General features: G+C 37.8%; 1 protein-coding gene across 13 annotated transcripts; it reads left to right on the top strand.

The window, feature by feature from the left end:
- Positions 1-165,190: 165,190 nt before the first annotated feature.
- Positions 165,191-282,423, top strand: SYBU (syntabulin). Of its 13 annotated transcripts, none has more exons than XM_055347985.2 (9): positions 165,191-165,607; positions 210,962-211,082; positions 212,259-212,339; positions 214,046-214,250; positions 237,935-238,132; positions 270,433-270,535; positions 276,605-276,808; positions 278,591-278,740; positions 280,595-282,423. In XM_055347985.2, exons 3-9 carry the CDS (start codon positions 212,316-212,318, stop codon positions 281,700-281,702), a joined length of 1,992 nt encoding a protein of 663 aa, XP_055203960.1. In that variant the 5' UTR covers positions 165,191-165,607; positions 210,962-211,082; positions 212,259-212,315; the 3' UTR covers positions 281,703-282,423. The 13 variants fall into 13 exon arrangements, with proteins under 13 accessions (XP_055203960.1, XP_055203959.1, XP_055203962.1 ...); XM_031013901.3 differs by lacking the exon at positions 165,191-165,607 and adding an exon at positions 207,876-208,189 and having other exon boundaries at positions 214,049-214,250; XM_031013897.3 differs by lacking the exon at positions 165,191-165,607 and adding an exon at positions 207,876-208,189.
- Positions 282,424-288,358: the final 5,935 nt, after the last annotated feature.

Raw genomic sequence — 288,358 nt, 5'->3', positions numbered from 1 at the left:
GTGCCCTGGGAGACTACAATGTGCCTCCCCAGGGAATGAAGAATTTATTAGCTAAAGCCAAATAGAAAGCAGCCAATAGAGGAAGAATTCTCTCTATCCTCCCCCTTTTCTGCCTAAAGACAAGATATAAATTCTTTACTGAAGACTACTCTTATTAGTTCAGAGATGGCACCAGAGGAATCTACACACAAGTTTTACTCCATTCGTTTCTTCCCACAATTTCCCACCTTTGGAAGAGTAAAACTGTTTTCCTTTGGTCAGTCGTTTTTCCACAAATGTATTGTTCTTTGTTAAATATGCTACATAAGCCAGAGCTGTAACCCACTGCCTTGAGTTCCCATTCACTGAGGTTTTTCCTGTATGATGTGCACTACATGCATTAATAAACTTGCTGTTTTTCTCTTGTTAATCTGTCTTTTTTTACTGGGATCTGTCTCAACTATGAACTTATGAGAGTTGAGGAGAAATTATATTCCCTCCCTGGCAGTGACCTTTCAGGTCCCTTTTGCTCATCTTGCAGTGGCTGCGTCGTCTACTAATGAATCACATCTGTTACTTTCTGTGGAGAATTTTCCTAAACCAGTGGGAGCATTCTTACCTCCTGCCCTATAGGAAACCCAGAGAAAGTGACTTTTTGATGCAGGGGTGCAAAATTTCAGCCCTAATTCTTTAAAATGGGAGAAACTCTGTGATAAAATTGGTTCCCTGTCACTTCCTCAATAAATCACTTCCCTCTCAGACCCTGAATCTGGGAAACCTTACCTATCACAACCTATAATAGTATAAATTTAACAATTCCATGGACTTTACATATGGACTATCCTTCCTTTTAAATAACATGGGAAATTTACCAGTAATAAGGTCCTAAAGAAAAAATATCAGATTATAGAAAAATTAGTGGAAAGATATGCAACTCCTGTAGGAAAATTCACCTACGTGATGTAGCCAATAGGCTACTTGTGATCATGAGAATATAATGGTGATATTTCCTGGCACACAACTCCTCAAGCTCTTGGAATCTCCAAGTGATAAGTGTCTTTTTATATCCTGATGAGTTGTGAATAGGTTCCAAATGAAAGCTGGTTACCAGAAATACCAGGGCATGATTACAGGATTGAATCTTTTAGCCCCATCCACAACCTCCAGGGAAGGGAGAGGGGCTGAAGGTTGAACTGATCACCAATGACCAATGATTTAATCAATCATGACTACATAATGAAGCTTCCATTAGAGGGCTTGCAGATAGCTAAATACCTGGAGGTTCCTAGAGGGAGGCATGTCCTGAGAGGACATGAAATTTCTGTGTCCCTTTCTACATACCTTGCCCTGTACACCTTTTCTATCTCATTTTTCCTCTGTATTCTTTGTAATATCCTTTACAATAAATGGTAAACACAGTTAAAATGTTTCCCAGAATTCTACTGGTCACATTAGCAAATTAATGAAAACCAAGGTAGGTGTCATGGGAACCCCCAGTTTATAGCTGGTTGGTCAATGTATAAGTGACTATTATTTGCAAACTGGTGACCTGAAGTGGGGGACAGTCCTGTGGAACTGAGCCCTCAACCTGTGGGATCTGACAGTATCTCAAGCATAAACCAAAAAGTGTCTGAGATAGGCACTTTTTAGAAGTTTATTTTGCCAAGGTTAAGAATAATAACCCATGACACAGCCTGAGGAAGTCCCAAAAACATGTTCCCAAGATGGTTGAGTTACAGTTTGATTTTATATATTTTAGGGAGACAGAAGACATCAATCAATACATGTGAGGTATACATTGGTTCAGTTTGGAAAGGCAGGACATCTCAAAGTGGGGGCTTCCATGTTATAGGTAGAAGATCATGAGATTTTATGATTGGCAATTGGTTGAAAGAGTTACTATCTGAAGACCCAGAATCAATAGAAAGGAGTGTCTGAGTCAAGATAAGGCATTGTGAAGATCAAAGTTATTATTATACAGATGAAATCTCATAGGAAGGCGTCCATCCTTAGGGGCAATAGATGGCAAATTGTTTCCTTTTCAGAGCTTTAAAATGTGCGAGACTCCCAGCTAATCTTTTCAGGATCAGAAAAAGACCTGGAAAGGGAGGGGGATTCTCTATAGAATGTAATTTTTCCCCACAAGAGACAGCTTTGCAGAGCCATTTCAAAATATTTCAAAGAAATATATTGGGGTAAAATACTTTATTTTGATTACTTTCAGAGCCCCCATATGTCATGTGATGCTATACTAGATCCAGGTTGGAATGTGGTATCTTATTGCTACAAAGAGCCTATTTTGTCATTCTTCAGATCTCTGTTTTAATGTTAATGGTGGTCAGTTTTATGCCTGAACTCCAAAGAGAGGAGGGTATAATGAGGTATGTTTGACTCCCCCTTCCCATCATGACCTGAATTCGTTTTTCAGGTATCTTTGGTATCCCCTTGGCCATGAGATGTGGTCTATTTAGTCAGTCAGGGGGCTTAGAATTTTATTTTTGGTTTACACCAGGTAGGAAGTGTCATAATTGAATTAAATTAGAAGACAGCCAGCTGGTGTCTGCTGCAGAATTGCTTAGTTGGTGCGTAAGGTAAAGCCCCCACACATTTGGTGTCAGAAGTGTTGGGTTGACAGTATGAGTGAGTGTAGGGGGAAAAGTCTCTTTATTTTTTTCCTATCTCTCAGACTACTGATCCTAAAATCTAGAAAGACAAAAATAAGTAAAATATTAACATTTTCATTTTCTCTCCACCTGTGAAGGGAATATTTTAATAAAGACCCACATACTCTGGGATAGAAGTCATCTCATCTCCAGTACTAAGCAAACAACTTTCTGTATGCATAAGCAAATGGGGGTGAAAGAAAAACACCGGAATTTGCACTTGATTGTTTAAATAAAGACAACACTGAAGAGTAAAAGTAATTTTCTCTTACAAAATAAGGTTGCAAGAATAAGAGACAACTTTTCAAACCTCCAACTCATCAAAGGAGATGAGACGCACTGAAATGAGTAAATCATGAACTAAGCATTCCAAGATCAGGAAAGACCTTTTCAAAATGAAAAACATGATCGCTAATTTCAAAACTAAATTGATACTTCCTCAGTCCAATAATAAGAAATGTATTAATTATGTCTTCCATATGTTTGATATTTCAGTATTTTGGAGACTTGCTGACACTAGAGAAACTGTGCCTCCTAGGGAAAGCCAACTCCTAGAGATAAGTAAATGATTAAAACGCTGGCATGCCTTTTGTATTAGTCCATTCTCTCATTGCTATTAAGAAATATTTGAGACTGAGTAATTTATAAAGAAAATAGGTTTAATTGGTTCTCAGTTCCGCAGGATGCACAGGAAACAGAGCAGCTTCTGCTTCTGGGGAGGCCTTATGAAGCTTAAAATCATGGCAGAAGGCAAAGGGGAGCAGGCATCTTACATGGCAGGAGAAGGAGCAAGAGAAAGAGGGGAGAGGTGTTACACACTTTTAAGCAACCAGCTCTCACTAGAACTCACTCACTGTCATGAGGACAGTACCAAGAGGGATGGTGCTAAACTATTCATGAGAAACCCACCCCCATGATCCAATTACCTCCCACCAAGCTCTTTCTCCAACATAGGGAATTACAATTCAACATGAGATTTGGGTGAGGACACATATCCAAACTTTATTACCTTTCTTTTCCCAGCTAACCAATCCAGAGCTCATTCCTCAACTACTTCATGTATCATATTCTCACTCTCTAAGCCACTACCTACCTACTCAAATCACCCTAGGGTCAGGTACCGGACAACTAGGGAGAGACTGTATACCCTGGAGCCAACTGAAATTATTCAAACTATTCAATTCTAAACCTGCTCACCCTGCCTCACTTGTTCCTTCCTATAGAAGATACAATACATGCTCTTCTCCACATGTTCCCCACTCGCCCTGCCTCCAGACCAACTCTGGTGCTCTCTGTGTGGCCCTGCATGGCATGCCATGCCTCCTGTTTCTAAGGATCTAGTAATAAACATCTTTCTTCATAACAGTCATTTCCAAGTCTGCATGTCTTACCATATGTGATTAAAACAAATCCCTGGTACCCTTAACACAAGAAAACATCAGAGAAACGAATTAAGGGATGTCTATGAAACACCATTCTATAAAGTACTCATCAAAACTGTCAAAGTCATGACAGACAAGTAATAACCAAGAAACTGTAACAGATTGGAGGTGCCTAAGGAATCACAGCAGCTAAATGTAATGCCAAATCTTGATTTGAGCCTTGCCTTAGGACAGAAAAAGGACAGTGGAAGAACTGGAGAACCCAAATTAAAGGAACGGCTCAGTTAATAGTATTTTACCAATGCTAACTTCTTAGTGTTGTTAAATGTCCTATGGTTATGTAAGCTGTTAACATTAGTGGAAACTGAGTGAAAACTATACAGGAACTCTCTGGTGCCATCTCTGCAAGCCTTTTGTAATCTAAAAACATTTCAAAATAAAACTACTAAGAAAAAATAAAATAAATAAAACTAAGTTAAGTCAATGAATAAGATCTTGGATGCAGTAGAAAATGAAATCACCAGCAGAAAGATAAGCCTGAATGATTCACTCAAAGGTCAAAAGAAAAGTATGCAATATTAAAATAAGAGAAAAGCAAAGAGTTTAAAAGACAGGACAAGAAGGGATAAAGAATGTAAAATATTAATTACGAAAAGCTAGGTATGAGAGAGAAAATGGAAATTACATTAGAAATTCTTGAATTTCAAGTAGTACATATGTTATAAAATAAAACTAATAAAAATAATCTTTCTTTTATTAAGAAAGACTCATGATGAACATTTTAATTCCAAGATCAAGAAAAATCTTTGCATTAAGGCAGAAAAAATACAAGTAACTTATAAAGTAACAAAAGTCTTACTAACCTCAGATTTCCAAACTGCAGCACTAAATGCTAATGACCAGTAATTCCGAATACATAGGTTCATGTAACATGAATTCCACATTCAATTAAATGATTTAGATGTAAAGGTAACAGAGAAATATTTACACATATTTAAAATGAGAAAGACTTCATAAAGCTTTCTGGGGGTGGGAAACTAAACGAAGTTACAACCTATTCAAGAAATAAATCAAAATAAGAATGTAAGAATGGGAAAGATAAGATGTAAAAAACACAGTAATAAACAATAAAAGGGGTTAAACTTGGAATTTAAATCAAACTAAATGTTATATTTATATATTTGAAGTTAGAGCAGATGCTAAATTATTTTTGTTTTGTTGATACTTCTATGACAGTCTTTATTTTGTTGCTTCAATATTGAATGCGTAAGTTATTACTGTTTTAAATTATAATTTTCATTGTTATAATACCTTAGCTTTATTTTGGGCAGTATCTAAAATTCAGTCTTTGATTTTTTTAATGAGGAAAATATGGATTATGCAATGATTGCTTTTAGAGTAACTATTCAATCATTTGGAAAATATAAAATAAAGTTAAATCCATTCTTTATAATCACACAAAAATAAATTTCAGAGAGATTTGTTTTAAAATTTTAACAAATGAAACAAATAGATTGAACTATAGTTGAATATTTATACTTTCTTAAAGGTAGAGGTTTTGTTCGGAATGTGGTAGAGTGGGAAGAACACTGGCTTTTACTCTAAAGAGCAATTGAAATTTTGCCTATTCTGAAATGTAAAGTTGAAAAACTAAATAGGGTTCTTGCAGAACTCACAAGTAGAAGGACCAATGGAAAACACCTTAGACTTCGAAGTTAAACCCCAAAGGATTCTATCCTAGGAGTAAGGAAACATCACAGACTTTACCAGACTGTAAGGGGCACAAGCCCAATATCATCATCTCAATCCATGACAAGACAAAAGTGATCTGAGATTGCTAGAACACCCGCCCCCGCCCCCCATAGCTGACTACCAAAAGCAAAAGCAAATCCTCTTTGGAAGAAAGAAAAATATCTAGAATCTCAAATGATTAACTACAATTTTTAACAAGCCATCTGTAGCACCCAATCAAAATAACTATGTCATACAAAGGTAAGAATTGACTAAAACCCAAGAAAAAATAGAAGATAGAATCACACCTAGAAAATATCCAAATAATGGAGCTACCAGATGTAAAACTTGTATTTCATGATTAATGGTATCAATGGATTGCAAGACAAATGGAAAGTTGTGACAAAATTTGAAACTATAGAAAATCATAAGGAAATTCTATAATTTAAAAATATAATCACTAAAATTTAAAAGTAATTAGATGATTTTAATACCGGGTTACATAATATTAAAGAAAGTTCAGAAAAAATATTCATAATTAAGAAAAAAAACTAATGTTTAGAAGATTTGAAGAGTGGGCCGGGTGCAGTGGCTCACACCTGTAATCCCAGCACATTGGGAGGTGGAGGCAGGTGGATCACTTGAGGTCAGGAGTTCAAGACCAGCCTGGCCAATATGGTGAAACCCTGTCTGTACTAAAAATACAAAAATTAGCCAGGCATGGTGGCACCTGCCAGTAATCTCACTACTCAAGAAGCTGAGGCAGGAGAATTGCTTGAACTTGGGAGGCAGAGGTTGCAGTGAGCCAATCTCGTGCCACTGCACTCCAGCCTGAGTGACAGAGCAAGACTCTGTCTCAAAAAATAAAAAAATATTTGTAGAGTATAAGAGACCTGGAATATAATAAAAGGGCCCATGCTCCTATAATTGGACATCCAGATGTGTAGATAAAAGAGAGACTGGTCACAGATTCTGAAAACAATATGAACTCCTTAAAAAAAAAAAAAGGAAAAGAAAGAAAAACCACCTCAAGGTACATCACAATAAGCTAATACATTTTTAAAATTAAGTCATTCTTAAAAGAAGTTCAAGAAAAAATTCAAATGCCCTTCAAAGATTCACAATAAGACTCCCAATGGATTTCTCAAAAGGAAACAAAAAGAAAATGGAATGTCACCAAAGAGTTAAATGAAAATTACTTTCTAACATTACATCCAGTGAAAATATTCATAAACAAAAAAGACAAAATGGGACATCTTCACACAAACAAAAAATCTGAAAGGAATTTTTACCATCCATCAGTTTTACTCTACAGGAAATTTAAAAGATACCTTTGTAGAAGAGGGAAATTATCCCAGAGGAAAATCTCAGAGATGTAAGAAAAAAATGAAGAGCAATGTATAGAGCAAGTATAGTTTCCTACATAATATTGACTGTTTAAAAATAATAATAATGTCTTGTAATTTAAAATTACATTAAAGAATGTACATATATCTCAGTACCTGGGCTGAAACTAAACGCTGTAAATATCCATATCAATAAATTATTTTAGAAAACCAGGAAGGTAAACCCAAAGATATTATGAGAAAAGAAATAATAAACATAACATAAAGAAATTAAACAGAAAATGAACAAAGAATAAATAGGAGCAACAAATCCAAAACTGGATTCTTTGAAAATAGTAATAAAATTTAAAAATTCCTTGCAAGACTGAGCAATAAAAAAAGAGAAAGAGAAGACATAAATAACCAATATTAGGAATGCAAACAGGTGCATCATTATACACCACATGTATATTACAAAGATAATAGAAAAATATTATAGAAATAGAAAATTATTCTAATAATTATTCATATGTTAAAAATAAAACACCTAACTCATATAAGATGATATAGATTACCCAAATAATCTTATGTTCATTATAAAAATCCATAATATAAAATTTACCAATAAATATAATTCCAAGCCCATATGCCTTCACCAATAAATCTTCCAAAACTTGTGGAAATATAATATTAGCATTACACAAATAACTCCATAGAGTTGAAAAAAGGAGATCTTGTACTAAATTATTTTATGAGACCAGGAAAAACTTAATAACAAAACCTGGCAAACATGGTAAGAAAGAAAAAAATTACAGACCAATCTGATATATAAACATAATATAAAGTTACAAGTAAAATGTTACAAATCTAAATCCAGTACTATTTATATTCCAATCAGGATAGATTTTTGTCTAAAATGCAAGTTTACTTTTAATATTTTAAAACAATGCAAATTACCACATTATCAGAATAATGAAGATATATCATGTGATCATCTCAATTAATGCAGAAAATGCAATTGATAAACACTCATTCATGATGAAAACTATAAGCCAATTTGAAATAGAAACTTTATCTGATAAAAGATATTTACAAGATAAATTTAAAGTCTATGATAAAAGCTATCCATAACAATCAATCTCTGATAAAGGGTATTTACTCCCAAATTATGCTTAATGTGAAAATGTTGAGATCTTTTCCTCTGAGATCAAAAACAATGCAAGAATGCTCACTATTGAAGGGAGTTTCAAAATGGCTGACTAGAGGCTCCTGGCATTCCCCATCTCCACAAAAACAAAACAAAACAAAACAAAACAAAACAAAACAAAAAAAGACCAACACAGAGAGGAGATAACATGTTAAATAGACCTTCTAAGAGAGAATACTAAAATTCACCGGGAAGTGACAGAAGAGCTCTGAGGCACGAGAGGAGGAAAGTGAAGCATCCAGCCCAACAGTATTGGCTCTGAGCCTGAAGGAACTCCCCGTTGCAAGAAAAAGGTAAGTGAGAGATTCCCCAGCAGTCCACAACCCCTCCACATAGTGTACTCTTGCAATCCTAGCCATGAGAGAGCCCCTCAGCCCTCACAGGCTCTAAGACTAGTACACAGAGCTACTGGAGTAGAGAAAGTGACATTGCTCCAAAGAAGGAGTTCACACAAAGTTCCACACACACACTCTGAACAAGCAGCTACAACACAGCAACATTTTAAGAATGCAGCCCCCACTAAACTACATCCTGTGTTGGGGCCCAAGAGCCACTGCATCTCCACATCACTGCTAATATACCCCCACATCCACCCAGAGGGCTGCAGCAACACTACACCAGCTGAACTCAACAGGGCGGCCAGGTTCCTAGTACTCTCGCCCATGAGGGTTTTACATCCCAGGGAGTGCACCAGGGAGGCTGCCTCTAAGAAAAAGGGAGCCAAAGTGTGAATTACCTAGAGCCAGAAAGGCACCTGCCCAGGGCTGCTGCTACTGACAACAACCCCACCCTCTCCAGTCAGGGCAACTATGTACCAGCACACACCTTCAAGGGACCTGGGCATGAGCCTACATGGGTGCCATATTCATAACTGAGGACAGGTCCGTCACCACCCATCACCACCAACACTGACACCTGAACACACTATCTGAGGATCTGGGAACCAATCTCCCTCAGCCACTGCCACTGGTGGGAGTGTCCCCATTGAGGAACCTGAGGACAGGTCTGACCTTCCTGCCACTGCCACTGCCACCACCCACAAATGTTATCCAGGAGCCTGGGGACTGATCCACCCTGCCACTACTGGTGCACATGCACACTGTCCAGGGGCATGATGACAGGGTCACTCCACCTGCTGCCAGTGCCTGTGTACACCTGCCAAGGGCCTAGAGATCAGTCTGCCCAGCCTGCTGCCATTGCCACTGGTGCCCACACTCACCGCTCAAGGACCCAACAATTGACCTGTCAACACTACTCTTACTGGTGGTGCAACATGCACAAACACAAGATACAAGAGAACACAAATAAACAATACAAATAAATCAGAAAAACAATTCATGATCTGAGTGAGAAATTCAACAGAGATAAATAATCATTTAAAAAAGAGACAATTTGGAACTATTGAATTTAATGAATGAAATAAAATATATAATCAAGAGCTTCAACAATAGACTAGATCAAGCAGAAGAATGGATTTCTGAACATGAAGACAGGTCTTTTGACATAACCCAGTAAGATAAAAAAAAAAAGTAAAAGAATGAAGAAAGCCTATATAACTAACTAGAACTAGGAAAGCAAGAACAAATCAAACCCAAAATTAGTAGAAGAAAATAAATAATAAAAAATTAGAGCAAAACTAAACAGAGAATAAAAAGTACAAAGGACCAAGATGAAAAGTATGTTTTTGAAAAGATAAACAAAATCAATAAGCCTCTAGCTCAACTAACCAAGGAAAAAAGAGAGAAGACTCAAATTAATAAAACCAGAAGTGAAAAAGAACACATTGCAACAGATACCACAGAAACACAAAGAATCATTTGAGACAATTATGAATAAATATATGCTAACAAATTAGAAAACCTAGATAAAATGGGTATATTAGTGGACACATACAACCTACCAGGATAGAAAACCTGAACAGACCAATAATTAGTAAAAAAATTGAATCAGTAACAAAAAGCCTCCTAACAAAGAAAAGCCCAGGATCAGATGCCTTTACTGCTGAATTCTACCAAAATTGTGAAGAAAAACTAAAACCAATTTTCTCATACTGTTCCAAAACAATGAAGATAAAGGAATTCTTCTTAACTCATTCTGTGAGGCCAACATTATCCTGGTACCAAAACCAGACAGGAACACAACTGAAAAAGGAAACTAGAGGCCAAAATCCCTGTGAATATGCGTAAAAATTCTCAAAAAAAAAATACCAGCAAACTGAAATCAACAACACATCAAAAAGATAATACACCATGATCAAGTGGGGTTTATCCCAGGGATGCAAGGATGGTCCAACATATGCAAATCAATTAATGAGATACATCATATCGACAGAATGAAGGACAAAAACCATGTGATTATCCCAACAGACACAGAAAAGGCATTTGATAAAATTCAACCTCCCTTCATAATAAAACTCTCAACAAATTAGGCATAGGAGGAACATATTTCAATGTAATAAATGCCATGTATGACAAACCCACAGCTAGTATCATACTGAATGGGGAAAAGCTGAAAGATTTTTTTCCTCTAAGAACTGGAACAAGACAAGAATGCCCACTTTTATTACTCTCATTCAGCTTAGTATTGGAAGTCCCAGACAGAGTAATCAGGCAAGAGGAAAAAATAAGGCATTCAAACAGGAAAAAAGGAAGTCAAATTGTTTCTCTTTGCAGCTGACATGATGTTTTATATTGGAAACCTATAGACTCCAATATATGAATGTTATATATTGAAAAACCTAAAGATTCCACCAAAAAATTCTTAGAAGTAATAAATAAAATCAAAAAAGATGCATGATAGAAGATCCACATACAAAAATCAGTAACATTTTTATATAGAAACAACAAGCTTTGTAAGAAAGAGATCAAGAAAGCAGTCTCATTTACAATAGCCACAAAATAATAATACTACCTAGGAATAAGTTTAACCAAAGAAGTAAAAGACTTCTACAACAAAAACTACAAAACACTGAGGAAAGAAATTGAAAGGAGACAAATGAATGGAAAGCCACTCATGCTCATGAACTGGAAGAATTAATATTGTTAAAATGACCATACTACCTAAAGCAATCTACAGATTCAATGCAATCCCTATCAAAATTCCAACATTCTTCACAGAAATAGGAAAAGCAATTCTGAAATTCATATGAAATTACAAAAGACTATAAATAAAGCAATCCTAAGCATAAAGAAAAAACTGGAGGTTTTGTACTGTTTGACTTCAAAATTTACTACAAAGCTTTTGTAGTCGAAACAGCACGATATTGCTATAAAATAGGTACATAGATCAATGGAGCAGAGTAGAGAACCCAGAAATAAATCCACATATTTACAGCTAACTGATGTTTACCAAAGGTGCCAAGAACATACATTGGGGAAAGGGAAACCTCTTCAATAACTAGTGCTGAGAAAATTGAATATCCATATGCAGAAGAATGAGACCACGCCCCTATATCTCACTATATACAAAAACCAATTAATTGGATTGAAGATTTAAACACAAGACCTGTAATTATAAACTACCAAAGTCTAGAAGATATGTTTCAGGACAATGGTATAGGCAAAGAATTTGTGGCTAAGACTTCAAAAGCGCAGGCAACAAAAACAAAAATAGGCAAATAAAACTGTATTAAACTAAAAAGCTTCTGCACAGCAAAGGAAACAATATAGTAAAGAAACAATTTGTAGAATGGGAGAAAATATTTGCAAACTATTAATCTGGCAAGAGACTAACATAAAGAATATATAAGCAACTCAAACATCTCAACAGAAAAAAAAAAACTTATTAAAAAGTAAGCCAAGGATCTGAATAGACATTTCTCAAAAGAAGACATACAAATGGCCAACAGGTATATGAAAAAATGCTCAATATCACTAATCATCAGGAAAATGCAAATTAAAATCCCAATGAGATGTCATCTCAAATGTCTTAAGATGGCTATTAACAAAAAGACAAAAAAAAGTGTTGATGAGGATGTGCAGAAAAAGGAACCCTTGTACACTGTTGGTGGATGTATAAAGTAGTAAAACCATTATGAAAAAAAGTATGGAGGTTTCTCAAAAACCTAAAAGTAGAACTACCTCTGATCCAGCAGTCCCACTACTGGGTATTTATCCAAAGAAAAGGAAATCAGTGTATCAGAGAAGTACCTGTACCTTCATGTTTACTGCAGCAGTATTCACAAAAGCCTAGATATGCAATCAACCTAAGTGTCCATCAAAAGATTAATCGGATACTATTCAGCCATAAAAAGAATGAAATTCTGTCATTTGTAGTGACATGGATGAAACTGGAGGTCATTATGTTTAGCGAAATAAGCCAGGCACAGAAAAGCAGATATTACGTGAACACACTCATATGTGGGAGCTAAAAAAGTGGTTATCATTGAGCTAAAGAGTAGAATGATCATTACTAGAGACAAGGAAGGGGGAGTGGAGATGAAGAGAGGTTGGTTAATGGGTACAAACATACATTATATAGAAGGAATAAGTTCTAGTGTTTGGTGGCACAGTAGGTTGTCAATAGTTAAAAATGATAATGTATTTTATATTTCAAAATAGCTAGAAAGGAAAATATGAAATACTTCCAACACAAAGAAATGATATATGTTTCAGGTGATGAATATCCTAAATACTCTGATTTGACCAAAACATGTTATATGCATATATCAAAATATCACATAGCCCCCATAAATATGCACAATTATTTTTTATCAATAAAAATGCTCACTGTCAACACTTCTATTTATTTGTTATACTTGAGGTCCTAGTGCAGTAATGTCAGAAAAATAAACCTAAAAACCTCTACAAATAAGTTATCACAATTAGTAAGTAAACAACTGAAACACATTTTTAAAAGACAGCACTTGTGATTACATTAAGCAGTCAAGTATCTAAGAATAAACCTAATTTAATATCCGCAAGACCTCTACACAAAAAATAACACATCATTGAAAGAAACTAAAGAGACCTAAATAAATGGAAGACTATACCATATGTTAGAAGATTCAATAAAGATATCAATATACCCCAAAACGTTCATATATTTAATGCAATTCCAATCAAAATCCAGCATCAATTTTTGTGAAAACTTTCAAATTTTCTGTAAAATAAATACAGATATACAGTGAGTCAAAAATAGCTATGAACCTCTTACTGAAGACAAACCTGAAAGATTTCCCCTCTCAGATATCAAAACTTGTTTAAAAGCTACAGCAATTATAATAGTGTGGTTTTGATGCAAGGATGGACTAGTAGGCAATGAAATATAATAGAGAGCCCAGAAATAGACATACTTGCTTTTAGCCATATGATTCACAACAAAGGTGCCACTACAATTCAGTAGGGAAAGGATGTATTCTAAATAAAGGTTACTGGGCCAATTAGATATCTATATGAGGGGGAAAAGCATAAACCTTGAACCATACCTTATAACGTACACTAAAATCAGTTCCAGGTGGATTGTAGATATAAATGTGAAAAAGTAAAAATAAAGTTTCTAAGTCATCATTATCTAATAGAAATATGATGCAACCCACATAATGCAATTCTCAGATCTATGCATAAAAAGATAAAAAGAAACGGAATTAAATTTTAATAATATATTTCATAGATTATATATTTAATATATTTATTTGTTAATAATTAAATTGTTATATTAATTAATATATTACTTGATTATGTTATAATTATTATGTTAATACAATAATCAATTGCGATATTAATATATTTAATATATTAAATAATATATTTAACACATCAAATATGTTATTTCTACACGTAGTCGATGTTAAAATGTTAACAAAATATTTTATATTTGTTATTCATATTGTCTTTGAAATCTATATTTTATAATTATAGTGCATCTCAATTTGGATTAAACACATTTCAAGTATTCAACAACCCTTGTGACTAGTGACTACCATATTGGATAGCACAACACAATGCAACCTAGAAAAATATCATGGTGGCCTTAGAGTGGGGAGAAGATTCTCAAATAAGCTCCAGAATAATCAATCATGAAAGATAAATAAATTGCATTTAAATTATTTAAATTTTGGTAAATGAAATTAAGCATAAAAGTGTGAAAAGGCAAACTGTGGGATGGGTGAAGATATTTGCAACACTTATAACCAATTAAATGTTCCCCAGATTGTATAGGAAATCCTATAAATCAAAAGAAAAATAAAAAAATCACATCACTTGATATAAAAGAAAAAAATAGGCCAGGCGCAGTGGCTTACGCCTGTAATCCCAGCACTTTGGGGGGCCGAGGCAGGCAGATCACCTGAGGTTGGGAGTTCAAGACCAGCCTGACCAACATGGAGAAACCCCGTCTCTACTAAAAATACAAAATTAGCCGGGCGTGGAGGCACATGCCTGTAATCCCAGATACTGGGGAGGCTGAGGCAAGGGAATCGCTTGAACCCAGGAGGCAGAGGTTGCAGTGAGCCAAGATTACACCACTACACTCCAGCCCAGTAACAGCGCAAGACTCCCTCTCAAAAAAAAAAAAATCATAATCATAATCATAAAATAATTAAAAAAAGAAAAAAAGAAGAGATTTAAGAGAGATGTATTAGTCAGCTAGCTGACATGAGAAAATACCTCAGACTACATGGTTTATACAACAGAAATCAATTTCCTCACAATTCTGTGGCTGGGAAGCCCAAGATGAAGGCGTTGGCCAATTTGGTTTCTCATAAGGGCTTTCTTCCTGGCTTTCAGATGGCCTCCTCCCTGTGTCCTTACATAACAGAGAAAGAGATCCCTTTACACTTCTTGTAAGGACACTAATCCTATTGGTTCAGGGCCCCTCCTTTAGGACCTCATTCACCCTTAACTGCCTTCATACCCAATCTCCAAATTCAGTCACACTGGGGGTTGGGGCTTCAAAAGATGAACTTTAGGGAGACACAAACATTCAGTTCATAATAAAACACTTCACAAAAGAGAATATCCAAATGATAAATATGAACATAAAATATGAAAATGTGTTCAATATCATTTATCTTCAAAGTAATATAAATTAAAACACAATAAATACCAGAGTATACCTAGAAGAATGACTAAAATGAAAAGACAACAAGAAACACTGACAAAGATATGCAACAACTAGAATTCTCATACACATTTCATGGCAGTTTAAATTGTTTCAGCCACTTTGAAAAATAGTTTATCACCTGCTAAAGTTGAATATATATGTATACTCTGACAAAGAAATTTCACAATCATATGTTTACCAAAAGATTAACAATAGCCACATTCAAAAGCAACACAAATGTCCACTGACATAATAACATATAAATAATTTAAGGTATAGTCATGTAACAGCATATCATAGAACAATGAAAATGATCAAGCTATTTGTTATTCGATTGAATTCCCAGAAGCAGACCCAGAGACAAGAATTCAAGATCAACTGATTTATATAGAAGATGACTCCAGGAAATATTACTAGAGGAGTGGAGAAATTAGGAAAGGGAATCCGGCCAATAAAACATACATTAGCAAGACAGTTATCATTGCAAGTAAGTGGAACTTAATCCCACTGGGGAACTCTGAGACTCAGTGTCAAATACTTGCCTCAAAGTTATGTTACCCACGGAGTGGGGGAGCTAGGGCATTTATACACAAACTTTTGTCAGTCATTGATTGAGATCTGCTAGACCGTCATTAATTTCTCTATATTTCTGGCTTTCGGGTGCAAGAGGTGAGGCAAAGACAGCCCCCAGGCAGGTACAATTTGGCCTCACTCACTACAATAGTGGCCTGAAAAAATGTAGGTAGAGAGTAATGGCAGTCTCTGCTATACTTCTGCCATGCATGCTAACATAGATGAATCTCACAAATATTATGTTGAAAAAAAAAGCCAAAAAGAAAAGAGTACATAAGGTATGTTTCCATTTATATAAAATTCAAAACTAGGGCTGGGTGTGGTGGCTCACACTTGTAATCCCAGCACTTTGGGAGGTCGAGGCAGGAGGATGGCTTGAGCCCAGGTGTTTGAGACAAGCCTGGGCAACATGATGAGACCTCATCTCTACAAAGAAAGTAAAAAATTAGCAGGGCATAATGGTGTGCACCTGTGATCCCAGCTACTTGAGAGGCTGAAGTGGGAGGATTGCTTGAGCCTGGGTAGTGGAGGCTCAAGCAATCCTCCCAGTCTCAAAAAAAAAAAAAAAAAAAGTCAAACCCAGGCAAAACAAAAGTGGTAGAAGTCAGGATAGTGGGAAGGAAGGAGAGGAGATTTGAAGAGGGCACAGAGAGACTTAGGGATGCTTATGATGATTTATTTTTTGACAGGTGGAGAGTACACAGAAGTATTCACAGTATGACAGATAACTCATTGAGCTATACACTTACAAACTGTACATATTTATATACATATATTATTTCCAAATTAAAAGTTGATCTTTTTTAATGGAAGAGAAAATAGGGAAATTGAGTCAGCATTTCAATGCAGGCTGCCTATGTAATGGCAGTCACAGTTAAGGCAGACATTTGTATCACGAAATAGTGTCCGGAAAATAGAAATCTCTATCAACACCTCTAGCTCAGCTCACATTTTCTTGTTCATCAGAGCTAGGATTTGGGGGCAGAGATATGGCATTATATTTACAATAGAACTAAAATCACATTTCCTACTCAGTGGCTGTGGTAACTCCTGAACTGTAAACAAAAACAAGAAAACAAGGCACTCCCTCTTTCTACCTATGGCAGGTGTCTCTTCTGTGCATGTTCAGCCAATATTTGTTTCACTGATGTTTTCTTCCCATCTAAACCCATATTTTGCTCCACGGGTATTATGCTGGGCCTGAGTTGAGCTGGGAAGGCTGGAGCTAATAGACTCCCCAGGCTTTTCCAATTCTGAGATTGATAAGTTGGGAAGAAACGTGAAAAGAGGGTTCTTAAAGCTCAGGTTGTTGAAATCAGCCAGGATGAGACAAGGATTCTAAAGAGCCTTAGTAAAGAAACACCCGCTTCCAGCGGAGTCTGGAAGCTAAGCAACAAATAAAACATTCTCTTTTTCCAAAGCCAAGATAATTAAGTCCACGTATGGTCCACAGTTTATTTATCTAGGTAAGTCTCAGTTTCTTGCCAATACTGATATGCTTTGATTCTAGTCTCTCACTTGGCTTTTCTCTCTAGTTTGCCCAAAAGTCAAAAGCAGTTGTCAGGAAGTTTGAGTTTACAAGGACCATAGCACTAAGACTAGACTAGACATAGCGCTAAGACTAAACCTGAGTTATTTCATACCTGGAGGTTCTAAGACATCATTATAACCCTGCCTCTCGGTCTCTTTTCCTTTCTGTCCAACAGAAAATATTCAGGCATGTCACCATCTCCACTGTGCTTCATGTAAGGAGAAAAGCATATAGTGTCTACGCACAGAGTCAGTGTGACATGAGACTTTTAGACATTTGGTAAACTATGGTCTGGGATAGAACATAGAATAGAGGAAAAAGAGGGATTCAGGAGCTGGAATGTGAAGCAGCCACAGGAATTACTTATTTTTAATTTTTAATGGTTTAGCTCGTGGCCAACTGCCAAAATAAAATATCAGTGCCTACCACACCCTTCCTGAAGTTAATCCCTATGTTACTAATTTCCTGATTTTGCATTGCTTTCTCATCCAAAAAAAGAAAAATCGACTTGAAACCAACTTGCTGTGCAGTCCTCCTCACTCTCCAAGCACCAGTTAAGAGCATTTAGAATGCAGGGAGCACGGAGGAAGGAATGTTGTCTGTTCATTGCTGTGTCCCTAACACCTAGAACAGTGGCTGGGACGTAGTAGATGTGCAATATTAGTTTAAATAAATAGCTAAACTATTAAAGTATATAGTATAATTTTCTGATTTTAAAATAATTTTTAAATAAAAATCTTCCGTCATTCTCCATTCCCCGAGTCAAATATAAAAAGACTCTCCAAAAAAAAGAGGGGGTTTGAAATATCAATACAGAAAGAAACTTGAACTATTTCATGATTCCATGAGCTTATTTCAAAGATGAGATGCTAGTACTTAAAGAAGGCATGCAGACTGTGCAAAGTTCCCTGGCTATTAAAATCCAGGCCTATAGGCAATTCCAGGCTCTCTAATTCCAGACAAATGGTTTTTACATGTTGCCTCATAGGCTTTTCCTCTGTAAGTTACCTGACCTACTCAGTACACAATGCCACTTACTGTTTCTAATCATTTCTGAATGTAAATATAATACTTCAATCATATTGACCTTTTCTAACTTGCAGTTAAAATGTTATATAAATCTTTTACTTGCTGCAAACACTGTGGAAGAGCAATTTTATAGATAAGACAGTCCTGATTTTTACCCGAAAATGCAAATCTCATCCCAGGTTATTAAATGTTGAAGATGAAAACTATAATTCAATACCATTTCCCGTGTATTCAATTTTCTAAGTTGACCTAGAAAAGTTAGAAATTATTAAACTCTGGAGGAACCTCCAGAAGAGGAACTCACACCAAGATAATTTGTCTTTCAAAAACAAACAGCACTCTATTACTTTCTTAAAAGATTTCCTCTTGAATACAGAATTTTGAGTGCAGTAAGAAAAGGCATCGGAAGCCCATAAGTAATTCTCTAACTTCTGAATGTGCAGTTTATTTCAAATGTGAAATATATCACTGTGAAAAAAACATTTGTTTTAATGAGAAAATTCCCCAAGAGAAGAAATGTTTCTTAGTAGCATACTAATCATTTAGAATTCCCAGACACTGTACTATACATAACTTTTGACACTTTACGTACAATTCTGAAGTTTCTTAGAACCACAACATGAAAAACTATTGAGCAAATGTTATAGTCTCTACATTTTATTTTCTGCAATCTCTATTCTAACCTAAACTGATTATTTTGTTGTCGTTGTTCATGCATTTTTGCTAGTTTCAGTCTTCTTTTTTTTTTTAATTATACTTTAAGTTCTGGGATACAAGTGCAGAACATGCATGTTTGTTACGTAGGTATACATGTGCCATGGTAGTTTGCTGCACCCATCAACGCATCATTTACATTAGGTATTTCTCCTAATGCTATCCCTCTCCTAGCACCTCACCCACTGACAGGCCCCAGTGTGTGATGTTCCCCTCCCTGTGTCCATGTGTTCCCATTGTTCAACTCCCACTTATGAGGGAGAACATGTGACGTTTGGTTTTCTGTTCCTGTGTTAGTTTGCTGAGAATGATGGTTTCCAGCTTCATCCATATCCCTGCAAAGGACATGAACTCATCATTTTTTATGGCTGCATAGTATTCCATGGTGTATATGTGCCACATTTTCTTTATCCAGTCTATCATTGTTGGACATTTGGGTTGGTTCCAAGTCATTGCTATTGTGAACAGTGCTGCAATAAACATACATGTGCATGTGTCTTTATAGTAGCATGATTTATAATCCTTTGGGTATATACCCAGTAATGGGATTGCTGGGTCAAATGGTAGTTCTAGTTCTAGATCCTTGAGGAATCGCCACACTGTCTTCCACAATGATTGAACTAATTTACACTCCCACCAACAGTGTAAAAGCATTCACATTTCTCCACATCCTCTCCAGCAGCTGTTGTTTCCTGACTTTTTAATGATTGCCATTCTAACTGGCGTGAGATGGTATCCCATTGTGGTTTTGGTTTGCATTTCTCTGATGACCAGTGATGATGAGCTTTTTTTCATCTTTGTTGGCTGCATAAATATCTTCTTCTGAGAAATGTCTGTTCATATCCTTCACCCATTTTTTGATGGGGTTATTTGTTTTTTTCTTGTAAATTTGTTTAAGTTTTTTGTAGATTCTGGATATTAGCCCTTTGTCAGATGCAAAAATTTTCTCCCATTCCATAGGTTGCCTGTTCACTTTGATGATAGTTTCTTTTGGTGTGCAGAAGCTCTTTAGTTTAATTAGATCCCATTTGTCAATTTTGGCTTTTGTTTCCATTGCTTTTGGCATTTTAGTCATGAAGTCTTTGCCTATGCCTATATCCTGAATGGTATTGCCTAGGTTTTCTCCTAGGGTTTTTATGGTTTTAGGTCTTATGTTTCAGTCTTTAATCCATCTTGAGTTGATTTTTGTATAAGGTGTAAGAAAGGGAAACTTGATCTTAATGCCATTTACTATAACTATAATGATGAAGCAAAATATATTATTTTTATTATTAATAAACTACGTTCGAGATGAAGAGGATCAAATCCAAGATGTATCTCCATCAGAAAAGAGAAAATGTGTCTCCCTATCTTAGAAAGTCTGATAGTGAGGTGTCTTGTAAGTGACCTGTACAACGTTCATTTCAGATATAATGAAGCTGAATCTGGTGTTCAGAGACTTGAACTGACTTTCTACCCAAAGATGACAAAATCTTTAAAGCAGCATTTAATGATTGAAATGACAACCAACTGTTCCCTCCCTGCTTCCTCTCTCCTGTGTAGTTTCAAAACTTATGAATTTTTATTTCCTTACACCTTCTTTAACAAATTGGACCTATCTCCACTTAAAAAAGATCTCGGCAAAGATGACAGGAAATGCTCAGTTTTGTTTCATCAAATCGTGATAGCCAGACACATTTCCTAGCAATCTATATTAAACACAGAGCTGTAGTGTTTGCATTTAAAATTAACTACGAACAGTTCTGACACATAAAGAGGTGCTGGTTGTGCTACTGCTGATTCCAAAACGGGTTGACAGGAGAAATCAATTCAAAAAATTGGATGCTTTTGGATTTTTCCTAATAGTCTAGAAAAATATAGTGGAAGAGATAGTACACAGCAAGTAGCTGATCCAACAAACAAGACCACTTTGATACTTCTCTCATGTGACATATAAGCAGAAAATGATGATTTAAAATAGGAAACAGCCAGTCTTAGTCCCTTTTCCTTCTGCCTGAGTTGCCCCTAATGGTTTCTCTTTTACTTGGAGCCCCGGAAAACTTGAACTCTAACAGCTTTTAGATACTTGACTGTCATTTATTTCCTGGCCAAAGAGTTTATTGCACAGGAATTGAATAATACTGAAAAGCAATTAGTACTCCATCTAACATACCTTATTTTTCATATTTGTACCATATATGGTCAGTATTTATATTATGCCAATACAGTTGGGAAAATATAATCATAAATAAAACAATCTGCCCTCAAGAATCTCAGGCTACCAAGTAGATAGAAATGCAAATATGAGAGAAAAGCTTCTGTAGTAGAGGAGAAAATAATACTCATAGCAGCAAGATGAGAGGATTAAAAACAATTCTTGAGGGAGTTGGGGAAATCTGCACAGAAAAGATAATATCTGAGTTTTGAGTTTAACATTAAGAAGGACTTTGTCAGGTGAAGAAAGATAGCATAAGGCAGTGCAGGGGACATTAAAAAAAATCAGCTGGGTGATGCTCAGAGAGGGTGAATGTGCAAATAGGGAAGAAAATCAAAGTTAGGTTGGGAACAATTTTACATGCCCTATTCATTCAGGGGCATAATGTTTGTTGCAAATCCTTCATGATACATTCAGCTGGGAAGAAATAAGCTCAAAATGGCTTAACTAAATAGTTATCTCATGTAATAAGAAAGATGGAGATAGGCCCTTTTCAACATAATTAATTTAAAGACTCATCAACACCATCAAATACCTAGGCTCTTTTCTTCTTTCAATTTAGCCGTCTTTAACATATTGGCTTTGGCCTTGAAACTAGTCCCCTCACAGTTTCAAGATGGCTACCCTCAATAGATATTCCTGTATGTCTCATGACCATGAATTGTGTCATATAATTATTCTTCCTAAGTCAATTAATAGCCAAGGGAAACGGAACTAACATGATTAGCTTGAACTAACCAAGATTTTCCCAGTTTATATTGAGTATATTACCTTCAAATACCAATTAAAATTTAAGTTTTGGTAGGCAGCAAGGAAGAAATACAAGAAAAGTTAAGCGTGTTACCTTCAAATGCAAAATTAAAATCTAAGTTTTGGCAGGCAGCAAGGAGGAAACAGAGGAAAAGTTAACAGATAGCGAACAGATAGTATTTGCCAAAAGACCTTAGCCAGGGAGAAGAGAGGGACAAGCAATGACCAGCCGAACTCTCATTTAAAAACAAGGTAGGTTCTGGTGAGGGATGTTGATAATAGAGAAGGCTATCCATGTGTGGGGACTGAGGAGTAGAAGGGAAATCTCTGTACCTCCTCTCAATTTTGCTGTGAACCTAAAACTGCTAAAATAAAAAATAAAGTCTTTAAATTAAAAAAAAACTAGTAGGAATCATATCTGGATGCAACCCATTTTGCTGAAAAGCCAAATTGTATAGAAATTTAATTATCTTAATGTAATATAGCCAATTAATAATGCAAATAAAGACACTTTGGACTAAAATATGATTTAGTAAACTTGCCAAGTTTCACAGGAAGATTCAGTCCTCTTTATTTATTGTACTTTCAAGAGTAGTTTTCTATTTTTTTTTCTTATTTTAACTTGCAGAAATGTTACATGTAAGGTTTCACTTGGGCATTAATTTTCTACTTTACTAAGTATTTGTAAAATGTAATACATTTAGACACAATGCACCTTAAATTATTTTTGCATAGTATTGTTTATTTTGTTTAAAGTGGTTTTGTAATAGATTTATTGAGGTGTAATTGTCATGTAATAAATTGTACATATTGAATCTGTATAATTTTATAAGTTTTGATATATGTCTATCTGTGATGTTATCCTTTTTTCAGAAATGTTATGATTTGGAGTTTTATATTTAAGTCTATAATGAATTTTAAGTTACTTTTGTTATAATACAAAATATAAATCAAGGGTTTTGTTGTATATAGCGGACTAGTTGTTCCAATACCTTTTGTTGAAAAAGCATCTTTTACCCTATTGAATTACCTTGGCATGTTTGACAAAAATCCCTGGGTTTCGTTTTGGATAGTTTCTACTGCTCCATCTTCAAGTTTACTAATCTTTTCTTCATCAATATCAAATCCTCTTTTAATCCAAGGAAATGTGTTTCTCATATCAGATATTATACTGTTCATTTCTAGAAGATCTACTTGGGTCCTTTTTTATTTTCTATATTTTTATATAACAAGCTCCGTATTTCCTCTATATTCTTGAATATATGGAATATTATTAGCGTAACTATTTTATGTCTTTGTTCACTATTTCTAACATCTGTGTCATATTTGGATCTCTTTTACTGATTATTTTCCTTTGTTCATCATAGGCTGTATTTGCAGGTTTGTTTCCACAATGGGTAATTTTTCATTTGATACCCAATTTTTTTTACACTTGCTAAATGTTGAGTAACTTTATGTCCCTATAAATATTATTGAACTTTGCTCTGATAAGCAGTAAGTTGCTTGGAAAGAATTTGATTATTCTGAGGCTTCCTTTTAAACTTTTTTAGCCAGGACCAGTGCAGCCTATAATCTAGAACAAATTTGGCCCCATTAGGGAGGAAATGCCATTCTGAGTGTTCTACGTGTCCCATAAATTATGTAGTTTCCCACTTAGGCTGGTAGATATACCAACTACTCCCAAACCTGTGTGAGACCTCAAGATTGTTTTCCTTGCTTATTTTAGGTATTTTAGAGGTTTTCACCCACTCCCGACCCGTTGAATAAAGTAGTTTCATTATATGCATGTGCTAATGCAGTACTCAGCTGAAGACTCGAGGGAGACCCTCTGCAGTTCACCTGTGAGTTCTGTCTATCTCTTGCCTCTCCAGCATTCTTCTTTTTTTTTTTTTTTAAACTTTTATTGTAGGTTCAGGGGTACATGTGCAGGCTTGATATATAGGTAAACTCATGTCACAGGAGTTTAGCATTCAGATTATTTCATCATCCAGTTACTAAGCATAGTACTCAATAGTTTTTTTTTCTGATCCTCTTGCTCCTCCTACCCTTCACCCTCGAGTAGGCTCCAGTGTCTGTTGTTCTGTTTATGTCCATGTGTTCTTATCATTTAGCTCCCACTTAAAAGTGAGAACATGCGGTATTTGGTTTTCTGTTCCTGAATTAGTTTTCCAAAGAAAATAGCCTTCAGCTCCATTCATGTTCCTGCAAAGGACACGATCTCATTCTTTTTTATGGCTGCATAGTATTCCATGGTATATATGTACCACATTTTCTTTATCCATCCATTGATGGGCATTTAGGTTGATTCCATGTCTTTGCTATTGCAAATAGTGCTATAATGAATGTACGTATGCATGTGTCCTTATGGTAGAATGATTTATATTCTTTTGGGAATGTACCCTGCAATGGGATTTCTGGGTCAAATGGTAGTTCTGTTTTTACTTCTTTGAGGTACCACACTACTTTACACAATGGTTAAACTAATTTACACTTACACCAGTATTGCATAAGCATTCCCTTTTCTCTGTAACCTCACCAGAATCTGTTATTTTTTGACTTTCTAATAATAGTCATTCTGATTGGTGTGAGATGGTATCTCATTGTGGTTTTAATTTGCATTTCTCTAATGGTTAGTGATGTTGAGCTTTTTTTCATGTGCTTTTTGGCCACGTATATGTCTTCTTTTGAAAAGTGTCTGTCAATTTCCTTTGCCCAATTTTTAATGGGGATGCTTGGGTTTGCTTGTAAATGTGTTTCAGTTCCCTATACATTCTGAATATTAGACCTTTGTCAGATGCATAGTTTGCAAATATTTTCTCCCATTATGTAGGTTGTCTGTCTACTTTGCTGATAGTTTCTTTTGCTGTGTGGAAGCTCTTTAGTTTAATTAGATCCATTTATCAATGTTTTTGCTACTGCTGCAATTGCTTTTGGCATCTTTGTCATGAAATCTTTGCCAGTTCCTATGTCCAGAATGCTATTTCCTAGGTTGTCTTCCAGAGTTTTTATAGTTTTGAGTTTAACATTTAAGTCTTTAATCCATCTCAAGTTAATTTCTGTATATGGTGTAAAGAAGGGGTTCAGTTTCAGTCTTCTGCATATGGCTAGCCAGTTATCCCAGCACCATTTATCAAATAGAGAGTCCTTTCCCCATTGCTTGTTTTTGTCATCTTTTTCACCTCCCTAGTATTCTGCCTTGTGAACTATAGCCACATTGGCCTCCCCAGACTCCCAGACTCCTTAACTCAGGATGACTGCCTGATTCCACTTGGTTTCCACCTTCCTGAGAAAAAGCCTGAAAACTCTTTCCAAGCAGTAAGCTGGGTCTGTTGTAGGAGGCACCTTATTTGTTTCCCCTTCCTCAGGGAATCACTCTTCTGGACTACCTAATGCCCAATGTCTAATAACTACTGCTTCATATATATTTTTACAGTGTTTTTACTTGTTTCAGCTGAGAGGGTAAATCTGGTCCATTTTGTCTGAAAGGGGAAGTCTACTCTAGACAGTTTCAATTAGTCTAACTGCTTAAAGCCATGTCTGTATTATTCTATTTGTAATGTATAGTTATCATTCACATTATTTCTTATGGATTCATTAAGTTGGTCTATTTCAGTATTCTTGCTTTTTTGTGATTTTTATATTATTTTGATTTTATATTATTTTGTTTCATCTGTAGGCTTTGTGTACTATGTAAATTTATTAGATAGCCAATATCTATGAACATTTAGTAAGGTCTTATGGTTTGATACTAATCAAGAAAGGTACTCGATTAGTCAGGGTTCTCCAGAAGGACAGAACTACTAGGATGTATGTATATATGAAAGGGAATTTATTAGGGATAATTGGCTCACATGATTACAAGCAAAGTTCCATGGCAGGCCATCTGCAAGCTGGGGAAGAAAGAAGCCAGCAGGGGCTCAGTCAGAGTACAAAAGCCTCAAAAGCAGGGAAGCTGATAGTGTGGCTTTCAGTCGAGACCCCAGCAAATTCCTGGTATAAGTCTAAGAGTCAAAAGGCCAAAGAAGCTGGAGTTTGATGTCCAAGGGCAGGAGAAATGGAAGGAAGCATCCATTATGGGAGAAAGATGAAAACCAGAAGCAAGGTTATCCCACCTTTTTCTGCCTGCTTTGCCCTAGCTCTGCTTGCAGCCAATTGGATGGTGCCCACCCACATTCTGTCAGAGAAGGATCCCAGGAATAGTGAAAGAATAGCCAAGAATACTGTGCCTGAAGTGAAACCATCATACCTGTGTATGTAGTCAAAGGGGAATCTATTTGCTGATTGTTGACAAATACTGAGTCTGAGAAGCAAGTTTCATCAGAGAATGATAAATATAAACAACAAAAAAAACGCGATTAACCTTTTAGTAACACCCTGTGTTTTGTTGTGAAAGGGAATTCAAAGGATGAGATAGTCTCTAAAAGCTATTTCAAGATTGAGGACATTTCAGGAACACATTTGGTGTTCTCGGGAGAACATAGACATGGTACGTGTGAAAAACAGTCTAAGTTATAAAGATCAAATTGAGATGACAAGACAACTAAATCAGATAAACAGAAAGATAAGAAATAAAAGCAAAAAAATCTCTCAACCTGTGTGATGAGCTATAGTGGAAAATTTTTCTAATGTCAGCTCATCCTTTCATTCTTGAAATCAATCCTACTTGTCCATAATGTTTTATTCTTTTATTATGCACTATTTTTATACTAAAATTGCTGCTGTTTTAATTGAATTTCTGCAATTAAATTATTTTCATTTGACCAGACATTGTTTTCCATTTTTCGTAAATTTTCAGATTTTAATATTAAAATTATGTTAGATTTCTAAGAGAATTGTGAATCTTTTATAGTTTTTTTATACTTTGAGACAATTTAAATATCAGAAATTTCTCCTTAAAGCTTTACAATCAGAGCTGGGTGATGTTTTTGTTTGTTTGCAGATTATGGAAAAGAAAACATTTGCCATTTTTATTTATTTGCCATTTTTCTCAATTCTGTTTATAGTTTTATTTTAGTCACATTTTGAACATTGCTTAATGTTAATTCTGGATAACTCATCTTCCCTGAAAATCACCCATATAATCAAATTAATTTAAATTTGGCATAGAGCTATGTAACCTATTTTCTTACAATTTGAAAATTTAACACAACCTGTGGATATTTTTTCTTTTCTATTCAAAATATTATGCATTATTGTTTTTTATTGGTAGTACTAAAAGTTTGTTCAATTGGCCTTGGCACAACTCTAGTTCTTAGATTTCTTAATTCCATTTATCAATTATTTTCTAATTTATTCAGTTCTGTTTTTATCTTTCTGAATTCTTCCATTATGTTCTTCTTAAAATCTTCTTATGTAAGTTAAATATCAACATTTTTTATTTTCTTCTTTCTTTTAAGTAGCTAAGTTTTAAAAGCCATCAATATCTCTTTGCCAGCATCTTATAAGAAAGCTGGTCATTTTCATTAACTTCTTTGCATCCTGTAATAACAACTTTTATTTCCCTTTTGCTTCAACAGTTATTAAAATTATTTAAGATAATTCTTAAATGTAACTTTAACTTTTAGTTTCTTATTGTCATTAATTTTGGTAGTCAAAAAATACATCCAATATGGGTTCTAATTTTGGGTATTATCAGGGTTTTCTTTTTTTTATTATTATTATTATACTTTAAGTTTTACGGTACATGTGCACAACGTGCAGGTTAGTTACATATGTATACATGTGCCATGCTGGTGTGCTGCACCCATTAACTCGTCATTTAGCATTAGGTATATCTTCTAATGCTATCCCTCCCCCCTCCCCCCACCCCACAACAGTCCCCAGAGTGTGATGTTCCCCTTCCTGGGTCCATGTGTTCTCATTGTTCAATTCCCATCTATGAGTGAGAACATGCAGTGTTTGGATTTTTGTCCTTGCCATAGTTTACTGAGAATGATGATTTCCAATTTCATCCATGTCCCTACAAAGGACATGAACTCATCATTTTTTATGGCTGCATAGTATTCCATGGTGTATATGTGCCACATTTTCTTAATCCAGTCTATCATTGTTGGACATTTGGGTTGGTTCCAAGTCTTTGCTATTGTGAATAGTGCCGCAATAAACATACATGTGCATGTGTCTTTATAGCAGCATGATTTATAGTCCTTTGGGTATATACCCAGTAATGGGATGGCTGGGTCAAATGGTATTTCTAGTTCTAGATACCTGAGGAATCGCCACACTGACTTCCACAAGGGTTGAACTAGTTTACAGTCCCACCAACAGTGTAAAAGTGTTCCTATTTCTCCACATCCTCTCCAGCACCTGTTGTTTCCTGACTTTTTAGTGATTGCCATTCTAACTGGTGTGAGATGGTATCTCATTGTGGTTTTGATTTGCATTTCTCTGATGGCCAGTGATGATGAGCATTTTTTCATGTGTCTTTTGGCTGCATAAATGTCTTCTTTTGAGAAGTGTCTGTTCATATCCTATGCCCACTTTTTGATGGGGTTGTTTGTTTTTTTCTTGTAAATTTGTCTGAGTTCACTGTAGATTCTGGATATTAGCCCTTTGTCAGATGAGTAGGTTGCGAAAATTTTCTCCCATTTTGTAGGTTGCCTGTTCACTCTGATGGTAGTTTCTTTTGCTGTGCAGAAGCTCTTGAGTTTAGTTAGATCCCATTTGTCAGTTTTGGCTTTTGTTGCCATTGCTTTTGGTGTTTTAGACATGAAGTCCTTGCCCATGCCTATGTCCTGAATGGTAATGCCTAGGTTTTCTTCTAGGCTTTTTTATGGTTTTAGGTCTAACGTTTAAGTCTTTAATCCATCTTGAATGAATTTTTGTATAAGGTGTAAGGAAGAGATCCAGTTTCAGCTTTCTACATATGGTTAGCCAGTGTTCCCAGCACCATTTATTAAATAGGGAATCCTCTCCCCATTGCTTCTTTTTCTCAGGTTTGTCAAAGATCAGATAGTTGTAGATACGCGGCGTTATTTCTGAGGGCTCTGTTCTGTTCCATTGATCCATATCTCTGTTTTGGTACCAGTACCATGCTGTTTTGGTTACTGTAGCCTTGTAGTATAGTTTGAAGTCAGGTAGCATGATGCCTCCAGCTTTGTTCTTTTGGCTTAGGATTGACTTGGTGATGCAGGCTCTTTTTTGGTTCCATATGAACTTTAAAGTAGTTATTTCCAATTCTGTGAAGAAAGTCATTGGTAGCTTGATGGGGATGGCATTGAATCTATAAATTACCTTGGGCAGTATGGCCATTTTCACGATATTGATTCTTCCTACCCTTCAGCATGGAATGTTCTTCCATTTGTTTGTATCCTCTTTTATTTCATTGAGCAGTGGTTTGTAGTTCTCCTTGAAGAGGTCCTTCACGTCCCTTGTAAGTTGGATTCCTAAGTATTTTACTCTCTTTAAGGCAATTGTGATTGCCTCATGATTTGGCTCTCTGTTTGTCTGTTATTGGTGTATAAGAATGTTTGTGATTTTTGTACATTGATTTTGTATCCTGAGAGTTTGCTGAAGTTGCTTATCAGCTTAAGGAGATTTTGGGCTGAGACAATGGGGTTTTCTAGATATACAATCATGTTATCTGCAAACAGGGACAATTTGACTTCCTCTTTTCCTAATTGAATACACTTTATTTCCTTCTCCTGCCTCATTGTCCTGGCCAGAACTTCCAACACTATGTTGAATAGGAGTGGTGAGAGAGGGCATCCCTGTCTTGTGCCAGTTTTCAAAGGGAATGCTTCCAGTTTTTGCCCATTCAGTATGATATTGGCTGTGGGTTTGTCATAGATAGCTCTTATTATTTTAAGATACGTCCCATCAATACCTAATTTATTGAGAGTTTTTAGCATGAAGGGTTGTTGAATTTTGTCAAAGGCCTTTTCTGCATCTATTGAGATAATCATGTGGTTTTTGTCTTTGGTTCTGTTTATATGCTGGATTACATTTATTGATTTGTGTATATTGAACCAGCCTTGCATCCCAGGGATAAGGCCCACTTGATCATGGTGGATAAGCTTTTTGATGTGCTGCTGGAATCGGTTTGCCAGTATTTTATTGAGGATTTTTGCATCAGTGTTCATCAAGGATATTGGTCTAAAATTCTCTTTTTTGGTTGTGTCTCTGCCAGGCTTTGGTGTCAGGATGATGCTGGCCTCATAAAATGAGTTAGGGAGGATTCCTTCTTTTTCTATTGTTTGGAATAGTTTCAGAAGGAATGGTACCAGTTCCTCCTTGTACCTCTGGTAGAATTCGGCTGTGAATCCATCTAGTCCTGGACTCTTTTTGCTTGGTAAGCTATTGATTATTGCCACAATTTCAGAGCCTGTTATTGGTCTATTCAGAGATTCAACTTCTTCCTGGTTTAGTCTTAGGAGAGTGTATGTGTCGAGGAATTTACCCATTTCTTCTAGATTTTCTAGTTTATTTGTGTAGAGGTGTTTGTAGTATTCTCTGATGGTAGTTTTGACTTTCTGTGGGATCGGTGGTGATATCCCCTTTATCATTTTTTATTGCGTCTATTTGATTCTTCTCTCTTTTTTTCTTTATTAGTCTTGCTAGTGGTCAATGAATTTTGTTGATCCTTTCAAAAAACCAGCTCCTGAATTCATTAATTTTTTGAAGGGTTTTTTTGGTCTCTGTTTCCTTCAGTTCTGCTCTGATTTTAGTTTTTTCTTGCTTTCTGCTAGCTTTTGACTGTGTTTGCTCTTGCTTTTCTAGTTCTTTTAATTGTGATGTTAGGGTGTCAATTTTGGATCTTTCCTGCTTTCTCTTGTGGGCATTTAGTGCTATACATTTCCCTCTACACACTGCTTTGAATGTGTCCCAGAGATTCTGGTATGTTGTGTCTTTGTTCTCGTTGGTTTCAAAGAACATCTTTATTTCTTTTAAAATAAATTTTATGTATATTTGAGGTTCACAAAACAAAGTTATGAGATACATACAGTAGTTAAATTATTACTACAGTGAAGCAAATTAACATGTCTATAATCCCACATTCATTTTTGGGTACAAGAGCAAGAAAATTTACTTATTTAACAAAAATACTTAATAAATTGTATAAACCGTCATCCTCATTTTGTGCATTAAATCTCTAGATTTGCTTATCCTACATGTATGCTACTTTGTAACTTTAACCTACATCTCCCCATTTTATTAAGGTTTTCTTTGAAGGCAAGATTCATCCTATCTGTCGCTCTCTTGCCACACACTATCTTCTTCATCACATTATCCTATTTAACTTATTTCATAACATTAACCAATTTTTGAAATTAACATTCTTCTATGAAAGAAGCCAGAAATAAATAAAATCAGAGGTGAAAAAGGAGACATTAAAATTGATACTACAGAAACTAAAAGGATTAGTAATGGCTACTATGAGCAACTATATGCCAATAAACTGAATAATCTAGAAGAATGGACAAATGCCTAGACACATAGAACTGACTAATTGAACCAAGAAGAAGTCCAAAACCTGAACAGACCAATAACAAGTAACAAGTCTGAAGTCATAATGAAATGTCTCCCAGTAAAAAAAAGCCCAGGACCCAATGGCCTCACTGCCTTATTATACCAAACATTTAAGGAAGAACTAATACCAATCCTACTCAAAGTATTCCAAAAAATAGAGCAGATGGGAATACTTCCAAATGCATTCTATAAGGCCAGTATTACTCTGGTACCAAATCCAGACAAAGACACATCAAAAAAAGAAAACTACAGGCAATATCTCTGAAGAACATTGATGCAAAAATCCTTAACACTAAAAATTTAAATTCAACACTATATTAACAAATTATTCATCATGACGAACTGGGATTTATCCCTGGGATGCAAGAATCATTTAACATGTCCAAAATAATTAATGTGATACATCATATCAACAGAATGAAGGACAAAAACATTATGGTCATTTCAAATGATGCTGAAAAAGCACTTGATAAGATTCAACATCCCTTCATGATAAAAATCCTGAAAAAACTAGGCATTGAAGGAACATGCCTCAGCATAATAAAAGCCATATATGACAGACCCACAGCTAGTATAATACTAAATTAGGAAAAAAATGAAAGCCTTTCCTGTAAGATCTGGATGGAGCATGACAAGTTTTCCCACTTTGACCACTTTTACTCAACAGAGTTCTGGAAGTCTTGGTTAGAGCAATCAGATAAGAGAAAGAAATAAAGGGAATACAAATTAGAAAGAAAGAAGTCAAATTATCCTTGTTTGCTGATGATATAATTTTATATTTGGAAAAACCTAAAGAATCTCCTAGAAAACTATTAGAACAGTTAAGCAAATTCAGTAAATTTGCAGGATAGAAAATCAACATACAAAAATCAGTAGCATTTCTATATACTAATAGAGAACAATCTGAAAAGAAATTTTAAAAAGTAATCCCATTTACAGTAGCCACAAATAAAATTAAATATCTAAGAATTAACCAAAAAGGTGAAAAGTCTCTATAATGAAAACTATAAAACACTGATGAAAGAAATTGAAGAGGATACCAAAAAAAATGGAAAGAAATTTCATGTTCATGGATTGGATGAATCAATAGTGTTAAATGTCCATGCTTCAGATTCAATGAAATCCCTATCAAAATACCAATCTACAGATTCAATGACATCTACGGCAATCTACAGATTTAATAAAATCACTATCAAAATATCAATGACATTATTTACAGAAATAGATAAGCAATCCTAAAATTTATATGGAAACTCAAAGGCCCAGAATAGCCAAAGCTATTTTTAACAAAAAACATAAAACTGGAGGAAACACATTACCTAACTTCAAATTACACTACAGAGCTATAGTAACCAAACTAGCATTGTAACAGCATAAAAAAAGAAACATAGACCAATGGAAAAGAACAGACAACATAGCTTCCAACACTACGTTGAATAGGAGTGGTGAGAGAGGGCATCCCTGTCTTGTGCCAGTTTTCAAAGGGAATCCTTCCAGTTTTTGCCCATTCAGTATGATATTGGCTGTGGGTTTGTCATAGATAGCTCTTATTATTTTGAGATACTTCCCATCATTACCTAATTTATTGAGAGTTTTTAGCATGAAGCGTTGTTGAATTTTGTCAAAGGCCTTTTCTGCATCTATTGAGATAATCATGTGGTTTTTGTCTTTGGTTCTGTTTATATGCTGGATTACATTTATTGATTTGCATATATCGAACCAGCCTTGTATCCTAGGGATGAAGCCCACTTGATCATGGTGGATAAGCTTTTTGATGTGCTGCTGGAATCGGTTTGCCAGTATTTTATTGGGGATTTTTGCATCAATGTCCATCAAGGATATTGGTCTAAAATTCTCTTTTTTTGTTGTGTCTCTGCCAGGCTTTGGTGTCAGGATGATGCTGGCCTCATAAAATGAGTTAGGGAGGATTCCTTCTTTTTCTATTGATTGGAATAGTTTCAGAAGGAATGGTACCAGCTCCTCCTTGTACCTCTGGTAGAATTCGGCTGTGAATCCATCTGGTCCTGGACTCTTTTTGCTTGGTAAGCTATTGATTATTGCCACAATTTCAGAGCCTGTTATTGGTCTATTCAGAGATTCAACTTCTTCCTGGTTTAGTCTTAGGAGGGTGTACGTGTCGAGGAATTTATCCATTTCTGCTAGATTTTCTAGTTTATTTGTGTAGAGGTGTTTGTAGTATTCTCTGATGGTAGTTTGTATTTCTGTGGGATCGGTGGTGATATCCCCTTTATCACTTTTTATTGCATCTATTTGATTCTTCTCTCTTTTCTTCTTTATTAGTCTTGCTAGTGGTCAATCAATTTTGTTGATGCTTTCAAAAAACCCAGGTCAATTAGGCAGAAGGAAATAAAGGGTATTCAATTAGGAAAAGAGGAAGTCGAATTGTCCCTATTTCCAGATGACATGATTGTATATCTAGAAAACCCCACTGTCTCAGCCCAAAATCTCCTTAAGCTGATAAGCAACTTCAGCAAAGTCTCAGGATACAAAATCAGTGTACAAAAATCACAAGCATTCTTATACACCAATAACAGACAAACAGAGAGCCAAATCATGAGTGAATTCCCATTCACAATTGCCTTAAAGAGAGTAAAATACTTAGGAATCCAACTTACAAGGGATGTGAAGGACCTCTTCAAGGAGAACTACAAACCACTGCTCAATGAAATAAAAGAGGATACAAACAAATGGAAGAACATTCCATGCTGAAGGGTAGGAAGAATCAATATCGTGAAAATGGCCATACTGCCCAAGGTAATTTATAGATTCAATGCCATCCCCATCAAGCTACCAATGACTTTCTTCACAGAATTGGAAATAACTACTTTAAAGTTCATTTGGAACCAAAAAAGAGCCTGCATCGCCAAGTCAATCCTAAGCCAAAAGAACAAAGCTGGAGGCATCACGCTACCTGACTTCAAACTATACTACAAGGCTACAGTAACCAAAACAGCATGGTACTGGTACCAAAACAGAGATATGGATCAATGGAACAGAACAGAGCCCTCAGAAATAACGCCGCATATCTACAACTATCTGATCTTTGACAAACCTGACAAAAACAAGCAATGGGGAAAAGATTCCCTATTTAATAAATGGTGCTGGGAAAACTGGCTAGCCATATGTAGAAAGCTGAAACTGGATCCCTTCCTTACACCTTATACAAAAATTCATTCAAGATGGATTAAAGACTTAAACATTAGACCTAAAACCATAAAAAGCCTAGAAGAAAACCTAGGCATTACTATTCAGGACATAGGCATGGGCAAGGATTTCATGTCTAAAATACCAAAAGCAATGGCAACAAAAGCCAAAATTGACAAATGGGATCTAATTAAACTCAAGAGCTTCTGCACAGCAAAAGAAACTACCATCAGAGTGAACAGGCAACCTACAAAATGGGAGAAAATTTTCGCAACCTACTCATCTGACAAAGGGCTAATATCCAGAATCTACAATGAACTCAAACAAATTTACAAGAAAAAAAACTAACAACCCCATCAAAAAGTGGGCGAAGGACATGAACAGACACTTCTCAAAAGAAGACATTTATGCAGCCAAAAAACACATGAAAAACTGCTCACCATCACTGGCTGTCAGAGAAATGCAAATCGAAACCACAATGAGATACCATCTCACACCAGTTAGAATGGCAATCATTAAAAAGTCAGGAAACAACAGGTGCTGGAGAGGATGTGGAGAAATAGGGAACACTTTTACACTGTTGGTGGGACTGTAAACTAGTTCAACCCTTGTGGAAGTCAGTGTGGTGATTCCTCAGGGATCTAGAACTAGAAATACCATTTGACCCAGCCATCCCATTACTGGGTATATACCCAAAGGACTATAAATCATGCTGCTATAAAGACACATGTACATGTATGTTTATTGTGGCACTATTCACAATAGCAAAGAACCAACCCAAATGTCCAACAATGATAGACTGGATTAAGAAAATGTGGCACATATACACCATGGAATACTATGCAGCCATAAAAAAATGACGAGTTCATGTCCTTTGTAGGGACATGGATGAAATTGGAAATCATCATTCTCAGTAAACTATCGCAAGAATAGAAAACCAAACACCACATATTCTCACTCATAGGTGGGAATTGAACAATGAGAACACATGGACACAGGAAGGGGAACATCACACTCTGGGGACTGTTGTGGGGTGGGGGGTGGGGGGAAGGATAGCTTAAGGAGATATACCTAATGCTAAATGATGAGTTAATGGGTGCAGCACACCAGCATGGCACATGTATACATACGTAACTAACCTGCACATTGTGCACATGTACCCTAAAACTTAAAGTATAATAATAAAAGAAAAAAAAAAAAGAATAGACAACATAGAAACAAATCCACCTATCTACACTGAACTCATTTCAACAAAGGTGCGAAGAATATACACTAGGGAAAAGATAGTCTGTTCAATTAATTGTCCTTGGAAAACAGAATATACATATGCAGAAGAATGAAACTAGACTCCTATCTGTCACCATATACAAAAATCAAATCAAAATGGATTAAAAATTTAAATCTCTCAAGCTATGAAACCATTACAAAAAAACATTGGGGAAACTCTCCAGCACTTTAGTCTGGGCCAACATTTTTTGAGTAATACTCCACAAGCACGGGCAACCAAAGCAAAAATGGACAAATGGGATCACAACCAATTAAAAAGCTTCTGCATAATGAAAAAGGTGAAGACACAACCACAAGAATGGGAGAAAATATTTGCAAATTAGCCATCTGGCAAGAGATTATTAACCAGAATATATAAGGTCCTCAAACAACTCTACAGGAAAAACTCGAATAATCCAATGAAAAAACATGCAAAAGATTTAAATAGACATTTCTCAAAAAAGAAAACACATACAAATGGCAAATAGGCATATGAAAAGGGGCTCAACATCATTGATCATCAGAGGAATGAAAATCAAAACTATAATGAGATATCATCTCACCCCAGTTAAAATAGCTTGTATCCAAAAGACAGACAATAACAAATGCTGGTGAGGATGCAGAGAAAAACGAACCCTTGTACGCTGTTGGTGGGAATATAAATTAGTACAACCACTATGGAGAACAGTTTGGAGGTTCCTCAAAAAACTAAAAGTAGAGCTAACATATGATCTAGCAATCCCTGTGCTGGGTATACACCCCAAAGAAAGGAAATCACTATGTCAAAGACATATCTGCACTTCCATGTTTGTTGCAGCTCTGTTAACAATAGCCCAGATTTGGAAGCAACCTAAGTGCCCATTGACAGACGAACAGATAAAGAAAATGTGGTATTTATACACATTGGAGTACTATTCAGCCATGAAAAAGAATGAAATTCTTCATTTGCAACAACATGGATGAAACTGGTGATCATTATGTTAAGTGAAATAATCCAGGCACAGAAACATACACATCTCATATTCTCACTTATTTTTTGGAGATAAAAATGAAAACAATTGAACTCATAAAGATATATAGAGAATAGAAGGATGGTTACCAGAGGTTGGGGAGGGTAGTTGGGGAGTGGGAAGGAGGTCAGGATAGTTATTGGGTACAAAAAACAATAGAAAGAATGAATAAGGCCTAGTATTTGATAGCACAACAGGGTGACCATAGGCAATAATAATTTAATTGTACACTTTTAAATAACTAAAACTATAAGTGGATTGTTTGTAACACAAAGGATAAATGCTTGAGGCGATGGATACTCATCACCATGTGATTATTATGCACTGTACTCCTGTATCAAAACATCTCGTGTACTCCATAAATATATACACCTATCATGTACTCACAAAAATAAAAATAATAAACAAGTGCAGCTGATTTGTTTAGTTTTAAATCTTTGTCTCTTCTAGACACAATATCAATAAGGAACCTAAAGCTCTAACTTTTCCAGCCCAAAGGATACATGGTTAACGGCTTCAGTTACTAGCTACAGAGATGAATTTATATTTACTACACAACAAATTTAGGCACCAGGATGAGCAAGAATATCATGAAGTCATATACTACTTAGTCATGATCAACATTCAATACCACATTAGCTATTGCAATCTCCTGCTATGACAGGCTACTCTGAATAATTTGATTTCAGTTTGTCACATAGAACAAATTCTAACATAACCTTTGTCTTGTACCTCCCACCAAAGCTGAACTCATCTTCAAATATAATAATAGTGTGAAGAAAAGTCTTCATTTATTCTGAGTCAGAATACCGTAACTGTGAAGAGAAGGAATGGTATCCCAAATATTAAGCAATTAATTTCAAAATTTCTTTGACATTCTACCTACAATTTCAAAATCAGTTGATCAGCTTGGGGCTGTCATAAGTTTCTTAGAAAAATACATGGCTACCTTCATAGTAATAAGAATTATAATGAGAAAAATAACTGACAATTTATGAGAATTTAGGAAGCACCAGGTACTATTCTCGGAAATAATTTAGTTAATCCTCACGGCAACTCTATGCAATTAGTCCCATTTGATATAGAACAAAAACCAAACTGTGGAGCAGAGATGCCACATAATTTGTCAAAAGTTAGAGTAAGTGGCAGTGACAAGGCCCAAACCCAGAGCCTGGCTCTAGAATCCCTGCTCTTATTTATTACACAATTGTCTTTCAATTCCTCAGTTGAATTATTGCCAGTGAAGTCATGATAAAAACAAAGCTCTAAAAAGAGAAAAGCATTTCATGTAAAGTTGTTTACTATTCTTCTGATTTTGAAAATAAAGCAGAGAAGGGTAAACAAAGCCTAGTGGGAGTGGGAAAGAAGGCTTCTTTCAATCTTTTCTTCTTTGAACAATTTTCATAGGAGTTCTCACCAGTGACCTTAGGCTTGTATTGAACAATCAATTTTTTTCAAAACCTCTTCCACATACAAGACTCACTCAATAATGTAAGAAAATTTCAGTAGGCTTTATAAGCTTATTTTACAGATATATAGTGTATCTACATAAATATGTAGACAGATGTAGGAATCCCAAATCCACATTCTGTCTCTAACCAGACATCTCTCCATGAAACTTCTCTCAGTGATAATATTTATGCACAAAATACAAGGAAAAGGAGATAAATGCTTTACTTTTCATCTGGGGCTTTGATTTCAAACTAATTTAGTCCCCTAATCTACCAACTGGATGCAGAGAAAACTACTTTTGCTATATCTAGAGGCAGATCCACTTCTGGAAACTAAATCAGGCTAAACAGCCTCCTTCATCGCTTCACACCTAAATTCACACCCAAATCCTCAATCTTACCATTTAATGGCAAGCCTTATTTAGGACCCCCCTTTTATTGTTACTATTGCTCTTATACTTCCACCTGAGCAAATAAAATGGAAAGTGTCATCTTCAAAGGCTTTATTTACAGTTCTCTGACATTATATCAGAAGCTTCCAAAATGTGCCAGGATAAAATAAATCAATTAACTTCATCTCCAAAGTTGCTCTACTAAGTTGAAAATTAATTTCATAATCTGCTTCTCTACTAGAATAAGGCTCAACTAAGTTGCCCAACCAAGTTTAGCAGACAATGTGAACCAGATGATAGAATGTCCCAAATAACAGGATGACCATAGAATAAAATGCCCCAAACTTTATTGTTCATTGTAAAATTTAACCATATAAGCCCTTTTCTATTGTCAAGTTAATGTTTGTTTTTATGGAGAATAAGTTCTAACTGTGGATTTTCTTTTTCTGTAATTTCAAAGTATCCAAGAGAAACATCTTCAATTATCTCCAGTGAGTTCCAGGTATATGAAACTCAATAATAAAAAAATCAATACACACTTTGCATGATGACTGGTAAGCACTCTACTCATCACAACAATCTGTCCAATTAGGAATTATTATCCTTATTTTACAAAAATAAAAAGAATCAGAGAGTATAAACTACTTTCAATACACAGCTAATTTAATCTTACCCCCGGTTTTTATTTCCCTTTCATTTTACTGCTTCATTTAAGCAATGTAATAACTCCCTTCAAGTACTCAGAAGTATTTTTCCTCCTTTTCCCTATTGAATTGATGAACAGAAAAGCATATTCTCAGTCACAGCATTTGTAAATGGAGCCAAACTATCTCTTCACCTTTGTGGCATAGAATAGAAACACTCTAAGAAACAGTAGAAAACTGGACTTAGCTATTTTCTTAGCAAACATAAAAATTATAACAAATTTCAAAATTTTAAATTTTGAAAATGCCCAATAAGAGGGTTTATCTAGTTTATTTCAATTAATTATGTTTACTCTATGATGATTTGAGATATTTCCCCATTATTATTCTAAAGTGTCCCAAATTATCACATTATGAAGACTAATTTTACATTATAAAGTTAATTCTTTTTTTAAAAAAGTCAATTTACCTTGCTGAAGAAACTCATCATGAGTTAACATTTGCTCCTATGTTATTTTTATAACTCATTGTTGGTGCTATGTACTTTCCCATTAGATTTTTATTTTTTTTTACCTTATCTGTGTTCTAGAGCTACGGGTACTTTTCTTCAGTGACACCTAGCCATTGAAGGTTGACATCCAGTCTCGATAAATCATCAGTCTTCCAATTTAGAGGTGACCACTGTGACCCTGGATTCATCTTCCATGTCAAACTTCAATGACTTTATGTGGTGGTTTTTTATTCCTTTCAACAACAGGTAAAGCATTTTACATATTCCCTTATTCCATCCAAAACTTCTGAGTCAAGCTAAGCATCTGCATTTACTCTCCAGTTATGGATAAAATGTTTCAAAAGATGAACACAATTCAAATAAGAAAATATCCTTGTTCTCTACCAAATTCTGCTAGGCAGCATATAGATTCACTCTTTATGATCTCTAATGCTTCTTGAAAAAATAAAGTATTGGTATAAAGGAAGCACTTTCTGCTTTTAAAAAGAATTATCTGGCTTGCATATTGCTTAATTTTAATGTTCCCTTAAGAACTGAAACAGCATTGGGGAGTTTCCAAAATCCCACTTAGTTTGAGAGTTAGTCTGCACAAATCTATGCTCTTAAATGGAGATTCTGGATATGGGCTTCCTTAATGGAAGTTCTGTATCAAGGACATGTTAGGAAGAGACTGAAGTTTGATGGCACAATATAATACTCTCTAAGAAGAAGCTTTTGATTAGAAATCTTCTTACAAGTAGAAGTGAGGCTTAATTAATTCTGAATCCTGCTCTTTTTATGATATTACAGGATATAACTGCTTTTCTCATATCAGGCCAGGTCTCCTTAAGTTTGAATATGATTATATCAGTTTATTAAAAAATATGAGTCTTTTGTTTATTTTATTTAAAAAGGTAAGTATATATGAATGAAGATAATTTTAAGGCATTTTAAAGGTCTGCTTATTCACTTTGAATTTAGCTACAAAAATAGAGAAATCACAATATATTTGTGAAGATTCATTTAAAATATAGTCTAATTTATACAGATTCTAAGATTATGCAGTGTTAATAGAAGGGTTAAAACAACTATCTTCAGACTTAAGTTGTTCCAATATAATGAATGCTTTTTAAATGAACCAATAAAATGTATTAGCTCTGAAGAGGATCTCTCACGAATTATCAGAAAAAGAGAAAAATTAAGTTCCCCAGCTTTCAAGTGGGAGGAAAATACTGTTTCTGGAAATTGTCCATCTCCTTCCTGCTGTTGAATTAATTATCTACCTACTTTCATTTTTCTTTTCTTCTTTTATACTATTTCCTTACACAAATTACCTTTTTCCCTTGTTAGTTCTTTATCTTTCCGTAATCTCTCTGTTTGGAAATGTGGACTTCAAGCTTGATTAGTAATTCCACGTGGAAATTTTCTTGTTATGTTACTTACAGACACATGCTGGAGTGTTGTATTTAAAGACAGATGGCAAAAATCATATGAGCACACCATGTGGCTAGTTCTGAATCCATCAATTTTCAGCTGAGGAGGCTAGCTTAAGCATCTGCAATCACTGGTCGACAAGAAAATAAAAATGGAGAAGACTGGAAATTTTCACTTGTTGAAGATGTGGTTTTATTTGTTCTGATACCAAAATATACTGAATTTGAAAGCTCTTCAGATGGTTGTGGTATAAAGCACTCCTACAGAGAAGCGACTGTTTTCTAAATATACATAGCTTCTTTCTTCAGAGTGGGAATTTAAACTAGGAGCCATGAACTTATACAGCCACGTTAATGTTTTATAGTGTCAGCCAGTAGAGGTACCCATCATATAGGATTCTTCATGACTTGGCTCCCAGAGTGATAGATTTAAAACTAACAATATCATCCACAGGCTCTTCCTTCTAATTGTTCTCACCTGGATCTTTAAAATTTGCTACTGCTGTTACATATGTAGTCCTGCCCTAAAAACACTGCGCCAAGAGTCAGAGAATCTCACCAAATAAAACTAAAACAAACAAAAACCAAAAACCTGTCCTCTGTTTCGATAAGACTTATCGAGATTCACTTCTTAGGAAGTCCATTCCATCTGTGAAATCTTAACTACAAGGAAGGCCTCTCCAATAAAGCCTCTTGCTCCACTGAGTTCCCAGGCTCTTTCTAGGGCATGCATATGCAGGCATCACTTACTCCGGCCATGACTCAGGTGACCCTGACTCCTCCATCTCAGTGTGAAAGAAGGCCTATGTACCCCACCACATAAATGTAAAGCCATCTGATTGTAACACACCACGTTGATACACTGACATAAGCATACATGTACACAGACATGCACACACAGAGCCACACACACAGTCTCTCTCAATATTGATGAAAGTAATAATCCTGAGAGATGGAATAATAGACTACGAGAGACAAATATTAGAAGAGTTAAAATGATAAAATGAAGGAAAAGCCAGACTGTGGAGAGAGGTTATGAGCAAGAAAGACAAAAAGCATGAGAGATGGAGAGCTGAGGAAACGAGAGAAACAGGGATAAAGAAGAACATCCTTAGGGGGAGATATATGTTGGTGATCAGCAAGGGTGTCAGAACGCACTTATAACCAGTAATACTTTCAGTCCTAACTGATGCCTTTTTCTTAGCCTTCTAGACTCTGCTAGTATAAAGCCTTTAACCTGCTCTATGACCTCGGAAGCTCCGAATTAAGTTTACCAAGAATGTTCTTGGAATACTTGAAGCATGAGTGCTTGGGGAATGTAAGATACAATCAGATTGGAACAAATCTTTCTCCGAACTCTCTCTTTTATATATCTTCTCTAGTCAAAAGAATCTTTTCTGCAGTTCATTAATTCTGTACCTACTATGTGCCGAACTGGTTCTAAATATCTATAACATAGATGAAAGGGTTCTTTATCTCAGAACTTTATAAAGACAACTAAAGAAATATTTGACAATAACTGAGCCCATACTAGAGAACAAAACCTTAAAAAACATAACTTTAAACATTTTGGCAGACATATCCTAAAATAACCTCCAATACATTTCTTAAGGATGTGTGATCCCCTTCCCAATTTACATAATCCCCTGTTTTGGTGTAGGCAGAACCTGTGATTTCTTGTCTATAGAATATAGTAAGAGTGATGGAATGTCATTCCCTTGACTAGATTACATATATGACAAAGAGGATGAGATATCACTCCCATGATGTCTCCACCTTAGCCAACTCAGTCAAGTCTTTAGGTGAGACCACAGCCTCGGCTGACACCTCAATTTCATGCCAGTTAGACCCTGAATGAAGGACTCAGCTAACCTATGCCCTAAGTCCTAACACAGGGAAAGCATGAGGTAATAATGTGCTGTCTTAATCTGCTAAGCTTGTGGTAATTTGTTACGTACCGATAGAAAACTGAAACAAACATAGTTGTACATAAACCCATTATGAGTTGTTTAATGACAACCATCCTAGACAAGAGGCTCTCTTAATTTTAAAAGTCTCACTGCATATCATATCAAGCATATTTTGCAATGCTTACATCATGCATTAAGAATATTTTTATTGTAACATTTTTAGAGAGAATTTTTATAATTTTGCTTATTTGAGAATAAATATTTTACATTTTCCTTGCTATTTATTATCTATCCTAAGATATAGCAGTTAAGTTGCAGTGAAACAAGTAAAATAATGTTATGCTTTGTGGATATTTCATTAAGTATTAATTCCTTTTGATTTTGCAGTTTTCATATTATAGAGTTATTAAGTCATTTTTCAGGTTGCACATATATTTGTAGACCTTCCAAAAGTTTACAGCCCTAGGAATTGTGCCTATATCACATAATGGATAAAATGGTTCCCCCACAAAAAAAATTGTAAAAAATAAAAGACAAGGTTGAGAAATACACTTCTAATTATACTTCAATAAGGACTTGTTGAAACATTTCCAAAAGTTTGGCTAAGAAAAAAATTTTCACTATTCGTTCTCCTCTTATCCTTTTTCTCTTTCACAGCCTGACATAGTAGCCTTGGCAGATCATCCTTTGTGTGCAATCCTGATCCTTCTCCCATGTGAGTCTGCATTGGAATGATAGCACAATTGCAAAGGCATTCCATTCTTTCTGAATATAATGCTCAACATGATCACCCCACGTTGAGTTTTTATGAATTACTTATGGCTCCAGCTGTTCCTGCTCCCATTAGTTCCTTCACAGATATGTTCAAAAGCTGAAGTGATGGAGATCTTGTCTCTTTTAATTATCTGAAAAATAACTGCCTTAGTTACGAATTTTCCTGGAAATGACTTCTGTAACTGGGCTACATGTTTCAGGCTTTCTGAACATTGCTTCTCTTTTAGGAAAAGAACTTGCTGTATGGAAGATTTTTATAAGGCTTTGGTAGGAAGAAAAAACCCTTCTATGGTTCTAAGCACCCCACCCTCAAGACACCCCCTCCTTTCAATATAAACCCAATTCAAAAGTTATTAACTCCATAATGCCTTCCTCATTGTGATAGCAAATATCATCCTCCCACTACCCAAGCCAGGATCTTACTGTTTACTTTTTTTTTTTGTCAATTCTGTGTGGCCTACACTTTCTCAATCTTTCTTTAAAATCACGGATATAAAATTAGGAACAAAAGGGACCTCTTAGGGGCAGTTATCATGTACCAAAAGAGAGAAACTAAACAGAACCTTCCTATTTAAACAACTAAACAGAAAGATATGGCAATGGATAATAAACTTGAAGATCACGAAGAGAAAGAGAGTAGCAAATGCATTTGAAGTACAACTTGAAGGAACAAAGCATGGCAGAAGATTGTTCGAAAGTGCCAGGAAGCTTTTGCTACATTCTAAAAAAGGATTGTTGGATGTGTTTCCCCATATGTCAGTAAGAGGCATACATTTCTCCTGGGTTGTACACCAAGTTACATATGGAGATAGGCCTTGAAATCATTCTTGGCAGTAAAGGCAAGATGTGGCAAAACACTCGCACTATCAAATTGTCAAGCAAAAATATGAATAATAGAGTTTTAGAACATGTATTTTTTTAATTATGTACGCTCTTGGTCAAAATTAAATATTCAACTACATCAAAAACCTTTGATAATAACTCTACAGCAACGATAATAATGATAGTCATTTGTTGCATTATTTTACTTAGTAATAAAAGGCAGTATAATGCAATGACTAATCAACATGAATTTTAGAATCAGATAAATCTACATTGGAAATCAATTTCCTCCATTTACTAGAGGAAAGCCACTAGATGAGTCAATTTACTTGTTTCTAAGCCTTAGTATCATCATTTGTAAAACATAGGAAATGATACCTTTTGGGCAAAAAATAAAAGAGATAATAGTGCTTATCACAGGGTCTAACATGTAGTACGACTTCAAAATATGGTAGCAATTATTATCTACCTCAGATATCTTGTAGAAAACAATTATTTTCTATTTAGATATAGTATCACCTCATTCCAAAAATTATGAGGTTTTTAAAACACATGTAGCACATGAAAAGGGAAAAGTGAAGAAATCATGAACAAAAGGAAAATATAGCCAAAAACAACAAGTTGAAGACATTGGTGTGGTAAAATAAATATTATAAGGTCATATATATTTAGCTAGATATAAACCATGGATTTAACTCAGAACTGCCTAGAAGCCAGTGTAAAGAGGAAAACACAATAAGTTATATATGACTTTAAAAATAAACACAGAAAGCTGTTGTTTAAAAGTAATCCAGATATTCTGAGAAAAATGTGTCATGTCTCTAGGTATTCATTAAAAAGGATACTGTAGGAGGCATAAAAACTTTCCCCAACTACTTTTCTACACTAAGGTGAATAGAAAAGTGTTTTAATTTTCTTATCACGTCCCTCAAGTTTGGTTAATAGATACCAAAATGCAGTTTAGTAAAATTAAAACAGTGCAGTTTGGGTGTGTGGTTCTCTGATGAAAAACAATACACCAATAAGTCAGTCTTAGTAATAACCAACTTTGTGTAGCACTTTAAAATCCTTGATTACTTTTAATTTTAATAGCCAGGTCAAGCAAGCATATTATTCTCATTTTACATATAGGAAAACAGTCTCAAACAGGCTCAGTGATTTCCCCAAATTTATGCAGAAGAGAAGTAGCAAAGCAGCGCCTTGAACTCTGTCATCTGTTTCTTAATTCTCTGCCATTTTCACAACCCTGCTATTGATTGAACTGAGCATCAGAAAAGCAGAGAAAGAACTTCAGCCCCTATCAATCACAGGGATAGAAACCATTTCCAACGGCCTTGTTTCCATACACAAAAACAAGATTTGAAAATCTTGTCCTGGCAGAGTTGCTTCCATGACACCTAACTTGGAGGGATTCCCAAAGGTAACTCTTAAAATGGGGGTCACCTATGAGCTATAAGAAAATAAGAACAATAATGTTTTTTTATTTTCATGGCACTTTATATTTCTCAAAAGATGTGTATATGATACTTTGTAGTTCCCTAGAGAAGTCTGTACCTGCAAAACAAAACAATTCATTTACACCAAATGAGATGTTAATCAAGTTTTTTTTTTTTTGGTTTTTTTTTTTTTTTTTTTTTTTTTTTTTTTTTTTTGCAGAGAACTGCAGATTAGCAAGAGAAATTAAAATCTGATCATGGATGCTCTTAAATAAGATCCTTGTGCACAGAATAACCTTAATCAGTGGCCTTTTACAAATGCATCCACATGGCATAAAAATTACTCATACATTGAGGGAAAATAGTAGGTAGCAGCTCACCAATTTGCAAGCTGACATTTCACGCACATGAAAGAAGAAATGGCAAAAGTGGGCAAAGATTAAACATTTTAAAAAGAAAAAAAGAGCTAACAGTCCATGCTCAGACCTCAGAAAGGATAAAGGTTCCCAACTGCAGTTTGAAAATTTCATACTGCTATTCTTAAATGCAACCCACAATAAAGTACAAAATCTGGTTTTAGGGAAAATATTTGCTAAGTTCTTAAATTATGGAATATTCTGGTTTCCACAAGATGCAAATATTTAGTCTGTCAATAATTAAGTTTCTGTGCTTCCTGTAGGCAGCTGGTATAGGGATAAGAGGTGGTGGTGTGAAACTCAACAGTTACTAAAACTGAGCCGCTTAGAATGAAAATGGGCTTTTTAAATGTTATTATCTAATACAGCTCTGAATATGGCAATGACCTAAGGATTATTAATATAGAAAACATGTCATTAGACTAACATTTTGATCCTAGCACCTCATCTTCTACCAAGAAAATAACATAATGAGGTTGAGAGAATACATACAGAGCAGAATTTAGCCAATTTTAACTAATGCTTTCTGGAACAAGTGCACAGTGTACAAAAGGGACTTTCATTATCTGGGTGATTTGCACCTGATGACAGGAACCTGACTTCGCTGATTACCACAGGCTTCCATCTGGTGGCAAAGCGCATTCCTTGTTCCTCTCATTCAGACCGAGCTCTTATGCCAGGGTCTGTTGGGAAACTATCTTGAAAATAATCAATCTGCCAAAACCAAACACATAGCCTCTCAGACAAGGTAAACAATTTTTTTGTGGTAAATCAAAACACCAAAGGATAACTTTAAAATTTTTTTTTAGTCATTGAATTTTCAAATAAGAAAACAGACCTCTTTTAGTAGGTATTTGGACCTACTAAAATTGCATTTTGGAAGTTTATTATTTTGCTATTCAGACTGTAAGCTCAATTTTTTAAAGGGATATGTTGAGTTTCTGCTTAAACAACACAGCAAAATATAATACTCAGTGTATAGCAATTATTGTGGTAATATATCCTGAAGTATCATACCTCCCCGTGATTCTATATTTAACATGAGACATATGGGAATATAATGTTTTCTTTGCTTGTTATCTTCTTCGGCTTTGTTCCTTATTCATCTATGAACAAAGTTATATAATTAACAAAGAGTAAATTTATGGAAAATGTAATATTTTTATCTAAATCCTCAAGAAGTTGGTTCCAATGGTGATGGAAAAGTTTATAGAAACACACTTGGTTCATTTTTTACTCACAAATTATTTTGGTTACCAAATATTGTTTTGACATATGGTACAACTTCTCGGTCTAAATGCAGACTATGCTCCTATGACAACCTAAGAACAAACATTTTTTCTTTTCTTGCCATTAAAATAGGTGCTGAGGACTCAGGGCCTGGCAGTGCCATTATTCTCAGGGGCCCTGGATTGGAATGATAATATGTTGATGACAACTTAAGCCTGATGACATTCTTTAGATTTTGTTTCTTTTCAAATTTGACAAGCATGGCTTTTAAGTTGATTCCTTTTTGTTCATGTGTGTTTATGTGTGTGTCAGTTCATTTTACTCTGGTTCAACAAACACGTACAGACCATTCACCGTACTCCAAGGACAGGGTTAGATCCTGGGGAAACCAAGATTGCGCTAGACCCTACGGAACACAGTTTTTGTCCTTGAAGTGCTAACATTCTAAGAAGCGACTGATACATAAACAGAAAGCTTTAATACAATGTGATAAGTGCTACAATAGGAGGCTTTGGGAAATGCTATTCTCCCTTCACTAAAGACAAGCAGCTAAATATAGAAGAGAAGCATTTAATTCAAACATTTATCTGAGCAAATACACACTTGGCCTTCCATGTAACTTAAGGCCTGCCATTAATCTGCATTTTCTTCTTGACGGTGCCTTGCAATATTTTCACGTGATCAAGTGATACGCCTTGTATTACCTATGAAAGTAACTGCATTGTAGATGCTTAGGGCATAATGGAAATTTAACATACCACATAATCCAACTTCTTCATTTTAGAATTGAGGTAACTTCAGGTTAGAGAAGTCCTGCCCAAATTCCTGTCCAACCCAGTTAAGTGTAACTTTGATCTATCTTGACAGCAGCCCACCATCCATGTGTCTACTCGCCAGTTCCAAGTCTCCTTCCTAAGCAGGTTGTTATCTTCAGACCTGGACCATGACCATCCCAACCAACCTTGACAAAGCCCCCATCCTTATGTTCAAACTGAATTAATGTATAAACCATCCCTTTTCATTTTATTCTCACTTTCAGTGCTGATGATAGTCACATATTGGCCTGATTAGATTCACAAATCTTTTGACTTGCAAGTAAATTTTTCTGTATGTGAATGTGTATTTTTCTGAATTAAGAGGCCATAGATTTATTCAGATTCTCAAAGGTTTAATCACCCCCAAATATTAAAAACCAACTTATTTAGAATATTAAAAGTGGGAAGAATATGATTATTTGTGATCTCAGAAGTTAAACTGGCTCAAAGAACAAAATGCAATATTTTATAGCAAAAACCTGTGTGACCATGGAAAGAGTATTTGACTAGCCCATATTATATCACTTTCTCTCTCTCTCTCTCTCATTCTCTCTCTCTCTCATAGTCCTTTCAGTCCTGAGTATTCTCATCTGAAAAATTTAAGTAACATCTTGAAATTTTGGAAAAGTCATTGTATTTCTATTAGCTTCCTGTATAATAGAAAAAATAATCATTATTCAATGGACCGATCTATCTAAAAAATATTTACTGAGTAAAGATGATTATGGGCCATCTTTGCAGATATATCAGCGAACAAAAAAATCAAGATTATTCTTCTCATAAATCTTATGTTATAGGCTATGAATAAATGGAAGACTAAAAGTATAGGTAAAGATGTAGAAAGGCTGGTAAATTGGGCATTGGGAAGTTTATGGAACTTTTATCTAATTGATCTTACTTAAAGTATGAGGCAAGATCTTCAGCTGAAAATAAAGTTTGAGAAAGAGGCTATAAGAAGGAAAAAGAGAAAATGTAAAATATTCATTTTGTAGCATATGAGGGTAAAGTGTAGCAAAAATAGTCAAGCAATATCGAGGAATCATTGGAGTTTTGTGGGGAAATAGAAAAAAGAGAGAAAAAGAAATAAAAAAAGAAAAGGAAAAACAGAAGTTTTCACAACATACAGCTGTTCAGGTTCTGTTAGACAATAAGAGAATAATTGGATTTAGGAACAATTAGAATTTTGGTAGATGCATACAACAGAGGAGAAGGGGTGCTATAATTTGAACTTTTCTTCAAAACACATATTGAAATTTAATTGCCATTATAACAGTGTTGAGAGGTGATTATGCCAGAAGGGCTCCACCCTTGTGAATGGTTTAATGCCTTTATTGTAGGAGTGGGCTCTGATAAAAAGTTGAATTTGGCTCATTGTCTTTCTCTCCAACTCATGTGCTTGCTTGCCTTTCTGCCATGGGATAACGCACCAGGCAGGGCTTTGCCAGATGCTGGCACCATGCTCTTGAACTTTCCAGGCTCTAGAACTGTGAAAAATAATTTTAAAAAATTTATCCAGTCTCTGGCATTCTATTATAAAAACAGAAAATAAGCTAAAGTTGGGGCAAGAGAGTTGGATATTGCAAGAGATTGATTATAGTGATGCACTGTGGATAATTAGTAAGAAGAGAAAGGGGGGAAATTAGTGTAAGAAGAGTGAATGAGATGTTTCTATGAGGTCATAGAATTGAATTAGTCATTTTCATCATTTTTAGAGGTGTTACAGTTCTCACAATAACAAGGTCTAATGACAAAAATAAACACGGGACTTGGCAGCTAAGGAGGAGTAGAAGAAAAAATCACTGGAGGTAAAGAGGTCAAAGAACTGAGAGGAAAGCATAACAGCCATTAAAATATATCCCACAAATCTCCAGCCGAGGGGATCATAGTTAACAGATGACCCCAGCTACTGTGTACCAAAATCCATCACCATGTCACAACAAAGTCATACTTCCCATAGGTTTCTCACAGCCAATGACTGAGTGCAGCAGGGATAAAAACGCAGGCCCATTCCTGGGAGACGCAAGACCCCTCTTACAAGCAATTTTGCCTCAAGCCTTCCCCATTGTCCTTGAAAAGCTTTCCTTACAACTGAACTGCAATTTAAGTTACTTTTATCCAACCTCTCTTCTCTCCCTCTTTTCTCCCTTGGGGTAAAACCTGCAGTATAGTCTGATGACTCTCAAAATTTCTCTTGAGTTCCTCCACAAATTTTACTCTCAAAAGCATTCATTCCCCTAATAAATTTTACATATGTTTAATCCTATTTAAGCTTCTTTTTGGAGGACCCAGACTAACACAGCAATGTATTAGCTGAATCTTCCACTTGGATTTTGAAATAACAAAGAATGGTAAATAGTTAAGAAGATATAGAGGGAGACAGTTATCCACATAGTAAAGTCTGCAAAAAATAAAGAAATATAATAAAGATTAATAAGATGTCAAGGTAACACAGAAAGGGCTAATAGTAGCAAAGTCTGATGGCATAAACTTTCAAGGAGGTAGGGACTCAAAAGTGTTAGAACAGTGGGTGAGATGTCTCTTATGAAGTCAAATAATAGTTAGGAAGATATAGAGGGAAACAGTTATCCACATAGTAAAGTCTGCAAAAAATAAAGAAATATAATAAAGATTAATAAAATGTCAAGGTAACACAGAAAGGGCTAATAGTAGCAAAGTCTGATGGCATAAACTTTCAAGGAGGTAGGGACTCAAAAGTGTTAGAACAGTGCGTGAGATGTCTCTTATGAAGTCAAATAATTGACTGAGATAAGAAGAAAGAAGGTGTTGAATAAACAGACAAATTGTAAAGGTAAAACATTTGCCCCAATTATAGGCCCTGAGATAAGAACGTTAGGAAGAAAACACATCATGCATTCAAAAGGACCTAAGGAATAAATGGCACCAAGGGAAAGCCTGGTTTCTGCTACAAAAATAAGATTAAGGGAACAGGAAAAGACAAATGTAGGATGAGGATAAAGAGAATTTTCCTAATGACAGAAAGCACATGGAAAGAGTTTGGGAAGCCTATGAGGAAAAGAAGACTGGGTCAGAAAATGGAGAAAGATGGCAAGGGGGTTGGAGCAGTGCAGTGATAAGAGTACTAGTGATGCATGACATGAGGAGCTGAGTTTCTAATGGTGACCAGAGGAGGGAGAGATACAAATCATGATGGGATCTGACCTGAGAAAGTCTGGGATAAGGCAGATAAGTGGTTCATGTTGGATGTTTCAAGACCAAGGGATAAGTGAACATCTGCTCAAAGAACTTTGGCCAGAACCATCAGTGGCTAAAGGACCTCTTCTCTCTAACACCTAAGTGGTGCTGTAGTCTGGGAAGGGGTAGATCTTCATGAAGCAGAAAACCAGGATAAATCTCTTTCATTAGTGAGGGTAGTGTGGTGCCTGAAGAACTTATGTCATAGGAATGATGGGAAAAATAAATAAAATCCTTATCAGATGACTTACTATTGTGTTAATGTACCTTATACATTATTTTTACTGCTATTGGATGTTCAAAATAATGAGTGTTCTTGTTACCATCCCTTTTTCCCCAAAGTAACCAAGACTTAGTACTCTGTTTCTGGGCTCCACTGCCTCAGAGAATCTCAGATTAGAAAGTGAAATCTACTGTACACAAGCGCTAACTTCTCCACAGACTTAATTTGAGGAGAAGACCCTTAAAGGAAACAGGGGTGAAGGCTGGTGCTGAGAGAAGAAACCAATGAAGAAGAAATTTTCCCAGGCAGAGCAGGGTCTAGTGGTTTGTAGAGATACCATGAATGCAGATACCTTGATGAGTAATTCCTCCCGATATAACCGTGGAGACCAAGAACGGATCATCAAGCATGTGGTCTCTGGACAGGATCTCTGGAGAATTCACTTCTAAGTTTGCAGAGAGCATCAGTGCTTGGTAAGCAATGGAGGGGAAAATGGAAGGTAGATTTTCCAGCAAAAGGAGCTATAAGAACAAGGAGGCCCACTCCACCTCCCACATCTTTCTATATCCACATACGTACCCAAATTTGGAATATAAGGAGTGAGAAGACACTAAAACCCTTGATTGAGATTTAATTCCTTACCTCCTTGGAGAGTAGGGGCACACAGACATTTTATTTGACTTAGAAAATTAAACCAAAATAACAACATTTCTTGTACTGATGTGTAAGGAGGAAATACTTATCTATTAAACATAGGAAAAGTCCTTGTAAATTATTGATGTTGGTCAGTACTCCAACTCCTTCTCAGTCTTCCAAGGTTATTATCAAACCAGAATGTATTGAAAACTTTTGATGTTCCAGTAGTACCTACATTATATAATTTAATCCCCTCAACTTCCCTAAATAAGTAGCATCACCTCTATTTTTGATTCGAGGAAATGAGCTCAGACAGGTTAAGAAACTTAACCAAGACCACACAGACAGCAGGATGCCAGTTAGGATTTAAGCCTAAGGTTGGCTAACTCAAAAATTCATGCTTTCATTTCACCAGGGTGCTACAAAAAGCACATGTGAAAGTATTTTTAATGCATAAAAGATCCTCAAATGTAGCATCATTATTATGTTCAAGGCTCTGAGGATGACAGAACATAGGCACAGCATTCTCAGAGCTTTTTTATTCACTTGCAGGAATAACAAGGGGGCCTGCACTTTTGAAGTACATAACTTTGGGAGTAGCGTGTAAAGAAATTCTATTTTTGTCTTAAAATATTATCATGTAATGGTCAAATTTGATTTTATAAAGTTAGTTATTCAGATAGGCTGTCATTAAACAAGCCTTAATTTTTTTAAGTGATCAGAGCCAATAATAGAAGTGAGATTATGTAAAACTAAATTTATCAGTAAAAACTAGTTTTTAATCTAAGCTGAAGAAAAAATAATGAGATAAAAATTGCCCTTTGCTGATTGGAAGAAAGTTTAGGGGAAGATATGTTGATCAATGTGTGGGATACATGTAAGAGCTATCATTGTTCTTCTAGATTCAATACTAAAAAGAAGTTTTTCACTTCAGAAAGGCTCATGAAATTGACAAGGCTTCAGTGAAATTAAACTTAAGGTTCAGACGGGGATTCAAAATTGTGTTTTAATTAAGTCTAGAAGTTAAAATTTTGTGTTAGTAAAAAGCAAATTTTATGATAATAAAAATGAAAATGAATACTAATATTTATCCAACAGATGATTGAAAACCTACAACATGTGAAGTACTGTGCTGATATCAATTTTGCTGATATTAGCTGTATGGGAGCTACAACTTGCCATTAGTGAGTCTTTAGACCTTAGGACATAGCCTGGAATACAGTAAGTACTTCATAAGTATGTATGTGTTGAAAGACAGGGAAATCTACCTCCTTCCGTCAAACCCAGTCTCTGCCCTTAGATAAGATATCTTTGACTGGGCCCAAATTATAACTTAGATCAGTGAAGTTCCTAGTGTCGTGAAGAACAAATACAACAAACCTTTGAATAAATTGTCCCATTCAAAATAGAATTTAAACAGCATGGCTTATTCATAGTAAGCATTATTGAATGTATGCTATATAGAAGAATCTGTTACATTATAAACATGACGCAACATGTCCAACAATATCATCTATCTGGGCAGTCTCAGACATAAGAGAACCTCAAGAACATAGGGACAGAGGGAGATGGGGAGAAAGAGGAGAGGGCAAAATCAGTACCAAATTGAGGAAGGAGTGAGTCCATTTAATATTTAATAAATAGATTTCCATCAAAATTGTCACGAAGATGATGCCCATGTGGTTAAGACATGGTGTTTTGGGACCCAACTCTCAAATCTGAGGTTCTGGAACTAGTAGCACCATAATCTCCAACCAGGAAGATACATAGAGCAACCAGAAGATTCCTGTATACTTGGTTGTCAAGGAAGAAACAGCTAATTTGCATGAGATCTATATAAAAAAAAGATAAGGCCCTCCGGAAGATGACCTCATCTCAAGGAAACTGATCCAGCCCAATGATACATGGTTAGGGTCAGGACTCCAAGTCTAGAGAGGAGGGACACCATACAGAGTCACTACTTACACTGAATGAGAAGAGAACCTGAGTCAAAATCCAAACCAGGAGCCTAAACAAAAAAGAGTGGAATGAGGATAACAGATGAAAATGTTTGGTGTTTTGAGCTACTCAGAAACCCAGAGTCCTGTCCTTGTATACTAGATCCCAAGTCTATGTGCAGAAAAGAACATAGTGGGATGGGGGAAAACTGTGGTAGGGTAGGACAGGAAGCATGAAACAGAAATAATGAAGGCAAAATCAAGGGCCCAGTGGTCATTTCTAGAAAACCAGATTTATTCCAGTCTCCTAAGAGCCATGCCGAAGATGAAAGAGGGTATAGAGAGGGGTCTTTTGATCAGGGCTACAAAGACATACACAGGCCCTGTGAAAACTAATTCAGACTCCATGGAGAAAATGGGTTCACAGCCAAAAGCTGACAAGAGTCTCAGTTTGGAATAGCTGGATAAGACAGAGGCTGACAACAAATTTATTAATACCAGTATAAATGAACCCACTTCTAAACATTTTCTTTCCCCTTCAGAAATTGCCCATACTAGACACTGTATTTGTTTAAACTGAACTTCCTTATTTTCTCCAATTCAAATATAAAAGTATACTGAAGAAATGTAAAGGCATCCACTCATAACTGCTGTGTTACAAAGAAGGTGTAACAGAATGGGTTCAGAGTTGGCTAGGAAAATGGAAGGTTCAGAGGCTGTCCGTGAAAACCAAGGTCAGCAGCCATGCCTCTGACTCCAGCTTCTGACTTCAATCCAGCTGTCAAGATCTGTTCATTACTGGGACTTCTCCCTGCCCTGTATCTTGTCCAAAATGGATTATCATTTTCAGGGCATTATTATGCTTTTTTAAAACTTTTTTATAACAATAACTTTCCTCCATAAAAGAAAACTCTTGCTGACATAAATGTTTGATTAGAAGCTTTCACATATTCCAATATGAAATGTTCCCTCTCAACCAGGGCTCATGAAATATACATCAAACAAGTTCTTTATGCAGCATAAAACAAATTTCAATATTCCTCTTCAAATAAAATAGTAACAATTTTAGACTATCTCTAATTCTTATAATTGGCCTCAGGAGGTAGCTATTATAGCCCATGGATATATAAGCAAATTTGGATTTTCAGTAAACTGATTTTGCCAGCCCTGTGAATCCAAAGATAATGGATAACATTTTTTGTTTGTATTTTGGTCAAATTATCTTACCAGGGGACATTTACCTGGGTGATTTTTCAGTCATCTTACTTATAAGATTTTGCTAGACAATCATTGATAATCCAATTTATTAATAATAACCTTAGTTCCCAGTTACACTAAAAGTTCTGGTGCAATAGGATTTACCCTTCAGATCTCATCAGCACTCATCCTTAAGTAATATCTTCCAGTGTCAGAATTTTAAACATCATTTGTGGGGATATAACTGGGCATTTACATTTTTAGTCCAGACCATCCTTTGAACTCCAGATTCACAGATCCAGACACCTATTCAACACCTCTGTTTCAGAAACTAAGGCTTAATATGTCCCAAATTACACTCTAGATTTTTTCACCAAAACTTTCTCCCCTTTCAATATTTTCTGATTCAGAATATGGGAACTCTATGTTTCCAATTCAGGCAAAAGTCTTTCGGGACATTCTTGACGCTGGGTCTTTTCTCTTTCTTATCCAATCCATCATTATATCCTGCCAATTCTTATTTGGAAATAGCCCTAGAACCTGAGCACTTCTCCCCAAACCCTACACATCTCTTCCTGAATTGCAATAACTTTTTTTTTTTTTTTGAGACAGGGTATCACTCTGTAACGTAGGCTGGCTGGAGTACATTGGTGCAATCTTGGCTCACAGCAGCCTTGACCTCCCCAGGCTCAGGTGATTCTCACACCTCAGCTTCCCAAGTAGCCGGGACTACAGGCATGAGCTACCACACCTGGCTAATTTTTGTATTTTTCTGTAGAGATGGGATTTCACCATGTTGCCCAGGCTGGTCTCAAACTCCTGGACTCAAGCAATCCACCTGCCTTGGCCTCCTAAAGTGCTGGGATTATAGGCGTGAGCCACCTCACCAGGCCTTGAATTGCAATAACCTCTTGAGTTCTTGCTTTCCTCATACTTCCATTCCATCTACACTCACACAGCAAACAGAGTAAACATAAGTCAGATCATGCCATATGTCAGCTCAACACACTCCAGTGGCTCTTGATAGCTCTCAGAGTAAAAATTAATTAACACAAATGCCCATCAATGATATAGTGGATAAAGAAATGTGGTACATATACGCCATGGAGTACTATGCAGCCATAAAAAGGAATGAGATTGTGTTCTTTGCTGGGACATGGTTGGAGCTGGAAGCCATTATCCTCTGCAAACTAACACAGAAACAAAAAACCAAACACTACGTGTTCTCACTTATAAGTGGTAGCTGAACAATGAGAACACATGGACTTGGGGGTGGGGAACATCACACACTGGGGCCTGTCGGGTGACAGGAGGGAGCAGGGTGAGCATCAGGAAAAATAGCTAATGCATGCTGGGCTTAATACCTAGGTGATGGGTTGATAGGTGCAGCAAACCACCATGGTACAGGTTTACCTATGTAACAAACCTGCACAGCCTGTACATGTATCCTGGAACTTAAAGTAAAATAAAATAAATTAAAAATAATTTTTATACTATTTTATTTATACTATGGCCAATCTTCTCTGCATAAACTGGTACCTCGCTACTGCTCTTACTTCGTCTACTTCTACTCTCCCACTTTTTCACTCTGCTCCAGCCACTGGTCTCCCTGCTGTTTCCTGAGCAAACAAAGCATGTTCCAGCTTCATGGCATTTGTACTTCTGTTCTCAGCCTTAATTCATTTAATTCACAAAATAACCCTACTGAATAAGTACTACAATCAATTTCCTTACTTAGAATGTTTAGGAAAGCAAATTCTCAGGTCCCACTTGGAGGTAGGACTCCATTATCTGTGCTTTAACAAAGGCTTCCAGTGATTCTGATGCATAATAGAGTTTGACAACCACTACAATACCTGGAGGCATTTTTGGTTCTTGATACAGTAGAGTAGGGTGGAGAAGCCTACTAGTATTTAGTGGCCACAGATGCTGCTAAACATTGTATAGTGCACAGAACATCCTCCACAACAAAGATGATCTGGCCCAAAATGTCAATAGTGCTAAGGCTGAGAAACCCTGCTGTAGTGTCTACACCAGGCTTCTCAATCTTTTTTATTATCATCTACCTAAGGCACCTTAGATATTTTTCCCCTAATTAACTACCTCCCTATAAAATGTTAATACCACAGATATACAGTGTATCTGTTTATGGTCTGTCATCCTTTGGAGGGACAAAAATCATTCTAATATCTAAGAAATTTTTTGTGCTCCTAAAACCAGTTTTCACTCCCGTTTAGAATGCATGGACTACCAACAACTAGAATCAAGTTTTAGCATAGCTTGAACAGAGAGGTTCTATGTGAAGAAAGACTTATTCTCTGGTAGATCTGCAGCACTCAGCTAATATGTAATAGCAAGAAATTGGGAAAGAGTTTGAATCGACTGTCAGATTGAGGGCTGAGAGCTTATGGATATAGGGGTACTCTCCCTTGACATTATGGTGGCCTTAGAGTTTGAATATGATGATGATCTGTGGTAATCAAAGTTGAAATGCAGAACTGCCTTGGCAGGGTAATGAGGAAAGGGTCAGAAAGGTGAGCAAGTCAAAATGAAATCAGAAGTCCACCAGCTAGCTATGTTCCATAAAAGAGCCTGAACGACACCTCCTTCACTAAAGCAATAAGGTGTGCATGAGTGAGGAAGATACCAGATTCACTGAAAAGCTTCATGGTCTCCTGTAAGCCAGGGTGAAGGTAGGAAATAATCCTTGAAAACAGGCTTCCTAGTGTCAATGAGAATAACAGGATTTTAGTGGACATATTTTATTGCCCGGGAAAACGGAGGGGCAAGGCCAGAGAGGAAACCAGGGGGTCTTGACCACATGGATTTGTGACAATGGCTGATAAACAATGGTATTCCTCGGAACAAGATGAATAGGCAGCCAATAAGGGCACCTCTTGACTTAACAATAATAACAACAAAAGGCCAAAGATTCTTCAGGAAAGGGTTGCTGTAATGACAAGTCATTATTTCTTGCCAGTTTCCAAATCTGAGCTAGTTATTGAGTCCATCACTTAAAGATGAGGTCCACTTAAAAAAGAACCCTGGAATGCCACACCAAGTTATGCAAAAATATTCTCCCAATTCTTTCCCATAGAAAAGTATGGCCATTTAACAGAATAATTATACACTAGAAGAGGGATAATACACAGATATTTTGAGGGCTATGATACAGAGTTTGAGCTGACACTGTTACCAGGAGACCCAAAGTACTATGATAACTCCTGTTAGAGTGGGGGCCTATGGAGACCAAGGCCATCATACAGTGTGTCCAATGGACTTTTCTGTCATCATTTCCCTAGGTGATTAGTGCAGCTGGCAGAACACTCATATTGTTTTCTCAATCTATGGATTAAGACCCATTATGATGGGAAAAGTCAAATGGAAACCCTGGAACTTTCCCCTAAATTAGTAAATCTTTAAAATTTAATTTTCTGGGGTAGAATTATAGAAACTAGTGTCAACTTCGGTGACTGAAAGTTTAATTCACTGATATGGTCATTGAAAATTCCAGATAAATCATGGCAGATGATTGTAATCCATTATAAGCCAGCTGTGGTGCCAGTCACATCTCCTGTGCCAAATTTGATATCCTGACTAGAACATATCTACCCAGCTCTGACACGGGATGGGTAGTTGTTAATCTGAGCAACACATTTTTTAAATTCAAGCTGTTTGTATTCATCTGAGATAAATACTTACTTTTTTGCCCCAGAGCTGTCTTAACTCTCTTGCTTCCTTTTGTTCACAAAAGGGACCTGGATTATTTTAACATTCCACAGAATATCAGATTTGTTTACATATTGATGGCACACTAATTGGACTTGGTAAACAGGAAGGGGCAATTACTCTGTAGTCCTTGTAAGACACATGCATGTCAAAAGGTTGAGATAAACTCCATAAAGATCCAAAAGCCTTCTGCTTTGGTGAAGTTTTCAGAGGTACGGTTTTCTTGGGCATTTGAGATATTCTCTATAAAGAAAAAGGCAAGTTGGTAAACATCATAACTCCTACAACCAGGCACAGCACTGAAAGGATTGCCCTGAATTTTGGAGGCAATATATTTCATACTTGGAAATACTATTCCAACCCATTTATTGGGTGACTTAGAAAACTACCAGTTTTGAGTGGGTCCTACAGCAAGAGAGGACTTGCAGTGAAAGCTTCACATTCTTTCAGGACAGCAGATCCAACAGTATCAAGAGATACCTGTGGTAGATATGGACATTGTGTGGAGTCTCTGTCAAGCCCTTGAGGACATGCTCTGTAACATAGATTTTCTAAGATTCTGGAGCAAGACCATGCATTCTGTAGCACTGATCACTTGCCACTTGAAAAGGACTACCTGGCATGCAACTGAGCCCTAATAGAAACTAACCATAGTTAAGTGAGCATGCAACTGGAACTACCCACCATGAAAAGGGTATTGTCAAAACTACCAATCATGAGATCAGGGAGGCATAGCAGCAATTCATCATACAATAAAAAAGATAGTCAGCATTGGGCCTGAGTAGGTCCAACAGGCAAAAGTAAAATAGAAAAAGATGCAATACAGACCCTACTTCTATTGTATTAGATCAGCAGCAGTACTGGCCAAGAGTAAGGGGAACCTACAATGAGTAGAAGAGGAGGAAGATAATGCCTATCAAGTATGTGTCAAGACCAGCTGCCACAGCAACAACTGTCTCTTAGTCCATGAAACCTTCAGTTATAAGTCTTTCTTAGAGACTATTACAAGCTAATCTCTTGAAGAGTCAGTAACACTGTGGACTTACAGAGAGGCATGAACCAATTTGAGTAGAGATGTTGATGCCATGTCCAAGAATCTCTCGGTCTACTCAGATTACCTGCAGTTGTAATTGAGATGGTTCCTAAAACACAGAAAACTTCCCACCTCAAGTGCTGATTCCTTCTGCTTTTCTGGCTAAGGGCTTTCTTCAGGACCACAAAGCTTGCTGGACCTATACACAGGGTGTTGCTGAAAGCCAGGTAACTCTAAAGCAAAGAGGGATGAGAGTTGATGGATAAATAAACCAGTTTCCTCTTCCGTTGGTGAGACAATACTGAACATTTTTCATGGTTTCTCAAAAGATCCCCAGAGAAATTGAGTTCCAATTGTCAACACTCATAACCAATTCAATCATGCTTTCTTTATTGGCTTTTCTCCTTTCTCTCTATTTCCTCACACACTGTCTGTGCTTTCTGGGATTACTTCCTGAATAAAATATATGTAGTTATATCATTCTCTTGGGGTCTGATTTATGTAAACACAAACTAAGAAAGTGTCTTTCCTGCCTTAACACAACCAAGTATTTTTATGACTAGGTTTTTTTTCCTTAGTTACAGCTAAGGAAAACATTCTAGGAGAAGTTCAGAAATACAGTGTAGGCCCAGTTCAGCACCTAAATGCAGATAGTTTTAATGAAAGTTTCATAGACTATTTTTGTATCAAATGTCTTCAAGATTAGTTCTATAGATATGAGGATCTTAGTCTCTGACATTTTACCTTTGAAACTGTAAAGCTTAAGCTACCATTTAGCATAAAGAAAATTTTTTAGTGTTCCAGGAACTATTACCATGAATTTGAGAAGACTATGCTTTGGGGAACCAAAAGACTTATCTTGTTTTCTGCACATTCTTGTTTCAATCATTTTAGGAGGTATGTCATTCTCTGTGGGGAGTGGCATTGCTCTGATAGGCCTTTCCAAAGCCAACGGAAAATGGAGACCACTTTAAATTTTCATTAGCTTCATCATGCCTCATCCTGCTTGTCATACTGCTTGCCTGCTATTAGAAGGCAATTACTTGATAAGCTCTTTTAGAGGAATGGAAATTATAAATGATGTTCACTTAGTGGCAACTTAAAAATCTGACCTCATTTCAGGCCCAGAGTTCTTGCTACAGGAGAAGTCCAGAGAGAGGTTAGAGGCACCTCATCAAGATGGAAAGAAGCTAGTTTCTGCTGGGACAGAACATTGTGAAAATTCCTAAATGACATCTTTCTCTCAAAACATCTGACATTTTGTTATTCTCATTCTTCAAGTGACTAATCTTTGCATTGATTTTTAGATTATTTAAACTACCTTCTAATAGTAAAGTGACAAGACTTTACTGCTAAAATACATCTTCATTCTATCTCTACTTTAAAAAGACTTATTTGGGTTTGCAAATCATCATTTTTACTTTCATGTGACTTTCTGTGGCTCCTCCAGAATACTCCCCACATTTTTACTATTGAATTCTGTGCCCATACTGACATCCCTTCTTCTTTAAGGCATAATAAACAGAAATAGCTAAGCCAAATGACAGCGCAGGAATCAAACTCAAAATTGTAAGAAGACTTTTCAGAATCTGCTCAGATAAAATAAAAGCATTGCTCCACCAAGTTGGACAGATGCTATGAACCATTAACATGTTTAAACTTTGGGAAAACTCATTTAAGTGTTCGTTGCTTGCTTAAACTTGCCTAGAGGACTCAGAATTAAACACATGCACACAATAAATAGCCACTTCATTTGGGAGACAGGTATTATACAACCAGAGAAGGAAATGAAATCAGGGGCAGATCCAATGAATAAATGATATGTGCAAGGTGTACGCCATCACTGGGTAGACTCCTTAAAGAGATGGCATTCATGATCCCACAAAAATTATACTAACCATGTGCCTACCCAACCTCTCTGCTCCTCCCAGTATTTCTAGTCAACTAAATACAAGAAAGACCATTTCATTTGGAGTAGGATTTCTGAGCCAGAGTCTCATCCAAGATGTTATTATTTTTTAAGGCAGTGATCTAAAACCTCAGCGTTAGCATAGACTGGTGATTATACCAACAGCTCGAGCCAATCTAGAGAGGCTGAAGTGATTGCACACTGCTCTGACTTTAATGCCAGCTTTCTCTCCTGATACTAAGCCCTCAGAGAGCAGAGTGCGAGTGCTTAAATCAGGTACCACATAAATTAATTGAAGTCAGCGAGTTGCAAGTAACTCATCTAATCTGATATACCTCCATTTTTATTAGAAAGTAACAAATGAAAATAAACTAGCAGTGGTATTCTGTTCTGTAAAATATGTTATTCATCTTTATGAGTTTTTAATATTTTAATGTTGGATAGTTGCAATTCAAATTTTTCACACATTTGAAAAATTATTTTCCTTCGTTTTTTTTTTTTTGTTTTTTTTTTTTTTGAGACAGAGTCTCACTCTGTCACCCAGGCTGGAGGGCAGTGACACAATCTCGGCTCACTGCAAGCTCCGCCTCCTGGGTTCAAGCCATTCTTCTGCCTCAGCCTCCTGAGTAGCTGGGACTACAAGCACCCACCACCACGTCCAGCTAATTTTTTCTATTTTTAGTGGAGACAGGGTTTCACCATGTTAGCCAGGATGGTCTCGATCTCCTGACCTCATGATCCACACGCCTTGGCCTCCCAAAGTGCTGGGATTACAGGCGTGAGCCACTGTGCCAGGCCTTTCCTTTATTTATTAGATAAATCTGCATAAATGAGCTAATGGGGGAAAAATTCTGAGTCATGCTTTTATCCAAGAATGAGCTGAAGTGGAGTACCCTACTTCACTACTCCCTAGTTGTACAACCATAGATAGTCACCTAATCCCTCGAGGTCTCAGATGCCTTGTTTTCAAAGAGAGGAGATTGTCGTAGGTCATTTATATGGACCCTTCCGGTTCTACCATTCTATGATTAGCCAATAATTATCAATTTTCTATTTTGACATCAGATTTCAAGTTATTGTATTGTATTCCAAGGCAGAGGCAGAAGTTTCCTTATAAAAATGAGAAGATAGAATTAAATGTTCACCCAGAAATATCTGTCCACAATTACTTCTACTTGGTTTTGATACAGAACAAACCATTTAGATTTTCTAGTTAAGAGTTATAATTCAAGAGAGCATAACTGATAGTTATATCTGTGCCACTATGTGCCTGGCACCATGCAATGTACTTTACACATATTGGCTCATTTGGTCTGCATGACAACTCTGTGAGGATATCAACTTAGAAAAAACAAACGACTCATCATTTATCTTGCCTGAAAAAGTGACTGAGGCCAGAAGGGCTGGCTCCAAAGCCCATGCTCTTCAGTGCTGCATTGCAGTGACTTAATTAGGGGAAAGAAGACAGCGTTACACTGGCATAGCCTTTCAGCAGGAAAATCCAGAAGCTTGTTTGGAAAAGCATGTGTTGGTATTTCCTGATGAGCAAAGAAGTACTAACGGATGTGCAGCAAAACCATGACAAACATCCATGATGATTTATTTACTATTTAATGTTCTCCCAATACACAAAGAGTAAGTGATTGCTTTAAGGACAGAAAACAAGTCTTATTTTTTTTTTATTATTATACTTTAAGTTCTAGGGTACACGTGCACAACGTGCAGGTTTTTTACATATGTATACATGCACCATGTTGGTGTGCTGCACCCATTAACTCGTCATTTACATTAGGTATATCTCCTAATGCTATCCCTCCCCCCTCCCCCCACCCCATGACAGGCCCCGGTGTGTGATGTTCCCCTTCCTGTGTCCAAGTGTTCTCATTGTTCAATTCCCACCTATGAGTGAGAACATGCGGTGTTTGATTGAGGACAGAAAACAAGTCTTATTTTAAAAATCCTTTTGATTTTTAATTTTTGTGAGTACATAGCAGGTGTATATATTTATGAGACACATGACATGTTTTGATACAGGCATGCAATGTGAAATAAGCACATGATGGTGAATGGGGAATCTACCCTCTCAAGCATCTATCCTTTGAGTTACAAACAATTCAGTGACAATCTTTAAGTTATTTTAAAATGTACAATTAAGTTATTGACTACAGTAACCCTGTTGTGCTATAAAATAGTAGGTCTTATTCATTCTGGGTTTTTTATTTGTACCATCCCCACTACCACCACCACCACCATACCCCTACTACCCTCCCCAGCCTCTGGTAACCATCCTTCTACCTTCTATGCCCGTGAGTTCCATTGTTTTGCATTTCAGACCCCACGAATAAGTGAGAACATGTGAGTGAGAACACGTGATGTTGGTCTTTCTGTGTCTGGCTTATTTCACTTAACACAATGACCTTCAGTTCCATCAGTGTTGTTGCAAATGACTAGATCTCATTTTTATAGCTAAATAGTACTCCATTGTCTATATGTACCACGTTTTCTTTATCCATCATCTGCTGATGGACACTTAGGTTGCTTCCAAATCTTAGCTGTTGTAAACAGTGCAGCAATAAACATAGGGGTGTAGATATCTCTAAAACATACTGATTTCCTTTCTTTTGGGTATATACCCAGCAGTGGGATTGCTAGATCATATGGTAGCTCTATTTTTAATTTTTTGAGTAACCGCCAGACTGTTCTCCATAGTGGTTGTACTAATTTACATTTCCACGAACAGGGTACGAGGGTTCCCCTTTTTCCACCTCCTTGCCAACATTTGTTATTGCCTGTCTTTTGGATATAAGCCATTGTACCTGGGTTGAGATGATATCTCATTGTAGTTTTGATTTACATTTCTCTGATGTTAAATGATGTTGAGCACTTTTTCATATGCCTGTTTGCCATTTGTATGTGTTTTTTGGAAAAACGCCTATTCAAATCTTTTGCCCATTTTTCAATCAAATTATTAGATTTTTCCCTTTAGAGTTGTTTGAGCACCTTATATATTCTGGTTTTTAATCTCTTGTCAGATGGGTAATCTGCAAATATTTTTCTCCCATTCTTTGGGTTATCTCTTCATTTTGTTGATTGTATCCTTTGCTGTGCAGAAGCTTTTTAACTTGATGTGATCCCATTTGTCCATTTTTGCTTTGGTTGCCTGTGCTTGTGGGGTATTGCTTAAGAAACTTTTGCCCAGACCAATGTCTTGGAGATTTTCCCAAATGTTTTCTTGTAGTAGTTTCATAGTTTGAGGTCTTAGATTTTAATCCATTTTGATTTGAGTTTTGCATATGGTGAGAGATAGGGGTCTAGTTTCATTCTTCTGCATATGGATATTCAGGTTTCCCAGCCCCATTTATTAAAGAGGCTGTCTTTAATAAACGCCTTAAGAGCAAAACGGTGGTATCTCTGAGAAAAGAAAAAAAGTTCTGTCTCTAGACTATGGTATCAGCTCCAGCTCCTACCCAAGAGTTTCCAGCCTGCCAGCCTGCCCTACAGATTTGAGACTTGCCATCCATAAGTTGATTCCTTGAAATGAATACACACACACACACACACACTCACATACACACACACACATATATTTATAAATTATTTTCATTGAGGGAGATGATAGAACTAGTGTTACAGTATTTCATACTTACTAAGCTAAATTCCATTTGTCAAGATAAAGACAGCAAGGAAGAAGGCTAGTTCAGGTACAAATAATGACTTTACTTGTAGACATCTTGAATTTCAGTTACAGTCGTGAATCACTTAATGACAGGGATATGTTATGAGAAATGCATTGTTAGGTGATTTTTTTCATTTTGTGAACATCATAGTGTACTTACACAAACCTAGATTGTATAGCCTAATACACACCTAGGCTATGTGGTATAGCCCACTTCTCCTAAGCTACATACCTGTACAACATGTTACTTCACTGCATACTGTAAACAATTATAATACAATGGTATTCATGTATCTTAACTTATGAACATAAAATGTGCAATAGAAATAAAATGTGAAAGAAAAAAATGGTATACTTGTATATGGCATTTACCATGAATGAAGCTTGCAAGACTAGAAGTTGCTCTGGATAAGTCAGCGAATCAGTAGTGAGTGACTATAAACATTAATGTACACTACTGTGAACCCTATAATACACTGTGAACTTAATAACACTGTACCCTTAAGGCTACACTAAATTTATTTTAAATTTTTTTCTTTCTTCAATCACACACTACTTAGATCACTGTATTTCTTTTACTTCATAAACTTTAATTTTTAAAACTTTGACTCTTTTGTAATAACATTTAGCTTAAAACACACACATCACACAGCTGTACAAAATATTTTATATTTTTATTCCATAAGCTTTTATTCTATTTTTTAAATTTTTTTTTTTTTAGTTTTTAAACTTATTTGTTAAAATTAAGACACAAACACACACATTAGCCTAGGCCTACACAGGGTCAGAATCATCAATATCACTGTCTTCCACCTCCACATCCTGTCCCACTGGAAGCTCTTTAGGGGCAATAACATGCATGAAGCTGTCATCTACTATGAAAACAATAACTTCTTCAGGAATACCTCCTGAAGGACCTGCCTGAGGTTCTTTTACACTTAACTTTTTTTAGTAAGTAGGAGTACATGCTAAAGAAACAATCAAAAGCATAGTGTAGTAAATACATAAACTAGGAACAGCCATTTACTCTGAAGTATTATGTACCGTACATAATTGTATGTGCTAATTTTTTTTCTTAAAAACTAAGACACAAACACACACACGTCAGCCTAGGCCTATACGGGATTATCAAGACACCAATGGGCAATAGGAATTTTTCAGCTCAATTATAATCTTACGGGACCATCATTATATATGCAGTCTGTCATTGATGAAAATGTCATTATGTGGCACATGATTGCATATGGAAAATTCCAGCAGATATACTGAGGAGGCAGATAGAAACTCAAGTCTCATGTTGATAAGAGAAGTTATTCCAGTCAAAATATTATATTCAACCACAGTAGATGTAGTTTCCGGCTGCATAGATAGCACATATAACCCATATCTCTATAGAGGCTGAAATTTACACATTACAACTCACGTGCAAAAGAAATGTCTAGCTCTAATTATTCTTTGAACATAACTTACCTTTAAACCAATTTTACCCTAAATGCAAAATTTGCCTAGTAAAGATAATTCACCGTCTTCCCATTTAAGGCTGTTTCCTCTTGGGTAAATAGCCTCTCAAGTCAGAGTTGAAACCTCCTGTCAAAGCTGTTTCCTCCCTCTTCTAACTTTTCTTTCCCTAGAGCACCTGGATAAAGGTGAAAGTTCAAGTACCACCATGACAGTAAGAAGGGGGAAGAGAGAGGGTTGTTTCTGTGGCCCACAAGGTGCCCTCTAGATTCTAGCTGCCCTTCACTGAGATGTCATCTTCCTGCCTTGTTACTGAATATTCCATGCTTTTGTGTGCTTATAAATGAGCTAGATTTACTCAAGAGCCTGATAAATCTGGAATGAAATATTAGGTAAGTCACGTAGTAGCTGCAGGTCTTTCGGAAAGCTGCTTAACTTGATGAGTTTTATCTCACTCATCTGCAAAACAAGGTTCTTTCCTACATTCTAGGGTATAGTGAAAGAAACCAGTTGACTCATAGGGGTCCTCTTCCTACCACAACCATCTAAGCTATTAGCAGTAGCCATGACTAGTGACAAACTTTCATGTATTAAACAGCACTCTCCCTATCAGAAAATTATGTGATAATAAAAAGCCTTCTAAGTTATTTTCCTCAGCAGAGCCTCTATAAAAATACTAAGATTTAGGTACTGCACTGCTTAATATTTTCTTGTGTTTTTTATATAACATTCTTTTTTTAAATCATACTTTACTTTTTATTTACACAAAATATTAATAAAATAAAATAAATGGGTCATTTCTTTACAACATTTTATAACATTCATCATATACACGATGAAGAGAGGAGAAAACCATGAGAAGACTAAATCTCTTAGTAGACAAACCTTTGTCCAAAATCCCATTGGCCTAGGCTGAAAGACATTTTTAGAAGACAAACACTTTTAGGATGACTAGACACAACAAGTAATCTTAGAGGTTTCATTAAAGGACTTCCCCTGGGTGGTTCAACTGCCAAAGGCTGACTTCAATGGTTCTCATCTCCCAAGTAAACCAAATGAAGTCCAATCGTTTAACAATAAAATGTTCTCTTTCCCTTTATCTCATAGCTCTTCTACAGATTAAGCAAGATTCTTTTTATGGCAACCAGTAATTAGCAAACCATACAAGAGACATCTGTGACATGAGTCATGAAGTCATAGTAATGACATCTTAAAGACACCCTAGTGTTCCTCAGTGTTTTTCTAAATCCATTCTAGGGGTGTCTGCTGATGGCTACCTGAACATCTTCAGTTTCAAAACAGCTACCAGGAAAAGAAAAGAAATATTGCAGAACACAAAGAGGGGTGTGCTTTCTCAGGAAGCATGATTCTTGCATGTAATAAAATTTTTTTAAATCAGGAGAACTATGGTTGTTTAGTTGCTGCTGCCATTGTTGTTTTCTGAGAGCATGTCTTGCCTGCATCAGCATCATAGCTGCCAAAGCATTTTTAAATGACCCGTTTTTAGGGGTGAGGATGAGAGTGGAATTGGGTTCCAGGCTTGAATGAACCAAAGTCCACCATGAGATACAATTACAATGTCTATTATGTTGACAGTAAGTACAGCCCTAGATTTTCTTGCCCAACCTCATTCATATTATTAGACTATCACTTTCCAAATGCAATTCAGAACCTGCCATCCAAACATTTTGAAGGGAGAATCTTCCACAGTAATAAATTATCACTTTTTCCTATGTGAAAACGCCAAATATCTCCCACCAGAAAGACAACTCTGTTTGCATTTTTCAAAATAATTTACTCTTGTTCTTTTATTCTCTTCTGCTCCCCTGCATATTTTGAGCTATTTTTCCTCCTTCTCAAGCCATTGGTTTTATTAGTTCCTTCGTATGCATTTAACACTGAGCCTGGCAGGTTGCAGCAAGCAAAGCAGAAGATACAGGGGCAGTCAACTATCTGATTAAGGTGACTGTATTTAGGTCCAATTAAATTTGCACTTCACATGCTTTTGGTGTGATTGCAGATTTGACAATAAAAAATTTAAAAAATACAAAAGTTCAATTTTAAAATGAAAAGGAACATGGCCAAAAAATTAAAATTAACACATCCATTAAGCTATTAAGTTCAGTCTCTCACAGTCAAAAATACAATAATAATTTCACATATCAAATTACCAAGCAAAAATTTCTCTGAATTGAAAGTAGTGAAATATGCACACTTATATGTTTGGGAGTAACAATTCCTAAAATCTTAGTGTCATTATGATTTAGCATAATTTTTAGTATTACTAAGGACCTTGATCTATTTTTATAAGTAATTCTACTTGTAGGAATTTATTCTAATAATCAAAGACACATATAGACATTTATTTTTATTATTTATAACACAAAAAAATTCAAAAATTGAAGACTGGTAAAGCAAATTGTGGGATACCCATATAATATATATATATATTTTAATTCTGGGGTACATGTGCAGGATGTGCAGGTTTGTTACATAGGTAAATGTGTGCCATGGTGGTTTGCTGCACCTATTAACCGATTACCTAGGTATTAAGTTTTACATGCATTACCTTTTTCCTAATGCTCTCCCCACCACTGCCCTGCCCCAACAGGCTCCCATGTGTGTTGTTCCCCTCCCTTGTCCATGTGTTCTCATTGTTCAGCTCCCACTTATAAGTGAGAACATGTGGTGTTTGGTTTTCTGTTCCTGCATTAGATTGCTGAGAATAATTGCTTCCACATTCATCCATGTCCCTGCAAAGGATATGATCTTGTTCCTCTATATGGCTGCATAGTATTCCACAGTGTATATCTACCACATTTTCTTTATCCAGTCTATCAGTGATGGGCATTTGGGTTGATTCCACATCTTTGCTATTTTGAATAGTGCTGCAATGAACATACGTGTGCATGTATCTTTATAATGCAATGATTTATATTCCTTTCGGTATACACCCAGTAATGGTATTGCTGGGTCAAATGGTATTTCTGGTTCTAAATCTTTGAGGAATCGCCACGGTGCCTTCCACAATGGTTGAACTCATTTACATTCCTACCAACAGTGTAAACGCATTCCTATTCCTCCGCAACCTTGCCAGCATCTGTTGTTTCTTAACTTTTTAATAATTGCCATTATGACTGGCATGAGATGGTATCTCATTGTGGTTTTGATTTGTATCTCTCTAATGATGAGCTTTTTTTCATATGTTTCTTGGCCGCCTGTCTTCTTTTGAGAACTGTCAGTTCATGTCCTTTGCCCATTTTTTAACGGGGTTGTTTGTTTTTCTCTTGTAAATTTGGTTAAGTTCCTTGTAGACTCTGGATATTAGATCTCTGTCAGATGGATAGATTGCAAAAATTTTCTCACATTCTATAGGTTGTCTGTTTGCTCTGATGATAGTTTATTTTACAGTGAAGAAGCTCTTTAGTTTAATTAGATCCCATGCATCAATTTTTGCTTTTGTTTCAGTTGCTTTTGGCAATTTCATCATAAAGTGTTTGCCCATGCCTATGTCCTGAATGGTATTGCTTAGATTATTTTCTAGGCTTTTTATAGTTTTGGGTTTTACATTTAAGTCTTTAATCCATCTTGAGTTAATTTTTGTATAAGGTGTAAGGAAGGGGTCCACTTTCAATTTTCTGCATATGGCTAGCCAGTTCTCCAAGCACCATTTCTTAAATAGTGAATACTTTCCCCATTGCTTGTTTTTGTCAGGTTTGTCAAAGATCAAATGGTTGTAGATCCGTGGTTTTACTTCTGAGTTCCCTGTTCTGTTCCATTGGTCTATGTGCCTGTTTTTGTACCAGTACCATGCTGTTTTGATTACTGCAGACTTATAGTATAGTTTGAAGTCAGGTAGTGTGATGCCTCCAGCTTTGTTCTTTTTGCTTAAGATTGTCCTGGCTATACAAGCTCTTTCTTGTTCTATATGAATTTTTAAATAGTTTTTTATAATTCTGTAAAGAATGTCAATAGTAGTTTAATGGGAATAGCACTGAATCTCTAAATTGCTTTGGGCAGTATGACCATTTTCATAATATTGATTCTTCCTATCCTTGAGCATGGAATGTTTTTCCACCTATGATGATTTTTTTAAATCATCTTAAAATCATCCTTTAAGAGAAAAAATATGTAAGAAAGTGATCATACTTGGTGAAAAATGTAGGCTATAAAATTATATAGAATGTTTATCTCCTTTTAGGAAATAAATTATTTTCTTGGCAATGTCCCTTAAAAAGTTATATTTATTTGTATATATGCATCTGTAATATAATATAATGGTATATATACATATGTGTATATTTATACACTTTAACTCAGTAAATAAATTTCTGCTCATCTGTCTTGAGAAACGAATACTTCCAGGTAAAAAGATCTTTATTAATAATTATTAATTACTAATAATACTAAAAATATTAGAAATATGAATACTTGAGCAAGCAATAATAGAATGCAACCATCAAAGAAGCAATAAAGATAATGTAATAACAAATGTTTGTAATTCAAATACTACTAGACTGAAAAGATACTTAATGAATATAATTACAACTAAGAAAAACATGTATGCAGAGGAAACATAATAGGCTATAAATAACAATTCAAACCAACAAAAGTGGTTATGTTAAAAAGAAATGACCTTTGGGTTTTTCTTTTTTTCTATATTTCTTTAGTTTGTTGAAATTTTCCTAATAAATATAATAAAATGCCAAAAAAAATTAATAAAAACATTGAGAAGAAGTGACAGAAGGTTTAACTGAAACAGAAAGGCTTAGCTTAGAGCAACTGAGAAATATGATGAGAACCCAAGAGTGAGGAAAAAGCCACATAAGGAATTTCTCTGCTTATGAGGGGAGCAATGGGATCTGAAGCTCAGTTAATGAGGGGTGCACCAGCACAAAGGGACTGCAAATGCCTCAACAAGTTGGGACCCTAAAAAAGTATTAAGTTTGGTTTTGAAATGTGATGATCTATCATGGAAGAAAATTAGGGATTGGCAAAACAGAAGACATTGATGTTAATACTTTTAACACACTTCAGACAGATAAGGTTGTGGATTTTAACTTTTATCCAGTTTTTTTAGGACTCACATCTAAGTTTTGCTAATTGTGGAAAATGAATTACTTTCTGAGGTGCATACCAAGTAGGAAAATGAGGAAAAGTCCCCAAAGACAATTTCATGGTAACCAAAGTTAAAAAAATTGAGCAAATGTAGAAAAAAATGCCAATATTAAACCATGAAATACCTATTCCCAGATTATCAAAAGCAGAACTGTGTGTGCCAATCCTTGGAGCTATTACTATCATGCTTGGTTAGACAAAGAAAAAAAAGTATACCATAGCAGTCTTGGCTACTAACCCAGTTCTAGCTAAAAGTAAAACCTGAACTAAGTATAGAATAAGGTAAAGACATGACCAAGAATTGCAATGGAATCCTTCACCCTGACAATAAATTTTAGATTTATATTTATTGAGTTTTCACAGATGGCAGAGACCTACCTTAGGTAGTAGGCATGGTCTCATCATAAAGCAACTTTTAAAGTAAAAATTTCATGTCACAAAACAGGCTAAGCAAATTAGCGTACCACTTAGCTATATCTGGACTTGGGAATGCTTCCTGAACTTGCTGCTTTACCATAAGAACACCATGCACTGAGTTATCCTGATTTTGAGATTTTTTTCAGATAGAAAACATGGTTTCAAGCCAAGATGACAAAGAAGGAAACTGAAGACTGAACACTAAAACTCTACCCATAAGTAGATACAAATATTCATTTACACAATGTTTACTGTGAACATTAGGTGCTTACTCAAGACAGAGAAACAAATTGAGTTTGATTCATAAGTGCTGAAGGAGTAGACAGAAGAGAGACAGACTATGTCATCTGATCATCTTCCACTCTCTTTGGAAGTGCTGGATGTTCTTGATCTCCACACTAGCTTCACTTGCTATCCCCAGTGCCAAATACAGAGGGTATAAGAAGTTCCTAGGGTTGTCCAAACAGACGCTGATGATGATAGACCCCATGCTGCTGGAATCGAGTGTCCCTGGTCTGGATAAGTCCAGCAGGTCTTTGCGGAAGTTAAGAATGTTATAGAGATCCCAGGTATCAGAGTCTGGCCTGGTTATCCTGGACCTCACAAACCTCTCAAACACAAAGGGCTGGCATAGAATGTACTGATTCTCTCTCTTCAGTTCCCCCTCTAGGAGGCTGATGGCTGCCCAGGCCCTGTGGTCTTCTCCCCTCAGGACATACACTGTGTTAACCACAATCTTGGGTATGATAAGGGGAAATTTACCAGAGGTGGCAAGTTGCTGGATGATTGCAAGACGCTCGCAGAAGGCCCAGAGTTTGTGAAACAGGTAAGGGTTCAAGGCTGACTGAGTCTAGAGGCCCCTGAGGTCTTCACGAATTGTGCCACTTCATGCTAAAGCCAGAGCTGGACCATATCTTTGGAAAACAGAGTCCTTGAAGTTCTCCCTGGAAGCTGCTGAGATGGGTTTTCTGCTCCTTCAAGTGTAGTGCTCACAAAGACACCCAACTTAGGGTTAAACCTCAAGAACTGTCCAGGGAGTCTAGTTACAAAGTAGCTAATGCTTCTGGGGAAACAGAGGCACACAGCAGCTTCATCCTGATTGCTGAATGGAGGTGGGACCTGCCCTAAATCCACCCTTTCCTGGGAAGCCTGCAGGGGAGACAACCAGAACAGAGCAATATCCTCAAGAAGTTGCAGCAACCTGGGGATGTTGGAACCTTTTTTTGTTGTTGTTGTTGTTGCAACTGAAGTTACATTTATTAGGTTGAGCAAAGATTTTCTTGCTTTTGGACTAGACCACTGAGAAATCATGACTTCCCTCAGACTTTCCTGTTTCTACTGGGTTACGTATTCTTTGCTACTGTGGTGCTGTTGACATCCTCAGGGCCAGCAATCAGTGAAATCCATCCAACCACTGAACAAAGATCCTTCTGAGAGCAGCTAACAGATTATGTGTCAGATCATTCCTGCCTCTGATATTCTGCCATATCTACTGTATATAAAATTGTAGATATCTGAAGGCTGCCTTTCATCTGTGATCCCCTTATTCGGGGTGTAATATTTCTGTTGTGTACTTCCACTATTGGAAATTGTCTCGGCTTCCAAATACTAGGGCTAAAATGTTCTTCAATTTTTCCAACTGCTTCTTGTTCCTCAGTGCTCCTTTACAAAAAAATCATTAGATCTTCTTAAATGAAACTTTTGATAAATGTACTCTTGTACCGAAGTTAAACCACTAACATATATTTTAGATTAATCCTCTCACCTCCCGCACCCACTTTTCAGGTATAGATGTCTGATATAGAAGTATATTATTGCTTATGGGGTTTGAAAGCTTGATTGAGCCCATTTCAGGATTGCTTTATCCTGATTAAAGAGTCCAGGAGAATGGTAAGTCATATTCAGAGTTTGTGGCTAGTGATAATGTTGAACAGTATTGGGAATAACATGTGTTAATCCAAACAGAATTACAGTTGATGCTTGAACAACATGGGGGTTAGGGATGCTCACCCCTGTGAAGTCATATAATTTTTGTTCACATATAATTTTTGAATCCCCCAGAACTTAACTACTAAGAGCTACTATTGACTGGAAGCCTTACCAATAACATAACTAGTTAATTAACACATATTTTTGTCTGTTACATGTATTATATACTATCTTCTTACAATAAAGTAAGCTAGAGAAAAGAGAACATTGTTATTAAAATCATAAGGAAGAGAAAATATATATGTACCATTTATTAAGTGGGAGTGGATCATTATAAAGCTCTTCATCCTTGTCATCTTCATGCTGAGTAGACTGAGTAGGAGGAGAGAGAGGGGAAGTTGGTCTTGTTCTTTCATGGGTGGCAGAGGAAGAAGAGGTGGAGAAGGTGGAGGTGGAGGCAAGAGAGACAGGCACATTCTGTGTAAGTTTAATTTTTAAAAATCACATATAAGAGGACCTGTGCAGTTCTAACCCATATTATTCAAGGGTTAACTATACTCTTTCCAGTAATTCTTGAGTGGCTTAATTCTTCTTGATGGCCATCAACTTTTCTCAGAAATGGTACTGTCTAAGTAACTCTGTGGATTTATAGACATTTAAAAAGAATAAGAAACTCAGAAATGAATATTATTGGAACCTTTATAGCTCTGCAATAGGTCATGCAGATGGTGGGACAGGCCAAGGCCTGGCTCCTGAAGGCCTCCCACTGAGAGAAGCAGGTTCAGGAGCATCAACAGGTGGTCCCACAGGCTACGTGGACTCTACTAACGTGAGTTGAGGAGGTTGTGGTTGGCGAAGAGCCAGCCAAGCATCACCTTGATGGTGGGCAGCAGTCCCTCCCACAGAGAGGATCTTCAGTTTCTTTTTAATGGTCTGGAGAGTATTGTGAAACTGGCCAATGGAGGCATTCTGCCCCAAATAGGAGCCAGTTGGAGGCTCTAGCTCAAAAAAGCTGCTCATATCATCCTTGTACTTAATGCCAGATGCACTGGCGGAGGCAGGGCTCGGCTGAGACTGAGGCCTCAGAATACTGTGAACTGAAGGCAGGAGCCAAGCACAAGCCAGGTTTCACTTGGAGCTTTTGGCTCAATGGGGCTGGTAGGGTGGCAGAAATTGTTGTTTTCAGCAGATCTGGGAGATGATGGAGAGGTTTATGTGCCCTCCACTTATCTCTGGGATAAACAGCTTTACATTTGGATGTGGCCCCACTTTCCTGTACTGCTTCTGGATTTGGGAAGCCAGTCTCTTCTTCATCAGTTGTATCTGAATGAAAGTCTCTCTCTGCTTGTTTCTGAGTGGACCTGTGAACTTAAGGATGTGTTTTCCTATTCATCTGTTTCATCCGACTCACAGCAAGAATGAAAATTAGCTTCCGAGTTGTAGCCCTCACTAGAAACACAAGACAGCCTGTGGTTTTTCTGTGATTTTCTGTAGTGGAGCCCAGGACAGGGAGCTGGAAAGTCTTGTTGCCCCTCCCCAAACTTTTCAATCCTGACTTCCATCACCAGGGACAGCAACCTCTGCAGCCAGCTTGTTTATCTGGATCTTAGCCTGGATTCGTGCATCCACATGTTGAATGAGATGAGAGAAAGTCAAGGTGAAGATGACTGCTGGCCTGTGCTGTTTTAAGCCTGTTTCCCTCAGGCTGTTCACATTCATGAGTCAAAGAAGCCCCATGTGGAAGATGAGGAGGTCTGGGAGAAACAAATCGCCTCTTAGGAGCTTTCGCTTCATGGACGCTCAGCTTGGGTAAGATGGACATGGCCGATAGGAAAGACAGAGACAAGTCTTCCAGAAGTAGCAGAACTAGCTATCAACTTGACTGCTGTGAATTTCCTTTGAGGCTGCAGAAGGCTCTGAAGATAAAGGAAGCTAACCAGTAGCATTTGGTTATCCCAACACTGCCTCTGCTTGGGGGACACTTTCTTTCCCCATTTTCAGATGGCTGTACCTTTTCCCTGCATGATCAAAGAGCCCTTTGAGGCTCCAATATGCCCCTTTAAAAGGCACTTCTGAGTAGAGCCAGTGCTGATAGAAGTACTTGGATTCAATGTCATAGTATTTATTCCCTGTGATAGCTCCCAACAGGTTGAAAGGCATTCCCATGTGCAGGGCCACTGACAGGGCTCTATAATAACATCTCTCTGCCAAGTTCTTGGTGACCAGAGGTAGGATCTCCCTCTGGTAGCAGAACAAGTCTCTCAGGTACAGCAGGCAGTGATGGCAGGTCATTCAAGCCCAGGTGACCTCTTCCTCTGAGGTGGGCCCCACTTTCTTACAATCAAATGGATCGTGCTGTGAGGCCAATCTATATAGCTAAAGGAATAGGGAGATATGTTCATAGAACATAGAACATAGAATGTTCACAGAATGTAAGGCTACCTTTCAGATGAGTCTGCAAGGGGCCTTTCAGTGTTAGAAAGTGCCCATGTGTCAGAATGCTGGTCATTAGCAGCATGACAGCCTCAGAGTACATTTTCCTCCTTAACAGCTCTTCTGTTCTCCTCCCATAAGCCATGAGGTACTAGAACACGAATTTAATGCAGATGTGCTGAACCAGATCCCGAAGGGCCAGGACATGAGGCTTGAGTACCACTTTGTGAACATTTCCTTTTTGAAGAAACAGGTCAAGACACTGAGCTGCCAAACAAACAAACCTAGTAGAGGAGTTTGGTGTTCAGGGTGTCTGCCTGGCTTCTCTCCATGGACCTGGACTCTTCTGTGATGCTTAAGTTTGCCTTCTGAGAAAATACAGAAACTACCTACTAATGCTCACCCACAGAGACTAAAAACAACCATCATCATCACCATCAGAACAAAAGAGTGGGGATACATAAGGCCCAGTTAGATAGAGCAGGTAACTCCTGCTTCTCCTTTAGCTCTCAGTTAAAGTTAAATGAAATGCTTCCCTTTCACACTGCACTGGCCTCCTTTGGGTTTCTTGGACTCACTTGGTTGTGAATTTTTCTTGATTTTGTTTCTCCTACCATGGCACATCTATTTAAATTATTTATCATTCTTTCTGATAACCTAGATCACAAAGTTCCTTGAGGGCATGGTCTGAGCCATTTCACCATTGTGTCTCTCCCCTACTTAACAATACCTGATTCAAGTGAATGCTCAGTAAATACCAGTAACTGATGATCCTGCCGAATGTCAGTTCCTCAAATATAATGATCAATTACATGGTTACAATGTGTAAAAGGACTTCATTTTACTATTTAATATACATGTCTAAAGTGATGTAAAATTGTAGGTAATTTCCATAAACTGCAATGCAAAAGAAAGAGGGGAAAAAAAACTCTCATACCAAAATTTAAGTTTAATCAACCTTGTGGGTTCTTTGGGGAATTCATCCTAGATTCTAGTCAAATATATTTATAATATAAATAATATTTAATGAAAAAAATATAAAATTTCTTATCCCTGAGTAAAGTTTGCTTTTAGACTCTTGGGAGAGAGGGAGAAGAGAAATGCATATCTTGTAATACAAACAGAATTCATACAAAATAAAATACAAAGAGTAGAGGGACCATTCCAAGATGGCCAAACAGGAACAGCTCTGGTCTGCAGCTCTCAGCGTAATCAATGCAGAAGACAGGTGATTTCTGCATTTTCAACTGAAGTACCTTGTTCATCTCATTTGAACTGGTTGGACAGTGAGAGCAGCCCATGGAGGGTGAGCTGAAGCAGGGCAGGGCTTCACCTCACCTGGGAAGTGCAAGGGGTCAGGGGATTTCCCTTTCCTAGCCAAGGGAAGCCGTGACAGACTGTACCTGGAAAAACGGGACACTCTCGCCCAAATATTGTGCTTTTCCCACAGTCTTAGCAACCAGCAGACCAGGAGATTCTGTCCCGTGCCTGACTCGGTGGGTTCCACGCCCATGGAGCCTTGCTCACTGCTAGGGCAGCAGTCTGAGATTGACCTGCAAGGCTGCGGTATGGCTGGGGGAGGGGCATCCACCATTGCTGAGGCTTGAGTAGGTAAACAAAGTGGCTTGGAAGCTTGAACTGGGTGGAGCCCATTACAGCTCAGCAAGGCCTACTGCCTCTATAGACTCCACCTCTGTGGGCAGGGCACAGCTGAACAAAACACAGCAGAAACTTCTGCAGACTTAAATGTCCTTGTCTGACAGCTCTGAAGAGAGCAGTGGTTCTCCCAGAATGGCGTTTGAGCTCTTAGAATGGACAGACTGCCTCCTCAAGTGGGTCCCTGGCCCCATGTAGCCTAACTGGGAGACAACTCCCAATAGGGGCCAACAGACACCTCATACAGGCGGGTGCCCCTCTGGGATAAAGCTTCCAGAGGAAGGATCAGGCAGCAATATTTGCTGTCTGCAATATTTGCTGTCTGCAATATTTGCTGTTCCACAGCCTCCACTGGTGATACCCAGGCAAACAGGGTCTGGAGTGGATGTCCAGCAAACTCCAACAGATCTGCAGCTGAGGGACTTGACTGTTAGAAGGAAAACTAATAAACAGAAAGGAATAGCATCAACATCAACAAAAAGATCATCTACAACAAAACCCCATCTGTAGGTCACCAACATCAAAGACCAAAGGTAGATTAAACAACAAAGATGGGGAGAAACCAGAGCAGAAAACCCGAATATTCTAAAAACCAGAGTGCCTATTCTCCTCCAAAGAATTGCAGCTCCTTGCCAGCAAAGGAACAAAGCTGGATGGAGAATGACTTTGACGAGTTGACAGAAGTAGGCTTCAGAAGGTCAGTAATAACAAACTTCTCAGAGCTAAAGGAGCATGTCCTAACCCATCGCAAGGAAACCAAAAACCTTGAAAAAACGTTAGACGAATGGCTAACTAGAATAAACAGTCTAGAGAAGACCTTATGTGACCAGATGGAGCTGAAAACCATGGCAAGAGAACTTCGTGACTCTTGCACAAGCTTCAATAGCCAATTCAATCAAGTGGAAGAAAGGGTATCAGTGATTGAAGATCAAATTAATGAAATAAAGTGAGAATACAAGATTAGAGAAAAAAAGTAAAAAGTAACCAACAAAGCCTCCAAGAAATATGAAACTATGTGAAAAGACCAATCTATGTCTGATTGGTGTACCTGAAAGTGACGGGGAAAATGGAACCAAGTCGGACAACACTCTTCAGGATATTACCCAGGAGAACTTCCCCAACCTAGCAAGAGAGGCCAACATTCAAATTCAGGAAATACAGAGAACACCACAAAGATACTCTTCGAGAAGAACAACCCCAAGACACATAATTGTCAGATTTACCAAGGTTGAAATGAAGGAAAAAATGTTAAGGGCAGCCAGAGACAACGGTCGGGTTATGTACAAAGGGAAGCCCATCAGACTAACGGTGGATGTCTCGGCAGAAACCCTACAAGCCAGAAGAGAATGGGGGCCAATACTCAACATTCTTAAAGAGAAGAATTTTCAGTCCAGAATTTCATACCCAGCCAAACTAAGCTTCATAAGTGAAGGAGAAATAAAATCCTCTACAGGCAAGCAAATGCTGACAGATTTTGTCACCACAAGGCCTGCCATACAAGACCACCTGAAGGAAGCACTAAACATGGAAAGGAATAACCGGTACCAGCCACTGCAAAAACATGCCAAATTGTAAAGAACATTGAAGCTGGGAAGAAACTGCATCAAATAACAGGCAAAATAACCAACTAACATCATAATGACAGGATCAAATTCACACATAACAATATTAACATAAATGTAAATGGGCTAAATGCCCCAAATTAAAAGACACAGACTGGCAAATTGGATAAAGAGTCAAGACCAATCAGTGTGCTGTATTCCGGAGACCCATCTCATGTGCAGAGACACACATAGGCTCAAAATAAAAGGATGGAGGAAGATATACCAGGCAAATAGAAAGCAAAAAAAAAAAAAGCAGGGGTTGCAATCCTAGTCTCTGATAAAACAGACTTTAAACCAACAAAGATCAAAAGAGACAAAGAAGGCCATTACATAATGGTGAAGGGATCAATTCAACAAGAGGAGCTAACTATCCTAAATGTATACGCACCCAATACAGGAGAACCCAGATTCATAACGCAAGTCCTTAGAGACCTACAGAGAGACTTAGACTCCCACACAATAATAATGGGAGACTTTAACACCCCACTGTCAACATTAGACAGATCGAGACAGAAAGTTAACAAGGATATCCAGGAATTGAACCCAGCTCTGCACCAAGTGGACCTAATAGACATCTACAGAACTCTCCACCCCAAATCAACAGAATATACATTCTTCTTAGCACCACATCACACTTATTCTAAAATTAACAACATAATTGGAAGTAAAGCACTCCTCAGCAAATGTAAAAGAACAGAAATCACAACAAACTGTCTCTCAGAGCACAATGCAATCAAATTAGAACTCAGGATTAAGAAACTCACTCAAAACTGCAGCACTACATGGAAACTGAACAACCTGCTCCTGAATGACTACTAGGTACATAACAAAATGAAGGCAGAAACCAAGATGTTCTTTGAAACCAATAAGAACAAAGACACAATGTACCATAATCTCTGGGACATATTAAAAGCAATGTGTAGAGGGAAATTTATAGCACTAAAGGCTGACAAGAGAAAGCAGGAAAGATCTAAAATTGACACCCTAACATCACAATTAAAAGAGCTACACAGGCAAGAGCAAAAAAATTCAAAAGCTAGCAGAAGGCAAGAAGTAACTAAGATCAGAGCAGAACTATGGGAGATAGAGACACAAAAAACCCTTCAAAAATCAATGAATCCAAGAGCTGGTTTTTTGAAAAGATCAACAAAATTGATAGACTGCTAGCAAGACTAATAAAGAAGAAAAGAGAGAACAATCAAATAGACACAATAAAAAATAATAAAGGGGATATCACCACCGATCCCACAGAAATACAAACTACCATCAGAGAATACTATAAACACCTCTAAGCAAATAAACTAGAAAATCTAGAAGAAATGGATAAATTCCTGGACACATACACCCTCCTAAGACTAAACCAGGAAGAAGTTGAATCTCTGAATAGATCAATAACAGGCTGTGAAATTGAGGCAATAATTAATAGCCTATCCACCAAAAAAAAGTCCAGGACCAGATGGATTCACAGCCAAATTCTACCAGAGGTACAAAGAGGAGCTGGTAACATTCCTTCTGAAACTATTCCAATCAATAGAAAAAAAGGGAATCCTCCCTAACTCATTTTATAAGGCCAGCATCATCCTGATCCTGAAGCCTGGCAGAGACACAACAAAAAAAGAGAATTTTAGACCAATATCCCTGATGAACATCAATGCAAAAATCCTCAATAAAATACTGGTAAACCAAATCCAGCAGCATATCAAAAAGCTTATCCACCACAATCAAGTAGGCTTCATCGCTGGCATGCAAGGCTCGTTCAACATATGCAAATCAATAAACATAATCCATCACATAAACAGAACCAATGACAAAAACCACATAATTATCTCAATAGATGCAGAAAAGGCCTTCAACAAAATTCAACAGCCCTTCATGCTAAAAACTCTCAATAAACTAGGTATTGATGGAACATATCTCAAAATAGTAAGAGCTATTTATGACAAACCCACAGCCAATATCATACTGAATGGGCAAAAACTGGAAGCATTCCCTTTGAAAACCAGCACAAGACAAGGATGCCCTCTCTCACCACTCCTATTCAACACAGTGTTGGAAGTTCTGGCCATGACAATGAGGCAAGAGAAAGAAATAAAGGGTATTTAATTAGGAAAAGAGGAAGTAAAATTGTTCCTGTTTGCAGATGACATGATTGTATATTTAGAAAACCCCATCGTCTCAGCCCAAAATTTCCTTAAGCTGATAAGCAACTTCGGCAAAGTCTCAGGATACAAGATCAATGTGCAAAAATCACAGGCATTCCTATACACCAATAACAGACAAACAGAAAGCCAAATCATGAGTGAACTCCCATTCACAATTACTATAAAGAGAATAAAATACCTAGGAATCCATCTTACAAGGGATGTGAAGGACCTCTTCAAGGGGAACTACAAACCACTGCTCAACAAAATAAAAGAGGACAAAAACAAATGGAAGAACATTCCATGCTCATGGACAGGAAGAATCAATATCGTGAAAATGGCCATACTGCCCAAGGTAATTTAAAGATTCAATGCCATTCCCATCAAACTACCAATGACTTTCTTCACAGAATTAGAAAAACTACTTTGAAGTTCATATGGAACCATAAAAGAGCCCACATTGCCAAGAAAATCCTAAGCAAAAAGAACAAAGCTGGAGGCATCATGTTACCTGACTTCTAACTATACTACAAGGCCACAGTAACCAAAACAGCATGGTGCTGGTACCAAAACAGAGATGTAGACCAATGGAACAGAACAGAGCCCTCAGAAATAACACCACACATCTACAACCATCTGATCTTTGACAAACCTGACAAAAACAAGAAATAGGGAAAGGATTCCCCATTTAATAAATGGTGCTGGGAAAACTGGCTATCCATATGTAGATAGCTGAAACTGGATCCCTTCCTTACACCTTGTACAAAAATTAATTCAAGATGGATTAAAGACTTAAATGTTAGACCTAAAACCAAGAAACCCTAGAAGAAAACCTAGGCAATACCATTCAGGACACAGGCATACGCAAGGACTTCATGTCTAAAACACCAAAAGCAATGGCAACAAAAGCCAAAATTGACAAATGGGATCTAATTAAACTAAAGAGCTTCTGCACAGCAAAAGAAATTACCATCAGAGTGAACAGGCAACCTACAGAATGGGAGAAAATTTTTGCAATCTATACCCCATCTGACAAAGGGCTAATATCCAGAATCTACAGAGAACTTCAACAAATTTACAAGAAAAAAAAAAACAACCCCATCAAAAAGTGGGCAAAGGGTATGAACAGGCACTTCTCAAAAGAAGACATTTATGCAGCCAACAGACACATGAAAAAATACTCATCATCACTGGTCATCAGAGAAATGCAAATCAAAACCACAATGAGATACCATCTCACACCAGTTAGAATGGCGATCATGAAAAAGTCAGGAAACAACAGATGCTGGAAAGGATGTGGAGAAAAAGCAACACTTTTACACTGTTGGTGGGGTGTATTAGTTTGACCATTGTGGAAGACAGCGTGACAATTCCTCAAGGATCTAGAACTACAAATACCATTTGACCCAGCGATCCCATTACTGGATATATACCCAAATGATTATAAATTATGCTACTATAAAGACACATGCACATGTATGTTTATTGCGGCATTATTCACAATAGCAAAGACTTGGAACCAACCCAAATGCCCATCAATGATAGACTGGATAAAGAAAATGTGGCACATACACACCATGGAATACTATGCAGCCATAAAAAATGATGAGTTCATGTCCTTTGCAGGGACATGGATGAAGCTGGAAACCATCATTCTCAGCAAACTGTCACAAGGACAGAAAACCAAACACCGTATTTTCTCACTCATAGGTGGGAACTGAACAATGAGAACACTTGGACACAGGGCAGAGAAAATCACACACCAGGGCCTGTTGTGGGGTGGGGGGCTAGGGGAGGGATAGCATTAGGAGAAATACCTAATGTAAATGACAAGCTGATGGGTGCAGCAAACCAACCTGGCACATGTATACCTATGTAACAAACCTGCACGTTGTGCACGTGTACCCTAGAACTTACAGTATAAAAATAAATAAATAAATAAAAACTGAAGGAAAAAATTTTTTTAAAAAGACAATACAAAGAGTAAACACAAAATAGAAAATGTCTTGCTTTTCCTCATAAAAAAAGCAAATTATAGCAAACTTGAGGTAACAATTTAATCACATCAGAGTATTAAAATATATTTTAAATTATAATATTTGATACTCCAGGCCATGGTGAAACTTTATTATATACTTACACAGCTGGTAGCATTGAAAGTTTCAAAATTATTCATTTATAAAAACATTTATGTTTATGTCCTTTTACCCAACAACCCTACCTATAGAAATGATTCCTAAAGAAACACACTTAACAAAAGCCAAATCCACATTAACAAAAGGTCTACTCCAAATGTATCTTTAATAAGAAGGAAGGAAATTAAAATTAACTTAATATTCTACAATGAATAAATTGCTTATATATATTTATGTATAAAATCACTAAGTCCATTATATTTAATAATTAATGTAGACTTATAGAAACCACAGGTACTTCGAAAAAGAGTGGAACACAAAACAATATATATACTGAAAAACTACATCTTCAAAAACTAAAATCTAATCTGTAAAAATTTAAAGAGGTTAGTGTGATAATGGCTTGTCCTCTCCCTGCCAAAAGATTCTTGGAACTGTTATTATTGATCATTCTTTTTTTTACCATTATAATATTCAGTTTAATTCCAATCCTGTTTTCCTCCAGACTTATCTGATAAGCCTATCTAAACAGTATATGTTATGGTAGTCATAGGTGTACTTTACCAGTTGCTAATAACTGCATCTGATCATGATTTCTAAGTTTATTTGAGAATCTGCGGCATTAATTAATTAATTAATTAATTAATCTGCAGGTAATTAATCACCTGCCATAAAGGTTTGATTCAATAGCTCAATAGCCTTAAATGTCTACTACATAAGACTCATTGAATATGTACAATATCCATTTGGTTTTAGCAGAGCTAGAACAGCATATAAAAGTGCCTATGATCTGTTTATTACTAGGATGTGAAAAGTTGAGAAGAAAGAGAGCTGGGAGCAGAGAGAGAGAGAGGATTTGGGCAGGAGGGCAAGGACACAGCCAGAACACATTGTTGAACCAGCAGTTTGGAGTTCACAATCTCCAAAGCAGCACAGAGGTCTTTCCTGGACAAGGAAATAAATAGCTAGCCTGGCATTTCTCAGTTCTGAGAAAGCTGACTGAAGGAAGGGGAAGAACCTACTGAATAGATATCTGGAGAAGACAGACCTGTGTTAGATTAAAACACACACACATGCACACACACAAATTTTACTAAAAGAAAATGTAGTTTTCTATCAAGCCTAGAAGTCAGAGGTTAGAAGGCACAAGCTAGAGAGAAAAAAAAGTTTAAGCCCTAAAATCTATTAGAACATTTTAGGATAAATGGATTTCACTTGAAAGCAGATAAGAATAGGAACTGACTGAAGACTGTTATACCAGCTTCTCCTCCTTTCCCCTTAAACTCTAAACACACCTAGTGACTTCAAATGGCAAAGTTTTTATGTAGCCCTACTGGGACCCTACCTGGGCAGCTGTGGAAAATCTGCTTGCAAAGAGTGTAGGCCTAGAGCCACTCAGGTTTGAACTGGGCTCACAACAGGAATAGAGACCTCCTTTCCCATCCCCAACCCCATCTTTGCCAGCTCCGATGCAAGGACAGGACCTCAGATGTTAGAACAATTTTGTAATCCTCATAACCCTGAACTGGGATGAAACATGGATATAGATACACTTAGATTACATCAAACTCATGGACATAGGATATACTAGGAAGAACACTAGTTCCAAAAATATGTTTTCAAGGGTTTGCCTAAATAATTCTCTCTGAGAACTATAAAAAAGCCTTAGATAAAATAATTCACTCATAAATGTGATAAAATGAAGGTTTTCTAAACATAATCTTACCTCTTAGAGATTATTTAATTCGGGAAATTTCCTCCATTCAACAAGTCAAGACAAAGCAGAAAACTGATCATCTTAAATCTATTTTATCAGATTGAATACATCCAAATAATGTTTGTGAATATTTATCAATTCTCCATTAAGTTCGGTAAACAACAGCAAGCCATGAATTTTGGTCACTGCACTCAAAGACCATGCACATAAAAACACCATAGGGTACATAAAAAATCCCTGGTACTCTACACATCTAGGCATAAATTTATGAAGTTAAAATATAATGATTTTCTCACAGTTAAACATTTCCAAACTGAACAATTCATGGGAATTGTTCATTCTCTGAATAAACATGAATGCAGCCTGGCTCCCTGCCCCACTTCACTCTAACACTAATGACTAGGCCCATTTAATTACTAACTTCCAGGACCTCTTTCTTCTTTTAAGGACATTAGGATAAATTTCCCAGCATGCTTACTGACGCAAGGCAACCCAACACAGCTATCTCTAATAAAGCCCTAGACCAATCACAATTCTCTGAACTTTGATGTTCCCTGAACTAAAGCTCCAAGAAGCCCAGAATCTTGTTTATTACAGGAATAAAATTAAATATCTTTGCTGAGATGAATCCACAGGAACCTCTCTGCACCCTGCCTCTGAACTCACCAGGAAGCTGGGGCCCCTGGAGTTTACTCCCACTCAGCCTTCTGGCTCCCCAGGCTTGAATCCCACACGCTAGACTCTCAAAGTTGCTAGAATCAATTGCTCTATGTAGGCATCTGAATTGGCTCTGCATAATTGGCATCAGCTGGGTACACTGTGGCCAGGAAGGCTGATTCAGGCTGCTTCCCCAGGCAGGTAATGCAAAACCAGAAATGACCCAGACAATACAGAGACAGTAGGAGAGGCAAAGAGCAGAAGCTGAGATAAATTAGAAAAGGACCACAGAAACAAGAAAATTAAAACCATTCTAATGTACATAACAATATATTTTTTATTCTCTTGACAAGGTAAGTTAATTACTTGCAACCTAAGTAAGCGGGAGAGTACAGGGATTGCCTTATAATGATGCCTGGTCACTAAGAATTAAGCCCTAAAGGATAAAGTCTTCTTATCAATGCTGAAGGGTCATCCCTACTTCCAATGCTAGATCCACCTTGGGAATGTGAGAGTCCACACTCTTCTTGGGAGAACTATCTAGTTGCAGTCCCCACAATGCCTTCAGACTCAAGTATACTTTATACCTGCTTCTTAATACCTTGATCACTGTTTCTGAACCCTAGCAAAGAAGAATATTCCCAAGGATGCTCTTTTATGGCTTAAGTTCAATAAAGAGATTCCAAGCCCAGATATAGAGATCTCATATATTCCTAGGGAGCTGGACATCAATGTGCTTAAAAATTATTTGGACATCTTAAAATGCAGATTCTTATTCAGGGAGTCTGGGGTGGGGCCTGAGAATTTTTACACTTCTAACTCTCAGGTAATTCCAGTGCTGCTGCTCTGCTGACAACACTCTGAACGGCTAGGCTTTCAATATTTTAAAGAGTATAATAGGTGCTCACGGGACATCTTATTTGCCTTAGAGCCAGTACATAGTATTTCTAATTTCTGCCTTAGGGACATCTTATTTGCCTTAGAGCCAGTACATAGTATTTCTAATTTCTGCCTTACGGACATCTTATTTGCCTTAGAGCCAGTACATAGTATTTCTAATTTCTGCCTTAGGCCTAGAATTAACTCCGTTCATGACAAGTCCTCCTGTAAATTCCATTTCGGGCCTGACTCTTAAGAACTATGGTCAACTTTCACATTAGAGCCACTCCTAGTAAAGTCAACACAACTGAAATGAGATTAAAATCCATAATGAAAATCACCTATTCTCATCCCTTAAGTGTCCATGGTGATGAGATTGATCTGCATCCTCCACATCTGTAAGCCATACTAGAGGCTAATGCTGTGTAAAATGCATTTCTGTAACCCAAAAAGCTATCTACGCCTTGCATGAGAAGGCTGAAGAAAATAAGCGATCTTCCATAAAGACAGCACCATAGCTGTTTTGTCTTCACCCAGCCTACTCTGGTCATTAAAACTGGTTCTCTGGAGTCTTGTATAATTATGGGAATCAGGAAATCCTTGACATAAGCCTTAGAAAAAGAATAACAAAAAGAAACCTCCCAAGCAGAGACTGATCATAAGCACCTCATCTTGCCCCCTTGGTCATCCTCTGCAGAGCCTGGAGTAGTACAGACTGTAGTTTCTAAAGACAGGGGGCAATACACAGGCATAATGGGATTATAGCAGTTTAGGCTCTTAGGCTTGATTTGGTGTATTTTTAACCAAACCTCACTCCAGTTAACTGTTGGGTACCCTCATTTAACTTCAAAATACCATAAAGAAAATACCCCATAAGAGTTAATCCACTGACAAATTAGATAACTTAGATGAAATTTGCAAATTCCTATAAAGACAGAAACTACTAAAATTGACTCCAGATAAAGTTCAAAGTCTAAATAGACCTATACAAGCAAAGATATTGAATTAATTTTAAAACTTATCACAAAGAATAGCCCAGATGAGTTCACTGGTTAATTCTATCAAACATTTAGAGAAGAATTAATACCAATATTTCACAAGCTCTTCCAAAAAATAGAAGTGATGAGAATAGATGTGATGAAAATAGAAGATGAGTATACTTCCCAACTTATTCTATGAGATCAATATTACTCTGATACCAAAACCAGATGAAGACATCACAAGAAAACCACCAACCAGGTGGCAGAGCAAGATGGGAGAATAAAAGCTTGCACTGTTTGTGGCCCCTGAAAGAACACCAAATTTTAACAACTATGTGCACACAGGAAAGTACTGGGACAAGAACCAAAAATCAGGTGAGCAATCACAGTACCTAGATTTTACTTCGTACTGCTGAAAGAGGCATTGTAAAGGATAGAAGAGACAGTCTTAAATTGCCTATACCACCCCTCCCTCATCTTCCAGCAGAGGTCCTACCGTGCAGAAAGAGTCTGTGCACCTGGAGGAGGGAGAGTACAGAGAGGACTTTACATTGAAAGCACTGTTGTCCTGTCATGGCTGAGAGCAACGCCATGCTGGGCTCAGTCAGCACCCATGCACAGAAGGAGCATTTGAACCAGACCCAGAGGGAAATCACCCATCCCAGCAGCTGGAACTTGAGCTTCTCAGCAAGCCTTGCCACATGGGCCAAAGTGCTCTGGGTTCCTAGGCTTGAAAAGCAGCCTAGGACACAAGGGCTGCAATCTTAGGCAACTCTTAGTGCTAGACTGGACTCAGAGACAGTGGACTAGTGTGGCACATGACCTAGGCGGACACCAGTCGGGGTGGCTAAGGGAGTGCTTGCGCTACCCCTGCCCCAGGCCCAGACAGTGCAGCTTGTGGCAAAGAAAGTGACTCCCTCCTTCTGCTTAAGGAGAGGAGAGCAAACAGTAAAGAGGACTTTGTCTTGTATCTTGGATACCAGCTCAGCTGCAGTAGGATAAGGCAGAGTCATGAGGCTCTGCCAAGCCCAGCTCATGGATTACATTTCTAGACACACCCTGGGCCAAAAGTAGAACTGCTGCCTTGAAGGGAAGGACCCAGAGCTAGTAGGATTAATCACCTGCTGACAAAAGAGCGCTTGGGTCCTGAATAACAAGTAGTTATACCCAGGTAGCATGGCCTTGGGCTCTGAGAAGTGCTGACTTATTACAGTGTGACCTAGCACATTCTTAGCTCTGGTGATTATGGTGAGACTCTTTCTGTTGGAGAAAAGCAAAGAAAAAAGAAAAGGGGACTGTGTCTTGCACCTCAGGTACTAGCTTGGCCACAGTGGGGTAGAGCAACAAGCAGTCTCTTGGGATCCACAAGTCCAGGCTGATGCTCTTGGACAGTATTTTGGGACCTGCCCTGGACCAGAGTGGAGCCCACTGCTCTGAAGGGTGAGACCCAAGCCTGGCAGCATTTACCATAAGCTGACAAAAGAGCCACTGAGATTTACGGAACATCGGCTATGGCCTGGCAGAACCCCACCATGGGCCAGTGGTGATGGTAGCCATAGAGAGAGGCTCCTCTCCCTTTGGAAAGGGGAGGAAAGAGCAGGAAGGATTTGTATTATGGTTTGAGTTCCAGTTTAGCCACTGTAGAACAGAACAACAGGTAAATTTCTAAGGTTTTTGACACCAATTTCTGGCTACCAGATAGCATCTCTGGACCCAGTCAGGACCTGGGGGGAACTCTGCATCCTTGAGGGAAGAACACAAAACTGGCTGACAACACCAGCTGCTAATTGTGGAGCCCTAAGGCTTTGAGTCAACATAAGCAGTAGCCTGGTAGTGGTTACAGTAGACCTTAGGTGAGACCCAGTGCTGTGCTGGCTTCAGGCCTAACCCAGCACAGTCCCAGTGCTGGTGGCCCCAAGGGTGCGTGCTATCACCACACCCCCAGTTCCAGGTAACTCAGCACAGAGAGAGACAAACTTCACTTTGGGGGAGAAAGTAAGGGAAAAGAACCAGTCTTTGCTGGTAATCCAGATAACTCTTCCAGATCTTATCCAAGACCACCAAGGGGGTACCTCTATGAGTCTGCAAAAACCACAGTGACATTGAGTTTAGGGCCCAATTCCCTTCAAATACCTAAAAAGGCTTCTCAAGAAGAATGAGCACAAACAAGCCCAGACTACGAAGACTACAATAAAAACCTAACTCTTTAATGACCAGACACCAAAGAATACTTGCATCAGCACCATCCAGGAATACGTGATCTCACCATATGAACTAAATAAGGCACCAGGGATCAATCCTGGAGAAACGTATATGTGACCTTTGTGACAGAGAATTCAAAATAGATGTTTTGAGAAAACTCAAAAAATTCAAGATAGCACAAAGAAAGAATTCAAAATTCAATAGCACAAAGAAGGAATTCAGAATTATATCATTTAACATTAATAAAGAGATCAAAATAATTAAAAAGAAGCAGAAATTCTGGAGTTGAAAAATGCAATTGACATACTGAAGAACGCATCAGTCAATAGCAGAACTGACCAAGCAGAAAAAAATAAGTGAGCTTGAAGACAAGCTGTTTGAAAATAGTCAGAAAATAAAAAAAGAAAAAAGAATTAAAAAAATGAAGCAAGACTCTGAATCAAAAAAAAAAATGAAGCACTCTTATAAGAACTAGAAGATAGCCTCAAAGGAGCAAATCTAAGAGGAAGTAGAGAAAGAGATAGGTGTAGAAAGTTTATTCAAAGAGATAATATTAAAGAACTTCTCAAACCTGTAGAAGGATATCAACAGTCAAATACAAGAAGGTTATAGAACTCCAAGCAGATTTAACTCAAAGAAGACTACTTCAAGACATTTCATAATCAAGCTCTCAAAGTTTACAGATAAAGAAAGAACCCTAAAACCAGCAAGAGAAAAGAAACAAATAACATACAAGGGAGCTCTAATATGTCTTGCTGCAGAGTTTTCAGTGGAAACTTTACAGGCAAGGAGAGAGTGACATGACATATTTAAAGTTCTGAAGGAAAAAACTTTTATCCTATAATAGTACATCCAGTGAAAATATCCTTCAAGCATGAAGGAGAAATGAAGACCCACCCAGACAAACAAAAGCTGAGAGATTTCATTAACACCAGACCAGTCTTATAAGAAATGCTAAAGAGAGTTATTCATTTTGAAGAAAAAGGATGTTAATAAGCAGGAATAAATCATCAGAAGGTAAAAAATTTGCTGGTAATAGTAAACAAACAGAAAAACGCAGAATATTATAACACTGTAATTGTGGCGTGTAAACTACTTTTATTTTAAGTAGAAAGACTTACAGGGTTAGGGATTAGGGAACCAATAAAAATAATAACTAATTGTTCAAGACATAGACAGTACAATAAAACAAAGAGAAACAACACAAAGTTTAAAAATAGGGAGACAAGGTTAAAGTGTGGAGTTTTTATTGGTTTCTTGTGCATATGTGTGTGTCTGTTTGTATGTAAGCATGTGCGTGGGCATGTGTATTTGCTTATGTAATCAGTGTTAACTTCTCATCCGTTTAAAATAACGGGTTATAAGATAGTATTTGAAAGCCTCATAGGAACCCCAAATCAAAAAACATACAATGGATACACAAAACATAAAATTGAGAAATTAAATTATACCACCAGAGAAAATCACCTTCCCTAAAAGAAGACAGGAGGGAAGAAAATGAAGGAAGAGAAGACCGCAAAACAACCAGAAAACAAATAACAAAATGACAAGAGTAATACTCTACTTATCAATAATAATACTGAATTTAATGGATGAAATTATCCAATCAAAAGTCATAGAGTGACTGAATGAATGAAAAAATAAGACCCATTGACCTGTGGCCTACAAGAAACACACTTCACCTATACAGACACGTAGTTTGAAAATAAAAGGAGGGAAAAAGATATTCCATGCCAAAGGAAACCAAAAAATAGAAATAGTTGCTGTACATATATGAGAAAAAAAAAAAGCTTTTGAGACAAAAACTTTAAGAAGAGACAAAGAGGGACATTATGTAATGATAAAGAAGTCCATTCAGCAAGAGGACCTAACGATATTAAATATATATGCACCCAACACTGGAGCACCCATATATATAAAGCAAATATCATTAGAGATACACAAAGAGATAGACCTCAACACAATAATAGCTGGAGACTTCAATACCCCACTTTCAGCATTGAATAGATGTCCCAGACTGAAAATCAACAAAGAAACATTGGACTTAATCTGCACTGTAGACAAAATGGACCTAATAGATATTTACAGAACGTTTTATCTAATGACTACAGAATACATATTCTTTTCCACTGTACATGGATCATTCTCAAGGACAGACCACATGGTAGATCACAAAACAAGTCTTAAAACATTTAAAAATTGAAATAATATCAAGCATCTTCACTGACCACAATGGCATAAAACTACAAATCAATAACAAGAGGAATTTTAGAAACTATACAAACACATGGAAATTAAACAATATGCTCCTGAATGGCCAGTGAAGAAATTAAGAAGGGAATTGAAAATTTTTTTGAAACAAATAATAATGGAAACACAACAAACCAAAACCTGTGAGATACAGCAAAAGCAGTACTATAAGGAAAGTTTGTAGCTATAAGAGCTTACATCAAAAAATAAGAAAAACTTCAAATAAACAACCTAACAATGCATCTTAAAGAACTGGAAAAACAAGAGCAAACCAAACTCAAAATTAGTGAGAGAAAAGAAATAATAAAACCAGAGCAGAAAAAAATCTGAAATTGAACTGAAAAAAATGCAAGAGATCATTGAAACAAAAAATTGTTTTTTTTAAAGTGAGGCAAATTTGACAAACCTTTAGCCAGACTAATGAAGAAAAAAAAAAAGAAAGATGATCAAAATAAATAAAATCAAAGATGAAAAAGGAAACATTACAATTGATGCTTCAGAAATTCAAAGGATCATTATTGGCTACTTCAAGCAATTATATGTCAATAAACTGGGAAATCTAGAGGAAATGGATAAATTCCTAGACACATAAAACCTACCAAGAATGAACTGTGAAGACACCCAAAACCTAAACAAACCTATAGCAAGTAATGAGATGGAAGCTGTCATATAAAAATCTCCCAGTAAAGAAAATCTTTGTATCTAATGGCTTCAACTATGGAATTCTACCAAACATTTAAAGAAGAACTAATAACAAACTATTTGTACTCAGACTATTCTGAAAAATAGGGACTACTTCCAAACTCATCCTACAAGGCCAATTTTACCCTGATACCAAAACCAGACAAAGACACATCAAAAAAGAAACCTACAGGCCACTATCTCTGATGAATATTGATGCAAAAATCCTTAACATAATACTAGCAAGCTGAATTCAACAATACATTAAAAAAAGATCATCCATCATGACCAAGTGGGATTTATCCCTGAAATGCAAGAATGGTTCAACCTATGCAAATTAATCAATGTGATATATCATATCAACAGAATGAAGAACATAGATCCTTCGGTTCAACTTATGCTGAAAAGCATTGGATAAAATTCAACATCCCTTCCTAATAAAAACCCTAAAAACAACTTGGTATAGAAAGAACACACCTCAACATAATAAAAGTCGTATATAATAGACCCACAACTAGTTTACTGAATTGGGAAAGGCTAAAAGCCTTTCCTCTAATATATGGAACACGAAAAGGAGGCCCACTTTCACCACTGTTATTCAACATAGTACTGGAGTTCCTAGCTAGGGCAATCAAACAGGAGAAAGAAATAAAAGGCATACAAATTGGAAAGGAAGAAGTCAAATTATCCTTGTTTGCTGATGATATAATCTCATATTTGGAAAAACCTAAAAACTTCACCATAAAAACTATTAGAACTTATAAACAAATGTATCCTGTTGATTTTGTATCCTGTAAAGTTGCAGGATACAAAATCAACATACAAAAATCAGTATCATCTCTGTATGCCAAAAGTGAACAATTTGAAAGAGAAATAAAAAAAGTCATTCTATTGACAATAGCCACAAATAAAATTAAATACCTAGGAATTAACTATAGAAATGAAAGATCTATATAATAAAAACTATAAAACACTGATGAAAGAAATTAAAGAGGACACCAAAAAATGGAGAGATATTCCAGGTTCATGGATTAGAAGAATCAATAGTATTAAAATTTCCATACTACCCAAAGTAATCTACAGATTCAATGCAATTCCTATCAAAATGCCAATAACATTCTTCAATGAAATAGAAAAAAGAGTCCTAAAATTTATATGGAATTACAAAAAGATCCAGGATAGCCAAAGCTATTCTAAGCAAAAAGAACAAAACTTGAGGAATCATATTACCTGACTTCAAATTATACTGCAGAGCCTAGTAACGAAAACAATATGGTACTGGCATAAAAACAGGCACACAGGCCAATGGAACAGAAGAGAGAACCCAAAAACAAATCCACACAACTACAGTAAACTTATTTTCAACAAAAGTGCCAAGAACGTATGTTGGAGAAAAGACAGTCTCTTCAATAAATGGTCCTGGAAAAACTGGATAACCAATGCAGAAAAATGAAACTAGACTCCTATCTCTTGCCATATACAAAAATCAAATCAAAATGGATTAAAAACTTAAATCTCTCAAACTATGAAACCAATACCAGAAAATATTGGGGAAACTCTCCAGGATTTTAGTCTCAGCAAACATTTTTTGAGTAATACTCCACAAGCACAGGCAACCAAAGCAGAAATGGACAAATGGGATAACACCAAGTTAAAAAGTGTCTGCATAATGAAAAAAGTTAAGAGACAACCCACAGAATGGGAGAAAATATTTGCAAACTACCCCATCTGACAAGGGATTAATAACCATAATATGTAAGGAGCTCGAACAACTCTACAGAGAAAAATTTAATAATCCAATCAAAAATGGATAAAAGATTTGAATAGACATATCTCAAAAGAAGACATACAAAAGGCAAACAGGCATATGAAAAGCTGCTCAATATCAATGATCATCAAAGAAATGCACATCAAAACTACAATGAGATATCATCTCACCTCAGTTAAAATGGCTTATATCCAAAAGACAGGCAATAACGAATGCTGGCAAAGATGTGAAGAAAAGGGAACACTTGTACACTGTTGATGGGAATGTAAATTAGTACAATGAATATGGAGAACAGTTTGGAGGTTCCTCAAGAGACCAAAAATAGGAGTACCATACAATCCAAAAATCCCACTGCTGTGTATATACCTGAAAGAAAGGAAATCAATATATCGAAGAGATATCTGCACTCTCATGTTTGCTGCAGCACTGTTTACAATAGCCAAGATTTGAAAGCAGTCTAAGTGTTCATCAACAAATGAATGGATAAGGAAAATGTGGTACTTATATACAATGGAGTACTATTCAGCCATTAAAAGAATGAGATCCTGTCATTTGCAACAACACGGATGGAACTGGAAGCCTTTATGTTAAGTGACATACGCTAGGCACAGAAAGACCAAAATCACATGTTCTTGAGATCTAAAAATTAAAACAATTGATTTCATGGAGATAGAGAGTAGAAGGATGATTACCAGACACTGGTAGGGTAGTAATGGAGTGGTTGAAAGGTTCGGATGGTTAATGGGTACAAAAAAATAGGAGAATGAATAAGACCTTCTATTTGATAGCACAATAGGGTGGCTATTGTCAATAATCATTTATTATTTAAAATTATTTTATATAAATTATATTTTATATAAATTATTTTATATTTTATAAATTAATTTATATAAATTATTTTATATTTTATAAATTAATTTATATAAATTATTTTATATTTTATAAAAAATATAAAAATAACTATTTAAAATAGTTATTTTAAAAATAACTATTTAAAATAGTTATTTTAAAAATAACTAAAAGAGTACAACTGGATATGGTGTAACACAAAAAATAAAAATTGGAGGGGATGGATACCCCATTTTCCATAATGCAATTATTATGTATTGCACGCCTATATCAAAATATCTCATGTACCTCATAAATACATGCACCTACTATGGATCCACAAAAATTGAAAATATTTAAACTACCAATCAATATCTTTTATGAATATATATGTAAAACTCCTCAAAAAAACACTAGCAAACTGAATCTAACAACATTAAAAAGAAACATATAGCATGACTAAGTAGCATTTGCCACAATAATTCAAGGTTGCTGTAACATCTGAATATCAATTAATGTCACACACCACATCAATATAATAAAGGGGAAAATATTCTTATTTCATAGTATGAAAAAGCATTTGACAAAATTCAACACCGTTTCATGATGAAAACACTCAGTGAAGGAGGAATAGATGGACACTTCATCAATCTGATAAACAGCATCTAGAAAAAACCCATAGCTAACAGCATGCTTAATAATGAAGGACAATGTTTTCCTTCTAAGAGCGGGAACAACACAAGATGTCTACTTTTGCCACGTCTATTCGATATTGTACTGGAAATTCTAGCCAGGACAATAGGGCAAGAAAAAATAAAAGGCATCCAGGTGAGAAAAGAAAGGTTAAAACTATCTCTATTTGTAGATGGCATAATTTTGTATATAGAAAACACAAAGGAACCCACAAAAATGATTAGAACTAATAAATGAGTTCAGCAGTGTCGTAACACAAAATCAATTGCTCTTATACACTAGCAATGGACAATCTGAAAGTGAAATTAATAAAACAATTTTATTTACAATAGCATCAAAAAAAATAAAATACCTAGGAACAAATTTAACAGAAGTACACATTTGTACTCTGAAAACTATAAAACAGTGCTTGAATTAAGACATCCACGTTTATGAATCGGACAACTTAATATTGTAAGATGACAATAGTCCCAATTTGATCTATAGATTCAATACAATCTCTATCACAATCCCAGCTAATTTCCTTTGAGAATTTATAAGCCTATCCTTAAATTAAAATGGAAACACAACAGATCAAGAATAACTAGAACACTCTTGAAAAAGAAGAACAAAAGTGGAAGACTCACATTGACTGATTTCACACTTAGAGCAAAACCAAAGTATTCAGATAGTATGATAATAAAAATAGACATATAGATCAGTGAAATAGAAGAGTTCAGAAATAAACTCTTAAATTTATAGTTAATTTTCAATAAGGGTACCAAAACAATGTAATGGGGAATTGTCTTTTCAACAAATTATGCTGGAACAAATGAATATTCATATGTGAAAGAATAAAGTTGGACCCCTTCCTATACCATACACAAAAGAAATGAACTCAAAATGGATCACCGACTAAATGTAACAGCTGAAACTTTAAAATTCTATAAAAAAAAAAAAACTAGGAAAAAATGCTTGTGACCTTCAGTAAGGCAAAGTATTATTAGACACAATACCAAAATTTAAAAGACCATACTAAACCTGTTGTTTACCTCTTATGAGATATGTTTTCATGAACTTAAATGCTAATTCTAATTCTGTATAGAGAATATTATTCTATATTTACAGAATAAGAGAATATTATTCATCATCACCTGAATATAAAGATTAAAATAATGAGAAGTTCTCCTCCAGTAGTGACACCAGTTGTCAGATGTTCTGGCTGTCAATGTGATTTTAGAAAGTGTTTGTGTGTACCTGACAGAACGATACCTTAATGTCCTGAAATATTCAGGGAAGAAAGTGTTCTGTTCGATGTGGAGATACTGTGTCCTAGCACAATCCAGAAATTTTTGGGTGCTGTGAAATAGAACAATAGGTATTAAGAGAATTAAGTATTTATTTGAATTCTTTTCTAAGCAGTTAAAACCCACATACAGAAAAGTTAGAAACACCTCAGAAACAGATTACAATTATAAATTGTGTTTTTAAACACTAAAAAGAACAGTAGATCTTTTTCAAAAATACAAAATGTTCTATGTTTAGAACAAATAAATGGGAATATTTTCTTGTTTTAATTTGTCCACATATAACATAGATGGATATAATTCCTGGCATTCAAAAACATGTAGCAATTGAAGGCAAAGCAATAAAGCTTTTAGAATATAATAAATAGAGATTATTTTCACACCCTCAGGGTAAAGAATAAATTTTGAAAAGGACTCAATATTCAAAATGCACTGACCAAAAGAGAAAAGATTGAAGTAATTCAATTGCATTAAAATTATGATCTTAAATTCAAAAATCTTTAATGTAGTAAATATTTTATTAGCAATGTATATGTGTGACATTCATAACAATAAAGAATTAATATCAAGAATATTATTTTTAAGTCTATGAATTATAAAGAAAAAAGACAATCTAATCAAGAACTTTAAAGAAAGGACAATCACAAAAAATAACATGCTGGTGAGGTTGCAGAGAAAAGGGAATGTTTATACACTGCTGGTGGGAATTTAAATTAGTTCAGCCACTGTGAAAAGCAGTTTGGAGATTTCTCAAAGAACACAAACTACCATTTGACCCAGCAATCCCATTACTGGGTATATACCCCAAGAAATATAAAATGCTCCATCATAAAGACACATGCATGTATATGTTTCTCACAGCACTATTCACCACAGCAAAGACATGGAATCAACATAAATTCCCATCAATGGTAGACTGAATAAAATACATAAAATGTATATATATGGTACATATACTCCATGGAATAAATGCAGCCATAAAAAAGAATGAGATTATATCCTTTTCAGCAAAATGGATGGAGCTAGAGGCCATTATCCTAAGCAAATCAATGCAGGAACAGACAACCAAACACTACACATTCTCACTTATATGTGGGAGCTAAATATTGAGTACACGTGGACACAAAGAAGGGGACAACAGACACCACAGCCTACTTGAGAAGGGGGGAGGAGTGTGAGGATCGAAAAACTACCTATTGGGTACTATGCTTATTAGCTGGGTGGTGAAATAATCTGAACACTAAACCCCCATGACACAAAATTGACCCATATAGCAAACCTGCACATGGACCCTGAACCTAAACTAAAAGTTGGAAAGAAAAAAAAAGGACAATCAAATGACCAATAAACATTTGAAAATATGCTGAATCTCAGTAATCAGAGATTTACAAATTAAAGTCAGAATGAAGTACGGGACATCCTTCAGTTGGCAAAAATACCTAAAGCCTGATGAAACCTAGTATTTGCAAAGAGTAAGAAGATCTTTCACATATTCCTGATATAATTACTTTAAAATGGTTTAGGCAAATCTACTAATGTAAAACATTCACATACCTTACAATACAGCAACTTCAGTTTTGGGTTTACGTGGTAGAAATCTCTTGCATCGGTGCACCATTTGACACGGGAAGAATATTTCTAGCAGCATTACCTATAATAGATTAAAAAACAAATAAAAAAGTAAAAATTAGGAATAAGCTGATTATACATCAACAGCAAGTTGAATAAATAAATTGTAACATACCGACACAGCATTAAAAATAAATGGCAGTCCTCTTCTAGACTACTAAAAGAATAGAAATAAAAGGCCGGGCGCGGTGGCTCACGCCTGTAATCCCAGCACTTTGGGAGGCCGAGGCGGACGGATCACGAGGTCAAGAGATAGAGACCATCCTGGCTAACACGTCTCTACTAAAAATACAAAAAATTAGCTGGGCGTGATGGCGGACGCCTGTAGTCCCAGCTACTCGGGAGGCTGAGGCGGGAGAATGGCGTGAACGCGGGAGAATGGCGTGAACCCGGGAGGCGGAGCTTGCCGTGAGCCAAGATCACACCACTGCCCTCCAGCCTGGGTGACAGAGTGAGACTCCGTCAAAAAGAAAAAAAAGAATAGAAATAAAAATAAAAATAAATGAACTACACAATGCACATCCATGTGGCTCTATCACATGAACATACTATTGAACAAAAGCAGCTAGAAAATAGAAAAATATATAAAACATCATGGTATTTATACCAAGGTCCAAAATAGGAAAAACTGAGCAATGCATTGTTTATGCTTAGCAAAACCACAAAAAGGTAGTTATATAGTTTTGTATGTAAATTTAACAATTAAAAAATCTTAAGATATAATTATTTATATTAAAAAGACTAGCCACTTAGTATACCATAATTTTTATTTTTATATCTTCAAAGGATAGTAGATTGACTCTTGTGACTAATTTGAATAATAAATGTCATTAACTACTTTTATTTTCTTTTAAATAGACTGAATCTAATCAAGATGTTTAAAATTATCAAAATGATTATCTGTGTAGCATAGGAACTAGGAAAAAAAGAAATAAATAAGTTTTAAAAAAAGTAGAATCACCTCTCAACTAATATTTCAAATTACAAGTGATTCCCAGGTAGGTGGGACGAATTAGGAGGTCAGTCACCTGTATGGTTTAGGAGGGTATGATGTGTAAGATTCTGTCAGAGTAAGTCAGATTCTTTACAAATATTTTAGAAAGACAACACTGGCTATTTTTCTAGTTGTAGCATATTTAAAAATTAATTTTTCTATTTGATTTTTCTCCCATTATTGGCCATTAAATTGAAGCTGCAGTTAAAGATTAGCTCTCAGGTATAAATGATTATCTTTCCATCTATCATTATAAACTGTATTCCTACTGAAATCACTATGGCTTTATGAATATGCCCTCATAAAACAGTTATGATCAATTTAGATGTTATCTCACAATAAATGTGCCATCTCTCAGCAACTGTGTTCTGACATAAGACCACCAGAAATAAATATGTACCTCTAGATATATCACAGAGAAATACCACATGATAATAATTTTGGACAATGCCTCTAAGATACTTGTAAAGCAACATATCTCAAGTCAAGGCCACAGGAACAGAAAGTGGTTCCACCGTGTCTTGCAGCCACTATGTTCTCCCTAGCACCATTATTTTAAGAATATGGACAAATTGGAAAATATCCAGGAAAGCATTTGAGATGATTAGGGGTATAAGCATCGTAATGTTTTTTTAAAAACAAAAGAAAAAAGGAAACAGAAAAAAAAAAAATCCTGGATGGCCTAAAGCTGTTTATCTCAAAGAGGAGAGAAAATACTAAAAGAAGACCAAATAGACGTCTTCAAGTATTCGAAGGACTATGATGAGGAGAAATATACTTTTTTCTGTATCACTTCAAAAGGAAGCCAGTGTATCTTTAAGTAGATTTTAAAAGGACAGGCATTAATTTTTAAAAAATAGAGAACTTTTAATTTCAGCTGTCCAAAAATAATGGGCTGTCTAACAAGGTGGGGATCTTCCAGCCATGAAAGGGCTCTGATCAAAACTGATAGACCATTAGCACACTATAGATAAGTTTTGCTTTGAGGTAGGAGATTGACTTAAGGACTGCTCACATCCTTTTTTAAATCAACAATTCTCAAGCTCCCATGATGATTCATTAACTATTTTCAGATGCTGCTTTCCAAAATACTATGGGTCTATATAAAAACTAAAATTATGTTATCTGAACATTCATTTTGGCCAAATAAGTTAGAAAAGAAGTGTTCTTTCTTCATTTGATTGCTTCAGTTGCACTGAACAGTATAACGATCACTATCAAATCTGGACAGGATTAATCTGGAGCATAACTTTTGCCTTTCAGATAAGATCTGCCATGGTTTAAAAATAGCCCAGATGAACAAAGGAAATTACAATTTCAATTCAAAGGAGAACTGACACGAACAAGTACCAGAGTGTTGATGGAAGAGTGTAGACAATCATTGTCTAAAGGCAAATACTTCAGTCAGAGAGAACTTCAAGGACAAACTTCTTTTCTCTTTACAGTATGAGAATGAAATCTGAACTTTTCTGTCAGTGACAAGGTTAAGGCGGTACACCACCCACACAGAAAATGAATCAGACACAAAGAACCAGATTCTCCCATAACTTACAGCACTTTCAGAAGCTGCCCTAACTCTTTCAGAATACTGAGAAACAACAAAACAAGGAAAGTGCACAGTAATATACATTTGTACTTAAAAAAATTTATCCACTTAATGCTATTAATAATGTTGAGACAATGGAAAGAATCTCAAGTGTCCAACAGTAGGGGATAACTAGATGAATTATAGTTTACCCAAGTAATGTATTATTATTATATTCTTCTATCATTATGCTCATTATGCATCATAATTATAAACCATAAGGTACAATAACAGGTGCTAGGTAGACAAAAAAACAAATTGCAAAACTCTAAGTGTGCAATATTTTTAAAAATTATGTAGAAATTGTAGGATGCCTGACAAGATATCAAATTACCAAAAGATGCTGGATCTGCCTTGTGCGGGACAAATGATCTGCACAAATTAGAGGAAGACTGATTAATTTCAGGTCATAAAACTATAACAAGCTCTGAGGAAACAGAAGTTGGTTAGGCCCAAGTCAGGCAGGACGGTGAGGGAAAGGGAAAAGTTCTGTAGGAGTAGAAGGGGGTACAAAAACATGAATAGACTGAAATGTCCTTCTTATACCTTTTCTCCTAGCTCATGTGGTCCTGCATCACAGCCCAACCAATTGCCAACTCCTAGCAGTATAACAGCAGGAGGACTAACCAGAGCTAACCAGAGACCTCAGGGCAACATCCAAGTTGAGATAGATCATGGAACCAGTAAAAAAGGAAGCAAAAAACAGTACGTGCCAGGTAGGTGGGCCAACACCTAATTATTTGTTTTCTTCCCTCTCTTTAATCTCGTTGTCTAAGTCAGTAGCTCTCAAAGTGTGGTTCCTGATTAGCAGTATCAGCATCGTCTCATACATTGTTAGACATTCAAATACTTTTCTCCTCCCCAGACTTACTGAAACTCTGGGGCCCAAACTTATGTGCTTTAAAAAGCATGTCTGATGATTTTAATGTGTGCAAACATTATAGAACCACTGGTCCAGGTGATTTAATCCAAAGAAAGCAGCTCTTAGAATAAAACCATTCCCTGGGAAAGATATGGAGTGGATTAATGAGAAATAGCACCAAGGGCATTAAAAGTGAGAGAGGAAAGGATGGGAAGAGGCAGTGGTCTAGCCCAAGTGGTAACATCAGAGGCTCACCACCCTAAGGTGCCTTCCCTAAATCTACTCCCTAAATTCAGCAGAAGCAGAAGCCCTATAGGAGGAAGACAACAAACTCAATACTCTGCAATGGAGGAAGCCAAATTAATGGACTGAATTAAATAAGAATTTTAAGTAAAAAATTTAAAATAAATATTCTCAAAGAAACAAGGGAGAGTCCTGCTCCCAAACATGAAGGAGGAATAGACATAAGGAGGTAATATCTGGAGATAACCAGCATGAAAAATATAACAGTCGAAATTAAACACACAAAATGGCCATCGAAGAACAGAAAGGATAGCTATGAAGAAATTACTTTAAAAATATAGGGTAAGGACCGGGCGCAGTGGCTCACACCTGTAATCCCAGCACTTGGGGAGGCCGAGGTGGGTGGATCACCTGAGGTCAGGAGTTTGAGACCAGCCTGGCCAACATGGCGAAACCCCATCTCTACTAAAAATACAAAAATTAGCCAGGTGTGGTGGCGTATGCCTGTAATCCCAGCTACTAGGGAAGCTGAGGCAGGAGAATGACTTGAACCCGGGAGGTGGAGGTTGCAGTGAAATGAGATCACGCCATTGCACTCCAGCCTGGGCAACAGAGCGACACTCTGTCTCAAAAAAAGAAAAAAAAAAGAAAAAGAAAAACAAAAGAACATGGGGTGGAGTGAAGGAGATCTGTATGATATCATTTATATAAATTAAAAGCATGGATTAACGAAACAACACTATATATCTTTCCAGAATGTGTATATGTATGCATCTCGATGAATATCAAAAAAAAGAGTGGCTAGTTAGGGGGGTGGGGGGGTGTGAAATTAGAGTGGGGTTGAAACGAAGGAGAAAAAAAGGCCTTGAATAGAACATTGATGTGTTCTGCTATGAGAAAGAATATGATAAACTCAATTTTCTGCCTCAGAGAACCAAAAATAGGATTCTTTTTAAAAGAAGGCTAGCTATTTAAAAAGAAACTGTAAGGAAGGGAATATACAAAATAACAATAGCTGTGTTCATATTGGATAAATTTATGAGTATGCTTTTCCATAATTTTAAAATTTACTGTAATTTTTATATAATAATATTTAAATAAAAAATGAATGTTTTCCTTTTAGAAGTAGTTTAAGTACTGAGATAATCTGACCCTAATCAATTTATACATTTGCAATATTAGACTCGTTTTATTTTGGTTGTGAGTCACATGAAAAGTGTTACATTCAACAATGCAATGCCATTTTAAGATATGAATGCTCAAGATGAAAATACATACGTTTCAGTCAGTAAATGTCATCAAAAACAGCTTATCTTCATTAAAATACTAAGCTTCTTGAATTTAGTGTCAGTTGTGTTTTATTTACTAAAAATTCCTATTGTAGTGTTCAACCAGGTTAATAACAAACAACCTTTATATTATGAGATTAAATTGCCTGATATTTCTTTCTAGACATACATGAAAATTAGAATAGCCCTAATCTGCATTCTTAACAGGACATATAATTTTTGAGCATTTTAATTATAACTTGAATCATTCTAATATATTTTAATTGAGAAGAAATTCACATAACACAAAATTAACCAGTTTAAAATGCACAGTTGGGAGGCATTTAGTTCATTTACAATGGTGTGCAAACATCACCTCTGTCTGGTTTCAAAACATCTTCACTGCCCCTCATAAAGATCTCAGGTCCATTAAGCAGTCACTCCTATTCCCCTTCGTCTCTGCCCTTGGCAACCACTAATCTGCTTTCTATCTCTACAGATTTAGCTTTTCTTGATGTTTCTTATAAATATAATTATACAATATATTTTCATATTATCTTTTATATCACTTCTAAAGGAAATGATTTTAATACATTAGTCATTAAAATTTCTGATTAGGACAGGCCTAATGATTTAATCTATATTGTTTTTCAAATAAATATTATTGTTCATACCTGTAAACAAGTTAAACTTAATGAGCTGTTAAGAAAAAGCTAAACAATAAGGCAAATGACACACATCTAAGTCTAGCCTCATCTCCTTCCCCTACTTTTTAAACTCTATAATCCAATAAGTCAAATTCCTTGCAATGCTCTGAATCTCATGAATATGCTTAGTGTGTTCACCCCTCCATGTCTTTGCACATATTCATCCCTGGAATGCATTTCCCCTTTTGACCAGCTAAAGAATCCTGACTCATAACTAAATTAAACACCACCTGTTTTTCAAAAGTCCCCATTCAAAACCCCTCTTACCTCTTTTACATCCCCATGTTGCTGCTTTGCCTTGTCCATGCCTCTGCTATTGTACTTACACTTTGGACTATAAATAATATGTTTACATGCAAATCTTCTACTAGATACTGCATCCCTCATGCCTAGCACAATGCCTATAACTTTATAACATGTCAATAAATTACTGAATAGATAAAAATTAAAGAATGGATTAGGTGCTCACAAATATTCTGTGGACCACAGTTAGATAACCTTTGATTGATAACAGTGGTTCTCATATTTTAGCCTCTGAACAAGCAGCATGAGCACCAGCATGAACAAACTTGGAGCCTGATCAAAGTGCAATTTCTTGGGTCAAACTCTAGAGCTACTGAGTCAGAAACTCTGTAGGTGGGCTCCCAGCAATTTGTGGTTTAACAAGCCCTCCAGGTGATTGTGATATACACTCAAGTTTGAGAACCATTAAACTAGAGAATTGATAACAACGGACAGCTGTTTTAACTTGACCTCTGAAAAACATACCTCCTGATTTTCCTCGGATCAGAGGTTGCTCATTCCAAGTATACTCTATGGAACTTTCTCCAGTTGCTCACACCTAAATGCTGGAATGCCTCTGGGCTCCTGCTTCAAGCTACTTTTCTGTCTACACTCACTCTAGACCCACGTACACCTTCTGTATATTGATGAAATTCTAATGTATGTCTCTAACCCCTATCTCTCTGACCTTGTCTCATGTTAATCTGCCTTCTCAGTTTTTCTGCTTGAAAACTGTCTACTAGGCATTTACTGAACTCACTCTTCCCGATAAACCTGTGGCTCCCCACCTGCCCCATCTCAGCAGATGGAAACAATTGAGGCTAACAGATATGCTTACATTGAGCTAAAGAGTAGAATATCTGAAAAGAAACTTAGATGACTGTAACTGTAAGACAAGAGTATGTTTAAGAGTTTACATGCAGCGATTTAGATCTGGGGTGTGTCTGCATGGAGATAATAACTGAAATTATGAAAGTGGAAAAGTCTGTGAAAAGAAAATCTGTACAGAGAAAAAGGAACAAACCCCCACCACTCAAACAATGAATGTGTTCTTGATTTCTCACTAAGTGTGTTCTTCACTCTTAGTACCTAGAAACACTCTTAATGTAAATCATAAAGTGTTGGAGTTAGAGGAAACCTTGGGGACCCTGTTTATTCCACTAAGGAAAATAAAGGCCTAAATGTTAAGTGCCTCTCCCAAAGACAAGTCTGCTAAATGCCAGTAGAGACTGATTCCAATTACAGTATTTTTTTTCGCCACTACCAATTGTCTGAAATAATTTTAGTTATATGGTTTAAAGAACCAGGAATATTTTTAAGGACTTTGAATTTTATATGGGCTTAATATAGGTAAGTTTTATGTAGATGGCTATGAATGAAGTCTGAATATATTGTCTAGACCTGTGCTGTTCAATACTAAAGCTGCTAGCCACATGGGCATATTTAAATTTAAATCATTAAAATTTAATAAAACTAAAAAGTCAGTGCTTCTATTTTACTAGCCATATTTCAAGTGCCACATAGCTATATGTGGTTAGTGCCCCCCATATTGGACAATGTAGATATAGAATAGTTTTACCATTGCACAACATTCATTGGATAGTTCCAGTCCAGCACATTCTAAAACTCAGGAGATACTTCTTTCAGGAAGTTTGACAAGGCTCAGTTTATAATTCTCTCAAATAGCAGGTGGTGGCTTGTTTCAACTACACACACCCCTATATGTTCTTTGGCAAAAAGAAACATCTTTCCAACTTTTATTTCGTATATTTCAACTTCCCATTGATTTTCATTCAAATAAGGCTAATTTGATTTTTGAAAGGTCTAAAACAGTAAAGACATATTGCTGATTTTAATCAGTTTTAAATATTTTGAATAACCTAAAAATAGTTCAGCACAAATTTTAGACTATTCCAAAAACTCTCCTTTTCTAAAGAAACTCTGTAGATTCTTCTTCCATTTCTGAAACATGGTGGTCAAGTGTGAATAGTAAGTGATTATTTATTATTTTATCTAAATGTTGAATTTTCCATGAGAAATTCCTTCACCCATATGCAAATTTTAAACAAAGTGATTCAGTTTCTAAATTCACAAGGAGCTACATAATATGAAAACCACAAAAATGTATCCCTTTATTTTTGAACAAGAATGCAGTTTGATGAGGTTTATGTTTGTACAGAGATAAATTAATAATATGAGAGGTAGGAGGGCACATTGGAAAGATGACTGTTGAGTGAGATTTGCCTTAAGAGCAGGTTTGAAACCCTGTTTCTCAGCGGGTGTTAGGAGTCTTCTCAGAAGCACCAGAGAGGGTTGTCTAAAATTGAAGACTCCAGAACTCCTCCCCAAACCTACAAAATCAAAATCTCTGTGGACAGTAGTGGAATCTGTATTTTTAATGTATTTCTCACATAATCTCCTCCCTACTAAAACTTAAGGGGAATACAAATGCTGAATGTAATTGAGGGATCATAGGTTTGCTGTAATATCTGTATAAATTAAATGTTCTGGCCATAGGAGTTCTGCAGAAAAAGAAGAAACAACCCCTTATAAGCAGATATCATTGTGTCCTTTTTTGTTGTTTTGTTTTGAAACAGGAATACTGACAGTGGTTTCAATTAAAATTAGAAAGTCAGAATATCCTACACACTGCTGAAGAGCTATATAACCTGCAAATCCAATTCTGTGATCCTTTTGGATAAATGGAATTGGGATTAAACAACTTCTGAAGGTCCTTTTTAAGTCTTGTGATTTTATATTCTCACTTAAATTCATTTACAATTGCTTTAACTTTAAAGATCAGGCTAAAAAAATATCTGGGCAAAAAAAATGTCTAAAGAATTGAAACCAAAAGTCAAATATTAATAATTAGAGAAGGCATTAAATTTTCAAAACACTAATCTGTTGTTTATAAAGAAAAAAATTAGTAAGATGTATCACTTGAGTTAACATGTAAAAAAAGTCCAAAATTGACCTATTGAATTTATCTAATATTTGGTCCAATAGCAAAAAGAAAGAAAAAGGAAATGAATTCATTTATGAGATTGATCTTACCCAGTGACTACTATGTTAGGAATGTGCTTGAATTTGGGGAAAAGTGATTCAATATTTTTTCAGCATAAAATGTTTTCATAAAAAGGCAAATTTATATCACATGTGTATGTCACATGTAATATATAGATACATATAGATATTTCATGACTTATTTTACAAGGTTGCAGTCTTAACAACTGTGACCCCGCATAATTATTGGGGCCTTTTTCAATTTTGCTTTCGTTTCATTACAATATCTCTTTTGTTCTTTTGTGTATCTGCAATGGTTGAGAAGGCAGTTGAAAAGCTTCAAGGCATATGAATGAAGAATACACACTACACCTTCCATAAAAGCTAACTGAGCACCTACTATGTGCCTGGCATTTATTTATGCCCTTTTTACATACTTCAGCACATCTCATAAACACAGCCAATGCAACACTCAGCTCCATCTTCTACCAATGAGCAAACAGGAAGAAGTACCCAGAGAATCTCATTTATGCTGAGATACTGCTGGTGTCTGAGTCATCATTTACTTTTTGGGGGAAAGGGTGGAAATTGCGCTTATAAACTCCTTTGCACCTGCTAAATCATCTTATTTGGCAACTGCTCTCGGTGTTGCTGACATGCCCAAAGATGACTAAGTAATAAGGAAACATTTTTTCCTTCTTTTTTAGAAGCCTAAGCCCTCTTCATCAGTTGATCGCTGTTCAAATAAAGTCAAATGATGGCAGGAGCAGGCTAAGGGGGCTCATTCTATTCATTCTCTCTCTCTCTCTCTCTCTCTCTCTCTCTCTCTCTCTCTCTCTCTCTCTCATTCTGGCAAGATGATCTATCATCCATCTGAAAGACATTCAGTCCCTGAAAACAAGATCTTAGATTCATCAAAGCTTGAGGAAGCCTGAGGATATGTTGGAAGTTAGCCAATTAGGTGTGCCTGCAAGGTGTCCTGCTTACTTTTTCACTTTCTTTTATCCTTGGCTTTCTGGATTCTTTTATCTTTAGCTAAACAGCAGCTGATGAGCCTGAGGCAGTAAATAGGATCTGAAAAATACAGGTTAAATTGACTAAGGGACACAACTCCTTTACATAGATAGCACATCACAGACTTTACCCTGATCCTGACCGGTCAGTTGATAACTAAACACTATTAAGCACAGCCCCAAGGGTGAAAAAAAATTGAGAATTGTTACAGAAAATGTATGTCTCTACTGGAAAAAAAAGAAAGATCCTCTGAAAGTATGTAACTGTCAGGTTATTTTTCAGTCTCCCTTCTTAGACCATGAGCTCCTTGGAGGCAAAATCACCATTTCATTTCTCTCCCAAACTCTGGTAGTCATATGGTCTGGCACATGGTAGATATTCAAAAACTGTTCAAGGAATACATGGGAATAAATAAATGCATGCAAGTATTTTTCTTATATTACTTTAAGTATCTCTTTTTAATTTTTGTAATCTTAGAGCCAAGAATGTCAACTTTCATTCCAGTTTATTCCTCAATTAGACTATTGCAACTGTCCTCTACTTGAATGCCCAGAGTTTTCCTATCCTCAGTACTATATACTGACACTGAGTTCAAGTTGCTGTAATATTGCTTTAATTATGCGAATCCCCTACAAGGAAGCCTTGCATAGTTCTTCATTCTTTGACAAATGCATTCACCCGTAAATGAATTTGCCCATCCAGCCAAATTTCATGTTTCAGCTCCCTTCCACCATTCAACTAATGTTCTTCCAGACATAGATAGGCACTGATTGCATCCATCTGCAAACATGTCCTTGGATATCTATTTCTCCATTATTTTTCTCTTCTCAAAAGAGCTTCCTTCTCTCCTTTTTATCATTGAAATGTTGGTTCAGGCACCATTTCCCTTGTGACACCAGCCAAAAAATAATCTTTCCCTATTTGAAACCATAATTTGTTGGTAACCTTCCCATTATGTTTATACCATACACTGTTAAAATTAATTATTAGGAATGCCTTGTCTAACCCACCAGCCCATAAGGGGAAGAGACTATGATGCGACCATCTCTGTAGCATCCTTAAGCACCTTGTGTGATATCTTGCACACAGTTTGCTCCGATATTTTTGCATGAGTGAATGAATAAAAAGGATTTTGCAGAGACTCAAAATATTAGATTTCCTACTTTTTCATTCATCCCCCAGTGGGCATTGCATATATTTTGTTTTTAAGTATGGTAGAGACAACAATAGGAAGGAATGGGTGTAAAAGAAAACCAACAGAACTGTCACCTAAATATGAGAATTGAGAGAAAGTGAAGACTCAAAACTGAATGAAGAAATAAGTCGTATTATTACCCAAAAATACAATTTAAGAAAACTGGCAATTTGAAGGGAATTGGTGATTTTATTTCAGGACTTCAGTAAGCATTTCTTGAGGGCTACTAGCAACAGGAAGCAGTTCTAAATTCTGTTTTTAGACACAATGCATATTCCCCTGGGCACACAAAATGACAACAATTAAATGCACAATACAATTGTTGAGAGGAAAATTCTCTATCTTTTCCAGTCTCACTACAGATTGTCAGAAGTTTTGACAGGTATGTCACAAAATAAAAATTTTAAACAACCATTTCTGTTTAAGAAGGAAAGCCTCTCACAGGAAAATGGGGACTTACCACTTTTATAAATAAGTTTCAGAATCTTAATTCCATCAGTTTGAACTGCAGAGGCAAAAGTAATACTAAGCACTCATATCTAAGCCCCCTCTGTGATGCAGAAAAAGCAGGGAAACTAAAGGAAATGAAAAAGACAGGAACATTTTTGCCCTCCACTTAGAGCTGCTCTAGAAAGTGTACAGACTCCAAGCAATGTGAACTGTATTCTTAGATACATCTGGCTTTACCCATTTTATTTCTTGAGCAACAAAAATTTACCCAGTACCTACTACTAGCAAAGAGCTATGCTACACATCACTATTCTTAAGAACTTTTATATACTTTAAGTTTTCATCAGTAAAATCACATCTTACAGTTATTAATGTCATTTGATTTAAAGGGGATCTACTCTGAATTCCTTTATAGATAAATGGCACTTTTGTATTTATTCCATTATGCCTCTATGTATATGTCTCTTCCCTTTTTAACTTAATTTTTTACCTAATACGATGCTATGGAAAAGTCACTGTGAAGAGGATTTTATTTATCAAATATACAGAAACGTTAGAAAATTGAAATTGCTTTTATCCTGGAAACTGACTGTGAACCAATAGAAATGAAAATCTGTTTCCATTTAAATGGAAATTTAAAGACAGGGATAGAGGAAAAATATTCCTATAATTTCACAACATGATATATTATATCAGGTATCATGATTTGTAAACTTTGAAATCTTTTGTAACAAGTGTAAAAATTACAATTGTCAAAAATAAAGACCTTTATAACCTACTCAACAAGCAAGAGAATTTTCAATATTGAATTACTCAGAATTCTAAAACAAACGTTTATTAGCAAAGGATATCAGCTACATTAAACACCAAAGAAAAACTTAGTATATTTTCTTTACTTGTACCAATTATTGTTTGCAGACTTATTTCTAAGTGAAATAAAATGAGTGTACATTGCAGGAATAATTAAGAACTGTACAACAGGGCCGGGCGCGGTGGCTCACGCCTGTAATCCCAGCACTTTGGGAGGCCGAGGCGGGCGGATCACGAGGTCAGGAGATCGAGACCATCCTGGCTAACATGGTGAAACCCCGTCTCTACTAAAAATACAAAAAATTAGCCGGGCGTGGTGGCGGGCGCCTGTAGTCCCAGCTACTCGGGAGGCTGAGGCAGGAGAATGGCGTGAATCCGGGAGGCGGAGCTTGCAGTGAGCCGAGATTGCGCCACTGCATTCCAGCCTGGGCGACAGAGCCAGACTCCGTCTCAAAAAAAAAAAAAAAAAAAAAAAAAAAAAAAAAAAGAACTGTACAACAGTTACAAATTGTATACAGTGGTACCAGGAGTTATTATTAAGAAGTACTAGTGATACCAATTATTTTCCTAGCAACCAGCTTCATTTTTGAAGCTGTGGCTTTCATAGCTCTTTGCAGGCTGTAAGAAAATCTCTGGATGTATAAATCTGTTTTCAAACTATAAACACTGCTGAACCGAACACCACCAGAAGTCCAAAATATTCTTATTTGTGAGTTTCTAAAAGCTGTGAAAGATGTTTATCAATCCAATTGATTTAGCAAATATTTATTTAACATCTATTACATCCAAGCACAACACTAAAATATAGTTTCCATTTTCAAAGAGCTTACTATTCAGTGTGATAAGTATAGACTATTGAGATAGTGACGGTGGTCATATTTGAACAGTGAGCTTTTGGCCCACTGGGAATATCTATACATCAGAGCACTATAATTAAAAGCATCAACTCTGTACTCAGTTATAAGGAGTTCAAAAGCTGATTCTTACTTTTACTACCTGTGGGACCTAGGCAAGGCACTTAATCTCTCTGGTCTACTGAGTTTCTTCACCCAAAAGATAAGGATTTAAGAACACCTATCTTGTAGGGTTGTTTTGATGATGAAGGATTTCCTGGCACAAAGTAATTGCTCTGTAAACAATTGTTTTTCTGGTTGTGGTTTTTATTGTCATTAGTACCGTGGGTATTAGTACTATAGAAGTAGTTCTCGACTCTGAAGAAGTTATGAGATTTTACCTAACCAAAAGAAAGGGAAGTGTATCTCAGATAAGAGGAACTGTATGTGAAAAGAGGTTTGAAAAATATATATATGTTCAAAAAAAAGTAATTTTGTATTCTCATATTGGGTACCAATTAGGCCAGTGGCCAGAGGAGAGGTGAGAGATAAGATAAAATTAAAATGGTTATATTCTCCATCTAATATACATTTGGGATGTTTTAGTTATTAGTTATTAGACTAGATAAACATTGGTGCCTAAAAATGTTACTGAACTCAAATACAAGCAACAGAAACTTTACTGGGGGAAAGAAAAAACACATTGTAAAGTCAATTCCTCAAGGTATGAATCATACACCCTTGAAAGGAGTCTTCCTCTCTCTCTCACACAAACACACACCCACCCACCCACACACACACACACACACACACACACACACACACACACACACGACACACAGACAGAGAGAGAGAGGGAGACAGGGAGAGGGAGAGAGAGAGAGAATATCCTGTACATCAAATGGGAACCTCTAAATCAAGACCTACTTCCACTAATTGGCAGCAGGTGGGGGGTATTCCTTTTGAAATAATTAAAATTGGTTCTAGTCTCATCATTTCCCCTTTTTAGAAATGTTATTGCTATTTACAAAAAGTAAAAAATGAAAACAGAATCACTTCTGTCTGATAGAACTCTGTAGACAGAAGCATTAATACATATTCATTTGAAAAATTAACAGCTCAAAAAATATTGTGCCAATATACTTCGTTTTCAAAACAAAATTTCAACTTTAGGATAATGCTCTGAAAAGTATAGGAATCAAAAAGAATATATTGAAGTCATTAGGTAGCTCTACCTCCTTTCAAAATTGATGTACCCCAAATGGAACTGGGGTACATCAAACAAAATAAACTCTGCTTAAAGACAAAGAAAGTATATTCGGGATAGGAGGTCTCTGAGCTAAGATGAGTAACAAAAACAAGAAACCGAAAACTCCCAGGTGTGTGAATCCTCAAAAAGTAAGAGAAGGGAAGAAAATTCATGTACCCAGCATCATTACTTACAGATGTTTCAACCAGATGTCCATCATCTTCGAAAAAAGTCAGACTTAAGCTGGACTTCTGGCTGTTTTAGATGAGCTCAGACAAATCATCTCATATCTTTGGGCATTGTTTTCTGATTTCAGACCAAATGCAACTGAATCATCTAGAATGCTTATTTAAAAATGAAGATTAATGGGCTCCACCCCACTTTTACAGAATTAAAATAACTGCATCAGAGCCCCCATAAATCTGAATTTATTACAAACTTTCTTTGATATTCTTATGAACGCCAAATTTGAGAGCCAACATGTTTGGAATTTTATCACACTTTCCTAAAGATAAAAGAGTTCAAATTAAATAATACTGGTTATTGAGCATCTACCATGCAACTTATTTCATGCTAAGTGATAACAGAGATAAGATGTCAAGCCCAACTCTTGCTGTCAAGAGGCTTACAACAGTGGAGGGTGAAGACCTGGGTGACAGACAGGAGATATCACATTTAGAGCCTGCTATGGACTAGGTATTATGCTAAGTACATTGCAAAGAGAACTTCATGTAATATCACAATAATCCTGAAAAATTTTAAGTTGAGCCTAGCTCACGCATGTCCTTTCCACTAGAGGAGATGAGGTAATTCAATACGACAGAATAAGATACAAGAGATAGGGGCAATGTAGACAGTTTTGTAAGAGTTCACTCACACACTCTCATCGTCTGCAATGATTGCCATGTGTGAGAAATGTACGTTCCCAGAAGTCCACCTCCCCAAGAAGAAGCACAGAGACAGAGGGAATCACAGCAGGATTCATCACAGAAAATTTCTAGGGTGAAACTGGGGAGTTCATTCAAGAGTAAAGAGCTTGCAGACAACTCGTATGAAAACATGATGCTGGAGAAATATAGGAAGCTGGTCTCATCAAAGCTTTCTGATATATTATTTGAGCCCCAAAATAAGAGTATCCACAAAAATTAAAAATAAAAAAAATTATTTTAAAAAAAAAGAGGAAAAAGAGTTCTAGGGACCCAATTCTGCCCTGCTTTGGGAAGTTTGATCCTTTCAACCTTTACCCAGACCAGGTCAGAGGCCTTCCAATGTACTCCCATAGTTGCACAGGTTTACCTGATTAATAACATATACCTATCAGTATCATAGCACTTACCTGTACCATAGTATATCCGTGTTTACTTAAACCATCTCCCATTGAACCATAAACTTCTGGAAAGAAATAGCTATACCTTTCGTTATAGTTCCAACATAATTAACCTCACATACTACCAAACACATAGTAGATACGTTTGCTGAATTTATACATAAACATTATAATTGTATGATTAATTTACATAGTAAATAATTGTATATAAGTATTTTTATTTGGTTTAGAGCATAGAAAAGGCTACCTTTAGAGGAACAATTTTGAAATGATCTTAGAAGTAGGGGCAGAATTTTAAAAGGTAGTGATGGTAAGGGAGATTGTTCCATACATTCAGAAAAATATGGCAAATAGCATAATGGCAAGAAAGCAAGAGACTCTCAGTTTGGCAGGAGCAGAAGGACATCATGGGAAATAAGGTTTGGTTGGGTGCCACATTTTGCCAGAGTTCACATTCACGCTCACATAGGGAGTGGGTAGCAGTTGAGTAGAGCTGTGATATAATAAGAGGGACACGAAAATACATCTGGTGGCTAAGTGTAGGACAGACTCAAGAGGCAAGACATAGCCATAACATGTGGCTACTACAACGGTGGAGCAAAGTGATGTATGAATGGCAATAGGAAGGAGCAAGAGCAAATGGGTGAGAGAGACACTGCAGAGGTAGATTCTATGAGATTTGGTTGTTGCTTATGTATAGGAAACAGAGAAGAGTCACGGATAACAAAAGTTTCAAACTGGTACACTAGAAGAACAGGGGCCATCATGGTGAGGGCCCAAATATTCCAGGAAGATACCATGTGAAAGTTAATTGAGGGCTTTCAAAGAAAGGTCAGGGTTAAAATTAAAGCCCTGGATGACATAGGGTTAAAGATAAAGATTTGGAAGACATGCAAGTAGAGGTGATAAAGTTGTGAGAATGGATGAGATCTCAAAAGGAGACAGAACACAAAGGTTAAACGACAATTATTGTAAATACTTACATTTAAAGAGACAAAGGGCAAAGGATACTTACTATCACCTCAACTGTGAAGACTTTTCTAAGATGCAGATTGTGTTAAACACCTCCTTCTTTGTGCCCCATCGTGTCTTTAATCTACCTAACACAGGTCCTTTCAAACTGTTTTATTTTTCTTGTTAAATGCCTGTCTCTATTATTAAGACTATGAGCTTTTTAATAATTGAGTCATGAACTATATTCATCTCTATCACTAGCACTAGTCCCTAAACCCAAACTTAGAGCAACTTTGGGTTTCCAATGAATGGAGGGACTGGACGCATGGATGAGGGATGGATGGATGGATGAACGGATGGATGGATGGATGGATGGATGAGGGATGGATATACAGTGAAAGAGACAGAGTGGAGGTTGAAAGAGGTGACTCAAACCATAAAAGTGCTACAGAGTTAAAGAGAGGATTTTAAAATACACAATGTTCCTCTGCATCTCTAAAATGTAATAAATCTAAAGAAAGAGTTCAAAGGTTAACAGTTTCAAAAGCACCTCATGGGATCATTATTTTTGTATGATTCATCCTGCTAGTTCAAAATATATTTAGGATTCCAGAATCCAACCACCTCTCACTATCCGAACTTCCGGCATTTTAGTCCAACGTATGATCAGCTCTCACCTGTATTATTACAACTTTCTCTTCAATGATTTCCCTGCTTCTACCCTTGGCTTCCTATAGCCTATTTCTCAAAACAGCAGCCAGATTGACCCCTTGTAAATAGAAATCAGGTCTTGCTGTTCCTCTGCTCAATTTTTTTCAATGGGTCTCCCATTTTACTCAAAGTTAAACCAAAGTCTTTAAAATGGCACACATGGCCCTGCATGAGCTGCCTGCTCCCCTCAACATTCAATCCCTTAATGATCTCTCTCCAACCTCATCTTTTCCAACTTTCCCCACTGCTGTCTCAATGCCAGCCACTCTGGCCTCCTTGCTATTTCTCCAACATTCCAAGCATGCTTCTGCCTGAGAGCCTTTGCATCTGCAGTTCCCTCAGGCTTGAATGTTATTTCTCTGGATATCCCTGTGAGTCACTCCCTCATCTACTTTTCTCAGCTAACAACTTCCCCTGAGGGCTTCTCAGTGAGGTGTTCCCTGTCCACCCTATTTAAAATTGTAATCTGCCCCAGGACTGCCTTTTCTCCACCCTTGTTATTTTCCTCCATAGCAAGTTACTATTTCCATCCAAGTTCCCACATCTGCAAATCTTACTTATCCTTCAAAACCCTCCAGGACTTTACCATTCCTCCAGGCCCATCCCAACAATGGTGGCCCCCAATATTCTCTACCTTTTCTGAAATCTACCAGACTTGATTATGCAGCATGTCATTTATTACTGACACTTGGTTATTTTACATGGTTACTTTAGGCAACCATGTTTTCACCTGTCTTTTTTTCCTCCTCAACAAAGCTGTAAACCTCTTGAAAACAAGTGCTATCACATGACTTTTGTGTATATTCCTTGTTAGCACTCAATGTAGTGCTAAACACATAACATGGTTTGATTTCAATAAATATTTTAAGAAATGAACAGGCAATGTCAATAATAATAGTTGACACTTGCAGAATTATTACCAAGTGCCAGAACAGTAACCCAGTAAACAATGTGATATTATCATCATTTTACAGCTGAGAATTGAGTAGCTCACCCAAAATCTTGCAGCCTGTAAGAGAGGAAGTGTAGGATTTAAACCAAGGCCTCTTGAACTCCACTGTCCACATTCTACTCTTTCTCTACCATTGTTTCCAAATTAATACCTTCTATTTATTAAGCACTTACTATGAGCTAGGCACAATGCCAAACACTTTACATATGGTATCTCAGTTTACTCCAGAACAACACTGTGGGGTGGATGTTACCAAATTTATTTTACAAATGAGAAAACTGTCGCTTAGAATGGTTAAGTACCGGCCGGGCGCGGTGGCTCACGCCTGTAATCCCAGCACTTTGGGAGGCCGAGGCGGGCGGATCACGAGGTCAGGAGATCGAGACCATCCTGGCTAACATGGTGAAACCCCGTCTCTACTAAAAATACAAAAAATTAGCCGGGCGTGGTGGCGGGCGCCTGTAGTCCCAGCTACTCGGGAGGCTGAGGCAGGAGAATGGCGTGAACCCGGGAGGCGGAGCTTGCAGTGAGCTGAGATTGCGCCACTGCACTCCAGCCTGGGCGACAGAGCCAGACTCCGTCTCAAAAAAAAAAAAAAAAAAGAATGGTTAAGTACCTTGGATAAAAATCTACATCTAGTAAGTGACCATATCAGAGTATTAGCTAGTCAACTCAGCTAAAACAACAACACTTACTGTGCATATGCCACTTCACAATTCCGACCTACATAGAACTATTGGAATAAACTACTATACTCTGAATTTTCTGAGTTTTTTTAGGGCAAATATACCTCTTACCAGTGAGTTTGTGGTCCCAGAAATTGCGTCACTTTGTAGTCTGTTCTTTGCTTTTAGTCTCCAGACAAGAACTGGTATTTAACTTCTATTAAATATTTCGGGGTAAAAGTGAGTCAGCACATCAGAGATAGCCACAGAGGGGATTTTCATAATCTCATTTAGTATGGACAGGTTTAATTTTAAACTAGCATAAGTGTGTGTTCTTTTATTTGCATGTTTGTGGAATAGCGTGTGTGTGTGTGTGTGTGTGTGTGTGTGTGTGTGTGAGAAAGAGAGAGGGCGAGGGAGGGAGGGAAACACCTCTTCCTTGATGCCTTAATTGACAACTGGATCTCTCAAAACCCATGGCTTACCAGCAGTGCCCAAGAAGCCCCCCCAAATGGCACTGCTAACCCCTGAGAAGCTCTATGAAGCCTGCCTTTGAATGATTGAGGGATTTGGGGACAAAATTCTCCTTCTGTGCTTAAGAAACCAGAACCCAGTCTACAAAAGGAGAAGCCTTGGAGAATGGAAAAATTTTTTAAAAAGAAAGGAAGATTTACTTGGCAGAGAACAACGACTCCAAGAAGGAGAGAGATCAGGAAGCCTAAATCACACCCTGAAGTAGAAGGCTCAATTGCACGGCTGTTATTCAAACGATGGCGACTCCTCTACAGAATGGATTAGTAAAATGGTAGCTCATTTTTCAAGTGCTGTCTACAGCCAAGTTATGTTGTTGATATTGGCTGTTATTCAAACGATGGCGACTCCTCTACAGAATGGATTAGTAAAATGGTAGCTCATTTTTCAAGTGCTGTCTACAGCCAAGTTATGTTGTTGATATTGTTTATTTCTTTGTTTTAAGAATGACTTCAGCACAGCACCTTAATCATTATCAAATCACCCCTGTGATAATGTCACAGAAACGTGAGTACGGCTGATGGATTTAGACAGAGCTGCAAACATCTTTGAGCCTATTTCTTCTTTTCTGTCCTGCTCTTCTTCCCCACACCCGCCCTCCCCTGCCACCTGCCAGAGCATGAGAGTGCAGGGCTGAAAGCATAAGGCTTTCTGAGCCTTGAGATCCTCTGAAGATTTATCCCAGCTCAAGAATAAAGCAGTTATGAAAGACCTCTTGAATTCGAGAAAATACTTTGTGCATTTTTAGTATTCAAATTTCAAGTATGTGTGACGGGTTTTCAGATCCAATTCTGAAGAATCAGAGTTATTTAAAATTATAACTAAAAACACAAATACAGTGTGGAACTGAGAGAAGAGACGTGGTAGAATGAGAGAAGAGAAGCACTTCTAAGAAGTGGGAAGACTGGGGAAAGGAAAGGAGAAACAGAAAAACTAGTTTTTTTACCATTAGAGGCTACATTTTGTATTTTATGTTGTTCACTCCTGCCATCTAGTGGTTATTATGTAGTAATGCTAAAGCCAGCTCAGTCTGAAGTTACCAAACTAAAAGATACAACAGTCACCTGACTGTTTACTTCCGCGACAAGTCCCCTGCGTTCCTCTCTGATATGAACATAATTGTGAATGTTCAACATCTGTTAATGTCCATAGCATTTCAATAAGAAGCCAAGGCTACTAACCTAGAATGAATGTGAAAAGTTCCAAGATCTCCCCTCACTCACTCAGTATCCCACTTTGGGCAAGTCGTCTCCCCGCAAAAAAAAAACTGTTCCATTCTGAAATTCCAGCATTTTAACAAGTTTCTTTTGTTCTAAATATTGGATGACCCAATATAACTGTGTCTTGCAAGATACTCTTAAACTAAAGAGCTAAATATACTAATGAAATAGAACTGTAGTCTCTAAATAGTGATCCAATCATCAAAAAGATCCCTTGCCTTTTTAAAAACCTTGATATAAAGAGAAACTCAAATGTGTATTATGTGGTCTCTAGTTTTAATGTTGTAAGTTGCTTTTAGAAGAATATGGTTCAAAACTTTTTCCCCAAACGCAAGCCTTTTCCATTTCTCTGATTATCGGTATGGGGTAGGAGGTTCCATTGCAAACTCAGCAGCTCAGACTTGGTTGCTGTGCTGGGGGTTCCCAGTAGCACTGTAAAAAAAGGTAGTGCACTGCCAAGTGGCTAAAGAGGTCAAGAACAAAGCCGGCTGTGAGATAAGGAAGTTTTTTAAGGGTTGGAAACCTGCAGTGAGAGGTCCGATCTTGGCAATCATATCAAAGGCAGTGGTTCTACATTTTTTAAGGTGGAAAAAACACAAGGGAAGATCTGTCTGAGAAGTAATGAGCTGCAAGCATGACTGGCTTTCTGGAAGAGAGATTTGCAATGGCATAAAACATTCCCAGGTCTAGATGTGTGGATGACAAGCACAGAGATGGAAAGTGGCAGGCTGAAACAGAGAAACTCAAGGCATATTTTTAAAAAGACAATTTGGAGGTAAGGGGATGTTTGACCTACACTTTCAAAAAACACAATGAAATTTTTTTAAATACAGCTTTTTTTTTCCAGTAAGGAGGAAATTATTACTGATCCGTTGTCTTTCTGGAGTCTCTAGGTAGGGAGGGAGAAAAATCTGGTATATATAACGAAGCAATCTTGTTGCATGTACATGACTAACCAGATCTCCACCAGGGCTGTCTTCACTAGTGCTAGGCTGGCCATTGTGACACTTGGTCCCTTTCATGTGCTCCTTACTTCCTGTTTTTATGCCCTGAACTCACTGTGTCCAGCCATCCCGGCCTTCTGTGTCTTTGTTCTTTCTCATTCCTACCTCAGGACCTTTGTGCCAGTGATTATCTTCCACCTGCACATTATTTTCCCTCCTCATTTTGGCAGTCAGGCCTCAAATATCACCTCCTTTAAAATGTTTTCTCTGCTATCCTCTCTAATGCTGCACCCCACCCAACACCCTAGTTTCTTTGTATCAAATAAACTTTAATTTTTTTCACAAAGATAATATCTCTATTCCTATCTTTCTTATTTTTGTTTAATTGTTAATCATCTGTCTTTCCCCTCTAGAATCTAAGCTCCATATGAGCAAAGTCTTTCATATCTTGTTTATTGCTTAAATCAATAAGGGCCCCAACAGGAAACAGTTGAGTAATTAGGAGATGCTTAGTAAGGGACTGTTTAGGAAGCGACTGTTTCATGGCTCCTCTCGGCAGTGCAATATTTTGGTGCTACTAACAGTGGGGCAGGCTATAGCCACTAGTAGCCCTGAAGACCGAGGTAGGTGCATTACCAGGACACCTAATAAGAAAAGAGACCTGCAGTGGAGAGACACAATCAGTCTGTGGCCCCCCTTCAAAGAGAGCTGGGAAAATCAATGTCTCAATTTCCTTCCCCTTCATCTCTCACATTGCCTACTGAGGCTTATACTAGTGTGTGCTTATGCTTAATACTTATGTCTGTAATCCATGAATAGCATAAGGACTAGAAATTCAAAACTGAATTACCTTTGACTTTAGAAAAAGCAAGTGACTTTCCCTGAAGATTGCCTTCAGCCACCAGCAGGCTAAAGAGACCCACTTCTACTTCTCAGCAAGGCAGGAAGGAGCCAGGCTAACTGGTATGCCAAGGACAAATGTTTAGTTGTGAAGTGCATTACAGAGATGATGGAAAGCTTTCGAGGCATCAGATTGTGGGACTTCAAAATTTGAAGAAGTACATACATTAGAGAGTAGTATAGGCAGTTCATTAATGCTTTATAAGCCCTTTCAGTAGGCTCCACAGTTCACAGAGAGCTCCACATATCCTATCTCATTCAAGTCTCAAAGTCTTCAGGCAGATAGCAAGTAATGTCCTCATTTTAGAGACAAGGAAAATTTGCCTTAGCAAATTAAATGTCTTGCCCAAGGTCATACAGCTATCAGGGGTGAAACACAAATTCAGAGAAAGGGAAAAGAATCCTTTGGGAAAAAAAAAATCCTCTAAGAGGTGTGGGAGATGAGTCTGAGGGAATTTGATGAGCTAATCTGACCAAGAGTTTTGATAAATTGTTACTCTATTGCAAAAATTGCCTGTTTCCGTGGGAGTCTTTGTCCCAGGTGTATTACTAGGTGAAATAAAAATGAAATAACAAGACAACATAACAGAAGAAAAAGTCAAGGATCTGCATAGTCCGTCTGAATAATACACAGCCTAGGGAGATGACATGTAAATGATCAAAGCACCTCTAAAACTATTGCTCTTCTTCCTACCACCTAAATCTTAGCCTGGGAAGAGAAAGTAAGGTACAAAAAAGGCAATTCCAAGTGATAGCAATTCCCATGAAATAGGAAGAAAACAGAGCTTTCACTTCTCAAATATTAAATCTCTCCAGATAGTGGAATTCTGAACTAGCAGGAGTTGAGTGATGAAACAGACTGCTAATTTTTAACTGCTTATATTCATTCACCTTCTGTTAATGTATTTAATCTCTTTACTCGTTATTTTACCCTAAAATCACAATGTTATTTTTCACATGCTAGTTGTAGAAGGAATGTAACGTATTTACTAGGAATAAAAGCGGTTAGCCTTTATAGATGAGTTTCACCTCTCCTGCCTGCCTCTTGGCAGACATAATAAAGCCAAGGTACAGTCAGTGCCAGAAAACCTTAATGAGATGGGAGACAAGAATGAAAAGTTATCAGAGGTACGGTATTCCTGGAGATTTTTAAAGCAATGGCAATGAGCCATGTTCTTAGCTACAATTAAAATATGGTCTTTAGAGGTGCCTCAGTCAGTCTCAAACATCTTGCAGCAGATCTTCAGGGCCAGATTTAGATTTTAGTGCACCGGGCTTGTGGGTAAATACAACACTTAAATTTTCTTTGTTTTTGTTTTTGTTTGTTTGTTTGTTTGTTTGTTTTGAGACTGAGTCTTGCTCCATTGCCCAGGCTGGAGTGCAGTGGTGTGATCTCAGCTCACTGCAACCTCAACCTCCTGGGTTCAAGCGATTCTCCTGCCTCAGCCTCCTTAGTAGCTGGGATTACAGGGTGCCCACTACCAGGCTCGGCTAATTTTTGTATTTTTAGTAGAGACGTGGTTTTGCCATGTTGGCGAGGCTGGTCACCTGACCTCAGGTGATCCACCCACGTCGGCCTCCCAAAGTGCTGGGATTACAGGTGTGAGCCACACACCCGGCCAAGACACTTAAATGTTCAGCCATCAGTGAAAGCCATTTATGTGGCTAATACTGATGATGAAAAAAACGGTGGTACAATTGCAATTTTCTTACATGGATATATTGCATGGTGGTAAAGTCCTGGCTGTTCGTGTGCCGATCACCCGAACTGTGAACATTGTACCCAATAGATACTTGTTCAACCCTCAACTTCCTCCTACCCTCCCCCTTTCTGGAATCGCCAATGTCTAGTATTCCCCTCTGTTTTTCAACGTGTACTCATTGTTTAGCTCCCACTTATAAGTGAGAACACACCATATTTGACCTTCCAAAACGGTATTATTAAAGTGCATTTTTTAAAGTTGGGAGTTGAATCCTTAAGGACATTGTTTAAAATCTACTTTTCAAAGGATCCAGTGAAAGTATTTCCCCATGAGTAATGCAGCCACTAATCTGCGTTATTCAGTGTGCTCTATCGCAATTCATCTGAAATCCTTCAGCAATGGACTAGAACAACCAGAAGAAGAATCCTCTCACTTTATTATTCACAAGCTGTGTTCTGTAGTTGTCATTCATAAACAACTTTTTTCTGAGACCAAAAACAATCAAGTGGACAGAAACTTAATTCTGCAGCATATGCAAGAGAATTAAATAATCTACCTCATAAGTGAGCAAAACCCTATACTGGCTTAGCTGCTCATTTTCTTTATGATACAGGCGGAGCCTTTTGTGCCTCAGCCTTCCAACCTACTAAGAATGACTTGATTTACCTCTGTGTTCTGTGCCTCAAGCAGAACTTACCAGAATCAATCCTGAGCCATGTAGATTGAAACATGCCTTCTGTTTGTTTATATTAGAACAATTGTTGTTTCTCTGTCCTAGGGAGGCTCGTCTATCTAGCAGGATGGCTCTAAAAACGGGATTTGGAGTTGAGCAAAGTTCGATGTTAAAAACATTCTCTACCAGTTACCAGCTATGTGGTTTTGGAAACTTACTTATTAGTCACCCCCTCAGCCTCAATTTCTGCATCTGTAAAAAGAGGATAATCATAGTACTTGATTCACTGGGTGACTGAGAGAAGAGAATGAGAGAATATGTATAAAATGTGTAGTTCAGAGTCTGGCATCTCATAGGCCCTCAGAGCATATAAGCTGGGTACTGCTCTCTGCACACTTGGAATAGGAAGCCACACTTTCTCCTTGTGGCTTCTCTAGGACTACAACAAGCAGCCTTATCCTTCCACTCGCAATGCTTTGCTCCCTCTTCTCTCACCATTTGCTCTTCCATATCATTGCTTATATCCTACTTTCTCCAAGATTCTTAAGGTGCAGGGCTATTGGTACCTGGAAGACTCATCTTCCCCTAACCCTGGGCAACCTTTGGGGCTTTGCAAATAGGAGCATAGGAGCAAAAGTCATAAACACGTAGAGCCCTAGAGCAGGAATGTGGAAGGAAGATCAAAGCTTCAATAAAACATGAAACCACCAAATCGAGCAGAACACCATGCCCTTAATTCCTAAGGAAGTCCTTCATCGCACCTATAGCTTTTGTCATTCAAGTTGTTCCAGCAACTCATCACTACTATTGTTTGTGTGCCTATTTGATGTTTATTCTCATATTTTCATTGGTTTTTGCCCTTCCTCTCTCATTAAACTATAATGCTTTTTAAGCCAGTGTACATTATTTTAACAACGACAACAATAAAAAAAACTGTGGCCTAAAATAATTGATACGCTTCTGCTATGTTCTGCCAAAGTAATTCTCACTTCCCCTACTAGAATAACTATCAGCTTGTATTGTTATTGCATAAGTTACCCAAGTGTCTGCCTCCCCATCTTTCAAAGCCCCCCTTCATCTAGTGTATATGACCCGTATGCACTCCTGAGTCACTGTGCCTTATAGCTCTCCTTTACCTACTGCCAAAGCCATATTCACCACTTTAGGGGCTGATTCCTCAGACTAGCTTTTCCCTCCTCCCCCTCTTCCTCCTTCTCTTTCTTCCTTTCTTCCCCCAAGCATTACCAATTCAAGGCAGTAGAACGGGGCAAAAGAGTTCTAAAAGTTTAGGAAAAGATACCCCGAGTGCATTCTGGGAAGTGGAATGCACATCAGCAGAGCTGGAAGGAAGCACGTGTCACTGCTGTGCTCAGGACACAGTCTGAATCTTCAGATTGCTTGGTCCTGGAGAGGCTGTTTGGTAGTGCACAGAGCCTGCATCCTGTGGACAGAGCACTTGACATCTCTCTCCTTACCAGCCTGACTAGTCACTGGTGCAACTTTAGAAAAGTTGTTTAACCTCAGTGCACTTTCTCAACTACCTGGTCTCTACAATGATAGAGACCTTAGACAGCTTTTATAAATGCATTATTGTGCATAAATCCTGGCTCCAATAATCACTAGAGAAGTATTTGCTATTATTGTTGCCTGTACCTTCCCAAGCTATCTGCTGCTTACTTCTTCAGTCCCGTCTCTTGCTACTTCTCCTTTGCACTCTATGCTATAGCCATGAAGAGCAACTTGAGGTCACCCTAAACGTACCCAAGATTTATCTCGACCTTGACTCCTTGCTTAGAGTGTTCCCTCTGTAAAAAAGGTATTTGCTCTCCCTGCTCCCTTCACCTAGGTCCTAGTCATTCTCAGGTCTCAACTTCCAAATTACATCTTGCATCTTAAAAAAAAAAAAATCCTTCCAAGATCCTCCAAGCCAGAGTCCCTTATATGTGCTCACATATCATGATGGGCTCAACATGAATAATGCCTAGTTACTTGCAAGTGACTTCTTTTCTTTTCTGTATTTTTCTTGGTCATACCAGACTGCAAATTCTTTGAAAGCAGGAAGCATCTTTCATGGTTCTGTTCCTAGTACCAGCACAATGCTAGCACTTACTAGATGCTCCATAAATATGTTTTCAATACAAGTTGAAAGCAAAGAAATTAAACAACATGAGAGCAAATGTTACCACTTATGCATACTTTTCATATTGGACACAAAGGTTTATAAAACTCTAGTAGTTCAAGCCTTCATATTTTAAACTGTAACATCTTCAAAATGGAGTTATATGATCTTCATTATTTCTGAACATGGTGTCAGCTTGGCAAGTAGAATAAAAACAAATTTTCCCAGATAAGCAAAAAACTCTGCACTTCTTTCAGCTATGTACAAGGTATATAGGGCAGACTGGCTCAGGCATCCCTTCCAGGCAGGTTTTGAGATATCAGAAGAGAAAAAAATGATATTTTTTTTAGAGCACCTCATGCTATTTGGAGATTTATAAATGTTTCTCAATGATGCTAATGATAGTGATGATGAAAATTCTGAAACAGTGAGAATAATGTTTAGTATAATAAAGGTCCTAGATGTTCCCATTGGTTATAAATTGAGATTTGATAGAAAGATGAAGAAGGAAAATCAAAAATCTAATCCTCTCCTACCTTCCGAAGACTTTATAATATTACATTTATTATTGCTTTAATGTTTGATCTTCTTTAAAATGTTTATAATTCTCTGCAATTGAGATATATATATATATATATATATATATATATATAAATCCCTCAAATGCACATCTCTCTACTTTTTTATTTTTATAGATTTAGGGAGTACAAGTACAGTTTTATTACATAAACATATTATGTAGTGGTAAACTCTGGGCTTTTAATGTAACCATCACCAAAATAGTATACATTGTACCCAATAGATAGTTTCTTATTCCTCACACCCCTCCCACCTTCCCACCTTCTGGAGTCTCCAATGTCTATTATTTCACTCTTTATGTCCATATGAAGCCATTGTTTATCTCCCACTTGTAAGTGAGAATAGGTGATATTTGACTTTCTGTTTCTGAGTTATTTCACTTAAAATAATGGCCTCCAGTTCCATCCAAGTTTCTGCAAAATACATGATTTCATACTTATTCTGGCTGAGTAGTATTTCATGGGAGATATATATATATATATATATATATATGTATATGTAATACACACACATATACACATACACATGGTGGTATATGTGATTATATATATACCACAGTTTCGTTAATTATCCATTAATTATCCATTGATGGACACTTAGGTTGATTCCATGACTTTGCTATTGTGCATAGTGTTGCTATAAACCTGCAAGTTCAGATGTCATTTTATATAATAATTTATTTTCTTTTGGGTAGATACTCAGTAGTGACGAGGCTGGATCAAATGGTTTCTTTGAGACATCTCCATACTGTTTTCCATTTACATTCCTACTAACAGCATGTAAGCATTCCCTATTCTCTGCATCATTGCCAATATCTGTTGGTTTTTGACTTTCTAATAATAGCCGTTCTGACTGGTGTGAAATGGTATCTCATTGTGGTTTTGATTTGCATTTATCTGATGATTAGTGATGTTGAGCATTTTTTCATAAGTTTGTTGGCCACTTGTATGTCTTCTTTTGAAAAATGTCTGTTCATGTCCTTTGCTAATTTTTTAATGGGATGATTTGGTTTTTTTCTTGTTGAATTTTTTGAATTCTTGGTAGATTCTGGATGTTAGTCTTTTGTCAGATGGATAATTTGCAAATATTTTCTCCCATTCTGTAGGTTGTCTGTTTACTCTGTTGATTGTTTCTTGTGCTGTGCAGAAGCTTTTTAGTTTAATTAAATCTCATTTGTCTATTTTTAGTTTTGTTGCATTTGCTTTTGATGTCTTAGTCATAAATTCTTTGCCTATGCTACTCTCCAAAAGAGTTTTCCTTAGGTTTTCTCCTAGAATTTTATAGATTAAGGTCTCATATTTTAAGTCTTTAATCCATCTTGGGTTAATTTTTGTATATGGTGAGAGATGAGCGTCCAGTTTCATTCTTCTGCATATAGTTATCCAGTTTTCCCAGTACCCTTTATTGAATAGGGTATCCTTTTCTCAGTGTATATTTTTTGTCAACTTTGTTGGAGACAAGTTGGTTACAGGTATATAGCCTTTCTGGATTCTCTATCCTGTTCCATTTGTTTGTTTCTATTTTTATACCAGTACCAGGCTGTTTTGGTTACTATAGCCTTGTAGTATAATTTGAAGTCAAGTAATGTGATGCCTCCAGCTTTGTGTTTTTGCTTAGGATTGCTTTGACTATTTGGGCTTTTTTTTTTTTTTTGGTTCCATATGAATTGTAAGATTGTTTTTTCTAATTCTGTGATAAATGATATTGGTATTTTGATACGGATTGCATTGAATCTGTAGATTACTTTGGGTAGTATGGTCTTTTCAATGGCATTGATTCTTCCAATATATGAGCATGGGATATTTCTTTGTTTGTGTCACCTATGATTTCTTTCATCAGCATTTTGTAGTTCTCCTTGTAGAGATCTTTCACCTCTTTGGTTAAATATATTCCTAGGTATTTTATTTTTATTTTTAGTGGCTATTGTAAATGGGATTAAGTTCTTGATTTTGTTCTCAGCTTGATTGCTATTGGTGTATAGAAATGTTACTAACTTTTGTACATTGATTTTTGTATCCTAAGACTCTACTGAAGTCATTTATCAAATCTAGGAGTCTATTGCAGGAGTTTTTAAGGTTTTCTTGGTATAAGATTATATAATCAGCAAACAGAGATAATTTGACATCCTCTTTTCCAATTTGGATGCTTTTTATCTCTTTCTCTTGTCTGATTGCTCTAGCTAGGACTTTCAGCGTTATCTGGAATGGTAGTGGTAAAAGTGGGCATCCTTGTTTTGTTCTAGTTCTTAGGGGAAATGATTTCAACTTTTCCCCATTCAGTATGATGTCACCTGTGGGTTTGTCACATATGACTTTTATTATTTTGAGGTATGTTATGTATATGCTTTGTTTGTTGAGGGTTTTTATCATGAAGTGATGCTTAACTATATCAAATTCTTTTTCCGCATATATGGATATGATCATATGGTTTTTGCTTTTATTTCTGTTTATGTGGTAAATAACATTTATTGATTTGCATTTATTGAACCATTCTTACATTCTTAAAATGAAACCCACCTGATTGTGGTGTATTATCTTTTTTATGTGCTGATTGATTCAGTTTGCTAGCATTTTGTTGATTTTTACATCTGCATTCGTAAGAGATATAGACCTCTGATTTTCTTATGCCTGTCTCTGTGTGTGTGTGTGTGTGTGTGTGCGCGCGCGCGTGTGTGTCCTTGACTGACTTTGGAATTAGGGTGGTATTGACTTTGTAGAATGAGTTAGGGAGGATTCTCTCTGCCTCAGTTTTTTGCCTTGGTTTGTCAGTATGATTGGTACCAGTTCTTCTTTACACATCTGGTAGAATTCAGCTGTGAACACATCTGGTCCTAGGCTTTCTTTTGTTGGGGGGATGGATTTTTTATACAGATTCAATCTCGCTACCCATTATTGGTCTGTTCAGGATTTCAATTTCTTCCTAGTTCAATCTAGGGAGGTTGTATGTTTCCAATAATTTATCCATTTTCTCTAGATTTTCTAGCTTGAGTGTAGAGGTGTTCGTAGTAGTCTCTGGCGAGTTTCTGTATTTCTGTGTTAGTAGTTGGAATATTTCCCTTTTCATTTCTGATTGTGCTTATTTGAATATTCTTTCTTTTTTTCTTGGTTAACCTAGCTAGGGGTCTGTCAATTTTGTTTATGTTTTCAAGGAGTCAACTTTTTGTTTCATTGATTCTTTGTATTTTTTGTCTCAATTTCATTTAGTTGTGGTCTGGTCTTTGTTATTTTTTTTCTCCTGGAGTTTTAAGCTTGGTTTATACTTGTTTTTCTAATTCCTTGAGGTGTGACATTAGGCTATTAATTTGTGATCTTTCTATATTCTTGATATAGGCATTTAACACTGTAAACTTTCCTCTTAGCACTGCTTTTGCTGTATACCAGAAATTTTGGTATGTTCTGTCTTTATATTCATTCATTTCAAAAATCTTTCTGATTTCCATCTTAATTTCATCATTGACCCAGAGGTCATGTAGGAGCATGTTGTTTAATTTCCATGTATTTGCATAGTTTTGAGAGTTCCCCCTTGGTATTGATTTCTAATTTTAATTGACTGTGGTCCAAAAAATACTTCATCTCATTTTGATTTTTTAAATTTTATTGAGACTTGATTTGTGGCCTGATAGATGGTCTATTTTGCAAAATACTTCATGCACTGATGAAAATAATGTATATTCTTCAGTTTTGGATACAATGTTCCATAAATATCTGTTATGTCCATTTGGTCTAGAATCCAATTGAAGTCTTAGTGTTTCCTTGTTGACTTTCTACATCGATAATCTGTCTAGTGCTGTCCCCGAGGTGTTGAAGTCCCTCATTATTATTGTGTTGCCATCTATCTCTTTTCTTAGGTCCAGAAGTATTTGTTTAATGAATCTGGGTGCTCTGGTGTTGGGTACACACATATTTAGGATTGTTACATCTTCTTGTTGAATAGAACCCTTTATCATTATATAATGACTGTTCTTTCCTACTGTTTTTAATTTAAAGTCTGTTTTATCTGATATCAGTGTAGCACCACCTGTTCATTTTTTGTTTCTGTTTGTGTAGAACATCTTTTTCCACCTCTTTACCTTGATTGACTCTGTCACAGCCAGTTAGGTGTGTTCCTTCTAAGCAGCATATGGTTGGATCTTGTTTTTTATTCATTTTGCAAATCTATATCTTTTAAGTGGAGTATGTAATCCATTTACATTTAAGATTAATATTAATATATGAGATTTTATTTCTGTCATAATATTTATAGTTACCTAGTTGCTTTTTCCTCTCAACTGTGTAATTGTTTTATAATACCTCTGAGTTATATACTTTTGTATACTTTTATAATGGTGAATATTGACCTTTCATTTTCATGTTTAGAATTCCTTTGAGCATTTTTGTAGGGCTAATTTAGTGTTGCCAAATTCCCTCAGAGTTTTCTTGTCTGGGAAACAAATTATTTCTCCTTCATTTAGGAAACTTGGTTTAGTAGGATGCAAAATTCTTGGCTCACAGTTTTTTTTTTCTTTAAAACTAAAAGTAGGATCCCAATTTCTTCTGGCCTGTAGAGTTTTTACTGAGAAGTCCATGGTGAGTCTGATAGGATTTCCTTTACAGGTGATTGGGTGCTTTTCTTCTGATGCTTTTAGGATGTTTTCCCTCATATTCACTTTAGATAGTCTGATGTCTATATGTCCTGGTGATATCCATCTTGTAACATACCTTCCTGGAGATATCTGAGAGTCTTGCATCTACATATCTAAATCTCTAGACTAGGAAAGTTTTCCTCAGTTACTCCCTCAAATAGGTTTTCCAAACTTTTTATTTTTTCTTCTGACTTGTAGGTTTGGATATTTTACATAATCCCATGTTTCTCAGAGGCTTTGTTTTTTTAATTTTTTGTCTTTATTTTTGTCTGGTGTTAATTTGAAAAACCTGCCTTCAAGCTCTGAAATTCCTTCCTCTGCTTGGCCTAGTCTATTATTAAAGCTTTCAGCTGTATTTTATAATTCCTTCCATAAATTTTTCATGTCAGAAGTTATGTTTGGTTGCTTTTTAAAATCTGTCTCTGTAATGAATTTTTCATTCATATCCTGAATTGTTTTTTGATTTCTTTGTTTTTGTTTTCAACTTTCTCTTGGATTTCATTGAACTTCTTTAAAGTAAATATTTTTAACTGTTTATCTGGCATTTCAAAGATTTTATTTTAATTAGAATTCTTTGCTGGAGAGTTAGTGTGATCCTTTGGGGATGTTATAACACTCTGTTTTGTTTTGTTTTTAACAAAATCATTTCTCTGATTTCCTCTCATCTGAATAACCTCTCATTATTTTTCTAATTTACTTTCATTTGAATGAAATATTTTCCCGCTTGAGGTATGACTGTAATGTATGTTGTGTAATCATTTGACTTCAATTCTGAGTGCTTTCAGTGGCAAAGACTCTGTATGAGTTCCTTAGTTATAGACAGCCTTTGTGCAATGGCTTTCTCAAATGCTGGTTTTAGTAGCAATGTACTAGGCGTATTAGCAGGATCACTGCCTTCTGCAGGGCAGGGAGTGTGGAGGTCTCAAGAAACCTTCATCCATATGAAGATGGGCCCCACTGTTAGACTCTCTCATATCCTTTTTGTATAGCAATTATCACATTTGCCTTTGTGATCAATTAATTAATACTCATGTTCTCCTTAAGAATGCAAGCACCATGAGTTCAGGGATCACGTCTCTCTTGGACATCAAGGTAACCTTAGTCCCTCAGTTATTTTACTAAAAAGATATTCAGTAATATTAGTTGACTTTTGAATAAAAAAGGAGTGTCTTCACATTGTCCTCTCTCTGCTGTTGAGAAGAGAGAACAAATGTCTTAGCATACCTGTTTCTCCACTGTTATGACAAAGTAGAAAACAAATTAAATATTCATCTGCTGCAATAATAACTTCATTTTGATAATATAAGGACTCTTAATAAAATTACATTGTAAGTCTAAAAAGAAATGGAGAAACCATCTATTTTCTTGCATAAGATACAGACATGCATAACAGAGAAGGTATGGTGTGTTGTGTCATAGTCAGAGAATGGGCTTCAGCCTGAGCACTAGAAGCACCGCTAAAGGTAGTTTAGTGAAGAAGAAAGGACTCAAATGACAGAACCAGGCTGCTAAGGTCAAATTCTGGACCGCCACTTAACATTTGTATGATCACAGCAAGTTAATCTCTCTACTCCTCAACTTCCTCATCTATATGTGGAATTCAATTAGGGCTGCTTCATTGGGTGGTTGTGAGTGTTAAAGGAGAGATCTATGTAAAACATTTAAAACAGGTAACAGTTATTATTTAACATTTTCTGGACCATTATTGTGTGTATTCGTTCAGACGCATTTATTCCACCAGGAAGTAGAATGGGTTTTTTAAAGATCGTTTTGAGTTTCACCATTTCAGTGATTTTAGGCAAACTAATTTACGCCATGCCTAATAATCATAGTTCAAACTATATCAGATTACAATAACATCATAAGAGCTACAACATCCAAATGATAACAGATGACAATAAAATCACAGGAGCTATTATTAGACACTAAACTATCTCATGTTAAAATATGATCCCCAATGTTGAAGGTGGGGCCTGGTGGGACGTGTTTGGGTTATGGGGGTGGATCCCTCATGAATGGCTTGGTGCCCTCCCCATGGTAATAAGTGAGTTCTTGCTCAATTAGTTACCATGATAAAAGAGGCTGGCAGCTTTCTTGCTCCCTCTTTTGCTTTGTAACACGTCTGCTTCCCCTCTGCCTTCTGCCATGAGTAAAAGCTTCCTGAGGCCTCACCAGAATCCAAGCAAATGTTGGTACCATGCTTGTACAGCCTACAGAACTGTGAACCCAAAAAAGTTATTTTCCTTATAAATTACTCAGCTTCAGATATTCCTTTATAAAAGGAATATCTTGCTATAAAGCGAGGCAAATGGAATAATACATTATCTCTAGTCTGCAGGGGAGAAAATGGACTCTCTGAGGAACTAAGTGTCTTGTTGAACACCAAGCAATAAAACCAAACCCCAGACCCAGAGGTTTTGTGTGCAAATTGGTACTCTCGACTCAATGTGCACTGCCTCTCTGCTATATCACTTAATAATTCCACTGCCTTGTGTTTGTACTGAATATTACTTAAAGCACTTCCTGTGCCTTATCTTCTTTGGTGCTCACAACAACTCTTTAAGAAGAAATCTAACAGAAAGGCCATGGAGTAGAATGGATAAAGGGCTGGCCAGACACTCACAAGTTTGTTATGATTTATTGGCATTTTTGCTTGGGAACGTCACTTAATTTCTCTGATCTTCAGTCTCCACACTTGTAACATAGAATAATTGAGCTAGACAATCCTTATTGTTTTCTCTGGATCAAAAATGCAAAAACTCATCAGTCTTCAACCATATTATTTATCCTTTAAATCATCATTTAAAGGCCATCCTCGTCTGAAGATTGCTTCTCAAGTAATATCACCATTTCTCTCATCAACCAGAACAAGAATTTACCTACACCTATATGGATCTATTGTAAAGTAATTTCTTTGTGGTTGCTGTGGAATTCGAGCCCAAACTATTTCTATGCATCTAATAATATTAGATATAGTTTTGTATATTTGATGTAATAATTCCTATGAGTCTAATAACAACTAATACTGAGGTCTGTACATTCTGTTTGAAAAGAAAAGTGGCTAATGAGAATAGCATTACGCCAGGATACAACATCCAAAAAATCTGAAAATACCTTTTTCGTAATATAACACTGTTCCTCCAAAATATATACAAGTATAATTTGTCACTTTGCAACAAACTAAAACACAAATAAGTCCTAGGAGAAAAAGCTTGCCCTGTAACTTTAAGATTTACCACATGAGGGCAGGGTTGATTCAGTTCTGGACTTCATCCTTTTCTTTTTCTTTCTTTTTAAAGGTATTGAATACATAGATGTAGTGTAGATGGGACTATAAATCAGTAAAAAAATAAAAAATAAAAAAAAAATAAAAAAACAGACTGATCCTTTTCAAAAGAATCATAAAAATTATCACATGCTTTGACTTGTAGTTCAACATATTGAAATATTTCCATAAATAATAAGCCCTAAAGAATTAAAAAGCTGTATATATGAGAATAATCCTTGTAATACTTTCTAAATTTTCTCTTCCAAGCGGAAATAATCTAGATGTCTAGCATTGTAGATTTAAATAAATAAATATTATATAAATCTGGTGGCTTATACTGCAACTCTTTTAAATGAATATTTAGAAGATTTGGTAGAAAGAGATTAAAATGCACATGATTTATTAAGCAAAACTGCAAAAGAATATATAATGTAATCTATTCCGGATTAAAGATATGTAAAAGTCATAATTGCGTATTCAGTGGGACCAGAAAGAGACACAGAAAAACAAAAACAGTACTTTTTAAAGGAAGGTATATTTATAGGCAATTCCTTATTTACAATATTTTTGTACAGTGTTTATACACCATGCATTTTAATCCCTTTGCCTATAACAGAATCAAGGATAAATCGTCCACATTTTTAGGGCCTTCTTTAATACATTATCACCTGAGTTGCCAAGTATAGCAGACGCAACTGGTTTCTGCTCAATCTCTCAGTCTCCATTTTTCCCTCCATCTTTATTAACCAAACTGATAATCTAGTCTCAAAGGGCATTGTATAGTATGCTCATTTTCTGTCTTCTTGCAACTAGGAATGACCATGTATCCTAGTTCTGGAAAATGAGATGTTAACTGGAGGTCACAGGTTGAGGTTTCTGGGAAAGCTCTTTAAAAAGTGATGGCTTTGAGTGGCTGGTTTGGGAAAAGGTCTTTTGTCCTTTGGCCAAACTCTCTCCCTTTTGGTCTAGTGTGTAGATGTCATGCCTGTAGGCAGAGCAGACATTTTCCAGCCATGAGGATGAAAAAGACATGAAAAGTATGTCAGAACAGGAAGATAGAAGGACCCCAGACCCCTAGTGGTGTTATGGAGCTTGTCATGTCTGCTCTGGACAGATGGCCTCTTAGCTTGTTTTGTAAGAAAATTTAATTTATTTGGGTAAATTTTGTTGAGGGTGCTACATACAGTCAAGAACTTTTTATCTGATATACCATGAAGGGAAACAACGAAAATATGAAGTTATCCCATATTTTTGTAACATGAAGAGTTCCACAATCAGCTTGAAGGGCTGCAGTGGGCATGTGTGAAGGATTGGAAGGGTAATTCTAGAGACTTCCTTCAAAGAGTACATCGTATTTATTATTTGATGAAGTACATCATATATATCATTTATTTCATTATTTATACCATAGGATGAACTGAGGCTACCAATTTTAAAACGTTTAAGATCTCAGAGCACCCCTGATTTAAATCTAGTTTGTAGCCCATTTTTCTTGTTTTTTGTACAGTGAAAAGAGTATGCCACTTTTAGAACTCCATTCCTAAGTAAATGGTTACACAAACACACAATTATTTTGTAAAATAATTTTTCATACAGCCTTGTTTTAACAAAAATGACAACATTTAAATATCTAATATGGTAGTAAGAAAATAAATTATGGGTTATATATAAGCGTATTATTTAAAAACATAAACGTAAGCATTAAAATAACTAAAAATAAATGTGATTCAAGTAGGTGCATGGTGAATGGAGCAAATGCAAAAATGCCGAATCTCACATATTTTACAGTAATGTATTAGTAAATATATTTATATTTGTTGTGTTTATATCCCTACTCTATCTCTCTATATTCATGAGCCTGCATTACTCTTTGTGTTTTTCTACCATCATTTCAGGGAGGTTTTGGGAGAGAGGAGAAGAAAACCAATGTGTTAATCTCTACCTAAAACATCAGCCAAGCTTGAACTTACCCTCTGGGCAACTGAGTCCACTGAGGGATATTAATAAGGGTAACTAGATTTGCATCGCTGGTTTAGTGTCAAGAAGAAAAAATCAGAACACAAGGCTAATTATCTTCAAAGGATTGGTGTTCATTTATTCATCAATGCAGTAAACATTAGTTAAGACCTACAAAAGGCCAGAAATGATGCTTAATATTTTCATACAGGAAATGAAAGACAGTTCTTGCTCTCAGGAAGCCAAAGCTTTGTGCCCACTGCAGTCAAGTAAACTTACAGTGATATTATGTGAGGTACCAAGAAAGGCTTCTGGAAGAAATGACATTTGCGAGTGGCCAGCAAAGCAGAGTATGTGTTATTCTGCAAAAGGAAAGGGGGAAGATTGTGAAAGAGAATGGGGAATGTGTGAAACTTTGGCTATTTAATTGTGCCCAAGGACAAATACATGGGAGGAGCAGAGAAAAGACTAAAAGCTAGCAGAAGTCAAAACTCACCAGAATGTCACACTAAGAAATCTAAACATAGTCTGTATGGTGATAAAATGAGACTGACATATTTCCAGTAGGGAAATAATATGATCAAATTTCCATTTGATGGTGATTACCACAATCATATTCTGGAGAATAAATTGAAGGTACTGGTAGGGTGAGATTTGATGCTGTTACAATAACTGGAGGCATAGGTAATACTCACCTGACACTCCCATTGCACCAACTAGAGACAATATGTATTTAAAGCATTTTCTATTGTGGTAAGAACAAAGAAGCCACTCAATAATGATCACAGTGTACAAACCTTATTCTATTTTGTTCTCATAAAAGTTATGTGAAGTATTGTTAAGCTTAGATTATTGATGAGGACACTGAGGCTCAGGGAGTTAAGTGACTTATGGAAGGACTCACAGCTAGTAAGTGGCAGAGTCTGAAATCAGATACAAATTGGTCTGATCCCCAAATCAGAGCTCTCTGAACCATCACACCATATTGTTCACTGTCTCTGAACAATTCATTTGAGATTCAGAAATCCACTTAGCAGAGATACAGATGAAATTCAGACAGATGAGTACAAACACCATCAAAGCTTTCAATTTTATGATTCCATTGTTCTTCAAAACGGAGGCAAACCTACAGAACCAAAGCTAATCCAGACCAAACCTGACAGCAGGGAGTGAAAGCAGTGTTGTGGGCACTGTAGGTTCCTGACATTACTTTATTTCCATTCCCATTAACTGGCAGCATCTACCACATTATTTAGGATAATTATCTATGAGTCTCAAAGAAATATGCCCATTCCCTCTCTCCTGTCTCCCTGATGGACATAAAAACGACTTTAGGAGAAATGACAAAATATCTCTATGAAAATGAACCCTTAAGTCTGAGCTCCCACTGTATACCCATCTTATTTTTTTTCTCTCCCATCTTCCAACACCTTGATAATGTCATTGTTTTAATATGATTTCTGGGGATAAAGAGCTCTGAGAAACTTGTATTAAGCAATTACCCCAGGGATTGGCAAACACAAGCTCATGATATTTACTTAAAATTCTCAATTCTGTGAATATGTCAAGGTCTTTATAAACAAAACTGACTTTTCAAGGGTTGGCAAATTAGCACCGTGTCCAGAATAATCATTTCTACAAGGAGAACGACGTGTCCTTATTTTCCATCCCTGTTCACTGGTGACAAGTGCCATTTCAAGCAATTTGCCAAATAAATTCTGAAGATTGCATGGGAATAATACCTAGAATGTATTTTTCATGAAGTAAAACATTCTTTATGTGGCATGAATGTTGAAAAAGAAGAGAGCAGGATCTACACTTAAGATCAATTGCAAATATCTATATTGTTCTTAGATGGATTTTGTTTCCAAGTGCTTTGCAAGGCAATAATATGAGAAAAGTTCTTACAATATGGAAACAGGGTAATTACAGAGACCACTTAGGTGGATTCGTATCAGAGGAATTACATACATCAAACTGACTAGGGACTAACTTGAATAGTTCCATGGCAAAAACTTTTCTTGATGATGAAAAGAAGAAACTGATTTAAAATTTTTAATCTAATAAAGATAAATCTTGCCCAGCAATTTCACTCCTGGATGTATATCCAAAATAATTGAAAGCAGGGATTCAAACAGATATTTGTCAGCCCATGTTCATAGCAGCATTATTCACAGTAGCCAAAATGTGGAAACAATCAAGTGTCTATCCACAAATGAGTGGATGAACACAATGTGGAATATACATGCAATAGATTATCATTTAGCCATGAAAGGGAATAAAATTTTGACATGTCTGCAACATGAATGGTCCTTGTAACTATTATGCTTAGTGAAATAAGCCAGACACAAGACAAATATGTATTCCATATAAGTGGAATCATATACACCTAGGCAAATTCAGAGTCAGAAAATAAAATAGCAGTTATCAGGGGCTGAGAGGATGGGGTGGAGGAGAGAAAGGGGGATTATTGTTCAATGGCTACAGCGTCTTTGTTGGGGATGATGAAAAGTTGTAGACATACATAATGGTAACGGTTACACAATGTTGTGAATGTATTTAATACCACAGAATTGTACACTTACAAATGGTTGGAACGATAAATGTGATGTATATTCTACCACAATATTTTTTTAAAAGAAGTCTTTCAGGTTTCACCCTAAAAATATCTGGAGTTTATGTAAGGTGTTCTCAGTTGCTCTAGGACTATATATACGACACAATGAGGTACTGAAAAATCCTTTTTTAAAAAATTAATGGATCCTTAAGGAATTTTCTGGAAGCTATGGAATCTCTCTCAAAGTGAAAGGAGATAACCCATAATCATGTACAATGTTGTTACAAACAGGAGGACAGGGATTGTGGCACTCTGAAGCCTCTCCATTGACCTCTGATTCAGAGAGCAGTGGTATTGTGAGATTCAAGTCTTTGGCCAGCTGTTGAGGATGTCAGGGTGCTCTCATCAAAGGAAGGAGAATCTCCATTGCATATGATCTCCAACTTTAGCTAAAGGCCCAGAGAAACACTAAAATCCCAAGTTAGATAATAGAGCAAATAAGACAACCATTATCAGGCCAAACACTTATGAACTCATGGATGCAATTTCAGCTTTGCTTAAGCTGAATGCCTTTCTTGCAGCCTGAGATCACAAATGGTGAATGATAATAAAGTTAACATGAAGGATAAGGAATTAAACGATATGACTTCATCTCATTAAAGTACTGAACCTTGTTAATAAGCTATTGCATTCAACTTTGGGGTTATTTTTGAGACCTGCCTGCAAACAGCTGTATTTTTTTTCTTTTTTTAAGGAAAGCTTAATAACATCCTTTCTGGGTGAAAAGAGGTTTTTGTATTCGGTTGTAATTTGAAAAGGAACAACTAAAATTATACATTTCAGAGTAATGTAAGAAATAAACACCACTTCATTACTGGTTACAACGTTCTATTTTTATACCACTATTTAATGTTTACCATTCTCTTGGAAAGGTTAAAGATTGGCAGCATTTTGTGCATTTTGTAGAAATTGGTACTTTATAATCCTGGGATGAGAGGTGTAACAAATTTGTAAAGTTTAAAATAATACCTTTTTTTAGCTTTCACCTTATTAAATGTTCAGCTTCTATGCTGACTCATTCTTAGAAAATAAAATAATAGGAAACATTTGGAAGCAGACTGTTTCTATTGAACCTCTATCAAATGCACAAATCAGTACCTAGAGATTAAAAAAAATAAAGAGAGTATAATAGAAAGTAATATGAATTGCATATTTAAACTTTTAGGAAAAATAACGGATCCTTTTGAGATTTTTAAGAATATAGAGTACCACAGAGTCAAATGACAGATGTAATTAAATCTAGCCTGGCAATAGTCCTTAACCATTCCCAAATCTAAATATAATATTGTGTTTACTTCTAAGTCACATTCATTCTACCACAGAATCTAACAAATTAAGCCTGACGGACAGAGTTTTCTGTAACGACATCTGCCCCCTGAGACCCAACATCCTGTTTTCATTGCCCTGCTGATTTCATTTTCCTTTATCTGCATTTAATACTTTCTCTCTTGAGTTAAGACAAATGCCATGGAATAGATGGACTAAGAAACACTTTTAAAGCTTTCCATCACAGTCCGTTTGTTTGTAATTCAGTCAGTGCATGGTGAACCAAGACTTGCTCCATTTGCACATGGTAAAGATTAACACCTTTTAGGATGATAAATAACTAGAAATAAATGTGAGTATCCAAAGATCTGTTCAAACTCTTACCAATTTATGTCTTTTTATAAGCTGTGATTGTACAATGATCTATAAATATACCACAGAAAATCTCTCTCTTAAAAGTTTGCCTTTTGATAATTTAATAAATGGTAAAATTGAGTAGTGCTTTGCAAAAGGTAGCAGGTGCATAAGTGTTGATGTGCAAGATGATTTTGGGTGGAGCACAGGTAGATTTTTGTAGTAGTTATGCTTTTATGGGGGCTTTTGGTATAAATTTTGGAGTCCAGGTGTTATTTTGTTACATGCATATATTACTGTATAGTGGGGAAGACAGGGTTTTTCTGCATCCATCACCAGAATAACGTACATTGTACCCAGTAAGTGATTTCTTATCTCCCACTCCCTTCCCACCCCTGCAACCTTCCAAGTCTCCATTGTCTATCATTCCACACTCTGTTTCCATTTTAATGGTTTTCTCCTATCTATTGCAAGTAACATGGTATCTCCATTTACAGTAGAGATATACAATTTTAGTAGTTATATTTAAATTAAGAATGGTATGTATTTAAAAGAGCCTTTATGTAAATAAGACTACAGGAACACTGGTACATCAAAAATTGGTAACACAGTGCAAAAGAGGAATATTTACTGTGTCATCATATTTTAAACAAAGAATAATCAATGCACCCAAGCCTAGAAAAATAAATTGAAATTCCTAACAGGTCAAGGAAAAAGGAAAGTCATTCCAGACAAAGGGGGACCACATACAAAAACTCTAACATGAATTGCACCCATGGTGTATCTGAGCCCTGTTGGGATAATACACAGCTGGATAATTAGATGGTGGGGGCAAATGTTAGACTATGTGTTGGATTGGCATTCAAGGTACTAGATCGCTAAAAACCTTTGCCATGCTGGAATCAATGTAGACAATGGGAAGACATGGAAAGTTTGGATACAGGAAGAAACAGAGCTGATTTATGTTGTGAAAATATAACTCTGTGACAAATCGGAGTGCAGAGGAAGAGTGAGGAGACCATGGGAGAGAGACTAGTAAGAACTATGTTGCAGAGACATACAGGAAAAGACCAGGAGTTGAGACTACATGAAAAATATTTCTGAATCACAAAAAGTAACATAAACATTATCAAAAGGCAAGTAGCAGAGTGAAAGGGAAAAAGTACTACACATGCACCCATACCCCAGAAAGGTTAATATGCTTATTGCATAAAGAGGTCCTCCGAGTCAATAGAAATGTTATTTGAAGTTTATGATGATAATGATTATGAAAATTCATGAGAATAATAGGTAATTCACATTTACAAAAAGATGAAGATACAAAAATGCTCAAACATGTTAATAGTCATAAAAATATAACTTAGAATAAAATACACCTTTTGCCCATCAGATTGTTAAAAACAGATAATATTTAGAGTTGGCAAGAATGTGTATGAAAGGACTTTCATATAATGTTCATGGAAGTATAAACTAGTGGAATTACAAATTGATGCAAAGGACATGTCATCATCAGGTAAACCATCATTATGGCTTGTCTTTAAACTTGAACTAATTTACAACCTTTTAAAATTATATTCACAAAGCAATATAAGAAGGAAAAAACTTGGGATGTTAATACATTCAGTTTCCATCCTATCCTGACAGAGTGTGCACCACGTCAATGAAAACACTTGTCTCCCTGTCCACTCACTTCCCTCTTCTACAAAATATTAAAGAAATCCCCTACCTTAACTGATGTTGTGGAAGTAGTCATGGAAAAGAGTGGAAAAATCTGAGATGTATTTAGAAGATGAAATTTGTAGAATTTAGTGACCTGGAATGCGAGAGGTGACAAGAGGGAAGAAGTCGTTATGACTTCATTTTTGGCAATTGGATGTGTCATTCTCATAGATCAGAAACACAAAAGAAGACATATTTGGGAATAAATATAATAGTTCATTTTGGGACCTGATGGGTTTGAGGAACCAAAGATATATCCAAATTAAGATATCCAGCAAGGTGCTGAATAAGGTGAATATTTGGATCTGGGTCTCAGGAGAGGGTCTGGGCTGATAATATATTTTCAGAATCATTAGGAGATGATGAGAATCATGGATTTGGTAAAATTACCAGGGAGTATGTAGCATAAAAAAAGAGAAGAACAAAGGAAGAGCTTTGGGAACACCAGCATGTAAAAGGAGAGCAGAGGAAGGAAGCACACCAAGAAAGAGTTTGAGGGGCAGCCTCGTGGATGCACACCCAGGCTCAGACAGAGGGCCTGTCTCCCCCTCTGACAGCTGGTCTGGATACCCAGGCCTCAGCTCTGTCATAGTAGTGGCCAGATGGGAGTCTGAATCTGTGCCTACAAGCCCCTCATCACTACTGGAGAAAGAGTTGTGAGTGAAAGTGAACTGATGTGTCCTCTTTGTGTTGGAGAATGCATCCTTGTTTCCAGAGAAAGCAGGAGCACTGTTTGCAAGGAAGTCTTAGCAGCCACATGGGTTTTTAGCCCAGAGACACTTTCTCCTCCAGATGCATATGTAAAGAAGCTGGCAGGAGAATAGTCACCTCTCTTTTCTCATATATTATTGAACAATCTATGCACTTTTGCATACACACAAAAAATAATCATATTAGTCCAATTGGATTAGTTCAATGCATATCATTTGTAAACCTCCTGGGAAAGGATGGGGAGTAGTTTTCTTTGTTTTCGGAAAATCTGATTGAAGCAGATCATACATATGTTTACAAAGGATAAAGAGCCAGATTAATTTAAATAGGTGAAGCTACAGGGAGCATTAGTCACAGACATCATTCATTAACAAAAGCCATCTGAAAAATTAGAATAAACCGTTGTCGAGGGGTAGTTGAAATTCATTAAAATATACCCTAATCTACAGTCCTTACATAATAAATCCCAAGGTAAATTTATTTATGAAATCAAATCCTGTGCTACTATCCTTTTATACTAAATCCCAGGGTAAATTTAGTTATAAAATCAAACTCTAGTAGGAGAAAAAATATTAAACACATTTAAAATTAAGGTTAAATTTAGTAAAAATAAAGCAGAATAGGTAACAGAAATAAAATCAAATATTCTGTCCGTTTTTTTCTATTTCTAAAAATAAAAACCACTTTTTTAATGAATCTCAATTTTAGTATTTGCTTTTAAATTAAGTAATACCTAAATATAAAAATGTTAATGTTAGAACTATGTTTATTCATAAATCATCTGGCCTCTTTGAATAGAGTCTAGTAAAACCAGAACTATGGAATCTTGTAGTTTCTGGGTCATTGGATAGGACCCTGAAATCTTTTATTACATAGGGATGTTTGTTGTATTGCTCCTTATTATAACTGCACTTAACTCATGTTTCAAATCTTCATGAAAAGAAAGATTTTTTTTTAAATCCAGGAACATATTGAATTCCATGTCCAATTATATATTTTTTTCTGAGAACACAGATACAGAATATTTTTAACCCAACTAAACCAAAAAGTGCAATATCGCTAAATCTCAGGAAGGGAAGACAATGAATTTTCATCTACATTGGATGACATTTAAAATCTCTGTGTCCTCTCTGCCTTCCAAATAAATGTGGCTCACAACATGAAAAAAAGGAATCAGAAATGAAATAAAGACTATGGGAAAAAATTGAGACAGGATGACAGGCTCATTAAAATGTGCAGAAAGCATTCCCGACTCCCTCGAGAAAGCTGTTATCGTGAAATAATCACATTGACGAATATGGAAAGAGTGGACTCCGGCAGGGCCTTATATTGCACCCAAGAAGTTGGTGATTATATCCTGGAAATGTGACCCCATGAAAGCCTTGCTTCTTTGTTGCTTAATAGAGTTCACAGAAAATGCTTGTCTCCAAAATGAGATTTCTCCCCTATTCACTGTGCAGCCTGGCAGTCTTGACAAGATGAGCAGGGGGCCATTTCTCCTAATCAAGGGGGGATGCAAACCCCTGGGTGTGGAAGATTGTAAGTAATCAAGCTCAACTGTTGCAGGGAAGAGCCACTGCCCTCTGCACCTTGTCAAGTGGTCATAAAGGAAAGGTTAGGAAAGCTGCTAGAATTTGGTATAAATAAGGGATAATAGGTCAGAGGGATCTATTTTTCTCAGCAATTATCCCATTTCCATCTCTGAGGCTATGAGAAATACTTCCTTGCTGTCTATGCAGCCAATCTATATAGAGTATTTAGCTCTTAATTAAAATCTTTGTTAGCATTTCCATTTTCTCACCGTGTTGGTTCAAAAATTGCATGTATACTTTAATCTGAAGACACAAGCAAGGCTTTCTAAATTGTTGCACTGATTAGAATGTCTTTCCGCTTGATGCAGCTGAACTGTGAGACAATGGGAATGGTAGTGGGAGTGAAATCAAATAGTATAGAAAGGAGGGAGTCTGAGGGAGGCCTTTAGAAAACTTCTTCAAATCTGGGTTTGCAGACAGGGGTGCATTCCCAAACCCTGATAATTTCTGACTTAAATATAGTTAATTTATATTTTTAAATAAAAGCGCAAATAGCAAAAAATGCATACTCTATGATTTATTTAATATTTGCTAAGCTATATATTTGTATACATTCATATACATATGAATATAAATGCATTAAAAAGATCAGAAAAAAATTTTTCTGCTACGAATAATGGCTACTTTTACAGTTGAATCATCTGGAGTGGAGTTACAGACAGGAATGAAGGATGGCTAACTCTTTAATCCCAAATATCATTTTCCAAAAATATTTTGTTGTTGGAAAAGTTTCCACAAGCATGTATTCATGTGTTGCCTGTATAAGCTAATGAGTACTTTTTAAAAGATGAAAAACCGTGGTTAGTTCATGACCGTACTGGGATTGGCTGTGGAATAAAATTGCATCCTAGACTCAGGGTCTCCCAGATACAGCTATAATCAAGGGGAAATCTAAAATAAAAACTCACCAGTGAGGGATGTGTCTCCTCCAAAGGGTCAGTAAGGTAAGGCCTATAGTGCATAAAGACCACTTGTTTTATCAAAACAATCATTTTTCCCCTGGAATCTCCCAAAATGTTCTGGAGGCCATACTAAAAGAGATCCTCAGATAATATGCCAACCCTAGCAAGCTGTGAAAATTGTGGCCCAAACTTGACATGCTGATTAAGTTACTAGTAGAATTGGTGTAATTTCCCTGTTGTGCATATATACTCTCTGCATTAGAGACTTTAGGAAAAAGGAACTCAGAAATGTCATGTTTCTTATACTGAAACTTTTACAATCCTGTACTAACACAATATGCTGAACAGTTGAGGACATGTGGGAATTCAGGCACAGCTCACTTCCTAACATAAGACTAAAAACTGCCTAACAAATCTTACTTGGAAATGACAACATTTGGAAATGTGAACTAAGAAACCAAATGAAAATAATCTTGATTGCGGATTTTCAGCCTGACAATTAAGCTCTGGATTTAGTGCTCCCTGGAGTCAGTAACTTCCTACAGATCATTTTGTTTGTTAGAGGTAGACCCGACCTAAGTCCTGCACACAACAACTAGCAATGCCTAGGGTGGCCCATGTGTCAGGAAATGTTAGTAACTAAAGCCAGGCATCTGGTTATTCGCAACATCCTCTCTCCAGTTTCAAGGGGTAGGTTCATTCCATGCCACGTGCAGCTTCTAGAACAGAGGGCCTAATTGGCCCAAATGTCTAAAATCCTTTTAGCTGAATCCATTATACTAATATCTGACAATTATGAACTAAGTCTCATTTAATATGGTTGGATGCTGTCCCTTAAAGGCAATAATTACCAAAAAGAGTTTAGCTGTATAAACCTGTTTCCCAGCATGTTGGTTGACAAGATACCCCACCGGTTATAATGCGACCATCAGGCAGAGCTTTTCATATTTAATGTTGAAGAGATTATCTTTTGTAAATGGAAAACTGAAGACTCTCACTGTCAATCTTGCCTTGTACTCAGCTACATTTCCATTTCACAGAACATCTTGAATTTAGCTGAGGGAGGTAGTGGTCCCTAAAAATACAGAGCAAGAATAAGTCCAAAAGGAAGAGGGAAGACTAATAAGAACCTTTCTGCTAAATCAATGACAGGAAGGTATCCTTTTGGCAATACTCCTTCAAAGAGTGACTTCTAAAACCCTAAGGTGAATTTTTGCTCTGTATCCATGGCAAGAATATCAAGAGGAGTAGGGGTAGGAGGATTTCACTTCCAGGGGAAGAATTGTGTCTGCACTATATGAAATGCCTTACATTGCAGAAAAGGTATAGAATTTAAAGCTGTAAGACACTGTTAGAAGTCAGAAAATCTGACCTACTGTGGAAATTTCCATCCAGATGGAAATTCAAACTCCATGTGATTACCCTTAATAATGGGTCGCTTGCAGCCTTAAGAAGCAAGTCTTTGCATTGTTGGATAACTCTCTTCCCATATTCTTCTTAGTCATGAGCCACAACCTGCAGCCTTTTAATTTCATCCCCCACTCTCCTCCCAGAGCAATATACTCCAGCTGATTTTGAACAATAAACCTCTTCCACTAAAATACAAAGTCTCAAAAATCTCCCTTAAAAATGTTTAAATAATGTCATCGTTTTGTGAGGATTAAGATTTAAAAATTTTTAAATGATTTTTTCATTTTGTATAAGGACATTATTAAGCATTCTATTAGAACATTTATTTTGTTATAATTGTGAATACAGAGCAAATATCTGAAGATAAATTTTTGTTTTCTTCATTTATCAAGTTCTATTAAATGTGTTTAATCATGTAAGAGAATATATTCAAATTATAGTATATATGGTTTGATGAAAGAATGGATCGTGAGCTAAAGATTAAATTTTAAATACTTGTTTTAATGTCAAGAATACTACTTACTAGGCACTGGGGATCCAATAATGAACAATATGTAGCACCATCCCAATCCCCAGAGATTCAGATTCAATTGTTCAGGAACGATGCACTGACATTGGTGTTTTTGAAAATCACCTTGGCATTCTGTAGTACACTAGCTTGACACAACCAGTAGCTGGCCCACATGGAGTATCTGTACTCTGAATGGACTGCAGGTTAAAATTATTCACACAGAGAATGTTTGTAATACATATACTTGACAAAGAAGCCATATCCAGAATATATAAAGAACTCTTACAACATAAAAGGAAATAAATCTACCCACCTCCTAAAAGTGCAAAATCTTGGACAGGCACTTCATAAAAGCAATGACCAGTAAAAACAAAACAAAACAAAAAAGCTCTTTTTCAGTAGTCATCATAGGAATGCAAATTAAAACACACTGTAACACCACCATACCCATCCAGAACGGCTAAAACGAAACCAAGTGTTGTCTAGAATGAAGAGCAACTGAACTCTCATATGTTGCCGATGATAATAAAACTAAGTATAAATTCTTGGGAAGATTGGCAGTATACTAATTAAAGCTGAATATATCTATAGTCATCAGCAATCTCCCTCCTAGGTATGTCTGCATTGGAAATATGTGCATATGTTCACCAAAAGACTTGTAGAAGAATATTCATTTTACTTTCATCATAGCCCAAAACTGGAAGCAACCCAAATGTCCCTCAGTAGTAGAAAGGATAAACACACTTCGGTATATTCATACAGAGGGATACTATACAGCAATGAGAATGAACAAGTGATAGCTACATCCTAAAACATGAATGGATTGCACAAACTTGATATTGAGCAGAAATAGTGAGACACAAAAAGTACATTCTGTATGAGTCCATTTTATGAAATTCAAAAACAGGCAAAATGAATCCACAGTGTTGGAAGTCAGAATAGTGGTTAACTTTGGGAGAAGCAGTGACTGAAAGGGGCATAAGTGGGACTTCTAGGATGTGGTAATATTTTGTCTTTGATTTGGGGGCTGGTTACATGAGTTTAATCGCACTTACGATATTGTACTTTTCTGAATGTAGTCATACTTCAAAAACATTTTTTAAATTATTCATGACAGTAAATGTAATATTAATCTCTTATTAGGGCAGCATTTTATATTTACAAACTGTTTTCATACATGCTACCCCATTCAGTTATCTCTTTAATTTATTAATTCACTCATTCATATCCCAAAATTTAGTATGTTATATATGCAGGGAATTGTTCTAGGTGATGCAAGCAACTCAAAGGTTAATAAGACATGGTTATTAGCCTCTAAGGGCTTATAGAACTAAAAATTTGAAGACATGTCTGTAGTGCAGCTACAATAATTTATTGTTTAAAACAATGATAATTTATTGTGTCGCCTGGGTACTGGGCATTGTACCTTACTATGTACATTACTGGCAGTCTCTCATATTTAATAACTTCAAGAAAAATATATTTTTAATGTCATGCTTACTTTCTCCCTAAAACATTTAATGTTATATGAAGGAAAATATAATAAAATTTACTGGAGAAAAGAAAAGAAATTTGCCTCCTGAGGGGCAATGTGAAATGCAAATGTAAAATGCAGCACGACAGCCTTCTATCTTCAGTGATTCCATTAACTAGTTCAGGGGATCAGATGATGAATTAAATTGACTTACAGACACAGGAATATTATATAACTGTAAATTCCATTCCAATATTTGTTTTAATTTGATTATTTCGTGTCACAACACCTAAAAGGAACAGTGTACTAGTCAAAGCTTATTTCCCAAAATTCAACGAATTTCAACTTTTCAAATAAAATATCATGCTGAAAGAAATATGAGGAAATAAGTGAATTAATGCAGAAATGAAGAAGCAAGTAAGCATGTTCTCACTTATAAGTGGGAGCTAAACCTTGGGTTCTCATAGACATAAAAATGGAAAAATAGACACTGTGGACTACTAGATGGGGGAGGAATGGAAGGGAGCAAGGGTTGAAAAACTAACTCTTGGGTACTATGGTCAATACCTTGGTGACAGGATCAATCACACCACAAATCTCAGCATCATGCAATATACTCAGGTAATAAACCTGCACATACACCCCCCCAAATCTAAAATAAAATTTGAAAAAAATGGCAGATAAAAAGAAATATGAGGAAAGCTGTAAAACATGACTATGAAGATGATAGTATGGTGTAAGTATTTCGAAGAAAAGCATAAGTCTTCCATTTAATAACAAGTGGGTTTAACAAATGCATAAATCTCCCCTGAGTGGGTTTCAAAAAATGTGACAATTTGCAAGTTTTATAGCATTTTAAATGACACTTTCAAAAGTATATGAATATATTTTACAAGATAAATCCTGTAAAACCCATGGAATTTCAGATTCCCAATTCTGTACCTTTTACTGGATATTTGAGTGGTTCTATTTGTTCTGTTGGTAACATTTCATTGATTTTACCCATGTTTGGTCCATTCTTAAATTATATATTTTCTACTGTGAGTTTAGTCCAATACCTTGAAACAAAATGGTAGTCTATAAACATCATATGAAGTCATCTGCTGTAACTACATCATTTACTCGGATTTTATTATGTGATGTTTCAGGCACTGTGCTAGTCACAGATAAAGCCACTGAATAGCTGTAGGTACCTTCTATAGGGGCAGGGCAACTTGGAGCCATCATGCCTTGGAGGGGCACTCTTAAGGCCTGAGAGGCAAGAACACAAAGTTCCATGCACTGTGCTTAGTACAGGAATACAAAAACTGAGGGGTCCTGCTTCAGAAAAGCTCACAGTCACTGGAAGTGAGTGGCATACAAATGCATGAATATGTGTGGGATAAGTATATTATTTAAAAATATTATTAAAAAGGTATAATAGAAATCAGAAAGATTTCCAAGAAGCAACACTAGAACTGTTGGTGAAGGCAGACAAGGCTATTCAAGGCAGAGAAAACTGCATATGAAAAGTGTAGGGGAAGTTATCCACTCTCTCTTTGGAAGCTCCTGTTTCAGATCATCAACAGGGACTACGGAAACTGAAACATGACTGAAAAATATGTCAGATAATATGATTTTAAAAGAATAATGAAACTTGGAGAGTAATTTCATCCACTCGTTGATTCACTCAACCGAATAACAATGTTTGAATGTCTTTGATTGTCAAGCCTTGTGCTAGACAGTGGGTATACCAGGATAAAAACAAAGTCCCCAAAAATCTTATTGTCTAGCAGAGGTGGCAAAGATAGAATTACTGCAATATGATGCACTAAGTCCTATGATACAGTTAACATCAGGGTGTCAAGGAAGACTTCCTAAAGAAGAGGACGTCTTGAAGAATTCATAAGAGTTCTCTCCCCATTTTGTGAGAGAAGATGTGGCATGGCTGAGGATTTGGAAGTAATTCAATATGGCTGGAGCGTATATTATGAGGTTAGGAAGAGTGGAACGTTGAGCCTGGTGAGATAGACAAGAAAACTAATGAAAATCCGTGTTAAAATGTCTGGATTTTATTCAAAATATAAATTTCTCTGACTTCAAATAATTTCAAGTGCTGCATCCAAGAATCTGCAGCAGAAAATGCAAGATGACGTAGAATGCCAAATAACCCATATGAATTCAGCCTCATGTTTGCCAATATACGATCAAAGATTCTGGTTAAAAATAAACTGGTTTAGACCCAATCCTGAAAATATAGGAGACCTCTTACTGATCGGGCAGATGTAACTCCAAATGTTTACATCAAATTTATTTTGTCTGTTGCAGGGTTGTTTTTGATAAATCATCTCAAGAAAGTCTACAAAGATCACATTAAGGGATTTAGACAAATCTAACTCTATACCACATTAATTTAAAACAATACAAGTAAAACCTATAAATCTTTTAAAATCATGGATGAGTAAAATAAAGAATTACCACACTCAACAGGAACAGTATTTTGCTTTCACTACAAAATAGTTAGGGATGACTATCTTTTAATAACCATGCCCTCTAACTATTTGATTATATGATTCCTGCTTAAGGGAATAGTCATAGTGAAGATTGTAAGGAAAAACATTTAAATATTCTATCCCTTTTTCTAGCCACATTTCCACATATTTAATTTCTTTCATACTCTTAGGATGCTGGGAAAAAATCTACAACTGAGTGGTTTCAAAACACCACACATTTACGATATGCAGCCTTAGCTGGCCTAGGCTCCGTGCCCTGACCAGAATGCCTTAGTCAGCTCCTTTTCTTACTTCCCTCAGCAGCTTTGCCAAACTTTCACCTCTTCACCCAAGTCTTTTTATTCATTTGCATCAAATTGCCTTGCTCTTATTCACTGGATGTAGGAAATGAGTGTGAGAGGTTACATTTGCAGTCACCTAAAGACTGCAAGAACATCAGACAGCCAGGGAAAACCACATTTAAGGAATAAGTGGATGGTGATTTGCCCTTAGAAAAGACTGAAAAAGGAGAGGATAGAAAATTAGAAGGTAACCAGAAGTTTTATTATTACAAAACCAAAGGAAAAAATATTTTTAAGAAATAAGTAGAAAGCAGAACCAAAGGCTGCAATGAGATTAAGTGAGTTAAGGGCCGAAAGTGTTCACTGAATGTGGCAATGTTGTGATCACAGAAAGCAGTGAATTTATTTTAAATACTTTCAACTGAGTGATAAGAATAGAAACCAGTTTTTAATTGGCTAAGCAACAAATAAGGGTAACAAAAGAGGAAAGGCAACGTGATACTACTCTTTCAAGAAAGTTGTTGTGAAACAAGGAGATGTCATGACTGATGAGAGGAATGGAGAACTAAAGGAAGGTTATGGATATGGCAATGGTGGTGATTGTGGTAAAGCTGGCGAAGTAGATAGCAGAGTTGATGTTGGAGGTGATAGTGGAGGTGGTATAGGTGGAGATGGTAGCAGCAGTGGTGGTCTTGGATGTGATAAAGGTAGTGGGAATGAACATGGTGGAGGTGGTGGAGGTACAGTGGTCATGGGGTGGTGATGGTTTAAATGATGATGAAGGTGGTCAAAGTGATGACAGTTAAGGCAAAGGTAATGGAAATAGTAAAGGCGGAGGTGATGGTGGTAGTGGTGGTGATGGTAGTAATGATAGTAGAAATGAAAATAGTAGTTTAAAATATAGGAAACGCTTGAGTATGTTTATCCACTAAGGTAAAAGAGCCAGTAAGAGAGACAGAATAGAGAAAAAAAATAATTGAGTAGGCCCCAGAGGAAAATAGACAAAGAAGTTATAGCACAGATAGAAGAACTAAACTGCACAATCATCTTCCATAGTTAAAATTCCCATATCAAACTACCTACAGCCCTCCAAATGTATCATGGGGTCCTGTGCCTGCCACTCTGTCTTTGTACATGGTGCTATATCCTCTATCTAGGACACCTTTCTCCCTGTCATGTCACCATATAACTCCTACTCTTTCTTCAAAATAGAACTCAGAATCTACCTCTTCCAGGAAGCCTTTCTAATTCTCTCTCCCAGTTTAATTAGGATGCCTGTTCTCTGGGCTTTCAGAATACATTGCACATGGTCCGTCACAGGACTTTTCATACTATATTGTAATTGTTTCCATCTCCACTGGAATCTAAGATTCATGAAAGTGAATACTGTGCTGTGTTTCATTATGTTTTCATTTATTCATTTAACAAAACTGATGTATCACTATTCCTAATTATAAAAACTTATTGAGCATTTATCATATGCCAAGCAATGGTGGGAAAATTTCAACCCATGACCTGTTTTTATAAATAAAGTTTCAGTGGAACACAGTCACACCTATTCATTTTCATATTGTCTATGGCTACTTTTACCCTGCAATTATGAGGTGAGTATTTGTTACAGAGACTGTGTGCTCAGATCCTAAAATGTTTACCATCTGACCCTTTACAGAAAAAGTTTGACAATTCACAGTTTAACCAATAAAGATATAATAATGACTCAAAAAAAAACCACCAGCAGTTATAACATAACGTGATATGTATTTTGGTAGTGGAAAATAAAGTGCTATGGTAGCATATAAGAGAAGAACTTAATCTACACTTTGGGATATCAGATGTGTTCCTAGCATCTAGCACTGTCTAGCATATTACTAGATGCTCTATAAGTGGACCAACTTTTTTCAAATGGGAAAGTTCACTTAGGACATGAAATACTTGACTAAGATGCTAAGGGAGATGATGAGACACCATTCCAAAAAACTGTTAGTATTTCTACAACAAGGGAACTAAATTAGGATCTCATTTAGTTATAACAAACAGTTCATTGTAAAGCTAAGTCATCCAGATATTTTAAGTTTGTGTGCTGGTGCAAATAAATAAGACCCATCTTGGGTCTCCCAGTGGGAACTCTGGTTCTGGTGCCTGGACCAGAGAGGGCAACTTTAACACTTGTTGACAGCTGGAAGACCTACATAATCTTCATATTGTTCTTTAAAATCCTTTGAGAAGCTTTTATTGTGAATTTTTATGTTAAAGTCTATCCTAAAAATGTGACTTGAAACCCCCTTGGTTTCTCTTTATTTTACAAATACATCTACCCACCCATCTCCACACACACATTTTATGGCCTATATCATCTAACATATAACATGTACATCTATATATATACATATCCCATATTTCCTTCACACATATACTATACAGTTGATCCTTCAACAACTAGGAAGTTAAGGGTGCCAGCCCCCCGTGCAGTCAAAAATGTATGTATAACTTTTGGCTCCCCTAGACTTAACTACTAATAGCCTACTGTTGGTTAGGAGCCTTATAAGTAACCTAAATAGTTGATTAACACATATTTTTTGTGTAATATGTATTACATACTGTATTTTACAATGAAGTAAGCTAGAGAAAAGAAAATGTTATTAGTAAAATCATAAAGAAGAGAAAATACATTTACTATTCATTATGTGGAAGTAGATCATTACAAAGGTCTTCATCTTCATCATCTTCACACTTAGTTGGCTGAGAAGGAGGAGGAGGGATTTGTCTTGCTATCTCAGGGGTGGCAGAGGCAGAAGAAAAACATGTATAAGTGGACCTGCACAGTTCAAACCCATGTCGTTCGAGAGTCATCTGTAATCTCATATTTTTAAGAAATATATATATAACTCAAATCTAATACATGCAAACTTCTAGATTTATTCATCAGAGATGGCAGATAGGGTTTCATAGAAGGGTCAATGCCAGTTAGTTACAGGGGTTGCCTGTGGTGCTGTGTTGAGAAAGCTTGTGAGGCCACCTTTGACTGCATAAGAACTAGAACTATAATTCACTATTGCTGTTTGCTTTGGATACCAGAGGTGAAATGGTGGACATCAGTCAACTTATTTGCCATCTCATTCCTTAAGGATATCACACATTGACAGATTTCTTAAATGTAATGTACTCTTGCCCCAAGCTTATCACAAGACAGTGATTAGCTCTCCTAAGAACTGAGGCAGGTGAAAAAGTTTGTGATGTTTACCACCTTGATGAAGAGGATAAGTAAGAGTAATAATAACTTAGGTTTGAAAAGCACTTCATTAATTTCAAAGTATCCTTATGGGTTTTATCTCACTGAATCTCTGCAACTTTCTCTATTCTACAGATTACAAAGCTGAAGTCAGTAGGGCTTAGTGAAGTCAGTGGGGCTTAGTAACTCATCTGTGATTATGTGGAATTCTTGACAGAGATAAAACACAGGTTCTGACTCCTAAATGTGACTCCTGTCCTTAAGGGACAGAAGACAGTCTCCCAGGAATTGGAGGTAGCTCACTGCTCTGAGGTAAGAGTGATTATGTTTCATCACATATTTTTTAACACATTCATGTAGTCAATATTCATTGAGTGCCTACTACATTCATTAAGTGCCTACTGTATGCAAGGAATAATCACAGAGATTATGAGACTTGTTTCAAAGTTTTTACAAGATGTTTTGGAGAAAAATACAAGAACTTATTAAAACATTAGAAATATCAAAACAAACAGTCAATAACAAATATAACCATCACTTTCCATGGGCCAGGCAGTGACAGAGATATAAATAAGAAGAAAACAAAATGCCTAATGCTAAGGAGCTCACATAAATTTTTTCTTAATTCTCTGAATTAATTACCTTAATTCTCAGTCTTTTCAATAATTTGGTGTCCATACAATCACCTGGGAAGTGTGTTGAAACTGAGGATTTGATTTATTTGATGGAGGGTAGGCTCCAAATTTATCTAATGCACATGGTATTGTTCTATGACCCTCACTGTAAAATACATTATGAACTCATTCAAAGAGCCACACTGGTTGGACAAAATGTAGGAACTGGTTTACTGGTCCCTGATTTGCTGGTCTCCAGTCTAGTCCTCAAAATTCAATGCCAGTGTGTAAACTCAAAGCATTAGTCTCATAAAACTCAACCATTTGTGATGCTGTTCTACAATGGTAACTTTTACAATTATAAAAATCAAATCACCAGGCACATTTTGGAACCAGGTAGCTGGGAGGGCCACCAAGTTTAACGTGGTTATACCAAGTTAAAGAAAAGCCACAGCTGGCCTTCTTTTCGCGGTTGCCATTCATCTCTCTGTATCTTTACCTATAATATTTATATCTTCTATATCTTTATGTATATGTGTATAATCACACTGTGAAAAAATACATTGGTGCTTTAACATTGTTCAATACCTTTTGCATAACCTTTATAACTATAGATGACCTACCATATAATGCCCTGATTACAGGTCTACGCACATATATGCATCATCAACAAACTGGGGGTGGGGGGCTGCCCTAAGCCTTTCATATCCATAACTTTCAAACTCACTAATTTGCTACTGAGTTTTCCCTTAACAATTGCCTTAATAGCCTTGATTTATTGTGCATTGTTATCTTGATTTGCTGTGCATAAAATTGTTAAAGACATTCATTTCAATTTGATATGAACTTACTCCTTTGCATGAAGACACGACACTGTCTAAGCGCATCTACATTGTGACAGAAGCTGTATAGTATGGCCTTGTTATTATGAAGCTGTTAAAATAACGTGTAGCAGAATAGCCACTAATAGGTATAATTACATGTAATGTTTGGTGGGAAAATCAAGCTGCAAAACAGGGAATCTCATTTAAAAATATATGTATGTCATTAGAATATATACATACGTCATATAGATAAAATTTATATTCATAGAAAAATGTAGAAAAAATTATAATTATGGTTACTGCAGAGAATGTGATTTTTATTTTCTATTTTTTATCTTACATTTTCTATGCTTTCTATAATGTACATAGTCTTGTGACAAAAAATATTATTTACCATAGTATATTCAGTAACTTTCCATTTTACTTTAAAAGTTATATGAAAAAGGCTGGGCACGGTGGCTCACACCAGTAATCCCAGCCCTTTGGGAGGCAGAGGTGGGCAGATCACTTGAGGTTAGGAGTTCAAGACCAGCCTGGCTAACATGGTAAAACCCCGTCTCTACTAAAAATACAAAAATTAGCCAGGCGTAGTGGTGGGCACCTGTAATCCCAGCTACTTGGGAGGCTGAGGCAGGAAAATCCCTTGAGCCCAGGAGGAAGAGGTTGCAGTGAGCTGAGAATGGCCACCGTGCTCCAGCCTGGGTGATAGAGTGAGACTTCCCTACCTGCACCACCCCCCCAAAAAAAGTTACATGGAAAAGATACATATTATTAGTATTTATCTTTGAGTGAGAGATTACAAAGGATTTTTTCTTCTTTATGCTTTTCTGCATTTTAAAACTTTCCATAATGTACTTGTTTTTCTTTACTTTAGAAAAATCAAATACAACTATAAGGCAAACTCAGTGCCAATTGATAGAAATTATTCTCTAAAGGTAGAACATAAAGTCATCGTGAAACCTGAGTGTTCCAGGGCATTAGAGGGCCTTTTTGATCATAGACCTTGAGGAAGACAATACTGAAAATCTGTAATATTTGGCTTCATTATTTCCTCTTTAAATTCAAAGTTTGTTTTACCTGAGAAGAACTTATAGTAACTGCTACCACAGCACTAAATAAAGATTATGGGAGTTATATTTTCTAACATGCCATAAAAAATTACACGATAAGCAAAAACAGGCACTCTAGATAATTTTGATGAGAAAATCTAAATTGAGTGATGGTTTGCACACATATCTTAAAAAACAGACATATGAAGAAGCCATTATCAAGTTCAGCTCAGAAGCTGGGGTTATTTGGACACATTAACACACTAATAAAAGCATGTTCCTCCAGAGGAGCCGCAAGTCGCGTCTCATCAGCAATCACTTGAAATGGATTTGAGGCACATTTGTGGGCCTTAACACAAGGAATAGAAGTGTGGCCATAAACACCTTCATTTTATGATGGCAGACATATGATTAAAGCCTCAAAACGGGAAAAGATTCACTCTCCTCTTTGACAAGATCCGTTGCTATGGTGATGGTCTGCTCGGCCCTGGCTGAGCGCCTTCAGGTGGCTTCAGTTTTGGAAGACAAGCTAGGTCATGTTTGAACCACCTTGCTTACACACACGGACAACAGAAAATCGATTACATTTAGGAATGAATTATTCACTTAAAAATTCCATTGCTGTAAAATTTTCTATGTGATGAAGACTGAAATGTTTACCTCCAGTGTGGAAATTTCTGAGCTCCAGGCTTCCACTCAACAACTCCATCTCCCATTTTAACTTCTTTAAAACAGTGATTAGTGCCTGAAATGACCTTGTTTTCTCGCACTCCTTTTATCTAACTCTCTCTATTAGAATATCATTTATTTGAAGGCAAATATATTATTTTGTTCATCACTATAGTCCTAGCATCTAAAACTGTGCCTGACATATAATAGCCACTCAATAAATTTTAATTGACGCTGCCTGTTCTCATGATACCATTTTTTTTTTTTTTGAGACAGAGTTTCACTCTTGTCGACCAGGCTGGAGTGCAGTGGCGTGATCTTGGCTCACTGCAACCTTCGCCTCCCGGGTTCAAGCGATTCTCCTGCCTCAGCCTCCCGAGTAGCTGGGACTACAGGCATGCACCTCCACGCCCAGCTAATTTTTTGTATTTTTAGTAGAGACGGGGTTTCTCCATGTTGGTCCAGCTGGTCTCGAATTCCCTACCTCAGATGATCTGCCCGCCTCGGCCTCCCGAAGGGCCGAAATCACAGGCATGAGCCAACATCCCCAGCTCCACTTTCTTATTTTAGAATTTTCAACAATATTCTTAAGAATGTAATGTGATTGTAGACAGTTTACTTTCTCTGGGCATTTGTTTCCTCATTTATAAATCAGGGGAAATTAACTAATCTATACATTTCTTATCTATGCTAAAATTTCATGACTCTTATGTGTGCAAAGCTTACCTGAATTATAAAATATTCATTTTCCACTTCATTCACTGTGTTTCTAATGAGTTCTTTTCTTATTTTCATGTACAATAATGTATACATAGTTACAGCTCACAAAGCACTTTTGTTTCCACTATTTCCTTTGACACTTACTTCAAATTCCCGAAGCATGATAGTACTTACCATTTCTGTTTTCCGGATAAGGATTATAAGCTCAGAGAGGGTATACGACTTCAGCGTGCATCTCATTCCACTAAATGTGTCTGTTATGAATAAAAGTTGTTCGGGTGGGGCGCTGTGGCTCACGCCTGTAATCTCAGCACTTTGGGAGGCTGAGGCGGGTGGATATCAAGGTCAGGAGATCAAGACCATCCTGGCCAACATGGTGAAACCTTGTCTCTACTAAAAATACAAAAATTAGCTGGGCGTGGTGGTGCGAGCCTGTAATCCCAGCTACCCGGAGGCCGAGGCAGGAGAATTGCTCAAACCCGGGAGGCGGAGGTTGCAGTGAGCCAAGATCGTGCCACTGCACCCCAGCCTGGCCAAAGCGCGAGACTCCGTCTCAGAAAACAAAAAATAAAAAAGTTGTTGACTAATATTTTAATACTTGTAAAATCATGATGTAGACCCAGGAATTTTAATAAATAATCTTTTTTCAAAATAAGTTTTCAATAAATATTAGTCAGCATATGTGTGGTTTAAGGGAGTCTAACACTACTGCATGTTTAATACACAAAAGACCTACTGTATTCCCAGCACATGACCAAATCTACTCCCCCTACATCCTGCAGTAGCATCTAATATTTCTCCCATTGGACTTATTCCTTTGAGTGAAAGCATTGCCTCCAGAAAGCCTCTACAGTGGGTCGGAATACAAAATAATCATAAGTATTTAGCTTCAAATCCCCATTGGACAATTTAATAGCTTTGTGATTGTCAACAAGTCGTGGTCTCCTTTTTTGCATCAGCAAAGTGTATAGGAATAACTACTTCTTAAGAAAAATGTAATAATTAAATTAGACAACATAAATTCGTGCTTAGTTTACAGTATATACTCAGCAAATGTGAATTCCTCCCCATTCTGTTACCTTGGAGGAGTAACGTATCAATCTATTCACACTTTAGTGAACAAGTCTTAAGGAAATACAGAGAGAGAAAGGAAAGATAAGATAGGCTTGGAATATGGTACTGGATATAGATTACTGAATAAGTAAATTATAGATAGATCTTAAATATTAATTCTATTAATTATTAATACAATATTAATATTATTATTATTTATTATGTTAATTATATCTGGCTAATAAAATCAATAATTATTAATATATTCATATTTTTGATAGAAGCAATGAAAACTGAACTTTAAGTATTTTTAGAACAAGAAAATTACACCTTAACTCTAGATAAGAAAGGCTAGCATTTCTTTGCAATCACTTTAACTGAATTTGTTTTCCTTTAACTTTGGATTTCTTATATGAGCATGTGGCTTCTGGGCATCATTTGACCCCTCCAACTTGTGAGCTGCTTATTTAGCACCCTTCTCAGGTCTTAGGAAGTTAAAAGAGGGAATTTTCTTTAGTCTAATTCAAATCTAAAATCTAGGGGAAAACAAGTAGGAATAGGGAAGGTTTGTAGTTGTTGTTGTTGTTGTGTTGTGTTGTGTTGTGTTGTGTTGTGTTGTGTTGTATTGATAGCCATGAGGAATAAGTCCTGGTTTGGAAACATATGGGTTTTGGGAAGAAGTTGGGAGTCAAAAAGGAGAAAAAACTGAAACCCAAAACTAAGGAAGCATGACCGATATAACATCTAAAAACCTGGATTAGATCATCTTTTAAAGTCCCGCAATCTCCACTCCACTCTGCAATCTGCAATTGCATAAACTCCCCAGTTTAAACCTTCCTCCTAAATGATTTCTACAACTGTTTCTACAATTACATTACTTGGAATTCCAGCAAAATTTGAGTTCGATTATTTGTGCTTTGATATTCATCGAGAGGTATTTACTATATTCTCAGTTTCAGAAGGTCCTCTTATAGAAGATACATCGTGGAGGAAGTATGTAGACAAAGAGCAAGGAAGAAAGCACCTACATATGAGCCTCCTCCTTTTATTCCACAGTACAGTCAGGACTGTGGCCAGTCTGATGAAAACCAAAAACAAGATTTTTCCCTTTCCTCTTTCTATCTTCTAGTCCATTTGACCATTCCCGCTCAGGAACTCCATGTCTGCCCTTTCCTCTTCCCTATTTTACCACCCTCACCCCCACCCCTCCCACCTCTCTCACATATACACTCTCAGTGCCCTAAAGTCTTCAGAATAAAAATAGAATGACATTTCTTTCCAGATAGGTAGCAATCCCCATTCTAAAGGAAACTGTTTACGTGCAAGGGCATGAGACTGGTTATCTTTAACCTAATAGTCTTACATTTTCATAGCACTTTGTGTACACTTTTTTTTTTAGCTTCACAAATGATCTTATAAATAACTAGTTGGAATTCAATAAAAACAATCCAGGAATACCTGATGCAGAGGTCCTGGAAGCCTGGATTATGGATAGAAGGAAGACAGAAAGCCGAGTTCCTAGAGCATAGTTTGAAGAGAACATAAGCTAATCTGGTGAAGGAAATATTGAGCAGAGAGCAGTTTTGACCAAAAGCCAAAGGAGGGCACTTATATCCCTTTAAGGCCAAAGGAGGATTAAACTCAATGGTTGGACTTTGAATAGAGGTAGAAGGGGAGGGGTGGGGTGGGAGGTAAGGAACATACTAAGACCTCCTATGTCACAGTTTGGCAGAGGGAAGAGAAGGGAAGGGGAGGGAAGGGGAGGGGAGGGGAGGGGAAAGAAAGGAGAAAAGAAAAAGAAATTGTTGGGATGGGTTGCATTGTGTTATGATATGTATTTTCAATGGGGGAGGGATTTCTAGGGCTTAGAAAACACTACAGAGAAGAAATCTTCACGTCTAAGCCTTACAGTGAGAAGTAGAAGAGATGACCAGATAGCAAAAATGAACTGGAACTAAAAATGAAACGCTTAATGCATTTAACACGTGCCAAGTTAAGTAGGAATATGAGATTGTCGGGTTTCCATTGCATAAACTTGCGCTGCCAAGTTTCCTCACACATGAATGTAAGTAGGTTGGACTTAAAGCTAACTGTGTGCTAAAGGCTAGTGAATACAGTAAGGAAGGGAGGCAGCGAAAGGAGAAGTGGTAGGATGCAGAAGCATCCCTTCCTTTTGTGCAGAAACTTCCTTCAGGGGTAAAAATGAAGAGTAATCTTAGAGTAAGCAAACAACATCAAAAGAATCTCACCTAGAAGAGTCTTTAGCCAAACTGTGGTAGTGACTCTTTCACCCTTAGCTATGATAGGACGATATAACTGGATTCATCATGAAGAGCCTTAGGAAAGCTAGGCGTTCTTTATGGGGCTACCTGGCTGGGACTCTGGCAATTCTGAGGGAAGAAAGCCCCTTTGCAACAGTCTCTTCAGAAACCTATTTTCCAAGAAAAGCAGGTAGTGGGATTGATTATTAAGTGTGCATTTGGACTAAGAAATTGGAACACAGTATCCTTTCCAGTCTGGGGTTCCCGTCAGCCCTACCTAAAGTCAAAACAAATTATATCTCTATTGCACTTGCTATTAAAGAAGTCTGGAGTATTTTTGTTAAACCCAATTGCTGTTATCTCCTGAGAACTAGAAAGTGAACAGCCACATTTATCCCCAGATCAAAGATCAGGAAACTTAGAGACACACTGTTCAGATGAGGCACCCAAGGTCACTGGTGAAGTTTGAGAACTAGAATGTGAACAGCCACATTTATCCCCAGATCAAAGATCAGGAAACTTAGAGACACACTGTTCAGATGAGGCACCCAAGGTCACTGGTGAAGTTAGAAAGAGCTTGAAGCTGCATGTAAGTCTTCGCCCCCTAGTTTTGAGCCGCGCCTCCTTAGCTGTCCCCAGACAGGCAGGCTGTGGTCGCGAGATAAATTTTCCCAGGGAGACTGTCCTAAAGGGCACCTTAGGTTCACGCTGAAGTCAGTGTTCAGGGCTCTTCTTCTCCAGCGTGAGGACAAGGGTGCTCCTTAGCAGAGGGGTGAGTGAAGACCTCGAGGGAGACTGGGGTCCCAGGCCCTCAGCCGCCCCCGGGGATCCTCTCCAGATTGTGCAACGCAAGCCCTCCTGGCCTCCGCCTGGGCTCCCTCATCTGGCAGGAGCCCAGAGTCTCTGCAGCGCGCCACCCACGCTGAGAGCGGCTTCTTCAGGAAACAGATCCTGCAGCATAATCTGCCAGGGCCCTGGCAACAGGAACCGGTCCTTCAGGCAGGGAGCCCAGGGAGCAGAATCCTGGCGCCCCCGGCGCGCGGCCCTCAGCGTGCTCACGCCGCTGCGCCCCACCCAGCGGTGCCTGCCCTTTGGTCCCCCGCCCTTCTCTCCATTTTGTCCTCAGCCCCAGCAGCCGCCGGGCTGGCTGCAGAGGCCGAGGGGCCGAGGGCACCGGAGCGCAAGGGATTCCGCGGCACCACGTGTCCGAGCCGGGCTAAGGCGGGCGGAGCGGGCCGGGCCCGGCTCCCCGGGCCTGAGCGCAAACCAGCAGCGACGCGGGGTCCGGTCCGCACCGGCACCCGGCCCAGCCGGGGCCCGGTCTCCCGGGCGCACGTAGGTGCCTCCTCCTGGACAGCACGATGGGGCCCTTCTGGGCGAGAAAGGGTAAGACCGGGGCGCCTATGCGGTCTCTGCTGTCAGTGCCCGCGGGCACGGGAGGGCAACTGATGGTCTTCGGTCCAATGAGGGCAGTGATGGGGCGCTCCGGACCCCCGGACCACCCTTTCCAATGCGGGAGGTATCCAGGGTGCTCGGCGATGCACAGAAGAAGGTAGTGGAAAATGGGGAATCAAGGGCACTCTCAGCACATGGAGGCCAAGGGAAAGGCCCTCCTGTTTGATTGGTTTGATTGGTTGTTGAGACGGTCGGGCTGGACTCCTTGTTACAACGAGCAAGATTAGCCAGGCTAATGTATAGGCCGTGGGTTTTGAATCTCCCTTTACTGGTTGTTCTCAGGAGTGGGTTTGGAAATGGTGGCTTTTGATAAGGAAGGTTCATTAAGAATAGGTGTTCTCCAGGAAGCCTCCATTGAGCTCTCCAAAGAGGGAGACAGTCCCAAGTCCCCAGAGGACAGTTTTCAAGTTTCTGCTTCCTGGAGAGACTTTCGTACAGACTATTCCAGGTAAGAAAGGATGAGCCATTTTCCATTAATGTGCTGTTGAAGGGCTACGTTGATGAGCTCAAAACCTCCTCATGGTGGGTGGTATCAACAGGTTTGGATTTAAAATAGAGGTAAATTGTACAGTAAAAGATATCTGTAGGCTTAATTTAGTATGTGGAAAGAGATTCTGAAAGCTTTTTAAATGAAAGAAGCTACTGGGGAAAATCGTTGCTTTTATCTTCCCCAGTGTCCAGCAGGTAGTGCTATCAAGGAAAACAGAAGACTCCACTGCTAGGTTCCTCTTGCGTCCTCTGGCCCTGACCCCAGAGCCTGTGCAGCAGAAGCAAAGGGCAGCTGTAACATCTGGATATCTCTTCTCAGAAAAGGGCCACATTTGAACCCTACAGATCAGAATCTTCAACTTAAAGTTTCTGCCAGATCAGATTCTTCAGTAGGCACATGTTAGGAATGTTTGCCTTTTCCTCCCCATAGGGCGCCCTTGGGGCAAAAGGAGTCAGGTATTCTCTATGCCAAGTTTTCTCCACTTGTACAATTGGAGAGCAGTAGCACCTGTCGCTGAGAGATGAGCCCAGGTGAAATCATTTTTTTTATATGCTTCAGATTTTAAAGCAGCAATACATTATCATAGTGCAGATTTTGATTGCTTAATTTATTTTACAATAGTACTATTTTAATGCAGAATATATTTAAAGTACGCTGTTCAATTCATAATGATCTGTACATATTTAAATAATATTTTATTCACTTGATTTGTACTTAATAGTCTTTAAGGTGATATCATAATTGAAACTAAGTAATTGTATGCATTCATAAACGCTGATGCACTGAACAAAAAAACAAAAAATGGGTCCAAAACTTTATTTTTACAGATGATCTACTGAGGCTTGCAGAAAGTAAGTGAGTAATTTAGCCAGTGGCACACTTAGAACCAGCTGTCTCTAATTGTCATGTGTTTTTTTGGGTTTTTTTTTTTCATATTGTAGTAACAGTAGGTAAAAGATAAGCACAAAAGAGTAATACTACAAACTAGTAGTTGACAAGGTTTGGAGATGGGATGAGGGTGAGAAGAATGTGACACTAAAAGTGTAGCATGAAGGAGATCTTTGTGAGGATGGCATAGATATGTATCTTGATTATTGTGGTTACACGAATCTACATATAAGATAAAATGACAGGCCTGGCATGGTGGCTCACGCCTGTAATCCCAGCACTTTGGGAGCCTGAGAAGGATGGGTTGCTTGAGTCCAGTAGTTTGAGACCAGCCTGGGCAACATGGTGGGACCCCATCTCCACTAAAAATACCAAATATAAAAAAAATAGGTGGACATGGCAGTAGGTGCCTGTAGTTCCAGCTACTGAGGAGGCTGAGGCAGGAGGATTGCTTGAGCCCAGGGTGCAGGGAGCTGTGATAGCACCACTGCACTCCAGCCTGGGTGACAGATCAAAACCTTGTCTCAAAAATTAATTAATTAATTAATTAAAGAAAATTTTTAAAAATCATACAGCTGTAAACAGGCATTGCACCAATGTCAATTTCCTGGCTTTGATATGATACTGTAGTTATATGATATAACCTTTGGGGAAGACTGGGTGAAGGTACATGGGATCTCTCTGTACTATCTTTACAACTTCCTGTGAGTCTATAATAATTTCAAAATAAAGAAACTTTTTTTACAGTCATTTTGTAAGTACATCAAATTCCAACATTGGCCATTTTTCTAAATCTGAATGTATACAAAATATTTCATTTTACTATATATTCTATTTTAAGTATGTAATACATACTTAAAATAGTTGTGGTACAAACTAACACCTGCATATAACTTTATTGATATTTAAAAGACCATACACACCGTTAAGATGTAACTAATCATGCTGGAGTATCAAATAGCATCTTAGCAATAGGTATTAATTTCATTTTAGTCAATTTCTGTTTATTTAAAATTTTGGAAAACAAAGAGAAAGTGTTTTATTTAAATAGTACTTGTGTGAAAATAACAGCTGGTGTTTTTATTTTCTTCTCTCATTTTTATCTGTGGAAAAATACTGAGGTTTTGAGTCTGCATCCTTCTTCTTAGCAGGATGTTTTCTGTGGTTCAGGTGACAGAACCCAGAGATATCACCAAGCAGACATGATAGAGGGGATAGGATAGAAAAAAAAAGAACAAAACTGATGTTCATAAAGATACCTCACTGAAAGAAATTAGGAAAGTAAATTAAGTTATTTGAAATATCTGAAAAGTCTTTTATGGATGTTCAGAGCCACCCTCACCAACATCAGGGTGTTTTTTCTTTGGGGTTGGCCACCAATGGCAGAAGTCCCCGAATACCTAAATGTATCCCCAAAGAAAACAGGGACTAAAGCTTCTGTGGTCTTGTAGACTGACAGCAGGTACTGGCAAAGGAAAGAAAGGTTCCTGTATACACACTTCTGACAAAAGAAATGTTTTGTATTTCCAGTACTTCAGAACTTTCCAGAATTTCAGTTTTTCTAGTATACTTCACAATTTTTATCATCTCTGAATATGAATCATACTATTTACTTATTCTTACTTAAATTAACACTTTTTTTACTCAGACTTTATCAAAGGAATAATGCCCACCTATGAAATAATGTTTCATCTGTTAGTTACATTTCTCCTAATATGTACAAATAAATATATATTATAGCTTTATAAAAGACATCCATGAACCACCTAAAATTATCTGTGTACCACCTAATGTATGAGGAAACACTGTACAATGACACAACCTTGGGAGGTGCTCCAGGACCTGATGATGAGGAGAAGCCTAGCTATACAGAGTAAGTAGAGAAAATATTAAATTAAAAATGTACCTCTAGATTATTTTTCCTATATGGTCTTGTGAATTGTCAAAATGTGGTTAGAATGAGTACTTCTATTGTTAGAGCAGTCCATTTAATTATTGGGAAGATCCATTTATCCTTATATTGAGAGTAGATGTGAACTCACCTAATTACCTCTACTGTATCTCTACTGTCACCCAACCAAAAATTATCTATAATAATACCATGTGACATTTTGCCAGATGCCTCATCAAAGTCCATATGCTTTGCCAGTTCTAACACTATCTGTAATAAGAGAAAAAAATCTAGACTTGGTCCAAGTAATTCTTAGAAGCCCAGGATGATCTCTCTCACTTTTTTCTTTTCTAAGCACCCAGAAACCAACATTTTATTAACTTGTGCCAAAATATTGCCCAATATTTCATTTCAGCCTCATCAATCAGTGTTTTACAGGCTTTCCCTTCTCTCTGGCTTTTGAAAATCAGAACTATATGCTTGGCTTCTATATTTCTAATATCTTGGAATCCCATGCTCAGGGTTCTTCATAGACATTAACAGTGGTGCCATAATTCTATTTGTATGAGATGAGATTGTAAAGCCCAGTTCATAACTTGTTAAACGTCTTAAGAGAAGCTAGTGACATGACTTGACCTGAGCTTTATTCTCTTTTGCCAAGTTTTATTTTTTCCTTTTTAGTTTGGAAATAATTTTTACTTGACAGAGAAGCAAACGGGTCACTAGAAAGTTATGTGTTCTCTTAGTTTTTCATCAGTATTAAATGAACTGTAACAAGTAGTGAATTTATACTTTTCTTTTGCTTCTTACTTAAAATATAAAGTGAATATTTTTCTATTTCTTATGGTAAGCCATAGTTCAAAATTAGAGTCCAGTCTTCTTGAAACTGTGAACTGAAGTTTTACTGTATCAAATGTTCTTGGGACCAGAACCTTAGATTTTTCAGTTTTTTGCATTAATAGTAGTGGTATTTATTATCATAATATTTAATTCAGCTTTTAAATTAACCAAACATCATTATTTTATCTGAAAATGGTGGGATGTGAGAGAGATTACAAAATAAGAATATTCCAAATGACCTTCTAAGTAAAGATATGCAAGTTGAATACAGAAAGAGAAAGAAGTAAGAAATTATCTATTTCTCTGAAAATAAGGAATGAAATATGAATTTAATCTCAGAAGAGTACATATTTTCTTATTCCCTAAAGAAAACTGTGAACCTTTGGTGACCCAACTAAAGACAGTTTTCTGACTTAAAACCTTAAAAATCAATTTAGGTTCAACTTACTAACTGTGAGAATTTTCTTCCCAAGGGCAGAACTGATGTCTTTTGTAGTATGAATGAAGAATGGGCGGAAGGTAATATTAACCCGTTCTCTTCCTTCTTTCTTGATTTTAACCTGTGCCTGGGGAAACTCAGTTCATAATTTCATCAATTTTTGCACCATTAATACACACCAAATTAACGTTAAATGGTATGGAATGATAGTCTAAGTGAGTAGGAGCCATTAAACCTAATGACACTTAAATGTATTCATCACATTGATGCGTGTCTTTTAAAGGGCCATTATGTTTTTCCACAAGAGAGAAGGGGTTTGAAAGCGTAAACTTTATATTATCTATATGAACATTCTTTAGTATCCATTTGGTTCTTAAAACATATTAAAATGGAAGGTGGCTATAATAAAGTTGTTTTTAAATTTTAATCAAAGGGGAACATTTCCTGTCGCTCCCAAGAGTAAGGCTGTCGGGGAGTGCTTTGTCCATGGTGCTGAAACGGGCTCTTCCTCAGTGACCTCACTACAGAATTAGGTACAGAAAGAAAAAAAAAAAAAGGCATTTCTTCCAGTTAATGACTTACAAGAATACAAATATTGACTTTAAAAATTATGTATTCTTCAGTTTTATAATCAGCATGGAAATAGAATTTGCAGACATTACTAGCTTGTATATTTGAGTGATGTGCTTGTAGGACGAATTGACAAATATTTGTTTTTAACCTATTTGAAGTACAGCTTGGAAATTTTTATCACTTTACTCCTACAATTTCTTGATTCATTAAGTTAATAATATTTAAAGGTTGTCAATTTCTATTTCTTTTCTAAAAACTCTTCATTTCGTAATTTTTTAGTCCCATAGTATTGCTTTCTCTCTGACTTTTGTTACAATAGATACTTTGGACATTTTTCATATAATTTTAAATAAAAATTATGCCTCCTCAAATAATGAGCCATTATTTCTATTACTATTTATATGTTTGTAGAATACTTATTATCCATAACAAATTGTCAAGAAATACTTAATGCATATAATTGTGAGGATTATGAAGAATTTTTATATATGGCCCTTGCCCCTGAGAAACCTTAAATATAATAATTACTGCATTTGCATAAAAAATAAAATAACAACAACACAAAGCAGTGTATATTACTAGAATTTAAGGTCATTGAGGGACCAGACCTGTTTGATTTTTTATAGCTTTATCTCAAGTATGTAACACAGTTCCTAACTCATAGTGAGTGCACAAAAAGTATTTGTTAAATGCCATAGAAGGTTAGTGAATGAATAAGTGCAAAAAGAGCTAGAATTGGTGGCACAAATCAGATGATGTTGATTTACAGCTACTCACTTAAGAAGGGGTCTGCATTGTCTAATTATTATGTTACAGAAATTGATATACATTTATCTGTTTTCCTCCACGCATTAACTTATGAAAAGCAAAAATAAGTCTAACATGTTTTCATGTATATTAAATGTTAGGTATTTTTTAAGTGTTTTACACATGTCACTTCACTTATTGCTCACTACAGTTATTACAATTTCCTCTTTACAAATGAGGAAAGTTAAGAGACTGTCTTAAGTAACCCAGTCGGTAATTAGAAATTCAGAATAAAACTCAGCCTGTCTAATTCTGAGTTTTTAACTATTACTATGCCAAACCCCCAAACTATCCTTCAGCATTAAAGAGCTTTTGTAATTTTCATGACATCATGTGAATTCTAGCTCTTTAGAAATCTTTCTCTTGATCTGTTTATGGAAGATCTGTTACCTAGGCAACCTTGCTTTTCTAATTAACAGTAGAGAAGTCACTTTCCTCCCTCTTCATAGCAGGCAAAAGGAAACTTTATTCATGGGGAAAAGCATAAAATCCAAGAGCCAGAGCCATCCTTTGGGTTTATGTAGAAAGAAGAGGAAGAAAAATGACAGAGTGGGAAAAGAATAGATAGTCCTCTCTACCCTCTACCCTAAGTTGGAAAGGTTTTGTGGGGACTCCAGTGATTATTCTCTGACAACTAGAATGTTCTCTCCTACTTCTTTTTGAAGTGAAGTAGCTGTGGCATGAGGTTCAGCCAAAGACTTTTGAAACAATGTTCCAGACACAGGCTTATTTTTCAGTTTCCAACAAGACCAATATCAAACACCCTGAGCCAGATTGATAATGTTTATACAATTATATTAAACTTATGTACAGATGTTTAATAAGCCCATTATATAATTTCCTCACAGTATTTCCCAGTCTGATATTTCTTATGTTTATGCCACATTTTTAAACCAAAACTTTTAAATCCAGCATCTATTATTCAGCTCTCACCACTAATCATCACTGAAGTTTGTCCAGAAAACTTATCAATCATCCTGAACTTCACTCACTTATGATCACTTTTCATAAAGAAGTACAAAAAGAACAGATTTAGTAGCTTAGCTGTGTTAATCACATAAAATTCTTATCATTCTTAAATTTGCATCTGGACATCCAGCTAGAAACTTAAAAATGAAAGTTAACTAAGCCCAATAGTTCTGAAAACATTCCACATACTGGCAATACCTAAACACTTATTTTCCTTATTGGAAAACACCAAAGACAATCTGATTTTCCTTGCTGAAATAATAATAAAGTTATGCATTAGGTGAAGTGTATTAGTTTGTTCTCACACTAGTAATAAAGACATATCTGAGACTGGGTAATTTATAAAGGAAAGAGGTTTAATTGACTCACAGTTCCGCATGGCTGGGGAGGCATCGGGAAACTTATAATCATAGTGGAAGAGAAGGCAAACACATCCTTCTTCACATGGTGGCAGTAAGGAGAAGTGCAAAGAAAAAGGGGGAAAGCTCCTTATAAAACCATCAGATCTTGTGAGAACACACTCACTATCATGAGAACAGTATGGAGGTAACTGCCCCCACGATTCAATTACCTCCTACCAGGTAACTCCCATGACACGTCGAGATTATGGGAACTACAATTTAAGCTAGGATTTGAGCGACAGACACAGAACCAAACCCTATCATTCTGCCCCTGGCCCCTCCCGAATCTGATGTCCTCATATTTCAAAACACAATCATGCCTTTCCAACAGTCCCCCAAAGTCTTAACTCATTCCAGCATTAACCCAAAAGTCCAAGTCCAAAGTCTCATCTGAAACAAAGCAAGTCCCTTCTGCCTATGAGCCTGCAAAATTAAAAGCAAGTAAGTTACTTCCCAGATACAATGGGGGTACAGGCATTGGACAAATAGACCCATTACAAATGGGAGAAATTGGCCAAAACAAAGGGGTTACAAGTCCCATCCAAGTTCAAAATCCAATATGGCAGTCATTAAACCTTAAAGTTCCAAAATGCTCTCTTTGGACTTCATGTCTCACATCCAGGTCATGTTGATGCAAGAGGTGGGCTCCCATGACCTTGGTCAGCTCTGCCCCTGTGGCTTTGCATGAGACAGCCCAACTCCTGGCTGCTTTCACAGGCTGGTGTTGTCTGTGGCTTTTCCAGGCACACAGTACAAGCTGTCAGTGGATCTACCATTCTGTGATCTGGAGGACAGTGGCCCTCTTCTCACAGCTCTACTAGGCAGTGCCCCCAACCCCACATTTCTCTTCAACACTGCCCTAACAGAGGTTTTCCATGAATGTTCTGCCCCAGCAGCAAACTCCCTGTACATCCAGATGATTCCATACATCCTCTGAAATCTATGTGGAGGTTCCCAAACCTCAGTTCTTGACTTCTGGGCACCCACAGGCTCAACACCACATGGAAAGTGCCAAGGCTTGGGGCTTGCACCTTCTGAAGTCATGCCCAGAGCTGTACCTTAGCCCCTTTTAGCCATGGCTTAGAACAGCTGGGATGCAGGGTGCCATGTCCTGAGGCTGAACACAGCAGGGGAGCCCTGGGCCTGGCCCACGAAACCTTTTTTTCCTACTAGGCCTCTGGGTCTGTGATGGGAGGGACTGCTGCAAAGATCTCTGATATGCCCTGGAGACATTTTCCCCATAATCCCTTGGTGATTAACACTGGGCTCCTTGTTACTTGTGCAAATTTCTGCAGCTGGCTTGAATATCTCCCCAGAAAATGGGTTTTTCTTTTCTATTGCATCATTAGGCTGCAAATGTTCAAAGCTTTTATGCTCTGCTTCCCCTTGAATGCTTTGCCACTTAGAAATTTCTTCCACCAGATACCCTAAATCATCACTCTCAAGTTTGAAGTTTCACAGATCTCTAGGGCAGGGAGAAAATCCCACCAGTCTCTTTGCTAAAACATAGCAAGAGTGACCTTTACTCTAGGCCCCAACAAGTTCCTCATCTCCATCTGAAACCACCTCAGCCTGCACTTAATTGTCTATATCACTATCAGCATTTTGGCCAAAGCCATTCAACAAGTCTCTAGGAAGTTGCAAACTTTCCCACATCTTCCTGTCTTCTGAGCCCTCCAAGTCTCTAGAAAGTTCCAAACTTTTCCACATTTTCCTGTCTTCTTCTGAGCCCTCCAAACTGTTTTCACCTCTGCCTGCTACCAATTTCCAAAGTTGTTTTCACATTTTCAGGTATCCTCATAGCAGCACCCCACTCCAGGTACCAATTTACTGTATTAGTCTATTCTCATGCTGCTAATAAAGACATATCTGACACTAGGTAATTTATAAAGGAAAGAGGTTTAATTGACTCACAGTTTTGGATGGCTTGGGAAACCTCAGGAAACTTACAATCATGATGGAAGGGGAAGTAAACATGTCCTTCTTCACATAGCAGCAGTAAGAAGTGCCAAGCAAAAAGGGGAGAAACCCCTTATAAAACATCAGATCTCATGAGAACTCACTCACATTCACAAGAACAGCATGGAGGTAACAGACACCATGATTCAATTACCTCCCACCAGGCCCCTCCCATGACACGTGCAGTTTATGGGAACTACAATTCAAGATGAGATTTGGGTAGGGACACACCCAAACCATATCATGAAGTGACTGACATATTATTGATATGCTTTCCAGTCCTGTATATATCAGTAAATATCTAGAGGCTTGTAAATTAAATGTGTGATCGTTTGCTCCAGAATATTTTTTTCCCAGTTATTGAATTACATATGCTGTTATCCAATTATTGTATATAAAAAGAAGAAAAGAAACTTCATCATTTATAAAGACCCTAGGAGAAGGGATGAGATAGCACATAACACATCTTAAATTTCTTCTTAAAAATTTGACATTACATAGCAATCCCTGCTTTACATTCCCTCTGTACAATGAAAAACAATATTAAACATAATTTGAAATTAAATTTTTCCTATACTTTAAAATATATCATGTTAACACATGAATAAATTGCACTGCTAGGTTTTCTTTTACTCTTTGTAGACTTAACTTTTTCACATTATTTTTCATCCCATTATACTAAGCTTAATCTATATTTCACTGCCCTAAGGAATTTCTTTCTCCTTTTATACTAACTGCTTTTATGTACGTTAATGAAAATTTTGCATGCCAAGGAGAAGAGGTGAAAACATTCAGACACACACTCTTGACTTCCTTAATGGACATTCATAAGAAGTGAAACATTTCTTTTCTCAGTGTCTCTAATATATGTTACAAATGAGATCAGGTTAACATTAATGTGACCACAAACTTCCAGCTGTTCAAATTTACACATTCATCGTGTTGCTCGTTTTACTAGTGCACAAGGGAAATACCATCTTCTGGGACTTTTCTTCCCCCCATCAGGATATTTAAGCTGGAAGCTTTGTCAGGCTGCGTCAGTGTTCCCTGAGTAAGCAGGAATGCAAACTGCAATTTTAGCATTAGCATTCTACTTAGAACAAAGGGAGGTGCCCGGAAGCAGTACACATTAGTGCAGAGTTTTCTGGTTTCCCTTTAAAGAGAAGGCACAGCCATTTGACTCTTGAGCTTATTTAAACAAGTCACCAGTCCTTGACTCCAGAACTGAAGCTTTATATGTTCTTTCTATTTGGCTGAGCCAGTAATTTTTGATCACTTCTTCCCAAGAGGTAAGTTTGCTTGCTGTGGTAAGGGAGGTATATTTGTTTTGCTAAGGGGTTATATTCTTGTCAAAGATTTGTTGTAAAAATATTAAGGAAGATGTGGTTAACTAAATCACATTTCATAAAACGTTGCTGATATTCCAAATAAGCCTAGTTTTGGAGTTAGAAATGATCGGGAGAAAATTTAAGTTTTCAAGGGAACATTTAAATAGCAAAGAATTTGTACAGTCTGACTGTACAATTTCCTGCAAAGAAATTTTCCTGCAAAGAAATTTTCAAGTGAGCATTTAAATAGCAAAGAATTTGTACAGTCTGACTTTACAATTTCCTGCAAAGAAATTGTAAATCATGTATTATAAAATTGTTCCTAATTTGTCATTTAAAGCTGTTTTCCTTTTATCAAACTGTACAAAACTAATTTCTTTCGGTTCTTCACTCTGAGTCTCTCTGATCCGATTGACCAGGAGAGATCTGCTAACTATAGTAGCATGCTGCCATTCCTACACTTGGCAGGTTGACAGTAGTTGAGCGAAGGAGTTTAAATTAGTTTCTATTTAGAGTTTATCCCAGATTATATAATAATTTTGTACTGCAGGCTTTGCTCTAGAATGTAAGTGAAAATTAATGCTCTTGATCTAGAAACATTTTAAATTGAATTAATTTGAATGTGATATGCTAGTTGTTTTGTAGTTGTACAAATTGAATATGTCTGTAGTATATGAGAGTTTATACGTGTTCTCCTGGTTGGGAGCTTTCACAGGTTAGGGTTGAAGTGCCATATCTGCTCTTAAGTAAATGTGTTGTATTATTTATTGCTAAACTATCAAGTGTGTACATTTTCAAAAACAGCTACCATGAAGGTAATGGTTTAGTTTAAAACTTGGAGACTCTTGCAGGTGAAACTGGATTTAAATACAGCTATTTTTCTTATTGGCTCCAATACCATTTGGCATTAAGTGGGTACCAGTTAAACTCCCACCTCAGCAAGAGGGGAAAGGTTGTTGGCCAGTGCTCTAAAGGCAGTTTTATCTCTAGCAAGACTTATAATATTTTTGCAGGCATTCAGAAATCTATCCTGAAATAGTGGTAATTATTGTTACTGTCAGAGTCATCTCGTTCCTAATAACATAGAGAGCTGTCTTACTTGTGCTGTCCTTAATTCCTCACACCTACCTGATGTCCCAAACCTCACCTTGTTTGAGGTCACTTAGGTGTAATAGCAAAGCAATTACATAAGAATAGTGCCATTATTGTGCGGACAAACTAAGAGCAATGTTTTCCAACCTTAACTGCACATTGGAAGATGTTACCAGAAAGGGGTCCCGATCCAGACCCCAAGGGAGAGTTCTTGGATCTTGCACAAGAAAGAATTCAAGGCAAATTCATAGAGTAAAATGAAAGCAAGTTTATTAGACAAGTAAAGAAACAAAGGAATGGCTACTCCATAGGCAGAGCAGCAACATGAGCTACTCGTTGGCTATTTTTATGGCTATTTCTTGATTACACGCTAAACAAGGGGTAGATTATTCATGAGTTTTCTGGGAAAGGGATGGGCAATTCCTGGAATTTAGGGTTCCTCCCTCTTTTTAGACCATGTAGGTTGATTTCCTTATATTGCCATGGCATTTATAAACTGTCATGGTGCTGGTAGGAGTGTCTTTTAGCATGCTAATGAATCATAATTAGCATATAATGAGCAGTAAGGATGACCAGAAGTCACTTTCATGGCCATCTTGGTTTTGGTGGGTTTAGGCCAGCTTCTTTACCGCATCCTGTTTTATCAGCAAGGTCTTTTTGACCTGTACCTTGTGCCAACCTCCATCCTGTCACTTAGAATGTCTAACCTCCTGGGAATAGAGCCCAATAGGTCTCAGCCTTATTTTACCCAGCCCCTGTTCAAAATGGAGTTGCTCTAGTTCAAACGCCTCTGACAGAATCACATGGTGGGCTCCATGCATCAGTATTTTTTAAAGGTCTTCTTGTAATTCTAAGATTTATCAAGGTTGAGAACCTCTGCCTTAGTAAGAATTGTCTTCCTGCATGATTTTAAAAGTTATTTGAAGCTGGGCACGCTAGCTCACGCCTATAATCCCAGCACTTTGGGAGGCCGAGGCGGGTGGATCATGATGTCAGGAGATCGAGACCATCCTGGCCAACATGGTGAAACCCTGTCTCTACTAAAAATACAAAAATTAGCTGGGCATGGTGGCACATACCTGTAGTCCCAGCTACTCGGGAAGCTGAGTCAGGAGAAATGCTTGATCTCTGGAGGCGAAGGTTGCAGTGAGCAGAGATCACACCACTGCATTCCAGCTTGGGCTACAGAGCAAGACTCTGTCTCAAAAAAAAAAAAAAAAAGAAGTTATTTGAAACTGCTCTTCCACCCCACCCCCGGACAGCAATATCAAGTAGTACATTATTTATCTACTTACAAGACAAAGTGAGAACTGGAGTCTCAAGCTTAACCTAATAATCTTAAGTTATGGGACATGACATAAAATTCATACGGGTGCAAATGTGATGCTTTATCTAAATGCTAATATACTTGAGGTCAACTCTGGAAAAGTAAACTTTAAAAGAGTGTGACTTTTAAAGTTTACTTTTACTCTTTTTACTTTAAATGTTACTTTTCCTTTTCCTTTTTTTTTTTTTTTGAGGTGGAGTTTCGCTCTTCTTGCGCAGGCTGGAGTGCAATGGCGCGATCTCAGCTCACCGCGACCCCCGCCTCCTGGGTTCAAGTGATTCTCCTGCCTCAGCCTCCCAAATAGCTGGGATTACAGGCATGCACCACCACACCTGGCTAATTTTGTTTTTTTAGTAGAGATGGGGTTTTTCCGTGTTGGTAAGCCTGGTCTCAAACTCCTGACCTCAGGTGATCCACCCGCCTCGCCCTGCCAAAGTGCTGGGATTACAGGTGTGAGCCACTGCTCCCGGACTTACTTTTCCATATCTAAATGTAATAAAGTTGTGTTTGAGTTATTCAGCAATGTTTATCACATTTCTGTGTCTGAGACCCATCTTAGTCTGAAGTTTGGAAAACACTCACTCCAGCCAGTTTGCTCAGGTAGAAAAAGTGACTAGAATACTGCATTTATAGGGTTGCTGAAAGAATTGAAGATAAAATGCATGATAAAAGTCTAGCACAGTGCCTCACATACAGTGGGTATTTAATATGTTAGTTTTCACCTTCCTTCCTCAGCTTATTAATTTTAACATTAAAGTGTCTCAGGTTAACCTTAAGGCAATGAGTAGAGAAAAACTATTATTTCCCATATATTATGATGGTTCATCTGTTGTTTTTCAAAGAGGATTAATTCAAACCTTTGCCTGGAACATGAGGTGTATTTTTTTGCAATTTACTTCAAATAATTAAAGAAATTCAAAGTCATTAAAAAGTCATGCAGAAAATGTGAAGTTTATTAATTTGTCTAATTGTTAAAGAAAAGAAATAACTAAAATATGTCCTTATTTTGGTCATTGGCAAATATACCGCAGAATGCATTTCAAATTATTTGTGTGTGTTCATATTTTTTAATTGAAACGGTACCAGGGGTTAACTTGTATGTATTACTTTTAGAGTATCTTACATTTTTTTTCAGTTTTGTAAATGACTATTGTCACTTATTGGCACAAGTTCTTTAAAGGCCTCTCACAAATCTTAACCCATGTGCATAACACTCGCCTCTATCCAACAAACCAACTACAGATTTCTAGCTCTTTTTTTCCTATATCTTCCTTCACACACACACACACACACACACACACATGAACACCCTGAAAGACAGAGAAAAGAGAGAGAAATGGAGACTCAGAGACAAAAAGACAGAGCGAGTGAGAGATTTTTCCACAACATATATTCCAAGATCTTGACCAACATAAATGTTGATCACAACTGACTACTGCCAAAGCAATCCAATAAATACCAAAGTGACATGTTCTTCATTATGCAGAGAATCCCATTCCCTCTTGGGTGCCATGTCCATAGCTCAATTTCTGAAGACAATATTTAAGTCATTTTTAATCATACAACTTCTGGACATCAGACTCTGAATCTCAATCCAGAAATTTCTAATACTTTTTCTATTCCAGTTGAATTCTCCATCATTTATATTTGTATACAAGAAACCTGATGCTATACTGTGAAACTGGAGTTAAGCAACTGCGATTTATAATGAAACCCTGGATTCCAAGTTGCTTGACTACAGTTGACTAAATGCACAGCAGCCTTCAAATGACTTACATTTGCTATATTCTTTCTAATAATGGTAACCAACTACATGATAACTTAATTTGATAATGACAGTGTTTTCCTGAGATAAGAATGCTTGTGATTTTTGCACACTGATTTTGTATCCTGAGACTTTGAGGAAGTTGCTTATCAGCTTAAGGAGATTTTGGGCTGAGACGATGGGGTTTTCTAAATATACAGTCAAGTCACCTGCAAACAGAGACAATTTGACTTCCTCTCTTCCTATTTGAATACTCTTTATTTCTTTCTCTTGCCTGATTGCCCCAGCCATAACTTCCAACACTATGTTGAATAGGAGTGATGACAGAGGGTATCCTTGTCTTGTGCTAGTTTTTAAACAAAATGCTTCCAGCTTTTCCCCATTCAGTATATTGGCTGTGGGTTTGTCATAAATAGCTCTTATTATTTTGAGATATGTTCCCTCACTACCAAGTTTATTGAGAGTTTTTATCATGAAGGGGTGTTGAATTTTATTGAAGGCCTTTTCTGCATCTGTTGAGATAATCAAGTGGTTTTTGTCGTTGGCTCTGTTTATGTGATGGATTATGTTTATTGATTTGCATATGTTAAACCAGCCTTGCATCCCAGGGATGAAACCGACTTGATCATGGTGGATAAGCTTTTCAATGTGCTGCTGGATTCGGTTTGACAGTATTTTATTGAGGATTTTTGCATCAGTGTTCATCAGGGATATTGGCCTGAAATTTTCTTTTTTTTTGTTGTGTCTCTGCCAGGTTTTGGTATCAGGATTATGCTGACCTCATAAAATGAGTTAGGGAGGAGTCCCTGTTTTTCTATTGTTTGGAATAATTTCAGAAGGAACAGTACCAGATCCTCTTTGTACCTCTGGTAGAATTCAGCTGTGAATCCTTCTGGTCCTGGGCTTTTTTGTTTGTTTTAGGCTATTAATTACTGCCTCAATTTCAGAACTTGTTATTGGTCTACTCAAGGATTCGAATTCTTCCTGGCTTAGTCTTGGGAGGGTGTATGTGTCCAGGAATTTATCCATTTCTTCTGTATTTTCTAGTTTATATGTGTAGAGGTGTTTATAGTATTCTCTGATGGTAGTCTGTAATTCTGTGGGATCAGTGGTGATCTCCCCTTTATCATTTTTTATTGTGTCTATTTGATTCCTCTCTTTTCTTCTTTATTAGTCTGGCTAGCAGTCTATCTATTTTGTTAATCTTTTCAAAAATCCAGCTCCGGAATTCATTGATTTTTTGAAGGGCTTTTCTTGTCTCTATCTACTTCGGTTCTGCTCTGATCTTAGTTATTTCTTGTCTTCTGCTAGCTTTTGAATTTGTTTGCTCTTGTTCCTCTAGTTCTTTTCATTGTGATGTTAGGGTGTCAATTTTAGATCTGTCCTGCTTTCTCCTGTGGGCATTTAATGTTACAAATTTCCCTCTACACACTGCTTTAGCTATGTCCCAGAGATTCTGATACATTGTGTCTTTGTTCTCATTGGTTTCAAAGAACTTATTTATTTCTGCCTTAATTTTGTTATTTACCCAGTGGTCATTCAGGAGCAGGTTGTTCAGTTTCCATGTAGTTGTGCAGTTTTTAGTGAGTTTCTTAATCCTGAGGTCTAATTTGATTGCACTGTGGTCTGAGAGACTGTTATGATTTCAGTTATTTTGCATTTGCTGAGGAGTGTTTTACTTCCAATTACATGGTCTATTTTAGAATAAGTGTGATATGGTGCTGAGAAGAATGTATATTCTGTTGATTTGGTGTAGAGAGTTCTGTAGATGTCTATTATGTCTGCTTGGTCCAGAGCTGAGTTCAAGTCCTGAATATCCGTGTTAATTTTCTGTCTTGTTGATCTCTATAATATTGAGAGTGGAGTGTTAAAGTCTCCCACTATTATTGTGTGGGAGTCTAAGTCCCTTTGTAGGTCTCTAACAACTTGCTTTATTTTGCTCATTAGTTGATGCAGTTTCTTCACAGTGTCAATGTTCTTTACAATTTGGTATGTTTTTATAGTGGCTGGTACTGGTTTTTCCTTTCCATATTTAGTGCTTCCTTCAGGAGCTCTTGTAAGGCAGGCCTGGTGGTGACAAAATCTCAGCATTTGCTTGTCTGTAAAGGATTTTATTTCTCCTTTGCTTATGAAGCTTAGTTTGGCTGGATATGAAATTCTGGGTTGAAAAATCGTTTCTTTAAGAATGTTGAATATCAGCCCCCACTCTCTTCTGGCTTGTAGGGTTTCTGCAGAGAGATCCGCTGTTAGTCTGATGGGCTTCCCTTTGTGAGTAACCCGACCTTTCTCTCGGGCTGCCCTTAACATTTTTTTTTTTTTTCATTTCAACCTTGGTGAATCTGATGATTATGTGTCTTGGGGTTGCTCTTCTCGAGGAATATCTTTGTGGTGTTCTCTGTATTTCCTGAATTTGAATGTTTGCCTGTCTTGCTAGGTTGGGGAAGTTCTCCTGGATAATATCCTGAAGAGTGTTTTCCAACTTGGTTCCATTATCCCCATCAGTTTCAGGTACACCAATCAAAAGTAGGTTTGATCTTTTCACATAGTCCCATATTTCTTGGAGGCTTTGTTTGTTCCTTTTCATTCTTTTTTCTCTAATCTTGTCTTCATGCTTTATTTCATTAAGTTGATCTTCAATCTCTGATATATCTTCTGCTATATCAATTTGGCTATTGATACTTGTGTATGCTTCACAAAGTTCTTGTGATGTGTTTTTCAGCTCCATCAGGTCTTTCATGTTCTTCTCTAAACTGGTTATTCTAGTTAGCAATTCCTCTAACGTTTTTTCAAGGTTCTTAGCTTCCTTGCATTGGGTTAGAACATGCTCCTTTAGCTCGGAGGAGTTTCTCATTACCCACCTTCTGAAGCCTATTTCTGTCAATTCGTCAAATATATTCCCTGTTCAGTTTTGTTCCCTTGCTGGCGAGGAGTTGTGATCCTTTGGAGAAGAAAAGGCAATCTGGTTTTTGGAATTTTCAGCCTTTTTGCACTTTTTCCTCATCTTGGTAGATTTATCTACCTTTGGTCTTTGATGCTGGTGATTCTTGTATGGTGTTTTTGTGTGGACGTTCTTTATGTTGATGTTGATGCTATTTCTTTCTGTTTGTTAGTTTTCTTTCTAACAGTCAGGCCCCTCTGTTGCAGGTCTGCGGGAGTTTGCTGGAGGTCCACTCCAGACTCTGTTTGCCTGGGTATCACCAGCGGAGGCTGCAGAACAGCAAAGATTGCTGCCTGTTCCTTCCCCTGGAAGTTTCATCCCAGAGGGGCACCCGCCAAATGCCAGCCGGAGCTCACCTGTATGAGGTGTCTGTTCAGCCTTGCTGGGAGGTGTCTCCCAGTCAGGAGGCACGGGGGTCAGGAACCCACTTGAGGAGGCAGTCTGTCCCTTAGCAGAGCTCGAGTGCTGTGCTGGGAGATCCATTGCTCTCTTCAGAGCCAGCAGGCAGGAACGTTTAAGACTGCTGAAGCTGTGTCCACAGCCGCCCCTTCCCCCAGATGCTCTGTCCGAGGGAGTTGGGCGTTTTATATATAAGCCCCTGAGTGGGGCTGCTGCTTTTCTTTCAGAGATGCCCTGTCCAGAGAGGAGGAACCCAGAGAGGCAGTCTGGCTACAGCAGCTTTGTGGTGCTGTGGTGAGCTCCACCCCGTCCAAACTTCCCAGTGGCTTTGTTTACACTGTGTGGGGAAAATCACCTACTCAAGCCTCAGTAATGGCAGATGCCCCTCCCCCTACCAAGCTCCAGCATCCTAGGTTGACTTCAGACTGCTGTGCTGGCAGCGAGAATTTAAAGCCAGTGGATCTTAGCTTGCTGGGCTCTGTGGCGGTGGAATCTGCTGAGCTAGACCACTTGGGTCCCTGGCTTCAGCCCCCTTTCCAGGGGAGGGAACGGTTCTGTCTCGCTGGCGTTCCAGGAGCCACTGGGTTTGAAAAAATGACTCCTCCAGCTAGCTCGCTGTCTCCCCAAACAGCCGTCTAGTTTTATGCTTGAAAACTAAAGCCCTGGTGGTGTAGGCTTCCGAGGGAATCTCCTGGTCTGTGGGTTGTGAAGACCATGGGAAAAGCATAGTATCTGCGCCTCAATGCACCATTCCTCATGGCACAGTCCCTCACAGCTTCCCTTAGCTAAGGCAGGGAGTTCCCCAGCCCATTGCGCTTCCCAGGTGAGGCAATGCTTCACCTTGCTTTAGCTTGCCCTCTGTGGGCTGCACCCACTGTCTAACCAGTCCCAATGAGATGAGCTGGGTACCTCAGTTGGAAATGCAGAAATCACCCACCTTCTGTGTTGATCTCGCTGGGAGCTGCAGACCGGAGCTGTTCCTATTCCGTCATCTTGCCAGCCACCCCCAGCTTTTAAATTACATAATGTATTTTGGCTGGGCTTGGTGGCTCACACCTGTAATCCCAGCACTTCAGGAGGCCAAACCAGGTGGATTACCTGAGGTCGGGATTTCAAGGCCAGTCTGAGAAACATGGAGAAACTCCATCTCTATTAAAAATACAAAATTAGCTGGGCATGGTGGCACATGCATATAATCCTAGTTACTCAGGAGGCTGAGGCAGGAGAATCGCTTGAAACTGGGAGGCAGAGATTGCAATGAGCTGAGATCGTGCCATTGCACTCCAGCCTGGGCAACAAGAGCGAAACTCCATCTCAAAAACAAAACAAAAAAAATTCATTTTGACTTCATAAATGAGTTTTTCAAAAAGGTTTACACTAATAACTCATTTTTAATTCAAGTAGAGAGAAACATGCCATCCTCATTTTTATAACTAAATATTTATAAAGTACCCATAGCCTCTTTTGTGCATATTAAGTCATAGGCCTAAATCAGTTGTACCTTCTTGCAAGAAGCCTAAATCCAATTTAAATAAATGATATGAACCCTACCAAAATTGAATTAGAGATTGGCTTATTTTCATATTTCAGAAAATAATATTTCTGAAACACATTGAACAAAACTAGTTTGAAACATTTCAAATGCTTTAATCGCTCAAAGTATTTTAGGGTAAGGTGCTGTTGGCCTAATTCATGTGGCCAAAAATTAAATTGCAGTGGAACTTAGAACCCACAAGAGCATTACTATAGGAATATATCTGAGGAGGGCCATCTGCCATCCTCAATGAGCTTCCCTCCAGCCCCCACTGAAAAAGGCTCTTTGAGGTTTAGGCTGAGTGTACTTCTCAGAGGACACATCTGAGAAAATGCCCCATGTGTGTATACTCCTTCTATCTCTAATGGCATGAATAATGAATAAGAAGCTTATGAAATATGCACTCAAATAGCCTTCCTCTCTTTTTAAGAAAACACTATGCCACACCTATAGTAAGAAAAAAAAACTGGAAATGCTGAAATAAGATTTGTCTTGAATTTAATGATTTTGACATAAATAATTTTTTTGCATGGAAATTTGAATTCATTCTTTCTGAAAGAATTATTATGGGGGTAGGAAACCAACATTATACATTTGAAATCAGCATTTTCATACCCAATTACTATGCTATAAATTAGAGAAAACAAGTAACTTCATCTAGAAGATACATAATTTGAGAGCTGTTGACTCTGTCTTTTAAAAAGAACCAATTTTTTATCTGTTTAGCACAAACAGGAAAAATTCTATATTAAGGTTCCCTTTGATGTCCACATAAAGCAAAGTCTCTCTCTCTCTCTCTTCCATTCTAACTCTATTTCTACCTCTCCCTCTCTCCCTCCTTCCCTCTTGTTTCTTTAGAGAAAACAATTAAATTATACTCCTAGAATTCTATTATAAATGGAAGAAATGAAGGGAGATGGAGAGGGAAGAAAAGAAAGGAAGGAATCAGGATTGTTTGGTAAAAACTGATATGCTGGCAGAAATAAAGCAAATCCTCTTTAATTTAAAATTTTATTTAAAGATCTTATGTTTAAACAATAATGAAAGATAAATTATAGAAGTGAATGACCATTTATATCTTCATTCAGTAGTATTCACAAAAAAATAAATTATTACACAATAGCCTTATCAAAATAGTCCTATAGGAAAAAGATCACAGTAAAGGTCAGGAGGTATTTAGAAATTCAATGAGCTAGTATACATGAAAATTATTTGTAAAACTAAAATATATAAGGTAATAGTATTAAAAATTTATTTTTCTAAACTTTTTTATAAATATGAAAAGTCTAATTGTTAAAATTTTATTTTTTTTTAATTTTTTTTTAGATATACCTAATGTAAATGATGAGTTAATGGGTGCAGCAGACCAACATGGTGCATGTATACATATGTAACAAAACTGCACGTTGTGCACAGGTACCCTAGAACTTAAAAGTATAATAATAAAAAAAAATTTAAAAAAAGTTTTAAAGTAGAATTTAAACTGCTTAGTATTCAGCTTGGTATGTGGATGCATACATATATGTGTTGGAAACAGCTAATAACAGAATAATAAAACAGAAGCTAATTTCTACATCATGAAAATGAATTTATTAGAGTTCTGCTCGTAATTCTGTTACCATTACTGACCTTTTTTTGTTTGACCTAAGCCTGCTAAAACCTCTACATTTATACTGAAAATAAATGTGACTTTCAGTTTTTGAAAGATTAAAGTGCCTCGATTGCTCACACATGTATGGATTTTTTATTTTACATAGGTAGCTAGGATCCAGGTTATGTCAATATCGCTTGAACAAAGACAACTGTAATCAAGGAATAAACATTTATTTAAACTCACAAATGTTCATTGTATGGGAATTATAAAATCAATGAACACATTCTTCTCTATTATGAAATAGTAGCCTCTGGCTGCATCAAATTTTCCTTGGACAAGTTGGAGAAGAGACATGGGGAAAGGAAAGAATCAACCCAAAGAAGCATTTAATTGGTATAAGTGAATTTACATTTTTCTTACTTGCACTCCAGATATTAAAACATATAGTGTTTGAACCAAACCTGACATAGGATTAAATCAGAAATGACAAAAAGATGCTTTACCAGCTAAACTTCAACACGTTGATATGTTTTATATTATAATACCTCATACATGTAATCTATTCAATCAGATTTTACAAGTATTTGTGACAGAGACAACAAATATCTTCAAACTCATAGATCAGTTGCTTTTTTTTTTTTTTTTTTTTTTTGATGGAGTCTCACTCTGTCGCCCAGGCTGGAGTGCAGTGGCGTGATCTCGGCTCACTGCAAGCTCCTCCTCCTGGGCTCACGCCATTCTCCTGCCTCAGCCTCCCGAGTAGCTGGGACTACAGGTTCCCGCCACCGCGCCCAGCTAATTTTTTGTATTTTTAGTAGAGACGGGGTTTCACTGTGTTAGCCAGGATGGTCTCGTTCTCCTGACCTCGTGATCCACCCGCCTCAGCCTCCCAAAGTGCTGGGATTACAGGCGTGAGCCGCCACGCCCAGCCGATCAGTTGCTTTTTAAAGTAATTCAGTGTCAGAGAAATAAACCTAAATTTTCAGTCTAGTAAAATTTTTGCTGCTTTCAATGTCTCCCCTTTCATAGGCACTTAAAAATTTGACATGTGAATGAATTTCAATCTATTTGTATGTAAAATTTAATATGATTGAATTAAATACTTGTGTTCACTAATTTTCATAAAATATTCATCATACAAATTAAGAGGAATTTTAAGTTATAAGTTATTGAGCTTGAATTACTAGCCCAATCTTTTTCACTGAGACTCATTTGAAGGACTGTCAAGTTTGAAAATAAAACATTTGCCATCCAGCGTTCACCCTGAGATGCTCTGAAATGTGTTTATCTTTGACAGCAACGATCTGAAATAGCAGGATACTATTTTGCTATTTTTAGTAATACCATGAATAATATGTTTTCAGGTTTCATTTTTCTTGTTGGAAAATTGTGTGGCGACATCCCCTCAAAATCATTCCTTACCCCCTACTCTCCATAGCACACATGCATACAGACAGACAAAGGTGGAAGAATCATATTACGTGTTGGTTTAGGTTTTAAGGAAAGCAAGTCATAGTAATATAGTTAAAATAACTTTGAAATATTTTAAATTGCCTACTAAGTTACCTAGCCAGTTTCCTTCTAGCATCAGAACAGGTCAATTTTTTAAAAATACCAGATGAAGTTGTTGTTGTATAATTAGAATCTTAATGTAAAAATAGTTGGATCTTAAAACACTAGCAACAAAATGGTTCAGTAAGATGTGAGAACCAAGGAGACAGCAAATCTACACCTCGCATTTCACTTTAAATCTCAGGCCATAACTGGAAATGCCTACACTATTAAAAGTCTCTCTCTCTCTCTCTCTCTCCCCTTTCTCTCTCTCCCCTCTCCCCCTCTGCCTCTTCTTCCTTCCCCCCTCCCTCCCTTATTCCCTTATTCTAAACTTGAATACTTGTGACTTGTGTTTGCTTAAAGGAAAATATGACAAGACTCCACTTTTTTGCCAAAAAGTCCATTAGCCTCCTGTAATTACAAGCTTTGTGGTGGTGTCACGCCAGCTCTCACTAAGAGTTGCCCAGGAAGCAGTAAAACATACAGAATGAACTTGACTTCTGTCATTTTAAAATAAGCTAATAAGCTTTAAAATATGGAATATGCTTCTACTTAAACTGTTCAAATTTTTCATATGACAATGAATAGGCTGGGCTAAGGTTTTTTAAATCTGGTCTGGTTTTAAAAAACAAAACACATAAACACCAACAACAAAAAAGCCTGTAATCCCAACACTTTGGGATGCTGAGGTGGAGGATTGCTTGAGACCAGGAGGTCAAGGCTGAAATGAACTGTGATCGTGCCACTGCACTCTGGGCAACAGAGCAAGACTCTGTCTCAAACAACCACCAACAACAGAACAATAAAAAACAAGAAATGTAAAATTTGCTTTGAAGCATTTTATTTATGCACAGTATTTTATGTGGTAGGAGAGGTTTTAGATACTATTTAAAACACAAATTACTGCGTCTTTTTTTTTTTTGTGGCACTACTGAAAAATACCAAATTGATGGCAATGGTGTTTTAATATTCTTGTTTATTTCTAGGGAGTACAGTCATTATAAAAATAATTTTAGTAGGGGCCAGGCATGGTGGCTCACACTGGTAATCCCAGCACTTTAGGAGGCTGAGGTGGGCAGATCACGAGGAGATTGAGACCATCCTGGCTAACATGGTGAAACCCCGTCTCTACTAAAAATACAAAAAATTAGCCAGGCGTGGTGGTGGGCACCTGTAGTCCCAGCTACTCGGGAGGCTGAGGCAGGAGAATGGCCTGAACCTGGGAGGTGGAGGTTTCAGTGAGCCGAGATCACACCACTGCACTCCAGCCTGGGCGACAGAGCCAGACTCTGTCTCAAAAAAAGAAAATAATAATAACAATAGTAATAACAATAATTGTAGTAAACATCCTTGAAATATATCTAAGTTAGTTCAAGCTGCTACATCTTTTCACTCTGTTGTATGTAATAATTAATTTTGTATGAAAGTTGGCATTTTATTATGGTATGCCAATTCCATGTAAAAATGAGATGGGATATTTAAATTAGAGGATAAGCTACAACAAGATCATTAAGATGGAGAAGGTGGGATACAAGAGAATCTCATATGAATGTAATACATTTTCCTAAGGCTATAAGATCTTTTAAAAAATAAATGTAGTATAGTTTATTATTAATACATTTGTACTCTGAGATTAAAGCTCTTACTATAATTTTAAATATATATTTTCCAGATTTCTTTTTTTTCTGAAATGGAGTCTCTGTTGCCTAGGCTGGGGTGCAATGGTGTGATCTCCATTCACTGCAACCTCTGCCAACCCCCACCACTAGCATGCAAGTGATCAAGCCTTGGTCTCCCAAAAAGCAAGGATTACAGGCATGGATCACCATGCCTGGCTAATTTTTGTATTATTATTAGAGACAGGGTTTCACCATGTTAGCCAGGTTGGTCTCAAACTCCTGACCTCAAGTGATCCTCCCGCCTTGGCCTGCCAAAGTTCTGGGATTACAGGCATGAGCAGTGGTTCTCAATTGAGGATGATCTTGTCTCCTAGGAGATGTCTGGCAATGTCTGGGAGACATTTTTTATTTGTAATGACCTGGGTCGGGGTAGGGGGAGCTGCTACTGGCATCTAGTGGGTGGAGGCTGGAGAAGCTGCTAAACATCCTACAATGCAAAGGACAGCCCCTACTACAAGAATTATCCAGCCCAATAAGTTAATAGTGTCGAGGTTCAGAAACTCAGGAATAAAGCCATGAACTTTCAAAGAATATGTTGTGTTGTTGGATATTTTCCATTCCTAATCCACATCCACGTTGGTCAAGTAGAGCTTCCTACTCAGAAGCACAGCAGTTGCCATGGTGTTCTCTTCCATCTGAAAGCAGCAATTTTCTGCAGCGTCCATTTACAGAATGTGCCATATTTACTCAGATTCTAATGTATATTAAATATGCTTTGGAAACTTAACAAGAAACGTGCAAGCTCTCAGTAAAGAAAAGTTGTAGAAAACAAAAACTGAACAGCAGGCTTCTAGTTTCTCCTCTCCCAAAATGGCCTTAGTGGATTCAAAAATGGGAAGTGTGAATAAAACTGCTTTGTATTTTAAATAGAAGCATTTGGTAAGTATTGGTATAATGCCTTCAGGACATGAAATCTTCACTTGTTATATGATTGCTTATTTAGAAATGTGATGAAGTGTGAAGAGACTGTACCAGCAGGAGGAATCATTTAAAATTTTAAAGATCTAAAAAATAGTTTCTTAGAACATGTACATGGTTACCAGTCAACTGAAATCTGCAATAGAGCCTTCTTGTTTCAATGTCACAAATGCACTGACCGTTAACTCATTAATAGGCCAAAGAGAGCTTCATGGTCATTCATTTAAATTAATTAGCTGATTTGAAGTCAAAAGTGAAGCTTTTCACTTTTACCCTATAATTTGCCTATTTTTAATCCAACCAAAAAAATGGAAACATAAATTTCAGAAACTGGCAAAGCAAGTATGCCTTACCCACTTAATTTTAAATAATTTAAAACTTTTGATCATGGTGAAAGCTATTAGAAAACTACCCAAATCAACTCTGCTTTAGCCAGCTGATTTATGCTAACTGGTAGACTTGTGCTGTCCAATATGGTAGTATGAGGCACACGGTTATCAAGCACTTGAAATATGGCTAGCCTAAACTGAGATGTGTTGTAAGTGTAAAATACAAACTGGAGGTTGAAGGCTTGGCCAAAAAAAAGCCAACTAATTTTAATTTTTATATTGATTACATACCAAAATAATATTTTGAATATATTAAGTTAAATAAAATACATTGTTAAATTAATTTTACTTGTTGCTTTTTACTTTTTTGATGTTACTGGTAGGAAGTTTAAAAGTGAATTGTATATTATATTATAGACTTATAGTTGGCTCATTACATTTCTGTTGGACAGCATTGGCCTAGACCATTCAAGTGTTAATTAACCAATAACTTTCCTGATAAAATAAGCATTTAAAAAAGGATATCAATGAAGGGAAATTAGAATATATCATTTGCTTATCACTTCACTGGTGGCAGGGATTTCACAGTGTTAAAGCCCCATTTCCCCATTTATGCCCTATAGGAACCTTCTGCTTCCCCAGAAGGAGGGTTTTATTATCAGAATGGTTCTTCTGCCCTCCAGAAACCTTCTACTTCCCTAGCAGGTTCTTCCAAACCATTCCTCCCAACACCCAGTATTCTCTTTTCTATGTTTTTGGTCACAGTGTTCCCTGTTTGGGATGCCTCACCTGCTCATCTTTCTTCAAGCTTCAAGGTCTCACTCAAATTTTTCCTTCTTCAGAATGGTTTTTTCCAATTGCAAGTGGACTCTCCCTCTTCTGATCTCTTTAGTACTTAAACAACACCTGCTTTTCTCAAAGTGTGTTTCTTCTAACACTGGGACTGCCAGGTGTTACATTTTCTGAGAAAAAAAATAGCTTTGTGGTTAAATGAGTTAGATAAATACTGAGTTAAATGTAGTCAAATTGGTCTCTACTGGAGGATTTCTTAGGGCCTTTAATAGCTTAATCTGAATTCAGCCATATGGTATAGAGCATTTCTTAGTCTTTTCTTGTTGTTTTTGTTCCATTTATTTATTTGTGTGTTTATTCATTTGAAAACACTCTCATTCTTCTATATATCCCAGGCTCATTCTTCCCCACCTCATAAAATGACCTACATCCTCCCCCACATAATAGAGCACATTTGTTTCTCCAAACATGTTACGGGACTGAGTTTCTGGCAACACACTTTGAGAAATCATGTCATGGGCCATTAATCAGCACGTACTTCTTTTGTGACCTTTTTTTCCTCTCAGTTGGAGCCATTATATAAATCTTACTCATTTACTTAAACTTTCAATTTTTTTCTTGTTTCCTAAACACATTGTATGTGATTTACTGAAGCCAGAAATTATCATAATTAGCATTGTGCAAAATTAGTCATTACCTGTTTATTTGGCTTAATATATCAAATGATCATACCACATTTGTATTAGTCCTGTTAATAGTACTAGCAACACTAATTGGACATATACAGTAAGCTGAACCTATGGTTCTTGCTGTTGCACAATACTTTTAAGTTTTAACACTGATTTAAATTTTAAATCAGAAGTATAGGACAACCTGTAACTTGTTTAGTATGAAATAGCATCATAAACAATAAGCAAAGCCAAAAAATACCACTGGCATGTTTTTTGTGGGCAAAAGGAGTAAAATCACTGTAAAATACAGGTTAGGGTCAAATAGATTATTAGAAAATTAGAAAATGAAAAAAGAGAACTTAACATTTTAAAAAATGTACTAGGGGTAAGGAAAGACTAAAAGGAATAATAAAGTACCACCAGAAATATTTTCATTGTGAAATAAAAAATGCGCACTTCTATCAGATATTGGCATGGTTGTATGTTAATTATAATTTATTTTTTCAAAAATATGCACTTACCGACCAGTTTCCAAAGCCTAATTGATTCATTACCATTATACACACTGCACTGACTAACCAAAATTGGAATATTTATGCAATTTATGAGATAAAAATGAAAGATATTACCTAGGAAATATGTGAATTCTGACCCAGAAACTATCTTATATTGACCCATTGTATCTTTTATTGTCCTGATCAAAATCAGTCCTACTGCTGCCTTTATTCTATTGGTATCTATCTATCTATCTATCTATCTGTCTGTCTGTCTGTCTGTCTGTCTGTCTGTCTATCTATCTATCTATCTATCATCTATCTGTATGTATTTTTATTAAACTGACCCTTCCACACACATAAGATATGACTGAGAGAGCCTATGTTTTATGTCTCTTTATGTTTCTTGTGCTTGATATAATTCACTTGATATTTGTGGAATCTCTGACAATGGCATTAAACTAAACATCATATTGAAGAAAGAAGTAGCTATCTTCCTGATTTCCACCTCAAAAATCAAGAGTATATCTTAGGATCCAGGTTTCTCTTAATGACCCATTTAAATATCATTCATGACTTTGTGACATCATCAAATGTCTTAATCAATTGATCAACGGTGTGCATCTACAATATGTTTACTGTGTTTGGGGCCAGGTCTTAGGGAGAACAAAAAGAAAGTGAGACATATACTTTCTTTGCCCTCAGGATCATGATCTGGTTGGGAATAAAAGACAAACATAATTTGAAAATAAATGGAGAATGAATGCTAAATTTTGTGGAACCTATACTCTAGTTCAGAAAAGTGCAACAGAAGGCAAGCTGGAATAACCAAGAAAGTTTGTAAAAGAAAGCCAATTTTGAAAAGCTGTTGAAGCCCAAGGCATGGTTTACATTATGTCCTGATAGATACTACAGAACCCATGAAAATTTTTGAGGAGAGGGTCTACAAGATAAATCCTACACTAATATTAGATTCATATGGTCCAGTGTGGAAATAGGTTAGAGTCTGGGAGAGTCTGCAGAGAACCATGTCAGAGATTCTTGGCTTTAGCCTACATTGGAAAGATGAGTGGGCGGTGGCCCTGGGACTAGAGCAGTGGCCATGGGACTAGACCAGGAGTAGTTTTTGAGAGGAGCAGAGAGGATCTGGTGACTTACTGGAAACAGCAGGTAAAAAAGAATGGATGAGATGATCAAAAATGACCCCAGGGTTTTGAGCACTGATGAAAAAGTAACAATAGCTAATTATTTTGAACATTTGCTCTGTGCAGTGTTTTGTGTGCTTTTACTGGATTTTCCCAAGTTTCAGTTTGCATTTATTGATGTAAGTAACAATAGTGCCACCATTTTATAAGAAAACTAAAATTCATGGAGGAAATGTAAATTTTCCAAAGTCACAGCTGAGCAGAAATTTTAATTTAGGCAGTCTAGATCCAATGGTCTTAACGTCTATGCTATTCTCTGTCTCACTTCCTAAAGGAATAATGGTAACATGGATAAATTTGGGATGATGAGCTAATTGGGGGAGAATTTAAAAAATGACATATAATTTGAAATATAGTTTGGGTTTGGGATAACAGCACCCAGGTGAGATTTGAAAATAAAAGACCTCGGCTTGGACAAGCTGGAGATCTAAATTCCACAGTAAGCATGAGAACGAAGTTAAAAGCACTGAAGGAAAGAGAACCTAACAGAGGTACAGAAGATGTCAATTTTAAATATTTCTTGGGATAATAAAGTTGGTAAACATGCATGTTGATATTTCATGTTATGTGACCCTAGACTGGTGCTCTACCAACTTCTTTGATCACACATCTCTGTAATAACAGAACTGTTGAGTGCACACCCTTAATATTTAATACATGTGGCTTATTCTCCATTGTTTCTACTTGATAATCTTGCTAATGAAGAGTTCATACTGGGTAAAGAGGCAGCTCCATAATTTTCTGGTTTGCTTCTTCTTGCACTATTGGCATTAACTTCAATCTGCATTTCCTTTGCTGAGCACTTTTTAAAGCCATTTCTCCGTTTTGTTGAGTTAAAAGTATTCTGTATGGTCCAGGCACATGCAAACTGCACTCTGCTACAATACCCTGTGAATGAAAGAGGGACATCCCTGTCTAAGCCTGCATAATGGATCTCTCATTCTCATTGCATTTACATAGATGACACTAGGTATCTCCAGTTAGAAGCTAAATGAGGTTACGGGTATCATTCTACATATTAAACATCATAAATTTTTATTTACAAAGTTCAATCCTAGCATTTCTTTTACATGTCCAATAGTTTCTTTAGCTGCTTCTCACCCTGATACGGAGCTTCTCTGAACTTTGGAGACCACAGACTTCATCGTAAGTTTCTCAGGAGTCAGAAGGCACTCTCTCATGCTCATATTCCAGCATTTGCTGAGTGGGCAAGTGTGAGATTACTGTATTTACACACTGTATGGTGCACACACTTCTGTCCAAAATCTATTCAGCCTTTGCCTTTCCAGATTTGAATGCTTACAATTTTAGACTTCTCAGGACCTCTCTTCTTTTTGATCATTTTAGTTTCCCTTGTTCCTTTTAATCACTGTGGCCTCAGCCTTCTCCTGCTTATCTTATAATTCTTGGGTATGACACTGAGAATTTCTTAGTGTTTCCAGAGTAAGTAACTATGGATTTGTAGGTGGACAAATTCATGTTTCCAAAATCTTTTTGGATAATATTCAGCAATTCATGTATTTTCCAGCTCCACTCACTGTGGAATGAGGACCTCCTTTTTATTTGTCATAAGTAAAAAAAGGTACCAGAGTCAGAATAAATACCCAATAAATATTTGCTTAGTGAGAAATAGACAGTAAAGTCAAAGAGAAATGTCAAAAATATTTATTTATAATTGTCAAATGAGTAGAAAATGGTATTAATAGATGTGTTTGTTTTTTATTTAGAATATTGCCATTTACTTCTTTCAGCTCCCATATTTTCTTGTTAACCACTTTATTCTTTTCCTTAGCCTGAATTAAAGGTTTCCCTATGTTTGGATAGATAGTAATCTGGTAAACAGGCAGGCTAGCTACACTATACTTGGAAATATATTTTCATGTGAGCCACAGAAAATAAACCTTAGCTTTGAAAAATGGCCAGTGTGAATATTAAGATATCAGACAACAGCCGTGAACTCCAATTTTTATTATGTGAGATAAGATACAATACTAACTTAGTTAAATACACAGTTCAAAAGTTTAAACTTAACTCTCCAATATGTATAAATAATGAAATAAATGTTAAAATAACTTGTAACTTGTCAACATAGTACTGGTGGAAGCCACTGGTTAAAACTGTAAATGTAAACAATTTAAAGAACTTATGAATAGCTGTGAACCAACTTCCTTCCTAGGTTAACAAGTAAAAGGACTTTTACTTTTGATTTATAAACAAAAACTATGGTTCTAGTTTTATTTTAAATTTGAAATCAATGTGGAAAGATGTCTTTCTAGATATTTCCTATTAAAATAAATTAAGCTAAATAGACACTGTCAGAAGATGGCTCAAAATCAGAAACATTTTAGAGTCATTTCATTAGTGCTATTTGGCTAATTGGCTGCTTGACTCATAAATGTTAAGGTTGATATAAAGGCAAATATTTTTGTTCTTTTTTATGAAACATTTATATTTGCACATAATAAGTTTACTTAGGATCTGGTCAATAAATTTTAAAAAACTGCCTTAAGCAACAATTTTACAAAAATACCTACCTCTATTTCTAAAACTAATAATAGTAAATATATATTTTCCCCTACTAATACTCAATTCATTAAAGTGTGCTTATTTACAGAAAACTGCAAAAGACCTATAAGATTTGGGGGGAAAGGCACACAAAAAGACTAAGTGGAAAAACAGTAGTAGAAGGGAACAACCGAATTGTTCTTAGTGTGGGAGAGTTTTAAATGGCAGGCAGAATTGAAGTGCTCTTATGAACGTGGTGAGGGAGTTGTGATGAGTAAAATTTATTGTTCTCTATGTACAAAAGAAAAACTTCAAATTGGACCAATGTGAAATATAATGCTTTTGTCAATGGCATCATGGGCTTCTCGTTAAAAATGAACAATGTAAATAAACATTTAGGCAGTGAAATGCAACAAAAAGCCATCAGCTTTGAAAAATCCCTACCCCTGCAACATTGGAGAACTTCAATTTGATCATCATGAATAGAAGTTTTGTAGGTGCTGAGGCCAAGAAGGAGCATCAGATTGTCAAATTGTTTGATATTGCCTACACATTGGCTAAACCAGAAATTCCCTTTGGCTAATTTTCTCACATTGCCACACTAGAAGCTCATCTTAGAATGGAATTGGAGCAAGACTATCTTTCTGAAAGTAAATGTAAGCTGAGCCACATTACTGGAAAAGTCATCACACATCTTCTAATGGCTACTGTTCAGCAAGCCCAGTTCTTTTTCATCGTTACTGGAAAACAAGGGTCCAAAACTACAAATGCTAATGTCCTTGAAATGATATGTAAGTTCTACGTGAGTGAGATCGCTTTTAAAAGTGTTAAATTATTGAGTTTTAAAGAGGCCAAGCAGGTGAATGCAGAAGGTTTTTTTTGTTGTTGTTGCTTTCTTTCTTTTTTTTTTTTAGACAGAGTCTCGCTCTGTCTCCCAGGCTTGAGTGCAGTGTGGCGCAATCTCTGCTCACTGCAACCTCCGCCTTTCCGGTTCAAGCGATTCTCCTGCCTCAGTCTCCTGGGTAGCTGGGATTACAGGCGTGCGCCACCACGCCCAGCTAATTTTTGTATTTTTCATAGAGATGGGGTTTCACCCTGTTGGTCAAGCTAGTCTCAAACTCCTGACCTCAGGTGATCTGCCCACCTTGGCCTTCTAAAGTGCTGGGATTACAGGCATGAGCCACCATGCCCGGCCATGAATATAATTCTTAATAGAGTCTCAGAGCTTAGCGTGGATGTAAATAACAAGCATATTGGCTTAATGGATGAGAGCATTGGCCCCAATATCTAAATGAAGAGAGAAGCTTCTGACCTACTCAAGCAGGAAAGGTCCTTCATTCACATACCTTGTCTTAGTCATCATTTCTAGAGCTACCAACTATGAACACATTTAAAACACTGGCTTTGTTTACATTTTTGCCACATTTATTTCTCCTTATAACTTATATTGAACATCCCCAGTTTGTCTTCGTGAATTGAGAAGTTTGTAGAAGAAACTTTAACAACACCAAAGGAAGCAGATGGAATGCATTCATTATAGCAGAAAAATAGGACAGGCAAAACCCTCCCTTATATATTTCCTCCTTTATATATATATTAGTGCCTCAGCTTAAAAGTAGTCAGTTAGAAAATCACAAAAGGCCTAAAAGTGAGAATCCAGAGCCACCTGAACATGCTTAATTAACCTAAAACTTGTCCTACCCATCCTACTCATAGTTAAGATATTAGATCTGGCACTGTCTTCCAGAAGGACAATGTGTTTGCTACAGTACCTTTAAGAGGATCAAGAAAGGGACCTTGTATGGTGCACTTAGTAGCTTACTGGTGAATGAAGAAAGAAACCCACAGATAGCGTCTTTCAGTAGGATCAGACTAATTGGAGGACAGTATTGTGATAAAAATTTTAGGAAAAGAGTCTTTATTTATGCTAATGCTATTCAAATCATGTGCACCACCTTTGAGCATCTCCATAAAGAAGATGCATCCCAGTGTTTGAAATTATTGAGTATAAATATATGGCCAACAAATGAGTACCCTTAGAAAAATATGGAGTCAAAGAACATGAAATGTTTATTAAACACTTTGAAGGGCTGCTACAATTAAATCATGTGGTTGCTTCCCAGTTGGCTAGACAAGGGGATTGCTCAAAGGTTTCAGATTGAAAAGCCTCACACAGCTCTCTAGGCAAGAAGTTTGGCAGTGATTCTGAAAAACTACAAAGACAAATTCCCAAATATTTATCATATGATTTGTATTCTGCAGTCATTTCCAGTTTCAGTGGCAACAGTGGAAAGAAAAGGATGAAGTCAGGTTACAGGAATAGAATGCTTAAGAAACGAGTTGAATATCTAATGTGCATTTCTATGGAAGGCCCAATGCCAGAAGTATATAACTACAGACCTGCTGTCAGCCTTTTTAAATTAAAGCTCTATAGAACAAACAAATTTCCTTTGGGCAAAAGACTACCAGAAAACCTTGGTGTTAAAGGGGTGTCATATTCTTTCTGATTTAAAAGGAAGGGAAAAAAAAGTTTAGAATTTTCTGCTCAAACCTCCTCTGTAAATGATCTTTTGCTATATTTTTAAATTATGGGACAGCGACTGGTCTACAATAAAGGGCAATAATAGAGCCACTGTGGCAAAATGAAGTGAAGAAATGAGTACATTTTCTACCATTAAGAAAATTTTGTACGTCTACTTAGTTTTTAATGTTTATAAAAACAGCAGTACTCTGTGGAAAAGATTCAAATGATTCAACCAAGGGAGAAAAAAAGAGATGCTTTATTTTCATTTAACCGTATTTCTTAATTATAAAGATACACCTGTATCTTGTCCTGTATTAATAAATAGGATTATTTTGCCATGTCTTTATGTGTTTTTATTCTTGGTTTATCTTAAAATATAGTTTAAGGCTAGAAATATAATTTCTCTATATTAATATTAAATGAGTCATGGGTTTACCTTAAGTGTCAAACTAATATTTTATTTTAATATTTAAAATAAATAATAGTATTTGGGTGAAGCTCATTATTCTACCTTTATTCTCCATGGCCATATAGCAGTTCAAACATTGCTTATTCCAAAATAAGACATCACACCTATCTGTACTACCAAGGTAAAGTACTTAAATGTCTCCCAACATTCACCAGAGTTCCTGGTACACAGCAAGGGCTCAATTAATATTTGTTGAATAAATAACATCACTTATGTATAAAAAGCCTGAATTCAAGGGGTAGGATTTACAGTTAGTAAAAGTGTAAGTCTGTAAGGCAATTCTTAAGTGAGCATTAGGAAACCTGCCCAATTATTGTTTGCTTCATTTCCTGGTTTTTAGCAATGAATAATCTTCACATTTTAAAATAATATTTTCAGATACACATTACATAATTAAAAGACAAAAATGACAAACAGAAGATTCTTAATTCTATATTTATTCCCCATACTCAACATTTCCATTCCTATAGAGGTATTTCTGAATTTAGAACTCTGCAGAGAGGACTGCTGACATTAGTGTACACAGAAAAAAATATATGCAAAAATTCCAGGTGTTCACTAAGGGAAATATAAGCACATTGGTTTTAACAAACTTACGGTTCTATACTTAGTGTCTCAAGCATTAGGAAATTGGCTACTCTCAAAGTATATTCAAAGCAGGTTTGCAGTATGAAGTTTTCTAATACTCTCTTGCCAAAGTAAGCATTTTCAAGTTTAAAAATAGGTCTACCTAGATGGTGTGTAATTTTTTTTTTGAGACAGAGTCTCGCTCTGTTGTCCAGTCTGGAGTGCAGTGGCATGATCTCATCTCACTGCAACCTCCGCTTCCTGGGTTCAAGCGATTCTCCTGCCTCAGCCTCTGGAGTAGCTGAGATTACAGGCACATGTCACCACGCCTGGCAAATTTTTTATATTTTTAGTAGAGATGGGGTTTCCCCATGTTGGCCAGGCTGGTCTCAAACTCCTGACCTCAAATGATCTGCCCACCTCGGCCTCCCAAAGTGCTGGGATTACAGGCATGAGCCACCACGCCTGGCCTAGATCATATATAAATTTGAAACTACACATTATCCTGAGTTTGTTATAACAAGAAAAATATAGCAACGCAACTATATGAATATGTGAAAAATATAAATGACAGTGTCTTGTAAAATAAATTCTTACTTAGAATTGTTTTCTATTTTAATACTAAAAATCCAATAAGTGATAGAAGAAAGCAGGAGGAAAAACTATAACAAGGAATCATGGGGATACTTTTTCAAAGAGTATTCTTTGAATTCTCACTCAAGAGAAATGAGTCCACTAAAATAATGAAGCTAAGATTAATATTTTATAATACATAGGATTGAATGTATGTATTTTCTTTGGCAGAAGCCTTTCAAGTTATACCAATTTGGAAGTCATTATTTCACTTGGTCACTTAAAAATTCTTTTGAATTGCTATTCAACTCATGTTACAAGCCCAAAAGCAAACACAGCTTCTATGTTCATCATAGCTTTAATGTAACTTTATCTTTCCATTATAGTTCCCTAAAAAGTATTTTCAAAGCCGAAAATCATTTTATCCTATTTCACACTCAAGACAGGAGCAAATGCCATGACTCTGGCAAATCAAATTATCCAGTGAATATACCCGAAAGGCAAAAGGAACTGGACGGTGCTGGGAGATGGAGGTTGAAGATTGGGAGGTGTGTTCAAGGTAGCGGGAACATTTGTGAAAGTCAAAGGCGGAATGCAAGGATTAAATCATGAGGGATCTTGTAAGCTATGCATTAGTGGATGAAGTTTATCTTGAGACTGGTAGTGAGCATTGAAAGATTTCATTTGAGGCTAGAGAGATGGGATGGGGAAGGAATGCTCAGATCTGCACTTTAAAGAGACTATTGTGGCCACTGTTCAAAAATGAACTGAACGGGACAAGTGTGGGGGACAGGTTAGAAATCTAGGCAGGAAGAGGTGGTAGAGAAATGAACACATTTTAAAGATAATTAGGAAGTAGAACAGATAGGACTTAGGTTCCAATTAGTTGTAATGGTTAAGGGGAGACAGAAAAGTTAAGAATGTCACCCAGGTGTCAGGGTCTTCATGATGATATCGTTTATCAACTTAGGGAACACAGAAGTAAAATCAGCTTTTAGAGGAAGTATGATGAATTCAATTTGGAATGTAGTGAGTTTGTGGACACTATGAGATATAAAAATTGAGATATCCAAATTAACTATGGGATAATCATGGAATAGAGGTAAGCAGTTATATAATTTCTATAAGATCTGCCTATAAATAGCAATTGAAGCAATTGGAAAGAAAGATATTGCCCCAAGAGGGAAGGATGGATGAAAGAATAAAAGGGTGAGGGCTTGAAAGTGAGCAAAAGCAACATTTAAGAAATGAGCTAAAAGGATACCAAGAAGTAGGGGAAGATCAGGAGGGCAATGTTCCAGAAAAAACGAAAGTGCTTTTCAAAAATGTGCGAGTATTTCACTATGCCAAAGGCTGATGAGAAGCCAAGATTAAGATCAAAACTAGCCATCAGATTAAACCAAATGGAAGAATTTGTGACTTTGAGCAAGAGCTATTTGGTAGAGTTGTGGGTACATGAGTGGAGTATGGTTCGAGGAGCAGGGAGGTGTGAGACATATACTCTAGATAAGTAACTTTTTCAGACTTTTGGTGATGAATGGGGTTAAGAAATCAGGTTGTACTAGAAATATATGAGAGCTTTGGATGGTCATTTATTTCACTGGGAAAGTTTTTGGCATGTTTAAATGCTGATGTGAAATGTCCAGTAAAAAAAATGGATTAAAGTTATAAAAAAAAAATAGCTAACGTTCATTGAGTGCTTAGTGTGTGCAGGGTGCTCTTCCATCTTCTTTATGGTTATTAACTCCTCTGATACTCTCAATAATCCTATGAGAGACTAACTGATAGGATAATATGCCTTAAGAGATAGGAAAGAATGGGATCCAGAGTTCAGGTAAACGAATTTTTCTTGTATAGGAAGAAACACAACTTCCATCCTAAAGAACCAGAAATGGGAAGGATGGGGTGGAGGCAGGTGAATTTATAGGTTTGGAGGCAGAAGATTGAGAGAGTTCTCTTAATACCTCCTATTTTTGTCTGTCAATCAGGAGAAATGGCCATCTGTACAACATGAGGGCAGGGGTGGTAGGCTGGTAGATTTGAAGTATGGAGGAGATTTAAAATAGACATTGTGGAGAATAGGAGAGAACACGCACTAGAAGCCCAAAATGATTGCCAGGCAGCACTGAGGCCCACTGCAGGTGAAAAGCAAGAGCATGCAGTGTCATTCATCCACAGGGTTGTGGGGTTTTCCCACCATGCTCAGCTTTGGGTCATAGGAGAGGCAGTGCTGTTAAGACTTTTGGGAAACTTCTAGGAGTCTTGGCATTGAATCCACCATGGGAGACAGAGAAGACCTTGGAGGCAAATCCAAAGGTAATAGGCAGGCAAAGGGCAGGGGAAGATGGGAGATATAGATCCATTTGATGGGCACTTATTTACACCTCCTTCAAAAGCCAGAGTATAATTATACCTAACTAATCAGGTAGATTGGGATAGATCTCAGTAAGGGGGTATATAGGAACTCTCTATACCTTTTGTTTAATTTTTTTTGTAAACTTAAAACTGCTCAAAAATATAAAGATTAGTATTTTTTAAAAAAATAAAATAGATGCCTAGGAATACATAATGTAGTGACCATATGAACATCATTTATCATTATTGTTTTAGAGAGATTTACCTGACTGTTCAGCTAAAATGGAATTACATAGTTTATCCTCCTCTGGGTCATTGTGAATTGAGGAAGGGGAGAAGAAAGGAGACCAAGAAATCTATTGTTAAATCCCCAGTTTGTACAAGGGACTATGCTGGGCTTATTACAAGTGTTATAGAATTTAATCCTCAAAATAGACCTATGAAGTAGAACCACACATGTATTTTACAAATAAGAATACCAAGATACAGAGATGTTACCTAGCTTGCCTAAAGTGGTTCAGCAGGTAAACAGAAGAAAGGAGTTTGGAACCATTGTCTATCAAAGCACCTGCTCATTATTTCACAACCACCAAATAATGTTCCATTTATTGACATCCAGTTTCGTATAGCCGTATATTTTGAAAGTTTTCTGAAATTGCCCTGAGAGTTAGAATAAAGGCATTATTAACCCTTCAAAAGAAAATTTCATGAACAAACCCATAGGTGGCAGTATAACATGGTGTTCTTAAAATGTCAACTATTGCTAATTAACAAAACACCAGGTATTGTCTTGATGCTGTCCTAGGTGATCGAGATTTGAGAAAAATCCCTTTCTTCTAGAAGGTTACATCCAGGCAGTAAAGATTCAAGGGGAAGCCCAAAAGCTGTTTTCCTCTGCATCAATCCTTGGGGCCTGGACGGTGGCAGAAGTATCTCAAAGCAGGGAAAAAAAGGGAGAGAGAGAGAGTAGAAAAAGAAGAAGGAGGAGGAGGAGAAAAAGGAAGAAGAAGAGGAGGAAGAGAGGAGAGGAACAGTAAAGAGAAAGGAACTCTGAAGAAACCAGATTATAATAGGATGTATTCAATGCTTCAAAATTCATCTTAAAACTCACCCCTGAACATCTCAGACCCCAGTCTAATTTAGATACTGGCAAGCCCTCTGGGTGTCCAGATCTCATGCAAACACACTGAATAGTTTATCAGCTGATGGTCATGTCCGTGTCTCTATTAGACCTTGGGACACTTGAGGCAGCAATCATTGTTCATCTTTGAATACTTCGGAACTAGTGGCTGAGGCAGTGCATGGCTCAGAATAGGAATGAAGTAAGAAGTGATGGATGGATGAATGAATGAATGAATGAATGAATGAATGAGTGATAGGTGTCTGTGCATTCATCATGCCTTCTACTCTACCTTCTGGAGGAAAAGTCCTGGCAATATCTTTTCTAATGAGAAATTCAGTGTCCTCCTTTATATGCCATAAGTCATCGAGAGAAAACTTATTGCTTCCCTTTAATAAAAATTAAGATGAAACTTTTTAGGATGAGGTGAATGTGAAACAAGCAAGCAGGACACAGCAATGGTGGTTGGAGCCATTTGATCCTGAGGGACAGAGGATATCTGTTAAGCTCTAACCATGTGCCAGATATAAATGCTAGGCTTTGCGTCTGTTCTTATCTAATCCCTATAACCGTATTATGAACTAATTACTGTTATTAAGTTTATTTTCTAGGTGTGAAAATGAGGCACAGAAAAGTTGATTTGCCCAAAGACATTAACTAGTGCAACTGGTTCTTCTTTCCTTTTTAGCTAATGTGCACATACTGAATGTTGAGTCCTACAGGGGTTAAATAACTTGACTGGAGTAGCACTGTCAGAGCAAAAAAAAAAAAAAAAGTCTCAATTTCAGGCCTATGAGACTCAAGAATTCATGTCCTTTATTAAACTACATTTTCTCATCACAGATCTTTTTCCAGACTTGGGAAACTCATTTAACTTTCCAGTGCTTCCCTGAATTAGGTTCACATTATGGCAAGCTGGTAGCTGGGCTTCTGATTAGAAAGGGGCACAGGTACTTTTCTACCAGCCTCTGAGTTAAGGTCATTTCTCCAGCCTTAGCTTTGCTAATTCCCCACCAGCAACTTTTTCTGAAGCTTCAGATGGGTCCGGTCTCCACCAGGACCAGATATCTAGGAAGCCATCCTGAAACTTCTAGGCTTCCAGCAGCAGCCTCAGCTGTTTGTCAGTAGTGATAAGGAGGCCCGAGATCCCTGTATCTCAGATCAGTCCCTGATAATCTGAGAAAAGACAGAAGGGAGTAGTAACTTCACTTGCCATATGTCACTTAGAATTTCATTCTTATTTTAACATGCTGGTTTTGATGCACAGTAGATAAGCCTGAAAGTAAATACATGAAACTGCTAACAGAAGGAATATGGATAATTGATGTTAAGGCAATGAGATAATGAGTATCTTTTTTCTTTTCTAAAATTTTTATAACATGGTTTAGTATCCTTTTTTAAGAAAAAATAGTTATCATTTTAAAAAGGCATATTTTTTCTCTTGATAAGCAGAAGTAGCTAAAAAGGACACATGGGCAGATGAAACTACATAGGCCAGATTCCCAAATTCTAGATTTATTTTCCTACAAATTCTTCTGCAGTGCGTTAGAGAGGAGCTGGGAGTACACAGCAAAGGCTAGCTTTACTCACAAGGTCACAAGATTTCAGGTATAAAGGACAGTGGTTCACAGGAATAACCTAGGAAGTGGGAATAAAGCAGCAATCAAAACTATCCTCAGCTCTACAACTGCACAAGTGACCCCCACACCAACAGCCCAACCATTCCCTGCTGTAGCTGCCATCATAGTAGTTGGTTGGCCTCTGGGGGTGCTCGGCTCCATTTGGCAATAGTGTTCTTGCTCTTTGAGAAGAGACACTCAACATCTTCCTCTTTTGCTCCTGCTCTCATTTTCTCAGCAGAAATAAAGACAAAGTTATTTTTTAAGATGTTTACTAGAAAGTGGAAGCAAAAAATATAAAATCATGGAAATAAAGTGTATTATGGAGAACATATTGTTTTTAATGTAACTCAGATCTACCATTGTTCTGCTTTCCAGGAACCCAGATTACAATTTTTTTTCTAAGCCTAGACTGCTATGGATGCTGAGTGAACCCCTCAGAGCCTCCAGCCTGTGTATCTGCTCTGTGTCTGGCATGTCTGAGAAGCATCCTCTCTCTATAGCTTCCCTCCTGGGTTCAGGCAACTTTCAGCTGCTTTTCCCACACTTTCTGGTTTCTTGGGGAAGGAAGGTGCTTCTCTATTAGCCCCAGAATTCATCTACTGGATTTAGGCTTTCCTTTTCATGTCTTACAGATAACATCCTTTGCCTTTTCTGTACACCTGTGAGACCAACAGATTGTCCAATCACATGAAGCATTTCACTAGGTAAATGTCAAGTCTCAGTTTCCCCTACTTAGATGGCAACTTTTACATGCATACTTTCCAGAGCGTCTTAATTTCAATCATTCTGATTCATTGTCCTAATAAGTGTACACCTACTTGTCCAACAACGTGTCCCCATTTTGTTTAATGCAATCACCGTGCCTGTGTTTTTGACAAATATCCTACCCTATTTTCAAAGATGAACCAAAGGCCACAAACAAAAAGCCATTTTGGGGGAGGCTATCTCATGTCTGCTCTCCCATAAGGCATCAGAGGATTAGACCCTTACCATCCTTCAACGTTCCAAGCCCCCAACCTCTGCCTCTTCCCCTGGACTTGCCCTTAATTTCTGTTCTTCACTGAGAGAATACTCTGACTGAACACTCGTTTGTTGGGCAGAGATAATTGACACATTCTGAGCCCAATGAATGTTCAAGCATGGCCTGCCTCAGGTTACCCACTGCCCTCTCTGCTCCAAGCACCTCTAGGCCACCTCCTGGGGGAGTGATCTTGTGCAATTCTAGTCATTTCAGTTTTACAGCATCAAAGTACCTCAACCTATAGTAATGATAACACACATACATTAAGACGAGGGTTGGGCTGGGCGCGGTGGCTAATGCCTGTAACCCCGGCACTTTGGGAGGCCGAGGCGGGCGGATCACGAGGTCAGGAGATGGAGACCATCCTGGCCAACATGGTGAAACCCCCATCTCTACTTAAAATAACGAAAATTAGCTGGTGTGGTGGTGCGCGCCTGTAGTCCCAGCTACTCAGGAGGCTCTGGCAGGAGAATAGCTTGAACCCAGGAGGCGGAGGTTGCAGTGAGCTGAGATCGCACCACACTGCACTCCAGCCTGGCGACAGAGTGAGACTCTGTCTCCAAAAAAAAAAAAAAAGGAGGAGGGTTGATCAATCACACATGCTCTTATGGGAAAACAGGCAGCTCTCTCCCTGGTAAGAAAAATATGGGTCTCCACCCCACCCCACCACACACACAAAAAAATCTCATGGTGCCCCAGAATGCAGCTTCTTTCCTTCGTGACGTGTTGTGAAGCACGTCAGCTGCTCCTTGTTGCTGTGCAGATCACCCAACATTAGGTCACCGAGAGAGACGGCAGCTCTTGCTCACACAGCTGATAGGATTAGGAGATGGTGCTTTGTCAGCCCTGATTGAGCCCAAGAAAGCCCCCTGCATACACAGGTGAGATGCGAGGAAGAGTGAATGTGAGGGACCGTGATGTGTCTGGGTTGTTTGGTGCAGGCGTTTTCTTTTCAGCAGTGCATTTGTATTGTCTTCTCTGTGAAGTTTGCAGTCTAGGGGATTCCTATTAATAAAAATCTATGCTTTTTCAGTTATCTGGTCTCAGAGATTGGCCACATGTACCTCACGGGATTTTTGTGAGGCTCAAATAAAATTATATATGTGAAAGAGTCCTGAAAATATAAAGTTTTGTGCATAAGAAAGGTAGGAATCATTTAATTACAAATTTCACATAAACAATCAAATAACTTATCCCGGATTTGAGGGAATAATTATATAAAGACATTACCTTCCTTCCCAGTCTATAATACCCTATCCCTCCTGTGCTTTGCCAGGAGAGAGATATATATATAATATATATATATTATTATATATATAATATATATATAATTATATATATAATTATATATATTATATATATTATTTTATATATAATTTTATATATATTATTATATATATTATTTTATATTATTTATAATCTTTCAAGGTTAAATCCTAAAGCAATTGATATTTTCTAAAAGCCAGAAATACATTAATTTTTAAAGAAGACAAAAGGTGATAAAACAAGACCATAAAGTAAGTCTTTAAGTAAAAAATGAAAATGATGCATAAGACTATTTTAAAGCAGGGGAAAGAAGACCATATTATGCTGTATTAGATTATATCTCTTTGATGGTATAATCCAAATGTTACAAGACATTTCTTCTAATGACATGAGAAACACTTGAATGAAATTAAGGCGGCATAGATATTATCATCGGTAAAACTTGCCTTTTAGAACAGTGGAAAAACAGGCTTGGGTTCCAAAAGTACAGAGCTAAGAGGCATCTGAACACTAAATCATCAGCCTTTCCCTCTGCTAGGTTGCTATGGTGACAGCAAGGCTACTGCACAGCCTCTCAGTGCCTGCACTTCTGCAGTAAAAGCTGTCACTGAACACATGTTGGATTTTTTAGGCACACACCCAATCATCAGATACAAATACATTGTGGAGGCAGCTTTATCTGAATCATTTTCAAAACAAGTTGTATCTATGTTCTTTATCTTGCACTGATGGGCCCCTTATGGGGTTATAGAATTCACTCATTCAGGCATTAATTCATTTGACAGTTATGTATTGAGTGTCTACTGTATAACAGGAATTGTACTAGGCACTGCCTACAAGCTTCGGTGAAAACAAACAAGTAAATGGGGAATTCTGAGGAGATCATAACAGCTCTCTTGGGGGTAAAAATAAGTGTCCTGGAATCATCAGGGGAGGTTTCCTGGAAGAAGCTGTCTAAAATGAAACTTAGTGTATCTTTAAGAGTTGAGGAGGATAGGTGGATGTAGTGCAAGAAATGTTCTAAACAGAGGCAGGTGCAGCAGTCTCGAGGAAAAAGAGAATACAAAACCTCCACCTCCAAGAACTGAAAGTGCTACAGTTTGAGCAGTATCCATTTGTATGTAAGGGAAGAGTGGCAGGGACCAAAGGGACAGGTTAGGGAGGGGAGGGAGTATCTACAAAAGAGAGGAGTGGCAAGAAATGAGATCGGAGAGGTAAACAAGGTGGCCAGATCAGGAAAGCCTTGTGTGCCACATTAAGGAGTTTCAGTATTACCTGGAGGACAATCAGGAAATCATTAATGAGTTTTCACGGAGAAGCATGACTTGATTTAGCTTTTCATAAAGTCTTGTGGAAAAATGGAAACACTGATTGGAGAGAAAGGAATAAGAGGCAAGGCTGAAAGCAAGAGACCTTGAGTTAGACCACTATTGCAATAATCTAGGGTGACTGCGGTTTACACTCTACACGAAGATAATGGAGACAAATAGTGGACAGAAGTAATCAGATTCAAGACGGTTATTACTTGGGTGGCACAGAGATCACTTGGTGGTTTATGCTATGTGTGGGTCAGGTGAGTGAGAGAAAAAAGTCCACAATGACACTGAGGTTCTGACTTGGCTACCTCAGTGGAGGGTGTTTCTGCTATTAGGTCCCCAGTGTCAATTCTCAATTCTAAGTAGGGAACTCAGAAGCATCCATTAACTTTAAAAGTTTGTTCTTATCTCACAGTATATGATCCCAGGCTCATAATTTTAGGAATAACAAGTTGTATGAATCATCCTGGACCATCACTTTCCTGAGGTCCGTATTTGAAACAGCTGTGGGTGTAGAAAGTATGAATTAATCACCTCTTCTTCCCAAATAAAGAATCCTAAAATTACCAACCTCACTGCTTGAGAGAGCTAAGTAGATTGAAAAGGCATGAAGATTTATGGAGGAAGCTCTCTTTTGGAGTTATAGGAAGAAGGGAAATTGATTCCACTAATCCTCTGGCTTCAGGCTCTCTCTAGACTCACAACATATATTCTTAGGCTTGAGAGTTGAGGACTCAGAAATGCTGTTTGGAGGATGGACGAAAGGGGACAATGACCCTCAGTTTTCGAGGAGCACAGTCCTCCTATGTAGGACGCTGGTGCATAAGGATCAGAGTTCACCTGTTGCACTGCTGCTTGGAATATTCTCCAATTCTGAATAAAGGGTATATAAGTCATTATACATGGTGAATTCCACCACCAGATAAGATTTAAGGGTAGCACTTGTAATAAATCAAGGCCCTTGGCCCAGCTGATGTACCCTATTCTAAGTCCCCAGTTGGACAGATTTTCGAGCTTTCTTAAACAAATTTGTGTGCATCACAAATGCTTTTTCTGCCTGTCATGTAAAAGGCATCAACAAATATTGACTGGATCATCTGGACCTGACTTAGCTGCCCTTTGGAAAGTTCTGTTCAATCAGCTGGATAGAGCTGTTTGTTTTCCTCACCTAATCCTCACAGCTATCCTAGAGGTAGGTATCACTATTATTATCCCTCAATTTAACAAGGGTAAATTTGAAGTTCAGAAGGGTCAAGAACCGTAGGCGTAGGCCACGCATGCAATGGCATCCGCATGTAATTCGAGCACTTTGAGAGGCCTAGACGGGATGATCCCTTGATCCCAGGAGTTAGAGGTTGCAGTGAGCCCTGATCGCGCCACTGTACTACAGCCTGGGCCACAGAACGAGATGCGGTTTCAACAGCAACGGAAAAAAAAAAAAAAAACGAAACAACAACAAAAACTTTAGGCATAAAGGCACTCAGGCTGAAGGGACCGATTGGAGTGCTGGCTTGAACTCGTTTTTCTGAGTTCAATTCCAGTGCTCTTCCCTTAGCAGTGTGTTGGAGCTACTTCCTGGAGCAGGGCAGCTGCAGGGCAGCGCTGGGGAAAAGGCTGTTCTCTGGCTACATAGCAGCCTGGCTTCTCCAAGCCGGAGGGAGCTGCGCTGACCACTGAAGGCCTTTCTGATGCAACCCCTTCCAAGTAGAATCCATCGCAGCCTTTCAGATCCCAGAACCCAGAGGCTGTGTCAGTCCTGCCGCACTGGCTTGGCTGGGCTCCGGTATGAGAGGGATCTCTGCAGCTCTCGGGCGAGGCAGTTGTGGGGAGCTGTAGGCTGACTTAAGACCTGGAGGCCAAGGAGGGGTGGCCAGGGGAAAACTTTCTCTATTTTGTCTCTCTGTGATGTCGCAGCTTTTCTCAGTCACTCCATCCAACGCCACCCCCTTCAAACCTGAGATCAAGTGCAAAAAAAAAAAAAAAAAAAAAAAGAGGGTGGGGTCACCCCTGGGCTGGAGATGCTGCTAGCCGCAGCCTGCCTACACCTGGCCGAGCTCCTTGGAGAGGGAGGGACACGGGCTCTGGCTCGGGGGGCGCGGAGTGCCGTGGCGAAATCGGGCGGGTGGGGCGCGCCCAGGCGCGGTCGAGTTGCCCCGAAGGCCGCAGGTGAGGGAGGGCGTGGGAGGCGCCCCAGGAGCTGCCTCTAGCGACTGCGGCACCACGTGTCCGGCCGGGGCGGGGTCGGGCGTGCCCTCGGATCCCAGAGCAATCGGCGGCAGTGGCGGCGGCGGCGCGTTGGAGCCTCACCAAGAGCCGCCGCCCGCAGCCCGCGCCGGCTCAGCGCAGTCTCCTCGCTCCGTGCTCGCAGGTGCCTCCTCCTGGACGGCGGCAGCGGCGGCGCGAGGAGCCGGCGGGCAGCGGCGCGATGGGGCCCCTCCGCGAGAGCAAGGTAAGGAGCGCGGGGCAGTGCGGGCACTGGAGGGCGGGGAAGGCGGGCACTGCGGGGCGAGAAGCGGGCGGGATGAGAGCTGGAGGGGTGACGTTTAGAGTCTGGGGAAAGGTGGAAGAGGTGGTGGTGGGGTCTGGAGAAGGCAGGAGGCATTGCTTAGGAGTTGAGATCCAGGAGATGGGGAGGTGGTACTGGAGGAATAGATTTTGGAGAATGACATGATTGGAGGGTTAATCCCACCTCCTGAAACTGGGACTGTGGGGTGTAGCTTTCAGTTGATGTCCTGTGTGTGTGATGTGAATGAAAGGAATTTGATGCATCCGCGACTGGGAAATGAGGACTCCCGCGTGTCAGTGACCCTGCCTTAGCTCAGGGTCTGCGGTGTGCCCGGCGGAGTGGCTGGCGCGTGGTACCTGCTGGGCGGCAGATGTGCAGGGCGAATCCGAGGCTGCGTGCAGCTGGCGGCCCCCGGGTAGAGTGGATGCCTGAGGGCCCTCCGAAGTTCCCCATTGCTGAGGTTTACCCTTCAATTTATGCCATGTGCCGGCCTCGCAGAGGTGTTTATTTTGGCCGTGACCCTTCCTGGTAAGCCGGTGGAAGGAACAGTAGGTCATGTTTCGAAAGGGTGTTTGTTACCTAAGCCAAAGAGTCCCTTTCAGTGGCAGAGGTTGGAGGAAGCAGTGGAATTTTTGCAAAACGCTCCTCCTAGGAATCCATTTTCATAAGGCAGGGTGGTGGTGACCCTGCAAAGCACTGGATTTGAATTTCGTTCTACTTCTGGCATGGTGTGCAGAATTGCCTAAGCATCTCTACCCCATTTAGCCTGTTTCCTCATCTGAAAATAGGGACATTCATTGGTGTCCTCTCTATGTACAGTCTGGTGTGTAAAGATCAAATGAGAAAATGGTTGGAAAAGCACTTTATAAGTTGGAAAACATTGTGAAAATATTACTGTTATGCATTTTTAAAACCACGACATGGCAGGGTACTTCATGCTGCGTTTTTAAGGAGAAAGAAAAATCTCTTCTTATGGATGTCCTGTAAGGAAAACAAAAATTAAAGATGATGTAAAAGGTGGAGCCATCTTCCCGAGTATCGGATTTGTGTTTGCTTTTCTGTTGGCAACAAGCCTTGTGTACCAGGATATTAACGAATAATTAAGATCCTGTCCAGAAGAGGAGGGATTTTAAAGATAATTGTGTGTGAGCTATCAGGAAATAACTGTTCCAGGTATAGGGTTCAACTTTGTGAGGAGACAAGAAAACAAGTCAGACTGTCACAGCTAATTTAGGGAAAGCAAAATGGAAGTCTGAAGGCTATCAAGTAAGCCAGAGTGTGGTGTTAATAAAGAGCCTTTGGGAGGCAGAAGCTTGAATGTGATAGAAGTCAGGGTGGGAAGGTGAGTCAGGACCAGCATAGGGAAGTAGGATGGCCTTCCAGCTAGTGAGTGGAGGTGTGTATATGTGTGGTGTGTGTGTGTGTGTGTATGTGCCACACAGACATGTGCTATTCAGTAGATTAGAAAGGTTAGCTCAGTGGAAGAGTTTTGAAGCTCATTTCAGCAACTGAGATAAGAAGGACTACTCTGTGAAGACTCAATACTCAGAAATGTGATTTCTTAGAAATTGATCCTTGAAGGAACCGACAGGAGTTAAGAGAGGGAAACGCGTTTCCTTTTGTTTTCTTTTTTGATGTCCAATTTTGAGAAGGAGCACAGAGTGCAGCATCATGACAAGGAGATTTCTCGAAGCCGAATTCCCCGGTTGATTCTTCGGCCCCATATGCCCCAACAACAGCACAAAGTGTCCCCAGCCTCTGAGTCTCCTTTCTCTGAGGAAGAGAGCAGAGAGTTCAACCCCAGCAGCTCTGGGCGCTCAGCGAGGACCGTTAGCAGCAACAGCTTCTGCTCAGGTACAGTACCCTCGGGAGGCCACCAGAGGCGTGAAGCGTGTGCCCTGCAGGTGCATTGTGAATGGGCCCATACTGGGTCCCTTATAGCCTAGAACTACACTTCTACTATTAGGATGAATTGTGGAAGGTGGTACATTTCTGGCTGTTGTGACCTACAAACACAGCAGTTTCATATAGTTCAGTTTATTGGAATCTCACACCTGAATTTTCATATGTTATTCTAGCTTATAATTTTGAATGTAAAATCTAACTTCTTGTTTCTATGACTTTTTTTCCTTTGTTTTATTATACTTTAAGTTCTGGGATACACGTGCAGAACGTGCAGGTTTGTTACATAAGTATACACATGCCATGGTGGTTTGCTGCACCCATCAACCCATCATCTACATTAGGTATTTCTCCTAATGCTATCCCTCTCCTAGCCCCCCACCCCCTGACAGGCCCTGGTATGTGATGTTCCCCTCCCTGTGTCCATGTGTTCAACTTCCACTTATGAGTGAGAACATGCGGTATTTGGTTTTCTGTTCCTGTGTTTAGTTTGCTGAGAATGATGGTTTCCAGCTTCATCCATGTCCCTGCAAAGGACATGAATTCATCCTTTTCTGTGGCTGCATAGTATTCCTTGGTGTATATGTGCCACATTTTCTTTATCCAGTCTATCATTGATGGGCATTTGGGTTGGTTCCAAGTCTTTGCTATTGTGAACAGTGCTGCAATAAACATACCTGTCCATGTGTCTTTATAGTGGAATGATTTATAATTCTTTGGATATATACCCAGTAATGGGATTGCTGGGTCAAATGGTATTTCTGGTTCTAGATCCTTGAGGAATCACCACACTGCCTTCCACAATGGCTGAACTAATTTACACTCCCACCAACAGTGTAAAAACGTTCCTATTTCTCCACATCCTCTCCAGCATCTGTCCATTCCTGATCTTTTAATGACTGCCATTCTATGACTGTTTTTAAAGATGCATTCCTTTGTTAAATGTAGAAAAAATATTGGATTGAATTTTATACTAGCAACCTCTAGAAGCCTGTGTACCTCTAATTATAAAATTCCCCAAAGATAAAGCAATTCCTATTAAATGAGGTCAAGATCAAGGAGAGTCATAGCCCAAGGCTGGCCTGGCCTTATGGTTTAGTAGGGAAGAGCCCAGGCTTTGTGATCTGTCAAGCCTGAAGGGCTGGAATCCCTGGCCCTTTCACCACTTACATACTGTGTGACCTTCAGCAAGTTGCTTAACCTCCTTAAGCCTCAGTTGTTACATCCATAAAGTGAGATTATAATACTTGCCTTGTAGAGTGGCTGTGAAGTTGAATGAGACCAGTACCTAAATGTTCACCTAGCACAGTACCTGGCTTACAGAAGTGCTTAATAAATGATGGTTCTTAACACAAGGAACTATGGATGTCAGTTTGGGCATGTGATTAAGAAAGTTTCCTTAAAGTTGTGAGCATGTTTGGTAAGGGCACAAATCTCTTGATAGTTCCTGAAGGTGCCACCATTATCACTTGACAGAGCTTTTTATTCCCATTGAAGCACATGACTTAGAAGGACTTACTTGAGAAGTATTAGGAATTTGGGTAAAATTTAAAGGAGTGACTGTCTTATGACTAGTGAGGAATGTTTCACAGTGGATAATGTTTTAGAACTTATTTAGGGAACATGGAACTTGAAGATTAACACATGTATGAGAAGAAACACGTGAATCAGGATGCTATGATTAATGCTCTAATTTAGCAGGACCTAACATTCCTCTGCATTTAGGGCTCAGAGCTACATTTTTCAAGGATTTTATAAATGCAGCTTTGGATTTATTACATACTTCCACAAAGTTATTCTGTCCTCTGCATAAGTTGTATGTTGGAAATTCTGCACTGCCTACTTTTTTTTTTTTTTTTTTTTGCTAACTAACTCAAATCGTCTGCTTGATTCTGAAAAAAAACCCTATCAAAATATTATGTTTTAAAACTTATTTCTTTATATTTGAATCACATGAATCTAGTTTAAGATGGAAACCCACTGCTGCTTTGCCTACTATTCCCCCAAGAAGAAAACAAAAGGATAACTGAGAAGCTATCACAGTTAGTATTCCTAGAATCTAGAGTCGTATTTGCAGAATGTAATGCTGTTTACTTTAACTCTGTTTTGGAGCCCAGAGCTCACTCTGGTGGATGTGGATGAACTCTGGGCACGTCATTTCAAACTGACAGAGCTTTGTGTACATAACTCAGTTCCACATTTATTCCTGGTATTCTCTCCCTGTAATCAATTCCTCTGTGAGGGATTTCAGGGTAAGTAGTGTTATCAGAAAAAAAGAAAAAAATTGTTCAAAACAACAAAAAAAGGAAAACCCCAAATATATTTTAGAAAATATGAAGGCAAACCAATATGATTATTGATTTTGGTTATGAATCATTCTTCCCCGGACCCACTTCCTGAATCATCCTCCTTCCTAGGAGACCTGTCTCTGGCTAAGGCTATAAGGCTGTACATGAAAATCGAAAGTAGATATTGATCTTTTTGCCATTAACTAGATGAAAATTGAGTGGCAGAAGCATATAATTATGGGTGTCTCTGAACAACCTTTCAATCTTGAGCCTTGCACCCTGCCTGCAGATAGGATTTCCTCCATTCCTGGGCCTCTCCCTCATCTCTCTTCATCTTCCTGTGTTGTCAGTTCCCCAAGGTTTGAGTCTAATGCCTTTCTCTTCCTTTCCTACAGAACTCTGATAAACCCCACAAAGGCTTTTGAGTGCTGTGTAGGCTAAAATTGACAGCAGCAAGGCCTTTGGGGGCATGTTAATGATGCTTTAGGAGGCCGGTTGGTGGGTGGAAAATAAATGGGTTTGGTACTACGGGGAGTGTTAATGCTGGAGGCAGTGAGATAGAGAATGTAAGACATGTCCAACCAGCAGGGGGAAATCGCTCGTTTTAATCCAGCCACTCCAACACTGAGGCCAGAAGGTGTGTTCGTTGTTTAATCACAGCAGTTAAGTCAGAGAACAAGGTGCATACAAATATTAAAAAATACCATCCTTTACTAGAACAAAGCTAAAATAATTTAGAGGGATCTATTGTCATCATAGCTTCACAACCTTCCAGTAATCCTCCTGTATTAGCTTCTCTTCTTTATAAATCATCACATTCACTCATGTAAAAGGGGCCATGCCTAGTTAAGGGAATTCTTACAATCTGGTAATGAAATTATAGAGGAAGGTGTCACCTCAAATGCAATGAAATTTAATTTGAAAATTACATTTTCAGAACTGCAAACTGGAGACTTTCCTCAAATCTATATCAAAAGCATTAATTATGAAAAGCATCATATGTTCTAAAATTTTTATTTTTTTTAAAAGATAATGTAATGAGCTTCATAAACATTTATTTAATACAAAGAATTATCCTTTATTTTGAGAATCTGGCTTTTCTATCATTTGTAATGAAACAAAAATTCGTGATAGTTGATGGTAGCTATACTTCAGCAAAATAAATGTCAACTCAATGTTGATGTTTTCTCTACTCCACCCTCAAGTTTTTCTTATAATTTTACTGACCTGTGAAATGAAAAGAATAGAAATATTTCCAAAGTGATCTGTCCGTTTCTACCCACTTTCTGTTTTCCCTCCGCACTCCACTGCCTCCCTCTTGCTTTCCCATGGGAGCTTTGGCAAGGAACATTTAATGACTTGATATTCTATATGCTAATTTGTATGTTGTCTCTGCCTCATTTCAGAGGGAAGAAGCTGCGTGTGACCTTTTGCAATTCATTTGGGGTGTGTCCCCAAAGAGCTTTGCTTTTTTTTTTTTTAATCGCTTCTTCTTAGCGGAATTTCTTTGAAGATCTGCATGTGTTTTGTGCATTTCATCAGCACATGAGTGTTTTTGTGCTTGGACATCATTCTAGTCTTCAAACAGTATTCCTCACAGTTTGTACTCAGTCTTGGTCACTATGACCTTAGTTGGAGACAGTTAAGTTTATACAGTATTAGAGGTCAGGCCCTATTTTATGTGCACAGCAAGTAGAACATTGTACATTATTAATAAATATTAATTAATGCTTTATTTTAAAAATACATAAGGAAGTACAGTTAATAGGAAGTTAATAGAAACAAAACATCTCCTTTCCTGTCCCCTTTAAAAAAAAAAAGTTTTTTGTTTGTTTGTTTGTTTAAACCAGTGTTTTGGCATAAAGTCAACCTGTCTTTTCTCCTCCATGTTTCTTGTTTTTAACACAAGAAGTGATAAAGCCCACATTGTTGGTTTGTGTTCTGGGTTTGGCCCATTGAATATAGCCTCTATCCATTTTTCTCCCCCTTTTCTGTAAGTAGTGAATTGTGTTTGTAACTGTACCATGACCCCAGCCACTATTAGAAAAGCCGATGACCTGGGTGAGTGTGTCAGGCACATACATCAGTCACCTGACATGGTTAGCAGCGTGCTGTGCATTCCTCTTTGCTTAGTTGAGGCAATAATTACCCCCTTAGAACTGAGAGGCAGATGGATTGCTGGCTTTTAAGCTAGTTCTCCTTGGGGCGCCTTGTAAACATAGCAGGTGGAACAAATTATGCAGATAGAAGACTAGTTGTTTTATGGGAGAACAGTAATTTATCTGAGTTATTTTCATGTTTCTAATGTGCACACACAGATACACAGGCAAGTGTGCAACTTAACGCATTAAATACATGTACCAGGTCAATTTTTTTAAATGGTCAAAATCTGAGATTCTTTGCAGTCTAATCCCAAGTAAGGTGTTTGCAGAAAGTATTTTGTTATTTACAGTAGCTGGGAAGAAATCTTTCTTTGAGTGCCAATGACCTAGAGGTAATCATTGTTGCTGTTTGTGGCACAAGCAATTAAAGCAAATTATAACCTGACTGGTGCCCTGTTGAGGCATGACAACGCCTACAAAAATTTGCCAGGCCTTGCCAAACAGAAATATTTCTCCTGTGCTTTTGTACAGTTGGGGAAACTTGGCATCTGGATAGAGTGAAGCTCTGAACATAATGATTAGAACTGAGATGAACTGCTTAAAGTGAAGTGAGCTGCAATTCCAAATTATACTACAGTTGAATGACTGCTACCCTGCTGTGAATTTAAAAAAAAGACCCTATCAATTTAGTATCACTTTAATGAGACCTAGGAAATGTAGTATAATAAATATTTCAAATGCTTAGCAGCCTCACCACAGAAGCATGTACCTAATGAAATAGATTATAAACGAAAGGCATATAGGCAGTATTTCTTTGAGAATGTGATAACTGCAATTTTCCAAGAGCAAAATTTTTGCCATTTAATCAACAATTCTTAGCAGTAGGAATGGTGAAAAGTAAACATGATGGAATTGGACTATGTCTGAAAGCAAATTAAGGTACTTAACCTGAAAATCTTTCAAGTTCTAAAACACCTGTCTTTATGAGAATGTTTTCCAATTTTAGAGTATGGTGTTTGCCTACTTTTGAATCCTCAGTAAAACTTGTTTAAAATTCAGATACAATGGCCTCACCCCAAAACTATTGTCTTGAAATGAAAGGGCTCAGGAATCTGCATTTTACAGGCTTTCCAGATAACTCTTGTGCACACTGAAGGCTGAGCCTCACTTCTTTGTGGTCTGTGTGTATTTGGGGATTTGGTATGAAGAGTATGAGGAGTATGCCCAAAGTAGCATCACAAGATGAATAAGGATCAAAGATGGTAGAAATGGTGGCCAGCCAGGCTGTTTAAACCAATGACCATGGGGCAAGGTGGATGTGGAAGGATGCCTCCGCAGTCCCTGGAAATTGTAGTTGCTGACTCTATATTTACTGGTCCCATGTCATTAGTCTTAGCCATAATATTATTTATGTCTACATAATAGGTTTAACTTGTGTTCAGATGGTAGCAAAGTAAGGAGGAGGAGAAAGAATTTCCTTTTTTATTTTCCTATTTATCCTCTTTCTGAATTTACTATATCTATACTTTTTACTATTTTGCATATTCTTTTTGTGATATTGGGATGATTTGGGGTTACGCTGAACGGGGATATACTGATACCAAGAGTATACCCTGAACATCCAGTAGATACACTGAAGGAGGCAGAAAGAAAAGAAGCTGAGGCCTGGAAGTGATAGGACATTCAGCCTTTTGCAAGCCTTCACCAAAACATGTTTATTCAGTAAGCATCTTTAAATGCCTACAAAGGATCAGGAATTGTGCTTAGGCTACAAAAATGAATGATACACAGGGATTAGAAAAATCAGTTGTTTTACTGCCTTAACCCTGACACTGAAATAAATGGGGTAACAAATTATCCCATCTGGATGGGATTCCCACAGTACTACTTTTACTCACCTGTGTCCCAGTCCCTTTCATTCACACCCACCCCATATACACTCCTACCTTGTAATTTGAGTTTGTTGTTCCATGTCTTATTTGCATTGGCTTCTCACATTTCATAAGCCCAAGGAAGAAAAGAAGTAACATTAATTAATGCGGTGTAGTAGATAAACATGAGCCTTGGCATCAGCAAATTTGAGTTAAAAGCATGAAATGAGACAGAAAGGCAGGCAGGTCAGGTTATGCAAGACTTCCTATGCCATGCTCAGAACTTCTTCCATGAGCTCAAGGGTCCATACAGGAACTAGGCAAGTAATGTAAAGAGTGAGGCCACCTGGATAGAAGACAACAGAGAGAACTCTAGAACTGGATAAGTGTGCCATCACGAAACATATTCTGAATTTTAAAAATTCAGCTTTTAAATTCTGTGGGACAAATAGCATGTGTACATAGGTGAATATGGATCATGGGCTACTATTTTGCAATTTCTAAAGATCTTGCAGAGCCAGTGGAGGGTTTTCAGCAAGGAAGTGTTATGATCAAATTTATAATTTAGAAAGTCTTCCTATTTCTGTGTTGGACAGGGAGGGGGCAGGAGTGACTGGAGTCTGCCTGCTTTGAAGGACACTGCTGCAGTCTAAGTGAAGAACTGATAAATGACATGTGTGAGATTTGGGGCTAGAACAGATGGGTCTAGACACCAATTGCAAATGGAAGGTGAAGGGGAAGGATTGTGTCTAAATCTCCACTGAATGAATAATATGGAATAGCAGGATTGGGGAGAAGGGCAGGGAGTCAAGTTAGTTAGTTCATTTTAAGCTTTGTTGAATTTTAGACAAAAGTCTGGAGCCCTAAAGAAAATTCTAAGATGGTGACCAGCAGAAGTGGAGGGTTTTGATAATATTACTAGTGGGGAGTGCATGGGGAAGAAAATTAGAGGACTAGGAGAAGGACTCTGAAGTATAGCAAGAGGAGGCAGGAAAAGGAAATGAAGACACCTGAGAATGAACATTCAGGAATAAAGCATGAGACCCAGGTGTGACAATGTCTCCACTTCCAAAGGAAAAGAGTTTCAAGAAGTAAGTAGCCAAGAGGTTTAGGTATCACCGCAAGATTAAGTAAAATGTGCATTAAACAGTGCTCAAGGATCAGACCATTAGGTTATCAGTCATCTTCAGCAGAAACAGCTGCAGCAGAAACAGTTGCAGCAAATTGGTGGTGAGCAAGAGATGGGATGTATCAACCTCTCATCAACTGGGACATGAGTGAGAGGTAACAAAGTATAGACAACTTTTTTAAAGGGTTTAACTGGGATGGGGAACAGATAATAGAATAAAAACAAATATTGCATTTACAGTGAAAATCAGGTGTTTATCAAGTGGCAGGTATTTGATAAAGTTTTTGAACTGAGAAGTAAACAGCAAAGAATAAAACAGAGAGACTGAGGGAGAGAAAGATAATAACAATAGTGCAGAAGTATTAACAAGACCGAGGTAGACCAAAAAAGATACATAAATTAGAAGAAAAGAAATAAGACTGGATGTGACTACAAATAAGTATATTTATAGATCAGAGTAAGAAGCTGAAGGATTAATTTCAATGTCCAGGTTAGGTGCCCCCATCTTTATGCTTTCCACATTATCTGGTTTTAAAATTTCTTGCTTGCTTGCTTGCTTTGGCCTCCCAAAGTGCTGGGATTACAGGCACGAGCCACCATGCCCAGCCTAGTTTTAAAATTTCTTATTTGGTTACCTGACTCCCCAAGACTGTAAACCCTATGAAGGCAGGAACAATATAGTCCCCTGCACTCCTAGCATTTGCTTAGTAAGCATTTGTTGGAATTTGGTAGAAATTATAATTATGAGAACAGAACAAGTGAATAATTCTCTCATTTATAAAATATATTGAGAGCATGGCACTATCTTGGTAGTTGGGGAAATAAAACAACTAGAAAAGTACTCAGTACTCTATTAAATAGCTTGGTTAGACGAAGAAAACATTCCTTTCCTGAAGAGTTTAGGATCTCTAAATGTCAAAAAGAGTAAGCTCCACAATAGAACCATGACTCCAGTGTTGTGGGCACCTAGAAGAGAGATTTCTTTGCTAAGAAACCAGAAAATGCCCCACTCAAGAGCTGGCACATAAGCAAGGTTTTGAAGGTTGTGTAGGAGCTTGAGAAGCAAAGCATAAAATGGCAAAAAGAGAGATCAATGTGGGTAAAAGCAGAGTCTTAAAAGCGCAGGGAATATTTAGGGAGCAGTGAGGAGTGCTGTCTTCTCTAATTGTTATTTTTCAGTCACAAAAACCATCAGAAAAACGAACAGCCTAGATTACAATCTAAAAGGTAATTATATCCAGTTGCAGTGGCTCATACCTGTAATCCCAGCACTTTGGGAAGCCGAGGCTGGCAGGTCACTTGAGGCCAGGAGTTAGAGATCACCCTGGCCAACATCATGAAACTCCATCTCTACAAAAAATGCAAAAATTAGCTGGGTGTGGTGGCACACACCTGTAATTCCAGCTACTTGGGAGGCTGAGGCATGAGAATCACTTGAGCCCGGGAGGTGGAGGCTGCAATGAGCCAAGATTGTGCCACTGCACTCCAGCCTGGGTGACAGAGCAAGACTTTGTCTCAAAAATAATAATAATAATAAAAAAGATAATTAGTACAGGCCACATTTTCATGTTTCCCAGGAGTCTGATTTGACACTAGTCACCACCCTACCCCACCCTCCAGGTGGTTTTTATTCTGAGAAGGCCCCAGTCTCTTCCCACTGACTAGAGCAGAAAGTGCCTCCTAACCTGGTGCCCCGGCCACTGCTGGATACAGTCTTCATGCTCTGAAGTTTCCCTGCCAGCTGCTAGGCCCCTCTGGCTCCAGAAGGAGACCTGTTATTTCAGGTTGACTGTCCCCTCTTTTTAGGGAACCCAAACCAAGTTTTCAAATGTACAGCTATGCTATCGTTGAGATCACACAGCATTCACCCATCCCACTAGAAGTCATATCCTTCAACTTTTCCCTGCTCAGTGTGGATTTTCTCTGAGCTCTGCCTCTTTACCAGCTGGCTCAGCCTTTATTCTTTTTGTGTGTGGATGACCAGGCAGTTAGGATCACGGTTAGAGACTGACCTAACTCTCAGAATTCTTAAGACCCTCTGGATCTTAGGCTACCCTTCTATTGATTCTGGAGTGTTTGTGAGGATTATATTTTCTTTAATGCTAATTATATTTTTATTTTTAAATTCAGAAGTAACAAAAACTTATCTGTTATAAAATATACAAACACATATATCGGACCGGAGCTAATCACATTTATATGATGTATTTTGTTTTGCTTTTTGCCAAAGTGAAATCATGCTATATTGATCTGTGATCCTTTCCGTTCATGAAGCAAATATTTATTGAATACTTATTGTGTGCAAGGCAGTTTTCTAGTTGCTGAGCTAGAGCAATAAACACTACCGGCATGGCTATTCCTGCCCTCAAGGAATGCATATTCCAGGCAGTACCTGTACCTGTCATTGCTTGTCAGCACAAGGAAGTCCCCCTCATTCATGGTAATGACAGCGTGGCGTGTCACTCTACAGAGGACCATAATTTATTCAAACATTCTTCTGTGGATGGACATTTTGTCTAAGAGACTAAATTTCATAATTTAGAATTTTGTATTATGAATGTCACTGGAATTAGACTATATTTTTTCTTTGACTCTATTTTCTTCTTTTGTTCTTTTTTTAAAAAAGAAGTAAATTCCATGATATAAATGTTATCTAAAACAATTCCTTTTTTCAAAATAGAAAAAACTCAGATGTAACAATTACATAAACAGTATGATGAACATTGCTTTTTCTTTATTTTTTTCCATTTTTATCCCTTACTCTATCTTGACCATTACCATGTTCAGATTCTTATTGTGAAGAAAAATGGAAAGGAAAGGAAAAGATACTCACATTGCTACAAGACAGCTCACTTTAATTCAGATGTCCTTAAAGTGGTTTGTAGTTATTATAAGTTTTTCAAGAGAATAAGAACTAGCTTCTTGGGGCTGGGCACGGTGGCTCATGCCTGTAATCCCAGCACTTTGGGAGACCAAGGCGGGCAGGTCATCTGAGGTCAGGAGTTCGAGACCAGCCTGGCCAACATGACAAAACCCCGACTTTACTAAAATTAACCAGGCATGGTGGCGGGCGCCTGTAATTCCAGCTATTCAGGAGGCTTAGGCAGGAGAATCGCTTGAACCCTGGAGGGAGAGGTTACAGCGAGCCGAGATCGCGCCACTGTTCTCCAGCCTGGGCGACAAGAGTGAAACTCTGTCTCAAAAAAATAAAAGAAATATCTTCTTGGGCTCTGTCTCTCTGTCTCTCCTCCTCTCTTCTTCCCTTCCTGTCTTTTTAGTTCTCTTTCTTCTCCCTTTCCTTTATCTTCTCCTACCAAGGAAACTTAAAAAAAAAACTGAGCCTTTAAAAAGGCATGGCCTAGAAACTGCAAATAAACCCATAATGCTAAGGAGAGGGAAGGTCAGAAAGATTTGTAACATGCCTATTTTGGAAAGATCATAACCGTATGAAAGAAAAAATAAGATAAAGTTCTCTTGAAAGACAAATTCACCACCCCCGTGCCAGGGCTCACCTTTCTTCTGTCAGTGATAGAGTCACCCTCTGTTTCCCAATTTCAACACCAACTCCTCCCTCGCCAAAACCTCTAGGTAGATTCATTACTCATTCTACATTAAATATTTGGACCAAATATTTTCTCCTCCAAATTCCTGCTTCAGGGGCTGCTAGTGCAAATCAAACAACCTGATGCTTGGTAGAAACCAAGTACTCGGCCCGTGTTCCAGAGAGAGAGCACGGAGTCTTCTGCAGAAATGGAGCTTACCTCACCTGGCCCTGCATCCTCCTTTACTGCCCAGGGCTTCGCCAGAGTGACTTTTATGGGAGCACTTGAAGCTCCAAAATAGCTCAGAAATCCTGGGAATGTTTATCCGTGAAGTGATTATTTTGTCTCCAAGAAACAAGGAAGGCACTCAGTAAATAATTACTCCACTCTCCACTTTGCTTTTGTAGATGTAAGTTACATGTCTTAGTGTGAGGTGTTCATTTCAGTCACTCTGACAAGCTAATTTCCATTAGCACATACTCACTCCCCATCTATAAAGAAAAAAGAACTCCCTTCCTTCTTTACAATTACCTTCATTTGCAAAAGACCCCCCATTTCTTTGCAACTGCCATCCTGTTTCTCTGCTCCTCTTCATGGCAAAACCTCTCCAAAATCCTGGCTCCGTAATGCGTCCTGGCAAGCACATGAGTGACCACATTGGCAAATCTAATATTCCCTTTGTCTGCCTTCATTTTCCTTGACCTCTCAGCAGCATTCAACATAATTGAACAAGCCCCACTCCTAGGAAAGATTTTCCTCCGTGGCTTCTGTGAACCGCCCCGCTGAGCGTTCCTCCTGCCTTTCAAGTCACCTTGTTGGCCTCTTCTCCTGTCCTCCCCAAGGGCTTGTATCCAGTGTGTGTCTTTGAATGTCTCACCTGTAGGGTGGTGATGCTCCAGACTTCCCCCCTGGGCCGCAGGCTCACTTATCCAAGTGCCTACTTGCTATCTCCAAGGTCATGTTTAATTTGTGTCTCAAATGTAGCATAGCAAAACCAGAATTCTTGATTTCACCCCCTACACACTCATAAACCCATTTTTCTCCAATTCAGAAATGACTGCCATATACCCACTTGTTTAAGAAAAGAACCCAGAAGACATTATTGATCCTTTCCCATTTGTTATTACTGTAAATAAATGCTTTCAGTTATTTTTCCAAATTTATCTCAAATATATGTACTTTTCTTAATGTTCACTACTACCACTTGGGTCAAACCACTGTTACCTCTCATTTCTACTATGGTAGTGGCCTCCAAATGGGTTTATTTGCTTCTATCCTTTCATTCTTTTTTTTTTATTATTATACTTCAAGTTTTAGGGTACATGTGCACATTGTGCAGGTTAGTTACATATGTATAGATGTGCCATGCTGGTGCGCTGCACCCACTAACTCGTCATCTAGCATTAGGTATATCTCCCAATGCTATCCCTCCCCCTCCCCCCACCCCACAACAGTCCCCAGAGTGTGATATTCCCCTTCCTGTGTCCATGTGATCTCATTGTGCAATTCCCACCTATGAGTGAGAATATGCGGTGTTTGGTTTTTTGTTCTTGCGATAGTTTACTGAGAATGATGATTTCCAATTTCATCCATGTCCCTACAAAGGACATGAACTCATCATTTTTTATGGCTGCATAGTATTCCATGGTGTATATGTGCCACATTTTCTTAATCCATTCTATCATTGTTGGACATTTGGGTTGGTTCAAGTTACAAGAAAAAAACAAGCAACCCCATCAAAAAGTGGGCAAAGGACATGAACAGACACTTCTCAAAAGAAGACATTTATGCAGCCAAAAAACACATGAAAAAATGCTCATCATCACCGGCCATCAGAGAAATGCAAATCAAAACCACAATGAGATACCATCTCACACCAGTTAGAATGGCAATCATTAAAAAGTCAGGAAACCACAGGTGCTGGAGAGGATGTGGAGAAATAGGAACACTTTTACACTGTTGGTGGGACTGTAAACTAGTTCAACCATTGTGGACGTCAGTGTGGCGATTCCTCAGGGATCTAGAACTAGAAATACCATTTGACCCAGCCATCCCATTACTGGGTATATACCCAAAGGACTATAAATCATGCTGCTATAAAGACACATGCACACGTATGTTTATTGCGGCATTATTCACAATATCCTTTCATTCTTAAAGGAGCCGTGCAACATAGTGGTTAACAAAGAGGCTCTGGTGTTAGCTTGTCTGGATTCATACTACAACTCTGCCACTTACTGATTACAAGCTTGAACAGGTGGTGTAAACACTAGTGCCAGTTTTGTATGACCCCTGCCAATCAGGATGACAACAGTGCTTATCTCAGAGGGATATTAGATTAAGTTAGTTAAGATTTGTGTTTAAGAACAGTGTTTAGAAGTGAAGTGTTTAGAACAGTGCTTGGTAGTTAATAGGCACTCAGTAAATATTAGCTAGATATATTATCACTGATTTGGTCTGTTCTCCATTATAAGCACAGGCTAAATTTTTGTTATCTCATGCGTAGTGCACACTGCAGTTTCTGTTGCACTTCCAATAAACGTCAAGATTCCTGACCTAAAATTCTTCACTACTTGGGCTTCTGCATCCCTTTGCCCTCATCATCATTCTCTCCCCATCACCCTTCCTCTTTTTGGTTTCCATAATGCACCATATTCCTGCCTATCTCAGAGCTTTTTGTACTTATTTCTCTGTATCTGGAATTCTTTTCCTTGTTTTTCCTGCCTTTTGTGTGATTATTTCCTTCTCATTTTTTTTTTGGTTTAGGGTCAAATGACCTCTTCAGGAGCCTTCTATGACAATATATCTAATGAAGTAGCTTCCCACCTCCCACCTAGTCTACATAATATCATCGGGTATACTTCATTAACAGTAAATCCCAAATATCTTTTTTTTTTTTGAGATGGATGTCACTCTGTCACCCAGACTGGAGTGCAGTGGCACGACCTCAGCTCACTGCAGCCTTGACCTCCTGGGTTTGAGCAATCCTCCCACTTCAGGCTCCTGCATAGCTGGGACTATAGACATGACCAGCTAACTTTAAAAAAAAAATCTTTTTGTAGATATGAGGGTCTCTGGCTGGATGCAGCCACTCATGCCTATAATCCCAGGACTTTGAAAGGCTGAGGTGGAAGGATCACTTGAGCCCAGGAGTTGGAGACCAGCCTGGGCAACATAGTGAGATCCTATTTACAAAAAAAGAAAAAGAAAAAGAAAAAATTAGCCAGCTGTTGTGGCACACACCTTTGGTCCCAGTTACATGGGAGCCTGAGGTGGGAGAATCACCTGAGCCCAGGAGCTGGGGGCTGCAGTGATCCTGATCGCTACACTCCAGCCTGGGTGACAGAGTGAGACCCTGTCTCAAAAAAAAAAAAAAAAGAGATGTGGTTTCCCCACATTTCCCAGGCTGGTATCAAACTCCTGGCCTCAAGCTATCCTCCCACCTTGGCCTCCCAAAAGTGCTGGGATTACATGAGCTGTCACTACCACACCTGGCCCCAAAACATCTTTTTATGTATTTTTTAACTTATTAACTGTTTCTCCTCATCACTAGAATGTGAACTTGTTAAGAACAAGGATCTTAGTGTCACTCATCATTACCTCCCTAATGTCTAGAACAATACCTGACACATGTAGGAAATCAATAATTATTTGTAGAAAAAAATAAGTGGATGAATGGATGAGATTTATACACTTCAACATCAGCCACTGGTTAGTGACATATTGTATAATACTGAAGCATATTTTAGAGCTCTGTAGATCTCTGAGTTCCCACTACAAAACGATGCTAAAATTGGGTGAAGGAATAGAAATGCAAGGTTTGCTGTTTAAAACCTAGAATTCAAAATTATCAGAATGGCACACGTTTTATATGGCTACATGTGTTGAGGCACGAATACTGGAAACAACTAGAAAGAGTTTCTTGCCTCCAATTTCTGTGGTCTGTTTATTATGGGATGGCTTCTTTCTAACAGCTTCCTTTGTCTGTTTTTAATTTGGGCATTCCCAGAATTGCTGATGTTTCCTCTTGGAACAAACATAAGTTGAAAATTTTAGAAAACAGCTAGCTTATGGTGGTGAGTAAAACAGGCAGTTTGTCAGACAAACCTTACTTTGAATCCTAAGTCAATTGCCCAGCAGCTCTGTGCCCATGAAATTTTTAACCTCTCTGAGCCTCCATTTTCCCAACAGTAACATATTATTAAAATTATATGATAATAATTAATGTGTTTGCCACATGATAAGTACTTAATAAATGTTAGTTTTCTTGCCTTATAAATGCACCGAAAGGTTTGTGGTAAGAATTTCACCTGGTTTATATTAATCATGAGTTTAAGCTGTGACACTTTATCTGTCTCCATTAAACTATCTTCAAAAATGCCAGTATCTGGAGCAATAAGCATAATAAGAGCTATATTAGTGTCTGACACATAGTAGATATTCAATAAATATTTGTTGAACAGATGAATAAGTAGTCAGTAAATGCTTCCATTGTTCATGAGAATCAACTAGATTTCCATATAGTTTAAAATAATGTTTCTTTAAATTAGCAATAACTTCCCCCCCAAAAAATTATACAACTGAACATCGAACAGAATCAAACCATAACTGAATGTTTCAAGACATTATGGCACAACATCATATTTTCCTCCATTAATGTTGTTTTTAAGTGTCTTCTGGAATTGTTTAGTTCAACATTTTTGAAAGCCAGTGGGCTCTGAGATCTAAATTCAGAAAGGAGCCAGCAGTTTTAGAGATGCTTCTTGGACTTTGAAGAAATATTTTATTAATGGTTGTAATTTTTAGAACTTGGTGTTTTATTCTTAACCTGTAATCGGTGTAAGAAGATTATTTTTGATACAGGGTCTTATTCAGACACCCAGGCTGGAGTGCAGGGGTGCAATCGTGGTTCACTGCAACCTCCGCTGGGACTACAGGTATGCACTATCATGCCCAGCTAATTTTTGTAGTTTTTGTAGAGACTAGGTTTCACCATGTTTCCTAGGCTGGTCTCAAACCCCTGGGTTCAAGGGATCTGCCAGCCTCAGCTAGAAGATTTTAGTAGGGACTTGGTCATCATAATTGCCATCAAATTTGTTTGATGGCACTGGTTTTTAGGCATTTTTGTTTAATTATCAAGAAAGTTTATGATACGCACATGCACACTTTGGGCAATCTAATATTTTGAAATATATAAATGAATTATGCAAAAAGTATTTATTGCTTTCAAATTTTCATCATAAAAGCATTGCAAAGTAATGTGGTAGACTTCCTTAAAATTGCAATATTAATAATAAAGTTAGCATCTAACCCTCATGCCATATTTTAAAATGGATTCCAGATAGATTTAATTTAAATGAAAGTGAAACTATAAATATCTAGGAGAAAGTATAGGCAAATATTTAGTTGATCTTTGAATAATAAAAACATTCTAAGCATAAAAGTATTGGAAGAAATCACAAAGGAACATATGGAGAGATTTGACAGAATAGAGCAAGGTTTGAATGTCAAAAACATTATCAAGTCAAAAGCAAACAAAAGGGTTGATGCTTTTAACATATAAAGAGTTCTTACAGATCAGTAAGAAAACCTGAACATCCAAACAGAAAAATTATCAAGGACTTGAACAATTCATAGAATAAATTTAAAAGGTCAATGAACATACAAAGACATTGAGCTTCACAAACAATTAAATACATGTAAATTAAGACATCAAAATTTGTTTTTAATTAACTTTAAGAAATGTAAACCAAATAATATTTAGTACTGGCAGGTATTTAATAAGTGGAGTATGTTCATACAATAATAGGAATATAAGTTGTCTCAAACTTCTTGGAAGTTTTAGTAATTCCACTACACATACATTTTATGAGCTCATCAAAGATTTGACCAAGGATGTATCTATAAAATGTGTAGTAAAGCAATTTTAATAATAGTGAGAAAAATTAAAACAAACTAATTCTTCCTACAAGAAGGATTGGTCTTTAAAAATCCTATGTTTGGCTGGGCGCAGTGACTCACACCTGTAATCCCAGCATTTTGGGAGCCAAGGTGGGAGGACCACTTAAGTTCAGGAGTTTGAGACCAGCCTGGCCAACAAAGCAAGATTCTGTCCCTTAAAAAAAATTAAAAATAAGCTGAACACAGTGACCTGAGCCTGTAGTTCCAGCTGCTAGGGAGGCTGAGGTGGAATAATCACGTGAGCCAGGAGTTGGAGTCTGCAGTGAGGTATGATTGTTCCACTGCACTCCAGCCTGGGCAACAGAGCGAGACTCTGTCTGAAAATAAACAAACACGTTTTAAAAGTGATGTTTATATCTATTTTAAATCAGTACTCCTTTAAAATAATGTTTTCAAGAAATCAAATAAAATACTTTGAAACTTTTAAAAAGCATCTCAAAAACAGAGAATAGTGCAGTGAACTCTCATGTGCTTATTACCCACTTATCTAGATTAAATGATAGCAGGATATTCCTGTATTTGTTATGTCTCTTTTCTTTGTGGAAGCATTTTAAAGCAAATCTCCAGACATCATGTCATTTCTTGTCTACCAACATACCTCAGCATGCATAACTTTTTTTTTTAAAAAAAGCACATTTTCTTACATAATCACAGTGCCCTTTCCATTTCTAACATGATTAACATAATTCCTTGGTATGACAGAGAATGATGAAATATCCCAGATTTTCTCAAAAGTGCCTATTTGCTTCCCTGGTATCATTTAACCCAGAAATCAACAAACTTTTTCTATAAAGCGCCAGATAGCAAATATTTTTTATTTCATTGGCTAGACGGCCACTGATGCAATTACTCAACTCTCTGCCATTGTAGCCTTGAAAGCCACCATAGACAATATATAAAAGATTGGGCATGGCTGTGTTCCAATAACAATTTATTTACGAAAAACAGGCAGTGGACCAAATTTGCCCTGCAGGCTGCAGTTTGCCAATCTCTAATTTAACTCATTATTCTATTTTCTATACATTTCATAAGGTGAACATTAGCTTTAAAGCCTTGATTGGATTTGGGGGCAATTGTGTGTTTGTGTGTGGCAAGAATTCTTCATAGGGAGTGCTGCATGCCTCATATCACATCCCATCAGAGGGGTTTTCCCACTGTTGGCGATGGGAAGAAGACTCGATGGGTGCATTTGGGTAAGGCCTGATCCCTCCACTGTAAACTCTCCATTAGACTTTGTCTAGTGGTTTTATCTATTACATTTGCTGCCTAAATCAATTATTTCATTGGAGGTTGCAAAATAGCAATTTTCTATTTCTGTTATTCCATCTGTTTTCATTAACCAGAATGCTTTTGTAAGGACAAACTTTCCAATAACAATGAGGGATTTCAGTTACACTGAGATACAGTTTATATAGGAACACTTTTTACAATAAAAATATATGCTAATTCTTTCTTTCCTTTTAATTGCCAATTTTCAATATAAAGAATTGTTCATGGATAATTTCCAGTGATTTCCAGGGAGTTGGACATTTTGGGGGTGAAAGGGGCCTTTCTCTATCTCTGTAATGTGTTTTTTATATGACCATGAACTCAGTTTTTTTATATATCTGGTGATTATCAGTCACTTGCATTTATTATTCTTTTTGGTACTCAAATTATTTCATTGTTGACCAATGGGGCCTCCTTTGCGTTGGTTCCCATTAGTCTTTAATAGCTTCTTTCTTTCTAGCCTAGCAAGTTCCAGGGAGAAATTTTCAATGACAGATAATGAAACTGTCTAAAATATATGTTGAAAATTTGATAAAACAAAAAGCAAACAGGCAAGCAAACTGTATTCACAAAATATTTTTCTGGGTAACACAATTATAGGAGAATAGTATGTCTTTATTTTATTCTTTACTTCTTTATACTCTTCTGTATTTCAGATTTCACACAATAAGAATTATTGGTTTATAATTAAAAAGTTAAGCTAAAATTTTAACAACCTCAACAGATTTAATTTAATTTAGCAAGTACATTTAAAATGAGATTCAAAGTATTTTTAAAAAACTTAGGCACATATTTTTCAGAATTATAAGTAATTACATAATTATTAACAATATCCTATATTTCAAAGACCTTATAATGTAAAGAGAGAGGAAATATAGATTTTTAAAATCATTTTTTAACAACATTTAGGCTACAAAATTGTAATAGTTGCTGGTTTTTCGCATCTGTCTTTATAGACCTTAGCATGTTTTTTATTTTCTTGATGACAATCTGGAAACTATTCCATTCCACAGGCATATATTTTTAACAGTACTTTAGATAGCCCACAACCTCTGAGGTTCCTGGATCTGTGAGTATTCTTTCTACTGCCCTTAATCCTGTGTGTTCACCAATTTTAAGCAAATGAACAAGAACAACAGCAAAAGAACTGATTTCTAATAAAATCAAGGAGGACATGTAAATTAGTCTCCTTTACTTAGAAGGTGATCATTTAGATGTGGCCTTGAGGAGGGTAATGTTTACCTGAGTTCCACCAGAGGCTATCTTGGACCCGTCTAAGGAGGTTTTAAAATAGCAGCCCCTGGAAGGAAATTGTCCCATATTTTCAAATGGATCACACTGTATAAAGCATGTAAAGTGATCCCATGTTTTTTAGGTAAAGTTATACTTACTTCGAATAATGAAGAAAGAAATGTAAAAACTCAACTATGTAAGAGGGGTGCGCGCTTGTGTGTGTGTGTGTGTGTGTGTGTGTGTGTGTGTGTGTGCGCGCGCGCGCACGCTCCTGTGTTGTAAATTCCTCTCTCTGTAATAGACCAACAGTCTTCTACATCTTCTTCCCTAAAACCTTGGCGCAAAGCTTCCCTGTGGCAAAACCAGACTAAAATGTTCATAGTTTTGTCAGGCATTCTTCTGGAAATTTGGAACATCCCACACTTTGGGGGCACATTATTCAGTATTTCTGCAATTTCATGCCCAGGAACAGTTTTCTCATATTAGAAATCTTTGTCATTGATAATTTCTTCATATTAACATAACTTATAAAAGCTAAATATATAAATATATCTTTATAAATCTGTAGATTGTACAGGAAAATTCAGCAGTCAGGTAGCAGAAGAAAACAGAAGGCACATTCCCATAGTTTAACTGAAGCAGGTTTAATAAATAAATCTCTTTAATATGTGCTTGGTCCACATGTAGTTTAGTATGGTAAGATTAGATATAAACAACCAAAGAACATCAGCTTGGCTTTACTATTCTCAGAATCTCAGAGTAAATGTGGCCAGGCACGGTGGCTCATACCTATAATCCCAGCACTTTGGGAGGCTGAGGCAGGCAGATCACTTGAGGCCAGGAGTTCAAGGCGAGCCTGGCCAACATGGAGAAACCCCATCTCTACTAAAAATACAAAAATTAGCTGAGTGTGGGTGGCACACACTTGTAATTCCAGCTGCTCAGGAGGCTGAGGCAGGAGAATCACTTGAACCCAGGAGGTGGAACCTGCAGTGAGCCAAGATCACACCACTGCACTGCAGCCTAGGCGACAGAGCGAGACTCTGTCTTAAAAAGATAGATAGATGGATAGATAGATAGTTAGATAGATAGATAGATACTCAAATTATTTTATTGTTTAATGAAGCAGAAGTCATTTAAGTCTTGAAAAAAAAAAGAATCTCCGATAAATGGGAACTAAGAATATTTTTCATAGAATTTTGAAAAGGAGTGTTATCTTCATTTGAACTGGTGGTCAGCTTCCAACCAGCCATGAAGAGGAAGAAAGGAGGAGGGAGAGCAGAGAAGGAGCCCTAAATAAGACTTGTAAGGATAACTTCTTCTTCAGTGCTGCACAAAGAAAAATACCTCAGGTTACTCCCTAGCACATGAAGCTCTGTGCCTTTGCTGGGGTCTTACTTTGCATAGATAAAGTGTGCCCTCTGTAGTAGGAAAATTCATGGCCCTGCCCTTTCTAGATTCCTTTGTTAGTGTCGGGTGCATTAAACAAAACAGGCAAATGCCCCAGGCTTCTCCCATAACCCACAGATTTTCTTGGATATGGATTAACTTTATCAGACTTGCCAGTTTACAATAACTATGCATTGTAAGTGACATATACCCAGATCCTTTTGGCTTATTTATAAACTCCACCAGGATGGGGCCTGGGTACAATGCCTGTGGGCTGGTTCAGTGTCAGGACTTGATACATATTCATTTAACCAATGAAAGACCATGTCTTATATTCCTATTATTTCCCCCCCAACACACACCATATGAAGCACAAGAGTAGAGAGTTAAGAGATCTTTTTGTAGTGGTTTAAATCCTGTAAGATGGATCCAAAGTTCAGGATTTATTTAGGTTTGAATTTTCTCATTCCCTGCTTCTGGAGATCCTGGCTGTAAATACTGATGACAGGTGAGGCATCACACTCCAGGTTAAAAATTGCTACTGCCTCTTACACACTGCCACCACTCTAAATAATTTCAGTTCTCAAATTTTAGCCAAACCCCAGCACTTAATCCTTGAAAGGACTAGCACTGAAAACATGGTGTGCACACATTCTTTCTCATTTAACTGCAGAAAAATGTAATAGAACCCAAGGTATGATTTTGATAGCATTTCTCAATGCTGGAAATTGTTTAATTTTATCCCTGTGAGTCTGAGAGTTTTCAGAAAAACTGAGTTTTTTAGGTTAGACACTCTGAAGCATAGATTTTTATTTTGTGGGGACATCTCTCTTTTAAAAGAAGTGATTTATGGAATTGACTCATAAGGAAATAATGTTAAAGACAGCATGGAATGTTGAATGATTAGATTTCATTCATTTATCTGCTTTGGGATAGGAATTAAGGGAGGCTCTCTTGAGGCATTGTGCAGACCTGTTGTGCCTTGTAAAATTGCTGAATCTGTGTCTGAGTAATTAGCAACTTTGCACCTTTAAGAAGGAGCTCAAATATCTTTGGGTTGAAGCCTGGGGTGTGTAAGTGTAAGGGAAAGGCAAGGGCAGTTAATGATGAAATTGCTGAGCAACAGCCACCAAGAAGGGTTCTCATCACCCTGTTATTCAGGGCCAGAGTTTCTTCAGGAGTTCAGGAAGAACGCAACGTATTTAAAAGAGCCCAAAGACTGCAGGCATGAGCAGCACCCTAAAAACCATTCACTTCCAGAAACAGACCACAGAGGTCCTGCGTATGCTGATACACCGAAAAGTCAAAACACGATTATCAAGAGAAATAAGTCATTTTATTAGTGCCAAGTTCACTCTGTTCCAGGAATTGGGATATTTTGTAATTGAAAAATGAAATAAAGGCCAAAAAATGAAGCAATGGTAATTCTTTCTTTAGATGGATTCTAGCAATCAGCATGTTTTATTCAGGCTTAGTTCTGTTTCTATCTTTACTCAAGCTGTAGAGTTTTAAGATAGCCTTTGGTAGATGGCACATTATTTTAGTTCCTGTAATATTCACAAGATGTCTGAAAAGTTATTAGTACTGAATGTCTTTATTTGTTCTTTGTCTAATGAGTTACTAAAGTAACTCTGGCATCAAAACGTCTTCATATAATAAAGATTATTTAGTAAAGTAAATTTACCACTAATTGATCAGTTTGAGTAGATGTACTTTTAAGTAATATTGATTTGGCTTTGAGGTCCAATACAGTTCTGCTCATCAAAATATAAATAAATTAACCAACCATCCTAAGTACTTTAATAAATGTGGAACGCATTTATAGGAGTCAGCAGTACGACTTTCCTGTTTCCATAATAAGCATCTACGTAGATCACTTCATATCGTGCATATTAACTTAATATAATCACCCTGGTAATAATCTGTTATTTGAAAGTTAAAGGAACGTTTCTAGTCTAAAAATCATTTTCATCTTACCAGTTTACTCCAGACAGCAATATATCTGATTTATGTATTTTTGGTTGTGTGTGTATGATAAAACACGATCACTTCACTCTGCTTCTTTGAACCCTAAAGTCGGATGACTTATCTTTCAAACTCTGTTAACCAATTGATGGGTCAAGTGATCCAAAACTGGATGTGGTCAATAATATTCAAGTAATTTTATTTTCCAGATGTAAACTCTGAAGAGTTCACCTTAAAGATCCTGAATTGTTCTGGTGAACTTCTTATTACTAAACACATCCAAAAATCTATGGACACATATGACCCAAAAATACACTATATAAAGTGTTGAAACAGACATGTCTTTATGTTTTGACAAAATGAGTGTTACAGAAATATTTGTGTCAAAAAGCTTACAAGGGGCCGGGCATGGTAGCTCATGATTGTAACCCCAGCACTTTGGGAGGCTGAGGCAGATGGATCGCTTGAGGCCAGGAGTTTGAGACCAGCCTGGCCAACATGGTGAAACCCTGTCTGTACTAAAATACACAAAAAAGATACCCAGGCCTGGTGGCATACGTCTGTAATCCCAGCTACTTGGGAGGCTGAGGCATGAGAATTGCTTGAACCTGGGATGTGGAGGTTGCAATGAACTGAGATCACGCCGCTGCACTTCAGCCTGGGTGACACAGTGAGACTGTCTCAAAAAAAAAAAAAGGTTTTGCATTAAAATATGGAAAAATGAAAGGAGCGTCATGAGAGGAGAGTCCACAGCAGTTAACCTGGGCTTCATAAGCAGAGTGGATGTGTGCGAGTACACGTGTGTGTGTGTGTGGTGCACCGCATGGCTTCTCACCATCATTGATTTCCTCCTCATCATTAAACACTTATTGATTCCTATCTTCTAGATGACACAGGCTGTCCTAGCAGCCAGTCAGTGTCTCCTGTGAAGACACCCTCAGATGCGGGAAACAGCCCCATTGGCTTTTGCCCTGGAAGTGATGAAGACTTCACCAGAAAGAAATGCACGATTGGAATGGTTGGTGAAGGAAGCATTCAGTCCTCTCGATATAAGAAGGAATCAAAGTCAGGCCTTGTGAAACCAGGTCAGTGAACTTAGTCGTCATGTTTTCGTCAGAACAATGTGATGGGAGTAGTTTCATGTTTAAAACTAAACACCTGTATATCGAGTCGGGGATCACAAATACTGTACCCAGCATCTAAAGCATCATTTTTAAAGGAGGCAGGGTGGAAAGTGGACTATTTTCTGAAATGGTTTTTAATAACTGAGTGACTATAGTGACCTATAGTGACATGTGCATTCATTATAAAGAGTTTTTTTTAAAAAAGAGACAAAAGTGAAGAAATACAAGCCAGATGTTTTAACAAGCATTTAAACTATATGAGTAATTCTAGATTCAATTATACTAAGCAATTAGTTAGTACTATCATAAGTGACCACAAACTGTGAAGAGAACAGGTTATCTCAATGCAAATCTCTGTAGAGCTGGGCATTATCTTGATGCAAATATGTAGAGCTGGGCATACTTGCTTAGTTATAGTCTTTTCTTTTAGAGATTTAAATATGAATATGATATGTATATACACATGTAAATGTTCAACAATTACAAAATATTAGAAGCTATAAGATGAAATGGAGGTCATTACTGCAGTGAATGAAATGCCAGCAGCATCAGAAAAGGTCAATTCTCAGAATCTGCACTATGTAAATGAATATTTTGTATCTCAGAAATATACATGCAGTATATTTACTTTAAAGTAAAAGGATGTGTTCATCGTCATTGGGAGGTATCCTCTAATATTGCATTATTCTCTTTAACATTCACAGTTATGCTATCCATATTTATGAGCTGAAAAGACAGATTACTGGCTTGCATGAGTCCTCGTTTCTTACATTTGTCTTCTAAGTTTTGTTTGGTGATGACATTATTGTGCAAGGAGTTACAGATGGTTTTATTTTGATGGGGCCAAGGCCTAGCCCTGTGTCGTCTTCCTTAGGATGCTAACATCTTTTTCTGCTTTTGTTCTTCCTGAGTCATTGATGTACACAATACATCATAATGGATTATTCTTCATCTTGCTCTTGTCAACCAAAGATTAGGTCATTTTGTCACCAAGGAAAAGTTAAACTGTGAAAAAGAAATCCTCTATTTCCTAGTGGTGCCTGATAAATGTTAGTCATAATGAATTCGTTAATAGTCTCCCACTTTGGAATAATATGTAAAAGAAAAGGAATGCTACACAATGAAGAAGGAAAGACAGCCTATAAATGAGAAAGATGGGGATGATACAAAGGGTGTTGAGCACCCTTGATATTTAAGAAAGAGACAATGAGTTAAAGAATGTCATGAAATTTTAGCCAAGAAATAAAACAATTACCTTGTGTACCCAAGGGCTAGGACTGTCTCCCTTAGCTCAACTGCCTTTTTGAAAAATTGAGATATGATTCATATACCATAAAATTCACCCTATAAAGTGTTCAATTCAATAGTTTTTAGCCTATTCAAACTGTTGTGCAAACATCACCATTTACTAATTCCAAAAAGTTTGTATCACTCCCAAAAAGAAACCCCAAGTCCATCAGCACTCTGTTCCCCCTTTCCTCAGTCCCTGAAAAGCACTAACCTACTCTCTGCCTCTATTTGCCTATTGTCGACACCTCAAACAAATGGAATTATACAGTATGTGGGCTTTTGTACATGGCTTCTTTCCCTTAGAATAATGTTTACAATGTTCACCCATGTGGTGTACATCAGTACTTCATATGTTTTTATTTTATTTTATTATTATTTTTTTTGAGACAGATTCTCACTGTCGCCCAGACTGGAGTGCAGTGGTACGATCTTGGCTCACTGCAACCTCCACCTCCAAGGTTCAATGGATTCTCCAGCCTCAGCCTCCCAAGTAGCTGGGACTACAGGCAAGCACCACCATGCCCGGCTAACTTTTTTTTTAGTAGAAATGGGGTTTCACCATGTTGGTCGGGCTGGTCTCAAACTCCTGACCTCAAATGATCTGCCTGCCTCAGCCTCCCAAAGTGCTGGGATTACAGGCATGAGCCACTGTGCTGGCCCTACCATCCTCTTTTTGCATTCCCAGAACACAGGCTCTAGTGCACATTAGACACTCAGTCAACATTTGTTGACCTCAACAGCAAAGGTAGGCTATGGGATTCAGAAGATAAAATGATGTAGGAAAGAATGTCAGCTTCATAGATTGAAAAAAAAAAAGTATGTTTCATCATGAAGCTATTGTAGGGTTTTAACATAACCTGTAATGATTTTATTTTTGTTATCCTCAGCCCACCCCCACCACCTCATTCCCAAAACAGTTTATGGTGATGGCAATACAAGGAAACAGTGAAACAGTAGACAAGTATGGCACAGTAAGAACAAACTAAGTTTATATGAGAGATAATATTATCATGGCCCTTCCTTGTTTCAATAATCATAATAATTATATGTTAACAAAATGCTTAAAACTCTGTGTATATATACAGAATTCACACTGAGCAATTCCCTAATCCTGTAGAAAATACTCATTTGCTAAAGAGCAGCCACTCATCTTGATGAGAAGTATTATGGCTCTCCATCTTCATGAGGAAATCACAGGGAATAGGCCGGGCATGGTGGCTCATGCCTGTAATCCCAGTACTTTGGGAGGCTGAGGCGGGTGGATCACGAGGTCAGGAGTTCAAGACCAGCTTGGCCAACATGGTGAAACCCCATCTCTACTAAAAATACAAAAATTAGCCAGGTGTGGTGGTGTGCACCTGTAATCCCAGCTACTCAGGAGGCTGAGGCAGGAGAATTGCTTGAACCCTGCAGGCGGAGGTTGCAATGAGCCGAGATCATGCCACTGCACTCCAGCCTGGGTGACAGAGCCAGAATCAAAATTCATGGATCCTTGAGAATCATTAAAACTATGGACCCATACTCCAGAAGAGTGTCCATATGCACAAAATATCACATACCATTTCAGGGGTTTCATGGATCTCATTTGTTAGCATTTATGAATCCTAGTTCAATGACCCTTCCCCAAAGCCAAAGCCTCAAACAACCACTTTTGTTAACTTTGTCAACTGCTTCTAATGTAATTGCTCAGAGGCATAAATATCACCTGAGCAGTTTTTAGCTGGTGATCTTTTTATTTATTCATATTTAACCAAGGTAAAGGGGTCCCTAAAGCTTATTTTTTTAGTTGCCTAAAATTTCTAATGTCATCACTGAAAACGTTGCTACAGCTTTTTTGAGTGTGACCTAATTCTGTACAGTAAGTTCTTTGATAAAAATCTGAACCGTGACCTATAGTTCTCTGAACTTTTAGCAGAAAAAACCTGTCAGTCTCATAAATATGAAGAGAGGAAACCCTGGAAGTGAGGCCCCTGGATGACTCTAAAATTTATAGAATCCAGAGACATAATCTGTTAAAACACAAGAGGATACTGCTCTCAGGTCAAAATGTCCTGCCTCCTCCATAGCCCCAAGCGACCATCTCCTCTCAGCCAAAATGGATCTTCAACTCTTGATGCATGCTCTACTTTTTAAAAAATAAGTCAACTCATTAATAACAATACCAATTTATTAAAATAGCAAGCAATTAGTGGCTCTTATACAGAGGCTCAGGGACTCTTTAACATTAAGTAACCTAAGCCCATTTAATTTTAGGTCTCTTGCTCTAGATTCTGGAACACTGCTGTTCACCTCAGGAAGGAGTTATTAAAATGCCCCTTTGGTCATTAAGATAAAGAGCTAATAATGTTCCCTGAGTGTATGATGCAGAAGAAGAAGGGAAATATGTCACAGGACATCGGGGAAGGGCTTGGAAAGGTGAGCCGAGCAAGCCTGTACCTTGCCAACAGGGCCCGGCAGCACACGCAGCAGGAAAGCCCTTCCTGTTTCCAGGCAGGAACTGGTTCTGGAAACTTCTTGGAGGCGGTGAGCCTTCTGTCATTTTGGCTTCTATCACTTAATGCCTATGCAGATTTAATTAAAAATTGCCACCAAGGAGCAAAAGAAAACAGTCCTACAGTCCAGTTGGATGGTGGCTTTGTGTTTTCATGTTTCTCTTTTATCTACAACTCTGCAAAACACGCAAGGCTGAATCTGCAGAGCCTAATATTGTGTCTGTCATAAAGTATTAAAGCTGTCCAATAAATACTTAAATGAGAAGTAGAGCTTATACTTTGTGCAAGAGATTATGTTTTGTGTGGGAGGAGCGTGGGGAAGTTGTGACAAAGAACCTCCTCCACAGCATCCCTGCTTTTAGGGAGCTTGTAATTTAAGGCAGAATACTGTATGATAAGTTTGGACTGTGGTACAGATTAGAAGAAAATAAATGAAGGCTTTACAACTGGGAAATGTTTTAGGAATCTGAGGTGGTCCTTCTCCCAGGTGCTCCTCCCGTATTTAGTTTGCAGTCAGTTTCCTGATGAAACTGTTTCTACCCAGAAATGAAAGACCTACCTTAAGGATTACTTCCTTAGAACATTAAATGGCAGTGCTGGGCCTCATTTAAGGCTTGACTTCCTACTTGGGGAATATCTTAAAGCAAGGAAGAAAAAGATCTAATGTCATTGTTTTACAAAGGGAAGTACTAAATCTTTTTGTCCACAAGGTTAATTAGAGAGATGGGAAAACCATTACACAATTTAAACAAATAAGTAGAAAGTGTGAAAGGAGAAAAGCACTGGAGGCGATTAAGGAGACTGGTAAAGAGCAAATGGTTAGGGTCACTAAAATTTACAAGAATCCACATTTAGAAACTGAAATGTTAAAATCTGCATGTGAAAGATGTCACTGTATCTCCTTAGCATTCAAACTAAGTTAGTATCCCCTTGTCATCAGACACTACCCCTGCTACTGAAATTGGAGACCTAGCTAAGCTGAACTCTAATAACCTTATGACAATAGCAGAGGATTGGTTACTTTAAAAAACCTTATTTCCCACATTCAGAAGCATTTGCTAGAAAACTCAAAAGGCACCAACAAGGTTAGTGGTTAATCAACACTGATTCCCTTAATAGAGGTTCATGCACACACAGTGAAGCTGACAGATGTTTCTGTTCTTACCATGAGCATCACTTTCACTTCAAAGTTAGTTCTGTGAAATAAAACAGCTAGACAACTTACCTAGAGTAGGCCATTCTTGTAATAACTTGAACAACCTAGAGGGGAGTTGAGAGTGTAGATTTACACAGCCTCTCCCCAGGTTACCCAACTTGTCCTATCTTGGGGGAAAAAAAGTAAATTTGTGTTATTGGGTGGGGGGAAGGAGGACTTTCTAACCACCAGGCTCTAGAGTCCAGCATACTAGGTTCAAGTCTTTATACCACTATTTTGTAGCTGTGTGATCTCTAGCTACTTGTTGTCTTCTTGAGACTCTGTGTTCTGCATCTGTAAAATAGGTTATGGAAAATATTAAATAGGTGAAATTAATGAATATCAAGTGCTCTGTGTTGGACCTGGCAGAAAGTAATTTCTCACTAAATGTTACTGATGGTCATTTGTAGCTCTTAAAATAGATGCCACACATTCCGTGCACTTCATGTACAGGAAAACTCTTAAAACTCTCACACACAATTTGCATGTACTTGGAACAAAAATCTAGCAGGTTATGTCACATAAAATGTCACATAAAAGGAGAGGAATAGTTGCTCTAGGAGGACAGACAGGAGTATGAGTTTACAGCTGATGGCTGACAATGAACAGAGATGGGAAAATATAAGTGAGCAGACGGAGACCACTAAAAAGCTGGGTGGTGCTTTTTTTTCTTTCTTTCTTTCTTTTTTTCTTTTCTTCTTCTTCTTCTTCTTCTTCTTTTTTTAACAGAGTCTTTCTCTGTCACCCAGGCTGGAGTGCAGTGGCGCAGTCTCAGCTCACTGCAACCTCCGCCTCCCAGGTTCAAGCAATTCTCCCTCCTCAGCCTCCCAAGTAGCTGGGATTACAGGTGCCTGCCACCACGCCTGGCTAATTTTTGTGTTTTTAGTAGAGATGGGATTTCACCATGTTGGTCAGGCTGGTCTCAAACTCCAGACCTCAGGTGATCTGCCCGCCTTGGCCTCCCAAAGTGCTGGGATTACAGGCGTGAGCCACCGCACTCGGCCTGGGTGGCCTTTTAAGTGTTTTAGGCCATTGACAGCTTTTATCACTTGTAGCGCTTAGTGCAGTAATTGATGTAAAAGCAGATTGAATCAATGTGATGGTGAAATTGGAAAACACAATGTATATGAAGGCAGAAAAATGTGCCAAGCATTTTAACAATGTCTCCATAGAGTGGAAAAAAATTAAAATTTTAGTGCTAACGGGAAGATTTTGGTTATATGAAAACATTCTGCATACTTTGGCAAGGCATAATTTTTCTAATAGCTTGCCAGTTATAAGCTAAGGTCTTCCAGCAGCAAACCCGAGCCTCAAATACAGGCTGTAAGCTATTTCAGATACTATGAGCCTTATGAAAATATTTGGAAGGATACATTAGTTGTAACTGTGGGCTTGAATAACACTCTGAAATTTGATTAGTTTTTTAAAACGAATAGTTATCGAGCACTGCCTGTCCCAAGCAAAATTCCAAGCACTTAACTCATTTCATCCTAATATCAGTGCAAGAAAGGGATATCATTATCCTTCATTTTACAGATAGGAAAACTGGGGCACAAGGAGGTTAAGTGACTCATCCAAGGTCACACAGCTTGTAAATGGATTTTAAACAGGGTAGCCTTGCTCCTAACTCTTAACCGCGGCCATAGTAGTAAAGTCCACCTTCAAAGGAGTAATTTTAATTGCACTAGGAGAGTGTTAAAATTAAGAAAGACGTGTTGATATAAAACACAATTTTTTAAAATGTTGGTAGAGCCCTAAAAATTCCTACTAATTTTTATAAATTAGCTGATACAGTCCATATGTATATTATGTTGACAGTTGCCAGTAACAAAATCAGTGAGCCTCAATGTAACTGCAATGAAGTACAGAAAGTTGGACATACAAGGCCATTTGGATGCAAATCAGTAAAAATAAACCATAAAGATATGAATAGCAAAAAATGTTAAGGTCTTCAGTGTTTTCTACTTAATCATGAGCTAGTCCTTTCTTCACATGTCAAAATGTCTTATGTGCTACCCTGCATATCATGAATATTTTCTTAAATGAAAATCATTAGAGTTTGTCAGCTTAAGCAAGAGCTTTTGTATTTATACTGAAATAGATCTCTAAAACTTTCTTTCACCCTGAGAGAAAGAATGCTCCCCTAGGATACAGCAGATCATGTTTTATGGCAGGCCATTTTATAGTTTATCACATCTCCCCAGCAGGGACCAAACCAGTAAAATAAAGCTTAAATGTGATAAGTGGACTTATGTGTGTATCTTTATGGCAGGGTTACATATTTTCTCTCATGCCTTTCTCCCATCTGTGTTTTCGATGATGCACCCAATTGATGTAATGGTGCCAAATGGCCCTTTAATGGTTTTTCCCTAAGAATTAGTTGAATTATAATCCTCTTCTTTCCAAAGGTAATTGCCATCCAAATCCTGGGTCTACTGGGATTTATTGCATGCACAGTGTTCTTAGCCACTGATTTGGGGGCCTGCCAAATGCTTACTCAGTACTCTAATGTTTTGAGAAGGAAGTGTTATAGGTCTCTCAAAAGTAGTGGAAGCTCCAGCAGATCAGATACCCACCATTCAACATATTTATCAACTGTCAGCATAACAGAAATAAACCTGGAAACTTCTTTTACACACAGACTTCTAAACCAAGCATTGTAGATCATGCAGATATATGCTTTAGGTTGGGCTTTCCCCACCTCCCTAATTGAGGAGCATTTATTGAAGAGACTGACTGCAAAGGTATGTGCATGATTAAGGGGATTCGATAAAGTATGGTAAAATACTGGGTGCTGGCAACAGCTTGGGGCCATTCCTGCATCCTGAAGGAGCAAGAGGAGGGTAGAGTTACCAACCTAGAGAGAGAACTTCAAGGCCACCTGTGAAGGAACTATGGACTTTAGCAGAGGAATGCAGCCACCAGCAGAAAAGGGGCCAGAGGGATAAATACCTGGACCTCACTGTCTGCTGGTACAATCTGTTGCATGGCATTTTGGTGAACTATAGGATTATTTACAGAAAGTTACCTGTTGAACAGCATAGTATGTTCACTTGGGCAATTCGATGGGTTAATTTCTTCCACCACCTAAGCCTGTATCTGAGAGCAGCCGAGTAAGCTATATGAATGCCGACTGCGGTCAAGTGGAGTAATGCTTCAGCAACACAGCTGCAATAGGCTTGTATTCCAACATACATGGACTGGCATATTTGTAACATTGCAAGAAGGTGACGCTCTGAAGAAGTCTAAAGGAAAGGGAACCCTCATTTCACCATGTAATCAAGAAGAGGTTTCTGCTAAACATAGGTTTGACTCCTGGCTGTACATTTACTAGCTTTCATTCATTCATTTGATGAATATTTATTAAGTGTTTGCTCTATGCTGACACCATTGTTCCAGGCATTAAGGATAGAGGAGTGAAAAAACAAGATGCCTACCTTTAACGTGGGGGAGATGGCTGATGCTTGCACACAAACAAGATAAGTTCAGATGGTGACAAGTAAAACAAGGTAACTGGAGAGTGTTGGGGGATGGTCAGGGGAGTGTCTGGGGTGGTGACATTTGAGCTGAGACTTTAACCTTATTGTTCCATGCTTAGGGAGGGTTGGGGATGGGGTGGCAGGTGGTGGGCAGAGCGGTGAGTTAGGAAAGGAGAAGAGTGGTAGCAGCTGAAGTCTATATCCTTAGAGTAATGTGAAGACATTGGAGGTTTTAAGAAGGGAGAAATGATTTGATTTACATGTTTGGGATCCCTCTGACTCTGTAGAGCTTGGATTATCATGAGGTGAAACTGGAAGAAAGACACTAAATTTGGATGGCTTAGCCTAGGATGGAGGTGGTGGAAATACAGAAAAGTATAGGGAGACAGTAAATATATAAGATCCCCTAATTTTCCTAATGAGATTTTTAGGTGTTTTAATTATTTATTATTTTAGAGAGACAGTGTCTTGCTCTGTCCCCCAGGCTGGAGTTCAGTGGTGAGATCATAGCTCAATGTAGCCTTGAACTCCATGGCACATGTCATTTCCAGTTATAGCCAGGACATCAGAGTCAAATGGGTGCTTATTATGGAAAAGGAGAATAGAGAAGGACATTAGTGTACAACTAGCAAGCAGGTTGTCACTGGATAGCATGGGACAGCTGGTTTTTCTGTATATTCATATATTCTTGTATACATATATGAGTATCCTTCATTATCAAAAGCTATTCAGTCACTGAATTGAGAGAGCAAAAAGGAATATAGGTTATTGTGATTGCTACAACTTAGCCACTGACAGTATTTCTGTTTAAAGTGATCATTAAAAGGCTGGAGGAGTCATACCATAGGAATAATTACAAAATCTGTTTTTGAATTTCTTTGTCTCTTCCATTTTAAACAATTCCATCAGTTGACTCTCCAAAGGGAAGCAAAATTAGCACTGATTGCAGCCAATTCAGAAGGATATGTCTTTCTCAAATGGCACTTTTTGTTCAAAGAAGGTAATTAGGAGAGAGCCCTGTAATAAGAGGCTTTGGAAGGACTCTAATGTAAGGGGATTTCTTCTTTTCTGAGAGGTAATTGCAGGAGGAGGGGTTCTTCACCTTATATTTAGACATTGAGGTAGGGTGGACCAGGTCACCTGCAGAGCAGCACAGGTCAGGGGGAGTTTATTTGGTAACATAAGGAAATATTCTCTCTTTTTAACTGTAATATGAGGGGATAATTAATATGTAGCTTCTTTGCATTATTGTGAAAATCATGAAAGGTGTTAGATATGTAGCAGAATGTATGCATTACCTAAATACTACACAACACTGAGGGGTAAACATGCACATCCTCTATCTTTGCAAAAATCGGTGTTGGCATTTGACAGTGAGCTGTGTTTGTAGTGACAATATTTGCCTGGCATACAGTATGTGCTCAATAAATGATCACTTTTATTATTATTATAAAATGGGAAATAAGGAAAGTTTACGAATAGCACAACTTTAAGGCATTTGAATGTCCACTCAGCGTCTCATCTGCATTAGTCTTATTCTGTCACAGATGCCTTCTTAGTAAGACTTATTCTGAAATAATAGAGAGCTTTGGTGGAAGCTTACTAAACATTTTTTCTGAGCAAACTTCTATTTAGAGGGAATCTGCCTTAACTTGTTCCAGAGAGCTCTGTATTCCATTTTCTGTCCTCAGAATAATCAGGCTCCCCTGTTCCTTTCTTCTGGGCAGTGTTGTGAATTGTCATGCATATTTAAATAGCTGGAATTCATGGAGTACACCAAGCATTTTTCTCAAAGTGCTTGGTGTTTGCCATAAAATTTGTGTTTGCCATAAAATTTAGGGCTGTGTGGGGTTTGATATAATTTCTTGCTTGCCCATTGGGATATTATAATCAATGTGGAAAGATTCTATATGTTTTGCTCCAATATTGTCCGAGGATTCATCTTGACTGTTGTGTAGGCATTTACTTCTATTTGACAATTTGGTATTTCTTCAAATCCTTTGTGTCCATTCATGAGGGCGATGGTTTCATTGGAACACTGCAGTCACCAGGGAGAAGGCCCTGTGCTCTTCCCTGATAGGCTGGCTTTCCCTCTGCCTCCTGTTGCTATGGTGCCAGCAGAGTAACTTCCTTGCCCTGCACATGCAGAAGGCTCAGTCTCCATGGATACCCCACTCTGAGACTGTACTCTACTGAGATATGAGCTGCACACACTGTATTTCTGCAAAAGACATACCCCAGCCTGTGCTGGGAGGCTGTTTGCAGAGGCAATGTTTGCCATGAAAGTCTATGGAGCTTACCTTCTAAGTAAGTAGTATTAGTCACAGTAAGTAAATAATTATATTGGATCACAGAGGCTAGACTGTGTGTGTGTGTGTGTGTGTGTGTGTGTGTGTGTAAGTTAGTTGTGGTAGGCCAAAATGGAGCCTAAAACAAGTTTTCATCTTCACCTCTGAGATACTCTGAATGCATGGTCTTATAACTAAACTTTTAAAAATATACACATGTGTTATTTTAAATACTCTTTGTCATTTATAAGTCTATTTGTGCAATTGTAAGTCAATTTGATGCCAAAATGAAAAAGACTGACCATTGGCAATCACATTTAGAATGCTCTTCCAACCATGAGCATTGCATGTTGCATTTGTAAATGAAAAGCCTGGCCTTACCAGTGGTGTGGTAAGGGAATAGATGAACACAGCCACAATTAACGCTAATTGGCACTGCACATAGTTTGAAGTGGGCCTCTGTGTAGGCTGAAACATGATGTATTTATTATCAAGAGAGAGCCTGTTCGCGTGATTAGGAAAGGGAATACCCATGTCTGCCTGATTACCATGAAAATTACTCAGAACACATCTCTCTGGCCAGTTTTAATTTACTTTTCTCACATGGCATCCAGTAGAAATTCTGAAACAGTTAATGTTCATGGAATTGGGATGTGGAACATTTTTATTTTTATTAACTAATTTGACCTAACACTTCCTCTTTACTGTACATTCCAAGAGCATAAAGGTTGGGTTTGTAGTGTTGTAAAACACATGAGTCATCTTAAAGTACTTTTCATCTGCTGGGCAAATGAGTAATGCCTGTGGTGGTAAAATTAGTTAGTAGAAACAAAAGAAATACTATGTTTATGGTAACTCCAGCTTTAGTTCGGTAACTTTAAAATTGTGTAAAATTAAGATATTTAGATTGTTCACATATATAGCTGACATCTGGCAGCCCTAAACAAAAAGCAAAACATATACTATATTAGTATAAGAGAAATTCATCTTTAGTCATATAAAAAAGTGAACACAGCATTATGCTAGATTGTTAACTTTGTTTACTTTTTTATGCTCATGACTACTTAGGCAAAGGGCATACTGTTTTTATGTCGTCTTTTCCAACGGTTAGTCATGGCTCAATTTTAATTGCCCAGAACAGTGAAAAGATACCACCCTTTGAGAATGTGAATGTACCAAGGACTACTCTGTCCCTGGCTTTGTCACTGGGGTCAAACTTTAGGTGATTAACTTAATATTTCATAAGTATAATTTCTAACAGTAGATGGAATAGCAGACAAACATGGGTGTGTGAGAAATTCTATAGAGATCATGATTTTGGAGCCCTGGAAACCATGTGGATGACACTTTCTCCAAACTTTTACTGCACTAACAGTATAAAGCCCCATATCCCTTTCTCAGTGGATCTGCAATGAAGTCCCCTGCCCACCTCTAAAAACCAGCATAGTATGGGATTTCTTTTTAACCTCAAAATATCTGACTCTTTTCTCTAAAACTTTTCTTTCCTCTATGTAGTGGAGATAGTAAGAGTACCCCTCACATAAGGCTGCTTTGAAAATTCAGTGAAATAATCAATGGCATATGGCATACAAAAAAATTAACTTCTATTGTATTGTGATTACTATAAATGTTATCATCATTTTTTCAATGCCTGGTAGTCAAGGGAGGCATTAGCTAATAGCTTGAACAATTCTTTGTTTCAATTTGATTCAGCCTATCAAATTTCTTATCAAGTACTTACTAAGAATCTACTATGTGCTTAACATTTTGATGGGAATTGTGGGATTTTATGTACATGAGAATGTACCTAACAAAAAGTGAAATATACAGTAGTGGTTTTTGTTTCCTTTTCAAATGTGTGGCTTTGTTGTTTTGCTAAATAGCTATATATATGTGTATGTATGTATATATATGAAATTGTTTTGCTATTAACAAAATGGGTAAGATACCACAGTAAATATGTAATATAAAAGAGTCTGAGCCATAGTATAAATCTAGTTAATATTTACAACTTGAATTTAAAATGTGATGATTAAAATCTAGGTTCAAATATTAAGTTCCTTTTTTTCCTGAAAGGATTTCCATGACGTAGTTTGAAAAAAAGCAATTTCATTTTTCATTAGATTCAAAGTTTGGGGAATGATGGGAGAGGAGGAGATGGGAAATGATTGATTAATCTGTATAAAAATAGGCCCCATGCTGGGATTTTTCCTTTTGCACTAATTCTGTGTGACATCTGAGCCAAAAAAATACATAAAACCAATGCCATATGTGCTGAGCCTGCTGGTGCTTATTTTAAAACGCATGAAGAGTTGACCCAGATTATATTTTGCAGCTTTATATTTATTTTAATGCCACTTTAATTTCCACTTCTTCTGGCATATTCTCTTCTTTCCTTCTGTTTTCCCTGGAAAGAACGTGGCATGTGCACCAAGGACTATACCAAGTCACTTGAATGAAAAAAAGGAGCAGGGGGGTAGCATTTGTAGGATGTGGTTTCAAATGAGGTCTTGAGAGGCTGGGAACTTGGAATCAATGTATGTTCATACATGCTGAATATGTTTAGCTAAACATAATTTCAGATGCAATATCACTCAGATGGCCTAGCTAGAATAAGCCTTCTATTTTAAAGTTGCAATGGAACAATTAAATCCTTAGCAATATCCCCACTAGCATGGTGACTTTTACTTATATTCTGCTAGTCTGTGAACAAAATAATGCCCCACTTTCTATTCCATTGTTATTAGTCACGCGTGCACATGCTCTGATGGTGCACAGTTTGTCAGTTGCTTGCTGGTACCTGGTGCTTCTGTCATGATATTCGGGTCATATCTGGGGAGCTTTCTGAGGTCTCAGCTGACGTTTCTATTTGTTGCATCCTTTTCCATCAGGAGAATTTGTGGCACTTTCAGAGGAAGGGATGCTTCCTTGTCTTACATGGCAGCAACATTATTCAGGGAAACTGGATCTTCCTGAGTGTTTGGCTTCTTGTACTCACCTCTGAGGTTGAGATAGGCAGGCTCTGTGGGCCTCTGCCAGGAAGATCTGATTTCTGCCGAGACTACTGGCGGGCCTGACTGTTCTTGAAAGATGAAGGCTATGCCTGTATCCGATACTGGGTTACTGCCTGACATCCAATGCCTTTTCCCTCATCGTTAGAGGAAGAAGTGAAAGATCCAAGCCACGAGCTTAGAAGCACTAGTACATAGAGGGCAATGGTTTAGAATCTGCAGATTGCTCCATAGCCTCCTATACTGCCCAGCCCAGAGAACCAGGGACAGTAAAGGGATTTTTCCCATGCAACACTGGGTCATTCTCAAGTTTTGGATAAGATTCTGCAACTCAGCATTTCCACCCTTCCTTTTCTTCTCAGTCTCAGCTACCATTTAAAAGAACTGAACCCGGTAATGCTACTCATTTGTTTTTTTAAAAGAATGTTTATTAATGTGCTAGGCAGTGACCAGGCACTGGGTACAACAATAAACTAGGGGATCCCTGTATGTTGTGATATGTTTCAGGAGGAAGTGTAGTGTCCAGTGGGAGCCCAGAGGATGACCATGTTACCTAGACTCTGGGGTCTGGGAAGGGTCCCAGGAAAAGTAATGCAATATTGATACTTATAAAGGGTAAAACTGTATTTTTAAGGCAAAGACACTTAGGGATTTGAACTTCACATGCAATCGTTGTTAACTTAAATACTATGTATGCCCTTAGAGGCAGTGTTTTTTTTTAATTCTATTGTTATGGTAACCATGTTGTATTTAATAATAACTTTTTAGATGGCTCTTTTCTCTACTAGAATGTGAACCTGTCTAGGAATAAGATCATGTTTTCTTTTTTCTTTCTTTTCTTCTTTCTCTCCTTCTCTCTTTCTTTATTTCTCTCTGATAAGCATTGTATTAACTTTTGTTTTAAATTCAGTTTTGCTGCTTCCCTTATTTCTTTATAAATACTGCATATAATGTGATGCATAAAGAGAAGGTATGTGACATATGCATGAGCTGGGTAGAATAATAATAAAGCAAAACTTGTGATTTCACCTTCCATTTTAAGATTTACCACCAGGGAAGCTGCCTGCACACTCCTCCCAGATCCTATTCTCTGACTACCCCAGGGGTAACCACTGTACTGAAATGTGTGTTTTAACATTTCCTTGCACTTTAAAAATAATGTTACCAGCTTAGATATGTGCCCTTTACAATATGTTGGGGGGTATTTTCAAAACTACTGTTTCCAAAGCCTGCTTATTCCCTTGTTTTTACTGCCATGCAAACACTCTTTGATGGTCCTAAAAAGAGTGGCCTTGATTTATTTTTCGTAATACTCTGCTTTGCTTTTCCATTTTATTTTGGTTTTTCACAGAACATTGTGGGCTGGAGAGGGAAGGGGTGGAGAAAGTAGAGAACACTGAGTGCACTTGAATTTAAAAGTTAACTTGTGTAGGGGGGTGGGGCAGAGTAGCTGGGCAAGCAAAGGGTTGGCCTGGGAACATGTGCTTTGTGCCAGATGTCACTGAGAGTGAGATCCTGGGGAAGGTTCCACTAAAGGAGTCCAAGGAAATGCAAAGCATAATTTGTGAGCAGAGAAAAATCCAATTGTGAGTATGCTTCATTCATTTTAAGTGCTATAGACCACACCAGGATTTGTAGAAAATGTTTTTGGAAGGATGAGTGGGAGTTCAAAAACATTTTGTTCAGAAGCTTGAGAGTTAGAATAATTTTCAATTGATAGACAATGGTATGAGGTGAAATGTTGTTGCTTGCTGCTGGAGACAGAGCTCTTTGCCTCTTGTCGGCTTCCACCCCAGCTCGAGAAGGAAGACAGAAGTAGGAGCGAGGCATCCCAAGTGCATGTCCCCTCCTGGGGTGGACACTGGGCTCTGTGGTCCTTGCACAGGTGTCCCAGGGCAGGCGTACAGGAGCTGTTCCGCTTGCTTTCCACCTGCTTTCCTGTGACCACATCACCTGATCCAGGCATTTCTCTGTTGTGCTGCCAGGACTTATCTTGGAAATATTTTCTTGTGACTTCATTATTCTGTTTCTCCCTTTCTCATTTGAGTTCCTTGAACACATGTCAGGGTTAAAAACAACCCCAATGCCACTAAGCCCTCCATTTCTCCATTTGCTTTTGTTCTCACACTCCCTACAGATGCCAGAAATTGCCAGAATTTACCCAGCTTATTTGTTTTATTGTATTGACGTTTGTGCTTGCAAACGAAATTTACATTAAAGATTACACAGACACCTGTAATCCCAGCACTTTGGGAGGCCAAAGTGGGTGGACCGCTTGAGGTCAGGAGTTCGAGACCAGCCTGGTCAACATGATGAAACCTGTCTCTACCAAAAATGCAAAAATTAGCCGGGTGTGGTGGCATGCTCCTGTAGTCACAATTACTCAGGAGGCTGAGGCAGAAGGATCACCTGAGCCCAGGAGGCAGAGGTTGTAGAGAGCCGAGTTTATGCCACTACACTCCAGCCTGGACGATGGGAGTGAAACCCTGTCTCAAAAAAAAAAAAAAAAAAAAAAAAATTACACAGAGGTTAAATCTAGTATTGATCTTGGAGTACCTCAATCCATTCTTATCAGATTATCCAATTCTTCACAAATTCTTCAGGCAATATATAAGAGACATTGTTCTTTTCATTTGATTGAGATATTTCCCATTTTGTTTGCTTTTCCAAACATACGTATCTCCACTCAATTGTTCTTTTATGTGGGTAGCACTGCAGTCAAGCATATGGCATAAGGTAAAGGTGTTTTTTAATGTTTAACTTGACTTTATCCTTTTTCTATTTTTAATCATTTTGTCCACCTGGAGTGTCAAATGATTTTGAACCCATACAGTTAATTTTGTGGAACCTAAGAGCTACCTGGAAAGGGTCTCCTTTTTCAGCATTCCTTTTCCCTTACCTTATGACCCATCTCCAAACTGTAACAGTCACCTGAATTCCCCACCAGCCTCCAGTCTCTCCTTCAGATATTGCTGTCATGTTATCTTCATAAAGCATCACTGTTCATGTTACCACCCCAAACAAAACTCATTATGGTTCTCTCTTGCCTTCAGTATGTCATAGTTCCCTCTTGCCCATAGCATAATTTTTACATTTTTCAACTCTCTGGTTACAACTCACCTTTTTGGCTGCATTTTCTCATATGATGACTATATTCTAGCCATACAAGGGACTCCATATATATACTAAACATGCCCTGTGTTTTTCTTCCTCTGTGTTTTAGTTCATGTGATCTCTTTCACCCAAGGTCAACTCCTGTCCATGCCCCCAACACTATATTCTTCCTGGTGTATCAGGGCCATCTCAAGTGTCATCTCTCCCATGACATATTCCCCTGCCCTCATCCCTTCACCCTAGCTAAGAAGATTTCTTCCTCCTCTGTGTTTTCTGGGTGCCCGCCCTCTCTGTTTGCACTCATTGTATTCTGCCTTATATCCTGGTTGTTTGTCTGTATAGCCTAACTCCTCCTAGGAAACCCTTGAGCATTGGAACTGTTTCTCCATGCCTCCCCCATCCAGCGCCTTAGCCTAGGAAGTGTTTAACGCATAGTTGAGATGGACTAGATTGAACATTGTTGTCTTGGTTTCCTGATCTTAGATCTTTGTGAATTCTGATCACAAGGATCAAGCAGAGTGATGTCAGACAAGCCAGCTCTGCTGCTTAGTAGCTCTGTGATTTGGGGTGAGTCTCAGCATCACTCAGAACTTTGGTTTCCTGGTCTTTACTTGTATGTCTTTGGGAGGAAGGATTAAAGGAAATAGCAGCTGTAGAGTTCTTGACAGAATAGGCTCTGAGTCCACAGTGGCTAGTGGCATTATTATCTGATGCTGTCATCCGATGCATTAGTTATCCCTTCAAGGTTTTGTGTAATCAAGAGTCTGCTGCCAACACCATACCATCCATGATTTCATTCATGTCATTAATAAAGCATGTTAAATAGGATATGGACAACACCAGGGCCAGGTGATGTGTTACTAGAGATTTCCCTAGAGGTTGACAGACAGTCCATTTGTCAACATCCCGTGGGTACTGGACTGCGCTATCACCCAATGCACACATGTCGACCTTGTTCACAAGAGTATCCTAAGTGTTTGCATTAAACGTCTGCTGAACTCCAAATATGTGATGTATGTGGCCATGATAACTCTGTCAGAAAAGGAAGTGCAGATTGTTTTTCACATCTGACCCAGTGAACTCCTGCTGGCTCCTTCTTGCCTTATTAAAGGACTTTCTCTACAATTTTACTGGAGATCAACACCAAACAGCAGTTGGTGATTTTCAGAATTTATCTTTTCTCTACGTTCATGACTTGCAGACTTTTTGCCCATTTCCAATCTTCTACCTCCCATCCTTTCCAGTTTCTCAAAGTTAATGATACCATTTCTGCAATCATATATGTAAGTTCTTTTGGTACCTTTCTTCCCTCATTCATTAAATGTTCTTCTGAGTCTCCTATAAGCCAGGCTCTGTGCTCTTGGCTCTGGGGATGCAGTGATGAACAAGACAGAGGTCTTTGCAGTTAGCGTGGTTTTTGCATGCTGGAATCCTGGGCTGAAAACTTGACTTTTAAGAGGTTTGGGCATACAGACTGGAAGTAGGAGTGGAAGAGAGTATTTTTGTCCTAATTGGAAATAACAGCAGTCTGTCAATCCAACCTAAAGGGCAAAATAGGAGAAAGAGGAGCTATCCCTAAATGCCAATGGTGGAGAAACTTTTAATGCTGTGAAATAACATTTCAAAACAACAGCACCTACTCTGTGCTAAACCCTGTGTGACACATGGGGATACAAAAGAACACGCCCTCAAGGAGCTGACAAGCATACTGGAAAATATGTTAAAGCAAACAGGCAATTGCAGTGCAATGTGATAAATACTTGTTAAATTCTGGGTGGGGTCAGATAAAGGAGGGCCACCTAATCCCCTTTCTGAAGGAAGTAAAGCTCAAGGCTAAACTGAGACCTGAAGAACAGGTAGTAGTTAGCCAAGCCCAGAGGGATGGGAAAATAATCCAGCTAGAGGGAACAGCATGTGTGAAAACTGGGGGTCTAGAGGCTATCGTGCCTCCTTCAGGAAACTGTGAATGGTTCCATTGGCAGTGGTTATGGTATGACAGTCTGAAGAGATTATGGAGGGTTTGTAAATCATGCTAAAGAGTTTGGACTTTATGGACACAGGGTGCCATTGAGGAGTTTCAACAAGGGAATTGCCTAATGAGGTTTCTTCTCTGGAGTAGTGTGGAAGACAAATTGCTCAGGGCCACAAGGAGCAGCTGGGCACAGTGTGATGCTGTTTCAGTAATTCTGGGTGAGAAATGATGATGGCCTCAGGTGGAGAATTCAGGATGGGAAAGAGCAGACAGATGACACAGTTACTAAACAGACAGATTTGAAAACAAGAAGCATTTGTTGTAGTGATTTCTCAACATTACTGTGCGTAGAAGATCACCTGGGCAATTTGTGAAAATGGATTATGAGGCTGACTTAAAGAAATTTCAATCAGCAGATCTGGAGTATGAGTCAAGAATCTGTATTTTTAACAAAGAGGCCAGGTGATACTGATGCAGGTGGTCCTCAGACTGTACCATAAAAAACCCTATCTATTTGATGTTTCAAATGGCAACACTTCTTTAAAATGTATTTCTATTATGTTAACTTTTTGCTTAAGAATGAAGATTCAATCCTATTATCTTTGTTGAAAGTAGATGAATGACACAGCCCCAGGGTTTACTGTGCAAGGGCAGTCTCCTTGCTAGTATAGTCTGTGTTCACTAATTGTTTGCTCTCTGGTGGGGGATACAGAATAGAGTAGTGATGATTTTGTTAAGACTTTTTATTGCAGATTGTTTGTAAATGTATTTTCAAAGGTTTCAGTGTGCCCCTTGCAAGAGCAAGCAAACACTTTGGGTGGGATGGGGGGTGAGGGTGGCAAAATTGCCCCAAGTCTTGAAGTTCCATGCAGGTATACTTTCCTGGTGTTTAAGGCATATTTTGAATCTTATTGTGATGTTTCAGATCCCCACATAAGGGCTGTGTGACCAGCAACTTACCTGTTGTCTACTTTCCTCACCTGTAAAATAGGAATAATAATTGTACCTCTTTCATATGCTTGATATGAAGATTCAATGAGAATGCCTGTAAGGCACTTTGAACAGGGTGTGAACATAACAAGCCATTTCTAACTATTCCTGAGAGAAACTAGGTCATCTACAACTTATCACTTGTATTTAGAGTTTAGTCACTTAATAAATACCTTTCCTTCTTAAATCACATTACTTAGATAGTCTACAGTGCCCATATGGAAGAATTATTAGAAAAATTTAGTGTTTAGCAGCACACACACCAAACACGTGGATAAGTAGGCTAATGATGATGATGATGATGAGTATTTACTGTGCACTTATAGTAGTTCATATTATGGCGTTTAATTCTCACAAAAATTCCATGTGATAGGTACTCTTTTAGTCCCTTTTTACAGTGAGTAAACTGAGGCATAGAGAGGTTAAGTGATTGCCTGAGGTCACACTGTCATTAATGAAAGAGTGGATATTTGAGCCCTGAATCTGCTGATGCTAGCACCTGCTCTTAACCACAGCTGTTAAAAACATATTGTCAATTACATGCAGCATGGTTAGTACCACTCAGTATTATGCCAAGTAAATTAAGCAGTTCTCTCATTTTGGATGTGAAATATGTAAAAATGTTCCCAAAATATATACTACAGTGTGTATCTGTATGTCAAATTACAGTCAAGCCGGCTGCTCTCACTTTGTCAGAGGCAGCCATTCAGGAAGCTGCTGGGGGATCTCAGGCATAGGCCTGTCTTAGGGCAGTGGTCCTCAAACTTTAGCATCCATATTCCTGGAGGGCTTATTAAAACATATATTACTGGGTCTCACCTCTACCCATAAGTTATTTAATCTTACAGAATGTCACCTCTGCTCCTAAATTAGTCATCTTCTCATTCTTCTGAAACAGTGACTCTCAAAGAGTGGCTCCAAACCAGCAGCATCAGCACCACCTGGGAAACATGTTTCTGACTCACTGAGGATGGTTTAAAATCTATCCCATAATTGCCTGACTCGCTCAACAGACATTTAACTTCACAAAGACATTTTGAAGTGACAAGTCATCAGCTCTAACACATAGATGCTTAGATAAAAATCAAAAGATAGAAATTTTTACTTTGCCTGTAACATCTAAAAAGCATAGCAGTTACTTCCTCATATAGACTCAAAAAAAATTTTTTTGAGACAGGGCCTTACTCTGTCACCCAGGCTGGAGTGCAGTGGCATGCTCATGGCTCACTGCAGCCTCAACCTCTAGGGCTCAGTTGATCTTCCCACCTCAGTCCCCCGAGTAGTGGGACTATAAGCGCATGCCACCACGCCTGGCTAATTTTTTTTTTTTTCACAGATGGGGTTTTACCATTTTACCCAGGCTGGTCTCGAACCCCTGGGCTCAATTGATCTGCCTATCTCAGCCTCCCAAAGTGCTGGGATTACAGACGGGAGCCACTGCACCCAGCTTTAATATAGAGACTTAACTGGTGGCTTCTCCTTCTCCAAAACAGTGGGGCTTGCCTTAAAATGAAGATCTTTTCTTCGCTTGCAACTTGGAATTAGGCCTTGGAATTAGGAACAAGTTCTGGGCTGCATTAAACACCAGCACATACCGTCAGGGAAGCTTTCCCCCATCACTCTTCCTCCCCATTTTGGGACAAGAGGTTTCTCCCTCGATGAGGTTGTATGCATAATCCAGCAACTCTGGGTCAGCTTCTCATGTTCATGGGCCCATCTCCTTGCCAAGTCTTAAGTACAGGGTTGTGAAGTGACCTAAGCCAGACTCAGCAGGACATCAAGTAATTCCTGATCTTTGAGGGCTATTCAGGGTCAGAGCTACCATGAGACAACGGGTCACCTTAGGCATATTGGACCCTAAAATTGGAATAAGGTAAAACAGAGATTCTAGTTTTACTTTTGCTCTTCATAACTACTTTTAATTATTCATAATTATAGGAAGAAGGGTAAAAGTACAAATCTGTAAGGACAGGTGATCCACAGAGCATTTCTTTTTGCCTATGGAATACATTATTAAGAGTAGATTTCCTCTTGATTTTTCTTCTTAGACTCTGGAAATGCAAATACATGTTTATCAGAATGGAAAATCTAGCTAAATGAGTAACTGGAATAAAGTCAACTCATTTTCCCATTATCAGGAGAATGAAGTATAAATTATGGATAAAAATCACACACTCTAATATTATGTAGCAGTCAAATGAACACACTACAACTATATGGAGAATTTTCGCAATATAGTATTGAATGAAAATTGTTCCAAAAGATTTTATATACATCATGATAACCTATTTTATTTTAAAAAGTTAAAAACAAATAAAACAAAAATCCTCAAATTCTACCTTTTAAAAATACATAGATGTGATCATTCTTTGTAAAAGTGAATGCAAGGAAATGGTGAAGAGCGGATAAGATAAAGGAAGACCACATGCATGTAAGTTAGTGTCACTGTTCTAGTTTTTATGATGGATTGGTGGTTTCTTCATTTATTATATTAAACATAAACAAAACATAAATACCTAAACAGAGCAGTCAGTAAATAAATAAATTAAAGATAGCCTTGCATGGGCCAATGATGACAGAATGTCAAAAACCAAGAATTATGATTAATCCAGTTCTTTGTATCTGAGACTCTTTTAAAAAATACATTGAGAGAACAACTTTCTAGGTCACAGAGAAAATAATGAAATGTCACTCACGTATAGAAAAATAGTTCCATGCTTAGTTTCATATGGCACTCTCTGACCTGCCACTTCCTCACCTCACACATGTCAGCAGGTTCAGCCTCTAAATGGAGATCAAGAAGGGCACGGATCAGTAGACCATTAAGGGTTGTCAGTGGAATCACTTCAGACAGAATTGTGGCTGTAGGATCCCTAGAATAGGAAAAATATGTGCTTCCTTTTCTTTCATTTTCACCTCTCTGAGTAAGGTAATATGTTTGCATATTTTATTAGAGAAGTGAAAGTGGGAATTTTAGAAAATGAAAAAGACCTGTGTGTCAAATATGAGCAACTCTTAACCTGACCAGTGGCAACCACTGGGACCTGTGTCTAAGGAAGGTTTTAAATTCGCCTGCCTCCAAGTTCCCTTTATTGCCTCATTCCCTGCTGTTGCTTCTAATTCTTTCAGCATTACCATCTCTGTATGCTGTTCCCTTCACACTGTGCTGTCTCCACAGCTCTGCATGCTACAGTCCTGAATTGTTGTAAATGGCTTCAAAACCTGGCTAGTTCAGTGTGCCTCCCCCATGAAGTCTTCATGCTTCCAGCAGGAAACAGTCTTTCCCATTGTTGACCTCTCTTAGCACCTAACTTGAGTCCCTCCTAAGACATTTGCCTCTCTCTGAAGGCAGGGCTATGGTCTCAGCCCACGTGTGCTAGAAAAAAGCTGGAGGACACACAAATATGAACTGATGTGGAGATAACAGCTCTCACCATGTGTTATTTGTGAGCCACAGACCCTATAAGAAGGGTTGGGTCATTAGCTCCCTGTTGTTTAGTGTGCTGCAGGCCTTCCTGTGAAATTGGGATATTCAGTCAATACAGCTAAGGAGGATTTACTCACTGACTTATAATCTAAAAGAAGAATTTTTACCATCCTCTGCCAGGACCATCTTTTATTTTTTTTATTTTCATGCTTGTTTTGAATCCTTTCTTGCCACTCACACTACGCAACAGCCTCGCCTCATTCCTTGTCACTGTTCTAAGCTCTTCCAGATTTTGGCCTCACATGTGTTGGGACCTTGATATGGTTCAGAGAGGGTAATCATAAGAAGAAAAGTAAAAATAATAGTGAAATTTTAAAGTGCTTACTGAGTGCCAGCACTATTTTTACATGTTTTACATATATTATCTTACATCATCCTTACAACAACTCTATGAAATAGATACTATTATTATTCTCCTTTCATAGAAAAAAATGAAGCTCAGAGAGCTTGTCTTCCCCAAGGTCACACAGCTAGTAACTGAAACTACTAAACCATATTATTTTTAAAAAGGCAGAGAGAAATAACTTCATAGAGACTGAAAGTACAAGTGAGAAAGAGAGAGGAGGGTGAAAGCACGTCAAGATATTGGAAGGGGAGCATGGCTGAGTCCAGTGTCAGAACTCTGCTCTGTTTAAATGCAGTGGAGGTGGAGGTCAGTGCTACTGAGAAAATCCAGGGAGTGAGCCACGTGCGAGACATATGCAACCTTCCTGACACTCTGAGTGCCACTGCCAAGGGAAGAAAGGAACCTGTGGGTTGAGAAGATGGTGTGCCCTGGAAGTTGTCACACAGTGAGGATGAAGATGGGGGTTGAATGGTCAAGGTTGTTAGGTCTTAGAGTCAACTAAGAAAAGCCATGTTTAAGTAAGGAAGTGAGTTTTTTTAAAAAAAATTATTTTAGGGCCCCATTGGATGTCTTGGCAACGAGTAGTGAATTATGTCATCTGTTTCCCACTAAGTGGGTGTTTTATTCCATTTGTGGTCTAGAATTGCAAGCAGACAGCACCAACTCACTGAGATGAAGAAGAGTGGAGAATGAGGTGACTCCAAAACATTCTCATCTTTTCCTTCTCCCTTATATTCTGGACTGAGTCATAGACTTAAATCCTAGCCCTGTCCTGACCTTCTGTCTTTCCTGGTGTCTCACTCCCCATTTTTCTCTCCCAGTCCTTCATCACCTCCTTCCTCCCCTATGAATGCCTCCTGCAATGACACCCCTGCTCCGCACCCAGCACCACCATTAGTGCTGCTCTTCCTGATTTAGGTTTTCCTGCCAGACAGGAGGGCAGGCATCTCATTTTGGTAAACACTGGATAAATGCTTCTCCTTAAATAGAAGCAGCAGGCTTTCCAGCTAGTTCTTTTAAGGGGGCAGAAATTCAGTTCACATCAGTAAATTTGACAAGAAATCAAAGATAAGTCCCATGTACAAGTCTGTAAAATACTTCAGGGAGGATTTGCTCTGTTATTACTTGGTCCCCAACATAATGAGCTAGGATGACGTTTATGACCACGGTGGATGTAACCTTTCCCAGACCTGTTGGGTGAAAGGCAGTGGGGGGAGGGCTGCCCGTTGGACATGCCTGCCACTGGAGTGGTTCCTGAGCTGAGACAGTGTGGGAGATGATGAATGCCTGTGTGTGGTTCCTTTGATGCTGTGAAGCATGTCTGCCACGGAAAATTCAGGTTGGCACTGATGGAATAACCCCAATGCAGGGTATGCTGGATTGTGAAATGTTATTTCTCTGCTGAATGGCATTTGACATGTTCAACAGCACACTGGTTGGCCCCTTCTCTTTTACAACAGGATTATGAGGACTTTGAACCATGAACCAGCTGTTAAGTATCCTACTAGCTTTGCAAACCAACATTTGTGTACATGAGTTCGGCTGGAACTGGCCCAGTTTCAAACAACCTGTGCCTTATGTACATTCTGTCTTTCCCTCCAGTCCTCTGATAATGTATTCACTCCAGGCAAGTGTTTCTGGAGAGCCGTGGGGGTACAGATCATTCTGTAGATTAAATTCTTCTCTCCTGTGCACTTTGCCCGTGAATTTCTTCCTCTTCCTTTTGCTGGCCTGTCTGTCTTCATTTCTGCTCACTCATTGTTCACATCGCAGTGAAGAAAGCTCTTGCAATTTGACAGAACTTGGAGAGAAAGTCCAGGCACTTTTTTACCTTTGGAGCTCTCTTCCTCACAATATGGTTCATGGACCACCTGCTGCACAATCAGCTATAGTAATTATCAAAAATGCAGATGCCTGGGCCACCCTCCTCCCAGATCTTCTGAACTGGAATTTTTGTGAGAGTTTCCCAGAAATCTGCACTATTATTAAACTTCCCAGATAAATCTTCATGCACAGTTAGGTTTAGGAACCACTGCATTATTAATAATAATTTTAAGATTCGTATTTATGAGTGTGTCAAGCACTTTCTATGCATTAACTCAATTCATTTTCACGGCAACCCAATGGGATGGGAATCATTATCTTTGCACTTAAAACAGGATTTGACACATGGCAGGTGCTCAATAACTTTTTGCTAAATAAATAATAAATTAACCTTTTAAAATGTATGTGTATACATATATAAGTAAGGCTTAGATAAGTTAAAAAAACTTGGTCAAGATACACAACTAGTGACAGGTGGAGCTGGGCTTTATAGCTACTTCTGGTCAGAAACTTTCACTTCTCCTTGTTTATTGAAGTTTCTTTACACCCTCTTTGCTTATCATTTCTCTGATTCACTCTTCTTGTTCAGCAGATGGGTCACCTGTATTTCTGCTTAGACAGGTAGCTGAGCCAGCCCAAGGTACAGGAGTGAACTGGGTGGTGTTGCCTCTGACCCTCTTGGCCTCCTTAAGGCCTCCTCCCTTTCTCAGACCTTCCAAGCTACCTAGCTCAGGAGACTGGGCCCTGCAAAGATGAGAGCTGCAGTAAACCTACTAGTATTTCCCCTGGGACTTTCAGAAGGCAGAGTTCTAAACCACAAGAGACTCCAGAACTTTTTGGAGGCATCCATGGGGAGTCTCTTTTAGAATCAGGGTCTTTGGAAACACCTTATTGTACACACACACACACACCCTATTGTACACACACACACACAGAAAGAGAATTAAAAAACAGAAACATGCTCTTTGCTGAACAATGGCAAAAGGAAAACCACCTTTTGTAAAGAGTAATTATAAAAATGTATGAGTAGAAAAAAGCATTTCCTATTATAGGTCTTTTTAAGGGATAGATGTAATCAAGACCTTTTTTGAGAAGCCATCTTCTGGCCTTTGGGCCACTGTACCAGTAGTTTCAGCTAAAATGGTACTATTAAGGGCTTGCTATATGCCAGGCATTGTTCAATTTCTTTGCATGTTTCATCTGAATTTCCATAATCTTTTAGCAATTCTTAATATTAATAACCTCATCCCTATTTTATGGATGAGGATACTAAGGCAGAGAGAGGGTAAATTCATTCCTCGAGGCACCACAGAGAGCAAGTAGAGGAGCCAAGATTCAAACCCAGGTGTCTCAACTCCAGAACTCTTTTAATACTACATAATATGGTGTGACTACTCTTATTATAAAAAATTTCCCATAAAAATTTACATTTTTTTAAAAGGAAAAATGGATTGTTCATACATCAGTGCACTCCTATATATAGTTTATAATACGAATAATGTGCACATGGTTAGAGAAGCCAAATTGCTCAGAAAGATAATAAAATGAAAATAAGAGTCTCTTTATATCCACACTTTCCTGTTCCCAAGAGACACCGCTATTAACAGATCATTTTATCCCTCAAGAAAAATGTTCTGTGCATATGGCAGGTTACATATTATCTAAAGATTTATTCACAAAAAAAAGCAGACTTGCCATACCCACTTTTCTGCATCTTGTTTTTCTCATCTAGTAACAGGTGTTTGATATCTTTTCACTTCAAGGTGATATCTTTTCACACCCAGGATCATGTCACTCCTTTTCACGATGGCGGAGTATTCTCTTAGGCTGCTGCTATACCACCTGATTTAACCAGTCACTGTTGATGGACAACTAGGTTGTCTTTTTGGATCCTTATGTGCAGAATAAATTCCTAGCAGTACAGTTTTCTTTTTTATGCATGTAGCATAATTCACACTCTTACTAACTCTGTTTTCACAAACCCTTAATGGAGCTGGTATTATCAGACTCTTTTGCCTATCAGATAGATGAAAACAGTCTCCTTACCTTCATTTATATTTTTAGTGGTGTTGATAAATTATATGGCTTTTCATGAGTATCAGCCATTTGTTTTTCTTTTTCTTTCATCTGCCTAATATGTCCTTGGCCCATTTTTCTGTTAGTTTTTTTTTCTAATTTTATGAGCTTCTGGTAAATTAAGGAGATTAACCTTTTATCATGTGTTGGAAATATTTTTTAAGTGTATCTATTTGTCTTTGACCTTGCTATTTTCCCATAAGCAGTTTCATTTCATATAGTTGGATTTATCAATACAAATTATTCACTTCTAAATACTTTAAGTTTGAACTTCTCTTCTTTTGTGTTTAGCTGTTTATGTGTGTGTGTATGTTATTTTAAGTATATGGCAGCTCCATCAACTAAACATCAATCAGAATGAAGAAAACTATTTTCTGAAACTATAATATAAATGGAAATTACATTTACAATTTTTCAAGAATACTTTTATTCTCAAAATGCAAAAAAAAAAAACAACACCTGTATATGTATCTTATCAATGTATTGATCATTTAACCAAATATGCCCTTTCTGAGATAAATACCTATACGGGGTTCAGGAAAGTAATTTGCAAAAACTAAAACAAAAAACCCTGTTTAGGCTGTGAAGCGTTTCTTGGATACCTTGGCTGGGCCCCCCAAGCCTTAGCAGTTAAGAGTCCGTTCTACTGAATGTACTTTAGAGCAGCTTCTTTTAATAGCGTCTTCTATAATTGCGTGTGTCCGTTGCTCCTGCTGCTTCTTAATAGCTGTACTTAGCTTCAGTGAAAATGGTTCCTCTCTCCTCCCTGGAGACCTGTAAATTTAAAAATCTGTGTATTTTGGGGGGACGGGTGGAGAAGGAGGATGGGAGAGAAGGGTGGGAACTAGGTGGGTTGTTTTTTTTTTAATTTACTGCCTCTATTTGAGGTGGTCCAACCTGAATTAATTTGATAGCTTTGCAGTGATAAGAGAGGGCTTGGGGTTACTTAAATCAGTGTTTTAGAATGGTTTAATACTGCTTAGTAGATCTCAGGATTGTTCTATACTGTGATGTTCTGATGTATGAGGACTGCTCCATATCTTGAAAACAGGCAAAATTAATAATGTCCTAAGAGACCAGATTATAGGCAGTGCTTTAAAAATAAGTCTAGTTAGTTATCAGTTTGGGCACGTATTCTTTTTGTTTTCATTTTTCCTTCCTTTTCTAATTCCCTGGCGTTAGCATACATGCACAGAACGCTTATTATCCTAACGTTATAAATAAAAGGAATATCTCTCAAAAGAGTTCAGCAGTGCTATGAAAACAAAAAACTGCCAGAACTTCTGGAGGCCACTGGGTGTAGGTTCTTGAGAGTTGGAAAAGTGCTTTCTGCAGCAGGATGCTTAGTCACCAAGCGTTTGGCATCAGAGCATTATCTTAAAGGTCATCAAATTCATCCTGTCTGTTCAGTCCTGGGATAACACTCCACTAACCTGGCAGCTGATCGAAAACAATATTGATGAGGAACAAAGACTGTTGCTGAGGATGACATTCATTCTTTACAAGCAACCCATGAAGCAGGTGCTATGAGTATCATCTTTATTTAACCAATTAGGAAACTGGGACACAGAGAAGTGAAGTAACTTGGCTAAAACTTTCCACCTAATATGGGTTAGGAGCAGGCTTTGAATCCAGGCTGTCTAGCTGAGGTCCTACGTTTTTTCTTTTTGTTTGTTTTGTTTTTTGTTTTTGTTTTATTTTTTGAGACGGAGTCTTGCTCTGTCACCCAGGCTGGAGTGCAGTGGCATGATCTTGGCTCACTGCAACCTCCAACTCCCTGGTTCAAGCAATTCTCCTGCCTCAGCTTCCCAAGTAGCTAGGATTACAGGCGCTCACCACCACACCCAGCTAATTTTTGTATTTTTAGTAGAGACAGGGTTTTGCCATGTTGGCCAGGCTGGTTTCAAACTCCTGACCTCAGGTGATCCACTCACCTTGGCCTCCCAAAGTGCTGGGATTACAAGCGTGAGCCACCATGCCCAGCCGAGTTTCTATGTTTTTAGGTTAGGTACTCTGTGCGTGATTTTAATAACCCCAAAGAGCACTGAAAACAATACCTTAGTTGCATACACTGTTTAAAGGAAATGAATAAAGAATGCCTCTCCTTCCTTGTATCTTTGTTGCCAACTAATAGATAAATGGCGGCGGGGGCGGGGGGTGTGATTAGGTCTCCAGCTTTTCTCTTAGTTATTTTGCTTAGTACATGAAGAAAGTATATCAGATGATGTATTACATTTAGCTTTCCTGTGTATCCCTTAAAAAGAGTTCACTGATTTTTACACTGCATTAACCAGGTTACGTTTTTTAAATTCATGAACTGAAATAGTTGTGAAGTAGTATATACGTTTTTCACTATCGTACTATTCAAATAGGCCTGAATACAGCTGCAGGGACCCGAATGTGCCTTCTAATCTCTTTCAGATGTACAGAAGGTAAGAGAGGAAAGTGCTGAAACAAAGTGACCTTAGGCCCTGCAAATACATAAAAGTCAGTATATTGAGTTCCAGTAGCAATAAAATGTAGAACAAAGTTGTCCTTTCAGTTCAGAGAACATAATTACCACAGATCAGAAGCACCATGGGGTAACAATGGATTTTCCGCAATTATCTGTTCCTGTTCTAGAATTTCTGCTTTTACGCAAGCAGTTCAATTATAATCGATGGGCTTTTGTGAAAGGAATGAAAGCTGAGTGTTTTTCAGAGTAATAATTTCACATTAGAAAATAACATCTTAAACCTGATGGCTGTAACTGAAGGATCTATTTTTGAAAATCGCCTACCTTTATCATTTAATAACCAACCTGATAATTTACTAGCAAACAAAGCTGGTTGAGTTAGGCCGTCAGGAATCTCATGCTGCTGGACTGCATTACCAATCATGAATCCTTCAGATTGTAAACTACTACAGTTTAACCAGTGTATTCCTTAGAGTCAACTTATTAAGTTTGGGGAGCTTCTAGGAGCTCATTACATCATTAGACAAAGTCTCTGCAATCCAGAAGGAATAGCTGGTCTCAGTTCTGATAAACTACCATGCTAATCTTCCCAGAATTCTACTGGGAGCCAGGAGTCACTGCTGTCATTTGGCTAATGGGTCATTCTTGGTCTCTTTCCTAGAGACCTGGACTTCCTAGAGGCTGGAGTTCCTGAGAGCTCCTGGAAACCAGGGAAAGGATTTTTTCTTCTCTCTGCCTTGTGATTACCTACCTTCCTCTCTAGCAAAACTAACAGAGGCCATCAGAAAGAGAAATCTGTTCCCTAGTAGGCCAGAGTCTGGCCACATCCTGTACCTATGGTTCATGTTGACCTTTCAGGGAGATGGTAATGTATAGTTTAAGAACTTCTCCTGTTCCCCTGCTTCTTCCTACTGCCTTTCTGAGGACAAAGCATAGTATGGGAGAAGTAGCATGAAGATTTGGTCCTGGACAGGATTTATCACCTATAAGCTTCAGGCAAACAGCTTCAGTTTTCTCAATAGTAAAATAGTGAGATTAATGTCTATTTTACAAAGATGTCAATATTAAATAATATATAGCATAGAAAGCATCGTGAACAGGGCCTGGGACCTAGTAAACACTCAATAAATAGCCATTGTTATGATAATTATTGTTCACTGCTTGTTAGAAAATCAAGGATTAGGCTATTCATATTTTCTTTAGCTCAGAAATGTGAGCTGGCTCTGGGTTCTACGCCAGAAAAGGCACAAATTGTGTGGTAGGAGTTGAGCAACAAGGTCAAATTAAACTGTATACCTAGACTTATTTTTCAGAAGCACATGGTACTTCACGTTTTTAAAAAATTCTTTTTCTTCTCTCATTGTCTAGCTTGCCTCTTCTACCTCCCCTCACTTCCCCAGGCAGTGTATGGGAATGTTTCCATTATTACTCTTTCAGAACTACATATTTTTGTTAGAATGAATTTATATAAATTATTTTACTGCACAGCATGTTTATATTATAATTACACACCCACCTGTAGTCTGTACTCAAAGTATCATGTGATCTTTGCAAACTAATGAACATCCCTACCTGTAATCCCACCCTGAAGTTAAAATTCCAAATTTCAGTGTAATTTACAGGTTCTATCACTGTTAAATTTCTGCTTTTCTGTTAAGGATCTATTCTTTAAAGAAAAACCAAAACTGCAGTCAGAGAAAGTCAGTCCTCAGACAGTGCCAGTGCAGCAGTCTGGGAGCCCAGGCTTTGCTCTTTCCTGACTGCCTCTCATTGGTTAACTGTCTCCAAACCTAACGTGCCAAATTGAAGTATGAGTAGCTGACTACAGAAGCCCAAAGATAAACTCTCTTGGAAAAACTACTCTTGGACTGATAAGTATTTTATTTTTCTTTTGCTTGAAGTAGGGTGAGCCCGTTGTTGTGGAGTGAGAGCCTCACATACGGGAGAACAGTGCATTTCTTGATGCTCTTGGGTCACTGTTGACAGTGTCTGCAGGAAGACTGGCCTCTTTATGAAACCAGCCTTACTGTGCATCTTAGCTGTGTTTATGAAATGATGTTCTTGTACTGGGCCTTCTCTTGACTGCTTTGAGGAAAATGCTGTGAGCCTGGAAGCTCTGGAATCTTGGCACTTGCCAATAGTGTGCAAACGCAGGGAGCAGGGACCTGGAAGGCAGGGAACTGGCCGGTGTGTTCTCTAGTTTCCTTTCCCTCACGCTTCTCTCTCCCCTGTTGTTTTTCAGGTAGTGAAGCTGATTTTAGCTCCTCGAGCAGCACAGGCAGCATTTCCGCTCCTGAGGTCCATATGTCGACTGCGGGAAGCAAGCGGTCTTCTTCTTCACGCAAGTAGGCACCATCTCCTGCTCTGTAATTAAGATGCTTTACACAGGTGACTCACCTGCACCTGTGCATCTGTAGAACCACCCGGATTACTGTCCATTCATATTTTATTATTCAGTGAAGCTTTTTGTTTTTTTACAGTGATTTTAAATTGGTAGTTTTTCCTGTCTTGCCAACTGTGGTCACATGGCTCACCTGTGTTTGTCCATCCATGGCTGTCTCCCATCCAACCCTTGACTCTATGCCCACTCCTCCTTCTGTCCCTTCTCTCTTTCCCTTACTCACCTGTGTACTCATCTGCATAGGAAGCTAGTGGTCTCCCACTTCCCTCCTACCTCCCCTCCGTGAATCTATGAGTCTGTTAGCTGTGAAGCCTCTGACTTCACCCTTTTTTTCTTCTAGCTGGACTTCCATTTTTAACCTCTGTGAAGGAAGCAGCTACTCCCTGACCACTCCCAGCATTTACCTGGGGAAGGAGTGAAGAAAGTGTAGTAAAGTTCATAGGCATGGTGGCCACCCCATAGAGCACACCAGCTGGGTGTGTGGGCTCTGAAGCCAGGCTGCCTTGGCTCAAATGCCAGCACCACCAACTCCAGGCTGTGTGGCTCTGAGCAAGTTGTTTAACCGCTCCATGCCTTGTTTACCTTATCTGTGAAATAGACCCAGCCACCTCAGAGGGTTTATTGTTAGGATTAAACAAGTTAATAAAAGTAAAATGCTGAGTCAGAGCATGGAGCATAGCAAGCATCAACCAATTCTCTCCATTGATGTTATTTGAATTGGTGGAGAGGACTATGAGACATGGGAGCCACTATGCACATTCAGTGGGAGGGACTGTAAGCCCCAGGATTCTGTGCTTGCCACCAGTGGCTTTGTTTATTCATTTAACAAGTATTTATTGAGCATCTACTATGAGGAAACAAAACTCCACAAAATTATATTCATTGTAGTAGGACAAGAAGGACAATAAATTGAAAAATAATATAATTATTTTTAAAAACACTCAGGGGAAGGAGATAGAGAGTAATGTGGTTTGTGGTATATTTTAGCTTGGTGGGTCCTAGGATACCTCAGTGGTGAACTGAGCTCTGAGCAGAGACTTAAAGAAAGCTATGGAGGGAGCCACAGAACGTGAGGGGACCTGGCTTCTGACTTTGTCACATCACTTGATCCCCCTGGGCCACGGTATCCAAAAGACAGTTGGACTGTGTGACTTTTTAAGGTCTCTTCCTGGAGAAAATCTATTTAGTTTCCAAAAGCCTGCCTTTCCAGGACTCAGCAAGCAAATATTTTCTATTTCTCTTGGGTAAGCTGAAGATTTAGCAGATGTTTATAAGGTGACCTGAGATACCCAGGGCACAGTTTTATCATTAAAAATACAGCTGAAGCCAGACAAACCTGTAACAAAAGAGTGAAGTCCACAGTAATAAAGCACAGTTGCTCTATCCCCAGCCCCCACCCACCACCACCATTTTGGCAATAAAGTGCCTCTGGGATTATAGGACATGAATGTAAACATTCTGTGTAAATCAGATGTGGCTTGCTCTAAGAATAAACCATTTATATAACCCACTCAAGAAATTATGACATACACATGGAACAAAGTATCAAACAATATAGAAAGGCAAAAAGATAAAAAAAGGAAGGCCTGTAGATGAAGCCAACTTAAATATTTCAAAGGAATCTGTGTTTGTGGTTAAATTCCAAGGTTGTGTCAATAATACAGAGTGACTAAGAGAAAATATTCTAGTCTAGAATTCATGGTCAAAATTTGACATATTAAACATAAAATAGCCAAATATAATTATATGCAAATCAGATGAATGCTTATATTAGTATCTGTTATAGCCAAGCAATAATAGATTTCAAAGGTTTAACAAAAATTAATAGATGGAAAATTGAAAATGGCAGTGTTCTATCTATTATCCTCAGTTTTTAAAAATCTCGGCCGTGCACAGTGGCTCACGCCTATAATCCCAGCACTTTTAGGAGGCCAAGGCGGGTGGATCAACTGAGTTCAGGAGTTCAAGACCAGCCTGGCTAATATGGTGAAACCCCATCTCTACTAAAAATACAAAAAAAAAAAAAAAAATTAGCCGGGCATGTAGGTGGGTGCCTGTTATCCCAGCTACTCATAAAGTTGAGGCAGGAGAATTGCTTGAACCTGAGAGGCGGAGGTTGCAGTGAGTCAAGATTGCACCACTGCACTCCAGTCCTGGGCAACAGAACAAGACTGTTTCAAATAAGTAAGTAAGTAAATAAATAAATAAATAAAAGAATCTCACCCAGGCACAGAGTACCATCAGTAGATTTTGGTCATGGACTATCTCAGGAATTTCACATAAATTTTGTGTTCTGGAGGGCCATGCATGGGGGGCAGCTCCTCTAGAGTAGCTGGGTATCTCTGCCAAACTCTGTAGTAGTTTGTGATCCTTTCAATTGGCTGCTTCCCCATGTAGTGAATGAATTTTCTCTGTGGAGAATTAGCTCCCTGAAGGAAGGCTAACAGGAAGATTGGTCAATCAGTGGGACATGTGAGGAACAGGTGGAGTTGGTGAGAATATTTTTGACAAGTTATTTTTAAAACAAAAACTTTAAAGGCTTACAGATTATCTTGTCTCATAGAAGGGCAACTCTGCTGATATTTCTAAGGAATTATCTTTCTTAAACTAAAACATGAATCTGTTTGGAAGATAAAAATCAGACAGAAAAAGAAAACCTTTGGGATTTGGACTCAGACAGACCTGGGATTGAGGTTAGCCTCCATTATTTATCAGGTGTATGACCCCAAGCCTTAGTTTCCTGTTTTGGGATACGGGATAATAATAGCATCTTACCTCACTGAGTTAAATGAGATGATATGTGTGAGTGCTTGACATGATGCCCAGAACTTAGTGAAAGCATTGGTAAAAGGTGGTTTTTGTCAGTAGGGGTGAAAGTAATACTAGGAGACATGGTACTGTTGCTGTTGCTGTTGCTGCTGCTGCTGCTGCTGGTGGTTATGATGGTAATCATGGTGGTAATGATTATATTAGTCTGCTAGGGCTGCATAACCCAGTACCATAGACTGGATGGCCTAAACAACAGAAATGTATTTACTCACAGTTCTGGAAAAGGGAAGTCTGATACCAAGATGTCTGCAGGGTTGGCTTCTTCTGAGGCTCCTCTCCTTGGCTTGTAGTGGCCATCTTCTCCCTGTGTCTCTACAGCATCTTCCTTCTGTTTATGTCTGCTCAAATTCCTTCTTTGTATAAGGACACCAGTTAAACTGGATTAGGGCCCACCCTAACTGCCTCATTTTAACTTAATCACTTTTTAAAGCCCCGTTATTCTGTGGTACTGGGAGTTAGGGCTTCAACATATCAATTTGCAGGGGGTGACACAGTTCAACCCTAGATCATGGTGATGATGATGATGATGATGATGATGATGATGATGATGATGATGATATTACCTGACGTCCAGAGCCATGGTCAGGGAATCGAAATTCACCTGAGTCACTCATGAGGTTTCGTCTTCACTCCTCTGTCTCTGACCTTCTAGTTACATATTCAGGTTTGTAGAAGGGTTCAGGGTCAGCAGAATTTTCTTTCCTCTTTGTGGACTGCGTTTTTCTTGTCCACCAGACTGAAGGATCTGGGATGGGCTGAAGAGGACAGCATTGGGTTTCACAGTTCATGGCCATGACAAACATGGAATCTCAGTGTCTCCTTTGAAAATGTTTCCTATCAATGCCTATAATGAGTTTGCACCTATACATGTTAGCATTTGAACTACTAAATGAAGAGAACTGATATTTTTAAGCATGTTGCTTCTTTTTAAAAAGTTAGCTCTTACAAACTGTCTGATAATTTATTTCCTGATCAATATTCAGAAAGCACCTGAAACAGCGCCAGGGTCACAGAAGGTCCTCAGTGGAAGTTAACTCGTAATAAAATTCCCCAGGTCAAAATATGGGATAGCTCTTTACATTCCTGCCTAACGTGTAATAGCTAATCCTCCATATTTCTCATAATCAGATTAAGAAATAGTCTGGTTGATGCCAGACTTAGAAGTGAAGCATGGAAAAGAAAATGCACACCAGGGTACATGTTCCTTTCAGCTACTCATGAAGTTCTTTCTACCATGGGCTGCTGAAGTTGGTTTTGTCACAAAGCCATCAGCCCATCTGTTCCGTATAAAGTGTCCTCTTCTCACGAAGAGAAGAGCGGCGTTCATTTGAATGATTTCAAAAGGAAATAACTTTAACTTTAGAACTTGGTTACGTTTTATTTATGTCTGATTTGCAAGGTTGACAGCCAGTTGAAATTATATTTGATTGTAAATAAGTAATCATGGTTTTGAAGCCAAGTGTACCCACATGCACACTTGCCTTCACATTTACACACATTTCTCATTAAGATGTCAGTTGGATACAGCTGTAATTAAAATTGCAAAGAAAGGTTTGTCAGAAAGCAGTACTACTATATGAAAGCTATCTTGTTTTCTCTTTTTTTGCCATCAAGTAATATTCCTGACATAGAACTTTATCCTGTTTAAGTAATTTCAACATTCTCAAGATGCTTCCTTACACTACTGGGTGTCAAATCTCTGTCAGGATTAATGGTGAAGTTTGAACAAGTTTATCCTCTAATAATACTCTACAGTTGAGTTACCCTTAATAGCTTGTGGAATGTACTCACATGCATTCTTTGATTTGATTTTCACATCAATTCTGTGAGGAAGGTAGGAAAGGGGTGGGTGTGTGTGTGCATGTGTGTGTGTTTTGATCCCCATGTTAAGTGGCTCACTTGCCTAAGTTCCTACTAAGTGGCAGTGCCAATGACTCACACATGGTTTATTTATTCAGCAGTCCTTTAGGGAACACTTACCATGTATCAAAAGTAGGAGGATAGAAAGAACAGGCTGTTTCTGCCCTCAAGGTTGCCCTAGCCTAGCAGGAAGGACAAATAAGTATGCAGTTGTGACGCCATGTGATAAGTCCAATGGTAGAAGTTTGCACAGAGTTTTAGGGAGCATTAAGGAGTGCGCCTACACTGGCCTAGGGAAGGAAGAATATAGAGAAGGCTCTTTAGAGTAGGTTCCCATCAGTCTCGAAGTAGGAAGTATCCTGGTATCCAGGGGCTTAGAGAAGGGAGCAGGCGAACATTCTAAGCAGAGGAGATTATGAGTTCAAAAACCTAAGGATGGTCAAGCATGGATCCTTCAGGAAACTGTAAGTGATTTGGAATGCTGTAGTACAGAGGGAGGAGGGAGGAGTGAGGAGTGGTGGAGGATGGGGTTGGATGGAGTAGTGGGATTGGACCTTGTGAGCCATCTTAAGGAGGCTGGCCTTTGTTCTGGAGGCAGTGGGGGACCATCGCAAGGCTTTGAGGAGGATAGTGAATCAGATTCCATTTTGAAAGGCCACTCCAGCCACAAGCCAACCTTCTACTGGAGGGAGCAAGGCAAGAGGCAGGAGAACCAAGATGGGGCTGTTACAGTATTTCGGCAGTTAAATGACAAAGGTTGTCTTAAGTCACTGGGGCTAGAAAAAAATGAAACAAAAATTTTAAGTAATCAAAATTACCAATGATGCATTTATGTGTGCTCTGTTTATCTTGCCCTGTTTTCTCCTCCTCCTATATGGGGTACCACCTTCCCCCATCCTCCAAATGAACCGCATTAATTTTCTTACCCTGACATGAACCAAATGCAAATATTTCTAAACTGAAACAGGTGGACTAGAACAAAAACCATATCTTGAAAACAGCCTCCAAAATAAACCTGAGCTAAATCAATATTCTACATTGTGTATGTTCTTAGCAGGCTATTGGGTGTTATCCAAAACAAGCTTTATGGTCAGAAACTATTTGAAAGAACAACAGAGGGAGAGGTTGCTTGTGCTGATGTCACAAGGAGAGAAAATACCAGGCAGGTGGGAAGAAGGCCGCTCCTAAGGACAGTCTACACGAATAATTGTATTGCGCCTTTCAACTCTATAAATTGGATTTCCTTAGATTTAAGGAGTAAGACATTAGCCCTTGGGCATCTGTAGCCCCAAGAATTTTAACATTTTTCATGCTTTTCTCCCAGTCGAGGTCCTCATGGGCGGAGTAATGGAGCTTCGTCACACAAGCCTGGCAGCAGCCCATCATCCCCGCGGGAAAAGGACCTTCTGTCCATGCTGTGCAGGAATCAGCTGAGCCCTGTCAATATCCATCCCAGTTATGCACCTTCTTCCCCAAGCAGTAGCAACTCAGGCTCCTACAAAGGAAGCGACTGTAGCCCCATCATGAGGTGAGTCCTGCTCACCTAATTCATGCATCTTAGTTTGTCCTACTTGGTAAGCTTTTCTTTAAAAAAGAAAAAAAAAAAGTTATACAACTCTTGATCCCTTGCCTGATTCTACAAGACACTGCATTTTTCTTTCCCACATTTGGCTCATTCCTCAAGGGCTGCTGCAGAAAGAGCGCAAGCCACAATTTCTAACAAGGCACAGCAATCTAAGCAGTTCCTGAATAGGGAGAGAAAATGCCACAGAGGCAGCAGGAGGCTGAGGCAGGAGAATTGCTTGAACCTGGGAGACAGAGGTTCCAGTGAACCAAGATCACGCCACTGAACTCCAGCCTGGGCAACAGAGCAAGACTCCATCTCAAACAAACAAACAAACAAAAACAACTTAAGATGATTCTGTAGGCACCTGTTGTTACAGGGGTGTGTGAAAGGTGGGGAGGGTGTCCAACTCAGTCTGGAGCGATCAGGGGAGGCCTCCCTGAGAAAGTGAAATGGAATTGAGGTCTGAAGAGCAAGCAACAAGTTAATTCATATGAGATTGTAGGGAGTGTGGCGCAGAAAGAAGGAACTGCATTTCCAAAGAGGCCACGACAGGAGGACTGGATGGTGGGCATGGACACAGGTCATCTTGGAGACAGGCAGGTGCTCAGGGAGCTGGCAGCACAGTGGCTGGGACTGGGTCCAGAGTCAGGGAAGGGGCTGGCCACCCTCCTCCTTCGGCCTTCTTCCTGCTGGGCATCCCTATTCTCGTCAGTCAGCTCTCTTACAGCAGGGATTCCCAGCTCCCAGCCAGGCCTGAGAGGGGCCAAGATTCCAGCAAGGGCTGTTTTGTAAAACATTGAGCCTGTCTTACAAAACACACTGGGGAGAGTTAAGTAGAGGAAGAAACTTCTTCCCTTCAGAAGAAGGATCTTTCCATTTCCTCCAAACTGGCATACTCACAGCAGGGATTGATTTTAGAACAACTTGCATTCAGCAAATAGCCATCAGGATCTTTAGGCAGTGGCACACTGTGCAGAAAGTTAGGTCCTCTGGCTGGGTTCCTTCTCTTCTGCCCAGGCCCATCCCCTGACCCTCACCCATTGGGCTGCATGTTACTCTGAACTGACAGCTCAGGCACCTGGACAATGGTACATTATTTTGTATAAGAACATTCCTAAGCCATAGAAAATTCTCCTCCTCCACGGTCCCTATTCTCTCCATAAATACACCAATACCCCCTTCAATCTTCAAAGTAATTAATAGTCCTAAGATCGGCAATTCTATTACAGCTCACCTTCTGAAGTGAGGTCACCCATTATTGAGGTTTAAGACCCCAGCACACAGCTACCATTCCTTCTCAAGCTGTTAGCTGTGTCTGGGTCAATGTGGGTGGCTATAACAAAGTACTCTAGATGTTGGTCCAAATCTTTCGAGAACCATGGGCTACATACTGTAGGTTTAGGTCTGAGATCAGGGTGCCAGCAAGGTCTGGTTCTGGGAAGGGCTGTCTTCTGGGCTGCAGACTGCTGACCTCTTAATGTATCCTCACAGGGTGGAAAAAGAAAGCTAGAAAGCTCTCTGGGGTTCCTTTTATAAGAGCATTAATCCCATTTATGAAGGCTTCACCCTTATGGGCTAATTCCCAAAGTCGTCACCACCTAATACCGTCATATTGGGGTAAGAAGTTCAACATATGAATTCTGGAGGGACACAGACATTCAGTTGATAACACTCTGTGTTACTCTTCTTTTTATAGAAAAGGAAACGGCAAAAAGTAACATTTCATTACTTGGATTGTTTCAGGCGTTCTGGAAGGTACATGTCTTGTGGTGAAAATCATGGTGTCAGACCCCCAAACCCAGAGCAGTATTTGACTCCACTGCAGCAGAAAGAGGTGACAGTGAGACACCTCAAAACCAAGCTGAAGGAATCTGAGCGCCGACTCCATGAAAGGTGAATCTGCCTTCCTTGAACGGTGGGGTGTAGGACAACTTCTTTCTCCATAAAATGAAACATGAATCCAAACTATAGAAAGATAGAAAACAACAAATGATTGTATTCAATTTTGGTCAAATTTTTAAAGTCAGCCTCTGAAAAGAGTCATTTCATAACTCTGTGTGATATGGCTGTTTCAGGAGTTCAGGGAGGCCCGTAGGTTAGAGGGGATCCTTTGTTTTTCGTTGTTGTTGTTTTTTTGTTTTGTTGTTGTTGTTGTTGTTGTTTTGCAGTGTATACAGCTTTGATGTGAAATAATCGGGTGTGTGCATGACTATTTTTAAATGGCAAAAACACGTGCGGGAACAATCCCATACTTCCAGCAGAATGGGTCACAACCGTGGACCAATTAAGCCCTGTTTATATCCGTGCATGAATGGATATCTGTGTGCATTGTGATTCCTGCATGCTATTTCTGTGCCGAAGGAAGGGGCTCATTGTTCTTGGCCAAGTGTTAAGGCTGAAAAAAAAAAAGCCCATGCTTAAGAGATCTTATCTGAGGGAGAAGACTTTTGACATCTGGGCAGCAGGCCAGTTGTTCTGCTTGATCATTTTCCCCTGGAACATTTTGGAACAGACCAGGAAAGCTCTGACCAGGGTAGCTGTGAGCTCAGGGTGAGGGTGGCATGTGCATTCTCTAATAGTCTGGGCTACCTGATCAGCCCAAACCTCCTCTTCTGCTGCCACAGAGATATAAAGAAAACTCAATACCTTGGTTGCTAAAACTGTGGGCAGGTAAGGGTGCAGACTGTGAGGAAGGGAAATTTTTCATCTTCCGAATTAATCTGGCTCATCATCTGAAATAGACTTGAGACCTAAACTCTCCTCTGGGGTGAGTCAGACCTTATGTCTGGAAGTGTTTGGTCTGTGATTTGCAGAGTCCATGGGAGGATTGGAGCACTCAAGGGAGGAAGGAATGGGAATGCAGCAAAACTTGGGAAAATATTCTAGCCTAAACTTAAATGAGCAATATTGATGTCTCTTCATATATATGAGGATCCTGACTACCCTATCTTCATATCCACTGAGAATGTAAGGACTGAATATGAAAAAATTATATATAAGAAAGAATTTATATACAAAGATCTTGAAATAGGGTTGTCCTGTGAAGGATCTGAAAAATAGGGTAGATTCTCCTTAGTGTAGGATGAATTCAATATTATCCTACCTGAGAGGAGACAGAATAAGCAGCTTGTCATCATGTAAAGTCCCTGCCACGTGTAGCATTTTATTATTTCAAAAATGTTTATCATTGGAATACCATATGAACAATTTAGCAAGGCTAAAACTTATCAGTCTACTTTCTGTCTTAGATAGGTAATTAAAAGTGAACTGGCCTTCCACAAACTATAGACATTTGGAAAGGGTAGGATATGGAGATAAAAACAGGCTAACAGATGCTAAGATGTTCTAATAATAAAGTTTCAAATATTAAGGATTGAGTAGAAGATAAGACTTGTAACACAGTGCAATATCCAACCCATAATGAGTACTCAAAAAAAATTGTGGTAGCTATTTTGATTCTGATTCTGATTACTATTATTACTTTAGCCATTTTACAAGTAAAGAGAAAGTTCACAGCTAATCTCCGCCAAAGAGAAAATGTACTGCTTCTTTCAGTTTAGGCTGGAGTGTTTTCTCAAGTTTTTCTGTGTTCTCTTGAGTTCCCCGCATTGAAAACTGATTTCACATCTGTATTTCAAGTGGAAGAGTATGAGCTCTTGGCTCTGTGCCAGAACTGCCTGTTGCCCAGTTCAAAGTTTTCCTTTTTTTTTTTTTTTTTAATTAACCATGCTTGTCTTGGCACTCTAGGGAAAGTGAAATCGTGGAGCTTAAGTCCCAGCTGGCCCGCATGCGAGAGGACTGGATTGAGGAGGAGTGTCACCGGGTAGAGGCCCAGTTGGCACTCAAAGAAGCCAGGAAAGAGATTAAACAGCTCAAACAGGTCATCGAAACCATGCGGAGCAGCTTGGCTGATAAAGATAAAGGCATTCAGAAATATTTTGTGGACATAAACATCCAAAACAAGAAGCTGGAGTCTCTCCTTCAGAGCATGGAGATGGCACACAGTGGCTCTCTGAGGGACGAACTGTGCCTAGACTTTCCATGTGATTCCCCAGAGAAGAGCTTAACCCTCAACCCCCCTCTTGACACAATGGCAGATGGGTTATCTCTGGAAGAGCAGGTCACGGGGGAAGGGGCTGACAGGGAGCTACTGGTAGGAGATAGCATAGCCGACGGCACAGATTTGTTCGATGAGATAGTGACAGCCACCGCCACAGAATCTGGTGACCTGGAGCTTATGCATTCCACCCCTGGGGCTAACGTCCTGGAGCTGCTGCCCATAGTCATGGGTCAGGAGGAGGGCAGTGTGGTGGTGGAGCGAGCCGTTCAGACCGACGTGGTGCCCTACAGCCCAGCCATCTCAGAGCTCATTCAGAGTGTGCTGCAGAAGCTCCAGGACCCCTGTCCCTCGAGCTTGGCGTCCCCTGATGAGTCTGAACCAGACTCGATGGAGAGCTTCCCAGAGTCCCTCTCTGCCTTAGTGGTTGATTTAACTCCAAGAAATCCAAACTCAGCCATCCTTTTGTCTCCCGTGGAGACCCCGTACGCCAATGTGGATGCAGAAGTTCATGCAAACCGCCTCATGAGAGAGCTGGATTTTGCAGCCTGCGTGGAAGAGAGGTTGGATGGTGTCATCCCACTGGCTCGCGGGGGCGTCGTGAGGCAGTACTGGAGCAGCAGCTTCCTGGTGGATCTCCTGGCTGTGGCTGCCCCCGTGGTCCCCACGGTTCTGTGGGCATTCAGTACTCAGAGAGGGGGAACGGATCCTGTGTATAACATCGGGGCCTTGCTCAGGGGCTGTTGCGTGGTTGCCCTGCATTCGCTCCGCCGCACCGCCTTCCATATCAAAACCTAAATAGAAGTTGTTGTTACCGTGTGCCAATGTGTCCCATGTGGGTTGTGCCAGGTAGAGAAACAGGAAGTCAATCTGTGACGGTCTCTATTCTGTCGTTTTGCTCCTTGGTATTTGATTTGCACTATATTTAGTTGAAGCCTGTTCACTGTTTAAAACCGGAGGTATCTTCAAAGGCATGGAGACCTGGTTCCAGTAAATGTCCCACCAGTGGGGTATAGAAAGCATGCTCATGACCCTGCCGTGTCGTCTGAGGTACCCGTTCTTATCCTAGTGGTTCAGGAAGAGAAAACGCAGTTTGCACTTTCAAGACAGCTTCTCTAAGGCTGGCATGTTATCTCCTTGCTTTGCTTTGTGCCGTTTTAAAATGTGTAATTGTTCCAGCATTCCAATGGTCTTGTGCATAGCAGGGGACTGTAACCAAAAATAAACATGTATTTGTGTAATTGGTTTGAAGAAGTCTTGAATAGCTCTTTACTGTCTTAGTTGGGGTTGATAAGATTTGAGTGTTTGCAATTTTTTACTAAATGTAGCTCCAAAGTCTTAAATGGCTTGTTTGTTCTTAAACTGTTAATTGATGAAACTGTGCATAAGTTTACAATGTACTAACTTATTTTGCTTATTATATATAGTGTTTTATTGGAAATTGTAACCACACACTTCAGCATGATGAAAATAAAGATTAGTGTTTCCATTTAAATAAATGTTTTATCCTCCCATAAAATAATAATTATTTCTGTGATTTTACTTCTATGTATAAGAAAGACAATGAATAGCAGATCTTACATCTTTATCAATAGGGGGTCTGTAAAAATTGAATTAAATTAGGAAGAGGGAAAAAGAGTTAGTTATTAAAGAAAATGAAGATTTCCTACCCTTACTTAAAAAGCATCATTTCTGAATAAAAGTAGCTTTATTTGTTTACTTTTAAATTGCCCATACACTATTTTGTCCATATGTTTATGCAGTAAGTACATCTTGAGTGTTTTCAGGAACATTGGGTTGATCTAAGCATGCTAGGTGTTCAGGAGAGGGAGAATATGGTAGTGCCATATAGCTTCCTTCCCCAGAATGATAGGATGAGGGTGGGTGGCTGGGAAGGGATGAGAAGGTATTTGATCTATGTTCATCTAGTGCTTACACCAAAATTTTGAGATTAGTATTTTACACATATAAGGGAACTAAGCCTCAAAGAGGAAAAGTGTTCAGGATCTCAGAGCTCATCTCCAGAAGCCACGATTTCAAGTGTTTGCAAAAGCAAATGCCTTTTCTACTTTGCCACACAAAGGGAGGATAAAGAGGCTGGATAATACCCTAAGTTCTCATCCAGAAACTCTTCTTCCATAGCACTTAACACCTTTAAATATACCACCCTTTTACTTACAATGCCTTGGTTATTACCCATCTTTCCCACTGAGACATTAGCTCCATGAGGGCAGGGATCTGTGTTCTGTTTTGTTCACAGCTGTATGTCAAGAACCTAGAACAAATGAAAGAATAAGACTTAGAATTTGATAGCACAACAGGGAACCTATAATCAATAATAATTTAATTGCATATATTAAAATAATTAAAATAATGTAATTGGATCGTTTCAACACAAAGGATGCTTGAGGGGATGGATACCCCATCTTCCATGATGTGACTGTTGCACACACATTGCATGCCTGTACCAAAATAGCTCATAAGCCCTATATAGACACCTACTGGGTACCCACAAAATATTTTTAAAATATTTTAATTTTCTACAAATAAATTAAAATTTAACAATAACTTAGTACAGCACCTGGCACATAGTGGGAAGTCTAAAAATTGCTGTTGAATGAATTAATTAATCCAGCAAATACTTACCAGGTACTCTGATGCTAACTGGGCACTTTCCAGGATGGGTCTTAAAAAGTGAAGGAGACAGAAAAGGTTTCTGTCCTCAGGAAGCTTATGTTCTGTGTCTGTGAGGGACACAACATGCCATCAAATAAACAAAAGATGGTTTCAGATAGTGGTAAATGCCTCAAAGGAAATAAGGTATTTTGACCAAGTGTGGCAGAGGTGAAAGTAAGGAACACATCTCTGAAGAAATAACATTGGTGGGAATGGATGAAAAAGAGTCAATCATGCAAAAATATGGGACAAAATCTTGTAGCAAGAGGAACAAATGCAAAGGCCGTCAGACAGAAAGGGCTCAGAGTGTGACAGGAGCATCCTGGAAGTCAGTGTGGCTGGAGCAGAGTGAGAAGGAAGGAGAAAGTTGGAGTAGACAAGAAGCTGCTTCATATGGGGCCACATAAACCATGGTAGAGGTTTCAGTTTATTCAAGGACACCATTTAGGGGTCTATTGTAATGTCCAGATGAGAGATGATGCCAATTTGGAGGTGGAAGTAGATACAGAGTTTAAGTTGAAAAATTACAGATACAGCTTGAAGATAGAACTAATGTGATTTGCTGATGGATTAAATGTGGAGTAAGGAAAAGAAAAAAAATAAGGGTGACTCAGGTTTTTGGCTTGAGCAATTGGATCAATGGCGGCCATATTTGCTCAGAATGGGAAGAGTTCAAGAGAAACCAGTTTGGGAAAAATAAAACTGAGATGTCTATTAAAACATCTATGTGAAGATATCAAGAGTAACTGCATATATAAATGTGAAAATCAAGGGAGCTGTCAGGACTAGAGTTATAACATTGAACCTTTCTGGCATTTGTGTGGTAATTAAAAACATGGGAACAAGTGAGGTCATCCAGGAAGAGTGTAGAGAAGGAAAAAAGGTCAAAAATGGATTTCTGAGGTACTTCTATATTTAGATAGAGGTGGAGGATGAAGAACCAACAAAACAGCCAGAGAAATGACAGCCCAAAATGTAGGAGCAAAACTAGGTGATTAGTAGTATAAAAACCAAGAGAAGAGAGTAATTCAAGAAGAATGGAGCAGTCAATTGTGTTGAAGTCCCACCAAGAGATTAATATGAGAATAGTTACATATTCACCGGCTTTGACAGCAAGGTCTTAATGACTGTGTCAACATCATTCCTTGGAGAAATGGGGATGGAAGGCCAATTGGAGCAGGTTGAAGAGTGAATGGAAGCGAGAAAGTGAAATATGTGCTGCTGAATGTTTTTGTTTTATTAAGTTTTACAATTAAGGAGAATAGGAAATTGAGTGGTAGTTAAAAGGAGATATAAGGTCAAAGGTTAATTTTTCAATATTGAGAAGAGACAGAACACGTTTGTATGCTTTTGTTATTAGGCCAATGAAGAAAAACAAATTAATGACTAAGCAGGGAAAAAATAAGAAAAAAATATAAATTAATTGAAGGAGAGCCTTTGAAAAGAAGGGATAGGATCCAGGGCATGGGAATGTGTGTGTGAGGAGAGATGGTTTGTATCTGATAGGACATTCCTATTAGAATACACATGTGTCTCAAGCACACACATTTGTATTTACATGTCTTGCAGCTCTAGTCAGCAGTAGAAGGATTTGTTTGAAATGGAAGGGAAACTATTTCTGGAGGTGAATAATCGGAAGTGTCCTGAAATAATGAGCCATGCTGACTCAGGTCCCTTCCTGTAGTCCAGCCCAGATCAATACTTAGATACTGGTATCTTCCTTAAAGTCCCTCCTTGTGCTTATTTTAAGTCATTGCTAAAAGCATTTTTACTTTAAAAAGATTATAAGCCTGTTTTGAGTATTTGCTTGTTTCCATAGAAACAAATACAACTACACAAACTCAGCATTGTTCTCCATAAATTCAAGTTGGAGGGAAAGGATAGGCTCTGGTTAGAAAGAATTCTCCACAAACCACAAATATTTATTAATTGTCAGACTGGATGTAGCTGATCACCAATAGCAAATAGTTTTATTGTCTTAATGTCCTATATCCTCCTTTACATAAACCAAAAGATTCAAACAACCCATTGGAGACACTGGACACCCCCTCACCCTCCCTCTCCTGCTTCTTTAGGGTTTCAGCTGTATAGTCTGTGGAAAATTACTGCTTTTATTCAGAACAGTCTCTCACAAATGAGTCCCTTGGAGTAAATAAAAGATGGAACATGTTTGCCTTTTGGAAGCCCAAGGCATTGGCTGGTTTTGTGGACAGGATGATCTGATCCCATAGAAAGAAGTGCCTCGAAGTTGCTTTCAGTAATTTGAGTGCCTATGATGTACAAACAGGCAGGAAAATGAAAAAAAACGAGAACAATTCCACTCTATTGAACAAATTGCTGTCCCATCAAAGCAAATGTTAAACATTTCCTACAGTTATGTGTGCAAACATTCCAATTTATAAGAAAAGATTTTTCCCAAAGGGATATGTTGACCTTTCCAAGTTGAGCTGTTCAGAAAAGAGGGGAAAAAAATGCCATGCACTCAGATGCCAAGCGTTTCTGACATTTGTGGCAGAAGAAAAAGGAAGACTGTGATTTGCATTAATCTTTTGCCCTGCCTAAGTAGTGGTTGGGTCTGATATGTTTTCCTCTTGAGGGTTTTTCATTTTAAAAGATTTGGGGTAGTTTCCCATTTCCATTTTGGGTCAGTGAGCACTTGAAAAAATATTATTTCCTTCCAATCTTGCCAGCAAAATGTGCACAATGAGGCAGTAGCCTAGGAAATTAATAGTTTATAACAAATCTTGAAAGAATGTCAACAAACTCTCAATTGTCCTGAACAAAAACAATTAGAAAGTCCAACTAGAATAAAACAGGCTTATATCAGGTAATTATTTTAAACCCACTGGATGCACTGCTGTGACCACTGATTTTCCCACAATCATAATGATTGTTATAACTAATCGTTACAATAATAACTTCAAAAAATTTTAAAATTTAAAAAAGGTTTAAGTTCTACTTAGAAGACTTTTTGTTAGAAGGTTGAAATATTTTTAGTAAGCATTCAAGTTTGTTAAAAGATGTACAACTTTAATAAGTATTTTAGACATTTAAACACTCCAATATATAAAACACATACAAATGACTGCACAGGCGGGAAGCCCTGCCATTGGCCTCCCTCTGGCCCCCTGCGGGGGTCCTGGTATTACTTCTGAGAAGAGCTTGCATGTCATTTCCCTATATATCAGGTTCTTTGAAAACTTCCAGTTCATGTAAGATCTCATGTATGAAAACTGTTACTTGAAATACTGCTCTGGTTAATGCTGAAGATATGTTTCTCTGTTGCCCTAAATAAGGAATGCTTAACAAAATTGTTTTCTAAACCTTTGTTACAAAATTTTGTCTGCCAGTGCTTTGTTGGTCTAACCATGAAGAGGACTCATTCTCTCTCCCTCAGATTACAGAAGCCATGTAACTATCTGGGACTATCATGATACATACAAGATGACAATGTATTATAAAATCAAGTCTGACTCCCCTTGTGAATATTAAAGGTAGGTATCATGGCTTCTCTAATTTGATGGTGCAGTTAAGACCCTCTCTCCCCTTCCTCGCAATTAAAGTAGCTCACAATGTTTGAAATGGTTTGCCAGCCTCACTTTCTACAGTAAACAATAGGTGCTAGCATTTAAAACTGACCTTTAATTCTTCTGAACCAGCACATTATTTCTAGCTTGTTGGTTGTATACAGAAAATGAAAAACGAAAGCTGACAATAATTTTTACATCTCCCACTGGAAGCTGTACATGGACAAGTTTTAAAAATGATCACCCATGCACTGTCTCACTCCATAAGGGCTCCTTCTAATCAAGACAGATTAGGTAATTACGAGGTTCAGATGCGCTGCAGAGCGTCACAAAGCAAAAAAAGCACTTGTATTTTCACATTTTAAACTTAAATGTGACAAGTTAAATATATCTATATTCTTATGCACATCTTCACTTAGCACTGCAATAAAATGCTGAGTTAATTTCAGAGGCCACTATATCTGACGATGGTGTTTTCTCCATAAAATAGGTAAGCACCGCGTTTATTCAGGAATAGTCAACAGGTTTGGAAATGGCATTGCTGTATAAGAATTCAAATTAAGGTTTGAATATTTTAACAAATAAAACTAATTATGGGCAGTAGTTAATATCTTATAAAGAGCCAAAATTGCTCCAAGAATAAGTCAACATACTGATCAGAGTATGTCCTTTGAATTTTCTATACAAGGAGATGTTTTCTTCTGTGCCATTCATTCTCTCAACTAAATCCTAGACACTCGCTAATAACTGACAAGGTCAGGGACAGTTTGTAGCAGGAAGGACTCTAGGTACGATACTGATCTGCACATGCATAGAACCTGTGGCCTTGACCTCATTATAATTATGACCCAATCAAGTGAGCTAACTGGCTTATTTCTGCAGTTGTGTGAATATAAATCACATTTCATTTTGCCTTATCTGACCCAAATAAACTGCAAATATGAAATTATATGGCACTGATATTCAACTACAGTTGTCATTTACATGAAAATAAAAACCAAGCTAATTTTCTTCATATTTATTAAATTATTAGAAAACACAAATGGGTATTATCTACTATAATTTGTAATGCTATCTTCATTAAGAACTAGGAGAAACTTTAAAAGGCTTTTTGGCGGCTCATAGTTCCGTCAAGAGAGGGCTTAGAAATCATAGTCCACATAGACTGTTGATTAACCACTATTATAACCTCCTCTCTAAGGTTGCTATTTTCCATTCCATTAATCAAGTACACAATTTATTTTCTAGGCC

Source organism: Gorilla gorilla, chromosome 7, assembly GCF_029281585.2.
Source record: "Gorilla gorilla gorilla isolate KB3781 chromosome 7, NHGRI_mGorGor1-v2.1_pri, whole genome shotgun sequence".
Classification (NCBI taxonomy): Eukaryota; Metazoa; Chordata; class Mammalia; order Primates; family Hominidae; genus Gorilla; species Gorilla gorilla.
This window is presented reverse-complemented; position numbering and strand designations above follow the sequence as displayed.

What these genes read in the sequence shown, in the direction of transcription:
- SYBU (XM_055347984.2), top strand. Translation starts at nt 212,316, where the DNA reads ATGGGGCCCCTCCGCGAGAGCAAG. An exon ending in GGCCCCTCCGCGAGAGCAAG is followed by an intron (nt 212,340 to 214,045) that starts GTAAGGAGCGCG and finishes TCCAATTTTGAG; the next exon opens with AAGGAGCACAGAGTGCAGCA. An exon ending in GACTGTAGCCCCATCATGAG is followed by an intron (nt 276,809 to 278,590) that starts GTGAGTCCTGCT and finishes GGATTGTTTCAG; the next exon opens with GCGTTCTGGAAGGTACATGT.